At 45.4% G+C, this 270,884-nt stretch overlaps 5 protein-coding genes and 1 pseudogene across 8 annotated transcripts in view; 3 read left to right on the top strand and 3 right to left on the bottom strand.

Moving 5' to 3' along the window:
• Positions 1 to 6,509, bottom strand: part of dennd2c (DENN/MADD domain containing 2C) — a 44,754-nt gene extending 38,245 nt beyond the window's left edge. For both annotated transcript variants that reach the window (XM_083638012.1, XM_083638011.1), the window contains exons 1-2: positions 6,163 to 6,509; positions 1 to 1,097 (exon numbers count right to left, since the gene is read on the bottom strand). The exon at positions 1 to 1,097 is cut by the window's left edge and continues 419 nt beyond it. In XM_083638012.1, coding sequence (XP_083494138.1) covers positions 1 to 471 — 471 coding nt within the window. In that variant the 5' untranslated portion in view covers positions 472 to 1,097; positions 6,163 to 6,509. The remainder of the gene's footprint in view (positions 1,098 to 6,162) is intronic.
• Positions 6,510 to 23,785: 17,276 nt separating this feature from the next.
• Positions 23,786 to 41,597, top strand: LOC310778777 (tubulin beta chain-like; the record flags this gene model as incomplete). Its single annotated transcript, XM_083639224.1, has 4 exons — positions 23,786 to 23,792; positions 25,835 to 25,955; positions 40,586 to 40,933; positions 41,456 to 41,597. The coding sequence occupies 4 exons, from the start codon at positions 23,786 to 23,788 to the stop codon at positions 41,595 to 41,597; spliced, it is 618 nt and encodes a 205-aa protein (XP_083495350.1).
• Positions 41,598 to 68,497: 26,900 nt separating this feature from the next.
• On the top strand, positions 68,498 to 240,991 carry mtor (mechanistic target of rapamycin kinase). 2 transcript variants are annotated; one of them, XM_083638895.1, is made up of 58 exons: positions 68,498 to 68,629; positions 69,340 to 69,478; positions 69,952 to 70,060; positions 70,200 to 70,432; positions 73,200 to 73,400; positions 74,919 to 75,053; positions 75,747 to 76,022; positions 77,545 to 77,653; positions 79,148 to 79,331; positions 79,835 to 79,963; positions 80,783 to 81,027; positions 82,630 to 82,845; positions 85,440 to 85,645; positions 86,232 to 86,354; positions 86,492 to 86,575; positions 87,056 to 87,148; positions 87,421 to 87,555; positions 100,198 to 100,327; positions 111,578 to 111,828; positions 112,372 to 112,458; positions 118,815 to 118,982; positions 123,699 to 123,811; positions 124,971 to 125,133; positions 127,790 to 127,882; positions 128,996 to 129,139; positions 129,582 to 129,724; positions 130,485 to 130,647; positions 131,006 to 131,151; positions 172,987 to 173,062; positions 175,732 to 175,871; positions 180,370 to 180,470; positions 182,702 to 182,817; positions 188,402 to 188,479; positions 190,070 to 190,177; positions 196,501 to 196,626; positions 200,256 to 200,387; positions 203,312 to 203,427; positions 212,202 to 212,319; positions 213,045 to 213,242; positions 213,541 to 213,686; positions 215,459 to 215,555; positions 216,018 to 216,116; positions 216,282 to 216,404; positions 216,595 to 216,777; positions 218,261 to 218,395; positions 219,792 to 219,966; positions 230,032 to 230,167; positions 230,585 to 230,732; positions 231,269 to 231,391; positions 231,843 to 231,925; positions 232,009 to 232,081; positions 232,166 to 232,240; positions 233,604 to 233,739; positions 234,806 to 234,904; positions 235,310 to 235,390; positions 235,611 to 235,691; positions 238,406 to 238,511; positions 240,448 to 240,991. In XM_083638895.1, the coding sequence occupies exons 2-58, from the start codon at positions 69,350 to 69,352 to the stop codon at positions 240,461 to 240,463; spliced, it is 7,632 nt and encodes a 2,543-aa protein (XP_083495021.1). In that variant the 5' UTR covers positions 68,498 to 68,629; positions 69,340 to 69,349; the 3' UTR covers positions 240,464 to 240,991. The 2 variants fall into 2 exon arrangements, with proteins under 2 accessions (XP_083495021.1, XP_083495022.1); XM_083638896.1 differs by having other exon boundaries at positions 234,839 to 234,904.
• Positions 89,900 to 94,133, top strand: LOC310778687 (signal peptide peptidase-like 2A pseudogene; annotated as a pseudogene). The gene is made up of 3 exons: positions 89,900 to 90,115; positions 90,467 to 90,686; positions 92,830 to 94,133. The product of its transcript is annotated as a signal peptide peptidase-like 2A pseudogene (transcript).
• angptl7 (angiopoietin-like 7) lies at positions 137,705 to 142,853 on the bottom strand. The gene is made up of 5 exons (XM_083638877.1): positions 142,317 to 142,853; positions 139,522 to 139,622; positions 139,210 to 139,404; positions 138,814 to 139,009; positions 137,705 to 138,456 (listed from the first exon to the last, which is right to left on the bottom strand). The coding sequence occupies exons 1-5, from the start codon at positions 142,675 to 142,677 to the stop codon at positions 138,287 to 138,289; spliced, it is 1,023 nt and encodes a 340-aa protein (XP_083495003.1). The 5' UTR covers positions 142,678 to 142,853; the 3' UTR covers positions 137,705 to 138,286.
• A 21,233-nt stretch (positions 240,992 to 262,224) lies between the features above and the next one.
• LOC310778231 (Golgi pH regulator-like) lies at positions 262,225 to 266,647 on the bottom strand (the record flags this gene model as incomplete). The annotated part of the gene is made up of 2 exons (XM_083638598.1): positions 262,225 to 262,608; positions 265,664 to 266,647. 2 exons carry the CDS (start codon positions 266,645 to 266,647, stop codon positions 262,225 to 262,227), a joined length of 1,368 nt encoding a protein of 455 aa, XP_083494724.1.
• Between the last annotated feature and the right edge of the window lie 4,237 nt (positions 266,648 to 270,884).

The raw sequence follows: 270,884 nt of genomic DNA on the forward strand, positions 1-270,884 counted from the left end.
GTTAGCATCCACTTTAGGAGATGCGCGTACAGTTGCTACAACTGGCTTATTTTCCAGGATTGTGGTTGAAAATTCATTGGAACAATTCCGCAGAGGTTCTGACCTTCTACCAGCTGATGTAAGTCCAGCTTGTGCTTCAGTTTCCCGAAAATCTAAGCCCAGGCTCTTAGGTTTGGAGAGGTTGGCATTGCCTTGAAGTCCTGCTCTGGAGCCATCACTGCAGAATCCGTTCCCCAGGGCATCGCCAGACTGAGTTCGGGATAAGACCGGAGGGTGCACTTTGACCCCGGCGTCCTGGCTGCGGCACTGGGCACTGCGACCTTCCCACTGGGAGATCTTCTGCCTGATGTTAACGCCATGCTCCTGACAGAGGGGCCTCCCCAAGGAGGGGGCCTGCCAGGCCACGGTGGCCCCGTTCTGCAGACCGCCAAGCCCTGCGCCCGCTCGCCTGGCCTGCTCCACCCCCAGCATGTCGACAGGGGGCTAAGTGCCAGCCCAGCTCACCCTCACTTCCCCATTGGTGAACGCATGAGGCTTTTCCTCTGGCTCGTGTCGAGGTAAGAACACTCTCTTTTCTTCTGGCTCGTGTCGAGGTAAGAACACTCTCCTACCACCGCGGAGACGGGGGTTCAATTCCGGGCAGCAGTACTTCCGGCTTGGTCAGATGTTCCTACAGACACAATTGGCCGTGTCGGCAGGTGGGAAGCCAGTGGTGTATAAGTCCTGGTCGCTGGACTAGCGCCTCCTCTGGTCGGTCGGGGCGCCTGTTGGGGGAGGGGAGGGGTACTGGGGGGAATAGCGTGATCCTCCCACGCACTACGTCCTGCCGGTGAAACTCCTCGCTGTCAGGTGGAAAGAAGGTGCTGACGACTGCACATGTATCGGAGGAAGCATGTGCTAGTCTACGGCTCTCCCCAGATCAGCAGGGGGAATTGGGGAGAAAATGGGAGAAAAATCTGGAAAAAAAACGTTGGGGAGACGGACAGACAGCTGAATGAATCCAGAGCAGGACAGCAGCACAGAGGAGGGATCCTTCCTGCAGGTTCTTGACGTCTTCTTGTGCTAACATTTCCCCCTCGTCTCCTTTTACAAACCACCTACAAAGTAGACAAGACAGTGACACAAAATTACTCATCAATCACTCCGCACTTCAAACAAGTTGAGACGACACAGGGGAGGGCCGAGGAGAGAACAGAGTGATCTGGGGGACAGTAACAGTTTGACAGCACAGAGTGATCTGGGGGACAGTAACAGTTTGACAGCACAGAGTGATCTGGGGGACAGTAACAGTTTGACAGCACAGAGTGATCTGGGGGACAGTAACAGTTTGACAGCTACAACACTTAAGTCACTGTCTTCTGTCTAGTAGTGCAATTAGTAATTAGTCTGCAATTTCCACTGCAATTATATTCATTAAAAAAAATATTTAACAAAAAGATTCATGCATTCCGGTGAATCACCATCAAATTTTTGGGGCATTATTAAAAAATAGAATGACCGTACCGCGGATTTATGCCTCCGCCATTAGTTTGCGTTGTGAGGTCACAGTGACCTTGAACTTTGTCAAGATCCAAATGTTCATGTCATTCTGGCCAATACTCCACTTCTGTTATAGCATTTCAGTCTGGAATATGGAATATCTTTCAATAATATTTATGACTAAAAGGCTACATTGAAGTAGAAATTTAAATAATTAACTCATTGATTTTGGATTTATTTAGCTTCAAGAGTGCATTTTTGTTTGTGTGACCCTCAGCACAGGTTTTGAGAATCCCAGGCCACTTACTGATACTTATGTTTAAATTAACCCACTCATATTCTGGTTTATTTCAAGAAAAACATTTCGGCTAGTGGAAATTCTAATTGGCTGGTAACTTTAAAATCTAGCAGCCATATTGGCAGGTGGTCAAAAAAGTTCATTTCAAGCCCTGAGAGCAGGTGGTGACATAGGAGTGAGTGAGAAAAGGATCAAATATTGGTGGTTAAGAGTAAGACTGAATAATGACATCACAACTGTTAATTTAAAATGAGTTATTCCTCTAAACCTGGCTTCAAATGCCCAAAGATTTTCGTGCTGGCGCCGTTCGGCCCTCAGCAAAACCTGGTAGAGAGGACATTTTTTGTGGCCCTCTCTATCATCAAAGTTGCCCATCCATGGGTTACGGCATGACAATATTTGTTCGGCCCCCGGCAACAATCTGGGTTTCTCATGTGGCCCCCCATGAAAAATAGTTGCCCACCCCTGGCCTAGGGGATACCCTAGTGAGGAAAATCTACAATGTTTGATAACATTGTTCAATATTGAGATGACGATATGACTTGCAATAAATAAGCAAATATTGAAATATGCATATTAGCTATACAGGTCCTAAGGGCTACTGTACACCGCCTCCGGAACAGATGCGGTGCGGCTCCGGTACGGCTGCAAACAGACCCACACTCATGTCAATTGTCAGACTTTGTGGGATCTGACAAAAATAGAACAGGTGCGTAATTTTTCTGTACCGCATGTATCGCCCATCAATTAACACGGGCGAGAGTCAATCCGGATCCGCAACGCAGCCGTACATCTGGTGTACATTGCCTGTAAGTCTTTCTGATTTAATAGTGCTAACATCGACCCCAAACATGCCATGGGTTTCTGTTAGCAACTCAAGCCTTAATAACTACACACAGCGTGTTTAGAAGGACGGAGTCCACCGCTGCAACAGAAAGGTGTGCACTTACAGTACAAGACGAGACAAAACGATGACATGCTGAGTGTGAAGGCATGGCGCGTGTAAATACAATGATTTCTGCTGTTTCAGGCAGTCTCTGCCAAGTGTTTATTGCGCATGTTCATATTGTGATGACGATGAAAATACAATTTATCGTGCAGGCTAGTTTCGATACATTTTCGGTTAATTGCCCAGTCCTATTGATAGTATTCTGTAAGTGTTACATCACCACACGGCCATTTTGGTAGTAAAACAACAGGTGATTGTGACCAATTAACAGGTGATTACAATCAAGTGACACTTACAGCCAATGAGATGTGTGTATTGTAGCGCCATATTAGTAGGAAAAAGGCTTGTGACATCATCGGAATACTATGAATATGTGTGTATCTTTAGCTGCCCAAAACCTCTAGCCCGGGGAACTGGCCTGTAGCTGCTGACCACATAGCAGGCCAGCTACAGTAAAACCTCCTCTAGCCCGGGGAACTGGCCTGTAGCTGCTGACCACATAGCAGGCCAGCTACAGTAAAACCTCCTCTAGCCCGGGGAACTGGCCTGTAGCTGCTGACCACATAGCAGGCCAGCTACAGTAAAACCTCCTCTAGCCCGGGGAACTGGCCTGTAGCTGCTGACCACATAGCATAGCAGGTCAGCTACAGTATGAATATGAAATGCCAATGATACAGTATGACATTTAATCTAATTGACTGTTCTCTCAAAGCTCTCTTTCAGAGGACTGAGAAGAATGGACAGTTCCAGCATTTTTATGGCAGCTGCATTTGAGTGGTTCTCAAACTCCTTCAAGTCAAGGACCCCTAAATTGACACACATTTCAGACCACGGATGGACCCCCATTTGATAAGATTTTGTCCCGGGGTCCCCCATCAGGTAAGATTTTTGCTTTTAGAGGTTTTATTACAGAAAGTGTATGAAACCCATGACCAAAATAGTCATACATTCTGTCATTATGTTACTTATGGATGGAATTATATTGAAAATAAAAGATCCCCCCCCCGCGGGTTCCAGGGGGTCCCCTGGCCCACTTTGAGAAGCAAGAAAACACATGAATCTGTTCTCTCAACACAACAGTGACAAACATGTTGGGAGGATCATGGAAAACATCTCAACCACACCTACCTACACAGTGCAAGAAAAACACTCTTCAAGTGGTTGAGAGGCAAGAGACAAACACACTGTAGACTCTACAGAGTGTTTGTCTGAGGGCGACACCAGAGAAACAGGATATGGACACTATGAAGCAATATTCCAAATCAAGCTCTTGTTCCCGCTCTTCAAATCATGATCATGAAAAACTATTTTTTTTGCAACGGCATCTGCTCCGATTCGTGCTCCCCGCCTCCACATCCATGTGTGGTTACTGTGCACTCGCTCCTGGCTCGCTGGAACCGAACCATTTGGACACGTTGCACATTACGACCAAGGCTGAAAGCATAGAGAAGGGGAGACATGGTAAAATTCCACTGCACAGCTCATGATCATAATATGAGCTGCATTCCAGCAGAGCTGTATAGGAGGGGGGGGGATACATTTAACTAGAGACAGTGGGTCAGTCAGGCCAGGAGGGGGGGGAATACATTTAACTAATGACAGTCGGTCAGTCAGGCCTGCAACTGATGCCTTTGTTTGGGTTTGACCTCAATCCAATGCCACTCAATCGCCGCGGGATCCCGCAATGACAATGCTACTACGACACTGACCCACTTCCCATGGTTTGTCCGTGTGTGCGGCGCACTACACAGGAAGCCCTGACTTGCGTTTCCTGAGATGCAGGAAGAAGGATCAGCGCACTGTCCATAATTATGGTGCAGAGAGATTTGCACGCAGTTACAACCACCGATTTGGGCTATGTTTAGTGCCAGCTCCTATCCAAGCCCTGTGACAAGACAAACGTTTGCTTCTCTTTGAAATACGTCCACAGATCCAGCTACTTCTGCCAACATGTCTGAAGCTGTCCCATTCCGTGTCTTTCCCACAGCATCCAGGTGACATGTCGCCACAGACTTTTACATAGGCTAGATGTTGCATAAGCAAACTGTGAGGTGCTGTGATATCAGGTGACAGCCAGAGGCAAGTCAGAGTCAGAACTATCATAGAAGTTCATATTAACGCTGTCAACTCTGGGGAGAGACATCCTGGTATTTTCAGTGAAAGCCACTGACTCAGAGGTAGAAACCAGACACAGAAGGTCTGAATCCGCAGTACCCTTTCATCACCTGGCAGCTAAATGAAACCTAATTGCACCTTCAAGGCTTCAAAAGCAGCCACAAAACGCCCTCTCCAAGAATTGCGACATGACCCAACTTGTCAGAGGTGGAGTAATCTATGAGTGTGGTTTACGGTAAACAGTGACAGTTAACGCTTTAATAAAGCTAAAGTGAGGGTTTGCAAAGTGCCAAATTAAAAGGTGACACCGACAAGAGGCTTTAATGTGGTGGTACAGGCCGGGCCAACAGAACACAGCAGATGTGCCGTGTCTGTGGCGTGTGAACGGGTGCTACTACACCAGTCTAACATGACAAATACCGTGACTTGGTGTCGTTTGGTTGTTTCTGGTTGTTTTCTGGTTTCTTGCTAAAATCTATTCAGTGTCCAGAGTGTGGATGGAGGCATGGTGAACCTGGAAGACACCAGGAGAGATATGCTTGAACATGGGATAGCGATTGTACCTCGCCTTGTGAAGGATTTAGTGGACAGCGCACTCCAGCTGATTTCAATATTATGTGGTTTAATGTTACATTTCTTTCCTCTAAACTTGGCAACACCTAACTTACAGAAGGTTCTCGTTAGATAGCCTAGTAAAGTCCTTTCATAATTTAGAATTAAGATTTAACTGTCCATGACCTGGTGATAAGTTGATTGTAAAATATTGAAGCAGGCTCCCATTTAACTGCTTACCTGGTATTACCAGGTAATAATTACCTGGTACCCCCTGGAGCGTCAGGACTCAGGACTCAGGACATTAACTAAACTTTAAACTAACATAATTCATTCTCTAATTCGGAATTCAACACAAATCACTTCACTTTGGTCAAATCTCATCTCAACCTTCTATAATTGGTAATCAATCACTGCTCGCCACCATCCACCACAGTAACGTTACGTTATTGGTGGACAACAGATTGTGCTGATCACAAACGGACCAATTATAAAGGATTGTTTGTTTGTTTGTTTTTGTGGGTGTGTGCCGATTCCGAAATGAATAATGGGCCCGCCTCAATACAGAAAATGTCTTCATGCTAATTATTGTATGTGGTGTACAAGTCAGGGCAGTTTTAAATAGGCATATTTTCACATGCTGTTTCGGGTATCAACTTCGCATAGACAACGGCAGACGGCCACGTTACACCCAACTCACATTTTGACGGCAAGACAGTAAATGAACTGAATGTAAAAAAAGAAAGAAAAAATTAAGAAAATCACTCACCTCTTGAGTCACACAGCAGACAAGAGCGTACTGTAACTCGCTATCAAATGTAACGGTAGAGCAAAACAATGCAAGCCGGCATGTCTTTCGCAATGGTCAGGTTAGTTTGCAGTGAGGAGCAGAGTTCATGTTCTCTGCAAAGACAAACACACGTTATATCCCTGTGCATTCGCTTCCATCGCTCTTCAGTCACAGTTGTCTGACTAGCTCCATGCTAACGCTGGCTTCTTAAGCACCTTATCAAAGATAAAAAGGGTAACTTTCTATGGGAGGACTGTACTCCTGCGGGCGAGAAAGGGCCCTGCCAAACTAATAACGTCACACACAACAAACAACGTATGCATTGCAGAAAGGCTGGCAGTCTCGAGGAAAGCCCTCGCCCTCCTTCGGAGTCCGGTCTATAGGTGTCAAGTCAGGCAGAATAAGACATAACTTCCGGTTGTAACTTCCAAAATAAAACCCTCTGACGAATTAGTCTGGGCACCTTCCACCCGCTTTTTGTCATGAGGCGTAAACCACGGAACCAGAATGAACACCGGAAGGCAGTGTGCCAAAAAACATCTGTGTTGCTGTTAGCTTGATGTCTCTTCCCTCGATTAATTGTCTGATGCAAAGCTTCTGTATTGGCTTAAAAGATGTGAGATTGTGAATCCGCAATGTTTCTAAAAGAACTTCGGTACGTCCATCTTTGTTTTGTTGTTTGCCGTTCTGATACTTGGGTCAAATTGTCAAGTTAACGTGAAAGTTGACGAGCTAGAAACGCTGCCATCCGGTCTAGGGCGGGCTCTAGGCCGGCCCGGAACCAGTAGGGTGACAAAATCAATTGTGGGCGGGAGCCAGGCTCTTTCTCGCCGAGAAGAGCCTGGTGACGCGAGGTTACTGACGAATCTATGTTTCCCCAACTGTATCGCAAAGTACCAACATGAAAATAAGAAGGTATCTGCAGAAGCATTTTATTTTATTTAAGTAATCAAATGTTACCATTTTTAGTTACATACACCCCAATATAATTCAACTTCAATCTATTATTTGTATCAATTTTACAGCTACAAACAGCAAGTAGCTATTCAGTATATTCCCCCAGAATTATACTATTTTTTTTCTTTTTTTTAAATACACAAACAAGAAAAACAAACTCAGACACAGGGGGGGGACATATAACATATAACATTACAACATAGTGTTACCAGTCGCATAAGGTGCTTGTGCTTGTAAAAGATATTGCGCGTGGGACCCCACGCAAGGGGCCCATGAAAGACCAGATTGTCGAGCCATCCGTCACCTCCAACCTCAGTCACTTGTCATTCTTAACCTTGTCAAAGTAGGCCAAGAACGGGTCCCAGATAGTTGAGAACCTTCTAAGCGAGTTGGCTCTCAGGGACCTGAGTCTCTCCATCTGTATAACAGAAATCATGTCCATTAGCCACACGTGAAAAGAAGGTGAAGAGGAAGACTTCCATTCCTTCAGAATACGTTTTTTGGCGACAGTTGTCCCGAGTGTCAGAGATTGCTGCAAAGCTGTAGGGAAGTTCAGAGAGGAGTCCGAGCATCCGGATATTGCGAGTTCCGCCTCCAGTTGCAGGGTTATTTTGTAGGCCTTAGAGTACTAATCAAATATTTTGGCCCAGAACCCCGTTAGTAACAAGGGCAGAACCAGAAGGCATGAGATAGTGTGCCCTCTATCACCCGACAGCTGTCATACAGTGGTGAGACAGAAGGATAGATCTTGTGCAATTTATGCTTGGAGTAGTGAAGATGGTGAGCAACTTTTAATTGGATCAGCTGGTGTCTGCCATTGACTGAGCAGAGTTGTACCACAGACAGACTCCTTTCCCATATAATGTCAGATAAATCAATACCAAGCTCCCCCCTGCCACACTTCTCCCCCAGAAGTATACTCTTAGCAGGTGGGAAGCATACATAGTATCGTAGGCCTACTCATAGCATTCATAGTATAGGCCACTAAACCAGGGCTTAAAATACAAATAAATAATAAATGGTCAAATGTTTTATGCTACTACATGAAGCACTTTACTGATCGCTGTGCACTTTACGGATCGCTGTGCACTTTACGGATCGCTGTGCACTTTACCGATCGCTGTGCACTTTACCGATCGATGTGCACTTTACCGATCGCTGTGCACTTTACCGATCGCTGTGCACTTTACCGATCGATGTGCAATTTAATGCTACCTTGCACATTATCGGTCATTGTGTGCCACAAACAAGGTCCTTGATGTTTTATTTAGCCTTTTATTTATTCTAACTACATGCATGTAACATGTTTAACATGCTACTTGTGTTGTTTCTTGTCAGTGTTCTTATTTGTATGTCTATATGCTGCAACTCAATTTGCCCTTTGGGACACTAATAAACTTGAACTTGAGCACAGGGCAACATTGTGATTTCAACATGGGTTTGTGGGTTATTTCAAATTAGCCTATAAAGCTTCGGTGAATGCCACCTATTTTAAGAATTAACATTATTCTTGTACCACAGCAGAATTAGTCATCAATACTTGTGAACATACACTGCTCTTTCCTAAAACTAGAAACAGGCACTTGTCTGTTCTTTTTTGTGACACGTTCACGCTTTTACTTTTAAGGTAATACCGTGTAAGTTCCTGTTTTGTTGTGGTTGATTGTGTGTAACTTGACGCAGCTATGAGTGAGAAAGTTTGGTTGAATCGGGTTGATGAATCTTCCAAGAGCTGTTGAGATTGAAGACGTCATCACATCTCCTGCAGCTGTCAAGGATGACTGGATCCTGCAGCCTTCATGTGCTGTCGGAAATATAGAATTTATTAGTTGAGCTACAAACGAAAGCCCCAACAAGTTGGTATAATTGAAATGCTTAGTTTATTGGTTTAATGTGGAAAATAATCATTTTTCAGTCACCTCTGACTGCTCTATAGAGGGCATAATGCACGTGATGTCACTGCGGTCAACTGAGCCGTCGTTTGCGAAACCACAGTCAAGCCAGCCGCCACTTGGTTTTTGATGCGTGTCTATTCGTGCCGTAACGGTACTGCTGCTTCACCGGTGTTCGGAGCGGACTAAAAAGTCGAGTGTCACAATTCAGCGATCCTTTCTCACATTGACTTTACCACACTAGATCGACATTACAACAAACATAGTGTATTGAATGACTGTTGTTGAATATGTCACAAAAGTCCTACCTTATTGACCGATCGTAGCAGGAGTTTCGCTTGGTACTATCATGTTGATGCGCTCAACAAGATGGGGAAAAACCGGCATTTCCGGGACTGGTTTTTCAAAATAAAAGCACGATTCGACTCCAGTCTAGACCACACAGATTTGGTGTTTTTTTCGACTTTCTATTAAATGTATTGTAACGAAGTGAGTATTCGTCCAAGGAACTGGAGACTTGAAGTTGGTACAGGCTTTTTATTCTTGTCTTCACAATATAGCTCCTAGCAACTAGCTTCGCTGCTAGCTCTGCAACCACCCGGTCAGCTCGCCCACATGGCCTGACTGGCCTCCGCCCCGGCCGCTGGTCACATATATCCCCTTCCCCCTAGGAACACACCCACACATATCAGTTCCTAGCCAAGCACGGAAACACCCCAATACACGTAATTACCCGATAGGCTACATTTCCCCCACACAAATTTAATGTCGCTTCTACGCGACATGCACAACCCACACACATCCCCCTGTACCAAAACACACCCAACACAATATTTTTTCCCATCACCACATCAAATTCTAATTCCCCAACAAACAGTCTTTTCTTTTCAGCACCCCCGTCATAATGTCCAGTTTTCATTAGGTACTCCGTAATGTCTAGTTTTCCATTAGGTACCCCCATAATGTCTAGTTTCCCATTAGGCACTCCATAATGTCTAGTTTTTCATTATTTCCTTTCTTTTTCACACATTTAAATTCAACCCACATTTCCCATTCAACAATAACCCCCACATCTCAATTAAACACAAGCCCCCACATTTTCCTTAACTTTTCTTTTAAACCCCATTTCCATCCCCCCCTTTTCCCAGCTTCTGTCCCACCTGAAGCACTCTTTTCGGTCCCCCCTTTTGTTTGTTCCAGTAGCCAAATGCACGAACGAGCACCGGATCGACATCCTCGTCCTCCGGTCTCCACTCGCGCCCGTCGACTCTCCAGATGACCCTGGCGTCGTCCTCCCGGCCTCGCACTCGCTCGTTTTTCCGTCCCCCTCCTCCAGGGTTGAGGACAGCAGAGCGAACACCACCGGCGTCGATCTTCCCCTCGGCTCTCCGCTCGTTTTTCCGTCCCCCTCCTCCAGGGTTGAGGACAGCAGAGCGAACACCACCGGCGTCGATCTTCCCCTCGGCTCTCCGCAGTGCAAGGGGGTGTATAGCGGTTAGGCTGGGCCGGTTCCCCCCGCGGTAACCCCCTTCGCTCACTCGGAGACACGAGCGTCGCTCTCCCGACTGTAACAACGCTGCAGACGATGTCCCTCTCTTCCCTCTGGCTGTTCCCCTGCAGCACCGTCCTCCTATCCGTCACAACGCTCTCTTCTCCCCGGCTGCTCACACTCTCCCCAGCCCGTGTCTCACCTCCGGCCTCCCCACTCTCAGTGCAGTCCCTGGCCAAGTGCTCCGGCGACTGGCAAGTCCAGCAGAGTCTCACCTGTCCGCCGCCTGCACGTCTCTCTTCTCCCGCTGTCCCCCGATCTCCGACAGCCTTTTGACACTCTCTAGCCAGGTGTCCAATCTCGCCGCATGCCCAGCAGGCTCCCTGCTGTCCATGTCGTTGTCCCGCATACCCGGTCCGTCTCCCGGGACCGCCTCGGCACCACCTCGCCACGTGGCCCGGCTCTCTGCAGGTCCAACACAGTCTCTTCCGTGGCTCCTCCGGCCGCTCTCCCTGCTGCATTACCTCCGCGCTCATCAAGTCCACCCGCTGCATGACTTCTCGCAGCGCCCGCATCACCTCTACTGCCCAGGCAGGAGTCTCTTCCACCAGCCGTCCAACCTCTCTCAACACACGGGCCTCCATGCCCGCCAGCATCGAGCTGATCCCCGCCGTCAGCTCTCCTTTCCTCCCGTTCACCGATGGCCATTCTCCGCGCACCATCGCACGTGGTCTTAGCAGCTAGCAGTTAGCAGTTAGCACCCCTGGTAGCTAACTTACTAGCGCTAGATCTAGAGCCCAAAAACCGCACCACCCAGTCTCTTTTGCCGTTCCTTCTCACCCTCTCCCCTCTCGGCCGAATCAGAGGCGTTACCGCTTTACTGTCTGGCACCAATGTAACGAAGTGAGTATTCGTCCAAGGAACTGGAGACTTGAAGTTGGTACAGGCTTTTTATTCTTGTCTTCACAATATAGCTCCTAGCAACTAGCTTCGCTGCTAGCTCTGCAACCACCCGGTCAGCTCGCCCACATGGCCTGACTGGCCTCCGCCCCGGCCGCTGGTCACATATATCCCCTTCCCCCTAGGAACACACCCACACATATCAGTTCCTAGCCAAGCACGGAAACACCCCAATACACGTAATTACCCGATACGCTACAGTATGTTGTGATGATAGCCTCGTTAACGGGCTGGGACTATAAATCAGGCTAGTGCACGTTAGCCTATTATTATTTATTGAGCTAATCTTATCTAATCTTATCTATTTAACGACGTGCAATTAAATAAATGAAAATACATCGGATTTAGACTGTTATTTTGATATTCAGAGTGATATATGAGTATTGGGCCAATGTGAAAAGTGCAATATGATATTTCAATCGAGAAGTTGTGAAAATAAATCTGCTATCTCGACGAGGGGAAACACGAAGAAATTGCCTAATAGGAAATAAGAAGGCTTTGTCAAAAGGGCCTATCTTCGATTAGTTTTCCATTTATTTTCAGGATGCTTCATTATAGGAGGCTACGCAGCTAAGCAGACTACAAAATATCAATTTACAAATTAGCAACAGGGTCTGGTCTTGCACTTGCTCTTTATTTTAAGTGTCGTCCATTAAATTGCATAGATCAAACTCTTTCAATATGCTGTGAATGCAGCCTATTGTAGCTACAATTGAAGTGCTGTTGCTGTTTCAGCGTTGAAATCAGACAAACATAGGCCTATTCACTGTTTTTAATCATTGCTTACACATTAAACTATAAAATATAATACAAATTCACACAGAATGATCAGTCTAGGCATATTTATTTCTAACACAGCTTTTAAAATCAGAATAAAAACGAATTTAAAATAATTAGCCTACTGTGGAAAATGAAAATCAGTCAATTGTTAAATAGTAAATTGTTAAATAGACAATTTCACACAATATAGCCTACCTGAAATATTTGTTGATAAAAAAAAACATATTAGAAATGTGTAGGCGGTAGCATCTTATTTTATCAATAGGCAACACATTAGGCCCAGACTATCCCAGCATTCCGGATTGCAGTCAGATGGATGATTATTGGCTGTGCCCTTAACATAACATCATAACATAACATAGCATTCATATTTCAATATTTATCTAATAAATATGCGTGGTCTTGCCAAGTGATACGAGAGGCAAAGGCTTCATTGTGAGATTACTTTACACTAAATGAGCAGAATGAGAATTTGTCGAGGTGATTTTAACTGACCATGAAGCTGTAGCTAACTGACCAGAAGTAATTTCTTTAAAATCAGCCTTTTCAATTGGACTGCTGTCCAGTCAGAAAGTAAACACTTTCCTCATGAAATGCAAAGGCTTAAAATAGCCTGAAGGCCAAATGTTAAACATAAGAGAAAAAGTCAATGCAAAGGCCTACTCCAATGAAAACTCAGCTTATTTTGTTTTTGGCTTTGGTTTTTGACTGTATTTCTCCAAAATGGCACCGTCAAAATGGTTAATTTCATGAGAGTGTATACCCAGGGGTGTAGTGTACACAACCATGTCAGTCATGGTGTGGGATTATGGAGTTGTGCGATTGTACAGTACTTAGAAAGTAAAAAAAAACAAATTTTTCAAGTTCAGTATTGAGATTTTGACTGTATTTCTCCAAAATGGCACAGTGAAAATGGCTAATTTCATGAGAGTGTATACCCAGGGGTGTAGTGTACACAACTATGTCAGTCATGGTGTGGGATTATGTAGTTATGCGATTGTACAGTACTTAGAAGTCGAAAAAAACACATTTTTCAAGTTCAGTATTGAGATTTTGACTGTATTTCTCCAAAATGGCACCGTGAAAATGGCTAATTTCATGAGAGTGTATACCCAGGGGTGTAGTGTACACAACCATGTCAGTCATGGTGTTGGATTATGGAGTTATGCGATTGTACAGTACTTAGAAGTCGAAAAAAACACATTTTTCAAGTTCAGTATTGAGATTTTGACTGTATTTCTCCAAAATGGCACCGTGAAAATGGCTAATTTCATGAGAGTGTATACCCAGGGGTGTAGTGTACACAACCATGTCAGTCATGGTGTGGGATTATGGAGTTATGCGATTGTACAGTACTTAGAAAGTAAAAAAAAACACATTTTTCAAGTTCAGTATTGAGATTTTGACTGTATTTCTCCAAAATGGCACCGTGAAAATGGCTAATTTCATGAGAGTGTATACCCAGGGGTGTAGTGTACACAACCATGTCAGTCATGGTGTGGGATTATGGAGTTATGCGATTGTACAGTACTTAGAAAGTAAAAAAAACACATTTTTCAAGTTCAGTATTGAGATTTTGACTGTATTTCTCCAAAATGGCACCGTGAAAATGGCTAATTTCATGAGAGTGTATACCCAGGGGTGTAGTGTACACAACTATGTCAGTCATGGTGTGGGATTATGGATTAGAGATTTTCTGAGATCTCGTACCATACAGGTGAAAGTGGGGGGGAGTCTGTCTGACACTGTAATTATAGATAATGGGACCTCACAGGGAAGTGTTATTAGTCCTGTCTTCTTTAATGTAATGGTTAATAGTATGTTTGATGAAGTGGGGGGTGGTTTTGGTAGAACTCTTTTTGCAGATGATGGAGCAATCTGGAAAAGAGGCCGCAATGTGGGATATTTGATGAAGCAGTTGCAGGGAGCCCTGGATAGGGTGAAGGTTTGGGCTGATAAGTGGGGTTTTAGGTTATCAGTAGCAAAGTCGAAGTATGGTTTTTGGCAGGAAGAAGCCTATGGCTGGGCATGAGCTTATGTTGTATGGAGAGCCCCTTGAGAAGGTTAGAGTGTTTAAGTTTTTGGGTGTGTGGATGGATGAAAGATTGACATATGGAGTGCATGTGGGAAAAATGGTAGGTAGGTGTGTGAAGATAATTAACATTATGAGGTGCCTGGCTGGTTGTTCTTGGGGGGCAGACAGGGGTGTAATGTTGATGATTTATAAGGCCATGATCAGAGCTATTTTTGATTATGGGTGTTTGGCTTATGGGTCAGCGGCCAAATCTACACTGGCTAAGCTCGATGTTGTTCAGGCTAGGGCTTTGAGACTGTGCACTGGGGCATTTCCGACAACGCCGGTCCCGGCGCTGCTGGTGGAAGCGGGGGAGGCTCCACTGAGGCTGCGACGCGCAAAGCTAGCTCTAAATTATTGGATCAAGCTAAAAGGATCTGTAACAGCACTTCCTTCAATTTCTTTGCTGTCTGAATGTTGGGAGTTTGGAAATGGTGCTAGCAGGATGAATAGGTGCAGCTATATAACTACAGTAAGGGGGTACTCAGAGGAACTGGGTTTTAACAAAATAAAGGTAGGGCCCCCTGTGTTCTGGCCACCTGTACCTCGTTGGCTGTGGTCAGAGGCAGAGGTGGACTTAACAATAAGAGAGGCCATACAGGAAAAGCGAATAGGAAGTGTTGCGGTGGGCGTGGAGGAACATCTAAGTAACAACTGGAATAACTATATTAACATTTATACGGATGGCTCAAGAGACCCTGAGAGTAGAAGAGTGGGTTTTGGTATGTACAGTATGTCCCTCATGTCAAAATCAGTCAGAGTAGGAGACTGCCTGATGATATCTCAATATTCTCAGCAGAATTGATTGCTTTACTGTGGGCATTGTGGTGGGTGGAAGAGGGGGGAGGGATTCAGTCAGGCTGTTGTATGCTCCGATTCTCTTTCTGCCTTGATGGCTTTGGGGGGAGGTGAGGGGGGTAGAGCTAGAGTAGATCCAGAAACCAATTTTTTTAATAACCTAGATAATTGTAATTATGTTACAGTGGATCAATTTAATAATACTATTAAAGTAGAGCACTGCATTTCAATAATTCATTTGAATAGCCGTAGTCTGAATAAGAACTTTCAGGATATAGTTGATTACCTAAGAGAATTTCTGAGGCCTTTCAATGTTATTGCAATTTCGGAAACCTGGATTGGGGAGGGTAGATGTGAGGAATTTGAAATTCCAGGATATGAGTTGAACTACATAAACAGAACTGAAAAAGGAGGAGGGGGAACAGCATTGTATGTAGATAGAAGATTAAAGTATAGTGTAGTGGACAGATTGACAGTGGCTGTGGAGAATGTATGTGAATGTATAACCATTGAGATTGACATGAGTAGGAATAGAAATATTATGATAAGCTGTATTTACAGGGCCCCGAGTTATGACATAACTATGTTCAAGGAGTGGATAGAAAATGCATATGTAAAGACTGAGCAGAAGGTCCTGTTTATATGTGGCGACTTTAACATAGACCTGCTAAATCCAAATAAGCATTCAGCGATAAATGATTTCTGTGAAACCATTTATGCGATGAGCCTATATCCCACAATTACTAAACCAAGTAGAATTACCTCACATTCAGCCACAATCATAGACAATATATTTACCAACAATATGGATAATAAAATAGTAAGCGGACTTTTGGTGAAGGATATTACTGACCATCTGCCAGTCTTTGCCGTAAGCTTAAAGTAAGGGAGGACAACAACATCAGACATAGAAGAACGAGAACTGTGGATTCTGTGAATGCTTTTAGAGAGAACCTGAAGTCTTATGATTGGAGTGACGTCTTACAGGCCCAGGATGTAAATACTGCATACGAATTGTTCCTGGATTCCTTCCTAGCACAATACAACAAAAGCTGTCCAGTCAGGCAAAGTAAAAGTAAAAACAAGAATAGTGATAAGCCTTGGCTTACCAGCGGTATACTGAACGCTTGTAAGAAAAAGAACAGTATGTACAGAGAATTTATTAAATATAGATGTAAAGATAAAGAAACTAAATATAAAAGATATAAAAACAAATTAATAGATATCATTAGAAAAAGTAAAAAGGAGTTTTATGATAATAAATTAGAAATTAATAAAAATAACATCAAGGGAACATGGGATATACTAAATAAAATTATCACAAACAAAACCACCAGCACTAGCTACCCCAGTCATTTTATTGACAATGGAAAAGTTGTCAGTGATATGAATGAAGTAGCTGAAGGTTTTAATGAATTCTTTGTTTCAGTGGGCCCAAAACTGGCGGAGTTGATAACACAGCCAGCAGAGGGCAGTGCAGCGCAATTCTATGGTAACAGAAATTCTGCAACTATATTCCTAAAAAAAGTTGATGAAAAAGAGATTATTGAACTTGTTAATAAATTTAAAAACAAAAAATCCACAGATTGGAATGGGATAGACATGTCTCTAGTTAAGGAAGTAATAGCGGCCATTGTAGTGCCTCTAACCCATATTTGTAATTTATCTTTTCAGTTGGGCAGCTTCCCTGAAAAAATGAAAATAGCGAAAGTAATACCATTGTTCAAGGCTGGTAATAAAAAATTATATACCAATTATAGACCGGTTTCACTTTTATCTCAATTTTCAAAGATTCTTGAAAAACTTTTTGTTGACAGACTGGACTGCTTTATTGATAAACACAAATTATTAATTGATTGTCAATATGGGTTTAGACAAAGTAGATCAACCTCGATGGCCTTGATGGAGCTTATGGAAGAACTTTCAAGTGCAGTAGATAATAAAAAGTTTGCTGTGGGGATTTTCATAGACCTGAAGAAGGCATTCGATACCCTAGATCATAACATTCTGTTGGAGAAAATGGAAAGGTTTGGAATCAGAGGGGTGGGACTGGAATGGCTGAAGAGTTACATCATGGACAGGAGTCAGTTTGTGCAGGTGGCAGATGCCATGTCCAAACCTGCTGACATTATGTGTGGAGTACCACAGGGTTCTATAGTTGGTCCAAAATTATTTATCATGTATATAAACGATATTTGCAATGTGTCCGATATTTTGAAATATGTAATTTTTGCTGATGACACCAATATTTTCTACTCAGATGTCTGTTTACAGAGGTTAATGGAGAAGGTGACAGTAGAACTAGAAAAACTTAAAATGTGGTTCGATGTTAATAAGTTATCTTTGAATTTAAATAAAACTAAGTTTATGATTTTTGGAAATCGCAAAACACATTTAATAACTGAGGTAGGTTTAAGGATAGGAGGGGTTGATTTAGAAAGAGTATACGAAAACACTTTCCTGGGGGTAGTAATAGACCATAAATTCAGTTGGAAATCCCAAGCGAACAAAGTAAGATCCAAAATCTCCAGAAACATCGGGGTTTTGAACAAAGTCAGACACTTCCTTAACCACAGATCCATGAACACTCTTTATTCCACGTTGATTTTACCTTATTTAACTTACTGTGTTGAGATCTGGGGTAATGCTTGCAAAACCACACTACAGTCAGTTTGTACAGTACAGAAAAGAGCAATACGAATAGTGAATAATGTTGGATTCTATGATCATACTAATCTATTATTTATAAAGTCAAAAACATTAAAATTTATGGACTTGGTGGATCAAAAAACAGCTTTGATTGTATATAAAGCCAGAAAGGGAGTGCTCCCGTCCAACATACAAATAATGTTCAAAGAAAGAGAGGGGGGTTATGCCCTCAGAGGCGAACAAAATTGGAAACAACCCTTCTGTAACACAGCTATGAAAAGCAGGTGCATATCTGTCTGTGGTGTGAAGTTGTGGAACGCTTTGCCGGAAGACTTAAAAACCAGTAAGAATGTGTTGATCTTTAAAAAAAGGTATAAAGACATGATGTTGGAAAATTACAGTCTAGTTCCTAGGTAACCGAATGATGTGGGGGACAGAAAGAAAAAAGAAATAAACAAATAAATAATAATAATAATAATAATAATAATAATAATAAAGAAAAAAAAAAAGTGTATGTATAAGTATATATATATATATATATAGGTATATGTATATATATATAATAATAATAATAATAATAATAATAATAATAATAAAACAATGATTATAAAATGTATGAATATGCATGTATGGATTGTGTTTGTTTTGTTATTTGCTACCCACTGGTTTTTGACTGTTGTATTGTTTGTTTATTTTTGCTTTTTTTGTTTTTGTTGTTTGTTTCTTGTATTAGGATATTTTTCCTTGCAATCCTTTGTTGTTTATTTGATGGCAAGTAAGGACAATGTCCAAAATGTCTGATCATGATGATCTTCTTATTTTAATTGTAAGAAAAGGGGGGGCTTTACATAAGCGTTTGCTTCTGCCCCAAACCTTTGGTTATGACCTAAGTGTATGCTTGGTGGTGGTGGTGGTGGCCAATAATTTTTTTTCATTCATTCATTCATTCATTCATTCATATAGTTGGGGAGGTGTTAATGAAACTGACTGAACTAGAGAGGCAGGGGTGTAGAGTGGGTTTTTTGTGGGTGCCAGCGCATGCAGGAGTTGAGGGAAATGAGGAGGCGGATAAGCTGGCTAAGGCCAGTTTGGGTAGAGGTAGGGTAGATGTTCAGGTGGCACTTGGTAAGATGGAGTGTCGGAGCATCATTAGCGAGAGGATTAGTCGGCAGTGGCAGCAGGAGTGGGAGGGTGACCATAAAGGGAGGAAACTATACAGTATCCAACATTCTGTGAGAGCTGGTAGCAGGGTGAGCATGCCTAGGTCAGATGACATCAAACTGACCAGGCTTTAGATTAGGGCATTGTGGGCTGGCAAGTGGGCTGATGATCATGGGGAAACATAAAGATGGCAAGTGTGAGCATTGTGGAGTATTAGAAACTGTGCAACATGTACTGTTGCAATGTTCACACTATGCAGAGGAAAGGAGGGAATTATTTATTGAGCTGGGTAAACTGGGAGTTAAAAGCATTTCCCTTAAAACACTGTTGGGTGATGGGGTGGCACAAATAAATAGTGTTAGGGAAGTAGTTCGCTTCCTTGTAGCTACAGACCTGTATCAGAGGATATAGGGCAATGTGCAGTGACGTAGTTTAACAATAGTATCAAGCTGGATTTAAAAGCAATATTACAGTTGAATTCAGGGAATGTGGGATATAGGGATATATTTTCATTTCTAGAAGAAACTGGACTAAGTAAAAGAATATAGTCAGGATAGTGTAGTGTTTTAGGAAACCATTCTGATCCACACTCCATTTCAGAAGGTGGCGGTAATGCACCATAAGTTGTTTGCCAACCGCCATAAAACACTAGAAGAAGAAGAAGAAGAAGAAGAATGCACCAACCCGTGCCTAGTCTGCCGGAAACCCAAAGGAGAAGAAGAAGATGTTGTGTGCAGTGCAGCGTGATTTCTAACCCCACCAAGCAGGCCAGGCCGATACAGGCCGACGTGCGTGCCGGCGTCCGAAGGGCGGCGGCGAAAAATTTGGGCTGTTTGAAGCCCAATTTGGGCTGTTTGAAGCCAGATTTGGACCGTCTGAAGCCCGATTTGGGCCAGTTGAAGCCAGATTTGGGCCAGTTGAAGCCAGATTTGGGCCGGTTGAAGCCAGATTTGGGCCGCTTGAAGCCCAATTTGGGCCGTTTGAAGCCCAATTTGGGCCGAGTCCAATTTTACAATGAGATGCACCCTGAATAAAGTAATAAAACCACTAGTAAACCAGTAGGCGGTGCCTGGCCTGCTGTTCAGTGAGTGGCCTGACTGAGGGCACCAAAAAAAAATTTTTTTTTTTTTTTTTGGTGCCCTCAATCACGTGATGCCCTACGCAGTCTGCGTACTCTGCGTAATGGGTTGGAGCGGGCCTGGGGACGCTGGCCCAGCTGCTGGCCATCGCCTGCATGGCGCTCCTCCCCGGAGCGCTGATCCGACGCTACAGCCAAGCGCACCTCAAGCTGGACGGCATGGACAGCAACGGAACCGACCGGGCCGAAGATGTCCAGCAAGCCCGGAAGAGGCGATGATTCTACAGGAGAGGAGATTGGGGGGGGGGGGGTTTCGTCCCCAAGTTCAGCTTCATGCCACAGGAATGGAGTTGAAGAAACTCTGGCTGGCAGACCTTCTGTCTGCTCCACCTTGTTTCTATAAGGGAACCTCAGGCTGAGATGGATGCTTCCAGCGCGTTTCTGCTTTTACCCTCAGCTGTTCTCAAGCACTTCCACCTGTGTCTTACCTGTGGCTGCGTTCACACAGGTGCCAGAGATTTTACTTCTACACTACCCTCTGCAGCCTAGATGTGATCTTCTCATGGTGGTTTAAACAAAAAGAAATCACATGGAATCTGATTTTGGTCCCTGTCTCTTCGGTATCCAGGTTGTATTTCGATAAAGCTTAACCAGTCGTTCAAACGTTCAGCTGATTCAAACCTCTTCAGTCTACATGCTGATATGATGCAACCTACAGCTACTTAATCTGTTTACTGGAGTGTGAGTTTTTGCACTTTATGTCCTTGGCTATCAGTGTAGCAGAATTATTCTCAAAGTTCGATCGATGACATATTATTTTTGAAATTGCACTATTTATCTATTTATTTTTCATTCAATGTTTTGAGAAGTGGTATTTTGGGGACAATTTGAAAGTGGAGCTTTTTATCAAGAAAAAAAAACTATACTGTACATGGAATTGGAATGTTTAGTTTTGTAAAATTTAATTTTTACATAAATGTATTAGTCATTAAAACAAAATCTAGCATATCTCATCAAGCTGCTGTACCAAAGATGATTTTTTTTCTAAATAAATTTAACTTTAACATTTAACCCTCCTTTATTTTACTGACCATCCTGTCTGGTGATAACAGAGATCCAAACTGATGTGACAAAATATATACACAACAAAATACATTATGAAATATTATGATACACAATTAGATGCAACAAAAATACTCAGACAGCAAGCTGATTTTCACCAGCTGCAACCCCACAGCACTTCCTTTTTCTCAGCTTCTTCTTCTGTGTTTTATGGCGGTTGGCATCCTTAAATGTTGCATTACCGCCACCTGAATTGTATCAGCTTCACAGTGCTAACTATTGATAGTGTCCACTTTCTCAGCTATTCAGGGGAAAACACTGACATAGCCTACTTCTATTTCTATTTTTGCTATGTAAACGTTTAAATGTAAAGATAGGCCTATGCGTGCAATAACGTACTGATAGTCAGCTTACTCTGTAACATGTAGCTTTTATTAGCCTCTCAGGCTAGCTCCGGGACGCAATCTTTTTTTTCCATGATGGTGAAGGCTAGGCGAAGGCATGACCCGCCCCTCTCTGCCTCTAATTGGCTGACTGCACTCGCCTGCTTCCCAGGCGAGCCAGAAGTCATCTCAAACGAGCCATTATAGCCTATAGAGCAGGGGTGTCAGACTCATATTAGGTAGAGGGCCGGATTTGTTCAACTGAGACCTCATGGGGGCCGGATTTTTTTTTTTACTAAAATCAATTCGACTCATTTACCCATTTACTTCACAAAAGAAATACTGCTCTTTCCATTTCTCTTGAAACTGCCTGCATTCCGTGTCAACCTTTCTCTTTTTCGACAGCATCTTGTTCAGGGGCGGACTGGGATCATAATTCAGGCCGGGCATTAGATACCAAGCAGGCCAGGCCGATACGGGCCGACGCGCGTGCTGGCGTCCGAAAAATTTGGGCCGTTTAAAGCTAAATTTGGACCGTTTGAAGCCAGATTTGGGCAGTTTGAAGCCCAATTTGGGTCGTTTAAAGCCAGATTTGGGCCGTTTGAAGCCTGATTTGGGCCATTTGAAGCCCAATTTGGGCCGTTTGAAGCCCAATTTGGGCCAAGTCCAATTTTACAATGAGATGCACCCACTTTAACCCTGAATAAAGTAATAAAACCACTAGTAAACCAGTAGGCGGCGCCTGGCCTGCTGTTCAGTGAGTGGCCTGACTGCGGGCACAATTTTTTTTTTTTTTGCAGGCCAGGCCAGGCCATTTTGTGTCTAAAAGGCAGAAAGTAACACACACAAGCAAGCAAAACATGAACGATGGTTTTTTTTCTCCAACTTCCAATCAATTTAGCTGTTCCAGTGCCCCCCGGGGGGGTCCTCGTTAATGTTTTGGTTGCACCTGTGTTACTTCCTGCCTTTTAGACACAAACCATCCGAATACACACGACTACATCCTCTCTCTCTCTCTCTCTCTCTGACACGTAGACGGCAGAAAAAAACACTTTGCTCTCAAATTCACTATTTAGGCCGTGAAGCTCGTGAGCACAGCAATGACAGCAGTGCTGATAAGGAGCCTGAAGCCATGTCGGCCATGGGATCCTGTTCAAACAATGGGCGAAGCTCCATTGGCAACGAGCTTAGGAAACATCTCCATACTGTCTGTCACATGTTTGTGGAGAACGAGTCTTGCAACACGAGTTCTCCCTCTTTTCCAGAACGTTTTCCCCTCAGAAGACACAGCTGCTCAAACAAACTAGTGCAGACATCAGACAAACAAAGTGGATCGTTCTTCACAAACATCTGAACCGCAGAACCATGCTCCAGGTTATTAAGCAGCCGTATCTGTATGCTCCTTTCGCAGCTGATGACTATGATGACCTAGAGACGTCACGATACTAGAATTTCTACTTCGATACCGATACACAGGAAAATATCGATACCACGTGATGACGACACATCAAAAATAAAGTTAGACAGATGGACGGACAGACGCACACTTCTCCATAATCTAGGCCCGATAAAACTCATTAAAACTTTGCACTGAACAGCAGATTAGCCCTGCTCTAGCCATCAGCCTATCAGAACACGTTTAGCTCGTTGAAGCAACAGATACCCACCAATGATAGGGAGGGGAAAATCTGTGATTTTTCATTAAAAGAAAGCACTGATGGTATCGAAACTGTTGCTGCAAATGAGTATTGTATCCATTTAAAATTGTTAGTTTTGATACTTTCGGTCGATACCTGTTGCAAATGAGTATTGTATCCGATTCAAATTTTCAGTATTGATACTTTTCGATACTCTCGATACTTTTGACAAATCCTATTAACACGTTTCCAATCTATCCATCCAACTCGTATTGTTGTAAGGCCTTCACCTATAGGCTACACATACACACACACACACACACACACACACACACGCACACACACACACACACACACACATACACACACACACACACACACACACACACACACACACACACACACACACACACACACAACAGGAGGGTTGGTTGAGCAACAGCGTTACCTGTTTTGCTCATCTAAATGGCTGCATTGATTGGATCAGGCAGAATGTGTGGACAGAGGCCCTCCTCTGGCAGGCCACTCCCCTTTCTCACGCCTATATAATGCCTGCTATACAAGCTGATTGGCAGCTATGCATTAACGCTGCCATACGTTATTGAATAAAGCAGGATCGCAGTATAGATTCAAGAGCAACAACAGCCAACTATTTGATAGACACTTCGGAAACATTCGCACTATGTCGGGTGCGACGGACGGCTATTTTCACAGCAGCACAGGGTCGGTGTGTGTCGGTTGGTTGGGGGGGAAACCAAACCGGTGGTTGACAGCAACACATTGTGCCATGAATCAGAAAGAAACACAGACGTCACCAATCCAGAGTCCCGCAGTGTCCCCACGCGCCAATGATGTCTGTATCACATTAGCTGCAAAGCTCTCATGGTAATTGAGCGAGACAAGCAGTCAATTAATCAATGGGGCCTGCCAATTTGTGTGTGTATCCCTTTAAGACCGAGAATCGCGGTTCGCGGTCTTAAAGGGATACACACACAAATGCCAAACATTAAGCATATCGACAGTTACATCATCTCTCCACACAACTGCGTCACCTCTTTCCTCTAAAACGGCCATTCTCTCAAAAACACTCCAGCACAGCATCGTGGCTCTTGGCTGACTTTGTCTCTCTTCACTTTGTCTCTTCTTGACACATTAACTCCCTGCTAATGTCTCTGGATTCACAGATCCGTGGCTGAATGGATGATAGGTAAAAGGACTTCAGTGACTATTTGACTTGTTGATTTGATGAACAATCTAGATTGTGGTTCTCCAATGGGGGGTCCGGGGACCCCCAGGGGTCCTTGAGGGGGTTCCAGGGGGGTCCCCAGCCAAAAGGGGGGTCTTTTTTGTTGTTGCTATAATTCCATTCATAAGTAACACAATGACTATTTGGGTCATGGGTTTTATACACTTTCTGTAATAAAACATCTAAAAGCATCAATCTCATTATCAAATGGGGGTCTGTGGTCTAATTTTTGTCCGTTTAGGGGTCCTTCATGTGAAAAAATGATCGACTAAAATAGTAAACTGAGAACGTATTGATGAAACTATTACTTGGCTAACCCCGACAAAACAGCCCACTATTATTAAAGTGCCACTTTACTGATTTGCTTTGTCAATCTTGGCGCTAGCTTTAGCCGCGGCTATTTCTCCTGACTATTCCATTAGCGTAAGCGTCTGTGGCGTGTGTGTGTGTGATGTGTGTGTGTGTGTGTGTGTGTGAGCGTCTGTGGCATGTGTGGGTGGGTGTGTGTGTGTGTGTGTGTGTAAGCGTCTGTGGCGTGTGTGTGTGTGTGTGTGTGTGTGTGTGTGTGTGTGTGTGTGTGTGTGTGTGTGTGCACTAGCACAGACAGAAGCCTTGTCATCACATGACTTGAGGAGCGAGGGCCGGTCCTGCAGGTCTTTGGTCTTCAGTCTGAAGAGGGGAGTGGACGGGGGGCAGGAAGAGTGTCGTGTGGACAAAGGGAGCGGGAGGAGATCCCTCTGTGATAGCCACGACTCCGTCAGACTCACAGCAAACTACTGATACTGATTACTGCCACACTGCTGAGAAAACAGTGACTGGCCCCAGAAGGAAAACACAACACAGCACACTCACAATAGAGACACGGACACTTTCCAGAGAAAATACCTTCTCACAGTGACTCAGTGACTCCCCAGGCAAAGCTTAGACTGTCGAGCAATTACCTGCGAACACATATGAATTTCAGAAATGCCCCCTACCCCCACCCTCCGACCCACAGCCGCCACCCCACAGCCCCCCTAGCCAATTGGCATGAACACACACACACACACACACACATTTGACCTCCACGCCAAATTTCAGCCTCCTATTCCTAGTATTCCCATGATGCCACAAGCATTTTCCTACCAATATGGTGCTACAATACACACAGCTCATTGGCTGTTTGTGTCACTTGATTGTAATCACCTGTTAATTGATTACAATCACCTGTTATTCTCCTACCAAGATGGCCGTGTGGTGATGTAACTGTGATACTATCAATAGGGCAGAACTTTTTGGGGAACTTTTTGTGGACGAACTGACGGAGCGACCGAGCGACAGACAGAGCTGCTGGTCGCAGCTAAAAACAGATGAATCATCATAAACAAACCGACACTGATGGATGGTTTTGTAGCTACAGGTGGGAGGAGCAGCATGGCTCCTCCCACTGGCAATCTGTGTCACATGTGTAAATATGGCCCCATGCATTCAACAATGCATTCCCAGTCTGGGCTGTGTGGAGACACAGTAGGAGCACGTGCAGACAGAGGGGGAGAGGAAGAGAGGAGAAGCTCATAGGAGGTGTGGAGGTGTGGAGGCAGGAGGTGTGGAGGTGTGGAGGCAGGAGGTGAGGAGCAGGCGGAGCACGAGCAGACATCACTCATGCTCCTCCGCTCGCTGCAGACGCTGATGAAGCAGGCAGCTAGTGTGTGAAGGCCTTTGTTAAGGAGGTGCATCACCATTCATCTTCTCAGTTCTCCTTAGAAGAAATCTAATTTTCCCCGTGTGGTGGAGACTGAATGCGTTTGAGGCTAGAAAAACATCGTAAATCAACCCGGTAGAGAAACAAAGTTAGGTTTAGGGCAAAGTCAGTGGAGGGCTGCTCAATCAACAACACATCCTTTCATCAAGCAGACAAGAGTCAAACAATTCAGCTTCACCAGCCATTTCTTTTTTTTACACTCATTCATATTTGATTCTCTCTGCAACACAGGCGTCTCTTGGTTTATTCCATATAAGCTACTTTTGGACTGAAGGCGCTGTGATTTCCTCCCCGGTGTGGAACGGCGAAAGTGGGACTTGAGCTCGTGAGGTTAATTATTGCAACAATATTTATCCTGTATCGTAATGAACACATGGCCTATGGGCGCTGCTGTATACACTCTCAATATTTTCCAGACACTCGATTGAACAAGGAGCACACACACGCTGGATATTTGGAGAGTGTGTGAGTCTGCGGATGGAGGGGAGGGGAGGGAGGGAGGGAGGAGCGGGGGGTGGGGGGGGGGGGGGGTGCCACACAAATATTTGAAGGGAGTGAATATTCAAAGGGAAATAGTGCTTTGAAGGGTGAGGAAGTAGGCCGTGCCTTATCTCCCACAGCATTTCACTTTCACTAGACTTCCATATTTCAGTGGCTGTACGAGACTGAGGGGGTGAGAGTGTGTGACTGAGACCATAGAGCAGATTTAACATGGCAGACGTCATCACATTATGTATGTATGTATATATATATATATATATAATAAGAAAAAAAAAACATATATATATATATATATATATATATATATATATATATACAGTATGTATATTATTGGCCGATATGGTACGGAAGTTTGTTGAGAAATATGTGGATTGCACATCTTCTGCTGAATTGCTGACACTTGGCTGGTTAGATTTGCCCAGCAGACATCTGAAAACAACGCAGATGAAACCAAGTCATGTGTGGAGGTTTGTTGACGGTCTGACTGGGAGTGTGTAGAGTGAGCCCACTGAACCGTCCCGCTCCCTCTGTGCTCATACGCCCTACAGTACACCCTACAGGCCCCTGGGAGTCACTACACACAGCCTAATGCACACGCTGTCCCACTCCCTGTGTGCTCATACGCCCTACAGTACACCCTACAGGCCCCTGGGGGTTACTACACACAGCCTCATGCACACACTGTCCCGCTCCCTGTGTGCTCATATGCCCTACAGTACACCCTACAGGCCCCTGGGAGTCACTACACACAGCCTCATACACACACTGTCCTGCTCCCTGTGTGCTCATATGCCCTACAGTACACCCTACAGGCCCCTGGGAGCCACTACACACAGCCTCATGCACATACTGTCCCGCTCCCTGTGTGCTCATATGCCCTACAGTACACCCTACAGGCCCCTGGGAGTCACTACACACAGCCTCATGCACACACTGTCCTGCTCCCTGTGTGCTCATATGCTCTACAGTACACCCTACAGGCCCCTGGGAGCCACTACACACAGCCTCATACACACACTGTCCCCCTCCCTGTGTGCTCATATGCCCTACAGTACACCCTACAGGCCCCTGGGAGTTACTACACACAGCCTCATACACACACTGTCCTGCTCCCTGTGTGCTCATAGACGCCCTACAGGCCCCTGGGAGTCACTACACACAGCCTCATGCACACACTGTCCCGCTCCCTGTGTGCTCATACGCCCTACAGTACACCCTACAGGCCTCTGGGAGTCACTACACACAGCCTCATGCACACACTGTCCCACTCCCTGTGTGCTTATACGCCCTACAGTACACCCTACAGGCCCCTGGGAGTTACTACACACAGCCTCATGCACACACTGTCCTGCTCCCTGTGTGCTTATACGCCCTACAGGCCCCTGGGAGTCACTACACACAGCCTCATACACACACTGTCCCGCTCCCTGTGTGCTCATAGACGCCCTACAGGCCCCTGGGAGTCACTACACACAGCCTCATACACACACTGTCCTGCTCCCTGTGTGCTCATAGACGCCCTACAGGCCCCTGGGAGTCACTACACACAGCCTCATACACACACTGTAGTCTTTCATAGCCACTCATTAGAGGGGCAGGATATTACAGCGGACACAGCGCTATATAAAGGGATGTTGTTCAGCCTCACCCTATGGAACTCACTGTCTCTCCTCTTTATTCTACTCTCGCTTTCCCACACTCTGTCCTACAGATTTGATGTCGTTTAAATGCAATTATATTCAGGGGCCCAAATTAACTTTTTTTTGTCCACCAGCCAAATGGCTAGTGAATGTTCAGATTTGACCTGCTACTCAATAGATTTCCATTGTTCTTTTGGCTGGAGAGGGGGGATGTCACGATACTAGAATTTCTACTTCGATACCGATACTAGACAGATGGACAGACAGACACACACTTCTCCATAATCTCGGCCTGATCAAACTTTGAATTTAGACAGCAGATTAGCCCTGCTCTAGCCATCAGCCTATCAGAACACGTTTAGCTTGTTGAAGCAACAGATATGGGGAAAACCATTTTCCCCACGGGGACAATAAAGTACCTAACTAACTATCTACCAATGATAGGCAGGGGAAAATCAGTAGTATGTTAGATTTTTCATTAAGAGAAAGCACTGCTGGTATTGAAACTGTTGCAAATGAGTACTGTATCCGTTTCAAATCTTTAGTATTGATTGATACTTATCGATACTATCGATACCTGTGGCAAATGAGTATTGTATCCGTTTCAAATTTTCAGTGTTGATACTTTTCGATACTATATCGATACTTGTTTTGACAACCCTAGTGGAGAGTGAAGCAAATCGACCAGTCACTTGCATATTTAACCAGCATTTGGCTGGTGGCTGGTGCTAATTTTGGACCCTGCATGTACCTATATCTCAGATATAATATCTGTATCTGTATCTTTCCTACTCCTTGGGTCTCTTTGTTGGACCTGAATGCCAACGTGTAATTGAGGCCATAGGAATGAGTGAGACTGACGTGCTTAAATCAAGACGCGCCAAACAAAAAGTAATTAAGACATGAATCCGTTTTTTGTTTTCCAGTGATCTACCCCTCTACACCTTTGAATTACGAACGGCTCATCTGGAATCGTATCTCTCGGGCTTATCAATTACCTCATTATGAAGGGACTCCTTCAAAGTATTTGCCCATCGGGCCACGACTGATCGATGTCTTCAGACAATGACCGTGCGAGCCACAATGGGGCTAACAGCTCTGGCGACACGTTGCCCATTGATCGTTGTTCCAGCAGAAGATCTATTTCGGTTCTAATGGCTCCTCACTGCCATGCTATCTCCTCGCGGTGTCCCAGGCAGCTCCATGATGGATGCTTATCTCTGTGGCTGAGAAGCCTGTCTTCATGCCAGGGCGATCGATAGAGACGTATCCAGCCGTCACAGCCTGGGCCTCTGGCACAGCTCAACTTTAAATCCCTCGACTCGACTGGTGGGTGGGGGGAAATGCCAAAAGCTATAACGGGCACGTTTTTAATCTGTTTTACTTTCAACTTTCAGCGGCAATAGCAGCTTTGGTATATTGCCTCTTTGCACTGACGGATATTGGAGCGCTGACCTATTCAAAAGGACCTGTTTGGGGATTCCAGAGCAGGTCGCGCTGAAAAGGTCAATAAGACCGGTTTGAGTATTTTTATGTTTTCAACAGCTATTCTGCATGAGTGTGTGTGCATTCATTACTCAATGTGTCAATCTTGTGGGTGTTGCAATGGGGGGGGGGGGGGGGGGGGGGGGGGGAAGAGGCAGAGTAACAGTGCCCTCTTCTGGACGAGTGAGAGTGTGACGCACATTCAGTCAGTGGCAAACACTAACTAACCCAACAAAAAAAAGGTTATTGGGTGGAGAGGAGAAATCGTTTCAGTGCTGAGGCCAGATTCACACAAGCTCCTCTGGGTCCCTCTTACAAGTTCATATTTGACTGCTGTGGTGCGGAGAAGAAAGAATCTGAAATCATTACAGAGGCAGGGGAATAGGAACCCATAACAGCATATGCTCTGGTATCATGGATTATTAGCTAGGAATGTTCTGTGGCTGTGTTATTGACTTCATGCATTCATTAAGAAGAAGAACATTTTCATGAAGATCCATGAATATTCGTACTCTGTCAGCAAGGTAGGCCATTTGTTCTGGATGATGAGCAAGTGCTGGATGACAGTAGGGTGTAGGATTCCCTGAGCACGCCTTCATAAGTCCTACGTGTGATTATGGAAATCCTCGCAGGCGCCGACCCGTGAATAGGAGAGCTGGTGCCATCATCTAGCAGGTTGATGTCTGACACCCCTCATTCCAGAAAAACAGGAATGAGACAGAACCTACAGTATCATTTGTAATCCTATTACCGCATCTATGAATAGCACAGTTTGTACAACTCCACTATCAGCCGTGTGTCCGTGTGTCCGTTTGTAACCCTTTGTAACGGTTGAGTTGTGTACGTTTCGTGTATTTTGCTTTCTGTTGTAACGAGGAGCTGAAACAAAGCCAACCAGGATGTACATAATAATAATATCACGGCTATCGTACGGCTAAATTTAGACCTTCTACTGCAGCAATATACTACAATACTCTCTTTTGCATGTCCTGCAAAAGTAAACTTTTATAACATTTGTCCACTTAATATTTTGAGGTGTGAGAAGTCAGGTTGCATGGACATACAGTACATCACACTGAACAGCCCCTAATAACAGAGACCAACACTGTCACACCACCTTCACTTCCTTCCTTTCTGTCTGTTGGAGCTATAGCTTCAAATGGATATGACTCATTTGCATAGCACTACTAACATAGCTCTACTATGTAGCTAGCTGTAGCGCTAATGTAGCTCTATCTACTATGTAGCTGACTAGCTGTAGCACCTGAAGTGGAACTTGCAGGTGATGATCCTTCTCCAGGATCTTCTTTTCTTGTATCAAAAAGACTAGCACATGATTCCTCCGATACATGTGCATCAGTCGCCAGACGCTTCTTTTCAGTAAGGGGGCGGGGCTAGGGAAATTGGCTGTAGCTAGGGATAGGAAGGTCGTAGAGAGTCGGGGTTCCAGGGGTGGGTTAGGGGGAAATGGCTGGGGTGATGTGGGTGGTTTAGGGTTAGGGTAGGGGTAGAGGTAGGACCATTTTCCACGTTGAAAACGATTAGCCGTGCGGTTGAGGTAACCCCCAAACATTGCCTAAAGTGCCATAAAGCTGGATGATCATCACACCACTTTGCTCGTACGAGTCTGGACAGACATGGATGTAGAGAATGCAACTTGACTTGTTTGGCGGAGGCGTACAACCGCGAGGTGGTTATTTCTAGTTTAGTTGGGGTCATCCCTATGTTCCTTGGGTCCTATGTTCCCCGGGTCCTATGTTCCCCGCTTTTCCCAAATAGGGTCCTATGTTCCCCGCTATGTTCCCTGGGAGAGGTTAGGTTTTGGGTTAGGGTCTGGGGGAGGTTAGGTTTAGGCATGGGGGGTGGGAGAGGTTAGGTTTTGGGTTAGGGTCTGGGCGAGGTTAGGTTTAGGCGTGGGTCGTGGGAGAGGTTAGGTTTTGGGTTAGGGTCTGGGGGAGGTTAGGTTTAGGGTTAGTGAAAAACGGGGAATATAGAACCTGGGGAACATAGAACCCGGGGAACATAGACATGATCCCGTTTAGTTTTGTTTCAAAAGAACAAAAAAAAAAGCCTATGATAGAACCATGGGCCCAAGGGAGTGCAGCTATGACAAGAAGAGACTCATCTAAATGTTAATAAGGCTGACATCAAAGAGTGTGGACGTAACGGTACCAGGATGAGTAAACCTATCCAAATATAACTGGCTAAAGTCAGGTATTAGGCCTGCACACGTTGGTGGGTATTGAATCTGAGCGGGCAACGGGCGGCACAAAGGCAACGTGTGATGAAGGCAGAATGAATAGAACAGGCGGCTCAGAGTGGGTGACTCATTGAAAAGCCATCAAATAGAGAGGACACTCTGGCTCTAATAAGCTGCTCGCTCGCTGTGATCCAGCTGACGTCCTCCTGCGCCGAGGGGGGAGACAAAGTACACAAATGGCGGCCCGGAGATGAATAATTCAACAGGGAAGAAACTGATGCACCCAATTTTCCCCCGAAAGAAAGAAAGAAAGAAAAAAGAAAGAAAGAAAGGCTTTAACCGTTTTGAGGTGGTAAAGCAGGACGTAAAGCAAGTGTAACCAATAACATTAATAGACCCTTTTCACGGGGGCCATTTTGTGTCGAAAAAAGGCAGAATGAACGCAGGTGCGAGCGACACACTAATGAGGGTTTCCAAATTCCGATCATGGAAGTTGGAAACCCTCATTAGTAAGCCACTTACTGCAGCCTCTCGATCCCCGGGCAGCAGCCCACACACTGACCATGTTAATTACAGCACCGGCTTGGATTTATTGGAGACATCACGGACAGGGCTATCATTTAGATTGGCTTAATTAACATATTACACAATAAACTATAGTGCAGGATAGCACAAGGCGAGAGAGGCATGGATGGAGAGTCAATTGCGCCCTGACCGCGGCCCCCGGAGAGTGTTTCCTGATTCACAGCATAGCGAGACATAGTGCATCAGGCGCTTCCTACATGTATGATGATGATGAGTATCTCGGGAGCAGCCGGTGGCCTCACATAAACTTGCATAATTATAAATAAGCCATGTGAAATCTGCCAAGGTTTTCTGTGAAGTTCAAAGGCTTTCTTCTTCAGCTTCTCTGCCGACGTGCTGTATGATAGCAAGGCTCATGATTGGAGAAGCGGTGGTGTAGCCTATAGAATGAAGTCACTGATCCGTTTGTGGAGTCGAGTGGTGTGGTGTGTGTGTGACATCAACCACCTCCAGCTCAACGTGGGAACAGACCAAGGAGATGGATTACTGCACTTCAAAAAAGTATAAATTGTTTCAACTCGGGTGAAAGTGCTACTTTTTCAGTTGGAATTAATGACAGAACAGTAGGGATGTAACGATATGAAATTTGCTTTGAAGAAAAATATTGATTTATTGAACTGGAACTGAAACTATTATGAGGATGTTTACACGAGGGTTGTCCGTTATGAAATGATTTGTAGTGGCGTGTGGCGGCGTGCATATTATTGCGCAACATATCGTGGGCACGGCCTTACAGGGAAAGCTTAGGGTACGATAACTTACGCACGTACGATTGCTTGATATCGCGTATCCGTATACCTTCAAAAGGTATGTCATCACATCCCTAGTGTTCAAGGTTCTTTGTTCAAGGTCCTTGGAGGATACGGCTCCTTCGTGTTATTCGTAAACAAAACAAAGCACGCGCGGTTCAGCCATATACGAGCTTTTTGACCGAGTCTTGTTTTTCTGAGTTGCTACGCCAAAAGGAACCCTGAGCTCATGCATAAACAAAGATGTTGTGGTTTTATAATACTTTTGCAGAGGGACAAGAATATGAAATGGTAATAAAAAAAACAACTAAACAAGTGAAATCTGTGTTTTCTCTGCGGGTTTCCTCTCGTCGTGTCGTTTCACATTTTCAAGCCCGTCATCCGCAAAGCTGCGTACACTGTGCAGACGCTAATGTTGCTGCGCTGTGAGAGCAAAGCTCCCCATTATATTGAATAATAGAAGAGAGGCTGCTGTTTGGCGGGGGGGGGGGGGGGGGGGGGGGGTCTGGCTGCTCAGAGCGCAACACCGCTCCTCTGAGAGTGCACACTGCACTGCACAGCACCCCGCTGCCAACATAGCGAGCGACAGACACAGAGGAGGGCCTGGGGCACTCAACCAGAAGCCTAGAGGAGCTGAAGGAACGCAGGGCTGTGGATGGATGGGGAATGGAAAGAATGGGAGGTGACAGAATGAAGGAGTGGAAGGTAGAGAGATGGAGGGATGGAGGAGTGGAGAGATGGAAAGACGAGTGGAGCAGTGGAGCAGTAAATGGGTTGCTGCTAGTGCAGTTGGAGGAAGGCAGGGCGGGGGTGTTGTTGAGGGACGAAGGGATGGTTGTAAACTGGATTAAGATGCTTTTAGATCATGGGAAAAGGTAGAATAGAGACACTGCATGAAATAGGCCACGCCCATCACGGGGGAAAAGCTCCGTTCATTTCCACACACCAGCGGCATTTTCCTTGAATTAAACATAGCTAAAAGCTGTTGTGTGGTGGGATGCGCAGACAACCAATGTAAAAAATCGCCAGTTAAAGTTTTGTTGTACTCCTGAGCAAAACAAGGAAGCCATTGAGAATTGGCGAGAAGAAAAATGTGCATCTAGCTGTCAAGAAGTAAGTTGGAGTGTTCATCTTCCGTATATACGATCTTTTTGTGCAACACGCAACCATGCACGTGACATAGGAGAACGCCAGGATTGGAGGGGGGCGGTTCTGTTTTCCCCCGTCTTGGGCGTGGCTTCTGAATGATGACGCGTTACGCAGTGTCTCTATGAGTTCAATTTCATTTTTGAAGTGAACAGCAACAGCCCCCCCCCCTTCTCCCTTATTGTTTTTCTTGGCTTACTTCACATTGCTTTGTTCAAAAGTACTTAACACCCCTAAAGAGGGCAGCTGATATGTAAGGAAGTCAGTGCAGCTCAGGTGCAGGGGGCCGTGAGATAGGTTGAATCCCCAGTGAGCCCTGCTGCAGCTACACAGATGCACCACTCTCACAGAGCACACAAGGCCTTCAAGAAACATTGCCGTTTTTCCTTGTTGTTTTTTAACGAGCAAAACAACTCTTTGCACTTGTCTATACGCCATTAAGGGATTTCGGTTCAGACAGAGGCTATCTCAAATATTCATCAGCCTGGAGAAATCAATAGCTACTATGCCCTGATATCGGTATTGGATATCAGAACGATTACCAGGTTAAAATAGGAGACTGCATCAGGGAAGTTAATACCAATACTGGAACCTAATTCCAATAGCCATGTGTTGTATTGTGTAACATGAAAACACAAAAAGTAAGTAACAAGAGAATCTTATATCCCACTAATAGGAAAAATTGATCATCTCTTGTCATTTCTGTTCGGTGACCTCAAACAAATGGTCTGTCTTCAGTAAAAGAAGGATCAGACTTGTGCAGACTGGTGAGGCAGTACTTAAAGTTTAGTCCTTGACATCATCAGACAAAAACTAGTATCAAGACAAGATTCAAATCAATCAAGACATTCCTCAAAGCAATGGACTAAGTTCATAGAGCATCCGAAAATGGGTACAAGCATTTTCCACATGCATTTATCCTTTTTACTTATTCATTTAGGCTAATTTGACACCATTATAGTCCAGAAATGCCTTTTCGACGAATAATTTTGTGTCTAATTCATTCCCCCCTCCAAAACCCCCCAACAACAAACAAACAAACAAACAAACAAACAAACAGAAAAACTAGTAGAGGCCTGAGGGGCTACTTTAAAAGCAGCTTCACAAAAAGCATCTGTAGTGAAAGATGGTGCAGATTATACAAACACACTCATTGGAGTGGGTTTCATTCCAAACCTCAGACAGAAAGAGAAAAACTATTTAATACAAGATGCAATATGCAGTCAACAAGACTGTGCCTGCAGGAGGGGTGCTGTGCCAAGTGGAGCAGTCAATTACCGATGCTGGAGGGTCACACAACACAACACAACACAACACAACACAACACAACACAACACAACACAACACACGCATGCGCGCACACACACACACACACACACACACACACACACACACACACACACACAATCAGGGCTTTGGCTGAGCAGACAGGAGGCACCGCAGGGGTCTGACAGAACAGTGGTCTCTACCAAAGTAATTGCACAGATCAATATTACCTATAAAATATGATATTCAGACAAGATGCCCTGCTGTCATAGAATGCTGCATCAATCTGTAAACCTATCATCAGTAATGTGCACTATAGCCCAGGCACAATTAATTATTGTATGTGTGTCATGCTGCTTTCTGTCCAAATATAGAAGCAAACTGACAATTGGGCCGACACAAAGGAAGATCTGTCTATTGGAGCAGCTAAAGGCAGTTTTCCACTTTCTCCGTGTCTATTTTGACCCCAAGGGTGCTGAATCCTACATGTTTGATCTACAAAGGCCGATGATAGCTATGACAAATCTACAGTGACATCTGATGGAGGGGAAGAAGAAGGCAGGAAAGAAAGCCCAACTGCAACGACTAAAGACAGCAAAAGAAATCCACCCCAGGGTAAATCCACCCCAAGAAAAACTCATGTTTGAGCAGAGAGCCTGTGCCTTCTCTGTGGTTTTCACCTGGTTTCCTTGAATTCATGCATATTGTTATCCCCCTTCGTAGACAACACAGTCCTGAAAGGGGCATGATGCTTTTCATGAGGAATGCTATGCAGCATGGCATGGAAAACATTGTGCCATGTGTGAAATTCTCATTCACTCCATTCACTTTGATGATCATAATTGCAACTTTAAGCTAATTCAGTGTAGCACTAGCTATCGAAAATCTAGCTAGCTAAGCTACAAGGATTTCTACACAGTATGACTACATGGCGGTGGCTACCAAAACTTGTCCCAAGACTGCTGACTCGGTTTCTCCGCACCAACTACAGTACATTCAGTTAGCCTACAAGTAGTCTATGCTATCCAGGCACGTGCACACATAGACACATTGCATAGACATCAAAGGGGGCTTGAGCCCCTGCCTTTTTTTCAGTCTGTAAAAAGTGCCCTTTTGTGACCATGAATGCATTTCTAATGGTGCTTTGTATGGAGAATGCCCTTTCCATGCCGTCACTGAAGGCAGCATTCAAAGAGAAATGCCTTTTCCGAACTCTCTTGGCCTTGAATGCACCATTTATAATAGGCTTCTGCATGGAGCAGTGTTTTTTTAAACCGCCCCTGAAGGCAGCAGGCAGCAGCCCAAAAACACATGTGGCCCGTCCCCGCCCACTCCAGCAGCAGTGCGCACTGAACTCCGCGAGACGCACTGAACTCAGCCAGACAGAGCAGCAACCACGACATGCAGCAGCACTGGCGCACACAGTCTGACACAGATATATAATATCAGTCAGTCAGTCAACGTGAATCAGGTATGTATGTTTGTCAAAACAAAGAATTACACACAGAGCCACCCATTTGTTTCATGTTGAAATTTCGGCGGTACAGACAGGCATGCAGCAGCGAGGCGAGCAGCCTGTACTGCCGTTTTACACCCCGCCAGAGAGCACCAAACACAGCCTTCATGTGCTAGGAATGAGCCCCCAAAACATGGAAGTCACCTCGATGCTTTTTTATGCTTTTAAAGTGTGTGTCTAGGTGCCAGGGCACTGTGAGGGCAGGCCTCTGGTCTGGAGGGGATGCAAATCACATCTTATGGTGGTCTATGTAGCAAAAACGGAGTTATCGATATGTATTCCGTAGCCACTAGCCAGTGACGACTGAGTGAGCCTCATTTATGGCTACTGGCCTGGGTAGTTGTGGCTCTTGTTCGACTTGAATGAATTAATGAATGAATTAATAAATAAATAAACCACCCAATAATAAATAAATAACCAAAATATAGGGAACAAATGCAGAATTGTTGCTCTTGAAAATATTTGTTTGTCAATGTGTCTCCTGATAAGGGCAAGGCTGTGTAGAGTAACAATAATGCTGAATTGCTTCTAGAGCTTCATCAGTGACAGAATAGTGCAGACCCCTTCCACACAAAGTAACCAGCTTTTCTTTTATTTATTTTAATATTATTTTTAATTCAAGCACCTTATTCCAGACGGGTTTTCTGATCTCCTCCTTCACTATTGGAAAGGGATGTTGTGTTGTTGAATCAGCAAAAAATAAACAATTTTCTAATACACCTTATCTAAATCTTCTGTCTTGCTTTTTAGAATTATGGTTAAAATGCATGGTATATTACAAGCCTCACTCGGTATCGTTCAATGTTTCTGCCTGTGTTGCTATCTCCTAAAGGGAGAAAAGGAGCAAATAAATATTGATGCTTAAATGATTTCACAACAGTATTGCAACAGCATGCAACTTTTATATACTAATATTATTCAGTTTGTGAGTTATTTTTCCGTGACAAGTCTCATCCTAAAATTAGATATTCCTCTAAATCTGGTTAAAATTGGAATATTTAAAATGAGTTATACCCCTAAATTGGCCTTCAAATTGCCTCAAATTTTCGCCGCCGCCCTCCGGACGGCGGCTGTAGTGCCCTTTTATGAATTTGAGCCCCTGCCCCTCTAATGTTCTGTGCACGTCCCTGATGCTATCCAACAACATTCTTCCACATAAATGACCATTCTACGTGGGCGTGCCGTGCACGTGTTTTGATAGCCAAACTCCGTGTTGTTGTAGCTTGTAGCATGCAAGAGTATTACCTACTGTACCGTCCGTGTGTTAATAAGTAAATAAGTATTTTATACATACGGTATTTTACCGTAGATGTGATCTGCGTTGTTGTTATTTTTGTCTTCAGTTTAGCGCATGCGTATTTGCGTAACTTCCAGACCGTGTCAGGAGGCGTAGACAGACCGACGAGGCGCTGGATCGAGGAGGACCACTATGCCGAAGAAATTGAAAGGGTGAGAACTGACACATCGGATTCCGAAATGTCGGCACTCCGAAATACCGGCATTCCGACAAAATTGAGATCTGTCTCGCCATTGCGAAAGAACCCTAACCTGGGGGACCCGGCTGGAGCTAACCTCTCCCACCCCCCACGCTGGGTACTTTAATATAACGAACCAACCGGAAGTCACATGGGAATACAGATCAGTTCCACTAGGTGGTAGTATCAGAATATATACTAAATCCCAATACACTACACTCGTTGTTAGACTATAACTACAGCCCTAAACCCCGTTGTTATACTCTAACTACATGCTTATTTGCGGGCTGTATTCTAAAGCGTTACCGAGAACTGTTTTGGAAAATGTCTTAGACCGTTTGACAAACACTTTTTGGCTGAGAAACATTTGACAATTAGCATTTAAATTGTTAGCAGACTTTTTTTCGCCATATTTTTACAATGACTCAAGGACTTGAGCAACAGTCTGCAGATAAGTAGTTCTTAAGATGGCGTATGTTATAGCCTACACATGTAGCCTATAAATTTAGCATAGTCTACTTCTCTTATGGCTCAAGTATTAATAGTTATGTTGTTGTATAAGGTGACGGTGCACAATTTGAAGCATATTATGTTAACCTGTATCGTACCAGAGTAAGTTAGGAGCCCTTTGGCGTGAATGCTGATTGACCACGTGTGTGTGTGTAGCCTATGTGTAATGGGGGGTTACATGCGCCATTCCCACGTGCGCCACTCGACGTTCAGCCACTCAGAAATATCGGCACTCAGAAATATTGCCACTCAGAAATCCCGCCACTCCGATTTTAATAAGGACCGCCACCCGAACTTGATTTGACTTCCAGTTCACGTTCAGGCAGCTGTCCAGGGTGCTGAACTGGCCGGATGTCAGATCAAGTAGGCTACTGGCCTGTTTCTATCTCTACCGTGCTCAGACGTGAAGGGAGCGACACTGAGGAGAGGTTAGCAGCACAGGAGAGGTGTGTGCAGGGGTGAAAGTGGATTGAAATTCTTGCCGGTACTACTACTCCAACCTTCATCGCGTCATTGTTCTCCTCCCGCCCAGCTTCATGCGTCCCTGAACACGTATATTTTTGACATGTAGTCTATAGCAAATTATTTATTTAATTATTTATTGTGCAAGTTAGTAGCCTACTTAATTAAACTGTATACAGTGTGGCACAATTGTGCTTTAAGTAAAACAGTTGTCTAATGGTAAAGTAAAGGCGAAAACGAATTATGCAAAGGACAAATAATATGAAAATGAATAAGCAAGAATATGAAAATGGATTAAAAAATGCACGTTTTAAATTGCATTGTTTTTCTACAGAAAGGGCACATTCAAGGTGTTTGGGGTGAGTAAGTTAATCATTCAACCTATTAACATATCATGTTGGGATAAATGTCCAACGATGTTCTTTTAACTTTTCCTCATAGAACAAATCCAAACCAATCGAAGATAAACAAATAGGTTTCATAGCAGGACCACTTCTGCAGAGTGGTTCGCAGGATGTGTGGGGACAGGTGGCTACTTCCCTGGGAATCCCCAACAATCCGGTAACACGTCGCCGACTGGCACATTTACATGGTGGATTACAGGAGGTATGTATGTATCAAATTAATTCTCCAACATTCAAACATTATTTTAAAACTTCAATAGCTTTATGTGATAATTCAGTAATTAATGTGATTGTTCCAATCTGTTTTATTTCAGCCCACCAAAGTATACATGCTAAATGTTGGCTGTCTTTCTTGAGCTGAACATTTAGTAGAAAATACCGAATGTATATTGTATATATGTATATTGTGTACCATATATACATTGCTATATTGTGTACCGCCATTCCGCCTAAAAATACAGAGATATAATTTTTGGTCCATATCGCTCAGCCCTAGTACAGTGCAATAAAATAATTTGCGTTCCCGGGAGTGACTCCTGTCTCCATCCTCTTCCAGAGCACTGACTGTTCCCGAACTCACGCAGCAGATGTTCGACGCCAAGAACATGATGGCGGCGTGCGACCCGCGCCACGGCCGCTACCTCACCGTCGCCGCCATCTTCCGCAGCCGCATGTCCATGAAGGAGGTGGACGAGCAGATGCTGAACGTGCAGAACAAGAACAGCAGCTACTTCGTGGAGTGCATCCCCAACAACGTGAAGACGGCCGTGTGCGACATCCCGCCCCGCGGCCTCAAGATGGCCGCCACCTTCATCGGCAACAGCACGGCCATCCAGGAGCTGTTCAAGCGCATCTCCGAGCAGTTCACCGCCATGTTCCGCCGCAAGGCCTTCTCCACTGGTGCGTAGCAACGGCTGTCGTTCATGCTAGTTAGAGCTCCCTGTACCCAGAACTCCTACTGGGAAATACCCTCTACTAGGTATACTAGACCAGTGGTTCTCAACCTGTGGTATGGGTATCACTGTACTAGACTATCATGGTTCCCACAGGTCCTCGAAATCCTTGCAAGTTCAATCCTCTCTTTTTAATTGTCTGTGAGCTTCTGTAAAACTGTTCGTTCTCATAAGAATTCTGTGTTGTAACTTGAATTAACCTTGAGCCGTGTCTCAAACTATGTTGTGTTGGGTCCTTGACTTTGAGGGAATTGGGCTTGGAAAGTCCTTGAAAAAGTCCCTGGATTTCCAGTGCATCGATGACTTTGCTGCATTCGAAAGATACAGAGAGGCTAAAGATACAGAGAGGCTAGTAGTATTTCAACCTGAGGAGCAGTGTTTTTTGTTGTATTTTTTTTTCTCCCTCTCCCAAACTGTAGTTTTGTCAAATGAACATTGTGGTCATTGTTAAATCATCCTGGACTCTGTTGCAGGTACACCGGCGAGGGCATGGACGAGATGGAGTTCACCGAGGCGGAGAGCAACATTAACGACCTGGTGTCAGAGTACCAGCAGTACCAAGACGCCGAGGAGGAGGGAGAGTTTGAGGAAGAAGGGGAGGAGGACCTGGCCTAGAAACCAGGGGGTTGAGCAGCTGTTCAAAGGCTTTCTCTGTTTTCACTGTTTTTCACTGTTCGTATTTGTCTCTGCTGCTCCTGTTCTGTTTTGCGTGTGAATGTTTGTAACTCCTCTTTTTCACGGTTTATATTAGTTCTGTGGCTCTGAGGCTGCAAGTTCGAAACAAGTTACACTAAAAGTCGATCTGCTATAAGCTGTTAATGTACCAGCAGCTAATTCTGGACACCCTTTGCCAAATTCCACATGCTATGCTATTGACTTACATTTGTTGCATCCCAAGTGAAACTGTTCATTCGTTCTCTAGGCAGAGACGCATGTTTCAAACTATCACAACTAGCTAACTGCGATGGTACTGCACAATGTAGGCGTTTTAACTGCTGCTGGCTCTGCCAGGCTTTGTCTAGCTTTAAACATGAAGGGTGCTCTGCTCTTTGTACTCATTTCTATCATTTAGGCACAAAACCCTAAAATGATTGCACTACAAGACTGAAAGATGCAAAGAGTATGTCTGAAATTGGCCACTGGTACATGATCAGGAATGTGCATTTTATGCGATGTTTGTTAGAAAGAAAAGTTGGTCTAATGGACGGAATATTTTGTAATGGTCTTGTACTGTGTGGAATAAACCTGGGAAAAAATGTTTAATAGGTTTGGCTTAGTATCACGCGGTATTACCAAAGAGAAAGAGGACGTGATCACATGTGGTTTGACCAGGCTAGGACAAACGGAGATGGTTGTAGGATAAAGGAAAGACAGTAGGCGGAGGAGATGAGGGGAGGGGCTTAACGTAATGGAAGAGAGAGAGAAAGAGCTAGATGTGGCGGCCTGCCAATACTTGACACCTCCTGGCTCCTGACCGGGTCTTCTGGATGACTTTATTCTTTCATATGCCCCTCATCACTGCACTGAACAGAGCGACGCGACGATCTGATTGGCTGACAGATTCGCATTTTCAAATCTATGAAGGACATTAACCCCACCCCACCCCCCCCCTCAGGAAAGGGTGCCGTCCATCTGCCTCTCATCCTCAAATATTCTATGAATTGATGCGAATGCACACATTAAAGGCAGACGGTAAAGTGAGGAAGACAGTATAGCTGGAAGTTGCACAGTTGCACACTTCAACAGACCAATCAGCTGCTGTTTTTTTTTACAGCCAATAAGCTGCCGGTTTATTCACTAAAAGCCAACGTTCTTGTCTGTTCTTTTTTTTCCTCCTCCTTTTTTCAGATGAAATGAAGTGAAACTAACCTTTTCATTCGATATGCATGCTGCCTTTAAAGTGGTCCGTCCACTACTTGCATGCTGGAGAGAAGTTCAGGCTTCTGATCCTTTTGCACTGACTGAACAATGTTTTTCACATCATTATGCAACCCACTGGCTCTCTGCTGAAGGTTTGTGTGTTATTATCTGGCTGCTGTCCATCTGACACATTTCTATTTGGTAAAGGTTATAATAACACCATTGATTGAACTCGGGGTGGGAAATAGCGCAAGTTGCTTGTGGTGGGACTGTAGGCTCATCTCACGATACGATCTGCGATAATGAGCTTCACCATTCATTCATTACAACCACGGTATGATAATGGTAATAAAGTTCAATGACAAAAAGTCTGACCGTGCAGAATTAAGTTTATTTCTGAGCTGCATGTGTTTCTAGCGATAGCGCCGCTGGCTCGTAACAACGAAACATTTTACAATTTGAAAATGTCATTACAATGTGACTACCGGTAATATAATTGGGATGTAGAGTTTTTTTTAAGATTATGATGGGAAAGCCCGTCTCGTTACTACAGCAGAATCAAATTGAGTGAATATCCAGATTTTTTTCTGCCCCACGATACGTATTGTCACATTTTTGTAATTTGTGATTTATTGAATTTTGATATATCGTCCCTTCCCTACAGTACATGCCACCCTTCCATTTAGATTCTGTCAATTGTCGCACCAGCTTGACTCGCCTGAGAATTCAATCCGGACTCAACCAGAAGTACTCTAATAATGACTTTCCCCAGTGTGAACCGGGCCTGAGAGCATTTTATGAGGCTTGAACTAAACCAAGGTTTTTCTAGTCGGACAATGACGCAAAGTAAGACGTTCAGTCTGACCCGACGCAAACACATTAGCCTGGTTAGAACATCCTGATTCGCTCTACAGTACATATGGTCCCGTAGAACCAAACACAATGGGAGTTCACCAGGCTACAAACATATCAGATCTTGTCGGGATTTTTGGTTTATGGCCTGGTGCTTGGACAAATAGATAAAAAGTGACTTCCCACCCTGAACTGGACCAAGTTATTCTACTAAATCGACTTGATACAATCACTATTAATCCTGAATTTTGGGCATTGGGGTTTATCCACCTCCACAGGATCAGCTTATAGTTTATAACACTAGCTTGGTTGAATCATACCACAAAAATGGACTTGGGTACAGGTTATGTTTGAGTCGTATGGCTAAAGTAGTTCTTGTTTTGGATGTGGGTCTGGACCATTGAGTTATATTAAATATATCTTATAATATGTCCATGGTCTGGGCGTTGTGTCCTAGTTGGAGTAATGACAACACTACTGAACTGTTAAAAAAAAGGTTGAACCATCAGTGAGAAACGGGTCTCACAAACTGAACGCTCCACTTGTCGTTTGCTTACGTCACTGCTGATGTGTGATCTTTGTTACTGTGGAGTTTTAGATGTGAATAGGCGGAGTTACTGTGGAGTTGACGATGTGTGTAGGCGGAGTCAATTGTGGGAGATGGATTAATCTATATGCACACCTGGATTACACAAGCTGTTGTTCCCTTTCTCTTGTCACCAATGCTTGTCACAAACCTGCCAGATATTTATATTTACATATATTTCTATCTTTGTGTCTTTTGACAACTGACACCGTATTTCAATTCATGCGATCCATGTCAGGACTTTGTTTTAACCCAAATGGCCAAATGACACTTGAGTGACTTGTCCAGATGAGTGTTGTAAGAAGACGCCTGTAGAAAGGGTGTGTGACCGTGTGTAGAAAGGGTGTGTGACCGTGTGTAGAAAGGGTGTGTGACCGTGTGTAGAAAGGGTGTGTGACCGTGTGTAGAAAGGGTGTGTGACCGTGTGTAGAAAGGGTGTGTGACCGTGTGTATTTGTACTAAATCGTGTGACTGTATATATGGTTGACTGTTTTGTTTGAAGTGTGTTGCTGTAAATCAGTTGGGGTCAATGACTGTCTGTGACCACAAAAAGCCACAAATAAACTATTTGCATCCAAAATCCAACGTGTCCTACTGCCAATATATGGTTAGTTATTGTTATTGTAATTATGTAGTTAATGTAATGCAATTAAAGATCATTTAATTTAAAGGTTCATATACTGTATAGTCGTATAGACGGTTTTCACCAGCTGCAACCCCACAGCACTTCCTTTTTCTCAGCTTCTTCTGTGTTTTGTGGCGGTCGGCATCCTTAAATGTTGCATTACCACCACCTGAATTGTATCAGCTTCACAGTGCTAACTATTGACAGTGTCCACTTTCTCAGCTATTCAGGGGAAAACACTGAATAGCCTACTTCTATTTCTATTTTTTATTTTTGCTATGTAAACGTTTAAATGTAAAGATAGGCCTATGCGTGCAATAACGTACTGATAGTCAGCTTACTCTGTAACATGTAGCTTGTGTATGTTTGAATCTGGTTTTCTATTTTGACACTTATGAGCACTCAGTGCAGACTCAGAGTAGTTAACTGTTTCTTTAATGATTAATACATGTCAGTTCGTGAATATATTAGTTAATCATTAGATAGTTGCTGATTAGTCGGTCAACTGAATAGAGTGGTTAATGATTAGTAAATGTGAAAATAATAATATTTGATAATTGAAAACAAAATATTTAAAATATATATTTACCCCCCCCCCCCACCACCACCATATCAATTGGGTTAGGGTATGGTCGTGGTTAAGAAAACCCTCATCTTAAGCACATCTATTTGACTTGCTGCATGTTCTGTGTGTTTGAGCTGGGCTGTAGTCCAGTGGTGAAAGACCATGCCTTCCAACCCAAAGGTTTGTGGTTTGAATCCCGGTACGGACACTCAAACCTTTTCAAGTCTTTCATTGGGAAAGCCATAACAAAACTGCCTAGAGATCCATTGTAAGTTACCTAGCTGATGGTCTAGATGGTAAATCATCTCTTAGTCCTCTGTGACAGTATTTTCCTGTGTGTACCCTCTAACACAGGGGTCACCAACCTTTTTGAGGTCGAGGGCTACCTGAAGGGTAGAGAGTCATGTCGGGGGCTACCTGTTGAAATTTGCTCGATTTACCTTTAAATAATGAGTATTATGCATTTAATCGAGACATACACTCTTTTCTTTCACTGTTGTGAAGAAGAACTCTTCCTCCCACTCCTCTTGAAATTGGTAATGTTTTTTCTTTCACTTTTCTGCCATTGTTCTTGCGTTCCATCATTTAGCTTAGCCGACTGATATAATCATTGGCAGCTGGCAGTCGCACTGTCGCAGAGTGAATGACGTAGTGACGTAACGTAAAACTAAACTTTGACCCCAGCCCAGGCGGATCAAAATAGTTAATCAATAATTAATTATACACAGACAATAAATTATACACAGACAATAAACGTTTTCAAAACGTATGCATTGTTAAACAAATTATTTTCTACATTTGTGTGTTATTGTGGGAAGGGAGGAGAAAAACAAATAAAAAAATAATTTTTCTGATTATATTTTTTTGTTTCGTTTTTTTGTTTTTTCTTTCTTTCCCCTGTGGCTGAGCCTGTTTGTCTGTTTTGTCTTGTTTGTGTAAAAAAAAAAAAAAAAAAAAAATTTTTTTTTTTTTTTTTTTTACATTTTTCTGAACGTGGCTTGCGGGCGCCACAGCGCCACCCCGCGGGCGACTGGTCGCCCGCGGGCGACTGGTTGGCTACCACTGCTCTAACACATACCCGCCACACAGGGGGGCCGTATGTTGCCCATGTGTGCTTTATAGTAACGTTCAGTCAGAACTCATTTATAATTAAGCCCATAGTTAATGAACTAATCATGTACAAAACACACACACAGTCACATATTTTATATACTGTATATGTTGTAAGCCTAATTTTTGCCATCACAGCTGCTTTTTACATGTATGGGATAATACAGGCTAATATACAATGTGTCCCAAGGAGTCATTATAAACTCAATTAGCTACAGAAGCTAATGTTCACATTCAGTCCTTGTATATTTCTCTCATGTGTTAACATCATTCCTTTCCTCCTCTGTGTGTGTGTGATTGAGAAATGAGATGCAGGTGGTGTTCATCCTAATTGGCCTGGTCAGGTGTCAGATTGCTGCTGGCTGATTGGCTGGTGGAGAGCATTTAAGCCAGCTGATGCCATCCTGTCGCCCTTTGCTCTCCTCATTCCCAACGATGATGGCTGCTGTGCTGACTGCTGTGTTCTGTCAGGTAGGAACTGTGTGTAGACCTACTTTAGTAGTTCTGCAGAACTTTATTAAGATGTGTCTTTATCTTGGTAGACCTGTGCAGTCTAAACTGTAAATAGTTACCTTCCAGATCTACACTTTTGTACACTGTAAATAACACTTACCCAAGTAGCAGAAAGTAGGGGGAGAAGCCCTTTAGTTTTTTGTAACATTTTCTCATGTTTATTTTGTAGGAGCTTATAGGTAAGAGCTGTGTCTTATTTAATCCATTTTCTTTTCTTAGGTAAATTTAAGGTTGGGGATTAGTTTGATTGGTTAGTTGTGTTGGGGCCATGCTGTGCTCTGAAACTAAACCTGCTACTTGTGATGGTGGTTCGGCTGATCATCCTTGGGAGTGGGAAGAGTGGGGGCACTTTGTGTTGCGGTCCGGTTCCCCGAGGCCGGTTCCTAACATAATTGGGTGCTCGTCTGCTTTTCTCATTCGTCAGCACGTCGTCTGTGAGTGTGTGTGTATATATATTTTATATGTTTGTCTGGTGGGCAGTCTTTGTGCAGGTGGTAAATGGTGTTAGTCAAGGTGGCTTTGCATGGAGCTGAGGAAGCTCATGGTGGTAAAGCTGGTGGATATGTTTGTTGGAGGAGGAGCCGGTCAGAGGGGACCAGTAAGACTGAGGAGGGGCGTGACAAGGCAGGGCCGTCAGTAGCACCGTTTCTCCTTTCTGTGTAGACTATGCTACCCTACAAGAGTCTCCGTACATAGACTTGCCTGTCACTCTGACTCCCAAGCCGTCTACATCAGCGATACAGACGTATTTACAAGTGTCACAGAAACATTTCAAAGCCACATATTGAGAAGAAGAGTTCATAGCTTCTCGACGTCGGGGTTAGAAAGCTCGACGCTGCTCATAAATGCCTCTTTTCATCTGAAGTCTGTGCTGGTGATATTTTTTACCGAGCCTTTGGCCAGAGTGGCGCTGTTGAGCGCTCTGACGGCTGGGAGCTCTAACCTGGAAAAAATATCACCAGCACAGACTTCAGATGAAAAGAGGCATTTATGAGCAGCGTCGAGCTTTCTAACCCCGACGTTGAGAAGCTATGAACTCTTCTTCTCAATATGTGGCTTTGAAATGTTTCTGTGACACTTGTAAATACGTCTGTATCGCTGATGTAGATGGCTTGGGAGTCAGAGTGACAGGCAAGTCTATGTACGGAGATGGGACTCTTGTAGGGTAGCATAGTCTACACAGAAAGAGGAGAAACGGTGCTACTGACGGCCCTGCCTTGTCACGCCCCTCCTCAGTCTTACTGGTCCCCTCTGACCGGCTCCTCCCCCAACAAATATCTCCACCAGCTTTACCACCATGAGCTTCCTCAGCTCCATGCACACCATTTACCACCTGCACAAAGACTGCCCACCAGACAAACATATAAAATATATATATACTCAGACGACGTGCTGACGAACGAGAAAAGCGGACGAGCCCCCAATTATTTTAGGAACTGGCCTCGGGGAAGGGGACGGCAACACAAAAGTGCCCCCACTCTTCCCACTCCCAAAGATGATCAGCCAAACCACCATCACAAGTTCACAAGTAGCAGGTTTAGTTTCAGAGCACAGCATGGCCCCAACACAACAAATCAAACTAATCCCCAACCTTAAACTTACCAAGAAAAGGATGGATTAAAAAAAAAATAGACACAGCTCTCACCTATAAGCTCCTACAAAATAAACATGAGAAAATGTTACAAAACTAAAGGGCTTCTCCCTCCTACTTTCTGCTACTTGGGTAAGAGTTATTTACTGTAAAAAAGTATAGATTTGGAAGGCTGACCTGTTAGTGTTCAGGCTAAAATCAGACTAGAGCAGGGTAGGATAGGCCAGATTAGGCTGTAGATTAGCTAGATACTATGTCCCAGTTAGCTCTGGTTAATGCTTAGAGTAGTCAGTTGTCTGATCTTCTCCCCCCCCCTCTCTCTTTCCCCCTTCCCCCGCTTCTTCCCTTCTTCCCCCTTCTTGTTCTCCTCTCTTTCCATGCTCTTTCCTCCCCCACATCCCACCGCCCCCCCCTCCCTTCTCCTGCTCTCTCCTCCTTCTCCCCCCCTCTGCTCCTTCTCCTCTTCTCCCCTATTTTCCTGAATCCCTGCCACTTCCTGCTCTCCCTTCTCTCACATTCCCCCTGCTCTCCTTCCCCTGCACCCTCCCACCTCTCCTTCTCTGCCTCTCTGTCCTCCCCCCTCTCTCACATTCCCCCTGCTCTCCTTCCCCTGCACCCTCCCACCTCTCCTTCTCTGTTCTCTCCTCCTCCACATTTCCCATTTTCTCCCCACCCTCGCCCTAATCCGGGCCCGTATCCTACTCCCTCCCTCCACCCTAGACCCTACCTCTACTCTACCTCCCCTGTACCCTTCCACCTCTCCTTCTCTGTTCTCTCCTCCTCTCTGTCCTCTCCCCTCTCTCACATTCCCGCTGCTCTCCTTCCCCTGCGCCCTCCCACCTCTCCTTCTCTGTTCTCTCCTCCTCTCTGCCCTCTCCTCCCTCTCACATTCCCCCTGCTCTCCCTCCCCTGCACCCTCTCCTTCTCTGTTCTCTCCTCCTCCACATTACCCATTTCTCCCCACCCTCGCCCTAATCTGGGCCCGTATCCTACTCCCTCCCCTCCCCCAACCCTAGACCCTACCCCTACCCTGGCTCTCCCTCCCCTGCACCCTCATCTCTCCTCCTCTGTTCTCTCCTCCTCCACATTTCCTATTTTCTCCCCACCTCCCCCCTCTCCTCCCTCCTCCCTCTCCCTCCCTCCTCCACTCTCCTGCTTTGTTCAAATGTTATCTTTATTCTGTATATTCTTGTTACTGTGTGTTAGCTAGAATCAGCTAGACATACTTTCTGTGAAGCCCTCTGAGACATGCTTGTGAATTAGGGCTATATAAATAAACTTGACTTGACTTGACTTGACTTGACTTGAAGGTAGCTATTTACAGTTTGGACTGCACAAGTCTACCCAGACAAGGACAGATCTTAAAAGTTCTAAAGAACTACAAAAGTAGGCCTACACACAGTTCCTACCTCACCTGACAGAACAAAGAGTCAGCAGAGCAGCCATCATCGGTGGCAATGACTGCAAGGGATGGCATCCCCAAACCCATTTAACAGTGCAGACACAGGAAGTTGATGAAATAAAAGTTTATTTGCTATTACATGTGTATGTCATTTGTTCACATCATTCCAAGTGTGTAATTGAACATAGTCCACTCATTGTGCTCCCATATGATATCTCTGTTGACTATTTGCTGTGTTTTGTTAAGTAGGAACTGTGTATGCCTACTTCATTCTTCAGAACTTAAAGATGTGTTATCTTGGTGGACCTGTGCAGTTTAAACTGTAAATAGCTACTTCCAGCTCTACACTTTTGTACACTAACATCTTACCCAAGTAAGTAGGAGGGAGAAGCCATTTAGTTTTTTGTAACATTTTGTCATGTTTATTTTGTAGGAGCTTATAGGTGAGAGCTGCCTTTTATTTAATCCATCCTTTTCTTAGGTAAGTTTAAGGTTGGGGATTAGTTTGATTTGTTGTGTTGGGGCATGCTGTGCTCTGAAACTAAACCTGCTACTTGTGAACTTGTGATGGTGGTTTGGCTGATCATCATTGGGAGTGGGAAGAGTGGGGGCACTTTTGTGTTGCTGTCCCGTTCCCCGAGGCCGGTTCCTAACATAATTGGGGGCTTGTCCGCTTTTCTCATTCGTCAGCACGTCGTCTGAGTCAGAGATGGGCGAAAATACATCATAAAGTATTTTGATACAAATTACAAATACTTGCTCAAAAAATGTATCACAATACAAATACAAAATACGTATTTTGTATTTTGAAAATACATGAAAATACATTTTATAAAAACTTATAAAGAGCTGCAACGATTAGTCAATTCATAGATGAATTGCCAAATATTAAATTAATTGCCTATTTTGATGATCTATTAATCATTTAGAGACATTTCTTTAAGGAAAATGTCCTAATTCTCTGATTTCAGCTATTCAAAAGTGAAATTTTCTGGTTTCCTTAGACAGTAAATCCTCTCTTTAGTCCTCTGTCACAGTATGTGTACTCCCTAACACACTGCAGTTCTTCCATTTTAGTTTTAGTTGCTTTTCAGTAGAACTAATTTCTCCTTCAGCTCAGCTGTTAATCACCTTCTGTGAGGGCTTTTGACTTAAATGCAGCATTTCTGCATGTTAACCTCAAGTTTTGGAACTTTGACTATGTTTAGCCATAGATATCTGACATCATAACACAATATATAAATAACTGAAATAGGTAAAAGGCATAGTAGGTCCCCTTTAAACAACTTCATTCAGTAACATGTCAGTAACTTGTCGTCACAGTATTTATTTAACGTGCAAACATATTTATACAACTAGAAAAGGTTACATTTCAGGAATTGAATGCCCTGATGCACATCCTGTCTAAGGTTGTGAAATTGTGAATCGGTGAGAGGAACGATGAGAAACTGCATCTCAAACAAAAAAGGCCTTCCATGAAATTGGACTCTTGTTCAAATCCTTACATCCTTAAAATGACTTCCCCTCCTTCTGCTTCATAAACAAAATCCAAAACAACCTGGCTATCTAGAAGATAATTACTAAAGAACAATCACTCACTGAATACAACTTTCCACTATCAGCAGTGGTAACACCATTCTAGTGTCAAAATCTGCACAGCCATCATTATGCACAGTGAAGCTCAGACATCCTTGTAGCAACAGAAAGACATTTTTGATTTTCATTAGGGTACTTTGGTGTTCAGTTATAGTTTTTCAGTATAACTAATTTCTCCATCTATTCAAATCAGGTTTATGACAGTTAGTTGTTTTTCAGTACAACTAATTTCTCCTATTCAAATCAGGTTTCAGTTTAGTTCAGTTAGGTTTTTTTTCAGTACAACTTATTTCTCAATCTATTCATATCAGGTTTTAGTATAGTTCAGTTAGTTTTTTTTTTTTCCAGTACAACTTATTTCTTCAGCTATTCACATCAGGTTTCAGTTTAGTTCAGTTAGTTAGTTTTTCAATACAACTTCTTTCTCAATCTATTCTGAATCATATCAGGTTTCAGTTTAGTTCAGTTAGTTGTTTTTTCAACTTATTTCTCCATCTATTCATATCAGGTTTCAGTTTAGTTCACTTATGCCTACCCCACACTACAGGATTTTCAAATCCTTGAAGATTATAAAAATCTTGAGAGCCCACACACTACAGGACAGAGAGAGCCGATTTTTTAACATTTCAATCTTGGGACACACACACAATCGCGTCTGTTCAAACGCAACCCCACACACTAGAAGATTATGCCGAAGATTCACCTTGGAAGCAGGGCTCGACGTTAACTTTTAAAATGCCTATTCAGTGTGCGCACCGGGTGTAGTAGTAGTAATAATGATAATAATAATAATAATACATTTGTGTCATTTCGTTTTCTAAACAAATCTTATTTTTTGTTTTTATAATGCATTTGCACTGAAAGGATTTGTTCAACTAATATTTGCGCGGACAGCCGCGTCCATTCGGGGTGTAGGCCTACTGTGCACGGCCAGGCGAAAACCGTCTGCACAGGTGCCTTGTGGAGGGGCGCGTCTGCTGATTTGACTCACTTTTCCGTGCGGACACTCGCCGATGCGGGAAGCATATGAGACCTAAGCGCTTGTTGTAGGCTACATGCTTTGCAGTATAGCATTAGTTTTCCGTCCCGTTCAAAGACGCACGGGTATTTCACCTCGATGACAATTTCCTCGTTCTTTGTTTCTGTGCGGGGCTGCGGGCGGACGCGGACCAGATTATTTTGCGAAAAACTGTAATGGAAACGCAGCTACTACTGGCTCTCTGCTCAAGATGCAATCGCCTGTCGGGTTGTAAATATCTAACATGTTAGATATGCCCGATCTTCCCGATTGTGAATCTTTGAACCCCACACACTACAGGATCATTTGGGAAGATTATCTGCCCGACACGCCTCAAATCGGGAGCACCCCCGAGAAAATCGGGAGGGGGGAATCTTGGCCATAATCTTGCAAATTATCCTGTAGTGTGGGGTAGGCATTAGTTGTTTTTAGTACAACTAATTTCTCCATCTTTTCACATCAGGTTTCAGTTCAGTTAGTTGTTTTTCAATACACCTTATTTCTCCATCTTTTCATATCAGGTTTCAGTTCAGTTCACTTAGTTGTTTTTAGTACAACTAATTTCTCCATCTTTAGTTTAAACCTGTGTCAATGTTTACATGTGTCAATTTGAGAATAAAAAGAAAAATGTATTTTATGTATTTGAAATACACAAAATACAAGATCTGAAAGTATCTTGATACAAATTACATCTCATTTTTCTCTGCCCAGCCAAATACAAATTACAAAATACAAAAAAGTAGTTGAAATACGTATTTCAAATACAAGTATTTCAAATACTGCCCATCTCTGGTCTGAGTATATATATTTTATATCTTTGTCTGGTGGGCAGTCTTTGTGCAGGTGGTAAATGGTGTGCATGGAGCTGAGGAAGCTCATGGTGGTAAAGCTGGTGGAGATGTTTGTTGGAGGTGGAGCCGGTCAGAGGGGACCAGTAAGACTGAGGAGGGGCGTGACAAGGCAGGGCCGTCAGTAGCACCGTTTCTCCTCTTTCTGTGTAGACTATGCTACCCTACAAGAGTCCTGTCTCCGTACATAGACTTGCCTGTGACTCTGACTCCCAAGCCGTCTAAATCAGTGATACAGTCGTATTTACAAGTGTCACAGAAACATTTCAAAGCCACATATTGAGAAGAAGGGTTCATAGCTTCTCGACGTCGGGGTTAGAAAGCTCGACGCTGCTCATAAATGCCTCTTTTCATCTGAAGTCTGTGCTGGTGATATTTTTTCCAGGTTAGAGCTCCCAGCCGTCAGAGCGCTCAACAGCGCCACTCTGGCCGAAAGCTCAATAAAAAGTATCACCAGCACAGACTTCAGATGAAAAGAGGCATTTATGAGCAGCGACGAGCTTTCTAACCCCGACGTCGAGAAGCTATGAACTCTTCTCAATATGTGGCTTTGAAATGTTTCTGTGACACTTGTAAATACGTCTGTATCGCTGATTTAGACGGCTTGGGAGTCAGAGTGACAGGCAAGTCTATGTACGGAGACTCTTGTAGGGTAGCAGTCTACACAGAAAGAGGAGAAACGGTGCTACTGACTGCCCTGCCTTGTCACGCCCCTCCTCAGTCTTACTGGTCCCCTCTGACCGGCTCCTCCTCCAACAAACATATCCACCAGCTTTACCACCATGAGAGCTTCCTCAGCTCCATGCAAAGCCACCTTGATTAACACCATTTACCACCTGCACAAAGACTGCCCACCAGACAAACATATAAAATATATATACACACACACTCACAGACGACGTGCTGACGAATGAGAAAAGCAGACGAGCACCCAATTATGTTAGGAACCGGCCTCGGGGAACCGGACCGCAACACAAAGTGCCCCCACTCTTCCCACTCCCAAGGATGATCAGCCGAACCACCATCACAAGTTCACAAGTAGCAGGTTTAGTTTCAGAGCACAGCATGGCCCCAACACAACTAACCAATCAAACTAATCCCCAACCTTAAATTTACCTAAGAAAAGAAAATGATGGATTAAATAAGAGACACAGCTCTTACCTATAAGCTCCTACAAAATAAACATCAGAAAATGTTACAAAAAACTAAAGGGCTTCTCCCCCTACTTTCTGCTACTTGGGTAAGTGTTATTTACAGTGTACAAAAGTGTAGATCAGGAAGGTAACTATTTACAGTTTAGACTGCACAGGTCTACCAAGATAAAGACACATCTTAATAAAGTTCTGCAGAACTACTAAAGTAGGTCTACACACAGTTCCTACCTGACAGAACACAGCAGTCAGCACAGCAGCCATCATCGTTGGGAATGAGGAGAGCAAAGGGCGACAGAATGGCATCAGCTGGCTTAAATGCTCTCCACCAGCCAATCAGCCAGCAGCAATCTGACACCTGACCAGGCCAATTAGGATGAACACCACCTGCATCTCATTTCTCAATCACACACACACAGAGGAGGAAAGGAATGATGTTAACACATGAGAGAAATATACAAGGACTGAATGTGAACATTAGCTTCTGTAGCTAATTGAGTTTATAATGACTCCTTGGGACACATTGTATATTAGCCTGTATTATCCCATACATGTAAAAAGCAGCTGTGATGGCAAAAATTAGGCTTACAACATATACAGTATATAAAATATGTGACTGTGTGTGTGTTTTGTACATGATTAGTTCATTAACTATGGGCTTAATTATAAATGAGTTCTGACTGAACGTTACTATAAAGCACACATGGGCAACATACGGCCCCCTGTGTGGCCCGTGATGGAATTGCAAAATTCTTCTGTTATAGCATTTCAGTCTGGAATATGGAATATCTTTCAATAATCTTTATGACTAAAAGGCCAAAAGTAATCTCATGTGTAAGAAATGGCTGTTCTACATTGAGGTAGAAATTTAAATAATTAACTTGTTGGTTTTGGATTTATTTAGCTTCAAGAGTGCATTTTTGTTCGTGTGACCCTCAACACAGGCTTTGAGAATCCCGGGCCACTTACTGATACTTATGCTTAAATTAACCCACTCATATTCTGGTTTATTTCAAGAAAAACATTTCGGATAGTGGAAATTCTAATTGGCTGGTAACTTTAAAATCTAGCAGCCATATTGGCAGGTGGTCAAAAAAGTTCATTTCAAGCCCTGCAGGGAGAGCAGGTGGTGACATAGGAGTGAGTGAGAAAAGGATCAAATATTGGTGGTTAAGACTGAATAATGACATCACAACTGTTAATTTAAAATTAGTTATTCCTCTAAACCTGGCTTCAAATGCCCCAAATTTTTCGCGCTGGCGCCGTTCAGCCCTCAGCAAAATCTGGTAGCGAGGACCTTTTTTGTGGCCCTCTCTATCATCAAAGTTGCCCATCCATTACGGCATGACAATATTTGTTCGGCCCCCGGCAACAATCTGGATTTCTCATGTGGCCCCCCATGAAAAATAGTTGCCCACCCCTGGTCTAGGGGTTAAGGCGGTGATCCTTAACAACCGCATTGTATGCGGAGAAGTGCAGGTTCGATTCCTGCAGGGGATTTGAAGTCGTCTCCCCCTCCCTCCCCCCCACCCCTCCCTCCTCCTCTCTCCCCCCACCCCTCCCCTCTCCCCCCATCCCATCCCTCCCCCCCACCTCCCCCCCTCCCTCCCCTGCCATCTCCCGGCCTCCTTCCTTCACCGTGTTCTCACTCAACCACTCTCACCATCTCTGCAGGGACTGTGCCCGCTCCCCTCTCTCCTCTGCGGGTCAGTCCCTGCAGAGATGGTAGTAGAGTGGTTGAGTGAGAACAGGGTGAGAGGAAGGAGGCTGGGAGATACATAGATAAGATGGCAGAGGAGGGGATTTTGTTGGAGGACGGGAAGGGAGACAGGAGGGAGGGAGTTAGAAGGACAGGGGGCTGAGGAGAGGTCAGACAGTGGGGGGTGGGGAAGAGATGGGTGGACAGGTTGAGGTTAGACAGTGGGGGTGGTCTGGGGAAGGGAGACAGGAGGGAGGGAGTTAGAAGGAAGGACAGGGGGCTGAGGAGAGGTGACGGGAGAGGTCAGACAGGGGGCTGAGGAGAGGTGACAGGAGGAGGGAGAGGTCAGACAGTGGGGGGTGGGGAAGAGATGGGTGGACAGGTTGAGGTTAGACAGTGGGGGTGGTCTGAGGAGAGGTGACAGTGGGTGGGGAAGAGATGGTTGGAGGGGAGGTTAGATGGACTGGTTGTCCTCTCCTGCCTTTGTCCTCTCTCTCCTGCCTCTCTCTCCCTGTCCTCTCTCCTGCCTTGTCCTCTCTCTCCTGCCTCTCTCTCTCCTGCCTTGTCCTCTCTCTTGCCTTGTCCTCTCTCTCCTGCCTCTCTCTCTCCTGCCTTGTCCTCTCTCTCCCTGTCCTCTCTCCTGCCTTGTCCTCTCTCTCCTGCCTCTCTCTCTCCTGCCTTGTCCTCTCTCTTGCCTTGTCCTCTCTCTCCTGCCTCTCTCTCCCTGTCCTCTCTCTCTCCTGCCTTGTCCTCTCTCTCCCTGTCCTCTCTCCTGCCTTGTCCTCTCTCTCCGGCCTCTCTCTCTCCTGCCTTGTCCTCTCTCTCCTGCCTCTCTCTCCCTGTCCTCTCTCTCCCCTGCCTTGTCCTCTCTCTCCTGCCTCTCTCTCTCTCCTGCCTTGTCCTCTCTCTCCTGCCTCTCTCTCTCCTGCCTTGTCCTCTCTCTTGCCTTGTCCTCTCTCTCCTGCCTCTCTCTCTCCTGCCTTGTCCTCTCTCTTGCCTTGTCCTCTCTCTCCTGCCTCTCTCTCCCTGTCCTCTCTCTCTCCTGCCTTGTCCTCTCTCTCCCTGTCCTCTCTCCTGCCTTGTCCTCTCTCTCCTGCCTCTCTCTCTCCTGCCTTGTCCTCTCTCTCCTGCCTCTCTCTCCCTGTCCTCTCTCTCTCCTGCCTTGTCCTCTCTCTCCTGCCTCTCTCTCTCTCCTGCCTTGTCCTCTCTCTCCTGCCTCTCTCTCTCCTGCCTGGTCCTCTCCTGCCTGGTCCTCTCTCTCCTGCCTTGTCCTCTCTCTTGCCTTGTCCTCTCTCTCCTGCCTTGTCCTCTCTCCTGCCTTGAAGTCCTCTCTCTCCTGCCTTGTCCTCTCTCTCACCGCCCACAATGGATCTCTAGGCAGTTTTGTTATGGCTTTCCCCAACAAACGACTCGATTGTCCTTAATAAACAGATCACTATTCAAAACTTGACAAGACAAAACTGAACTAAACCAAACACATACAGTAGGCTAAGCCCCTGCAAATGGGTCCAGTTACAGTATGTAGGCAGCAGTCCTGGTGCCTTCCCCTGTCAGAAGCAGGGACATGAATCCCCCATTGAAGGATTCAGCCCCTCCTATGCAGAGACAAACATAATTAGTTTTCAATTAACCACACAATACAACAAGAGTCCCCTTCAACACAACTATTATTACATTGACTTTCCCATACGTCATCATTTATAATGACTCCATTTCTAATGACTCCAAGTAGTTTAACCCCTCAAAAATTGGTTTTACAGTTTTTCACAATTGTTTAAACACATTAGACACAATGTGCACAACCTGAAACTGAACATGCAAAGGCATAATTCTACTGATAAAGCATTCATATAGTGTTTTCCATTCTGCACACCAGTGTTCAATGGGTGCTTAGAAATGTCTACTCATATGATGTATGTGTTTGTCATTTGAAAAGAAAATACCATTTAGTGAAGAGTTAACACTGTTTTGAGGGCAAAGTGTGCTTTTGCAAGAGAAGTGTAGGATTTTGTGTGTGAGTTTTGAGATTTGTGTTGCGGGTTTTGAGAAAGTGAGGTAGTCTATCAGGAAATGTGTTTAAGCAATTGTGAAAAACTGTAATCAATTAAACCCCCCTACTGAATCACACTTGGCATGTTCCAGTGCTCCCCGTCTACAAGTGAGGTTGGACCATGGGTTGGACCCATCTGCCTCCGTTTCGCCTCCTCAGTCCAGACCAGGAAACTGAGAACTGAGAAGAGGTGAGAAAACACACGGGGGTACAAACATTTTGCACAATGTTTCCCAATAAAGTCATTAGCTAATAAAATGTCTCTGTGTTGTTATTTAACTGTTTGAAGGGATTTTACAACGTGAGAGATTGCAGGATTACGTGGACACAGCACACGGAGTGTTAACTATCGCCCAGGCAGGAAGGCTTCCCCGCAGACAACAAATGTAAGAAATCGGCAATTAAGGTTTTTTTGGTACTGCCGAGCAAAAGGTAGGCAGGAAATCTACTGCTGCACTACCCGGGTGCCCAATTTCATGTCAACCGTGTGTACCGGTGTCAAAGTCACCAGACATGCCAATGAGAGCCAGTGGAGTGATGGAGACGTGGAGGGGGGAGGGAAGGCGGGGCCTGTTGGTCACAGAAATCCACCTGTAACCCGGGGCGCCTACCTTGTGCTTCTCTTAAGTAAAGAGTTCGAGTGGAGTCCCACCTCGTTCTTTTTGTTCTCCCCGACAAACAACGCGGCCACGTGGGCCGCAGAACGTTCTCCAGCAGCAGGTGGTTCAGGTTCTCCCTGGTCTCGATCTCGTCCTGATCCGTGTGGTTCTTGTTCTTCAGCAGTCGGAAGCACGACTCGTTCTAGCAGAGAGAGACGGGTGGTGAGGATGAGGGAGGTGTTTTTTCTTCTTCTTCTAAAAATATATATATATATATATACGGTATATTATGTATAAAAGTATATATGAAGAGTTCATTTGCAAAAACAGGTATCTCCGTTTGGATTTTTTATCATTTTATTTTATATATTGATGTATTGATAAAACATATTCATCTGATAATTTCCACATAAATCAACTCAATGTTTTCTATGTGCACTCCAGGGAGTATCAAACAGATGTTTGTTCATTTTAAGAATGGCGTTTACCTGTTTTTGCAAATTAACTCTTCATATATATATTATATATATACTTTTTTTTATATATATTTATATATATATATATTTAGATATAGAGGTTGGAGAGGTTTGCACTCAATTTGAGAAATTATTTTGAGAAAACTGTTATTTCAAGGCAAAATGACAAACTCCAGCATAGCATAAGACGCAAGAAGCTACTTGTTACATAGTCAAAGCCACATCACTGGCAGAAAAGCAGCTCTTACACTAGGTAAAAGAGAGGAGGGCCATGAAGGAGGGATGTAAGAAAGGTTAGGAACCAAAGGTCACACATCTGCCATCCAGGTACTTGCGAGGCACCGTTAACTCTATAGGGATGCTATCAGTCTGTCTTTATGCCTGTGAGCAATACAAAGTTATTCATGTGTGTGTGTGTGTCTCTGAGAAATAAGGGATAAAAACGGGGAGGGAAATGGGGTGAGGAGCATTCTCCTTACCTGTTGTGAGATGATGAGCATAGTGACCAGGAACAGGGTGATATATGCAGCTCATCACCTGGGGGTGTTTAACCAGGCCAAGCTCATTCAGGACAGATGCATCGTTAATGCTGTAGCACAAAGGGGAATTCATGGTTGGACCTCAGTTTCATTTGAAATGTTTCACCTATTCATACATGGTCATTTTAGGGATGCAGGAATAATTAGGGTTAATAATTGTAACATTGTTTGTTCGTTTGTCTCTGTGTCTTTGACCCTGGTTGTCTAATGATGTTGGTATCAAGGTATTTAAGATGATCATCATACTATGGTGGTCACTGTAAGTGGTTCTGATAAGATCTCACCACCTCTGAAATACTTCATGAGACTGAACTAGAGGATGCATGAAATCTAAGTGACTAGAGTGAGTGACTAGTGTTAAATTATGACTCATATCCTGTAATGCATGAGCACCCCCTCCACCCTCACAGTACAATAAGACCATGTGACAGAATACAGGGTTGACATCCAGAGTTCAGTCCCACCTGTTGCAGTTCCAGTCGTGTGGATAGAGGATGCGTCCATAGGCCATGAAGAGCTCCTTCTTGCAGCCGAGGATGATGACGCAATGAGAGACAGGATGCAGCAGTAGACAGAGTACTGTGGGAGAGAGATGGGGGATGGGAGTTAGACCTGTGATAGTTAAAATATAGTTACAAGTTAGGAATAAATTGATGAAATAGTTGTAATGTATTTTCATTTTGTAAAATGCTTATAAAAATAGTTGTACTGGTTCAAACCAAACGGTACAGATATATTTAGAAACAGGAGAGATGGCATAACATCTCACTGGGACCAAAACGTAAAACAAATGCAGGTTTAAAGACAATATTTTTTCAATGTTTTTTTGTTGTTGGTCCAAGTGAAATGTTCTATGGTCTCTCCCGATTATAGCGTTAGCTGAACCGTTTGGTTCGACAAACTATTTTATAAGCATTTTACGAAATGTCTATGGGAAAATAAATGGCAGATGAAATTCTCCGGTACAGTGCTGAAGCAGGAAGTAGGCGGTCACTTTGCCTCTCTATTGTTGCCCCTCTAGTGCAGGTTGATCATTTTATTTTCCAAACAATGTGGCATCCTTTCGTTCCTAACACATTACCAAGTCCATGTTAGGAAAGATATCCAGCATGATTTTCCCCCCCATTGAGATCTGATGTGTTTTCAAAGTGTTCCTTTAATTTTTTTGAGCAGTGTACGAGCAAGATTTTCAATTGTTATTAAACAGTCTAAATGTAATAACGATGCCTCACATCTTACCTTTAATAGTAGATGAGACCTGTCTTGATGATTGCAGTCTGTGTGCAGGCCGGGCAGATCAGGAAGAGAAATGAAACGGTGAGAAAACACACGGGGGTACGAACATTTTGCACAGGGTTAGGGTTACACAATGTTTCCCAATAAAGTCATTAGCTAATAAAATGTCTCTGTGTTGTTATTTAACTGTTTGAAGGGATTTTACAATGTGAGAGATTGCAGGAGGATTACGTGGACACAGCACACAGAGTGTTAACTATGGCCCAGGCAGGAAGGCTTCCCCGCACGGCTGAGACGCTGCAGTGACATGGGCGACAGACTACAGTGAAGACACACATCTCCAACCCAAACAGTGCTCCACTTAACCACCACCTCTTGTGTAGCCCCCAAGGTGTAATGTATTTACAATATTTACAAATACTAATTTCATCCAGGTAATGTTACTGTTTGGCATATTACTATTATAGGGCATGGGCTTCACCATGACAGTTCCACTTTAAGTTAAACATATTTCAAGTCATTATTGCTCGTCAATACACATTTCACCAGAGATTACTAAAAAAGAATAAAAATAATTGCCTCTTTGAGGTTGGTTCAATGTTCTTTTTCGGAAAGAGTCCTGAATTCTCCGTCCTGTGTATGGAATGGAAAAGGTAACAGTCAATCTGAGGACTGATTTACAGAGGTGAATACCAAACATGACAGGCCTTGCAGGGCAGGACTTACTCGCAGAGCTGGAAGCAGATCGTACAGGGGTGGAGCCAGTAGATCCATGTCCTAGAAAGAGCTCATTTGCGTTTACATCACCTGCACAGTGCACAGACATGGCCAGACAAATGTCAATGGAAAGTATTTGACAAGTTATTAAATGTTCAAATCCTATTTAATTTTAGAGTTGTGACCAGCACCTCAGCAGGTCATTCTGTCGGTTGGCCGGTCCCCAACAATTTCACCACACTTAGGTTAAATGAGGAAGGTAGTCGTGTCATGTGTGCGCGTGTGTTTCTGTTCATGTCAATTGATGGAAAAAGGGGGCAATGGGGGCCATATTTAATAACTGCAGGGTGGCAGAGTAGAGTGGATCCTGCACCTGCCACCATGAATGTTACAAAAGTGTGTGTGTGAGAGAGAAAGCTTGAATTCATGTACATACACATACAGATCCTTTCAAAAAAAATTGAATATCATGGAAATACCTTGGATGACCGTGGGCTTCAGCGGATTGTCAAGCAGATGATTAAAAAATTTGGCGGAGATATTTCACTTTGTGTGTAATTAATCTATAATCTATGAAAGTTTCACTTTTTGAAAGGAATTATGGAAAAAACTACCTTTTCCATGATATGCTAATTTTTTGGAAAGGATCTGTACATTGTAGCAGCTACTTCGCATTTGTGCTTGTTACTTGAATATGTCGGATTAAATGCAACACTGGCACTAATTGTTCCAATCACGTCTCGTTCCACATATCTGATGTGAAATCATTGCAAGTTCAACGCCATAACTTCATGTCCAATCAGAACTGTTCAATGTAGGCGAATGCCATGGTAATTTTGTTGGAATTACTGCACCCACTAATTTAGGGGTGCCACATGAACACAGTACTATAATCAAATTCAAATGAACACAGTACTATAATCAAATTCAAATGAACACAGTACTATAATCAAATTCAAATGAACACAGTACTATAATCAAATTCAAATGAACACAGTACTATAATCAAATTCAAATGAACACAGTACTATAATAATCAAATTCAAATGAAGTACTGACCAAAAGAAAATATCGCCTCCGGGACAACAACGCTTCCTACCCAGCGTGTGCACGTCTTTCCGACAGGGGTGGTTGTTATGGCAACTATCAACAACAACAACAACTACTACTAACTACTACAAGACATAAAGACCGAAATAGGCTATTGTTTTAATTTCCGGTTTACTTCCTGTATACATAGCTGAGCGCAGGCTGATATTCGGCTCATATTAAATGTTAACGTTAGGCCGTGTCTCCGACAGACACAAGGTAGCCTATTTCGGTCTTTATGTCTTGTAGTAGTTAGTAGTAGTTGTTGTTGTTGTTGTTGTTGATAGTTGCCATAACAACCACCCCTGTCGGAAAGACGTGCACACGCTGAGTAGGAAGCGTTGTTGTCCCGGAGGCGATATGTTTTTTTCGGATGATGGCGAAGGCTATGCGAAGGCATAACCCGCCCCTCTCTGCCTCTGATTGGCCTAGCGTCAAACTTCCATCCAAACACATTCGCTTGGCTATCCTGCATTACGTCTCTTTTCTACAGTCTGTGGTCAGACCGTCAAACTCAGTGGGTCAGACAGACATACAGCAGTTACGCTTGCTAGCCTGCATGAAAGACGCCAGTGTGTTTATGTTTTTTTTAATATAGTCATATCTATGGTTTATAACGCTGCCACTATTCAGAGGCAGAGAGGGCCAGGGGTGGGTTATGCCTTCGCCATCATCCGAAAAAATATCGCTTCCGGTAAGCTAGCTAGCTAGCTAATGTTAGCTGCTGGTTGGTTGGCTAACTAGCGAATGTTAGCCGTTAGCTAACAACACATTAACTAGACAAACACAGACATGCAGAGCTCCAAAAACAGAGCAATTTGTGATTTTGTTACTGTAGTTTCTGCAGAGTAACGTCCATGTACCTTTATGAATTGCACAGGGTTGATTGCAAAGGGATCTGACGGATAGTGCAGTAACAGTCAGCAGCTATGATAGCGCAGCCAGGGGGGGGGGGAGTCCATATATGGTCCATCCGGTCATGGTGCACAGGACATTACGTCATCACAGGATAACGCGATTGGCTGGCTCAGATCTGTTCAAATCTGAGCCAGCCAATCACGTTGTCCTGCGTTGTTTAGGACGTGTATAAAAGGCGACTGTAACCAGAGGAGGAGAGGAGAGTAGAAATGGAGGAAACTCCATTGGGAATACGAAGAACAAAACTAGCAATGCAATATATAAGTAAACTAAGGGGACACCAAGGGGAGAACCCAGTAAAATTAGTTTTGGAAGATGCATGGGAATGGGGTAGAGTAGGAGCGAAGGAGTGTTTCATATTCAAAGTTAATAAAGAGATGGAAGAGCTGGAGTTGGGACAGGTGGGGGTGGCCCCTATAATTCACTGGCCAGTTGTACCACCATGGCTTTTGCCTACACCAGAAATAGATTTCACTGTTTTAGAAACAATAAGAGAACATGAGAGTACGGATTATAGTAAAGTAGTGGGGGGAAGGCTAAAAAACAACTGGGAACATCATCTCCAAATTTATACAGATGGGGCCCAAGATCCCAAAACTGGAAAATCTGGATTTGCATTTTACGTTCCAGAATTGGAAATTGTGAAATCTAGACGACTGTCTGAGGGGGTTTCAGTGTATACAACATAACTAATTGCTATAATATGGGCATTGCAGTGGGTGGAGGAGGTGAGGCCGAGCCAGGCAGTCATATGCTCGGATTCGGCCTCAGTTCTGATGACTTTGAGGGGAGGAAGCCTGGGAGCCCGCTCAGATCTTGTAGTAGAGCTGTTGGTTATGTTTCAAGATTCAAGATTCAAGATTTTTATTGTCACTCCATGGTACAAGTACCACGTGTGAAATTCTTGTGCAGTGGACTCCGTTTACGACATAGTACAAATAGGCAACAGCAATAAGTAATAGGCAATAAGAAATAGGCATCAATAAGCAATAAGACAGCAATAAGGCAATAAGAAATAGGCATCTTATAAGCAATAAGACAAGTCGGTGGCTTATACGACAGTGGCATATTCATTGCACATAGGTGCACATGTCATGTGCATACGTTAGACGTGTTCAGACATTCCAAATTCGACGTTTTATACATACATGTGCAAATAGCATGTACCTTATTAAACATACACTTAAATTTACAATTAAACGTTAGGCACCTTATTAAACATACACTTAAATTTACAATTAAACGTTAGGCATCCGTAATAGTAGCAGCTGCAGTACGGTACTGCGGTACGACTACTGCACTATTTGTGCATATTTAGGAGTCTCGTGGCCTGCGGGAAGAAACTGTTCCTCAAGCGATTTGTGCGTGTTTTTGGAACCCTGTATCTCCTCCCTGAGGGTAGCCGGGAGAACAGGCTGTTGTGGGGATGGTTTGTGTCTTTGATGATCTTCAGGGACCTCCTGAGGCACCGCTGGTTATACAGTTCGTGCAGTTCTGGCAACTCGTCTCCTGTTACGTGCTGGGCCGCGCGCCTCACCCTCCGTAGCGCCCTGCGGTCCATGGTGGTACAGTTCCCGTACCAGGCGGTGAAGCAGCCAGTCAGCAGGCTTTCAATGGTGCCTCTGTAGAAGTCCCTGAGGATTTCTTTCCTTAGCCCAAACTTCTTCAGGCGCCTGAGTCCGTGTATTCGCTGTTGGGCCTTTTTGACAACAGTGGCGGTGTGGCCGGCCCAGGTCAGGTCCTGGTGGATGTTGACTCCCAGGTACTTGAAGCTGTCCACCCTTTCCACCACTGTGCCGTTGATGGTGATTGGGGGGTGTGTGCCCCCCCCTCTCCTGTAGTCCACAATGATCTCCTTGGTCTTGGAGACGTTCAGAGAGAGGTGGTTGTCCTGGCACCATTGTTCCAGGACCCTCACCTCCTCTCTGTAGGCCGTCTCGTCGCCCCCCGAGATCAGCCCCACGACTGCTGTGTCGTCTGCAAACTTCACGATGGTGTTTGAAGTTTGAGTCGCCACGCAGTCGTGGGTGTAGAGGTCGTACCAGAAGGGGCTGGAGACGCACCCCTGGGGTGCTCCTATGCTGATGGTCAGCGGGGAGGAGGTGAGGTTGCCCACCCTCACCACCTGGCGGCGGTCTGTCAGGAAGTCCAGGATCCAGTCGCACATCGCTGTGTTTAGTCCCAGGTCCCTGAGTTTGCTTACCAGCCTGGAGGGTACTATGGTGTTGAATGCTGAGCTGTAGTCCACGAACAGCATTCTCACATAGGTGTCCTTCCCCTCCAGGTGGGACAGGGCGGTGTGGAGCACGTGTGCCACTGCATCCGCTGTGCTCCTGTTGGGGCGGTATGCAAACTGCAGCGGGTCGTGGTCCGGGGGGAGTGTGGGACGGATCTTTGATATGACCAGCTTTTCAAGGCACTTGCTGGCTATTGGTGTGAGGGCTATAGGGCGCCAGTCATTGAGGCTGGTCACTTTTTTCTGTTTGGGAATGGGGATGATTGTTGCTGCCTTGAAGCAGGAGGGAACTCGTCGGAGGGAGAGGGACTGGTTGAAGATGTCTGTGTACACGGCTGCCAGCTGGTGGGCGCAGGCCTTGAGGACCCGCCCAGGGATGCCGTCCGGGCCGGCCGCCTTGCGTGGGTTGATACGCAGGAACGACCGGCACACTTCATCCTCAGTGATGGTGAGGGGGCGGTCTGTGGGGGGTGGAGGGTGGGTGGGGTTGGTGGTTAGGTGGGAATGGGGGGGGGTGCGGGGGAGGAAGGGGGGAGGGGAGGTGATCGGGGGGTGGGGGGGAGGAAGGGGGGTGGGGTGGAGGAAGGGGGGAGGGGAGGTGATTGGGGGGGGGAGAGGAGGAGGGGTGGTGGGGGGGCGGCGAGGGGGAGAGGTGATGGGGGGGGAGAGGTGGCAGGGGGGGGAGGAGGGGAGGAGAGGGGTGATGGGGGGGGAGAGGTGGGGGGGGAGGAGAGGAGGGGGGGTGGGGAGGGGTGGTGGGGGGGAGGAGGGAGGGGGGGGTGATGGGGGGGAGGAGAGGGGGAGAGGGGTGGGAGAGGGGGGGGGGGAGGAGGGGAGGCGCTCTGGCAGAGGGGTCGAACCTAGCGTAGAACGCGTTGAGTTCGTCCGGTAGGGTGGGTGACGTGCTGGGGTTCTGTCGTTTCACCTCTTTGAAGTCTGTGGCAGCATGGAGCCCTCTCCACAGGTGTCTGGGGTTGTTAGTGTCCAGTTTTGACTCCAGCTGCCTTCCATAATCTCTACGTGCTATTTTTATAGCGGTCCGGAGGGCATATTGTGCCTGCTTGTATTGGTCAGTTGTGCCAGAGCTGAAGGCGGTGGTCCTGGCGTGGAGGGCAGCCCTGACGTCGCTGTTGACCCAAGGCTTTTGGTTCGGCATTATTTTGACTTTTTTTGTGGGGACTATGTCGTCGGTGCACTTCTTTATGAAGCATGACACCGTATCTGCATACTCGCCCAGGTCTCCTGCAGCTTTGAACTCCTCCCACACCACTTGGTCAAAGCAGTCCCTCAGGATGTCGTCTGATTGGTCTGACCAGCAGTGGGCGGTTCGGAATGCTGGGGGTTGTCTTTTTAGTTTTTGTTTGTACCTGGGTACAAGTAGGATGGAGGCGTGGTCCGATTTGCCGAAAGGGGGGCGAGGGACGGCTTTGTAGCCATGTCGGATGTTTGAGTAACATTTGTCCAGTGTGTTACTGCCTCGCGTGGGGAAGTGAATGTGCATAGGATGTCAATGTTGTATAGGATTGAGCATGCTGGAGGTTCAGTGGGGTTTCTGTGGGTGCCAGCCCATGTGGGAGTGGAAGGGAATGAGGTAGCTGACATGGCAGCTAAAAAGTCCCTGAAGAGAGCTGTCGATCTGAGAGTGCCAATTGGGACGTATGAGTGTAGATCTATTATCAAAAGAAGAATAACAGCTGTGTGGCAGAAAGAGTGGGAAAATGAAAAGAAGGGGCGGCACTACTTTGACATACAAAATAGTGTAAGAAAAGAGCAGTGTTATTTGGGGAGAGAGAGAAGACACACAGTTGTGATGACTAGATTGAGACTGGGGCACTGTGGACTGGCATGGGACTTGGCAAAGATGGGAAAACATGAAGATGGATTGTGTGCGACATGTAAAAAACAACAAACTGTGAAACATGTACTCATGGAATGTAACTGTTACACACAAGAACGAGAAAGGATGTATGCTGCTGTATTAAGCCTGGGCACAAAGACTGTATCAATGAAGAGCCTGCTGAATCCTACTGAGAATCAGGCAAGGACTGTGAAAGCAGTCCTTGAATTCATCGCCGCCACAGGAGTACTCCTGTGGAATTAGAAATACCATAAACAGTAATATTTCTGACCAGTGAGAGGCAGCAATGTGCCGTAAGGCATCTAGTCTGCCGGAAAGCTATCAGAAGAAGAAGAAGAAGTCTGCCGGAAACCCAAAGAAGAAGAAGAAGATGTTGTGTGCAGTGCACCCTCTAGTCTCCTCTCTGGTTGTCAGCAGGGAGGTTCAAGCTAACCTTGTCATGTTCAAGCTATTTGTACAATGAGATACATTCTGCAGAAGATGATTAAGTGACCGACATATACATTTAAAAACGTAAGTAATAACGTTACACAGCGTCTTTACCAACGCTAGCTATAACCGGGTTAGCAGGCTACGTTACATTGGCTAACGTTAGCTTACGTTAGCTAAACCAAAGTCAGCATACTGAGGGGGCTCTGAACTGGCTAGTTTACGTAGCGTTACACTATTCTATTGATGTACAAGATGCTAGCTGAACTGCTGTGTCTGCTTGCTAACGTTACCCGGGCTTGACATTTCATTTCATTTGCTAGCTGCTTGAGCTATTAACATTGTTAGCTTTACGGTTGGTTAACAACAACAACAACAACTTTGAGAGAGTTGTCAAGTCTGACAAGCGAGACAGACCCCAAAGTGACCCTACTACTGTACTCCGTGTATATATATTATAATGTGCTTTCGTTCCAAGTCTGTCATTTATGTTTGCATGATGAGAATTAACCACGGGGGCCTCTGGCTTCTGTGTAAGTAGGCTTATTGACCATAGGCTTTTCTTTTAATATGTTATTGTATGTTTTTATTCTATTGTTTTACATTGTATATTTTTATTGTATTGTTTTATATTGTATGAACAAGGGACTGGAGATGTAAAATCGCAAAAGCTATAATCTAGTGCACTGCATCTTTTCTCTTCGGAGATTAATGTTTTTTTGTACGTTGTCCCTGAAATAAACTTCTAAATAAAATAAATTTGTCCACTCTTGCATTGTGCTGTGTGTCTGCAGGCTGGTGGTCATGGTCATCATGTCGGGCACAGCCACTGTGCTGCAGCAGTTTGTCAGCGGGCTGAAGAGTCGGAATGAAGACACCAGAGCAAAGTCTGCAAAAGACCTGCAGCACTATGTGACCACAGAGCTCAGAGAGGTAAGACCTGCAGCACTATGTGACCACAGAGCTCAGAGAGGTAAGACCTGCAGCACTATGTGACCACAGAGCTCAGAGAGGTAAGACCTGCAGCACTATGTAACCACATAGCTCAGAGAGGTAAGACCCGCAGCACTATGTGACCACAGAGCTCAGAGAGGTAAGACCTGCAGCACTATATAACCACATAGCTCAGAGAGGTAAGACCCGCAGCACTATGTAACCACAGAGCTCAGAGAGGTAAGACCTGCAGCACTATGTGACCACATAGCTCAGAGAGGTTAGACCTGCAGCACTATGTGACAATGACAAAATCACCCCTGTCATTGGTAGGGATGGGTATCGTTTCATATTTCGATACCGGTGCTAAAACGATACTTCATGCATCTCTCATCTTGAAGTTGCTATATGGGATCACATTGCCAAGTAAAAAAATAAGATGTTTCTGATATTTGTTTTGCATCCTTCCCCAGTTGAGCCAAGATGAAGCCACTACTTTCTACGATGAGCTAAACCATAACATCTTTGAGCTGGTTTCCAGCTCTGATGTGAATGAGAAGAAAGGAGGGATTCTTGCCATTGGTAAGCCTGACACCAAGACATGGTTTGCTTTCAATTTGTCCTCCAGCTTTTGGTAAACCTGTAGAAATGAGCCTGGGGATGGCTCATCTTGATCTTGACTATATGCAGCTGTGTAACAGTACTTGATCATTTGTTCCAGTGAGTCTGATCGGGGTGGAGGGAGGCAATGCCACCAGGATTAGCCGCTTTGCCAACTACCTGCGCAACCTGCTGCCCTCCAGCGACCCGGTGGTGATGGAGATGGCCTCTAAAGCCATGGGCCACCTATCCATGGCGGGGGACACCTTCACCGCTGAGTATGTGGAGTTTGAGGTGAAGAGGGCCCTGGAGTGGCTGGGGGCCGACAGAAATGAAGGCAGGCGCCATGCCGCAGTAAGTAGCCAGCGGGACCCAGCCAGCATGCACTGTAGTGTTTGTTGTTATAATACCACTAGTTCTTGATGATGATATGTGATGACGATGAGGGGCAGATGACTTGGATTGACTCAAGTCTGTCCCAATGCATTGATGCATTGATGCATTGATGCATTGATGCATTCACTTAGTACTTTTTTATGCCTCCGCCGGCGAAAGCAGAGCCGGAGGCATTATGGTTTCAGGTTGTCCGTCTAGCTGATGTTCGTTAACGCAATATCTCAGGAACGCCTTGACTGAATTTGGTCATATTTGGCTCAAACGTCCACTTGGACTCAAGGATGAACTGATTACATTTTGGTGGTCAAAGGTCAAGGTCACTGTGACCTTACGAACAACCTTTTCAAGCTCGTTCACGCAATATCTCAGTAACGCCTTGAGGGAATTTCTTCACATTTGGCTCAAACATCAAAGTCTGGACAGACACGGATGTCAACTGCTCACTTGTTGGCGGAGGCATATATGCGCAGTGTGGTCCTTCTAGTTAAAGCTGTACTACTGTAGCTTGTTGGTGGCTCCTAATGGCAGTTGACAGCTGCTTTGAACTTCAATACCCCAAAATCATGTAATGTGATGTTAGTCAGGTTTAACAACAACTCTTTATACTAAAAGATACTAAAGGGTAAAAGATGGCTTGGTGAGCAGAGGTTGCTCGTTTCTCGTTATCTGTTGTTTTGGCAGACAGGGTCTTAGAAATTACCGTAAAATTAAATTAAAAGCTGAGTCCCAAATTGCTGCATGTCCTATATAGACCTGGCTACATATTTTGTAAATAAACGTGGGTCTCAATTTGACGCCGTACTTGCATTTGCTTAGTGATATTGCGACCCGCGATCCATATAGCATGCGCGCACGTCACCTCAGTCTCCCGCGAAATGATCAGGATGAAGGCTAAAGAAATTGACACCTCGGTGAGTGACAGCAGGGACGGGGAAGACTTTGCTGCTTGACAGATTCCTCCACCAACAACCTTTCTGTCAGAAGACATACAACTGTTGTGCAGAAAGGTGCCAGGCATTTCACAGAGAAGCTGGTAAGTTTTGTCACATTTGAGGTGAGGAACATCATAGCCGTGGATGAAACTGCGGTGTGGTTTGACATGGTCGGCTCAACTACAGTGAATGAGAGAGGTGCGTAATTATTGCGCGGCTGAGTGATGCTCTCTTTAACACGTTCAGTGCCAGCGACGCCATATGGCGTCATTAGAAATTTACCGTACAGTGCCAGCGACGCCAAATGGCGTCATAACTCCAAATTGTTTTTTTGACGGGGGGGTGTCGATCTAAGCTTCTTACGTCGCCTCTAACAATATTGTAGCTATTGGAGGTCGATAACCTATTTTACAAACCCATTAGGTGGCGACAGCACTCTCCTGATCAGAGAAAAAGGAGCCAAACACACAGAAATAGTCACTGGGGAAAATGAGGAAATCGCATCGCATCCGTCCGTATGCATCGACGTGCCTCCATAAACGAGCACAACGCCAGCTGTGCCCCCAGCAGCAGCATCCGCTGTCACAACTGAGCACCTCCATGTACGCTGCAACAGCACATTCACATAATCAGCCTTATTATTCCGAACTGGAAGCATGCCTAGCCCGTGACAAACACACGCGGAACCAAAAAGCTGAATGTCGCGCACCATTCACTGTGTGTGCGCAGCAAACTCAGCAGAGACTGAGAGCCACCAGACACATAAGACACACCCAGGAGGCGTGTGCAGTTGAGGGGGGGGGGGGGGGGGGGGGGGGGGGGAGCACGGAGAGCAGCAGAGCAGCATACACTTCACCCAGACAGACCCAGACATCAGAAAATTAGCTTCAGAGTCAGTGATGTGCTTGAAATGTTTAATTTCACAAAAGGCTCATTATCTCAGCTCGTAGAAAAAAAGGGATGTTTTTGCTTCAATCAAGCTATATTCTCCGGCTCATAACTAAAGAACGGAAAATGGGATCAATAAACTTTTTTTTGCAGGTGATAGAAGAGAGTCTCATCGTTATTTGTGCATGTTCAGTGTTTACATAGTAATTATTAAAAAAATTATATGACTGTTTTAAAATGCATTGCGGCCTATGTGGCGCGGCCTATGTGGCACAGCAAGCAACCTTTTGCCCAAGGGCCGTGGCACTTAAAGTGTTAAAGTGGAAATTCGTTCACCAGCAACACATTTTCCTTCTGACCTTTTTCTATTAGTTTCTGATGATTTGTTTTACACTAAATCCCACAGGTTTGGTTTGAAGTTTTCTTATGTGTATTATTGCAAAATGGGATACCGCTCCCAGTCGAGACCTCAGGACCACAATGGAAATACGTTTAACAACTTTATTGTGATATCCAGAGGAATTATTTTATACTGTATGCTAGTTGTATTTTTTTATTTGTCAAATAAATTCAATCAATGAATCAATCTCTCTCTCACACACACACACACACACACACACACACACACACACACACACACACACACACACACACACACACACACACACACACACACACACACCTACACACACACACACACACACACACACACACACACACACACACACACACACACACACACACACACACACACACACACACACACAGACAGACAGACAGACAGACAGACAGGCAGACAGACAGACAGACAGACAGACAGACAGACAGACAGACAGGCAGATAGACAGACAGACAGACAGGATTTAAAGGCATCAAAATGAGTTGCTTTTCCCTCTGCGTTCCAGGTGTTGGTGTTGAGGGAGCTGGCTGTGAGCGCACCCACCTTCTTCTTCCAGCAGGTGCAGCCCTTCTTTGACAACATCTTCTACGCTGTGTGGGACCCCAAGCAGGCCATCCGGGAGGGGGCCGTGGCCGCCCTGCGAGCCTGTCTCATCCTCACCACACAGAGGGAGACCAAGGAAATGCAGAAGCCGCAGTGGTATAAGGTGCTTAGTGATTTGAATGATTAATCGACTATCGATTAATCGCCCCCTTAAGAATTTGATCGATTAAACGTAATTTATATTAACCGCACAATGTAGGCTATGTGCTATATTCTCATATTTTTTCTGAAATGATTTAACACCACAAAGGCGAAATTTAACTTTCATCGCTTATACAGAGAAGAAAGCAAGCAAGCAGGCAAAAAGTCCAGGGTGGGAGAATTAGGCCATGTTCAGACTAGGAGGCCAAATCTGATTTGTGAACTTAATGAGCTATTAATGATTCTATCCAGATTTGTTTTATCAGTCTGGACGCTCCAAGTCTGATTTGTGTCACTTGTCCCAAACCACATATGGAGGTAGTTTCCAATCTGCTTTCCACTGATGTGACTTCAGTGTGGACGCACTGATCACCCAAATCAGATTTGAGAGTGTCTTTTGCAGGAGCGCGATTGTTTGGAAGGCAAGAGATGATGGTCATTTCTCGTGCTGCTGCGTTGGAAAGCACCTTCAGAGCTAGTTGTTTACTGATGCCTATGTCGTTACCATAGCAACCCATGCAGACAGGCTCATTATATTCTGGACACACAGATCCGACTTGAACACTTGCCCAAATCAGATTTGTGGCAGTGCGGACACAGATTTGGGAAACCAATCAAGACAATGATGATTAATGACTTTAGCAGCAAATCGGATTTGCCTGTAATGTGAACATGGCCTTACAGCCAAAAAGATAATACAGCACGTCTACAAGCACACTGACAGCTAATGCAGGAAGTTTGGTTGGTTGATTAACTTGGGCCTAAAGACAGGTGTAACAAGGGCAACTTCGGCCCAGGACCACGTGCGTCATTCTTATTCTTCTACTGGCTTTCTGGCAGACTGGATGCCTTGCAGCACATTGCTGCCTCTCACAGAATATTACACAAATTCCAGACTTGGTGGTCCGCCCCCTCTTCAATGCTCCTCCCTCTGGCTGCCTCGCTCTCCTCTTTGACCGCCGTGTTCCTGGACCTCTCAGCCCTCACGCCAGCACACCAACCTCCCTCGCTGCACGACGGCTCCCGCTTAGAATCCTGCTCGACGGCCTTCGGTGAGGAAGGACCCTCCCATGTGCGTCATGTAGCAACCAGGCGACCTCATGCAACTCGAGCCCATTCGAGGAAACCACATCGTTCAACAGCCCACGTTTGGCACTGATGACATCATTGATGACATCATCACTGGTGACATCTCCGTTTCAACAGCCCAAGTTTGGCACTGATGACATCATCACCGTTATCCATTCCTGTATGAAGGAAAGAATGAATGAATAACCATGGTAAAAACCCATGGTTTGTACTTTCTATTTTGTATGTCAAAAGCAGTTTTTTATGTAATGATTAATTGATTGTTATGACCAATTAATCGATTAATAAAATTTGCATCCCTTGGTACTTGTTGGCCCTGATGATGAAGCATCTTTCATCAGAAGTTGTATTAGCTTGTAAAGGGGATCTTTTTGTGCTCTCTCTCTACCAGCAAACCTTTGATGAGGCAGAGAAAGGCTTTGATGAGACGTTGTCCAAAGAGAAGGGGATGAATCGTGATGACAGGGTCCACGGAGCCCTGCTCATCCTCAACGAGCTGGTTCGCATCAGCAGCATGGAGGGAGAGGTGAGGCCTACATTCAAACAAAAAGTGACTAGGTGCGCCTTCTCCTCGAGCTGCAACTAACAATTGGAAAGAAAGAAAAACTGTCGATTATTTTCTCGATTAATTGATTAGTTGTGTAGTCTATAAAATGTCAGAAAATGGTGAATAATGTCCATCACTTTTTCCATAATGCCCAAGATGGCATCCTCAAATGTACACAACCAAAATATATTCAGTTTACTGTCGTAGAGGAGTAAAGAAACCACAAAATATTATATTTATATTATATTTAAGAAGCTGGAATCAGAGAATTTGTATATTTTTCTCTAAATATTAGCTGTGTTGTAGTGCAGGGTATACGTGGGTATATGGCGTATTAGTCTCATCACCCCGAACACACACACACACACACACACACACACACACACACACACACACACACACAGACACACACACACACACACACACACACACACACACACACACACACACACACACACACACACACACACACACACAAATTAGGAGTAGTCCCACTTCTCCAGGGACCACTACACCACTGGATATTAGTCTCAACAATTAATTGATTATAAAAATAGTTGGTGATTAGTTTTTCGACGATCGTCTAATCGATGAAACGACTAATGGTTGCAGCTTCTTCTGACAGTGACCAGTTTAACCACACTATCCTAAACTGTGTGCTTTCTCCACCAGCGCATGCGTGAGGAGATGGAGGAGATCACGCAGCAGCAGCTGGTCCACGACAAGTACGTGAAGGAGCTGATGGGCTTCGGCACCAAGCCGCGCCACATCACGCCCTTCACCAGCTTCCAGTCGGTGCAGCCACAGCAGTCCAATGCCCTGCTGGGACTGCTGGGGTACTGCACCCCACAGGGCTTCCTCAGCTTCGGGGCCACGCCCGTCCCCGCCAAGAGCTCGCTGGTGGAGAGCCGCTACTGCCGCGAGCTGATGGAGGAGCGATTTGACCAGGTACATACTATGTTACGCCACAGGTTTGATTGATCTGTTGCTGCAACAGGTGTTTTGATAATCGATTAGTCTGATGATTACTTAAAGTCCCTGGAAACCAAAATCCACAAAAACGTTCTAACTATGTTATTTAGGGTCTTATGTTAGTAACTGTCTGCCTCAGAAATTATTATACATTACTTTCAACCCAAAGCCTTAAAATCGACACTTTTCTACAAGATTCTACAAAGTACTTCCTCATTGAAGAGAGCAGTGCGTGAGGTGCTAAAATGCAGGAGCTTATGACGTCATAAGCTCTATATAACCTTTGTACACGCGCGCAACTCGCCCTACTGTGTGTGTGTATGTGTGTGTGTGTGTGTGTGAGTAACTTCGCGTCACCAGGCTGTGTCGAGCGCTATGCTGTTCTCTCTCTCTCACTAGTCCCGAGAGAGAGAGAGAGAGAGAGAGAGAGAGAGAGAGAGAGAGAGAGAGAGAGAGAGAGAGAGAGAGAGAGAGAGAGAGAGAGAGAGAGAGAGAGAGAGAGAGAGAGAGAGAGAGAGAGAGAGAGAGAGAGAGAGAGAGAGAGAGAGAGCACAGAGTGGGAGACAGACACGCTGTGGGGGCAAAGAACGGACAGAGATCTCTTCCTCTCAGAGCCGCGGAGCAACGCGCGAACACACACACACACACACACGGTGTGTGCACTCATCTCTCTTTCTTTCTTTCTCCGTTTCCCTCCCCCCCCTCTCTCTCGCGCTCTCCGAGAGACAGAAATTTCCCTGCTGTAGACTGGACACGCCCACACAGTCCGCGGGAGAAAGTACACTCTAAAAAATAATGAAATCTCATGAGTTTTGCCATGGCTGTCAAACCTAAATTTATATACTTTGCGACGTTCATCATCGTTCAAATTCGGCTGGTGGCTTATTAACATAGGATCCTGTGATGTGATGAACTCAAAATGCTAAATAATAAATAAATATTTCTGGTTTCCAGGGACTTTAAGCGATGGATCAATACAGTGCCAAAGTCACATCCTCTTCCGTGTGGGCATTTGAACCCAAGGGATTTAATCCGTCATTCTTTTTTCCATAGGCACTCAAAAACAAAACGTATTCTATTTTTATTTTACGCCATTTTATTCTTCTTCTTCTTTTTTTACATTTCGGTCAGAGTGAAATGTTATGGTCTCTCCTGATTCTAAATATAGCTGAATCGGTTGGTTTGAGACCAAGTAAAATTATTTTTATAAGCATTTTACGAAATGTTGTCTATGAAGAAAAGGATGCAGTGTGGATAATCTATTCTCAAATACAAATGAAGTGAGAGGAGAATTATTATTTTTTTCCCCACAATTTTTTTTTATCCCATTTTTATCCCCCATTAGTGCTAATTTTTTATTTATTTATCCTGGTTGCTGCTCCACCCTCTGCCGATCTGGGGAGAGCCTCCGAGACATGTGCAGTAGCCAGCCGCTTCTTTTCACCTGACAGGGGAAGCTTGTTTGTTGAGGTGGGCTTGTGTGTTGTGTTTGGCTCAGGTGTGTCGCTGGGTGCTGAAATACAGGAGCAGTAGAAACCCTCTGATCCAGGCCACCATCCTCTACCTGCTGCCCCGCCTGGCTGCCTTCCAGCCACACACCTTCACAGGTACGACTTGGACATGTGCATCGAACAGGGTTCTCACCGTCATGGAAAACCAGTCAAATCTACTTTTCCAGGCCTGGAAAAGTCATGGAATTAGTCAAATCCTTTAAAGTTTTGGAATTGGAATTCACCTGTTTTTATTGGATTTTAGTGCTCCCCCCATTTTTTAAATAAATATTTTTATGGAAAATCATGATTCCCCCCCAAATAGCTTCAATGTAATGTGTCTCAGACCCACTGACTCCAAATCAATACCAGAAAGTATTACTACACTGGACAAATAGGACACACCTCTTTATATTGATTTGAGTGCTTCTTGTATTTTCTATTCACATTCTTATGGGAAAGTAATCTTTTATTTCAATAACTTCCATGTAATGTGATGCAGCGATGTTGAAGAAGGGTCCCAAAAGCACGAACAAATCGCTTGAGAGACAGTTTCTTCCCGCAGGCCACGAGACTCCTTAACACTCATAAATAGACAATCATGTAGCAGCTGCACTGCAGCTGCAGTGCATTATGTATGTTCGATTATGCCTAGGTTATTTGCACATGTACAAACAGAAGATTTAATTACGTTTAAATATTGCTTGTTCTCTTGTTTCTTTTTTTTTTATCTCTTTGGACTGTTATTTTGCACTATGTTGTAACGGAGCCTACAGCACAAGAATTTCATACGTGATACTTGTACTACGGAGTGACAATAAAAATCTTGAATCTTGAAAATCTTGAATCTTGAATCTTGAAGGACATCATTCAATTAAAGAAATGAATATGGAGCCAGAGTGTGCGATGCCTTTTTCAACATGAAACATGCGGTGACGCTAAAGAACTCAAATCAAATATAAAGAGGTGTCGTATTTGTCCAGTTTAGTCATAATTCAGAGTCACTGCCTCACATTACAGGGAAATTCTATTATGGATGCTTGAAAAGTCTTGTGGCTTTTGGTGTTTTGCTGTAAAAGTAGCTCTACTATTGACTTTGTCCTGCCAGTCCTCTCATAAACAAAACAGTGAGGATCACTGGTTTAATCTCTGCAGACCAGTACCTGTCAGACACTATGTGCCACCTGCTGGTCTGTCTGAAGGTACTGTATTAATGGTTTAATCTCTACAGACCAGTACCTGTCAGACACTATGTGCCACCTGCTGGTCTGTCTGAATGTACTGTATTAATGGTTTAATCTCTACAGACCAGTACCTGTCAGACACTATGTGCCACCTGCTGGTCTGTCTGAATGTACTGTATTAATGGTTTAATCTCTACAGACCAGTACCTGTCAGACACTATGTGCCACCTGCTGGTCTGTCTGAAGGTACTGTATTAATGGTTTAATCTCTACAGACCAGTACCTGTCAGACACTATGTGCCACCTGCTGGGCTGTCTGAATGTACTGTATTAATGGTTTAATCTCTACAGACCAGTACCTGTCAGACACTATGTGCCACCTGCTGGTCTGTCTGAAGGTACTGTATTAATGGTTTAATCTCTACAGACCAGTACCTGTCAGACACTATGTGCCACCTGCTGGGCTGTCTGAAGAAGGAGAAGGAGCGGACAGCAGCCTTCCAGGCCCTGGGGCTGCTGGTGGTGGCCGTCAGGACCGAGATCCAACCCTACCTCTCCAAGATCCTCGAGATCATCAAAGCGGCACTGCCACCAAAGGACTTTGCACACAAGTCAGTCATCATATTTGGATCTTTTTCTAAATATATATCTTCATTTAGTACTTCTATTTTTAGATGTCTCAGTGTGCCCTTATGCATTTGTTGTACACCAGCAATGTAATTCATACACTTTCAATGTTATCATTCATATATTTCTACTCAATACATTCTAGTGTTGTAATTGTCGTTTGTGTTAGGTTGAATCTTTTTTGCATTTTTTATTTCTTTCTTTAGTCCTTGAATATATTATTTGCGCACACAACAACCCAATTGAATGATTTCAGTTATTTTCAACCTGCGCCTTATTTTGCCATCGTGATGATTGCATTTCTGTAGATCTACAGCCACCTGTTGAACCTTCCAAACACTTCCTGAAATCAGAGCTACGTATCAGGTCCTGTTCCCACATTTGGCGGTGGGGATCGGCTGCTTTAGCCGACTAATAGCTCTGGAATGAAAAGAGACTTGATTGTCATTCTGATTTTCATCACACACACATTCTTGTGTGCTTACAGGAGGCAGAAGACCATGCAAGTGGACGCTACAGTGTTCACCTGTATCAGCATGCTGTCCAGAGCTATGGGCCCCAGCATCCAGCCAGACATCAAGGAACTGCTGGAACCCATGCTGACTGTGGGCCTCAGGTACCACACACTGAGAAGGTCTTACCACAGCCTGGATTGGCTGTATGAGTATGAACCCGTGCTGGCTGTGGGCCTCAGGTGCCACACACTGTGAGAAGGTCTGGAAGCTGCATTTATTCATTTAGTGCAATTCGATTTTTTAAGGTTACTAGCGATATTTGGGGAGCAGCAGCCAATGTCGATGGTGGATAATCAGTATCGTTAGATTTGATCATTTTCATGCCTAAAATGTAAAAGAAAACAAACAAAAAAACATATAGAGTGATTTACCCCCCAGAATTTGATGATGATGATAAAGTTAGTTAATAATAATGATAATATCACCACCACTAGTTGTGCAATTGTTAAGATGTGTCAGTTCCACATGTTGGATCATGTCCGCCAATATTTAATAATTTCATCCATGCTCCAGGGTTGCCATGGGTCTGGAAAGTAAAATAAAAATCAAGTACGGTACTTTAAAGTGAACAAACAGAACGGAACGAAAGCAATTGTTCCCAGTGAGAAGCAACCCAAGTATGACTGGAAACACATTTGCATCAGAGGACTTACAAGATTGGTATATGTGAATTATTGGCCTGTAATTTTGAAATAATCTGTCCTTGAAAAGTGCTTGAAATCTATCATTACAAAACAGTGGTAATCCTGCATGTCTGATTCTTAAGACCAATATTGGCAAACTGATATATCGTTCTAACCCCAGTTATAGGAGTGCTGGAAACGGGGTTGAATAAAAAACACGTATAAGTGTGTATGATTGGAGGAGTGTCGTCACCTGGCCTGATTGTAATATGGTGTCGCGTTGCTAAATGCCTGCAGCCCTGCGCTGACGGCGGTGCTGTACGACCTGAGCCGGCAGATCCCCCAGCTGAAGAAGGACATCCAGGACGGGCTGCTGAAGATGCTGTCCCTGGTGCTGATGCACAAGCCTCTGAGGCACCCCGGCATGCCCAAAGGCCTGGCCCACCAGCTGGCCTCGCCCAGCCTCACCAACATCCCCGAGGCCAGCGACGTGGGCAGCATCACGCTGGCCCTCCGCACGCTGGGAAGCTTCGAGTTTGAAGGTAACGCCTGCTGGCCATACGAACATTAGTGAGTTTAATCCCATTTGAATCTGCCATGTGAATCATAGCTGCCAACATTAGGCTGGGAAAAAGAGGGAGATTTTCCAGGGGGAGCGTCAAATTGTTGGTACCAATGGATGCCTTATATGATAGCAGATAGTTCACTCTGGTTTTAAAACTGAGTCCCCTACAGCCACTTGATTGAAATCGGGAGATTAATGGGAGAAATTACCAATAGGGAGCACAGCAGAAAATAGGGAGTGTTGGCAGGTATGAATTGTAAAGTAAAAATGTCAACCCAACCCCCAATGTATTTTAGAGAGGATGGAGTTCCCTCTGATAATACTGTACCAATACCTGCTGATAGAAAGTATCTGTGTGAGAGACTGCTATTACGTGACTTCTCTTCCAGTTTATTATTTTTTTCTCCCTGTATCTAAACTTACTGTTGTGTGTGCCACACTCACATTTAATTCTTGATTATTCTTGTATTGCTGCACACTACACAAACCAGACTCTGCCTAACAAAATCGAATATGTTTGAAAAAATTGCGTAGGGCCAAACAGCCCGAGTTGGCAGTCTTAAAGCCCCCGTCCAGCCAGTTTAACGGCTGTTTAATGGTTAATGTTGTTTCTCAAACAGTCTGTGAGCTCCTGCTATATAGCCACATGTCATCTGATTCTGTGCTACGCTATTTGCATAAGCTACGCAGACCGGAAACACTATCCACAGATGTCCCTACGCAGCTTAGCCAAAAGGGATTAGCCGTATTACCTTGCTGAGTTCTCAACAACCAGGCAACGGATTTCAAAATCATTAGAATCAGTGTGACTCGTACTTACTAACCAGCAAGAGTTTCAGTCACGTCAGTGGTGTTTTGAGCCTGTCATAGCTTATACAGCAGCAAGCAGTGGGCTTAGCTAATGTTAAGTTAACGGCTGACTAGCTAGTTAACATGCCAGCTTGTCCTCAGAATCCAATTGACAAATCAGGTATGACTAATAGTTACACTAATTGTCATATGTAATCATTACATTTGAGCAACTAACTTAAATTTCCCGAACTTGAGCATAAAATGAAGGTATTTGTCAAAAAATATTTGGCAAACAGTGTGGCTATATCAATATTTGAAATGTCTTAAAAATGACAAAATACACTGGAGAGGGGCTTTAAGCCTGTTCACACCACAGGCTCATCTAGTTTCATCTACATGTAGTCTCAACTCTACAAGATTAGCTGTACCGCTGCTCAACACTAGCTCTGACTCACACTGATCACTACCACCGCCCAACACTAGCTCTGACTCACACTGATCACTACCACCACCCCAAACTAGCTCTGACTCACACTGATCAGTACTACCACCCCAAACTAGCTCTGACTCACACTGATCAGTACTACCACCCCAAACTAGCTCTGACTCACACTGATCAGTACTACCACCCCAAACTAGCTCTGACTCACACTGATCAGTACTACCACCCAACACTATCTCTGACTCACACTGATCAGTACTACCACCCCAAACTAGTTCTGACTCACACTGAGACTACCACCCAGAGATTATTCTTTGAACCCCCCTGTTGGTACTCTGTCCCCAGGACACTCGCTCACCCAGTTTGTGCGGCACTGTGCCGACCACTTCCTGAACAGCGAGCACAAGGAGATCCGGATGGAGGCGGCCCGCACCTGCTCGCGCCTCCTCAGCCCCTCCATCCACCTGCTGAGCGGCCACGGACACGTGGTCAGCCAGACCGCCGTGCAGGTGGTGGCCGACGTGCTCAGCAAGCTGCTGGTGGTGGGCATCACAGACCCAGGTACCACAGGGAACAAGGCTTCAGCGCAGGGATGGGGGTAGTGATGTTATGTCACACAGACCTAGGTACCACAGGGAACAAGGCTTCAGCGCAGGGATGGGGGTAGTGATGTTACATCACACAGACCTAGGTACCACAGAGAACAAGGCTTCAGCGCAGGGATGGGGGTAGTGATGTTACATCACACAGACCTAGGTACCACAGAGAACAAGGCTTCAGCGCAGGGATGGGGGTAGTGATGTTACATCACACAGACCCAGGTACCACAGGGAACAAGGCTTCAGCGCAGGGATGGGGGTAGTGATGTTACGTCACACAGACCTAGGTACCACAGGGAACAAGGCTTCAGCGCAGGGATGGGGGTAGTGATGTTACATCACACAGACCTAGGTACCACAGAGAACAAGGCTTCAGCGCAGGGATGGGGGTAGTGATGTTACGTCACACAGACCTAGGTACCACAGGGAACAAGGCTTCAGCGCAGGGATGGGTGTAGTGATGTTACATCACACAGACCTAGGTACCACAGAGAACAAGGCTTCAGCGCAGGGATGGGGGTAGTGATGTTATGTCACACAGACCTAGGTACCACAGAGAACAAGGCTTCAGCGCAGGGATGGGGGTAGTGATGTTATGTCACACAGACCTAGGTACCACAGGGAACAAGGCTTCAGCGCAGGGATGGGGGTAGTGATGTTACGTCTTGACACCCAAGCTCTGAGCCATGCACCCTTACTCGCTAGGCAGTTGTATTGAACCACTGTGCAGAGAGGCTGGCTTTGGTGTGGGAAAAATCACCTGTATGATGAAATGGGCCCTTTTCACAGCAGTCATTTTGTGTCTAAAAGCCAGGGTAAACATAGGTGCAATCAAAACATTAATAATGAGGGCCCCAGCACTGGAACACCTAAATGGATTGGAAGTTAAAAACCCTCATTAATGTTCTGTTTGCGCCTGTGTTTTACCCCTGCCATGGTGCATCACATCCGAAACAATCCCAGAACGGTTCAGAACCAATAATGGAGCATCTGCGTCCTGGTTGCACTACATGTATTTGTCCAGCAGATGTCACACACGTGCACTGTTATTTGAAGCTTCAAATAGTGAACCCATTCTTGACACAATTGGCTGTAGAGCAGGGGTTCCCAAACTTAAGAATGCTGTGTCCCACTTTGAAATGTGAAAATCGTCCGGGGCCCACCCAACCCTTTAATCACAACTCTGATCAACACATGAGACTAAGATGATGTATTTCCCTACATGTTTTTCATTATATATTTTTTATTTCATTAACAGAGCATGTGAACTTGGTCATATGGGAAATTAATAATCCATCCACATACAAAAACATTTCAGCAAAATACCCAAAAGCAGATTGCCAACATTTTCTCCCCCCTTACTCATCAATAGTATTTAAATGCATAACACATTTGTTGAGACAAAATGTGATGAGCAACAACAAGAAATCAACCCACAAGCTATTAATGCTATTTAGGCTGTGAAAAATGCTACCTGATCTGTAAAGGGGAGACTGGTGGGTACCCAGTGAACCAGTTTTCATTCAGATAAATTGAGCTGAGAGGTCAAGGGACCCCTTTGAAATAGTTTTCCCTCACCAAAATGTAACCTATGTTTGGAGCGTTATTTACCCCCCTTGCCGACAAGCTAGCATATGCTTGATAGCAATGGATGCCTTTATAGGTCTTATACTTTCTTCTGATAACAGGATCTCCACTGTAGCTTTAAAAATGACCCTGCTACAGCCATTTGATTGCCCGTGAAAATCTGGAGTGTTGGCAGACCAATCGCAGCCCACCTGCAGTACCTCCATGGCCCACTAGTGGGCTACAGGCCACAGTTTGGGAATCACTGCTGTAGAGCCTGAAAAGCTTCAGAACGCCTCTTTGGCCATCACTAGATTGGGGCTGGAGCCATGTGGTGTCTTGGATTGATAAATATGTAGGCAAGATCTCTGGATGTCACTGTATGAGCCCTCCATTTTGGATGAATCAACATTAGATCAGATGAAATGTGATAACCCTGTGGGGAAGTCAGATTGTCGCAGGGGCAGATAATAGTATCAAGCAAAAACAAATTGGATATAAATGAGAGTAGAGCAAATGGAGGGTATTAAACATAACGCGAAAGGACGTAACTGTTCAGAAATGTCTAAAGCCTAGACCCTAAAGGTCCGTGTTGCTTTCGCGGCGCCTTACTTTCTTTCCAGAGTGCTTTTCTTCTCATGAAATTAATGATCTCTTAAGACCAGCGATTGTCCAACCAATGAGAATTTGGTAGGACTTGAGCGTATCGACCAACCAGCCGACTGACCAGAAGTTGTCAGCCCTAGTAATAAACCATCTGGCAGCGTCAGGTTACATATTTCCAATTAAAAGGTGGGATAAACGACTACCTGTTGATTGCTCATGGTTCATAAATCTGTCCAACTCCTCCCCTCCGATCTCGTGCAGACCCAGACATCCGCTAACTCCTCCCCTCTGATCTCGTGCAGACCCAGACATCCGCTAACTCCTCCCCTCTGATCTCGTGCAGACCCAGACATCCGCTAACTCCTCCCCTCTGATCTCGTGCAGACCCAGACATCCGCTACTGCGTGCTGGCGTCTCTGGACGAGCGCTTTGATGCCCACCTGGCCCAGGCGGAGAACTTGCAGGCTCTGTTTGTGGCGCTGAACGACGAGGTGTTTGAGATCCGTGAACTGGCCATCTGCACCATCGGCCGCCTCAGCAGCATGAACCCCGCCTTCGTCATGCCCTTCCTGCGCAAGATGCTCATCCAGGTAGGCAGGTAGACAGGCACACCTGAGCACACCTGAGCGTACTGCACACTGTGTTGAATAGAGAGCCAAAGTCTCTGTCACTTCGTGCTTCAGCACACGCACCAGCGTTGAAAAAAAAATACGAATGGTGGTGAACGGCAAGAGACAATACTTTTTTTGGTCCGTTTGAATTGTGCCATGAAGCAGAGTCCTGCACGGGTCCAATTTTCCAAACCCGTGCCGGCCCAGACCCGTCAATATCAGAACCATTAGCCATCTTCGGCTGCTCGGAGACCTCTCTGGGCTTCCCCACAGCTGTGCAACGGTCTCTGACACTGGGGGCAACTGTTGCCAAAATATTCAATATGCTTATATTCTCAACTCTGTACGGATCTTACCAGTTCTGTTCTGGTGTGTTATAATTATATTCTCAACTCTGTGCAGATCTTAACGGTTCTGTTCTGTTCTGCTGTGTTATAATTATATTCTCAACTCTGTGCAGATCTTAACGGTTCTGTTCTGTTCTGCTGTGTTATAATTATATTATGAACTCTGTGCAGATCTTACTTGTTCTGGTGTGTTCTGATGATATTCTAACTCTGTGCAGATCTTAACGGAGTTGGAGCACAGTGGTGTCGGCAGGAACAAGGAGCAAAGCGCTCGCATGCTTGGTCACCTGGTCTCCAACGCCCCCCGCCTCATACGCCCATATATGGAGCCCATCCTCAAGGTACAACTCGGGCAATACGATTACATGAGCAGGGTTGTGCCTGGAAAGTTGCTGGTTCAATTCCCTCTCTCCCCTCCCTCAGCAATTACTGTTGTGGTGCCCTTTCCTCAAGTGACCTCTGACCTTCTGTGTTGCAGGCTCTCATCCTCAAGCTAAAAGACCCTGACCCAAACCCTGGAGTGGTCATCAGCGCCCTCGCCACCATTGGGGAGTTGGCTCAGGTAGGGCTGGAGAATCAAACCCTTTTCTATCGGTGGCTTTTGAACAAAAACATCACTTTTAACATTTATGTTTTCAGCTATAATAAACATTTCTGCTATAACATAATGTTCCTGAAATGGTTAAGAACAATATAAGATTTCAGGTCCACTTTTTTTTACATGTTATCAGCCATTGATACCTATTGCCTCTTAAAGGAGATTTTTTTCTACGTTAATGATTAACCGGTTAATTGATCGTTAAGGTCCGCAACAGTTAAGGAAAATGCATGAAATTCCCATCCCTACTTCTGACTGGTTATCCTGCTGTGTTCTCACTGGTTCTTCTGCTGTGTTCTGACTGGTTCTCCTGCTATGTTCTGATTGGTGTTCCTGCTGTGTTCTGACTGGTTTTCTGACTGGTTCTCCTGTGTTTGGACTGGTTCTCCTGCTGTGTTCTGACTGGTTCTCCTGCTGTGTTCTGACTGGTTCTGCTGCTTCCAGGTGAGCGGCCTGGAGATGAGGAAGTGGATGGATGAGCTCTTCCCCATCATCATGGACATGCTGCAGGACTCCTCCTCACTGGCCAAGAGACAGGTGAGTCAAGGAGACCACCAGCATATTTACATGAGTAAATAGGCTACGTTGAAAAGTGTTATTCAAGCCTCTCTCTTTTTAATAGTTGTCTGTAAGCTTCTGTAAAGCTGCTGGTTCTCAACAATAATAATAACCTTGATCCATGTCTCTCAAACTCTGCCATGTTGGCTCCTTGAATTTCGAGGGAATTTGGCCTGGAAAGTCCTTGAAAAGTCCTTGAATGTGATGTTTTAGAAGGTGTGGGAACCCTGATATGCATGTGCTCCCACCAGGTGGCGCTGTGGACCCTGGGTCAGCAGGTGGCCAGTACAGGCTATGTGGTGGAGCCCTACCGCAAGTACCCTTCCCTTCTGGAGGTGCTGCTCAACTTCCTCAAGACAGAGCAGAACCAGGGCATCAGGAGAGAGGTATGCATGGTGCTGCCGCACACACACACACACACACACCGACACGCACACGCGCACACGCACACACATAGTATGACACAATCTTAGGTCACTTTTGGGGTATTTACATAGACTTACCATAACCACTACTTTCCCCCCCAATATTTTATTTTGTAATTTTCAGAACATCAACAATGCAAACAAACTCAGATACGGGGAAAGAAAAGAAAGGAAAACGCATATCGTCGCTGTCGCGCCAGGACCTCGAATATCAATTTTTTCAGATTTTTATTTTTTGTCATGAATCAATGCCATTGGTCACCACCCTTCACGTCTCTGTGTGGTTTTTACCAAATGCAACCAATGGAAAAGCATTCAAACGAGCTTGTGAGTAAATCTCGTAACGCCATTCGCCCTCAATCTCTCAGTCAAACCTCGAAATTCGTCCCCTACCTCCGTCTGTACCCCCCCACGCAGGACAGTAAACCCGGAAAAGTCACACGGCAGACGTGCTGTGTAATTCTGATATCGTTTTGACTAATCCTGGCTTCCTCTGACGTTAATAGATCAATAAAATGTTTTCCAGTTATTCCTAGGCTGCAAACTTGTTTTAACATGCAAATCGGAGTGGTTTCTGTCGAGAATAAAGTAACGTTAACGCTACGTTATGTCAGACTTTTCTCACCCCATGCCAAAGCCCCCGCCTCGGCCATGAGAGGCTCAGAGCACTGCTGCTGCTCCTGCGCGCGCCTCCGCGGCCTGGAGCTTGGGGCTCGTGCATGAGCATACCAGAGGCGAGGCAGCCATCAGCGCCTGACTGGCTGGGAGAGAGTGCTTCCAAGTCGGACTGATAATATAAACAACATCATTTGAGCTTATCCAGGTAAGATATTAATAAAGTAATGACACATTCAGCGGGAAACTAACTATAATTAAGACGTGTCAACTTTGACGACGTTTGGTTCAGTATTTTAAGAGCAAACAGGTTTTTTTAACTTCCTGAAAAGTTGCTGTTTTGGAGATTCGAGGTCCTGGCGCGACAGCAACGATATACAAAAAACCCCCAAAACATACACATCGAAACTCCAAGATCACAACGTGGTGCCACCAGCCAGACAAGGTGCCTACGTGCCCACAAAAGCCGCTATGCATGATGGGACCTAACCTTAATATAACCACTCACCCTACAATCAGCTATTTACCAACTGGGGACACAGGTTTTGTCCCCAATCACTGCTCTTAAGTTGGGTGTGTGTTCTTTCAACTTAAGTAAAACCACACACACACACACACACACACACACACACAGTCGGTGATACATAGCGACTCATTAGGATGCCAAAAACTCTACCTGTCAACATTCACAAAACAAATGAAGGGCTGTTAGGAAATTATAATCATTATAATCACAGGAAATTAATCTGTACGAGGCTATGTGCACTTTCCATAGTTAAACAGCTTTTTCCTGAGCCTCAGGCTGTGATGTAAGTGATAATTGTCATTTTTCCTAATCCATTACTTTTCTTGAGACTCAGTGGGCACACTGTAATGTCACTAAAGTAATGCATTATTTACATCGTACCTACAATGAGACATGGATGACAGTTTAACCTCTCCCCAAAAATCCAGTACAGACACAGACACACTGGTTATGTGACCCTTAAAAAACCCCCGATACAGATGTGTTGCTCATTTACTGTCAGTCCAGGACTGCTTGGAACAGCTTCCATGTTCATGCATGCTGGTCATGGTGATAGACAACGGTTCATCCCAGTATCAAGGTCTCAGAGAAATTGGGAACGTCTCTGTGTGAGTCTTCCAGCATGCCATGCATTAACTGGATGTGATACAACAAAATACGCAAAATAACTGCTTTCAACAAACTTGAGAAGCACATAAATGAGCTTCAGGGTCTGAGAACCTTTGGCTTGTCTGAGTCTTTCAGAGGCTTTTGCCAGTTACAAGACAATATGCTCTTCATCTCTATGGCCTGAAAAAGAAGGCAAAGCAGTCTTGAGGAGCTTCGTTGCATTCTAGCATCTCCCACAGACATGCCTGTCTCACATCTGCCTCCCAATGAAGATGCTTTTGAACAGCACGTCCTACAGGCAATGTACCAAACTGGTATCTGGTGCCAGAGTCACGTCTCCAAAGCCCTTCTATAGAATCCAGTCGGGAAAGGTTGGATACTCAAAGATGGCACATCACTGAAGCCTGTCCTGTTCAAAGAAGAGCCTGCACCAAAAGCAGTAAGAGATTGGAGGGTTATTTGTAGGCCTTAAGAGTACCAGTCAAATATTTTAGCCCAGAATCCTGATGATCAACTAACTGATTAATCGACTAAGCACTGGCGCCCCTCAGGAGTATGTGCTCTCCCCCTGGTTCTTCCTACTTTACTTCAGGGGACCCATCTGTCAAGCTCCTGAAGTTTGCGGACAACACCACGGTCATTGGCTTCATCCAAGATGGTGACGAGTCTGCATACAGACGGGAACAGCTGGACCTGTGGTGCGCTCAGAACAACCTGGAGCTGAACAAGCCTAAAGGAGCTCCATCCCCTGGCACTACCTGCAACATCACTGTGTCTACATCACGTGATGTCATAAACCATTGATGAAATCATTGCTGATGACATCAGTGATGTCACTCAAGCAATTGTGATGTCATCAGTAGGTGATATCAGTGATGATGTCACAATTTCAACAGTGATATCATCAGTGATGATGTTACAATGATGTCACTGATGATGTCACTTGTGCGTAGATATTGTGACATCATCACTGAGGTCATAAATCCTTCCCTGCTGACGTTATAACTTGGACAACTCTCGTCTTTTAACCCATTCGCGTTTAAATCATCTTGTTGATTAACTTGCAATATGGCAAAAGCTGTCATGATCATAATTTTATCGGTCATTTTCTTGTCCACGAAGATAAACTGTCAACAGGCAATCTTGCACATTTCAGATGGAACTACAAGTATGGAGTACTGCATTGTTCACAATGGCTCCTGGACCCCCCTGAAGGAGACTCTGGACACTGCTGTGCAGTATGAGCTGGTGATTCTGCCATACACTGTGCTGTGCAGTGTGCACACTGTGCGGTCTGTGGTGAGGCCAGAGGAGGTCAGGGGCAAAGCGCTGGTGGTGATGAGTAGAGCTGTGCATCTTCACTGATCTCACGATTCGATACGATTAGATTATACAAGTCTACGATTCGATTCGATTATACGATGCATCTCGATGCATCGCAATGCATCTTAAATCGATGCATCACTTTTTCCGCAATACATGATTTATTTTTTCTCACTTTCTTTTTTCTCACTGTGTGGCTACTTTTAAAATAAAAGTGCATTTGGAATTGCATTGTATTATGATCCATAATTAAAATAAACAACTGCATGTACTTACATTCTATTTTATTTGATTATTAATTTTTTTTTTTTTTTTTTTTTTAATAATCGATTTTTGATATTTGTTAATCGATTCAGAATCGTCCTATTAACACATTGAGTGCCAGCCGTTTTTTCAATCCTGTAGGTAAGTTGTGCCAGGTTTTTTTTTGAGGATTCTGGCTCATTTTACAAGAGCCGAGGATTATTTTCTGTTAAGACTTCGTGAACACCAATCATCTAAAAATAACTAATAGAATGTGTGCTTTCTCTGTCTAAAAGAGTTAGTTTGCAGAGTTAGTAGTTATGTAGATATTAGGGGTGGGGGAAAAAATCGATTCACCTAAGTATCGCGATTTTTAATGTCACGATTTTTTGGATCGATCTTTTATTCCAGAATCGATAATCGCAAATTAAAAAAAAAAAAAAAAAAAAAAAAAAATTTTTTTTTTTTTTTGGGTGCTTGCAGTCAGGCCACTCACTGAACAGCAGGCCAGGCGCCGCCTACTGGTTTACTAGTGGTTTTATTACTTTATTAGTTAGTCTGAAGTAATAATTACACTTCAGGGTTAAAGTGGGTGCATCTCATTGTAAAATTGGACCCAAATCTGGCTTCAAACGGCCCAAATTTCACGCGCGTTGGCCCATATCGGCCTGGCCTGCTTGGTATCTAATGCCCGGCCTGAATTATGATCCCAGTCCGCCCCTGTTTTTAACTATATCGCCCAGCCCTACTCATGATATATAATATACAGTCTCTAGTGTATGATTCAACTTTTCCCATGTTCTAATCTAGTGTAAAAAAGCAAACAAACTGAAAAAATAAAAGAAAAAAATAAACAAAAATCGCAATAAATCGTAATATCGAATCGCAATAATCGTAGAATCGCAATAATCGTGAATCGCAATATATATCGAATCGGCACCAAAGTATCGTGATAGTATCGAATCGGGAGATAAGTGAATCGGCACAGCCCTAGTAGATATTAGCCGTTGAGTACAGCATGGTTTTAGCGTCTGAGACAGGAAGCTGAGATAATCGCAGTTTTGTGAAATTCAATCAAACTGGCAGAACAGTCACCTGCCTGTGATTATGGGTGCCCTTGGGCAAGTCTGTATACTGTATTGTGTGTGTGTGTGTGTGTGTGTGTGTGTGTGTTCGCGCGTTGCTCCGCGGCTCTGAGAGGAAGAGATCTCTGTCCGTTCTTTGCCCCCACAGCGTGTCTGTCTCCCACTCTGTGTGCTCTCTCTCTCTCTCTCTCTCTCTCTCTCTCCTCTCTCTCTCTCTCTCCTCTCTCTCTCTCTCGGGACTAGAGAGAGAGAGAGAGAGTGTGTGTGTGTCTCCAAACTCCTCCCTCCGTCTGTGCTGCGGAGGGGGTGGAGGCTCCGCGGCCGCTTTCGGGCAGTCTGGAATGTAAAAAAACTGGCTCGTTCATGTCGGCTGAGAGGTTTGAAGAAGCTTTTGCGATTCTGGTCTTATTTATGCGCAAAGGTACTCGAGTGTGTGTGTGTGCGCGCGCGCGTGTGTGTGTGTGTGTGTGTGTGTGTGTGTGTGTGTGAAATCGAAAGAGTTTTCGCCCAGCTATTTCCTTGTAATTAGACTGGCTTTCTGCAGCGGACCCGCCGTGGCTGTGGCTTTCTCTCTGTCTTGGGAGAGAACTGTCGCCACTTAGTGGTCGGTAAAATAGATTATACACATTCTCTTCCTCCAATATTGATATAGAAGACGTAAAAGGGGTTGATTGATGTCCCACCGTCAAAAAAAAAAAATGTTTATGTAAGACGAGATAGCTCGTCTATGGCACTCAACCGTTGGATTATGTAAGACGAGGTATCTCGGCTATGGCACTCAACGTGTTAAGCATCGCGATGCATCTCTGAATCGATTATTTTCGGCAGCTCTAGTGATGAGAGGGGGCTGTGATCTCAGCCAGAAAGCGCTGGTTGCTCAGCACCTTGGGGCTACAGCTTTGCTCATTGCCAGCAAGACAACTTTGATCACTCCATCAGCCATAGAGTCAGAGTATGCCAAGATCCACATCCCCCTGGCTCTCATGAGGTACAGGGACTTCCTGGATGCCCAGCAGGTGTTTGGTGAAGGAATGACCGAGAAGATGTATGCTCCGCCTCACTCCAAGATTGATCCAAGCCTCGTAGTCATGGTACTCATCTCCATATGCACAGTTGCCTTGGGAGGCTACTGGAGCGGGACATGTGAGAGAGAGCAGTTGAGCAGTGGTGCGGCGGGCAGAGGAAAGGTGGAAAGCAAAGCAGACAGCGTAGACCTTTCTCTTGACTCTCCTCTCGAAGCGGTTAGCTATGTAGCCCTGTTGTGTGCCATGCTAGGCCTCATGTACTACTTCCGCAATGTCTTCATGTACATCGTCATTGCCGCATTCTGCATATGCTCCGCCATAGCGCTGTTTAGGTGCCTGGAAGCAGTGATGGACAGGATGGGGGGGTGTGGCACTATGACTTACTCTATCGGAAAGTGTACCTTCTCTGTGAGGTCGCTCATACTGGCTGCAGTGTGCATTGCTGTAGCCGTGGTCTCGGTAGTCTACAGGAATGAAGACAGATGGATCTGGATCTTGCAGGACCTCCTCGGCATTGTGTTCTGCATTGGCTTCATAAAGACCATCTCGCTGTCCAATTTCAAGAACTCTGTGATTCTGCTGAGCCTCTTGCTTGTGTATGATGTCTTCTTTGTTTTCATCACTGCTTACTTCACCAAGAATGGTGTGAGCATGATGGCGCAGATTGTCTTGGGCCCTGATGAATTTGGAGAGAAGAGGCAAGCTAACCTGGTGCAGGTCCCCGCCGAACCCCAGGCTCCCTCTGAGAAGCTGCCTCTCTTGATGCGTCTCCCACTGTTCTGGGCTCAGAACCTGTGTGGGATGGAGTTCTGCAGTCTGGGCTACGGAGACATCGTTCTTCCAGGTCTGCTTGTGGCCTACTGCAGCAGGTTTGATGTGTGGATCAACACCACCAAGAAGGTCTACTTCATCAGCTGCTGCATAGCCTACCTGTTGGGAATGATAGTGACATTTGCTGTCATGCTGTTGTCTGAGATGGGCCAGCCTGCCATGCTCTACCTGGTCCCCTTCACCGTGATAACCGTCGCTCTGGTGGCTGCGTGCAGGGGGGAGATGAAGCAGTTCTGGGCAGGAACCCCCTCTGAGAGGGAAGAGCTGAAAGAAAGGTGCTGACTGACGTGCAACAAACCAACTGCTGGAGTTTTTTATGGTGTGGCCACTAGGGAAGCCGAAGTGTCTATAAGAGGTTCTGTCTGGCTGTCTGTCTATACTGTATGTACTGTATATCCCCCCAAAAGAAAGAAAGAAAGAATGTGGCCAGGTTGCCGAGAGAAAGTGGCCAAGAGGCCAGGTCGCTGATGATGTCATATATGGCCAGGTCGCCGATGATTTCATACGTGCCTACTAGGAGCCAAGTGACTGAAATGTGCCCCCAGCCAATTATGGCATAGTTTATAAACAAGTGCAAATTCGCAATAACTGCAACAAGATATGCAAATTTCCTAAATGCACTTTTTGTGGACTAACCAACAGAGTGACTTACAGAGCTGCTGGTCTTTTTGTGGACCAACCAACAGAGTGACTTACAGAGCTGCTGGTCTTGTGGACCAACCAACAGAGTGACAAGCGCCCGGCATGGTTCTGCGCAACCTCGACTTGGCGCCCTGTTGCCGAATGACGGCGACAGCGAGACTGTGCATACTCGAACGTAACTCGGCGCGTTGGCTGCGGTACATGTTCAAAACGTTATCATGTCGTTTACTAAGAACTTGCAATCATGTCGGTGGGGGGACATTTTATTGTCCCTCCATTTCAAAACTCATTCCGGTGAGCATGCAGAAGGCTTTGCTAGATGAGGGACAAGCACTGTTAAATGAGGAAATGGCATTTCCTTATTCCTCACAACAAGGAGTTGACGCCGCAGAGTCACATTTTCGAGGAGCTGCACGCCCCCTCCGCCGAGCTGCGCCGATAGGACGGCCAGCTGCGGCGACCCCCTCGGCGCAGCCATCGCCGGCGATTTCGCTCGAACATAATTTGCGCTTTACAGAGCTGCAGGTCACAGCTAATAACTGTGTTCCCAGAAGAGGTTGAAATTGTCAATGTAGGAGACGGAATGGAACCGCAGGCCATGAGACCCAGCAAGCCATGAGACCCAGCAGGCCATGAGACCCAGCAAGCCATGAGACCCAGCAGGCCATGAGACCCAGCAGGCCATGAGACCCAGCAGGCCATGAGACCCAGCAGGCCATGAGACCCAGCAAGCCATGAGACCCACCAAGCCATGAGACCCAGCAGGCCATGAGACCCGGCAAGCCATGAGACCCAGCAAGCCATGAGACCCACCAAGCCATGAGACCCAGCAGGCCATGAGACCCAGCAAGCCATGAGACCCAGCAGGCCATGAGACCCAGCAGGCCATGAGACCCAGCAGTCCATAAGACCTAGCAGGCCATGAGACCCAGCAGGCCATGAGACCCAGCAGGCCATGAGACCCAGCAGGCCACGAGACCCAGCAGCCAGCTGAACTTCAAGAGCAATTTATGGCCGGCCGTCAAAGGCCTTGCTGGCCGGTGAGCCTGCCGCGCTGCCTGTGTGCAGCTCCCAAACATTGTGACTCGACGCAGCTGACGTGAACAGCGCAAGTATACATAATACTGTAGATGGGACAACAGGAGAGAGTGAAAGGTATGACTATACACTACATTCTTCGCCTTGGTCTAACTTCAGTTGAACAGCTTGTACCTGTGGTACAAGCTCAAAACCATAGAGATGATAGTGGACTTCAGGAGGAGCCCCCCAGCACTGCCTCACCATATCCAACAGCACTGTGTCTATGGTGGAATCCTATACGTTTCTGGGATCAATCTCCCAGGACATAAGGTGTGAGGCCAACATAGACACCATTACCAAGAAGCTGCTGATCCAGTTCTATACCGCCATCATCCAGTCTATCCTCTGCAACTCAGGACCATCCAGCCCTTCTCCCTGCAGATCTCGATCTGGTCCAGCAGGTGGCGCTGTGCCTCCTCCTCACTACGGACAGTCAGGACTGCAGAGAAAATCATCTGTGCCGAGTTGCACTCCATCCATCAGGTGTCAGAGGGCACACTGTCCCATGCTGTTTGGTTTTGCCCTTTGCTATCCGGATTCTGGGCCAAAGTATTTGACTGGTACCTATCAAATAACCCTTCAACCGGAGGCGGAACTCGCCATCTTCGGCTGCTCGGAATCCTCACTGCTCCTCCCTACAGCTGTGCAACAGTCCCTGACACTGGGGAGGACTGTCGCCAAGAGACTTAATCTGAAGGAGTGGAAGTCTCCCTCTCCTCCTTCCTTTCAGTTGTGGCTGATGGACATGTCTCATGGAGAGACTCATGTTCCTGAGGACCAACTCACTTGGGAAGTTTTCCACTATTTGGGACCCATTTCTGGCCTACTTTGACCTAGTCAGGGATGACGAGTGACTCGCCCAGCTGACCTCTCATAGACCCCTCTCATGGATCTCTCATAAGCACATGAGCACACTACGCTGCTGGTAGCCGAGTCGTTACTTTGACAATGTAGTCTATGTTTTTCCTTTTTCCTGTGTATGAGCCTGTTTTTGTTTTTGTTTTTATGTTTGTTCTGTTTTCATGTTCTGAAAAATAAAATAAATATATATATATAAAAAGTTGACCTCCATCCAAGATGTACTCTCTCCTCCAGAGTAAAAAAAAAAGGGGCAGGAAAGATAATCACTGACCCCCACACCCACACACACACACACACACACACACACACACACACACACACACACACCCACCCACCCACCGGGGGGGATTCTTCAGGAGTCAAGACTCGGTTGTGTACTGGGGAGGTAGGTGGGGCGAAAAGAGAGCTCAGTGAGGACAAACAGCCGAGATGCCAGCTGCTGCTATGATTCGTGCTATGATTCAAAATTGAGCCGCACGCCCTTGTATGGGCGTAGGCGGTTTAGTTCAAAATTGAGCCGCACGCTCTTGTATGGGCGTAGGCCAGTGTTTCTCAAACAGTGGTCCACTGGTGGTCCGCGGGCGCCCCCTAGTGTTCTGCGAGTAGATTGATATTTTTTTCCTTTTTTTACACCTCCCACTATCCAATCAGAGAAATGTTTATATTTTCTGGGAAATGGAAGGTCCGATCACAATGCCTATTAACACGTTCACTGCCATTGACGAGTTATCTCGGCTTACAGAATCCAACGGTTCACTGCCAAGGACGAGTTATCTCGGCTTAAATTTATTTTATTTATTTTTGACGGTGGGACGTGGATCAACGCTCCCCACGTCTCCTATAAAAATATTGGAGTCAGCGAACGTGTACAACCCATTCCACGGACCCACTAAGTGGCGACAGTGCTCTCCACACTAGGAAAAGCAGAGCCAAAACTGTAGGGTAACGCGCGAGGAAACCATTCTCTACTGTAAAATGGATTGGCGAAAACGCTTTCACTTTCGCGCATTATCGCGCTGGGAGCTGGCGGTGGGGGATTCCAAAAATAGACTGGGTGGAAAACACACTTTGAAACACGCAGCATAAAGCCTAGAATCGCACAAAGCTTCATCAAAGCTCTCAAACCCAAGAAACAAGTGAGCCCTATCCACACTCGCTGCCAGGGAGGGAGGCTGCTCAAACTCGCAGCAGCAGCAGCAGAACACTCGCTTGTGACAAACGCAGGCTGAAAGCCACCAGACACGCCCACGGAGGGAGGAGTTTGAAGGAGAGGGCGTTCAGAACTATATTGTTTAGATGTCTGATCTCTCACTGATGCCAAAAATAAATGGTTAAAGTGACTGTTCTGCCTGTTTGATTGAATTTCACAAAACAGCGATTATCTCAGCTTTCACTCTCAGATGCTGAAACCATGCTGTACTCAACGGCTAATATCTACATAACTACTAACTCTACAAACTAACTCTTTTAGACAGAGAAAGCACACATTCTATTAGTACTTTTGTGAACTTTGTGTTCACAAACTCCAAGCAGAAAATAATCCTCGGCTCTTGTAAAATGAGCCAGAATCCTCAAAAAAACCCTCTGGCAGAACCTACCTACAGTAAAAAAAAAAAAAGGCTGGCAGTGAATGTGTTCACATTGACTGCCAGACGTTTTTTTTTGCTGTAGATAGCTTCTGCCAAGCCGTTTTTTGAGGATTATGGCTCATTTTATAAGAGCCGAGGATTCGTTTCAGCTTGGAGTTTGTGAACATACAATATCTCAAAAGTACTAATAGAATGTGTACTTTCTCTGTCTAAAAGAGTTAGTTTGTAGAGTTAGTAGTTATGTAAGCATTAGCAGTTGAATACAGCATGGTTTTAGCGTGAAAAAGAATATTCAGAGATAAACGGCTTTTTGTGAAATTGGATGGAACTGTCACTTTAACCATTCATTTTTGGCTCTCTCTCTCTCTCTCTCCCTCCCCCTCTCGCTCTCTCTCTCTCTCTCCCTCCCTCTCGCTCTCCCTCCCTCTCTCTCTCTCTCTCTCTCTCTCTCTCTCTCTCTCCCTCCCTCTCGAGTTGCTTCAACTCCGCCCTCCGTGGGCGGACAAGCTTGTCACCAGTCAGTGCTTTGCTGCTCTCCTGTGCCTGTCTGCACAGCCGCTGTTTGAGGAAGTCGGGATGGACTCACTCGTTTGGAGTTTTGGTTGAGAGAAGCTTTTGCGATTCTGGTCATATTTATGCTGCGTGTTTCAAAGTGTGTTCGTCCACCTGTAATCTATCACCCGATCATAGTAGATCGGCTGAATCTATTATGTAAATTTGCAATCCCGCATCGCCAGCAATCAGCGCGAAAAGGAGAATGGCTGGGCTGAGAATGGCTTGACAAGTTAAAAAAATGCTTTCCTTCCTCTAGCAAGGAGAGCACTGTTGCCACTTAGTGGGTCGGTGGAATGGGTTGTAAACGTTCGGTGGCTCCAATAATTATATAAGAGATGTAAAAGGCTTAGATGCACAACCCACCGTCAAAAAAAAAAAATCGATGCCAAAAACGTGTAAACACGTTGTTGGCAGGGAACAGCTGGATTCTGAAAACGTGTTCATACGTTGTTGGCAGTGAATGAGTTAAGGACTATATGTATTTCTCTGCATGCAGTGCTACAGGAGAGAGACAGAGTAGGCCTACAGTGGGGGTTGGGAGTTCCAAGTTACTGACCAAACACACTATTTCAGTGATTGCTGTCAGAATACAGAGCCAGTTAACACTTATTTGAACACAAAAACTGAATATAATTTAAGATGGCAACAGATAGCCTATTTGACTTTAGCTACATTGTGCATTTATTGAACTTGAAAAAACTTTCTTTGAACTGAAAAGGAAAAATAAATGTAAAAAAAAAGTCAATGGACTAACTAAAATAAATTATATATATATTATATATATATATATATATATATATATATATATATATATATATATATATATATATATATATCGTTTATCTTGTTTTCATAATTGTGGGAAGCCAAAAATGTGATTAATTGTACAGCCTTAATTCTATTTGTCATTTAATTAGCCTGTAATTTGTAATTTACAGTTGAAGTAGTAGGCCTATTGTTTTTGGGGATGTTTTGGGAGTTAGGTGGTCCCCGAGTTTTCTTTTATTGGTTAAGTGGTCCTTGGTCTGAAAAACACTGGTCTATAAAGAAGAGCTCCATATTGGCTGTTCTAAATGTCTAGATCAAAACCAAGCTCTTTCTTTTGGTTTCCAAATCCTAGACTAAAAACCAGATGCGATTGGTGCAGCTTTGGCTGCAAAATCTATATCATCGTTTAAGTCATTTCTAAAATCTCATTTTTATAAACTTATGTCTTATAATATTTTATTTATTGCTTTTGACCACTCTTTGGTAGCTTACTTTTATGCTTTTTGCCTGGATTTTATACTTCTTGCCTCACTTTCATTGCTTTTCCTGCTGATTTGATCTGTTTGTCCCGTTTTTCTCCTTTGTCTGTTTTTCTCCTTGGAAAAGCACGTGAAAGTACTTCATAAATAGCCAACTGTCTCTTAAACACTTATACTATGATATTAGGATTAATGCTAAACCATATTCATGTGTCCATCAGGGCCAATGAGACTTGATTTTTATACTAGCGGAGCGGAGGGCACATTTCAGCTGCAGTGGAGTTTGCCAGTGCTGAACGAAAAGAGGAAACTGTGATATGAATAGTGGTGTGTGTGTGTGTGTGTGTGTGTGTGTGTGTGTCTCTCCACCAGGCTATCCGTGTGCTAGGCCTGCTGGGAGCTCTGGACCCCTACAAGCACAAGGTGAACATCGGCATGATCGACCAATCACGAGACGCCTCCGCTGTCAGCCTCTCCGAGTCAAAGTCCAGCCAGGACTCTGGTAAGCCTCTCTCTGTGTGGGACCAGGGCTGTAGTGGGGCTAAATGCACTGCTTAATAACTACATAGCATTTACTCACATTTTTAGGATGGTTTATGCACTTATTGCGCAGACTTTAATTGTGGACGTCTTTCCCTGTAGCGGGCTCAGTTTTTTAAAGTGAAGTTTCTGGTATCATATGAAACTAGAAGACCTAAGGCAGTGATACTCAACTTGCAGCCCACGGGCCACATGCGGCCCGTGGGCGCCCCCTGTGTGGCCCGCGATGGAATTGCACAGTTTTTTTTTACAGTGCACCTGAACGCAACATGCAAGATACCCGCTGAATAAGTGTCCAAATGTTCCTGTCATTCTGGCCAAAACTCCACTTCTGTTATAGCATTTCAGTCTGGAATATGGATATAATTTAGCTGCTAAATTGTCAAATACTGCCGTCTGCTCGCTACCCAGGCACTTATGTATGTACTTATCCTAACTAACTTAACCTAACTAACTATCCGGTGTGCACAACATTGTCAGACTAAACTCCTGCTGACACCCCAAAAACCTACAATCCGCTACAGAAAAATGTATATTGTTTGTTTATTAACTGGCCCCTGGCCTCCTATCATTTCACGAAAGTGGCCCCCGGGCAAAGCAAGTTGAGTATCCCTCACCTAAGGCATCCATTGATACCATGTCATGCTAGCTTGTCAGGAAGGGTGCTAAACAAAGCTCCAAAATCAGGTTAAATCTTGTGACCTTGGTCAAGCTGTCACAGAGGTCATACCAAAAGGGCCTCACCCAGGTACAGTGCAGGAACAAACCCACCTCTAATTCACATCTGAAGCACATTTCTGACAGTTCAGGTTTGGCTTCATGAAGTTTCTGTGGGGTCATGTACAGTTGGTGGAGGTAATTATAGTGAACCAGTCTGTCATTAATAGTAGCTAACGTAGTGTCTCTGCATAAATCTGACCAGAGCTGTTCATCAATTATGTTCAGATTTGATTCCCATCTCGCTCTAGATTTGTGCAAACCTCGATTTGGCTCCATTTGAGAAATACATGTGTATCTTCGGCTGCTCAGAGACCTCTCTGGGCTTCCCCACAGCTGTGCAATAGTCTCTGACACGGGGACAACTGTTGCCAAAAAACGTCCCCCTCTTCACCTTCTTTCAAACTGTGTTGACGGACATGATCTCTGTTATAAGGATGGAGAGGCTCATCTCTGAGAACCAACTCAGTTAAAACGTTTCTAACTATTTGGGACCCGTTTTTCTAGCCTACCTCGACGAGGTGGGTGACTTGCCCGGCTGGTTCCTGTTGGGCACCTTGCATGGGACCCCATGCGCAACATCTCTTACAAATACATATGCCCCTTTATATGGATGGTAGCACCACATTATAATAATAACTGTTGATATTATATGTATGTTTTTGTTTATTTTCCTTTCCTGTCTGAGCTTGTTTGTTTTTGTTCATATATTGTAAAAAAAAATATATATATATATATATATATATATATATATATATATATATATATATATATATATATATATATATATATATATATATATATACATTTCCCACATGAAGCATTCTTTCCACATCATGAAGTACAGATAAAGCCATTCCAGGGCCCAGATTGATTCTGAGGAAAGATCTTAACTGCAGATAGCAGAAGAAGCTCTCGCCAGAAAGGTCATATTTCCTCTTCAATTGTTCAAAGGACTTGAGAAGTCCTTTTTCGTAACAGTCTTCTTAACATCTTAACACTAGATCCCTTTTTGATGCCACGTCTCCAGAATCTTGTTATTTACAGTCATGGGTATGAGCTCATTTTGTCTGCACCTTGTGCGCTTAATCGATTGATTATTAACATGACCAATTAATCACTTAAGGAAATTGATTCAGATTTGCGTCCCTAGTTGGGTTTGAATCTTCTTCCATTTCTCCAAAGCAGCCTATTCAGTTCACTTTCTGCTTTGCTTGTGCTGGACTCAGTCGTGTTTAATGGCTGATGTAAGGCCACAGCAGAGGAGAGCCTTCATACAGCAGCTGTTCTTAATGAAATCAAACGTTTTCCGTTTCCACTGAATTGTACGATAATTGTGCAATCTAAAAGAAATATACTACCGTAATTGTGCCGATGTTCACAGTCTTTAACGTGCAGTCACACATGCTCAGACACATGCTCAGACACTGCACACACACAGAAGCCTCTCAGCCAGTCACGAGTCACGGCCGTGGAAAAAAGAAAAGTATAAAATAAAACGCATGTGTTCAGCCTCGCACACTCAGAATACCATGACTCTAGGGAGAAACTATTTTCATCTTCAATTATCTGAAGTGCCAAATCTGGCTCACATGAACCAAGTCATTCGTGTCTGCCCAAAAACGCTTATTATCCTTTATGGTTAAGCTGTATTACCTTTCATAAATCTCCAGCTTATTAGAAATGGAGCAGGGCAAAGTAATACGTCTACGCATTCAAGGCAAAATAGAAATGGGAGTGAGCTTCGCTTGCCCCCGCATTAGAAAAGTCAACAGCGAACGTGGCCGTGGGTTTACGATCTGTGGGAGCCTCCGTCTTTCAGGATCTGATGGCTGGCTTCTGTCTGATCTGCACCCAACCAGAGCTTATCCAGATCAGGCTCTGCCAGCTCAGAGGGAAATGCTATTGCCACAAGTGGTTTGAGATCTTTTGGAGTGGAGCTTTTTGATTTATGGAGACCTACTGTACTTAAGACTTATAGCTCTTCAAGCATCTGCTTTAGATTGTGTATGACTTACATTAGTAGCTTCTGCAGAGGAGATATGAGTATTGATCCATATTTATTAACTGGAAGATCCTTAGGATGCGAGTCACTGAGAGCAATGCTCTCTTCACACACACATTCACACCTGGAGGCTGACCAGTGTAACCACAGTCTGATCTGCTGGCCACTGATCAGCTCCACTGGAGCTGTTGGGGTTAAGGGGCTTGCTCAAGGGCACCACAGTGGAGGTAATGAGGTCATTTTTCACTTTCCCCACCCAGATTTCTCCTGCTGGTGCCAGGTATTGAACTGACGACCTTCCGGTCATAAGCTCGCTTCTCTAACCTTTTAGGCCACCACTGCCCTAATACTCTATCAGCCTGTATACAGCGATGGAGACATATTTGTAGTCTCAAATGATGAGGGCAAAGTATGAACTGGGTCCCAGAGCCCGCAGGCAGATTCATACCCTGGCAGTGTCTGCATGGAAAGATATCTTCATTTCAAAATACTCTCATCTCCCAGCTCACACCAGGTATTCCTTTCATCCTCCTGCTGCGCTGACTTTGACCCCATATCACCATTTGAAAAAAAACACTGAAATGGTGTTTTCTTTAGTCCTGAGACTGGGTATTACAGACCCTTAAGAGGCTCATGAGGGAAGACCGTCGAGCAGGATTTGAAGTGGGAGCCGTCGAGCAGCGAGGGAGGTTGGTGTGCTGGCACGAGGGCCGAGAGGTCCAGGAACACGGCGGTCGAAGAGGAGAGCGAGGCGGCCGGAGGGAGGAGCATTGAGGAGGGGGCGGACCACCAAGTCTGGAATTTGTGTAATATTCTGTGAGAGGCAGCAATGTGCCGCAAGCCATCCAGTCTGCTGGAAAGCCATTCGAAGAAGAAGAAGATCCTTAAAAAGACCGGGGGGAAGGGGGGGATTTAAAATAAATAACACAATTTAAAGTACTAGGGATCTCTCGGAGGAACATTGAGGAGGAGGTGGACCCCTGAGTCTGGAATTTGTGTAATATTCTGTGAGAGGCAGCAATGTGCCGCAAGGCATCCAGTCTGCCGGAAAGCCATTCGAAGAAGAAGAAGATCCTTAAAACGGAATGATGGAATTTCTTCCAATTTGGCTCAAACGTAGACTTGGACTCAAAGATGAACTGATTAGATTTTGGTGGTCAAAGGTCAAAGTACAAGGTCAAATCACAAACCCCATTTCTAAGCGCATTAACGCGATATCTCAGGAGCGCCTTGACGGAATTTCTTCCAATTAGGCTCAAACGTCGACTTAGACTCAAGGATGAACTTATTCGATTTTAGTGGTGAAAGGTCAAGGTCACTGTGACCTCACGAATGCTCGTTTCATGCTCGGTAATGCGATATCTCAGGAACGCCTTGACAGAATTGAATCAAATTTGCCTCAAACGTCCACTTGGACTCGATGAACTGATTCGATTTTGGTGGTAAAAGTACAAGGTCACTGACGTCGCAAACCCCATTTCCAAGCTCATTAACGTGATATCTCAGGAACGCCTTGACGGAATTTCTTCCAATTTGGCTCAAATGTCGATTTGGACTGAAGGATGAACTGATTAGATTTTAGTGGTCAAAGGTCAAGGTCACTGTGACCTCACGACCGCTCCTTTCATGCTCGTTAACGCGATAGTTTTCACCATGCAATGACAGATTTTGTTGCACTGCAAGTTTACTACTGATTGTAGTGCAATATGCAAAAACATGTTTGCGTATTATGTCTGTTTTAATGTCACTTGAAAATTAATTCCCTGGTGTTGTTTTATTTTACTTACTGTATACTGCCCATTTATAAAACGGCTCTCTCAAATCAAGCAATCTGATTGGTTCACAGCCATTGTATAATTCCAGTAACCGAGTTCAATAACCCATGGCCATGGGTTATTGGTTGCCATGGCAACTCTCTTACTAAGAGAGTAATAATAAGGCTTACCTCAAATGACAACGTAGAAAAAAAAATGGCGGAGACAGCTGTCAGATCCTTGTGAATCGATCTTCGCTTATAACTTTAATAATACTTCGCAGAAAATGATGTTTTGTACAAGAATAGATGCGGGCTAATGTCTTCTTTGCAAAAGAAAGGCTGTTAACCCCGCATTTAACTCCGCATTTAACCCCGTAACGTTAGTTGGTGTCAGCTTTGCAGAGAGCATTCAGCTTCTCAACAAGCGCTGAGAATGCAGCGCTGCGGCTCGAGCTGCCTGTCGGGGTTTCCAGAAAAATCTCAGCTACTCAGCAAGCGCCAGGATTGGCCAATGTCAACTTCAGTCTCCAGAACGATCCAATCAAATCACCCGCATGTTCTTGCGGTCCCGCCTTACAGTAGTGTTTCAACTGACTCTATCAGAATGACATGCCAGTCGGAGTCGGACTTATAGTATTATTATTATTATTATATTATCATACTTGGAAACCGTTTTATAAAAGCAATATAGCACTCGAGCAGCGTGTGTTGTGGAATATATCCCGCTGATAAACTGTTATCCCACGAGGCCTGCGGCCTCGTGGGATAACAGTTTATCAGCGGGATATATTCACCACAACACACTTGCTCTCGTGATATATTGCTTAATTATAGTTTAACAACTGTCATTAGCTGTATTCAACCACTAATATACTGGTTTCCCCAGGTTTCTTTATTTTGGATTATAAATTGGCATTAAATTCAATTCCAGGTGATGTAAAAAAAAAGGTCTTGAAAGTCTTAAATATGGCTGTAAATGCAGGTCTGTCCGTCTCATAATAGTTTTAGCAGTTTTTTCCTAGCTAAGTGGAGGCTGTATATCTCTCTGTGGGCAGAATGAGAGGCTGTATATCTCTCTCTAGCTCTGTGGGCAGATGTGGTCACAGTCAGGCTCAGTGTCTGGAGCGCTCTGCATCTTTAGCAGCTGCTTTGCATCCTCTTGTTGTGTGAGCGACGTTGCCGGCTCGGTCCAGCTCGGTCCAGCTCCTCACCTGACTTCAAACACCACGCGTTCCCAAACCCAGAGAGGTCACAACCCGCCCCAAACCCAGAGAGGTCACGACCCGCCCCAAACCCAGAGAGGTCATGACCCGCCCCAAACCCAGAGAGGTCACGACCCGCCCCAAACCCAGAGAGGTCATGACCCGCCCCAAACCCAGAGAGGTCACGACCCGCCCCAAACCCAGAGAGGTCACGACCCGAAAGTTGACACTCATTCGCACATGAGGAACCATGACGAGATACGTGTTCCTCCTTGGTAGATGATGTGATTTATGCTGGTTCTTATTTGTTAGCAGTATCCACCTTATTTTTGAATGCCCCACTGTAAAAAATAATTGTGGGTACAAGGTCCGGTTTAACGTGACTATTGCTGCAGCTTGCCATTTCCTAATGTATTCTACTTGATTTGAAAAGATGGCTGCCTACACTCAGTCTCTTATACCCTGGCTGAATTGAACATAACTTGGTCAATAAGTATGTAACATACAAAATAAAACAACCCGTAATATCTTAATTTTATGTAGAATGCAGAGGACATGTAACTGTTTAGTTAAACTTGCATTCCAGGAATATTGTGCTCTTAAGATGATGTTAGTGGCTCGAGTCTGTTTCGTCCTGAAACCCACACGCTTTGCGGTGGTGGTTTTAGCGTAACCTATGTGGGATTCGAGGCGTAAAGTATGTGCGTTTTAGCGTAACTTATGTGGGATTCGAGGCGTAACCTATGTGGGGTTTGGCGTAACCTATGTGCGATTCGAAATAACGTATCCGAGATAGAAAACGTTATGAATATAGCCACGTTATAAACAACAAACTAACGCCGGTGATCCGTATGGAAACTGTTACTCGAAATGGTTAATATGGGCCACAGCAGGCGATTACCCATGAATGCACTGCGCTCTTAAAGGGATATTTATCGACGAGATTTTTGCCAAGCTGGACCTGATTAGTGATTTGCTCCGTTCGCCCAGACGGGTGTCAAGCTGTCAGCAACAAGGCTGGGAGGATCACACCGGAAGAAGCACCCATCAGCAGATCAGGCAAAAATGGCCGCCAAAAATAAGGTGGATAGGACAGTACTGCTGCTGTACTGTACTGCTGCTGTACTGTACTGCTGCTGTACTGCTGCTGTACTGCTGCCTCACGCAGGCAAACTGATGCCTCTTTTTGAGACTATGCAGATGTGTGACCAATGACCATCTATCATCATGTCATCATCAATCTAGAGACTGGGTGAAGGCCTGGAGAGCAGGGTGAAGGCCTGGAGAGCAGGGTGGGAATTTCCTCATTTTAGGTGCAAGGCCATCTGGCCTTCAGCGTCGCAATGTTTCTTTAGGGCACAAGGCCACATGCCAGGGCACAAAGGCCATTGCTCTATTGACATTGTGAAGAGGGATTTTTCTGAAATGTGTATTAAAATGAACCAATGACACATCCTTTGAATAGAGCAGGTTACATTAAACTGAGACCACTGATGCTTTTAAAGCAACTGACAGTAGCAGGCTGGTAGCAGGGCACTGCTGTCAAGGAGGCCTTAGGGATCTCAGGTTCATCACGGCCAGAGGGAGGGGCAACGCAGGCCATGGCCTGATGGCCTCCGTGTAATTCCCACCCTGCTGGAGAGTAAAAGCTGACCTAGCCAGATGCAATATGTAAACTTCTGTAAGATAATTACATTATACTAACCCTAACCATAATTATCAAACAATTAGTAGACCTATGTCATACACTTGTTTTGTTGTCTACTTACATGATCTTAAATGTTTATAACAATGTTCCAACCCAGAGAAATCCTCAATTCTTTTCAAAGACACGGAGCATTGCACATGATCGCATTTAGATGACATCATCGCCTCTTTCCCGAAACCACTGATAAAAGGAACCAATGAGAAACAATACTGAAGGAGGAGCGGGAACACAAAACCCCAGCTCACGCTCAGGATCTCGCTCCACATTGGAGGGATGTGGTTCTCCGTACAGAGCCTGCGGCGCGTGTACGCCCTCTGCTGACGAAATTCACGTCACGCGGACCGTGGCGGATGCGCGGTCGGATCCGCAAAGTATAACTTGGGCTTTAGCCCACAGCCTCTGTGCCGATCCATGATGTGTAGAGCCGGGAGACGGAAGGCAGGGAGAAGACAACAGCAGAGTGAAACTGTACTCCCACACCAAGCCAATGAAAAGCTGAATACCAGACGTCTGTCTTCTCAGCTTGCTTGTAAAAATCAGTGCCAGTACAGTGATAGTTGGACAGACTGTCCCTTTCACATAATGTAGCATTATCACAACGTTCACAATAACATCTGTACCAAATATGGATCCTTTTGCTTTGTACATGTGCTGTAATATGTGACATTATACTGTATAACCGTGCACCTCACTGTACTGTGAGAGAGTGGAGGGTATCCATTGTGTCTTTCCAAAAAGATTCTGAAATGATTCATTATAGTTGGCTAAATGCATCTCCCTCTCTCTAATATATTCCTCAATTCTCTTATTTGATCTTATCTATTTGATCTTGCTCTGGCTGGGTTAGGGTTAGGGTTAGGGTTAGGGTTAGGGTTAGGCACGCGTCTGACTGAAACTTGCTTCACCTCATCAAACTCATTAAGGGAGAAGCAGAGTGCTGCGTTTGTGTTGCCAGTCGATGTCAGGATGTGAACAAGACAAAATGTGTCAAGTGCAAACTGCAATCGTCAACTGCTGCAGTTTAGCAGAGGGCAGACATAATGTACGGTATGTAAATAATAGTTCATAGACAAGCTGTTCCTCTGACTTAGAGGGACCAAGGAAATAGTTACTATTTACTAGTTCATAGTATATATACAGTATATACAGTATACTAGCTAGGCATCTCGTGCACTACGAGTGCTCGATGCCTAGGCTCTGCCGCTGCGTGGGCTGGCCCGCCCTTGCAGCTCGCTGTGCTGGCCCTAGAGCTCGCATGCACAGCTCAGCTGCTGCGCGGCCTCGCCTGCAGCTCAGCTGCTGCGTGGCCTCACCTGCCCTATTGGCGTGCGTGCGCGGGTGTGTGTTGCTCACAAAATGTTCTTTCCCTTAAGTTTATAGAAGGAGAGCTCCGCACATCTCTTTCTCGGGCAGGTGCGTCAGACAAGGACAAAGTGTTACATCAAATGTAAAAAGGGAGTCCCGCACACCGTTCAAACTTGCAGTAAAGATTTATTTTGTGACACGAGATAAATCTTTATTGCAAGTTTAAACTCCTTTTTATATTCCCCTTAAGTTTACATGTCTGATGTCCAGTGTTGGGCAAGTTATTTTCAAAATCTAATATACTACATATTACTAGTTACTTTCATTTGAAAGTAATAAGTTACTTTACAATATTACTTTCTGTGTAGAGTAACTCGTTACTTATTATACTACTTTTGCATTACTTTCACCAAAACAACAGCAGCAGCAGAATGACATCGCCGCCTCGGAACCATCCCGAAAAATAATGTCAACCGCCTTGAAGTCAGTGTAAACAATCCAAAATTCTAAATGTTATTCTTTTCTTTTGTTATTGTCATCTGTAGTGGTTATTTGCATAAAATCACACAGTTTGATTAGGAAATGATTGTATCTTTTTTAAATACATGCATGTGCTTTGATTTAATAAAATGTAACTCAATTTGTAACTTGAGTTACTTGACAAAGTAACTGGTATCATATTACTGAATATGTTACTTTTGTAATGAGTTACTCCCAACACTGGTGATGTCACAATGCTATGACATCAGTGGGACAAAAATGTAAACAGAACATTGCCCACTTGCTCCCTTTTATAATAAGATATATACTTGTGTGTGTGTGTGTGTGTGTGTGTGTGTGTGGAGGGGGGGTGGATAACGCTATATAACACTATATATATAACACAATACTGTATATGAAAAAGCATGATAGGTCCCCTTTAATGGTACATAATAAACCAGCAGGGGCACTGACCATTTCTTTCTGGGATGGGAGCCACAGTATACTGTTCCAATGTTGGATGTTCATATTGAATGTGGCCAACGTTTCAAATAATGAGGTAAACGTACATGAAAGTTATCCCCATTAGCAAAACTTCATGGGTTTTTGACTCTGAACGAGTTTACGAGAGTTGAAAGGACAAGATGAATAAGTTTTTTTTTTTACTGTGAACCATCACGTGCAAAGTTACTCTAGTAGGGATGCAAGATATGGATTTTTTTTCAGCCGATATGATAACGGATAAATATCTGCTTCTCCTTGCTGATAACCGATACGATAACCGATAATTATTTCACATAAAAAAAGTTTTATTTTATCCACACCAAAAAAAACGTAAAGAAAAAAAGTGCAGATGTAGTGAGCAAAGATGGATGATATAATATTCCATAGCTCTGACCTAACCAAATGTAACTGACATCCCTATTGTGAACACAAAACAAAGAACACTTCTGATATATGATTATTTTAGTAAAGTGTATCACAATAGTAAATACAAAAAAAAATAAAGGCATTTATAGAACCGAAAGCCTATAGCTGCTTAGTCTGCAGATAAAATACAATGACAAAAGGCATAGTAATTCAGACTCTTATGGTCATGTTACTGGCAACTAAATGGATTGTCCGATTGAAGTTTGCATTGGGGCCAGTTCTATTGAAGTGAATGGGGCAGTCATGGAAAGTCCCACTATAAGCCATCATATGTGTCATTTCACTTTTTACTGAAAAATGCTGCAACCAGATTAAAGAGAAGGACACTGTGATGTTGACTGGTGTTTTTTTATGTAAATGTACGCGTTTTCCTTATTTGTCTCCAAACAGATCACGGCTCTAGCAGCTAGCTATGTTAGCTTCCGGTTAACGGGTTGCTTTTGGAGTTAAAGACACAAAGCCTGGACGTTTCAATTTGTGTAAAACATGAGGTTTTCTATATAGTTTATGCCAGCTCTGGTATTATGAAGTGCTTTGAATGAGGAGATGGTTGGTCACAACAAGCGGTCCCGCTTGCTGTCCGGGGAGTGCAACAACAGCAGCCCACTGCTGCCTGCGACTACGCCACGGCCAGCTAGCTAACGTTAGCCACAACAGCTAGCGTTAACGCTAAACAAATCCGCTGCCTCTCCCTAGGTTTGGTTTAATATAACAACAGCTCAGACTTTTCCCCTCCCCTCGGAAACCTTGCAGGATATGGATTGCAAATTGCAATAGCGTTGTTTTGTTATCATCTGAAACTGTGAAAAACAGCCACACTGGCATGCTTTGCCCTAACTGCAGGCGCAGTGCCTATGATGTCACGAGCATGTGACAACATATAACAATATAACAAAGCCAAGTTCACGCCGTATTATCAGGGTCTATTTATCAGCTAAAATGTAATTATCGGAATAATAAATAATAGCACAAAATGGCCATATTTGTCTGATAAATATCGTGCATCACTATACTCTAGTGGAGTCCCAAACAATAAAATAGATAACTGGAAATTAGCGTAATAGGTCCCCTTCAATGAAAGTGACCATTTCCCCTTCTTGGTCTTCCAGCGGACTACAGCACCAGTGAGATGCTGGTGAACATGGGCAACCTGCCCCTGGATGAGTTCTACCCAGCCGTGGCCATCGTCACGCTGATGCGCATCCTGAGAGACCCCTCGCTCTCCAACCACCACACCATGGTGGTCCAGGCCGTCACCTTCATCTTCAAGTCCCTTGGCCTCAAGTGTGTGCAGTTCCTGCCCCAGGTCATGCCCACATTCCTCAATGTCATCCGGGTCTGCGACGCCAGCATCCGAGAGGTAGGTGGTCAGGCAATATATCGATATTCTATCAATATCGTGATATGAGACTAGATATCATCTTAGATTTTGGATATCGTAATATCGTGATCTGGCATAAGTGTTGTCTTTCTAAGCGTTTTCTGAAAATCGCGTTTAGAAAAAAACACATTTAGGCTTCAAAAGTCATAAATGTGGTCCTCAATTGTGAAGATGATCTTGCTGAACACAAACTTCGCTGTTTAAATAAACTTTTGTTAACCACAGACCTTATTTCATGCATTTAACCGAAATTCCCATCCAAAAATCCCATTGCCTTCTTCACCTACGATTCAACAGGAAGTGCAGGGATTTGTGGGTAAGCCTACAAAAATTTGTCATCCCTGCGGTACTGTATATTGTCGCAATATTGATATTGTGGTATTTAGTAAAGGGGGTATAATTTGCTCACTCTTCATTTTGAGTAAATAAGCAGAAATCATGAGTTAATTTGTATTATGACAGCCTGCTATGTTTTACATTAGCCAGGGGAGCATGACAGAGCATTTTCTTGTTGTCCTCCAGTTCCTCTTCCAGCAGATGGGAATGGTGGTGTGCTTTGTGAAGATCCACATCCGGCCCTACATGGACGACATCTTCACCCTCATCAGAGTGAGTAAAGGTCACCCCCCTCCCCCCTCACACAGCCCCTCCCCCATCACACAGCCCCTCCCCATCACACAGCCCCTCCCCATCACACAGCCCCTCCCCCATCACACAGCCCCTCCTCTCTCATTTTCCTGTGAGTCACACATCATCACACAACCTCTCCTCTCTTATTTTCCTGTGAGTCGGGCAAACAGCTGCAAACTCTTAATTGCTCTCAGTCGCGTTCTCTCCGCTCTCCTCATTAGGGGTAATGTGTTCAGGGCCCCTGCATGAAGTTCGGCCCCGTGTCACACACCAGCGCACAACATGTGTGGCGCCCTTAAAGAGCAAGATAAAAAGAGACGAGGGTTATGGGGAAATAATGTTATTTACAGTGGGCTAATAGTCTTCTCCCTCTCTCATTTTGTCTATAGTCCACAAGAGTAGAATTACAGTTGTTTCCCACACAGGCCTGAAATGCATGATTTCAAGTAACCGCTCCGATGCACGTTGCCATTTCTCCATCTATCCAATCCACTCTGAAGCAAAAACTGTTGATGACTCATGACTTGACCACACCATGTGAGATGATGGCTGCTAAAGCCAAAGCCCCCTCCCCTTGCGCAAACACGCTTGTCTAGCAGCACATAATCATATAGCAAGGCACAACATATCAAGTTTCCGCCCTTTATTGGAATCTCGGTAACATCTCGAAACTGTCGGCCGCGGCAGCTCCTCCCCCCGCGGAGACGAAATTGAGAGACCTGGGCCATCGCACCTCCAGTCCCTCTGAGTTAATAAATGGCGAGAGCGAAACAAAGGATCCATTCATCTTCACTCCAGCCTGGCTCCCGCGTCCAGATGAGGGGGCTGGAATAGCCATTCAGGATGTACTCTCACTCTGCTCTGCACTCAGCGGCCACAGGCAAGTGAAGCAGGAAGTTGGGGGCTGCTCGGGGGACCCCTGGTCACCGACTAAAACACCTCGGCCAGATCTCACAGCTGAAGCCCATTGGTAGATTGCGTGACTTCAAACCCGCCACCCCCGACTAGTGTTGTCACGATACTAGACAGATGGACGGACAGACGCATGCTTCTCCATAATCCAGGCCCGTTCAGAACTTTGCACTTACTGTACACAGCAGCTTACCCCTGCTCTAGTCACCAGCCTATCAGAACACAGCAGCTTACCCCTGCTCTAGTCACCAGCCTATCAGAACACAGCAGCTTACCCCTGCTCTAGTCATCAGCCTATCCACCTTATTTTTGGCGGCCATTTTGCCTTACGTTAACTATGGGTTCTATTTCCGGTGTAACCAATTTAGATAATCCCCAGCCCCCGACAAAAAACACGTCTAGAGGATTTTACCCTTTTACAGCAGAGCCATTCTGCTCTGCGTTCGGGTGCTGGGATAACGTAATGCATTGTGGGTAGTCGGCTACTAACTGTGGCTAATGTTAGCGGCTAGCTAGCTATGTTACATGGCAGTAAAACGCCACCAAATTGATTTAACTTCTAACCATTTCGAGTAACACACATTTCGAGTTTCCATACAGACCTCCAGCGTTGGTTAGTTGTTTATAACGTGACCCCCCCCCAGCCCCCCCCCCGCCGCCTCATCATCACCTCCAACTCCTATCCTCCCCTCCTCTTAATCATCACCTCCGACTCCTATCCTCCCCTCCCCTCCTCTTAATCCATGTCACCAACGCGGACTCATGGATTCCTCAGATCATCCTCATGGAACTCCCAATCTTGTTACCCTTTTTGTCACCTAGTTAATTAACTAGTATTCTCTAAACCTACGAACACTTAAAGACTGCATTTTCTATTTCTTTTTGGACTCTACTTTTTAGATTTTCAACTCCCTTCCCTGATCTTAGGATAATTTAAAAATTACATTTTTATATCCCTTCTGTTGGACTCTTTTTACATTTTCAATTTTCTGTTCTCTTGTACATTTTATTTCCATATTAAACCATTCACAGAGTTTCATTATCGGAAACTCTGTGCATGGTTTAGCCCGGCATCTCTCGGCCTGTCTCGGAGGGGAGTCCCCAGACGGGGGTCCGCTGCTGTGGCCTGGTGGGTGGGCCCGTCCCCCGCGTGGCCTGCTCTCACGCTCTCAGTCACTATGCTGGTGGCTGGGGGCTGGGGGGGCGGGTCGCGTGGGGGCTGGGTCCGCCTGGGCCGCAGCAATTGGCCCCTAGCACAACGACCTCACAAGGTTCCTCCTCAGCCAAGTCACTGGGGCAATCCATGCGGCGATCCATATGGTGGAAAGGTTTTCTTGCGTTCACTGGGGGTGAGGGGGTGCCGCTGTGTCCCGGCCTGGCCTTCCCTCCCACGCCATATGTGGGCGGGGGCCGGGTCGGGGGGCATCGGTGCTCTTCATCACTGGTCGAGGGCTGCCGGTTGGTTTAGAACAGCTTAGGTAGGCGATAGATTAGCTACAGCCTAAGGCTGACCTGTTAGTGTTCAGGCTAAAATCAGACTAGAGCAGGGTAGGATAGGCCAGATTAGGCTGTAGATTAGCTAGATACTATGTCCCAGTTAGCTCTGGTTAATGCTTAGAGTAGTCAGTTGTCTGATCTTCTCCCCCCCCCCTCTCTTTCCCCCTTTCCCCGCTTCTTCCCTTCTTCCCCCTTCTTGTTCTCCTCTCTTTCCATGCTCTTTCCTCCCCCACATCCCACCGCCCCCCCTCCCTTCTCCTGCTCTCTCCTCATTCTCCCCCCCTCTGCTCCTTCCTCTTCCTCCTCTTCTCCCCTATTCTCCTGAATCCCTGCCACTTCCTGCTCTCCCTTCTCTCACATTCCCCCTGCTCTCCTTCCCCTGCACCCTCCCACCCCTCCTTCTCTGCCTCTCTGTCCTCCCCCCTCTCTCACATTCCCCCTGCTCTCCTCCCCCTGCACCCTCCCACCTCTCCTTCTCTGTCCTCTCCTCCTCCACATTTCCCATTTTCCCCCCACCCTCGCCCTAATCCGGGCCCGTATCCTACTCCCTCCCTCCACCCTAGACCCTACCTCTACTCTCTGTCCTCCCCCCTCTCTCACATTCCCCCTGCTCTTCTTCCCCTGCTCTCCTTCCCCTGCACCTCTACTCTCTGTCCTCCCCCCTCTCTCACATTCCCCCTGCTCTCCTTCCCCTGCACCCTCCCACCTCTCCTTCTCTGTTCTTTCCTCCTTCACATTTCCCATTTTCTCCCCACCCTCGCCCTAATCCGGGCCCGTATCCTACTCCCTCCCTCCACCCTAGACCCTACCTCTACTCTACCTCCCCTGTACCCTCACATTCCCACTGCTCTCCTTCCCCTGCGCCCCCCCACCTCTCCTTCTCTGTTCTCTCCTCCTCTCTGCCCTCTCCTCCCTCTCACATTCCCCCTGCTCTCCCTCCCCTGCACCCTCTCCTTTCTCTGTTCTCTCCTCCTCCACATTTCCCATTTCTCCCCACCCTCGCCCTAATCCGGGCCCGTATCCTACTCCCTCCCCTCCCTCAACCCTAGACCCTATCCCTACCCTGGTTCTCCCTCCCCTGCACCCTCATCTCTCCTCCCCTGTTCTCTCCTCCTCCACATTTCCTATTTTCTCCCCACCTCCCCCCTCCCCTCCCTCCCTCCCTCCACCCTAGACCCTACCTCTACTCTACCTCCCCTGTACCCTTCCACCTCTCCTTCTCTGTTCTCTCCTCCTCTCTGTCCTCTCCCCTCTCTCACATTCCCACTGCTCTCCTTCCCCTGCGCCCTCCCACCTCCCCACATTTCCTATTTTCTCCCCACCCCCCCCCTCTCCTCCCTCCTCCCTCTCCCTCCCTCCTCCACTCTCCTGTTTTCTTCAAATGTTCAAATGTTATCTTTATTCTGTATATTCTTGTTATTGTGTGTTAGCTAGAATCAGCTAGACATACTTTCTGTGAAGCCCTCTGAGACATGCTTGTGAATTAGGGCTATATAAATAAACTTGACTTGACTTGACTTGACTATATTTATAACTTTTATAACGGACTCCAGCTTCCGGTTTATAATTCGGGTCGCGGCAATGAGTCACGCTAAACCGGACCTTGTACCCACGATTCTTTTTTACAGTGGGGCATTCAAAAATAAGGTGGATTAGAACACAGCAGCTTACCCCTGCTCCAGAGCCGTATAATAGAAGAGTTCCGACATCTCCATTCACTCCAATGGACCAGTTCTTTTCCAGGAAGTAGAAAGTGGAACTCTTGAGTAAAAAAAGCAGCACTGTCGAGTTGCAGCAAAATAGACAGTTTTCATTAAGAGAAACTACTACTGCTGGTATTGATACTGTTGCAATTGACTATTGTATCAGTTTCAATTTTTTTGTATGGATACAATCGATACTTTGGACAACTTTAACCCCGGGCCCAGTTCCTATTGTCTCTAATAGACACAGTGGCTAATGCCTACCCCACACTACAGGATAATTTGCAAGATTATGGCCAAGATTCCCCCCTCCCGATTTTCTCGGGGGTGCTCCCGATTTGAAGCGCGTCGGGCAGATAATCTTCCCAAATGATCCTGTAGTGTGTGGGGTTCAAAGATTCACAATCGGGAAGACTGCCTCTTCCCGATTGTGAATCGGGCATATCTAACATGTTAGATATTTACAACCCGACAGGCGATTGCATCTTGAGCAGAGAGCCAGTAGTAGCTGCGTTTCCATTACAGTTTTTCGCAAAATAATCTGGTCCGCGTCCGCTCGCAGCCCCGCACAGAAACAAAGAACGAGGAAATTGTCATCGAGGTGAAATACCCGTGCGTCTTTGAACGGGACGGAAAACTAAATGCTATACTGCAAAGCATGTAGCCTACAACAAGCGCTTAGGTCTCAGCTTCCCGCATCGGCGAGTGTCCGCACGGAAAAGTGAGTCAAATCAGCAGACGCGCCCCTCCACAAGACACCTGTGCAGACGGTTTTCGCCTGGCCGTGCACAGTAGGCCTACACCCCGAATGGACGCGGCTGTCCGCGCAAATATTAGTTAAACAAATCCTTTCAGTGCAAATGCATTATAAAAACAAAAAATAAAATTTGTTTAGAAAACGAAATGACACTACTACACCCGGTGCGCACACTGAATAGGCATTTTAAAAGTTATCCAAGGTGAATCTTCGGCATAATCTTCTAGTGTGTGGGGTTGCGTTTGAACAGACGCGATTGTGTGTGTGTCCCAAGATTGAAATGTTAAAAAATCGGCTCTCTCTGTCCTGTAGTGTGTGGGCTCTCAAGATTTTTATAATCTTCAAGTATTTGAAAATCCTGTAGTGTGGGGTAGGCATAAGTTTCTCCAAAAGGCCATGCACGAGCCACGCAGGGATGTGATGTCAATCCCAATTGACAGGAAATTGTCTCCGTGCCTCGTCCCATCTGGCTTCCTGTCTGCCTCTGGCACGGGAAAGCCTCTGTGTCGCCGTGAGACATCTCTTTCCAAATGCTGCTGTCCCTCAACTCTCTGATGGAAACAGGTTGTGACCCAGTTCTCCACACCCACATGCTCCCTCAACACTAATACTAAAGCAAGGTGGATGAGGTAGTCCTTGGTAACGAGTGCTTTGGATGTACCTCTGACTGTCATAAAAACTCTACATAACGACATTGGGCTCAATTGAATTTAGGTCACTAGTTATTTACGACAAACTCATAGCTCAGTACAGCTGTCATGTCTGTCTTTAGACTTAGGCATAATTAGTTTAGTCTGTATTTCTACCATGATAGAAGAATCAGAACTTTCCCGGGTTCAATTCCCGGCAGCGGTACTTCAGACAGACAGACAGACACAATTGGCAATGTCTGCGGGTGGGAAGCCCGTGGGTTATGAGTCCTGGTCGCTGCACTAGTACCTCGTCTGGTCGGTCAGGAGGCCTGCTCGTGGGGAGGGGAACTGGGGGGGAATAGCATGATCCTCCCACGTGATGATTGATTGATTGATTTTATTTTGGATAAAGAATAACAAAATCCAAGGGATGACATGCAAAAGTGTAAACACTTATTTCCATCATGGTCCCTGCCTCCCTGGTCTTATAAAAACAGGACATACAGTAACACATAATATCATATAAACAATAGGGAATGCTATGCTACGTGGTGCCAGTGAAACTCCTCACTGTCAAGTGAAAAGAAGTGGCTGGCGACTGCACATGTGTCAGAGGAAGCATGTGCTAGTCTACAACTCTCCTCAGATCGGCAGAGGGAGTGGAGCAACGACCAGGACAGCAGGGGGAATTGGCAGAGTACTGACAAAACTTGACAAAACTTGATAAAAATAAAGAACAATCTGTGGGAAACCGTTTCCACTCAATGGCTGTCATAGTAATAGTAATTTTTCCTATTGTGTTGCATGTTAACTTCTTCTTACTCTGTGCTTCAGGAGTACTGGACACCCAACAACCCCATGCAGAACACCATCATCCTGCTGATCGAGCAGATCGTGGTGGCTCTGGGCGGAGAGTTCAAGCTGTACCTGCCCCAGCTCATCCCACACATGCTGCGGGTCTTCATGCATGACAACAGCACCGGCCGCAGTGTCACCATCAAGGTGAGTCCCACACATGCTGCATCTCTTCATGCACGACAACAGCACCGACCACAGTGTCACCATCAAGGTGAGTCCCACACATGCTGCATCTCTTCATGCACGACAACAGCACCGACCACAGTGTCACCATCAAGGTGAGTCCCACACATGCTGCATCTCTTCATGCACGACAACAGCACCGACCACAGTTTCACCATCAAGGTGAGTCCCACACATGCTGCATCTCTTCATGCACGACAACAGCACCGACCACAGTGTCACCATCAAGGTGAGTCCCACACATGCTGCATCTCTTCATGCACGACAACAGCACCGACCACAGTGTCACCATCAAGGTGAGTCCCACACATGCTGCATCTCTTCATGCACGACAACAGCACCGACCACAGTGTCACCATCAAGGTGAGTCCCACACATGCTGCATCTCTTCATGCACGACAACAGCACCGACCACAGTGTCACCATCAAGGTGAGTCCCACACATGCTGCATCTCTTCATGCATGACAACAGCACCGACCACAGTGTCACCATCAAGGTGAGTCCCACACATGCTGCATCTCTTCATGCACGACAACAGCACCGACCACAGTGTCACCATCAAGGTGAGTCCCACACATGCTGCATCTCTTCATGCACGACAACAGCACCGACCACAGTAATAATAATCATCATCATCATCATTGATTGGATTTATATAGCGCCTTTCAAGACACTCAAAGTGCTTCACATGTCAGGGGAGGGAGGGGGAGGGAACTCAACTCATCCACCACCGATGTGTAGCAGCACCCACCTGGGTGATGCACGGCAGCCATTTTGCCCCAGAACGCTCACCACACATCAGCTATCACGATGGAGAGTTGGGGACTGAATATGCCAACTGCCAATTAAGTAATGAGGGATGATTAGGTGGCCATGATTGAAGGAAGGCCTGTTTGGGAATTTAGCCAGAGCACCGGGTTCCACCCCTACTCTTGCAAAGAGTGCCGATGGGATCTTTAATGACCACAGAGAGTCAGGGCCTCGGTTTAACGTCTCATCCGAAGGACGGTGCTCACTCACAGGACAGAGTCCCTGTCTCTGCCCTGGGGCATTGGGGAGATTATTCATCAGATCAGATTATTCATCAGACCATTCGGACCAGAGGGGAAGAGCACCTCCTACTGGTCCTCCAACACCACTTCCAGCACCAGTCTCCCATCCAAGGAGTATCCTAGGCCAGACCTGCTTAGCTTCCCAAGGAAAGCTAGTGGTTAGCGACCTTAGGGTCGCGACCCTAAGTGGGGTCGCCTGGAATTCAAATAGGGTCGCCTGATTTTTTTGTATTATTAAAAAAAATACCCAAGATGATTAGGGTCACTTGCAATTTTTTATTATTAAGATTTGTAGTTCTGAGTTTAAAGTGAAAGTGATAATCTTGTAGATAATCTCTAAAATTTCTGTTTTGTTCTCTTGGGTGACACCTATGGCGATGAGTGGTAATTTCAGGTTAGATCCAAACAGTGTCAATGGGCCATAGCCTCAATCACCATTATGCTAACTCACTATCCGATATAATTTATGGGATAGATAGTGACTTTTATTTTTTTATTTAGATGAAAATGTTTGAGATTATAAATTTAAATCGGCATTCTGAGAATAAAATTAGAATTCTGAGATTAAAGTCAGAATTCTGAGATTAAAATCAGAATTCTCAGATTAAAGTCAGAATGCTGAGGGGAAAAAGAAGCATACTGTTACATGTGACATCACTGACGATGTCACTGATGATATTCTTGATGATTATCGACCGGAATTTGAATGTCTCGGGCCCCTAGATTTTTGTGATGTCAAAATCGGGTCACAAGCCAAAAAAGGTTGAGAACCCCTGCAGTAATGTAATGCCACTGGTGCTGACGCAGTGTCACCATCGAGGTGAGTCCCACACATGCTGCATGTCTTCATGCATGACAACAACACCGGCCACAATATCACCATCAAGGTGAGGTGGGCAGCATGGAGGGGAGGGGAGGGTTGGGTACCATTCAACCAAAAACCGGTTCCGGTACCTGGAATTCGGTACTTTTTTCAGTACTTTACTTTCTCCGTAATTACAAACATGTAATTTCAGTTGTAAAACAATAAGTCCAAACTTATCAATTTCAACATTTAATTTAACATTTTACACACAGATGCGCTCGCAGCAGGTACCAAAATTGTATACCGATAGATTTTACTTTAATCGGTACTCGGTAGTACTCAGTGGTGTAGTGCAGGGTATCTGGCGTATACCCACTTATTTTTCAGCTGGCTTTGCGTATACCCACTTCTACCGGCAGATTCCACCAGGAAGCATTGCGTTACAACCATGAGGCAGACACCGAGCTGGTCGCAGCCTGTCTAGTGAACACCTGTGTCCACCAGAGGCAACGCGGTACCGTCCTGAAGCCTCCCCGAAGCGCCTCTCCGCCCTACTCTGCTAAAATCCGCGCCCTGTGTATTTTCGCATCGCGCTTCTTCGAGTTGTGTCAAGCAGCACAAAGCAGATCGAGCTGGGCAGGAGATAAAATCAAAATAAAACAGGTTACTGTATGTCAAGGGAGAAACAGTCACATTGAGGGCGGGACCAATTTGGCCTGCTTTCAATATAATATGCATCCCTTCCATTATTTTGGCAGCTACTTAAGTTCAAATTAACTTAGTGAGTCTTTTTGAAATTCCTGTGTCAATTCAGGTTATGGTAGCTTAATTGTTTCTATTGTTACACCAATAAAAGATAGTTTAAATCCAAGAGAATATATATATATATATATATATATATATATATATATATATATATATATATATATATATATAGTAACCACTAATAAAGCAAACAAAATCAACAGATATGTCAGGTTTGGTTACATATTTAACTCCATGTTCATTTTGCCAGTACTGCCAAGAAGTGGAATATGGCGGTCTGTGTGAGTTGAGAACTCGACACACATTCAGAAAGCACAGGAGCTGGGCGAACTAATGACAAGTCGGGGTGCTGCGTTCTGTTTGTGGTCTGCGTCGATATCCATCAAGAGCTTTCAGGTCTGGCCCACACAGCGCTAATACAACAAGTCAAAGCCAGCATAGACCCGTACCAGGCACACTCTCCTCTTTCAGCCGTCGCCGCCAATACTTAGCCAGGTTTTCTCCCAAACCCTAAATCATGGTGTGGGCGCAGACCAGACCGCAAGCACAACATCATCCACGGTCACCCCAAGTTCTCTCTCTCTCCGTTGAAGGCGGCTCCTGTTTTGTCTCAGCGTCTGCGGTGTTAGATAACCCAGCGAACCCCCAAGTCTGGATAGTCTATAACTCAACCAGGGCCCAGGCTAGAACCAGCCTGGGATCTCCAGCCTAATCGTCAGCACGGGATGGGAGGTCACGGACGGAAGGAGCCAGGGAATCCGGTTACCCTCCAGTCCAAAGGAGACGAAAAGAAAACATACCTCCATCATTTCAAGGAGCTGTTCTTCTGGCACCCCCCCCCCCCCCCTCTCCCTAACACACCCCACACCCACCTCCACTTCCTGCAATCTCACCCCAGTGCAATTCAGACAGGCGGGTGGGTCGGGGGTGGGGGTTAGATGAGGAGGGATGGGGGGTGGGAGTGCAGCAACATACGTCATCCATTAAGACCACGACCTCACCAGCCACCCACGCTCCACACACACACGCACACACACACACACACACACACACACGCTCCACACACACACACACACGTACACAATGACAATAGTCGGGTTTCCATCCACCTGTTTTGATGCAAAATTTCAATTTGCGCATAAAAAAACTGAGTGGAAACGCTGCCTAATTCGCAAAAACCTCCAAATATCGCAAAAAAGTTTTCACGCTTGAGGAAGGCGGAAAAGTCGGGTGTATCGATAAAAGGAAAATGTGAAACGTGCGGTGGACACAGTTTAAGCGATATTCCGTTGTCTCTCCATTAAAAAACAACACAGTTTGCCTTGATCACTGCAATACCCGCCGTAGTAAACAGAAGAAGACTGGGATATTAACTTTAAGGCGACTCACTTCTAGAATTGAATGAAATTGTATTCACTTACTATCTGCTCCGTGGATTATAACGTTATGCTTGCCGAGTCGCACCTGGTAATCCGGAAATGGCGTTATGGTACCTATTTGTCTACTTGTAGATCATCAAGAAACTTTAAATGAATAACGTTAGATGTGTTTAACAAAGCTGTATATCGGGTCTATCAGCTGATCAGCAGCTCAGACAGCCTCAAACACGAGGTGATTGACAGCTCTATAATTCGCAAAATAACAGTGGATGGAAACACGCATTGTTTCGCATTTTATTGTGCCGACTTTCTGAAAATTAGATTAAAAGTTGCGGTACATTTGGCTAATGACAATATTTCCCACCAAATTCACCAGCACCAGATTCAGTTGAGCGTGTTGAATTCCTTATTTTAAAGACGTGTTGAGGACAGCTGCCCTGTGGAGGTTTAGCAGTACCAAAACATCCATTACGCCTTGTAACCTTAGCAGCAACGCAGACTTTTACCAGAAGTGTCTGCACATCTGCCAACACCGCACAGAAAAACCACAGCGCAGCTTTTCATGAGAATTCCTGAGGAAAACAGTTTAGCCATAACAAGCTCATTAAAACAGTAGCGCACACCATTATCTCTTGAGGCACTTGGGACTGAGCCATGTGTAACTTTCCTTTCCAGCTGCTGAACGCCATCCAGCTGTTCGGCGCCAACCTGGATGACTACCTCCACCTGCTGCTGCCCCCCATCGTCAAGCTGTTCGATGCCCCCGACGTACCCCTGCAGGCCCGCAAGTCAGTACCTGTGCCCATGTCCTGTGTGTTAGTGTGGGATGCAGTGAGTCAGTACCTGTGCCCATGTCCTGTGTGTTAGTGTGGGATGCAGTGAGTCAGTACCTGTGCCCATGTCCTGTGTGTTCGTGTGGGATGCAGTGAGTCAGTACCTGTGCCCATGTCCTGTGTGTTAGTGTGGGATGAAGTGAGTCAGTACCTGTGCCCATGTCCTGTTAGTGTGGGGTGCAGTGAGTCAGTACCTGTGCCCATGTCCTGTTAGTGTGGGATGCAGTGAGTCAGTACCTGTGCCCATGTCCTGTTAGTGTGGGATGCAGTGAGTCAGTACCTGTGCCCATGTCCTGTGTGTTAGTGTGGGATGCAGTGAGTCAGTACCTGTGCCCATGTCCTGTGTGTTAGTGTGGGATGCAGTGAGTCAGTACCTGTGCCCATGTCCTGTGTGTTCGTGTGGGATGCAGTGAGTCAGTACCTGTGCCCATGTCCTGTGTGTTCGTGTGGGATGAAGTGAGTCAGTACCTGTGCCCATGTCCTGTGGGTTCGTGTGGGATGCAGTGAGATTGCTGAAAGCCATACTGACAATCTCACTGGATCTCAATATCAGGTTCAGGATCCAAAATTAGTAGCAGCCACCAGCCAAATGCTGATGGAATATGCAAGTGGCTGGTAGATTTGCTTCACTCACCAAAAACATAATGGTAATCCATTGAGTGACAGGTAAAGTTTGAACATTCACTAGCCATTTTGAACATTCACTAGCCATTTGCCATTTGGCCGCTGGACAAAAAAGTTAATTTTGGACCCTGCAATATCCTTTTAAATGAGTGAACTGTATTTGCTGCTGATGGTGCATCTTCTCCCACATCTCACTTTCTAAAGTGTACACACTTGCTCCACAGAAATAACGAGCCCCAATACCAGAAATAACGAGCGGGGTTCCACTGCCAGCATTTACATACTCCACTGTGTTTCCATTTTTATTTGAAGAAAGCAGTTCGTAAATACTGTAAGGCTGTGAAGCTTTTCAAGTCCCCCCCTTCTTTTAAACGTGGGAGACGTCTGGAACGGGTTAGGGTTAGTGCCTCTGTCCCCCGGCGGACGACGCAGCGTTTCAAGTAAAGCCCAGGCTCTTTGTGTTGATCTGTTTTCCCTCCGTTTGGCTCAGGGTCGCCTTGGAGACGCTGGACCGTCTGACCGAGTCCCTGGACTTCACCGATTACGCCTCGCGCATCATCCACCCCATCGTGCGCACGCTGGACAGCACGCCCGAGCTGCGCGCCACCTCCATGGACACCCTTTCCTCACTCGTCTTCCAGCTGGGCAAGAAGGTAGCCGCCCGCAGGGTCGAGGAGTAACGGAATACATGTATTTAAAATACAGTATTTAAAATACAAAATATGAGTAACTGTATTCCATTACAGTTACAGTTTAAATTGGTGGTATTCTAAATACAGTTACTGTCTTTAAAAATAGATTACTTTAAGGGATTGATTGATTTGTTTGTTTTGTTTTATTTGCGCTAATATTCATATGAGGAACATGTTTCCCATAAACACATTCAAAAAAATGGGCAACTATCTTTGCGTGCGCAGTCCCCCTGCCACACACCACAAGACAATGGCAGTGTCAGAGGAGACACAGCCAAGACTCAGCCAAGAAATATAATATAAAGAAATATAAAGAACATTTTACTACAAACATTCTGAAGAAGGTCACAACATTACATCATTGTGCATCATGACTACATTGCCCTCGCGTTTGTGTCCATTCAGAGTGACCCAGACAAAATGAGCTCAGCAAGACGATTTGGAAGTATTCCAAAAGTAATCCAAAGTATTTAGAATACTTAACTTGAGTAATCTAATGGAACACTTCACAAGTTACATTTTAGGGGATGTATTGTAGTGAATACATTTTAAAAGTAACCCTCCCAACACTGGCCGCCGGGCCCCAGGGCATCCTCCCAACACTGGCCGCCGGGCCCCAGGGCTCTCTTCTCATGTAGCTATTATCCAGTAGGACCTCCAGACTCCCTGCTGCTGCTTTGAGTTGAACAGCGTGTCGGTATCTCCTCTCAGGGGATCTTACCCCCCCCCCCCCCCCCCTTCCCGGTTTTTACTACTTCCTGCCAGGCCGCTGATGTCATCGAGCGTTTGGCAGCGGGGAGGGCTGTTTATGAGAGTGGATGAGGTCACACTTACCCCTCCCCAGACTTCCCCTCTCTCATCCCTCCTCCCTCCCATCTTTTTCATCCATAACCTCAGAACCAGCAGACCACATGTAGCCCCGTCTGGCTCCCCACTTGAAAGGGAGAGCTTTTGATGGGAGGCCCGTGGGGGTTAGGTCTGAGTGCAGGACACTGTTATTTGGCTTCTGCTGGTGGCGACGAGACTAAACCGCATCCACAAGCACATGTACAGCCTTATATTTACCTGCCATCCCTTCTGGTCCTGCACACCGCCAGGACGCTGGAGCGGTCTGGTAAAATCATGGCCGACCCCTCCCACCCTGGACATAAACTCTTTGAAACGCTCCCACTCGGAAAGAGACTGAGGTCTGTCAAGTCCCAAACCTCTCGCCACAAGAACAGCTTCTTCCCAACTGCCATCGGCCTCATCATCAAGGCTTGAAAGCCCCCACTGCTAAGAACATTACCTCCCTCCCCCATATCAACAGGCCAGACATCCCCCACTAGGGAGGGGGAATCATCCCTATTTTCATATCGTCCAATCGTGGTCATTAGAGATTGGCGATAGACGATCCAATCGCCATAATCTATGAATTGGCCGTCCTTTAATTATTATTATTTTTGATAAATATACCTATTCCTATGGCATTAATAATTTGGAGGGGGAAAAATATTGATCATAATATTAATTATTGAATACAGCCTGTAGAAGAACAAACGTAGATTATGCATTTATAAGAGAAAAGATTAAGAGAGACCGACTCTTGCTGAAACTCCATGACTTTTTTTCATGTTCATTTTAGATGATTTAACACCGGCTTATAAGGTAATTTAACTGTGGCACTCTTCATAGAAAGTAACAACACGGAGGCTGGAGTAGAGTTTGAGCGAGATCACCATGTGATTTTTTACACAGGTGCATGGTAATGACGGCTGCAGTGCAGAGAGAACCAGAGGCAGTGTCAAGAACACCGCAAATAACAAAAAGTAAAAGCACGCAGTGCAAAATAAACTGAAATCACTCATAGCCTAACTATGAGGAACCTCCATAAAATCGCTTACACATCAAAAATACTGGTTGTGATGTTATGATTACATATGGAGTGAAACTAGTCTAAAGCATTACTCAAAATCTATATTAAGGTTAATGTTAGATTTAATTTTGAAAGGCCGCTGCGAAATGCATACTTTGACATTCTGGCTGACTTGACGGTGCTCGGTGAGGAAACTGGAGAGGCAGACGAGAGAGCAGGAGTGCTGTAACATTAAAGCCCCCCTCGTGCTGATTAACGGAGCTCCACCAGAAAGATCTCTAAGTGTACAGTAGTGCGCAGCTTCTAGAGATTATTTTTATAACGTCTTATGATAGTAAATTAGTTAAAATCGTCCTAAATATCGCTGTAGAAAAGCCAATTGGCGATCAGTTCCTTCAGTCGTCAAATATACGATTTGATTGCAAATCGGCACATCCCTACCCCCCAATGACATGGAACTTGCCCCCCCCAAATATTTGCATTTTTATTCTATTATTTTATCTTGAACTTTGGGAACGTCATTTTGTCGTATTGTCAATGTTGTATTGTAAATGACTATCACTCAGGACCTTCTCATTCCTGTGTATGCTGTATACAGTATATTGGACTGCACTTTGATTTTTAATAACTTCACCTCTTGGTTTGTCTTCTGATTATTGATGTCGACTACTACTCCTGCTGCTACTCCTCCGCTCCTCTTGTTGTAATCTCATAACTTATTGTGGCAATAAAAGTGATCCTCATTCTCATCCTTATCTCCAGTACCAGATTTTTATCCCCATGGTGAACAAAGTGATGCTGAAGCACAGGATCAACCACCAGCGCTATGACATCCTCATATGTCGCATCGTCAAGGTCAGTTTCCCTTCCTCCCACTGCCCACTGCATCCAGCTTATATCTGCAGTCTGCACAGCGTGTAGACCCAGACTCCACAGAGTGTAGACCCAGACTCCACAGAGTGTAGACCGAGACTCCACAGAGTGTAGACCCAGACTCCACAGAGTGTAGACCGAGACTCCACAGAGTGTAGACCCAGACTCCACAGCGTGTAGTTCAAGTTCAAGTTTATTAGTGTCCCAAAGGGCAAATTGAGTTGCAGCAAATAGGCATACAGATAAAAACACAGACAAGAACAACACAAGTGGCATGTTAACATGTTACATGCATGTAGTTAATGTAGACCCAGACTGCACAGTGTGTAGACCCAGACTCCACAGCGTGTAGACCCAGACTCCACAGAGTGTAGACCCAGACTCCACAGAGTGTAGACCCAGACTCCACAGAGTGTAGACCCAGAATCCACAGAGTGTAGACCCAGAATCCACAGCGTGTAGACTTGCACCTGTAATCCACACTCAGATTCTCATTTCAGACAAGGAACATATGGAACCATTTGATATTCTGCAAAATGCGTGAGCATATGTTCATCGTTCTGCACCCCTCACCCACTCGAGCCCAAACGATGCAACCCCCTCAAGCTGGAGACTAACTGCACATGCTCAAAGCAATCGAATGATACACAATAAATCAACAACTGTTGACAGATCAAACAGTCATTACCACGTTCTGTTAAGATACAGTCGACAACACAAACAGTCATTTCCACGTTCTGTTGATCAACCATTTCCCCTCAGGAAGGAAATGCACATTCACAAAACCTCTTCTGAAGCCTGTGTGTGTGTGTGTGTGTGTGTGTGTGTGTGTGTGTGTGTGTGTGTGTGTGTGTGTGTGTGTGTGTGTGTGGTTTACTTAAGTTGAAATTGGGGGGACACACCTGACTTAAGACCAGGTGATTGGGGACACTGGGTGCAATTGCAAAAGTCGTGGTAAAAAGCTGATTTGGGGTCAGTGGTTAGGGTTCGGCAAGTACTGGTTTGGGTTTAGGGTAAGTCTCCAGGGAATGCATGTAAGTCTATGTACATACCCCAAAGGTGAACGAAGTAACAATGTGTGTGTGGTTGCATTAGGGCTACACTCTGGCGGAGGAGGAAGAGGATCAGATCTTCCAGCATCGGCAGCTTCGTGGTAACCAGGGCGACACGCTGGTCAGCGGGCCGGTGGAGGCGGGGCCTATGAAGAAGCTTCATGTCAGCACCACCGCACTTCAGAAGGTCAGCAGGGTGGAGGGATAACAGACCTTTTACCATCAATTTAGATTGTACAGTTCATAATGAGCACCACATCTGGCCAAACGGGACCAAACTGCACAGGTCCAATAAATATTGGTCTGAATATAAGACTTTTTCTCTCTCCTGAAAAAGAGGCGCCATCTTATATTCGGGCTCTAGACAGCAGTGGACTGACTTGATGACGTGGACTGACTTGATCCAGTGGACTGACTTGATGCAGTGGACTGGCTTGGTGCAGCGGACTGGCTTGGTGCAGTGGACTGGCTTGGTGCAGTGGACTGACTTGGTGCAGTGGACTGGCTTGGTGCAGTGGACTGGCTTGGTGCAGTGGACTGACTTGATGCAGTGGACTGACTTGGTGCAGCGGACTGTCTTTGAGCAGTGGACTGGCTTGGTGATAAATTAGTTCCTTGTCTGTCCGCAGGCTTGGGGCGCTGCCAGGAAGGTGTCCAAAGATGACTGGCTGGAGTGGCTGAGGCGCCTGAGCGTGGTCCTGCTCAAGGAGTCGTCTTCCCCAGCGCTGCGCTCGTGCTGGTCGCTGGCCCAAACCTACATCCCACTGGCCAGGTACTGTACGCTGCTATTAAGCCCCTTCACACTGTGTGATTTTGGGTTGTCCCAGATGACAGATGACCAACGTGAAAAAAAATTATATATAGATATAGATATCTAGATATCTACGGTATATCTATATCTATCTATCTATAGATAGATAGATAGATATAGATATAGATATTTGGTCGTGGCTTCAAAACGTTGCATCGTGCAGTGAGAGACTACACTAAAGCCACAGGTTGTTACCGTAATTTCCGCACTATAAGCCGCACCGGAGTATAAGCCGCAGCAGCAAAATTGCCTGTTTGTTACATATATAAGCCGCACCGGACTATAAGCCGCAGGTGTTTTAATGTTTTTGTTTTTTTATTTTTTTATTGTGTTTTAATGTTTAATTACCATATGTAAGGGTTCATGCACAGAGGGGATTGTCGGGAAAGAGATGGCTGTTTGAGGAAGCTCCCATTTATTAACATTTCAACAAAACAACACACACAACACCACCTGTGTTTTTTTTTACAGTGCACACAGTGTCCGCGGTGTGGTGAAAAGAGGGCAAGAGAGGAAATTAAAACAGAAGTGGATTTATAGTTAGAAAGAGTGCTAAAAAAGAGAGAATTCAGTTTTTTTTTTTTTTTTTCCGAAAAAATCCATAGATAAGTCGCACCGTTATATAAGCCGCAGGGCCAAAAAACGGGGAAAAAGCCGCGGCTTATAGTCCGAAATTTACGGTACTTGTTACTAATTGCTTAGTGTGATTGTGTGTAAACAGAGACCTGTTCAACGCAGCCTTCCTGTCGTGTTGGTCGGAGCTGAGTGAGGACCAGCAGGACGAGCTGATCCGCAGCATCGAGTTAGCGCTGACCTCGCAGGACATCGCCGAGGTCACGCAGACCCTGCTCAACCTGGCCGAGTTCATGGAGCACAGTGACAAGGTCCGTGCCATCTGACCACAGTACCGCTCCACTCAAGGCCTTACAATGGCTTCAATACACTAAAGCCACTTCTAAACATGAAGTCTGGACCGATTGTCGGTTAGTCCGGGCAGCTTATTTGCCGGTTTTACCCTTCTAGACATGAGGGATCTTTGGCAGGACGTAGCGCGTGGGAGGATCACGATATCCCCGGGGGGTATCAGTAAGGGGGTGGGGCTAAGGATATTTCTAGTTGTGTTATTATATACATGACACAGTATAAAGTGCAATAATTCCATTTTATATTATGAGCAATTAAATACTTCCCCTTCATTGTCCTTCTTTGCTCAAGTTGTACACAATTGTTTTCCTCTTTCAGGGCCCTCTGCCTCTGAGAGACGATAATGGCATCGTGCTGCTCGGAGAAAGAGCCGCAAAGTGTCGTGCCTACGCCAAGGCTCTGCATTACAAAGAGCTGGAGTTCCAGAAAGGCGCTTCTCCGCTCATCCTGGAGTCCCTAATCAGGTAGGAGCTCTGATACCAACAGAGGCAGTAGCTTTCCAAAGGAAAAGTAACCATGGTCGACACCGAACTCTTGAACAGCATTCGATTGAAAACAGCTTAACCGTTGACAGATTTTTCCAAGACGTTTTCACTTTACAGGAATGAGACAAATGAAAAGTGACTGCATTTAACAGTCCAGCTAAAACGTACCTTCTGTTTATGCCAAGTAAGTGTTTAACTGTATTTCTACTTGGTTAAACCACAGTTGTTTAAGTGGAAAACCTATGTCTTAGGAGCCATGTCCTTTGGCTCACTGGTCTTAGTTTTGATGGCATGTCATGATGACCCCAGAAGTGAAATGCGAGACACTGTTGTTCAGCGCAGGTCTGTCACTCATCTTTGTGACTACAAATGTAAATACTGCGAGAGCACACGTTATGTAAGACTCTGAGGATTTTCGTGTCAGATGTTTAGTTTACCTATTCATTTCCTTCAAGATGTCTGGTAAATATCCAATAATATAATATGCTGCACGGAGGAACTCAACTTCAGGAAATCATTTGTTGTGGAAGTGGTGACCAAATGTCATCTGTGGAGTCGATCTCTTAGTCAAGTCTTCTGCTATGATGCCATGGGACGCTTGGATTATAGTGTCATTATACAGTAGCTAAAGCTAAATGCATGTTTGTGCACAAACATCTCACTTCTTCTCATTTGTTAATGGACATTTACGTGGCCTCTTAAAGGGTCGGTGCTGATGAAAAATTTGGCGAAGTTACTTTACCCCTGGTCGTCCTTTCTGTAGCTGAAATGCTCCCACGCTGACCTAGCCTGGGTAAACCCAGCCCCCACGTGACCTGCTCTCAGACCTCTGGTTCTCAGTCACTAGGTCACATAGTGACTGAGAACTCTGAGAGCAGGTCACGTGGGGGCTGGGTTTACCCAGGCTAACACTGACCACTTCAGATGTTTTTTTGTGTGGAAAGAGATCACTTGGTTCTGGTCTATCTGCGATTGTTTACCGTTAGCTATGTAGCGTAGCCATTAGCCATGGACTTTAGCTCCCCCAACATATATATTGCTCCCGAGTCCCGTGAGCTGTGACAGCGTCGCCTACACGCACGGTGGTCCCCCATCTATCTTAATTTGTTTACTTAACTGAGCTCGGTGTAACGTAATGTTAGACAGACTGCAGTTATCTCTCTCTCTCTTGCCTTGGCTTTGTGTGGTACACCCGCTTAATATGCCGTGTGGAAACGAAGCGAGAGAGACTAGAGAGACACAGACACAGCTTCATTCTGTTCCTCTCGTTCCGACTGCAGGTTGCGCCGCACGGCATTTTTAAACTGACGGACTGTTGTGAGAGCAAACACTCGGTGTAGCCATACTAGCCGAGCCTCTGCGGTTATATAACAGTGACGTTTTAAATCGCGGTTAATAGTGGAACCGGTTAACCGCTGCATCCCTACCCCTAATCAGCATGGCTGTGATTGTCTTCAGCAGGAGGCTGTACCATGATATCCAGTACAACAGCACTCCTCCAGTGTGATATTGCTTAATTATGTCTCTTTTCTCCTCCTCTTTTTCTCATTTTTCCTCATAAATAAACTGCTAAGCTGGCAGGTACATTTATTCATCACAGTCTGTGACTCAGAAGTTCACATTTAATGACGATTGAATTGTCGCTCTCTCTAAACTCCATTTTATTCTAATGGATATATAAGTGATATCATTCTCATATCATCCTGTCCTGTAACACATTGGGACCTGCGGTCATCTTTTCCACCCCCTTTTCTCATCATTTCTCCTGTATTTCTGCGTCTTTCGGCTTTGTAGGAAGAAATGTGTTTTGCAGGCATCTAATTGGACGCTGGCCTCCTTTTCATCTGTGACTGTCTGGAATAGTGTTTCTCAGGGGCCTGTTTTCAATTTCTCTGGGGCTATGATGATGATGAATGACGGGAGCCTCTCTCCATATGCTTCTCACCTCTCCAGGATTTCCCATAAAAGATGCAGAGTCTCGTGTGCAGAAAAGCCCTGCGTAAACCCGCCGCTATCCTGCCCATGACTGTGTTAGAAAGCCTTGATGCGCACTCTTTGATGACAAGGATACACCATTGCTGCTGTGTCAGTGTTGGCGAGTTATGCTGTTTGAAGAGTCATGGTGGTTGAAGGTCACTGCTGTGTCAGTGTTGGAGAGTCATGGTGTTTGAAGGTCACTGCTGTGTCAGTGTTGGAGAGTCATGGTGTTTGAAGGTCACTGCTGTGTCAGTGTTGGAGAGTCATGGTGTTTGGAAAGTCAGTGTTGGCGAGTCATGGTGTTTGACAGTATTTTAGGAATTGCTCTTCATATCCCTGTTTGTATTGAAACTTTCAGTTTTTGCACATACTGTAGACATGTCCAATTTTGGACCACTCCTGGAATTGGCCAGATGCATCCAAGTATACGCTATATAGGGCCAGGGCCATATGATTTCTGCAATGCAGGAAAAAACGGACGCAATCATGGAATTTGGTTAAAAAATAAATCAACTGTAAAACATGGGATATTGCAGAATTTTCCATTTCTGTTCCATTCCTGGGGGCGATTTAGAAAGAAAAATAAAGGGGATTTCATGTGGCCCTAATATGAATCAGACATGGAGGCCAAGGAAACCAAATGAATGATTTTGGCGTCTGACTGCTCAGCCAGGAAGTTGCTGTTATTCCTAACAATAGGGGAGAGCTATTCATCGAGCATGTGAAACCTGTGCTGTTACTGATGCATCACTCAAAGACTTGAAAGGGGATTTGATACATTCATGAGTACTTGATTTAATGATAGAAGCGTCTGTAGTGTGGTAGTTACTATAAAGACCTCTGAGTTTAATGATAGGAGCGTCTGTAGTGTGATACAGTAGTTACTATAAAGACCTCTGAGTTTAATGATAGGAGCGTCTGTAGTGTGGTAGTTACTATAAAGACCTCTGAAATAGATGGACTGCTCCATTAACCACATAGGAGCATATTATGTAGTGTGGTAGTTACTATAAAGACCTCTGAGTTTAATGATAGGAGCGTCTGTAGTGTGGTAGTTACTATAAAGACCTCTGAGTTTAATGATAGGAGCGTCTGTAGTGTGATAGTTACTATAAAGACCTCTGAGTTTAATGATAGGAGCGTCTGTAGTGTGATAGTTACTATAAAGACCTCTGAGTTTAATGATAGAAGCGTCTGTAGTGTGGTAGTTACTATAAAGAACTCTGAGTTTAATGATAGAAGCGTCTGTAGTGTGATAGCTACTATAAAGACCTCTGAGTTTAATGATAGGAGCGTCTGTAGTGTGATAGTTACTATAAAGACCTCTGAGTTTAATGATAGGAGCGTCTGTAGTGTAGTAGTTACTATAAAGAACTCTGAGTTTAATGATAGGAGCGTCTGTAGTGTGATAGTTACTATAAAGACCTCTGAGTTTAATGATAGGAGCGTCTGTAGTGTGATAGTTACTATAAAGACCTCTGAGTTTAATGATAGGAGCGTCTGTAGTGTGATAGTTACTATAAAGACCTCTGAGTTTAATGATAGAAGCGTCTGTAGTGTGGTAGTTACTATAAAGAACTCTGAGTTTAATGATAGAAGCGTCTGTAGTGTGATAGCTACTATAAAGACCTCTGAGTTTAATGATAGGAGCGTCTGTAGTGTGATAGTTACTATAAAGACCTCTGAGTTTAATGATAGGAGCGTCTGTAGTGTGATAGCTACTATAAAGACCTCTGAGTTTAATGATAGGAGCGTCTGTAGTGTGGTAGTTACTATAAAGACCTCTGAGTTTAATGATAGGAGCGTCTGTAGTGTGATAGTTACTATAAAGACCTCTGAGTTTAATGATAGGAGCGTCTGTAGTGTGGTAGTTACTATAAAGACCTCTGAGTTTAATGATAGAAGCGTCTGTAGTGTGATAGTTACTATAAAGACCTCTGAGTTTAATGATAGAAGCGTCTGTAGTGTAGTAGTTACTATAAAGAACTCTGAGTTTAATGATAGGAGCGTCTGTAGTGTGATAGTTACTATAAAGACCTCTGAGTTTAATGATAGAAGCGTCTGTAGTGTAGTAGTTACTATAAAGACCTCTGAGTTTAATGATAGGAGCGTCTGTAGTGTGATAGTTACTATAAAGACCTCTGAGTTTAATGATAGGAGCGTCTGTAGTGTGATAGTTACTATAAAGACCTCTGAGTTTAATGATAGAAGCGTCTGTAGTGTGATAGTTACTATAAAGACCTCTGAGTTTAATGATAGAAGCGTCTGTAGTGTAGTAGTTACTATAAAGAACTCTGAGTTTAATGATAGGAGCGTCTGTAGTGTGATAGTTACTATAAAGACCTCTGAGTTTAATGATAGGAGCGTCTGTAGTGTGGTAGTTACTATAAAGACCTCTGAGTTTAATGATAGGAGCGTCTGTAGTGTGGTAGTTACTATAAAGACCTCTGAGTTTAATGATAGGAGCGTCTGTAGTGTGATAGCTACTATAAAGACCTCTGAGTTTAATGATAGGAGCGTCTGTAGTGTGATAGTTACTATAAAGACCTCTGAGTTTAATGATAGGAGCGTCTGTAGTGTGGTAGTTACTATAAAGACCTCTGAGTTTAATGATAGGAGCGTCTGTAGTGTGGTAGTTACTATAAAGAACTCTGAGTTTAATGATAGAAGCGTCTGTAGTGTGATAGTTACTATAAAGACCTCTGAAATAGATGGACTGCTCCATTAACCACATAGGAGCATATTATGTAGTGTGGTAGTTACTATAAAGACCTCTGAGTTTAATGATAGGAGCGTCTGTAGTGTGATAGTTACTAAACTTACTATAAAGAACTCTGAGTTTAATGATAGGAGCATAGTGTAGGGCTGTCAATCTTCCTCAATAAAAAGATTTTCAGTTATTTTAATATTCGATTTTTAATCGATTTTTTTATGAATTTTTAATTTGACCTATAGACGGTTTTCACGGAATGGTCAGTCCTGCACTTGAATGTTTTTTTTTCTTTTATGTCCATAGCAAACACTGCAACAGGAAGTGAGCGGGGGTTCAATTTAGAATGTTTTTGTTGTCAAGTTAAAACCATCTATAGACTTATATAAAGCCTAATCAGCATGTTGTTGTTATGTACCATTCTGTCCACTAGAGGGCAGTCCAACCACTCAATTGGGGGGGGATCGATTCCCCCCCCCCCCCCAATGTTTTATCAGAATCAAAATCACTTTTATTGCCACAGTATGCAAGTTACATATGAGGAATTTGTCTTAGTGTCTGTATGCAGCGTAGGAAGATAACTAAAGACAATCACAAAGTTGCAAGTGCAATCAAATCGAGTAAATATATACAATATGTACATGAGTGGTGAAGTGTTCTGTGTATAATAAATATGAATTTACGTTGAATTTACATGAGATTTACAGACTGAGTTAAATAGGCGTTAAATAGGCAGTGGATTTACATGAATTTACAGTCGGAGTTAAATCAGAGTTTACATTGAATGTACATGAAATTTACAGGCTAAGTTAAATAGGCATTAAATGTGCAAGTGGTCACTGAAGATTCTCTGGATCACGTGTTGGCTTGGTTCCAGCCTTAAAACTCGTTATATTTTAATTTATCGAAATGTCTATGGAGAAAATGGATGCGATACTTACTTCCGGGGCAAATTACATTACGAAAAGTCACTTGCCTGTTGTGCTCTATAGGTAGATCGGAACCCTAACCCTATCTACTATTATTACTATCTAATATTACTACTCTACTAAATTCCACTCATGTATAGCTAACTTAGTATCTACAATATTTAACATTATAACATTAAATCATGTTAAATAAAGAATATAATACTGTTAAAATGTGCTAAATATGTACTTGGGGGGGACAAGGGGAAAAGAAGTAGCCTGTGAGTAGTTTTATTTTTTGTAAGTAGCTCTCATCCTAAAAACGTTTTGGCACCCCTGTCCTGTGGTAACGGACTTCTCAGAGCTGCGTAGATTCTCTCTTCTTCTAGTCTTCTACCACTGTTGAAGGTCTGCTTCTGCTGCCAGGGCCGCACGTTCCTCTGGATGTTTATGGCCCTTGAAATAGAAATACCTCGTCGTTTGTGACTTTGTGACTGTCCAAAGGTCTTTTCAGAGCACCAGTCAGTCCACTCTTGTCATTGGCATTGGCTGTATAGGCAGTGCCGCCTTTCTGTAGGTATTCAGCTATTGGGAAAGCTCAGAGGAGGAATGCTGTGTTTGTTCAAAGTGTAGCAAAACGCTGTTTCTGTTTGCAGAGTAGTAAAAGCTAGGTATAGATGGCACTTGTTAGAAATGTGTGTGGTCTTAATTCCTGTTTATGTCCCGGAGACCTTTGGCCACAATGTCAAGAGGAGGTGACCTAAGGGTCAGAGGTCAATGGCTTAGGGCAAATGCCTGGTTATTGTTGGACATGAATGGAGGCAAGCCTCCAATTAGACTCCCTAAGAATTTGGCACATTTTCACACATTGTGCCACTAAGTAGTTACAACTCATGTAGCATCATGTTTGAGACAGGATAGTCGGACATTTTTTAAAAATACACGTTTATTTTCTATCCCATAAAACAACAATTATAGAGCTGTACACATTTTACAAATGACACATTTCCATCATCAACAGGTAGGTTTTTACAATAAAACTTGCAGTGTAATTCATAGGAAATAACTTGGGTGGTTGGTCCCGTTCCAGTAATTCACAAAGGTCCATCGCAACATACGTGATCGATTGTGATGTCTTTATTTTTGCTCTGAATTGTTGTAGCCGTCCATTAGTTGTAACCATTCTCACTATAGCCTCTTGATGGCCTGTGTTAACTTATGATGGAGGAGAACCTCCTAGAGGTCTTGAGACAAATGACAGAGGCAATCAAAATCCAGTTACCCATATGGAACAGTGGTAGAAGAGCTTCTATCGAAGCTTTTAAGAAAATAAAATATTTCACCGATAAATATAATGTATGAAATCAACGAAAACAATTTACAATCAAACATGGTAAAAACATCACACATTCAGCCCACCGCCACAATTTGGTTGCACAGGTATTTGGTAGCTCTGTCAGCGAGCATGCGTATGGTCTCCAGCCAGGGCCTGCAGCTGAAGCTTAGGGATGAAACCTTTTCAGGGATGAAAAATCTGTGGTCGCACCTTCATCTCCACTCTCTTCATGGAGTAGTTGGGCCCGTGCCAGCCGTACCAAGTGATTCCATCTGAGCTTTTGGTGTGCTCGCCTTTGCGATAGAAAACACCGTTCAGGTTGGAGTCAGTGCAGCAGTTGTACCAGTAACCACCTGTAAGGAGGTCAGGGTAAAGATTAGATGACCGAGAATCAATGGCAAATAACTAATATTAACCACTAGACCACGTAACCTGTAATCAGAATCACAATCAGCTTTATTGGCCAAATATGTGCACATACTGTAAAAAGAATTTGACTTCAGTTTGCGTACCTCTCAATGTACTACAAAAAGGTATGCACAGGCTATAACAAGCAAAGAACAAGGGTGCATTTAAATATTTCACTTAAGTACTATACAATAATAAATGTGTGAAAAAGCGTCTATTTTAAATAAGGTGTTTATGGAAGGAATGTATGGTGTATGTATAAATGAGCCACATGTACTGTAAGAGTTGCTTGGCTGTCGTACCTTTGCGCAGTGAAGCGCAGTCGTCCACACACTTGTCGTTGTCCTTGCGGATGGTGCTAAAGTTGGTGTTGTTGTGGTAGCGAAGCGAGTCTCCAGCGTTCCCGCTGTAGTTGGCCAGGAAGAGCTTGTAGCTGTTCAGCTCATTGCTCACAGTGAAGAAGCCATACTGAGCGTAGCGCGTCTCTCCTTCCCAGTCCTGGAGTGCAAAATACACAACGCAATTTAAAGAAAGAAAGGTGATGGAAAGGTTTTGACTCATACTGTCTGCTTAAGCTTTCTAAAAGCCATTTGACTTGGTCATTTTCAAAGCCTAATAGTGATGTCCTTTTAGTTTTGGCTATGGAATCACAATGGACGACGTCTTCTTGATGTCAGTCCAGGCCTACAGACACGTACCTCCATCTCTATCCTCAGCACACTGGGCTGCCTGGTCAGACGGAAGATGTGGTCGTTGCCGAGCCAGAAGTCTCCTCGGATCGTCCCGAAGCCGTTTTTGTACTGCTTCCAGTCACGGTTGAAGGATGTGATGCCCACCTTGCGCCTCTGGATCAGAGTCCAGCCACCTCCGCTTGTCTCCATATCACAGAAGACCTAAAAGCCACGTCATACGTTTATATTCTGTCTGTACAGAGAGGCATCACCACACTCAAAGTATAGACAATAGACCTACTGCAATGAAGAGCTCAGAAGTGATTAAGCGTGACTTACGTCCAGCTCAGGGGCACCCAGTAACTCGTCTTTAGGCAGTTTGTACTCTCCAGAGATCTTGTAGTTCCTGCTGTACAGTGATGCACAGTCATAGATGGCATCTAGACAAAGAAAACAGGGATCTGGTCAATTGTGGGGACAAAATTCGTTTTAAACATGTAAATTGACCATAAATGGTGGATGGATATGCGAGCCGAGGGGACCACTGGACCACTCTTGTATTGCTGCCATGGCTTTAGAAGGGCTGTGAGATCAGTGCAGAGACATGAACCTGATACTTGAAAAGTGTGTGTGTGTCAGAGAGAGAGAAAGAGACACACACACACACACACACACAGACGCACACACACACACACACACACACACACACACACACACACACACACACACACACACACACACACACACACACACAGAGCCTGATGTGGAAATCTCCACTTTAATCTGTGCCTCTCTTCCTGTCTGCACAGTGTCTCTAATTTAGAGATATTAAAAAGGCCTCTGTGTTCTTTGCCAGTGGCATAACTGTAGCCCGGCTAGACCGACCGCGCTATTAAAGCTTTGAAATAATAAAGTGCGTCATGCAGCCACCAACAGTGATGAATGCTTTGTTAAAGTTGAGAGGAACCATTGAGACGATGGAGGTGGTCTTTATTGACAACTCCGACACGTGTGTGCACCCTGCAGTCTAGTCTACCTTATCACTCAGACACGTGTGCACCCTGCAGTCTAGTCTACCTTATCACTCAGACACGTGTGCACCCTGCAGTCTAGTCTACCTTCTCACTCAGACACGTGTGCACCCTGCAGTCTAGTCTACCTTATCACTCAGACACGTGTGCACCCTGCAGTCTAGTCTACCTTATCACTCAGACACGTGTGCACCCTGCAGTCTAGTCTACCTTCTCACTCAGACACGTGTGCACCCTGCAGTCTAGTCTACCTTATCACTCAGACACGTGTGCACCCTGCAGTCTAGTCTACCTTATCACTCAGACACGTGTGCACCCTGCAGTCTAGTCTACCTTATCACTCAGACACGTGTGCACCCTGCAGTCTAGTCTACCTTATCACTCAGACACGTGTGCACCCTGCAGTCTAGTCTACCTTATCACTCAGACACGTGTGCACCCTGCAGTCTAGTTTACCTTATCACTCAGACACGTGTGCACCCTGCAGTCTAGTCTACCTTATCACTCAGACACGTGTGCACCCTGCAGTCTAGTCTACCTTATCACTCAGACACATGTGCACCCTGCAGTCTAGTCTACCTTATCACTCAGACACGTGTGCACCCTGCAGTCTAGTCTACCTTATCACTCAGACACGTGTGCACCCTGCAGTCTAGTCTACCTTATCACTCAGACACGTGTGCACCCTGCAGTCTAGTCTACCTTATCATTCACACGTGTGCACCCTGCAGTCTAGTCTACCTTCTCACTCAGACACGTGTGCACCCTGCAGTCTAGTCTACCTTATCACTCAGACACGTGTGCACCCTGCAGTCTAGTCTACCTTATCACTCAGACACGTGTGCACCCTGCAGTCTAGTCTACCTTATCACTCAGACACGTGTGCACCCTGCAGTCTAGTCTACCTTATCACTCAGACACGTGTGCACCCTGCAGTCTAGTTTACCTTATCACTCAGACACGTGTGCACCCTGCAGTCTAGTTTACCTTATCACTCAGACACGTGTGCACCCTGCAGTCTAGTCTACCTTATCACTCAGACACGTGTGCACCCTGCAGTCTACCTTCTCACCCATTCACCACAACTGTCTGCTGCCCAGGATTTGAAGCATGCAAGGTTGATTATAGTTTTGTAGTTTCGCAGCTAAAATATAGTTGTGGTGTCCTGCGTTGGGAGTTGTACGCCTATGAGAATTCAGTTTTTGGGGGGTAAATGGTTCACATTCCAGTGAAATGAAAGGCTTATCAAGAATGTTTTTTAAATGAAAGAAAAATCAGCAGCAAATCCAAATCAAAGATAGCCCTATAATGTACTCGAATCAAACGAATTTCAAACAGCAGTTTTCACTCAAACTGGCTGTAGAGGTCTTTAGGAGAATGGGAGACATTTTAAGGGTCAGCTGAATTTTCCGTTAGATTTGAACAGTGTGTGAATCTTCATGGCTTTTCCGTGCGTTTGGCTCATCTGGTGTGATCTTCACACAGGAGAGTGCAGCCTGGAAGCAGCTGCTCAACGGGTGAGGGGAATAAAGAGGCAGGTATTGGATCTATTCTACCAGGTGCAAGCGGTTCTATTAACAAAATACTTTTGCCTAAAGAAATGGCCAGCCAAAGCTCCATTACCTGACACTAAGCCAAAGCTCATGACCTGCCACTAAGCCAAAGCTCCATTACCTGACACTAAGAGCAGCAGACCACAATGATCACAGCTGTCAACAGCCGCGCTTACTAGGGGTTGGAATAACACAATACGATATCACGATACTTAAGTCACAATACAATATTATTGTTAAAAGAATTGCGATATATTGTGATTTATTAAATTTTTTCAACTACAAGTTATGTCCCAAAATGAAAAAAACATTGTCAACATCTGTTTTATGTAATGAGATAAAGGTTCCAGTCTGTTCATCTCACTTCAATCATTTTTATTGCAGCAAAATGGGGTTGTCAAGTCATGAATGTTGCATGCACTTGACAATTTCTATAATAAAATATTGCGATCCTTGGCATTTGTGCGATAGGATATATTGCCACATAAAATATCACAATACTATGTTGAGTCGACCCCCCCCCCCCCCCCTCCCTAGCCCTAGCGCTTACCTGAGGAGGTCTGGGTGACCGACTGCGCGGCCTGCAGCTGAATGATCTCCACGCGGTTGTTGATCTCAGAATACTTGCTCTCTGCCTCGGTGACACGGGCCTCCTGCTGCCGGTTCTGCTTATCCAGCTCCATCATCTGCCGCACCACGTTCATCAGGTCCGTCTCCTGCTTGCGGCTCAGTTCCTCCAGCAGGCTGCTCATATTGGCCACCTGCACCTTGAGGGCGCGCACCTCGTCACAACACTGAGCCTTGGGGGGCTTCGGTGGCGCCAGTCTCTTCCTGGGGTTCTGGGCCCACGTCTCTGCCAACAGGAGCAGCGTGAGCCCTAACGCCACTAAGCTTAAATGGACTTTGGCCATTTTCTAACGCAATGTTCTAGATCTTCACAGCCCACGTCAAGAGCCTCGCTGCTGTTGGAGAGCAATCGGTCCCAGTTGAAATTCTTTGCTGGAAGTCTCAAAAAGACACAGAATGAAGGCTGGTTTGGTTCAGTTAGTAGAAGTGCCTGCCAGTAGAGTTGGAGCTGTGCCTTTGAAGTGTTCACCCGGGCTGTCTTATCTGCTGAGTGAAGCCCTGCTCTGCCTCTGCATCTTAAATATTTTGTACATGTGGGTCCTCCCCCTCTCAACCCCCACACAGCACTCATTGCATTGACCCTCCAACCTCCCCTCCCCCCTCCCCCCTCCCCACCCTCCTCTCTTACTTTCTCTCCTTCCCCGTTTCTCCTCTTTTATCAGGTGTTGAAAGTCTTTTTCTACCTCTGCCTGGTAGAGCGGCAGAAGGAGCCGAGGAAACAAAACAAAGGCTACCGTCTGAATTGGATTAGCTATATAGAAAATGTATAGAAAATAAGGCGGTCTAACGCTTCACCAAGTGTCACAGTTCGGTTCATTTTTGATACACCAAAAAAAGTACAAATGCTGGAGAAATTTCATTGATAAAATTTTTGTAATATATTTTATTTATTTATTTTATTATTTTCACAATCTTTTTTCCCCTCCAATTTACAACAATGTTTTTTTCAACATATTTAGTCTTTTTCATCTCAGTGTTAGAAGTTTTAGAAAGATTTGTTTTTCGGTTTTCGGTTTGCGATGCGTATTGAACCTAAAGCCTCGTACCTAAAACGGTTCTGTACGAATACGCGTATTGTTACGCCCCTAATAGAAACATATATCAACTTAATGTATTGTTACGCCCCTAATAGAAACATATATCAACTTAACGTATTGTTACGCCCCTAATAGAAACATATATCAACTTAATGTATTGATACGCCCCTAATAGAAACATATATAAACGTAACGTATTGTTACGCCCCTAATAGAAACATATATCAACTTAATGTATTGTTACGCCCCTAATAGAAACATATATCAACTTAATGTATTGTTACGCCCCTAATAGAAACATATATCAACTTAACGTATTGTTACGCCCCTAATAGAAACATATATCAACTTAACGTATTGTTACGCCCCTAATAGAAACATATATCAACTTAATGTATTGTTACGCCCCTAATAGAAACATATATAAACGTAACGTATTGTTACGCCCCTAATAGAAACATATATCAACTTAACGTATTGTTACGCCCCTAATAGAAACATATATCAACTTAATGTATTGTTACGCCCCTAATAGAAACATATATCAACTTAATGTATTGTTACGCCCCTAATAGAAACATATATCAACTTAATGTATTGTTACGCCCCTAATAGAAACATATATCAACTTAATGTATTGTTACGCCCCTAATAGAAACATATATCAACTTAACGTATTGTTACGCCCCTAATAGAAACATATATCAACTTAATGTATTGTTACGCCCCTAATAGAAACATATATCAACTTAATGTATTGTTACGCCCCTAATAGAAACATATATCAACTTAATGTATTGTTACGCCCCTAATAGAAACATATATCAACTTAACGTATTGTTACGCCCCTAATAGAAACATATATCAACTTAACGTATTATTATGCCCCTAATAGAAACATATATCAACTTAACGTATTGTTACGCCCCTAATAGAAACATATATCAACTTAATGTATTGTTACGCCCCTAATATAAACATATATCAACTTAATGTATTGTTACGCCCCTAATAGAAACATATATCAACTTAATGTATTGTTACGCCCCTAATAGAAACATATAAACTTAATGTATTGTTACGCCCCTAATAGAAACATATATCAACTTAACGTAGAACTTTGGGGTACTACTTGTATTAGGCTTTGTAAGTGTTTAAGTGTTTAGCTAAAAGCAGTTGTATGCAAGTGTGCAATTTCCTCGCCTTCCCTTCACACCTTAATTACTCCTTAATTATAGATTTGACTCTATCCTCAGGCGGGCGACCATCTCTTCACTCAATGTCTTTACATGCCGAAGAGGTGTGTGTGAAGTCACTAAGTACTCTTCAGTCTTTACATGCTGAAGAGGTGTGTGAAGTCACTTAAGTACTCTCTTAATTGTAGGTTAAGTGTTCCCTTAATGCCACTGAATTCCTCACCTCTTCTTGGCAGCACTTGAAGGACGCCGCACACAGCAAAGGGCTACAACACTGCGTTTCAAAAGGGTGTTGATACAAGGAGAAAAGGGCTTTGTTTTAGCCTTGAGGCTAAAATTACCCCCGCTGTCCAAGTGTATAAAAACATGTCCGTCACACTCGCATTATATTTTCCGAAGCAGCTACAGTCAAGCGAGACACTTATTTCCCTGTGAGAAACAGCAGGCAACACAATAAAGTGATATTAATGTGCCTTGCATGACTCGTTGCCAAACGCATTTTCATTTGAGTGTTTTCTCACCTATATGTCAGACCACAGGACCACATTGACATCTGTTTTCATGTTTTCTTCAATGAAACTCTTGGCCCAGAATCGGTCAGCAATATTAAGTACACATTTTTTAAGAATCGGCAAAGGGTCTGACGCTAGAAAGGACTATGCGGTTATAAACCAATGTAAAGGTGTTAGTGATTGTCATAGTAGAGCTAGAGTAAATAGTAGATGTTACATAAGTGGTTGTGTGGCAGGATCTATATTATGTAAAAGCCCTGGTGTTCATTTGTCAGTATTTATAATGGAGATATTTTATTCTATACTTGGGGTCGTCCTAACAAAACCTCATTTGTGAGTCTACACTGCTCCAGCCCAGGGCTCCATGTAAAGGTGTTCAGGAGAGCTTCTAGAACAGGGATACTCAACTTGCTTTGCCTGGGGGCCACTTTCGTGAAATGATAGAAGGCCAGGGGCCAGTTAATAAACAAACAATATACATTTTTCTGTAGCGGATTGTAGGTTTTTGGGGTGTCAGCCGGAGTCTGACAATGTTGTGCACACCGGATAGTTAGGTTAAGTTAGTTAGGTTAAGTACATACATAAGTGCCTGGGTAGCGAGCAGACGGCGGTATTTGATATTTCACAATTTAGCAGCTAAATCATAGATTATTGAAAGATATTCCATATTCCAGGCTGAAATGCTATAACAGAAGTGGAGTATTGGCCAGAATGACATGAACATTTGGAGACTTATTCAGCGGGTATCTTGCATGTTGCGTTCAGGTGCACTGTAAAAAAAATAAAAATAATAATTTGCAATTCCATCGCGGGCCACACAGGGGGCGCCCGCGGGCCGCAAGTTGACTATCACTGCCCTAGAATGTGATTGTATAACACAGTGGTTCCCAAAGTGGGGGTCGGGAGCCCCCGGGGGGTCGCGGGATGATTTCCAGAATGTGTGAAATTGGCCTGCCTCCATGACTTTTTTTCATATTCCAAAATATGAGATAAGTATGTATGAATGTCCAGTCTGTAATGGCTTTGATGTGTCACTGAAGGATCAATATTTGGATGTCCTTTGTCTGCTCATTGATCTCACTGACTGTTCCTGGCTGTTCTGGAGATCTGCTCACTGCTTTGCTTGTTGTGCTTGATTTGTTGAATGTTGCCATGTGTTGTTAGTTTACTGTGTATAGTTCATTTCTGTGAGGCATCTGGGAGTCATAAGCCTATTATACAAACACTAGGCATCTTGCGCGCTCCATTCCTAGGCTCGCCCGCTACGCGCGTTGGCAGCCTTGCCCGTCTGCATCTCGCCCGCTGCGCGGCCTCGCCCGCAGCTCAGCTGTTGCGTGGCCTTAAAAAAAAAAAAACTCATAACCCGTCTTTTATTGTCACACGAACACCACAATACATGCATGCGGCCACAACACACTCATGCTGACGGTGGCCGGTGAAAAGTGTCCTCTGCATTTAACCCATCCAGGCATGTCCTTTCCTCCGAGGGGCAGGCCAGGAGCAGTGGTCACTTTCTCGTACAGCGCCCGGGGACCAACTTCGGATGTTGTCGTCACTGGTCGGATGACGATGACGATCTGATCTTCTGCATGTTTTTAGTGGGGGGGTTATATACGGAGGAACCCCCTGGGGGAGCACGGGGAGAACATGCAAACTCCACACAGAGAACACAGCCACAGCGCTCACAGTGTCCCAGGCGAGAATCGAACTCAGGACCTTCTAACTGTGAGGCGACAGCGCTACCGACTGCGCCACTGTACCCCTTGCCTGCCCTATTGGCGCACGCGCAATATCTCCCTCTCTCTCCCTCAGTCTCCCTCTCCTCTCTCTCCCCCTCTCTCTCTCCCTCAGTCTCTCCCCCCTCTCTCTCCCTTGCCTCTCTCTCCCTCAGTCTCTCCTCTCTCCCTCTCCCTCAGTCGCTCTCGTCGCCCTCTTCCTCTCCCTCAATCTCTCTCCCCCTCTCTCTCTCCCTCAGTCTCTCCCCCTCTCTCCTCTCTCCCTCAGTCTCTCTCCCCCTCTCCTCTCTCCCTATCCCTCAGTCGCTGACGCTCTTGTGTGTGTGTGTGTGTGTGTGTCACTGATGATGTCATCAATGATGTCACAATGCGTATGTATGACATCACTGATGACATCATTGATGACATCATCAGTGATGTCATCAGTGACATAATCACTGAACTATAACATTGTGTGTGTGTGTGTGTGTGTGTGTGTGTGAGTGTGAGTGTGAGAGAGTGAATTTATGACATCACTGATGATGTCATCAGTGGGACAGACAGAGAGTGGGACAGAGACACAGAGCCCCAGCTCCCATTTACTGATGATGATGATGATGATGATATAGAGAGATATATATTAGAAAATGTATCTTCACATTGCTGGAAGTTTTAACTTGATTGTCTCTCACAATTTTGTAACTCCAATTATATGCTGAACAATATGTAATATCTTGTTGCCCTCATTTGTAAAAAATAAAATTAAAATAAATTGCTAAATGCTAATGTATAGGTTTAGTCATATGTACCTAGTGCCTTTAACACAAAACAGCACACAGATGATTTTAACATGCAGGGCAAGTCACATGACCTCACACAGTGTATTTACTGGATATTGTGTCTCAGCTTTCCATAATATTGGATCATATTTTTGGTAGCATTTACTGTAGATGATCTTTACCAGAAAGAAACATGACAAAGTTTGACTTCATGATCATAAATCTAAGCCTCTAAAGCAGAGTCAACAATGTAGAGCTGAAGTTAACTGAAGTCTTCACAAACTACAGTAGGTGTGTGTTTCTGCTCGACACAAGTTGACTCCTATTTCAGTCACAAGTTAGTCACGTTTCCATTTTCCCATATTTTTTCCTGTCATCTCTCGTCTGAAGAATATCCCTGCAGTCATGCTAGAGACTTACGGTACGTGCACATCTACAATGGCAAATTCGCTTTTCCGCTGTGTCGCAGCGTTTTGTGGGCGTGCAAACCAGCTTCCAGCTTGGAGCTGTAGCCTGTAGAAACGTTGTACACAGGAGGGTGCGGGGAGGAAATGTGTAGGAAGAGCTGTCATTGGGTAGCTTCAACGAAAGGTCCCGCCCTAGTCCCGCCCCGCGAGCGTGAAGCCGCTCGGAGAGAAGCCGCCTCTAGTCTGCGACAGTGAAACGCTGAAACGCTGGGGGCGGTTCCAGCGCGATGTTGAAATGGACCAATCAGAATCGAGAATACAGCAAGACAGCCTATCAAGATGCAGCGTCAAAGCGGCTTTTTCAGCAGGCAAGCCGCCGTGCCATTGTAGATGTGCACGTACCGTTACAGGAACAGAGAGTCCTCACTCCTCGCTGTTTATTGTCCAATAAATGGATGCTTTCTGTGCCCAGTACCTTTTTCACTTCCCGCGTCTTAAGCCCTACCCTTCAGTCATGGCTGCTGTGAGTCAGTCTCGTTTGGAAAAGGGCAGCAGATCATTTTGCTTTCCTGGATATTCTCCGTGTCCTCCTAACTCTGTGAGTCACATGTCACTCTGCAGCCATGTGTCATGTGTCCCTGCCTGCCTGGGGCAGAGCTTTCCTCTGGCTCTGGACTCAGTCATTCAGTGCTGCTGCTGCTGCAAAGTCCAGCTGGTCCTTGAGGAGGTTCTAGGGGGTCCCCAGCAATTTATTCTCACTATAATTCCATCAATAAATAACCCAGTGACATAATGTATGACTGTATTTTGGTCATGAGTTTCATACACTTTCTGTAGTAAAACATCTAAAAACAAAAATCTTATCACATGGGGGGGATACTAGGACAAAATCCTATTAACTACGTAGGGGTCCGTGGTCTAATTTGGGTCAGTTTAGGGGTCCTTGACGTGAACAAGTTTGAGAACCACTGCCCTAAACTTCCACAGCCTGCATACATTTCCTTGCACGTTTTTTTCCTCCACTCGACAAGACGTGTGAAGTGTGAAGTGGACCTCCTGCTCTTTTGATTGTAGTCATCTATCTTTGATAAGCGCTGAGTCGACGAAGCGAAGCGTGACTTGTGTTTAGTTAGAGTATCCTCCCCAACAGGCGTCTTTTTACCCTGGAAAATCCGTTTTGAAATCGACCGTTCGTTGACCAGTGGGGCCAAGTTGTCAGTCTCAGGCAGAGCAGAGCGCTCATGGGTTCAATCAGGGGAAAGGCAGAAGGTGAAAGCAGGAGCCAGGGAATTCCAGGGCTTCTATTTGAAGACGTGGAATGATATAATCTTTATTAGCAGTAACCTGTTCCACCTGTGAGGAGCCTCCGCACAGATCTTCATTTTCAAATGCACATATTATGGTGTGAGCTTTGAATGTATAGTTTAGTTCCCTGAACTGCTTGAACTGACCGTTTCTTGTGAAGCATTTCTCTTATACAGTAGATGTTAACCATTGACTTGTTGGGTTATCATTGTATAGCAATATGTACAAGCAATTTCTTTCAGATTGAACACACTTTTAGAATGTTTTGATTGAATATAACTTAGATTAATTTAGATTTTCAACATTGGTGGATTCCCTGCTGTGTGTGTTTACCGCTAGTGTTGACACACTTCCGAAGTTTGTGACCCCAGGAGATATCAAAAACCCCCAAAATACTCCCACATATCTTACTCATAATTACCACTAGGAGGCTGATGTTGAACACCTTTTCCCAGTCGGCAGTTCATATTTACAGAAAACCAATATGGCATGAATGCAGCAACTTGAACTTGGCAACTACCTCACAGCTCACACAAGTTAAAATAATAACATCTAATACTGCAAAATGTACAGTTTAAGCCAGTGGATAGTTGGAAATAATTAGATGTATGCAGTGCGGGTGTTATGTTGAAAGGACTTGTTTTAATAGCTTGTGGGTATGACTGTTGGACATTGCTTTGCTTTCCCCACTCAGACTGCTACTTATGTCATGTTGGTTGAAGACCTATATTGCTAGCAGGGTTATGTTCGACCAATAAAGTCAAACATTTGTTTAACATTGGCCTTCTCTTTTGAGGTTTGGTAGCACGTATGTCACACTCCACTTCGTCCCGTGCCTAACACCTCTAGGCCGTTTTAAATTACAAAACTACGGCCTCTTGTGGCTTAGGGTGTGTGTCCACATAGCATTTTTTGATGTGGAAAAAGCACTGCCTGGAACGCTTTTTGTGAGGAGAAATAAAGGATGATAACATCATCTGCAGCTAGCTTACTAACCAGCTGGTTAGTGCTAACATCACCTGCAGCTAGCTCACTAACCAGCTGGTTAGCGCTAATGTCATCTGCAGCTAGCTCACTAACCAGCTGGTTAGCTCTAACATCACCTGCAGCTAGTTTACTAACCAGCTGGTTAGCGCTAACATCACCTGCAGCTAGCTTACTAACCAGCTGGTTAGTGCTAACATCACCTGCAGCTAGCTCACTAACCAGCTGGTTAGCGCTAATGTCATCTGCAGCTAGCTCACTAACCAGCTGGTTAGCTCTAACATCACCTGCAGCTAGTTTACTAACCAGCTGGTTAGCGCTAACATCACCTGCAGCTAGCTCACTAACCAGCTGGTTAGCTCTAACATCACCTGCAGCTAGTTTACTAACCAGTTGGTATCACCTGCAGCTAGCTCACTACCCAGCTGGTTAGCTCTAACATCATCTGCAGCTAGCTCACTAACCTGCTGGTTAGCTCTAACATCACCTGCAGCTAGCTCACTACCCAGCTGGTTAGCTCTAACATCATCTGCAGCTAGCTCACTAACCAGCTGGTTAGCTCTAACATCACCTGCAGCTAGCTCACTACCCAGCTGGTTAGCTCTAACATCATCTGCAGCTAGCTCACTAACCAGCTGGTTAGCTCTAACATCACCTGCAGCTAGCTCACTACCCAGCTGGTTAGCTCTAACATCACCTGCAGCTAGCTCACTACCCAGCTGGTTAGCTCTAACATCACCTGCAACTAGCTCACTAACCAGCTGGTTAGCTCTAACATCACCTGTAGCTAGCTCACTACCCAGCTGGTTAGCTCTAACATCACCTGCAGCTAGCTCACTAACCAGCTGGTTAGCTCTAACATCACCTGCAGCTAGTTCACTAATCAGCTGGTTAGCTGTAACATCACCTGCAGCTAGCTCAATAACCAGCTGGTTAGATAACGTCACCTGCAGCTGGCTCAATAACCAGCTGGTTAGCACTTCTAGCAGACAATATAGTGTTGTGGAACAAGCAAAGGCTTAGCTTAGATATCTCCAATAATATTGGAAATATCTGCTAAGCCTTTGCTTACATCTATCGATCAATTCTATAAATTTGGCAATGTAGACTTTGTTTCAATTCTCTGTTTCGATCAATCGATCTATCTACCTATATTTTATAAATTTGGCAATGTGAACTCTGTTTGAATTTTTGCGCCGGCCATAGCTGTGCCACTTTACGTGCGATCAGGCTGAAACTTTCAGGGGTGTAAAGAGCACCCATGTGGGTGACCTGAAGGAGCTGGATTTTTTAATTAGGTGATTGCCCTAACTACCTAAGTCATCAGTATCACTGATGATGTCATCAGTGATGTCATACATAGGCATTGTGACATCATTGTGACATCACTGATGATGTCATCAGTGACACACACTGAGGGAGAGAGAGGAATGGGGGAGGGAGACTGATGAAGAGAAAGGAGAGGGAGGGAGAGGGGGGGAAAGAGAGAGGGGGAGAGAGACTGAGGGAGAGAGAGAGGGAGACATTGCGCGCGCGCCAATAGCGCAGGCGAGGCCACGCGGCAGTTGGGCTGCGGGGCACAGTACTACAGGGGTTCCCAACCTTTTTTGCCTTTGACCCCACATTGACATCACAAAAATCTAGGGACCCGAGACACGGAACGCCACCCTAGTAAGATTATAATTGCTCGAGTGACATCACTGGTGACATCCAGTGCTTGATGACATCATTTCAGAATTCTGACTTTATTCCCTTCTGACTTTAAACTCAGAATTCTGACTTTTTCTTAGAATTCTGACATTAAACTCTGAATTCTGGCTTTTAAATGGTTACAGCGTCCTATTTCTCCACCAGCAGCACTGTGACTTCTTCCATGTTGTTGTTGCTATGGACGGTATGGGAAACAGCCAGCATCTCTGTCATTGCAATTGGTTGTCTGGAAAAAGCAGGTCACATGATCACCTGGCGCTTTTCTGACAAGTTTACCGAACTTTTGAAAGTTCTCTGCTCTGATGAAAGAAAAAAAAAGGCGCTGGAACACAACAGCCTTATTGCTCAATGTTACCGCAAATAGGAGGGATGTACTTTGTATTATTTTTATAAGGCAAGCGACTGACTTACTCTTTTAAATGTCTAAAGTAACGTGCATAATGATGATCCGCATCCCAGTGAGACCTGCTCACATGTAGAAGTGAAATCAACTCTTCCATATTCTTTGTAATGAGGGAGAGCGTATGCGCCGGAGCATCCAGCAGCCGTCTGAGCTGCAGGACTCATGAGCTGGCACGCCACCAAGCCGTCTGGTGGCTTAGGCCCCTGATGGCTACCAGGTGGCCTCTGTTACCCAGGCCTCTGTTACCACGGACTAGGGCTGTCAAAAGTATTGCTGCTATCGATAAGTATCGATACTAAAAATGAACAGATACAATATTCATTTGCAACAGTATTGGCACCAGCAGTGCTTTCTCTTCATGAAAAATTACACCTACTTTTCCCTCCCCGTCTTTGTTGCCTCAACAAGCTATCGATGATCGTCCTTGAACCACCTGACAAGTCTTGTGGCAGCCTGGCAGGTGCGTAGGTGGAGTAGTTGCACTTAGAAGAAGAAGGGACACCCAAGTACAGATCCTTTCCAAAAAAATAGAATATCATGGAAAAGTTAGTTTTTTTCCATAATTCCTTTCAAAAAGTGAAACTTTCATAGATTATAGATTCATTACACACAAAGTGAAATATTTCTAGCCTTTATTTGTTTCATTTTTCATAATTTTGGCCTACAGCTCCCGAAAACCCCCAAAACAGTATTTCAAGAAAGTATTTTAGTGTGAGGAAAATAAGCAGTTACTTCTCAGTTATGACTGAATCCAGCCTCAGTCCACTCCCTCTGAATCTCCGCCAAATTTTTGAATCGTCCTTGCTTGGCAATCCGCTGAAGCCCACGGTCATCCATGGTATTTCCATGATATTCACATTTTTTGGAAAGGATCTGTATAATAAGATATTGTTGAAAAAGGTCTTGTCGCGAAAGGTTTCATTAAATTCATGTTTGAGCAAGTCAAGACAGTGTGCTGGTGTCCCTTCTTCTTATAGGTGCTTCAACAAGCTAAAAGTGTTCTGATAGGCAGATGGCCAGAGCAGGGGTAATCTGCTGTGTAAATCCAAAGTTTTTAATTAGTTTTGGGCCTAGACTATGAAGACTAGATTATGGAGAAGTGTGCGTCTGTCCGTCCCTCTGTCTTCCTTTATTTTGATGAGTATTGTAGTAGTACTGTAGTATTGAGTATGTGTTGTCATTTTCCCCTCATTGTATCGAAAATGGTATTGAGTATTGATATTTTCCCGGGTATCGTATCGAAGTTAGAAATTCTAGTATCGTGACAACCCTGCCAGGCACACGGGTCTGCACGGGTCTGCTCGCCAGCCTGCAAAGCAGTAGCTGGAAGGAGGCGTACTGGAGGAAGGGAAGACGGATGAGTTGAGAGCTCTGTGTAAACACAGGCTCCTCTGCTCGGTGTAAGCACGTCGTCCACGCGGCACGGCTTCAAAGAGACATGGCGTGACATCGGGAGGACAGAAAGGATTGCTGTGTCACCGGGCAGAAAACAAAGAACACGTGGGCCGGCGTTTCAGGACTCAACATCGTCGATAACTGTTAAATGTGTTTGTGTTTGCGAGTGTGTTCTTCTCATGCATTCTGAAGTGGATAATCCCATAAACATGCCAACATCGAGTTATTTCCTCATAACCAACTGGCCTTAACCAATTCCAGACTCATTTCTGGGCCTCCGGGATGGAATTGCTCAATGAGTTTTTGTTGTTGAAAACTGCTTCTGAAAATCATATGCAGCATGTTAACCAAAGGCCAAAGAACGTTGGTCCCTTTGACTAATCGCCAGCATTGTTGTTTTATGATTGTATCGTATTCCCTTTGTTGAAATGAGACAACCGCAGCCACAGCTTGTTTTCCATTGTTTAGGAGAGAAATCAATTCTAGCATAATTCAATTTCAGTTGAACAAAAGCAAAAAATAATGTGATGATCACAGGACTGGCATCATTCAGCGGAAATGCTTTTTAATGGGGAATTTTGGTGAAAATGTAGTCAATATGAAGCCTCAATATGAAGCCTATGGGAACTCAAGTCTGTCATTGACTGTGGATCCTTTTGTCTCCATCTAAATAGCAACAGCAACATTCCAATGAGGTAACGGTCAGGCTCCCTTTTTTGGGGCGGCCATAATATGAGACACTGTTCCTTTGACCTCTGACCTGGAGGTGAGGGACCCAGGAGACACTGTTCCTTTGACCTCTGACCTGGAGGTGAGGGACCCAGGAGAGCCGTTCTGCGCTGATGTCTCAATGTGTAAACATGGCTGGAATGGCTTCTCTGGCTCATGTCTCAGTGGCCCCTGAACAACCCTAACTAATGTCAGGCAAAAGAAAAGCCCAACAAATTCATAGATAGATAGATAGATAGATTGCAAGCCCCTGCAAATATTGCGGAGATTGGTTGAATTTGCATTCATTATTGAGATTGCAAAATCTCAATTTCCTGGTGGTTCCAATATTTTACTCACAGAACCCCCAAAATGAATTTTTGCACTAAGCTTTTATTTTAGTTATTTAGACTTCTGGCTGCTTAACACTTTCAGTGCCACGGCCCTTGGGCAAAAGGTTGCTTGCTGTGCCACATAGGCCGCAATGCATTTTAAAACAGTCATATAATTTCTTTAATAATTACTATGTAAACACTGAACACGCACAAATAACGATGAGACTCTCTTCTATCACCTGCAAAAAAAAGTTTATTGATCCCATTTTCCGTTCTTTAGTTATGAGCCGGAGAAGATAGCTTGATCGAACGAAAAACAGAGCTTTTTTTCTACGAGCTGAGATAATGAGCCTTTTGTGAAATTAAACATTTCAAGCACATCACTGACTCTGAAGCTAATTTTCTGATGTAGTCACACCTCAAAAATAATTTCCTTCAATAAAACAGTGAAGGCAAGGGAATTTTGTTTGGAAGAATAATATTTTTAGCTGAAACCAGCAGCGCTGGCGCCTGCATGCGCTGCTGGTTGCAGCTTCTTGCTGATCTTTTGCTGCTGGTGGGCATCGGATATTCTGGCTTGCGTTTGCCAACCCTGTCCTGCTGTCTGGGTCTGTGTTGTGTACTTGGCTCTGCGTGCCCACCTCCCCCCCTCCTCCTCCCCCCCCCCCCCCCCCCCCGTTGTGGGAGGAGTGTCTCTCTGCTCTGCTGTTTTCTCGTTTTCTCTGCCTGTGCTCAGCACTGAAAAAGTCAGCTAGATCCTGCTTTTTTACAGCCGCGTGTACCAGCTCCCATGCTTCGAGTTGAGAATAATAACAAATCCACGGCTGATCATGTGTTGCAGCGGACACGGAGGCTGTTGCAGCGGACATCGAGGTGCTCAATTGTGATAGCAGATTGGCTGCTGCAGGGGCACAGCTAAACGTTGCTTCAATGAAGCCGCTGCATACGGACGGATGCGATGCGATTTCCTTCCCCCCAATGACTTCTTCTGTGTGTTTCACTCCACGTTCTCTCATCTGGAGAGCGCTGTCGCCACCTAAGGGTTCTGTAAAATAGGTTAGACACATTCAATACCTCTGAATATTGTAAGAGGCGATGTAAGAGGCATAGATCGACACCCCCCCGTCAAAAAAAAAAAATCGAGTTATGACGCCATTTGGCGTCGCTGGCACTGTACGGTAAATTTCTAATGACGCCATATGGCGTCGCTGGCACTGAATGTGTTAAGTTGTCTAACATGAAATCATGTTTGAATGCACGCAGGACACGTAGGACGCCGAGCTCCAAAGGGTTTTAAATGGCTGTGAGGTTGAAAGGTTTCACATGTACCCATTTCAACTGAAGCAGTGCTGTGGAGAATGAAAACAAGACATCTTCCCAGTGATGAAAGAAAGAATGCCCTTTTCATGTGTCTGTTTGTGGGGAAATAAGAAACAATGGGCCAGTCAAACCATGTCAAGGATGAATGGAATCCCCCTCCAGCCACCCACGTCCCAACGCCATCTGGGAGGAAATAGGTGACCGGGGGCGACCCCTTGCTTTGCCCCCATGCTCAGAGCATGCTGGGATGTGTTGCGTTGCCCCGTAGCGACCACGACGTCTGTCTGTGATCATGATAGCATGTTCCTCGTTACAGCCTCACTACATGCACTCATGCAACAATGGGGCTTTTACTCGGTGCAGATTTATCTGGTGTTCATGTACGACAAGTTGTGGATTCAGGTATTCAATTTAGATGGTATTAGTGAAACTGCTCACATATGGGCTTGTCTGTTGAGATATCATCTTGTTGAAAAATGGAGTGTTGGTTCTGTCACGCAACACTTCTCACGGTACCTTAACCCTGCGCTTCAAACAGCTGAGCAGATAATTCTGCGTCTTTTATTTTATTAATCTTTATTTAAAGTGATAATCTCGAAGATTTACATTTCGTTCTCTTTGCCAACACATACTGTATGGTGATGAGCGATAATTGCAGGTGAGATCCAAACAGTGTTGCATAGTGACATTAGTCAGTTTGTTCGGCCATAGTAACCACCTGCAATGCTAGCAGAGACCATAGTAACCACCTGCAATGCTAGCAGAGAGCATAGTAACCACCTGCAATGCTAGCAGAGACCATAGTAACCACCTGCAATGCTAGCAGAGACCATAGTAACCACCTGCAATGCTAGCAGAGAGCATAGTAACCACCTGCAATGCTAGCAGAGAGCATAGTAACCACCTGCAATGCTAGCAGAGAGCATAGTAACCACCTGCAATGCTAGCAGAGACCATAGTAACCACCTGCAATGCTAGCAGAGAGCATAGTAACCACCTGCAATGCTAGCAGAGACCATAGTAACCACCTGCAATGCTAGCAGAGAGCATAGTAACCACCTGCAATGCTAGCAGAGAGCATAGTAACCACCTGCAATGCTAGCAGAGAGCATAGTAACCACCTGCAATGCTAGCAGAGAGCATAGTAACCACCTGTAATGCTAGCAGAGACCATAGTAACCACCTACAATGCTAGCAGAGAGCATAGTAACCACCTACAATGCTAGCAGAGACCATAGTAACCACCTGCAATGCTAGCAGAGAGCATAGTAACCACCTGCAATGCTAGCAGAGACCATAGTAACCACCTACAATGCTAGCAGAGACCATAGTAACCACCTACAATGCTAGCAGAGAGCATATTAACCACCTGCAATGCTACCACCTACAATGCTAGCAGAGAGCATAGTAACCACCTACAATGCTAGCAGAGAGCATATTAACCACCTACAATGCTAGCAGAGACCATAGTAACCACCTACAATGCTAGCAGAGACCAGACAAAAGTAGCTTGTTAATCTGCTTTACACAGTATTTGTCAGGAACCTACAGTAACGTGATCAAGAGCGAGTCTTCTATCACGTTAGCTCTGCCCACCCTCTCTGGGGTGTCACCACAGACACCCAGTTCATAAATGCTGCAATACAGAAAATGCAAAGGCTTCCATTAATAGGCCTTAAGCTCAGTCACCATTGTGTTGGTCTGTGATAGATCGTGACTTAACATTGTGTTGGTCTGTGATAGATAGTGACTTAACAGACATTTATTTACATGGAAATCTTTGAGATTATAACTTTCACCAGGCAGGTCAATTAAGAACACATTTTTATTTAGAATGGCACCCTGGCGAGAGGACAAAATAGGAGTGAGGGCGACAAAAAATATATAAATAAACAATAAGATAGATAGACATGCATACAGTACATAAGGGGGGGGCACAGTGGCGCAGTAGTGCCGTCGCCTCACAGCAAGAAGGTCCTGGGTTCGATTCCCGCCTGGGGCGCTGAGGGTGTGTGTCCCCACCACCATGTCCCCAATGCCCACCCCCAGGTGGGCTCACCTGGGGCCTCCTCCAGATAGGAACCCCCTGCAAAAAAGAAGAGAAAAGACATGCAGACATAGCAGAGGAAGAGAACCATAATTAAAAACACACATCAAACCAAACAACCAACCAACCAAATAAAATTACATTGCGATTCAAGTCTAGACAGAATCTTTCAGGTAACAGTTAAGATCTTATCCACATCAAACAATAGCAGCTGTTTCGATAACTATAATCTGTAATGAGGCAGTGTGTTGGGCAGGATATTTCCCTTTAGATTCAATGGAAAATCAAATTAAATTACAGCTACATTCATGGCTTGATTCACATGTGTCAATAGTCTGTCGTATTATTTTCACTCAGGCAGAGCTCAGTCATGCTCCTGTGTGGAATATCCAGCTGAAAAAATAGGAATGTTTTGGTTCCTTTCATGTCAATCATCGTCTAATTGCCTTAGTCCAGGGGTTTTCAAAGTGGCAGGCGGGCTTTCCCAGGGGAGATGTGTACACAGGTCGGAAGCAAATTTCTGAAAAATCGACCGTGGTTCGAAAAAATAAATGCCGCAATAATGCTCATCGAAACTTCGCTGTTGGTATGCATGGTTGCATTGACTGATGTAGGTTCGGAAAATATTATTGACGTGCGAATTAATCGCACTGAAAAAACGCTCCCGATGTGTAAGGACCTTCAGAAACAAATCATACTTTGGCTCAATTGTTGAGTGGGATCAAATAACATAATCATGATGGAGGTAGGGGGGCTTTGTGCAAGTGTCAGCATCTGAGGGGAGGCCCACAGTCTCAGACTTTGAAAACCCCTGCCTAGTGTAGCGGTAGATTCCCTGCCTAATTCCCTGCCTACCAACACGAGGGTCACAGGTTCGCGCCCCGTGTTACCTCCGGCTTGGTCGGGCGTCCATACAGGCACGATTGGCTCTCTGTGGGTGGGAAGCCGGATTAGGGGTATGTGTCCCGGTCGCTGCACTAGCGCCTCCTCAGGTCGGTTGGGCCGCCTGTTCAGGGCGGAAGGGAACTGGTGGGAATAGCGTGATCTACGTTCTGCCGGTGAAGCTCCCCGCTGTCAGGTGAAAAGAAGCGGCTGCCATCTGCGCATGTGTTATAGCCTAGATACACTAGACGACTTTGAAATCTTAAGTGATTATGAAAAGACTGGGTAGTTTATACTACACAATGTTTTCATTAAGATTGTTTATCACAACTGAAAAACTCACTGAAACACGACTGGAATCACAGATCAAAATACATTACCCGACTGTGCGCCCAGCAAACTCACGTCTTTCAAGTTAGAAGACGGTATCGTCTTGAACCCACAACACAAATAACCAGCAAACTGACGTGACCACACTAATCATACGGAAGCTAGACAATTTTAGTTTAAAAATAAAAGCGCCAATGTATTTCTGCATGACTCACTACGGGTTAAAATTGACTTTTCGAAGCCACAACATTATGCTAATTTAAAACGGGTTTCTATGCAAATCTGTTCTTTATTTCCTCTTTGGTACTTGGGGTATTTCGGATCACACACACAACTGTTGCAATGGTATACTTTTATTTTGACATTTGTAACGTGAAATTTCTGTTTTATTCTTTCTGACTTAACCGTGAGCAACCAGCATACTAGCGTCTTTCATGCTTCCCTCTATTATTCACGTGTGCCTTGGTATCAGAAATATCTATTGTATGAAGATGAGCTATTTGACTGCTTTTGGCTCATTGCCTCCTAGTTTTCATTGGATATTGACGGGATTCCACATGCACGTGTGAGTTGAGTTGAGTCGGGTGACGGTCGTTGAACCAGTTTACACTACAAGAGAAATTCAAACATGTTTGATATAATCGTTGTGGCTCCGACTGGCTCTGACTGGAGTCTGGAGGCAGTTTACACTTGACGATTAGAAATCTGTACCCATAATACACTAACAGATTTTGCTGCTAATTGGCATAACAACTGCCCACAACAACTGCAGACTACAGTCAACAAAGACAGACTGAGCCCAACTGGAAATCCTATGTAAAATCGGAGGGAAACTCTTGTAGTGTATTTTAAGCATTAGAGGAAGCATGGTGCTAGTCTACGGCTCTCCCCAGATTGGCAGAGGGTGGAGCAGCGACCGGGGCTTCAACAGTTCATAACAAACATGAATTTTACATTTGACATTCAACATTAGAACACTCCCACCTGATAGCACATTGGTAATTATGGGAGGTTTCAAGAAATGTCTCAAGTTAATACATTACATACCATATTAGGGGTGTCAAAATGTATCGTTTAATCGAATCGAATCGTTGACAGATGAATCGTTTGTTTAAATCTATGTTGACATTCAGATTTTAAGCACTTTCTAAATAAAAAAGGGAGTTGATATTTATCCGCTTGTGTTAATTGATAAAAAAAGTAGCCATGTGCAGTAATAATATAGAAAATTGAGGGTGTGATACTTGGAGCTGTATCGTGATGCATCGTGGAATTGAATCATTGACAGATGAATCGTAATCGAATCGTGAGGCCAATGAAGATTGACAGCCCTGTACCATTTATACTAGGCTAAGCATTTCGAGTGACATTATTACAGTAGTTTTTTAGTATTTGCTTACCACCTGGAATGCTTCTCAAAAATCATTTACTATGACACAACTTGTGACGTGTTTTATGGCTTGGTGGATACCTTTCTTTTCATGAGCTTGAGGGCAGCATGCCCAACCTGTCCTTCAGCCCTGATGGAAGGATTTGATGTTGTTTTATAATACAGGTTCTCCAACCAGTCTCTAGCCATGCATCCACTCATCCACCATGGATTTCTTCTTCTCCCCCTTCCTCAAAAGGCCCTTTCTATGAGCTGTGGTCTTGGAAAGTGGTAGCTTCAAAGAAGGTTTTATAGTGGAAGCAGTGGAGTGTGACTTGTCAGGAGAGTCCCCCACCCCCTTTCTCAAATGTAGTCTGCTAGGAAGAGGCCTGCGCAATGGAAAGAACACCCCAAGGTGCTAGATGTTCAGCTGATTCTGGCCAAGTGCCTCAGAACATTGTTGATTGCATTCTGGCCGCCCCACAGATGTACGGTTCCTCAGGAGCGAAGGCTAGAGTTGTGTCAGACAGCCGATGTGCAGCATTCTGTATGTACTGTAAGCTGAGAGGATTCACCACTATAAGGGACAGAATTCACCACCATAAGGGACAGGCACAGTGAATACACACTCCTGTTTCAGCTGATCTCCATTCTGCCTATGAGAGATACTATATTATTTGACTGATTGATTGATTGATTGATTGATTGATTGAAACCTTTATTTATCCCCGTGGGGAGATTCAGGTGTCTAAAACAGCGACAGGGACAGAGGTTAAAAGTACAGAAGTCAAGATATAGATAAAAAGCATAAAACAATAAAACCAATAGAGACAGTCCGCATGTCTGGGAACGCCCACAAAATGTTAAATGGCTGGCGCACGAGTGGGGTAAAACCGCCGATATATCTCATGGGCTGACTCACCAAAAGACGGTGCTGCGGCTCTAAACTACATGTTTGGGGGTTCTAGAGCAGAACACAAGACGTCTGCACAGATGTGCGTTTACTGCGGTGGTTAAATCCCCGATCGTGTCTGCCTGGGCTGGGCTATCAGCTAAATTCTAACTTTGCTGAATGGATAGAATGGGGGAATTTACCCCACCTTGACCCCGCCCCCAGGCTAACCCAGCGTCTATTGTGGGCGTTCCTAGAGCCTGTATGGGCGTTCCCAGACATGCGGACTGTCTCTATAAGAGCAATAAAATTCAATTGACAACGCAATAAATACGACCCTGTGTGCCTTTATCCTGTGAAGTGCATATAGCCATGTGCCGCGGTGCATGTGTGAGAGCAGTGCAAAAATGTGTAAAGTGCCAGTTCATGTTCATTCAGTTTATCTCATGTTTATCTCATGATTCTGCCTATGAGAGAGCCTGTATTATTTGACTGATGCAAATGCAGCACGTATCCATACAACAACCATCAACTCTCCTGGATAAGAGTGCAGGTGAGGGAAACGGACTGCAACATCATCACAGTATACCAACTGTGTGTGTGTGTGTGTGTGTGTGTGTGTGTGTGTGTGTGTGTGTGTGTGTGTGTGTGTGTGTGTGTGTGTGTGTCGGAGACACCTATTGTAGCGGGGACTACCAGAGAAATTGTTTTGAATACTTTGCCAGGTCTGCCTCTCTGGGGACAGATTTTGTTAGCATGATAGCGACAACACCATGCAAGATACATTCACAAAACTTTACAGGTGTGTAGTTGAGATCAAAATGAAGACCAAGTTCAAAAATGGGCATGATCCAGAGCAAGAGGCACAATGGGCCCCCCACTTTACTTTACGCACCATGTCCACATTCATTTGAAGTCACGGGCGTTGCGGCTGCAAGATGCTCTCTAGATTTCAGTTGTATATATTTTTACAGGTGCAAAACCTTTTCCTTCTTGCACATTGAGTAACCCTCATCCTCTCCTATTGGAGCAGCCACAGCTTGAAGATTCTTTAATAGGCCCTTTTCACAGCAACCGTTTTTGAGGTGGTAAAGCAGGTGTAACCAATAACATTAATGAGGGCCCTGGCACTGGAACACCTCAATGGAATGGAACCATCATCAATGGTATTGGTTACACCTGCTATACGGTTGCTGTGAAAAGCCTGTGTGACCGACACAACATGATTCCCCAGTTAAAGGTACCAGATGGACAACCCCATCTTTATGTGCCACAGTGCACTAATGCATGCACATATGCATTACACACACACACACACACACACACACACACACACACACACACACACACACACACACACACACACACACAGACTGTTATATACCATTTAAGATCCATTGGATTATTTTCATAATCAATAAGCTATAACAGATACACATAGAGACAGTCGGCATGTCTGGGAACGCCCACAAAATGTTATACGGCTGGCGCGCGAGTGGGGTAAAACCACCCATATATCTCAATGGGCTGACTCACCAAAGGACGGTGCTGCGGCTCTACACTACAGGATTGGGCATATAGAGCAGGTACATAGACGTCTGTTCAGATGTGCGTTTACTGCGGTGGTTAAATCCCCGATCGTGTCTGCCTGTGCTGGGCTAGCAGCTAAATTCTTACTCTGCTGAATGGATAGAACGGGAGGATTTACCCCACCCTGACCACGCCCCCAGCCAGCTAACCCAGCGTCTATGACGAGACATCGCCTCAACCTATAGTTATTGGTATTAGTTATGAATCATAATACACATAGGTCAAAGCAGACACAATCGCCTTCTGCCCTACAGTAACAGGGTCATGTTTAAATTGTATTTGTTATGCTGAACCTCCACAAACGATCTCAGTCGGCCAGCAGATAACTGACCACAGAAGAATTTAACAATTTTCTCGGTTTTGATGATGCTTGGACAATGTGATAGCACTGGTTTAAGCAGTTCCAGAAAGCCCTTAACTTAACTGAGAGACTGAGCTCCAGGACACATCTGTCATTATACCTGGTTTGAGTAATGATCCACATGTGCTTCAATGACATGTCTGTGGATGGCCTCCACGTCATTATGTCATTATGTCATGTGCATCGCAGAAATAGCCAAGCTTACAAATATGCGCGTGATGTTCAAAGTGAAACAAATGTGCATAAATTCATTGGACCTTGATTCAGTCTTTCCTTGAACAGTGTTTAGATATCCGCTCACATTCTGAAGTTATTATGGTCAACATTAAAGGATGGAGTCAACATTTGGCAAAGCAAAGGCCAAAAGAAAATCAGCAAGGATCAAGTGGATCTCTTCCTGATTAGATTAGATGAGGTCCAGTAGTGAGGCCTGCTTTTTCCTCTCCACCTTGCACGTGTTATGTACCACGGGGGAAGTTTCCACATTTTCCCCAGGGACCACGGCCTGTCTCTGTTTCATGAAAAAGCCAAGCCACTTAAGAATGGAGGAGATGGGTCGATTGTGGATGATTTTGTGAGAATAGAGGGATTTGTGAATGAAGCGCTTGGCCACATTAGGTAGCTTTAGGGCTGCCACGATTAGTCGACTAGTCGCGATGACGTCGATTACCAAAATAATCGCCGACATATTTGGTAATCGACGTCATCGCATGTTCTTTGGGAGCTGAAATAAACTTTTTTTTTCGTTTGTTTTGTTTCCGCCGAAGCTGCTGCTGGTTCATTAAAAGATGTATTTTTGAGTCAATTATAATCTTAACTGTCTTTATTTTTAGTTAGCACATGCCTAAAACAACTTGAAGCTAAATTTAGAAGCCGATGATAGCTAAATCAGAGCGATTGAGTAATTGTGCGATAAGCTGCAATTTATGATCCGATTAGTCGACTAATCGTTAAAATAATAGGTGACTAGTCGATTATCAAAATAATCGTCTGTGGCAGCCCTAGGTAGCTTCCCATGCTTTACTAGAAAATATGTTAACAAATTCACTGACACTCGCCAGCCAGTTCAGATTGTTTACACATTGTCCCTCACTTAGAGAGCCAATGGATGTTTGTTTGCCCCCTCTAAACCTCTACGGAACAAAGCAACATGCAAACCTCATTTAGGGTTGTGGACTAAAACCACAAAGAAATGTTTTACATTTGGTAGAACTTAAGCTCAAGCTTTCTCAACTGCCTTCCCCGTGCTTCACATTAGCAAATGAAAGAAAGGCTTGAGTTTGGAGGCGATGCTTGTGGTCCTGAACATGGAGATGGCTTGACAGCGTCTCCAGAAAGTGTTCTGCCTGCTCGTCGTGTGACGGAGTCCTCGCTGAGGAGCACGTTACACGCGCTTCGTCATCTGGATGTGTTTAGAGTGTGTGTGTTTGGAGCTGGCAGCCAGATGGCTCTGACCAAGGGACAATGAATTCTCCGGGGTCCACAGGAGAGAAAGCTCATATTTATTCTGATTTGTCTTATCAGACGAGAGAGCGCACATCTGGGCAGCCTTAGCATACCTCGGCCTGGCTGCTTGTCTTAGCATACCTCGGCCTGGCTGCTTGTCTTAGCATACCACGGCCTGGCTGCTTGTCTTAGCATACCTCGGCCTGGCAGCTTGTCTTAGCATACCTCGGCCTGGCAGCTTGTCTTAGAATACCTCGGCCTGGCAGCTTGTCTTAGAATACCTCGGCCTGGCAGCTTGTCTTAGAATACCTCGGCCTGGCAGCTTGTCTTAGCATACCTCGGCCTGGCTGCTTGTCTTAGAATACCTCGGCCTGGCAGCTTGTCTTAGCATACCTCGGCCTGGCAGCTTGTCTTAGAATACCTCGGCCTAGCTGCTTGTCTTAGCATACCTCGGCCTGGCTGCTTGTCTTAGCATACCTCGGCCTGGCAGCTTGTCTTAGCATACCTCGGCCTGGCAGCTTGTCTTAGAATACCTCGGCCTGGCAGCTTGTCTTAGAATACCTCGGCCTGGCAGCTTGTCTTAGAATACCTCGGCCTGGCAGCTTGTCTTAGCATACCTCGGCCTGGCAGCTTGTCTTAGAATACCTCGGCCTGGCAGCTTGTCTTAGAATACCTCGGCCTGGCAGCTTGTCTTAGAATACCTCGGCCTGGCAGCTTGTCTTAGAATACCTCGGCCTGGCAGCTTGTCTTAGAATACCTCGGCCTGGCTGCTTGTCTTAGCATACCTCGGCCTGGCAGCTTGTCTTAGCATACCTCGGCCTGGCAGCTTGTCTTAGAATACCTCGGCCTGGCAGCTTGTCTTAGAATACCTCGGCCTGGCAGCTTGTCTTAGCATACCTCGGCCTGGCAGCTTGTCTTAGCATACCTCGGCCTGGCAGCTTGTCTTAGCATACCTCGGCCTGGCAGCTTGTCTTAGCATACCTCGGCCTGGCAGCTTGTCTTAGCATACCTCGGCCTGGCAGCTTGTCTTAGAATACCTCGGCCTAGCTGCTTGTCTTAGCATACCTCGGCCTGGCTGCTTGTCTTAGAATACCTCGGCCTGGCAGCTTGTCTTAGAATACCTCGGCCTGGCAGCTTGTCTTAGCATACCTCGGCCTGGCAGCTTGTCTTAGCATACCTCGGCCTGGCAGCTTGTCTTAGCATACCTCGGCCTGGCAGCTTGTCTTAGCATACCTCGGCCTGGCAGCTTGTCTTAGCATACCTCGGCCTGGCAGCTTGTCTTAGCATACCTCGGCCTGGCTGCTTGTCTTAGAATACCTCGGCCTGGCAGCTTGTCTTAGCATACCTCGGCCTGGCAGCTTGTCTTAGAATACCTCGGCCTAGCTGCTTGTCTTAGCATACCTCGGCCTGGCTGCTTGTCTTAGCATACCTCGGCCTGGCAGCTTGTCTTAGCATACCTCGGCCTGGCAGCTTGTCTTAGAATACCTCGGCCTGGCTGCTTGTCTTAGCATACCTCGGCCTGGCAGCTTGTCTTAGCATACCTCGGCCTAGCTGCTTGTCTTAGCATACCTCGGCCTGGCAGCTTGTCTTAGCATACCTCGGCCTAGCTGCTTGTCTTAGCATACCTCGGCCTGGCAGCTTGTCTTAGAATACCTCGGCCTGGCAGCTTGTCTTAGCATACCTCGGCCTGGCTGCTTGTCTTAGCATACCTCGGCCTGGCAGCTTGTCTTAGCATACCTCGACCTAGCCTAGGTAAACCCAGCCCCCACGTGACCTGCTCTCTCAGTTCCCAGTCACTAGCAGGTCTGAGAGCAGGTCACGTGGGGGATGGGTTTACCCAGGCTAACCTCGACCTGGCAGCTTGTCTTAGCATACCTCGACCTGGCAGCTTGTCTTAGCATACCTCGACCTGGCAGCTTGTCTTAGCATACCTCGGCCTGGCTGCTTGTCTTAGCATACCTCGGCCTGGCAGCTTGTCTTAGCATACCTCGACCTAGCCTAGGTAAACCCAGCCCCCACGTGACCTGCTCTCTCAGTTCCCAGTCACTAGCAGGTCTGAGAGCAGGTCACGTGGGGGATGGGTTTACCCAGGCTAACCTCGACCTGGCAGCTTGTCTTAGCATACCTCGACCTGGCAGCTTGTCTTAGCATACCTCGACCTGGCAGCTTGTCTTAGCATACCTCGGCCTGGCAGCTTGTCTTAGCATACCTCGGCCTGGCAGCTTGTCTTAGAATACCTCGGCCTGGCAGCTTGTCTTAGCATACCTCGGCCTGGCAGCTTGTCTTAGCATACCTCGACCTGGCAGCTTGTCTTAGCATACCTCGGCCTGGCAGCTTGTCTTAGCATACCTCGACCTGGCAGCTTGTCTTAGCATACCTCGGCCTGGCAGCCTTAGCGTATGAGCTTATCTGCGGCCGGCGGGACAAGGAGGCTTTGTAGTTCTTCATTTTGATTTGGTGCTCGGAGCTTGATTGTTTGACTGCAGGTGGTAATTTGTGAGTTCAGTCAGAAATGACTCACAGGGTAGCCTTGTGATATCGTCTGTGTTCAATATACAACATAGGATAGCCTTGTGATTAGGCATGGGTCGATTTCCGGTTTTGCTGGTGGACAAGCTTAAACCGGTTTGATTTAACGTTAATCAGCCAAACCGACAATAATCCTTCTGTCCCATTCCTACCTAACGCTGGCCTAACACACAGACAGACACTGGTAACTCAGAGACAGAGCGAGGCTGCTGACGTACATGACACAGCGAGAAGCTGTTCATTGGTCCCACATGCTGTTTAGTTGTGATAACATGTTCTAAACACGTTTCACCATGCCATCATGAAGTTGTTTGTGTTCGTGAAACGCATGTCAACGCTGACTCCTGTCAGCTGAGCTACAAGTAGCCACCTGCATGTTCGACATCTAACGTTCTGTAATAAAAGTGGGCTTGTCAATGATATAATGTGTTAGAACTAAACTCAACGTGTCACCATGCGATCATAAAGTTGTGTGTTCGTGAAATGTGTGTATGCTCCAAAATATGACGTTACGAGAGGGGTGGGGGGATGTGCACAGCGCACTGAGTTGAGTTGTTTTGGAGTGGAGAATATAAACGGGACACTCGTCACCACTCACCTGGCTAAGATGGATGTCCAAAACAGTAGAAAAGGAGTCTTTAAAATCCATGCCAAATCCATACGATCCCCAGGTAATTCTCTGAAGTTGCTACTGTAGGCCTAAGCCTACAACAGACTGAGAAACGCAGTTCAAGTTTTGAGAGGGCCATAACTTCCTGCTGACGACGGACATGTGGTAACGTGACGTCAGAGCAATCTAGGTCACGTATGAATATGATGCCATCTCGTTGACAGTTCAGACAACGTTCATACACAGGATAGCCTTGTGATATCGTCTGTGTTCGGTGTAATGCTGGAGGGTAGTTGTGGAATATGGAACATTGGTTAAAATTGGTTGCTGAGTTAGGGGTGGGCGATATAGCCAGAAAATGTATCAATATAAAATATCTCATATCAGATATAGATGATTATTTATCATTTTTTAATTACCTATCTTTAATAGACCACAATAAAAAAGGTTGAATTTAACCACTATTTTGAACCACCTTATTTACACAAGTAATACATTTGATGTTAACACAACAATTAAAAACACACAAAGTGAGTGTTGCAGCTGTGTAATGAATATGTTTGGGTGGGAACTTTAGCATTTATCTGTTTGATTGGTGTTTGCGTGTCACTTGTAGCATGCTCTGTTAATTTCTCTATGTTCCAGGAGGAAGGGGCAGCGTATTTGAAAGCCTTTTTGCCAAATTCAGTTCTAGCTCTGGGCACTAACATGGGAAGAGTATCGTGTGAGCGTCGGCCATATTGATTTCGTTTTTTACACATGTATACACACAGATAAGGAGGAACCAGCCTAAGGAGAGATTTATATATAAAAGCCTATAGTCCTATAGACTAAATCGACTCTCATTTTCTCCCCAATTGTACTCGGCCAATTCTCCCTGATGTCCCGGTCGTTGCTCCACCCTCTCTGCCGATCTGAGGAGAGTTGTAGACTATAGAGACACTGACCTGATCTGATCTGATCTGATCTGAGGAGAGTTGTAGATATAGAGACACTGACCTGATCTGATCTGATCTGAGGAGAGTTGTAGACTATAGAGACACTGACCTGATCTGATCTGATCTGATCTGATCTGATCTGAGGAGAGTTGTAGACTATAGAGACACTGACCTGATCTGATCTGATCTGATCTGATCTGAGGAGAGTTGTAGACTATAGAGACACTGACCTGATCTGATCTGATCTGAGGAGAGTTGTAGACTATAGAGACACTGACCTGATCTGATCTGATCTGATCTGAGGAGAGTTGTAGACTATAGAGACACTGACCTGATCTGATCTGATCTGAGGAGAGTTGTAGACTATAGAGACACTGACCTGATCTGATCTGATCTGATCTGAGGAGAGTTGTAGACTATAGAGACACTGACCTGATCTGATCTGATCTGATCTGGGGAGAGTTGTAGACTATAGAGACACTGCGGAGCGCATCATCATTCAGAAACCACGCCCAAAACGGGGGAAAACACAAACTCCTGTCCAATCCTGGTGTTCTCCTATGCTGCGTGCATGGTCGGGTTTTGCACAAAAAGATCGTATATACGGAAGATGAACACTCCAACCTTCTTCATTGACAGCTACATCCACATTTTTCTTCTCGCCAATTCTCAATGGCTTCTTTGTTTTCCTCAGGAGTACAAAAACTTTAACTGGCGATTTTTTACATTTGTTTTCTGCGCAGCCCACCACACAACACCTTTAGCGATGTTTAATTCAAGGAAAATGACGCTGGTGTGTGGAAATGAACGGAGCTTTTCCCCCGTGATGGGCGTGGCCTATTTCATGCAGTGTCTCTATATCACGTGTCCTCCGATACATGTGCAGTTGCCAGCTGCTTCTTTTCACCTGACAGCGAGGGGTTTCACCGGCAGGATGTAGTGCGTGGGAGGATCATGACCAGAGGAGGCGCTAGTGCAGCGACCAGGAATCATACTCCACCGGCTTCCCACCCACAGACACGGCCAATTGTGTCTGAAGGAACGTCTGACCAAGCTGGAAGTACCGCTGCCGGGAATTGAACCCGGGTCTCCGCGGTGGTAGGGGAGTATTTTTTTATTTTATTATCTCTACACGATGCCTTGTAAAAGTTTTCTGTGCACAACTACATACAGGAGCACTGCTGTTCTTATTGATTATGGTGCCTGTCTAGCATGCGGCTTGATCCTAGCAGCTTCTGTACCCTGGGTGTGACCCCTCGCTGTGCCCTCTCATCACATCGTCAACGACCGCCTCACGCCAGGTGTCTGACACACATGCTTGGGGATCCTTCATCAACATACCAGGTCCCTTCAAACGCTACAGGTTCACAGATGTACTGGCTGGGTCAGATGTACTGGCCGGGTCAGATGTACTGGCCAAGCACAGCTTTTGCAGTTGAGGACATGCAAGACAATTGCGTCCCAGATGAGTCTTTCCAGATGTGGTTTTAGGGGTGGAAGCGGGGGCGTTACGCACGTTTGAGGGACCGGCGTCTTGACAGATAGCACATAATTTATCTCCCAAGCGTGACACAAGTCGATGTGCTGTCACAAACACATTTACCTTTCAGAATACACACCTTTGTTGAAAGGAAACATTTGTTTAGCATGCCAAAAAGCTAGGAAGTTAGCTTTTCTCTTTACCGGCAGGAGTAAGAACATCCTGTTATACTGTACATCAGCATCAGGTATACACGTCTAAACTGTTCTCCATCACAGCTCTTATGGTATACACATCTAAACTGTTCTCCATCACAGCTCTTATGGTATACACATCTAAACTGTTCTCCATCACAGCTCTTATGGTATACACATCTAAACTGTTCTCCATCACAGCTCTTACCGTATACACATCTAAACTGTTATCCATCACAGCTCTTACCGTATACACATCTAAACTGTTATCCATCACAGCTCTTATGGTATACACATCTAAACTGTTATCCATCACAGCTCTTACAGTATACACATCTAAACTGTTATCCATCACAGCTCTTATGGTATACACGTCTAAACTGTTCTCCATCACAGCTCTTATGGTATACACATCTAAACTGTTATCCATCACAACTCTTACCGTATACACATCTAAACTGTTATCCATCACAGCTCTTATGGTATACACATCTAAACTGTTCTCCATCACAGCTCTTATGGTATACACATCTAAACTGTTATCCATCACAGCTCTTACCGTATACACATCTAAACTGTTATCCATCACAGCTCTTATGGTATACACATCTAAACTGTTATCCATCACAGCTCTTACAGTATACACATCTAAACTGTTATCCATCACAGCTCTTATGGTATACACATCTAAACTGTTATCCATCACAGCTCTTACAGTATACACATCTAAACTGTTTATCCATCACAGCTCTTACAGTATACACATCTAAACTGTTATCCATCACAGCTCTTATGGTATACACATCTAAACTGTTATCCATCACAGCTCTTACCGTATACACATCTAAACTGTTATCCATCACAGCTCTTATGGTATACACATCTAAACTGTTATCCATCACAGCTCTTACAGTATACACATCTAAACTGTTATCCATCACAACTCTTACCGTATACACATCTAAACTGTTATCCATCACAGCTCTTATGGTATACACATCTAAACTGTTATCCATCACAGCTCTTACTGTATACACATCTAAACTGTTCTCCATCACAGCTCTTATGGTATACACATCTAAACTGTTATCCATCACAGCTCTTACTGTATACACATCTAAACTGTTATCCATCACAGCTCTTACTGTATACACATCTAAACTGTTATCCATCACAGCTCTTATGGTATACACATCTAAACTGTTTATCCATCACAGCTCTTACAGTATACACATCTAAACTGTTATCCATCACAGCTCTTATGGTATACACATCTAAACTGTTATCCATCACAGCTCTTACTGTATACACATCTAAACTGTTATCCATCACAGCTCTTATGGTATACACATCTAAACTGTTATCCATCACAGCTCTTACCGTATACACATCTAAACTGTTATCCATCACAGCTCTTATGGTATACACATCTAAACTGTTATCCATCACAGCTCTTATGGTATACACATCTAAACTGTTATCCATCACAGCTCTTACTGTATACACATCTAAACTGTTATCCATCACAGCTCTTACAGTATACACATCTAAACTGTTATCCATCACAGCTCTTACAGTATACACATCTAAACTGTTATCCATCACAGCTCTTACGGTATACACATCTAAACTGTTATCCATCACAGCTCTTATGGTATACACATCTAAACTGTTATCCATCACAGCTCTTATGGTATACACATCTAAACTGTTATCCATCACAGCTCTTACAGTATACACATCTAAACTGTTATCCATCACAGCTCTTACTGTATACACATCTAAACTGTTATCCATCACAGCTCTTATGGTATACACATCTAAACTGTTATCCATCACAGCTCTTACGGTATACACATCTAAACTGTTATCCATCACAGCTCTTATGGTATACACATCTAAACTGTTATCCATCACAGCTCTTACTGTATACACATCTAAACTGTTATCCATCACAGCTCTTACAGTATACACATCTAAACTGTTCTCCATCACAGCTCTTATGGTATACATGTCTAAATTGTCCGAGAGCAAGCCAGAGCTCCCTGAGATTGGGTTGCCAGATTTGCGATGTAAAATAGCCTAAAACACCCTCTTTTTTTTCTCTCATATCTTGCAGCATCAACAATAAACTGCAGCAGCCAGAGGCAGCATCTGGGGTGTTGGAATATGCCATGAAACATTTTGGCGAGCTGGTGAGTCTTTCTTTCTATTTATTTATTTATTTATTTATTTATTTATTTATTTATTTATTCATTCATTCATTCATTCATTCATTCATTCATTCATTCATTCATTCATTCATTCGTTCATTCTGCTCTGTAAACTAAAGCCGTTCTCAGTGGGCCGTAGTAAGTGTCTTCCTATCCCCTCCTTATACACACACTGCTCCACTGCACACGGTGATGAGCATCATTTGAGACACATGCCCCCAGAACGCACTGTTCCTAATTCTGCAGCACGTGGAACAAAACATCTGCTACACTGGTCGCTCGAGTGCACGGGCCAGAGTTATGTACTTCTTTTACCCAATAGATGGGCTTCCTTCTTCTTCTTCTATTATGTGATTGACCAAAAAAATGTGATACAAGACACAACAACAAACACAACACGGCACGGCACACTAACAATAGACACCAAAGTAATAGTGAGAAATAGATCCCAATCAAAATGCAAATAACACAGAGAGAAAATAAATAAACAAAGAAAAGTATACTAGTGGTTCTCACTTCGGGTAACACCACGGGCGATAGTATATATAGTTCAGTGATGTCACATATCACTAATGGGGCCATAAATCACCGATGATGTCATGGACTAGTCTGTCATGGAGAGTGATGAAGTCATAAATCACTGATGATGTCACACAGTCATACTCCAATCCATACACAAAGCAATTGTGACATCATCAGTGATGTCACCAGTTAGTGACGTCATCAGTGAATGACGCCACTTGAGCAATTATGTCATATATATATAGATTCACTATTGTCTTCCCTGTATTTTCTGTAAAGATTCAGACTGCTGAGCTTTTGCTATGGTAAAATCACGTAATGCTTCATACCCCACTAAAATGTGAATGGTTTGTAAAGCCCCTTAATAACCTCATTCACTGTAAGTCCCTGTGTGACTTTTGACCTGCCACAAGATATTGATATTGATCAAGGTCTAGTCTTTATGTGATTTTAGTATGCTTTGGCTTTTAATATTTTTCAGTAATACCTACCTGTATGTACAAAGACACCTCTCATTGTTCTTACCTAATATAAAGCTCCACAGTGTTTCATGGTCTCTGTGGACGGAGATGGTCCAGACGTGAAATTACTCTTCGAAACAGAAGACGCAGAATTGAACGCCCTCACACACACACACACACACACACACACACACACACACACACACCGATGTTCCACATCCATTATAAAAGAGTTACGACATGTCTCCCACTCTGTCACCCTTCTTTTGTTTTGTTTTATTTACAATCCGTCATTTGCTCTGTTGACTTCAACGAGTTAGCATTTACTGTATGAGAGCACAGTAGTAAACAAAACAGAATCCACAAACCTCCCTGGCAGTCCTGAGCATAAATCTAAATGTCAGAAGTTAAATGGCCTAGAAGCGCACATACATCAATGAATGGGGGCATTTGTGGGAAGAAGCAGGGACAAAGCAAAGCTGTGTTGAAGAAATACCCCCAACGGAAGATCTCTTTACACTCTGCACCCACTCCACGTTTATGATGTGGTTACTTTTAGGCCAAAGTCAAGTTGTTAGCCCACCGACTGTTTCACAGGTGGGGCTCCCAGGGAAACTGCCTTTCCTTCTGTCTTTGTAAGCTGCAATTATGCTCCCCACTAAAAGCACGGCTGAAGTGAGGAGATTCAGTAAAAGTGCTTCCAGGAACGTTGTTTATGAGGTCAACATTTGGAAAGCTTTAGTGTGGGAGGTGTTTGGTATCCCAGCCAGGCCCATCACCAGGTCAACAAAGGACCTCTGCTCTGCCTCATGGGCTGATGTCACCTGAAGGAACCCACTACAGTACCACACGTCACTCTTACCAGGAAGTCAACATTTAGAAGTTACAGCTACAGCAAAGGTGTTTCAGGTTGGAATCTCCAATCAACCATGCACTACTGTCAGTTTATTTCTATAGCACAATAAATAGAAAAGTAAAGTTCTTGACGAGGTGGGGAATAAAAACAAAGTTCTTGACGAGGTGGGGAATAAAAACAAAGTTCTTGACGAGGTGGGAATAAATAAATAAATATAAATAAATAAAAACAGGGTTCAAGGAAATCAGGGAAAGACAAACGAGAAAGCAAATAAAGCAACGCTACAAACCATAAAGTAAACACAGATGCAGCAGAAAGCAAAACAAGAAAGACAAAGGATCAGTCACAAGCAAGCCTTGGAGGAAAGGTAGGAATCATTTTTATATTTTGTAAATATATATAAATGGAATGTGTAAGTGGTGGGACATCCAATAGAGATGGCGCCATCGCAGCAAGGCCACAGTGGCCCTCAGAGGAAGGACGCGACTATAGAGCAGCTGCACGGCCCTAAGGGGGCTGGTGGAACGTGTGGGTGCAGGAGTTCTGAGATGTTCTGCAGGGATGTAAAAGCAAGCAGAAGCATTTTTCAATCAACTCTACAAATGACTTGGAGCCAATGAAGGCATTTCAGAGTGAGCATAATATAATATGCTCCCTTTTTTTGAACCATTCAGAGGAATACTTGCAGGATTTTGAGAACTCGATTGATGCCAGTCAATTGGATTCAAAGTAAGACTGATTTGTGTGAATTCTTAAAGTCGCATAGTTGTCATGTTTCTCCCGTGTCTCCTTCCTACTATCTCGTTCAATAGGAAATCCAAGCCACTTGGTACGAGAAGCTGCATGAGTGGGAGGATGCCCTGGTGGCGTACGACAAGAAGATCGACATGAACAAGGAGGACCCGGAGCTCATCCTGGGCCGAATGCGCTGCTTAGAGGCACTGGGAGAATGGTACGTTACGAGTCTGCTTAGAGGCACTGGGAGAATGGTACGTTACAAGTCTGCTTAGAGGCACTGGGAGAATGGTACGTTAGTAGTCTTTTTCTGTTCACACAGCAGGCACAAGTGGCCTGGCGTCTCCAGACCCTTTCACGGCTGTCACATGTGCTCAGGTTGAACCTGCTCTCATCTGTGAAAAGCACAGGGCGCCGGTGTCGGACCTGCTCTCACCTGTGAAAAGCACAGGGCGCCAGTGTCAGACCTGCCAATTCTGCTGTTCTATGGCAAATGCCAATCGAGCTCCACGATTGGCATTTGTTCTGGTTATACTGATGATGGTTTAAGGCTGAAACCCCTCTGTCTTTGCCCTTATTAAAACTTCAAGAACTACTTCTAATGTGAGTGCTGTTGCCTACCTCTCTGTTCCTGTGATCTCCCTGCAACCTGCACCAATTAAGCTTAATTAGCTTATTTAAGACCAGGAGTTGTGCGTGCTAGGAGCTGTTTGTTTGTTTGTTTGCCTTGTTCGTGCATTGTTTAAAAAAGTTGAAATTAAAATATTGAAAAGATTAATGGGGGGAAATAATGCATTCATTATTTTTTAGGTTATAATCTGGATTATTATTTTTAGTAGATTGATGAATCTTTTGCACGTTTGTGTGTTCTGTTAAAGTCCTATGCTCGGACTTGACTCAAATGAACAAGCAGAGATGGACTTTCGTTATGTTTGGACTGTGTCAGTATTCACTGTTAAATCAGAGTTACTGTATATCTCCTCAATCACACGCTGTTTATTTAACTGTCTTTAACATGTGAATGATGGTCTGCCGAGTCAACTGATAGCCCTCACTCTTTCCCGCTGGCCCTGCTGCGTTAGGCCAGGCCACTGCAGACAAGCAGAGAGCCAATAGACTCTGTTGTTGTAGTATCCATATATTATACCATAGCCAGGCAGCTGGAGAACGGCTCCACTCCAGTGACCCCCCCCCCCCCCCCCCCAAACCTGCTTCTCTCTTTTCCTCTCTGTCTGTCCTCCTCTCATCTCAGCTTACTGCAACATCCTTCCTGTAAAACACATGCTCTGCGTTAGCTCCTCCTGTGCAGTGCGCGGATAATGCAGCACTGATTGTTGTAAATGAGGAATTAGCCGTGGTCAGAGTCACCTGACCCCGACAGCGACGTGCATCTGTTCTGCTGGGATACATGATCTAGTCAGGGTGTTGCAGGTCGTTACAGCACATGATCTAGTCAGGGTGTTGCAGGTCGTTACAGCACATGATCTAGTCAGGGTGTTGCAGGTCGTTACAGCACATGATCTAGTCAGGGTGTTGCAGGTCGTTACAGCACATGATCTAGTCAGGGTGTTGCAGGTCGTTACAGCACATGATCTAGTCAGGGTGTTGCAGGTCGTTACAGCACATGATCTAGTCAGGGTGTTGCAGGTCGTTACAGCACATGATCTAGTCAGGGTGTTGCAGGTCGTTACAGCACATGATCTAGTCAGGGTGTTGCAGGTCGTTACAGCACATGATCTAGTCAGGGTGTTGCAGGTCGTTACAGCACATGATCTAGTCAGGGTGTTGCAGGTCGTTACAGCACATGATCTAGTCAGGGTGTTGCAGGTCGTTACATGATCTAGTCAGGGTGTTGCAGGTCGTTACAGCACTTTAAGATGTTCCGCTGTAAGAAGACATGAATAAATAAATAATGGCAGATATAATAGAAACCAAGTTTTAGCTCCTCTCATTTTTCCTTCTCATCTTCGGCCAGCTCCGCTTTGATCATACCGGTGAATGGGTTCATCAAATAATGCTTGGCACAGGAAAAAAGGGACATTTTCATTTAGTGTCTTCACGTGTTATGGATGATTATGATTAATTTTATTATTATTTTTGTTTTTTGTTTTCTTCTCTGCCATTTTTTGTCTGGTGATGCTCGGGGTTTGTAGTGTTGTGTTTCTGTGATGTGGTTTGGATTTTAAATTCAATCAACTTTTAAGTGATAAAAAACATTGCCTTGGATCTTAGAAGGACATCTTTTTTCCACAGAAGACAAAGGTTGTTCTTACAGGATTTTTTTTAAAGTCAGTCAGGAATCAGGCACATAATCATGTCTGTTCTTTGAGTAGTAATCTTCAAACTTCGCCTGTGATTTTTCACAAAGCTCCCACAATCCTTTTCTCGTACGCAAATAAAATGCACGTAACATAATTGTGATTGTTTGCACTACTGCAGTCAAGTAATCTGACGCTGCCTAGGGCTGTGACGATAACCGCATCACCGCAATACCACGGTCATGTGACTTTCATTACCGTCATCACCACAGTTATTATTATTATTATTATTTACTTTTTATTCTTGGAGTCTTTTAGTGTAAAGATTAGGCCTACAGGTACATTCTTAGAACACATTTTTACATAAGGTTATCTCAGCTACCACAGGCCTATCATATCAAATCTACTGTCTGTAACTGCATTACAATTGACGGCAACTGTGCAATTCCTCTGTATATTCAAGGCTAATGAAAATAGTTTGACAGTATTTAGTGATGAATACAGAAAGCAGGAATAGGCTACTTCCTATTGTGACTTGCTCCTGACACCTGGTACCTGTTAACCTTCACAAATGCATCAAAATTATATCACTTTGCAAAGTCATCCAGTGGGCCGGATTAGACCCTTTGGCGGGCCGGTTCTGGCCCCCGGGCCGCATGTTTGACACCCCTGCTCTATAGGGACCAAGTTAGCTTATAGGGGCAAGTTCTGAAAATGTGTGTGTTCGTTGCTTTATTACAGCTAAAAGGTGTCGGTTGTTCGTATGCCTGTGAAAGTCAGCTATGTTAACGTTAGTACAACTGATGCTGGAATAAAACACATCTTTTCAGAGCTTACCACTTCAGTCCTACTTCCTCGCTCACTTCCAAGTCCCAAATCCGATATTCCATGAGACTGATGTGGTACAGCCAGGCAGCACACACACACAGCCAGGCAGCACACACACACACACAGCCAGGCAGCACACACACACAGCCAGGCAGCACACACAGCACACACACACAGCCAGGCAGCACACACACACAGCTAGTAGCTATCCTTTGTTTTCTCAGAGGCGGAGTTTTTCGGGTATGCGGCTCTAGCTGTGGTATATGCTCATTATACCACGGCTGTGAACCAATCAGGTTGCTTGATTTGAGAGAGCCGTTTTATAAATGGTGATACACATACATTGTAAGACAACATACTCTGACATTTTATAATAAAGCACGTACGTTATCTAGTATTCATTCCCTATTCACTAAGGACTTTAAACATTGGAACTTGCATTAGGTCTTTGCATACGAAGACACAAAGTATACACACACATTAGGGTTGTCAAAAGTATTGATAGTATCGATAAAAGTCAATACTAAAAATTTGAAACGGATACAATACTCATTTGCAACAGGTATCGATAGTATCGATAAGTATCAATACTAAAAATTTGAAATGGATACAATGCTCATTTGCAACTGTATCAATATCAGCAGTGCTTTCTCTTAATGAAAAATCAAACATACCACTGATTTCTCCCTCCCTGTCATTGGTTGGTATCTTTTGCTTCAACAAGTTCAAAGTGTTCTGATAGGCTGATGACTAGAGCAGGGCCAGAGCCGTATAATAGAAGAGTTCCGACATCTCCATTCACTCCAATGGACCAGTTTTTTTCCAGGAAGTAGAAAGTGGAACTCTTCAGTAAAAAAAAGCAGCACTGTCGAGTTGCATCAAAATAGACAGTGTTGTACTTTGAAAGGGTTTTTCATCCCTTGAAATGAATCAAATTGTACATTATCGGCTTTATTTTAGCATGCAAAAGTAGCGCGAGACCCATTCCTGGCTGTTCATTGGCTAATGATTCTTGCATTTTGGTCCTCCGCTGACGCCACTCTCTTACTAAGCAGGGCTAATCTGCTGTGTAAGGTCAAAGTTTGTAATGAGTTTTATCAGGCCAGATTATGGAGAAGCGTCCATCTGTCTTTGTTTATTCTTTATGCCTCTTGATGTGTTGTTGTCATCCCGCCGCGTGGTATCGAAAATGGTATCGAGTATCGATATTTTCCTGGGTATCGGTATCGAAGTAGACATTCTAGTATCATGACATCCCTAACACACATTAGCACACACACTTTTAAGACTTGCTCTATGGAGGCAGGAGGGAGACAGATGTGAAATTTGTATCTACTCCGAACATAATTGCAATATTGTTTTGGGGTGTTTAGTTTGATTATTATGATTTATGTTGTTCTGGAGCCCGTCGCAAAATCAAATTTCCATGAAAATGGTCATTAAAGTGCAATCTTATGAAAGGTAGCCTAACATTACTGCATTATCTGCATAAAGGATTATGGCAGCTGAACTAGGAGCCTGATACCTGAGATCATATTCAAATAAACAGAAAATTCCTTATGTCTGTATGTGGTCAGTCACTCTTGTTTGTTCTGCGCTCCTAATCCTGTTTTTTGTCTCTGTTTCCAGGGGCCAGTTGCACCAGCAGTGCTGCGAGGAGTGGACACTGGTCAGCGAGGAGACCCAGGCCAAGATGGCCCGCATGGCTGCAGCTGCCGCCTGGGGGCTAGGTAAGCCTGGGGGCTAGGTAAGCCTGGGGGCTAGGTAAGCTCACATTGTCCCTGGAAAACAGTAGAGGTAAAAGCACTCTCCCACCACCGCAGAGACCCGGGTTCAATTCCTGGTAGCGCTACTTCCGGCTTGGTCAGACGTTCCTACAGACACAATCGGCCGTGTCTGCGGGTGGCAAGCCGGTGAGGTATGTGTTGGGTCGTGGTGCCTGTTTGGGGGTTGGAGAACCGGGGGGGAATAGCGTGATCATCCCACACGCTACGTCCTGCCGGTGAAACTCCTCGCTGTCAGGGCGAAAAGACGGCTGGTAGCTGGCGTCTGCACATGTATCGGAGGAAGCACGTGCTAGTCTAGAACTCTCCCCCAGAGCAACGACCGGGACAGCAGGGGGGATTTGGCCAAGTCCAACTGGGGAGAAAATGTGAGAGAAATCTGGGAAAACTATAAAAAAAAAAAAAAAAAAGACAGTGTGACAGATCTGTTATGCAATAAAAGCGAATGATGAATGTGAATTGACACAGAGCGTGCAGTGTCAAGAGATTTCCTGCTCCAGCCGCAGAACAAAGGAGTCAGGAGAAAAGACGTTGTGCAACAGTGGAAATATTGTTCTCCATTACGAGCGTTTCAGACCATCTTCTCCCTGACTCGATGCACCTGAAGCCGAGCGTTAATGAAAACGCCAACAGCTGTAGCCAAGCGGCCCGCTCACATCCAGCTGGAAACGGCATCTAGTCGTAACGTTGACATATCAGAACGTGCAGCGGTGGAGAAAAGCACTCGCGTCTCGACACGGAGCAGAGACCACACGTGGTGGAGAAGGCTCTCCTGAGGCCCACGGCTTTGACTGTTACTAAATGTAACTGTGAGTCCTGAGACCTTACCCAACCACACTCACAACCTATTTTGTTTCATTGGTATCTCATGTATCTCATCGCAAGCTTGTATGCAGTTTACTCCAAAGTCACAGAGACAGTTAAACTTTAATACAGCATTCCCATGGGTTCTTCAAATCCTTGAACGTTTGTGAAAATAGACATAAATAGACATGCGTCAATGGAAGTGGTTGAATTTATATACCGGTATTTTGTGCAAGAATAGAAATTGAAGTTCTTTTGATATATTTTTTTGTACATAACGTTAGTAAGTTGAACACAGCACAGTTGAGAAGTGTTCACACATTCAATCCTCTCTTTTTTTCATTGTTGTCTGTGAGCTTCTGTAAAGCCTGTTCAGTGGAAAGGCATTTGAGGTTTAAAAGTGTGGGACCCCTCTTCATGTTCCTGCTGTTCCTACAGGACATTGGGACAGAATGGAGGAGTACACCTGTATGATCTGTTCATGTTCCTGCAGGACATTGGGACAGAATGGAGGAGTACACCTGTATGATCTGTTCATGTTGCTGCAGGACATTGGGACAGAATGGAGGAGTACACCTGTATGATCTGTTCATGTTGCTGCAGGACATTGGGACAGAATGGAGGAGTACACCTGTATGATCTGTTCATGTTCCTGCAGGACATTGGGACAGCATGGAGGAGTACACCTGTATGATCTGTTCATGTTCCTGCAGGACATTGGGACAGAATGGAGGAGTACACCTGTATGATCTGTTCATGTTCCTGCAGGACATTGGGACAGAATGGAGGAGTACACCTGTATGATCTGTTCATGTTCCTGCAGGACATTGGGACAGAATGGAGGAGTACACCTGTATGATCTGTTCATGTTCCTGCAGGACATTGGGACAGAATGGAGGAGTACACCTGTATGATCTGTTCATGTTCCTGCAGGACATTGGGACAGAATGGAGGAGTACACCTGTATGATCTGTTCATGTTCCTGCAGGACATTGGGACAGAATGGAGGAGTACACCTGTATGATCTGTTCATGTTCCTGCAGGACATTGGGACAGAATGGAGGAGTACACCTGTATGATCTGTTCATGTTCCTGCAGGACATTGGGACAGAATGGAGGAGTACACCTGTATGATCTGTTCATGTTCCTGCAGGACATTGGGACAGAATGGAGGAGTACACCTGTATGATCTGTTCATGTTGCTGCAGGACATTGGGACAGAATGGAGGAGTACACCTGTATGATCTGTTCATGTTCCTGCAGGACATTGGGACAGAATGGAGGAGTACACCTGTATGATCTGTTCATGTTCCTGCAGGACATTGGGACAGAATGGAGGAGTACACCTGTATGATCTGTTCATGTTCCTGCAGGACATTGGGACAGCATGGAGGAGTACACCTGTATGATCCCCAGAGACACACACGACGGGGCCTTCTACAGAGCCGTGCTAGCCCTGCATCAGGATCTCTTCTCATTGGCCCAGCAGGTGAGTGACGTCATCCTCATCCTTCACAAATAGAGAGCCAAAGTGAAACGTCACTTCCTGCTTCAGCACTGTACCAGAGAGTTTCATCCGCCATTTATTTTCCCATCGACATTTCGTAAAATGCGTATAAAAACAGTTTTACTGGTTCAAACCAAACGGTACAGATATATTTAGAAACAGGAGATCGCATAACATTTCACTCGGGCCAAAACGTAAAAAAATGCAGGTTTGAAGAAAAAAAAATGTTGAAAATGTTGATGTTGTTTTTTTAAGTTCCGGTTCCAGTGAAATGTTCTATGGTATCTCCCGATTATAGCGTTAGCTGAACGTTTTGGTTTGAACCAGTACAACTATTTTAAAGGTCCCATTCCGTGCAAAAGCTGTTTTTACTTGTAAATGCATATATACTGCTGTCAGCCCTCCCTGTAATGAGTGGTCACAAGCTCAGAACTGCCACAGTTGGATTTGTCCCTATCCAGCGTCCCCCTGCAGTCTCCTCCAAGCCACACCCCCAAACGCGTCGTTTGCCCAGAGGGGAATCTGGGGGAATATCGACGTCACTAGCTTCCTCCTGCATACTGCGCGGGTCAATCTCACACAAGCTACCTGCACCATTTAGTCTATAGCCACAAAATTAACACTTCTAGCTGGAGCGACGCCAACTGTACGTGATCCAGCAACTGCAGAGGTGCATTCGGTAAGTCTAGGCATTTTGAGATGTCCTCTTTAGCGTAGTACCGTTAAGTTAACGATAACTCGCAACCTAGCGTGCTGGTCCACAGACGCTGATCTGATTGGCCGCTGGGAGCCTGGGGCGGGCTCTCCCTCAGCGGCCAATGGGAACTGTTAGTTCTGAATATATTATAGAAACAGGCCATTCTTGGGAAGCGACTAGATGAGGAAGTGAGAACTCCGTCACAACAAACGGGGTTGCTATATTTTCGACAGATTAATCCAGAATCATGTTTTATGGACCAGAGACACACGTTTTTAAGAGGTTACAGCTGCACGAATTGGGACCTTTAAAAGCATTTTACGAAATGTCTAAGAAAATAAATGGCGGATGAAAATCTCTGGTACAGTGCTGAAGCAGGAAGTAGGCGATCACTTTGCCTCTCTTTACACTCAGTGGTGCTGTTCTTTCATACTCCGTGTACACTGGAACATCCCTTAAAATCATGCCATGTGGGAATCTGTGTGCTCTCATGGCTCCTGGCATTTGCATTAGACTTTATAGCAAAGGTGTGAAAAGTTAATGCCTTGTACTAAAAGCTATGGAAAAGAACACGGTAAAGAAATATATAAATGTTCTCAGCGCTATTCCAGACCAGATCCAATTCCCCCTTCAACTCGAGCCTTTTCATAAAGAATAAAATACACAAGCCCCCCCCCCCTCTTTTTTACAATGTGGTACTTCCTTGGTGTGGAAACATTATGTAACCCCCAGAATCATAAATCATCACAGCTATTCAGCCTGCAGCAAATAAAGGACCCCCCCCCCCCCCCCCCCCCCGAGCCTGCCCATCAACAAGGTCTGGTGGTGGTCACCGGTGTTTTCCACATCTGATGGAACTATGGGTTGATGGAGAATTAGATGAGCTCATAGTCCCTGGAGTTGGATCCTTTCAGGCTGGATGGTAATGAGCACGAGCCCCAGGCAGCGCTGACACCAGTGTGGGCCTACACCTGCTCCTCCACAAAGCCCCGGGTCCTTACCCCCCCCCCCCACTGTGCCCGCCCACAGGCAGCCACGCGTCCCCGTCCTCCCCCCTCTAATCTAGAGATTAGATCCAGGTGTGGCCAAGGGTTCTCCATCCTCCCCTCCCCCCCCTCTAATCCAGAGATTAGGTCCAGGTGTGGCCTATAGGATTCTCCATCAGCTGAAGAGGGAAAGCCGACTCTTGACTCTGGTTGATGATGAGGCCATTCCCAATGAAAAGCAGATGGCGTGGGGGCGAAGGCTTAAATGTCAACATGAGCTCAGTCTAGTCTTCCGGATATGGTTGGTAAGCCTCGTGCTTAAGTCCTTTTGATTCCGTAGGGTCCCTCCCCCCTCTCTCTCTACCCCCAATAACCAGACATGTGCCCCCGGAGGCTCAGCATGCATCTGTCTAAACGCTTTCAGCTTGCTCCGCTGTACAAATCTCTGTGATTGGTCCGTCCGTCCCAGCCATCATGTGTAGACACACCCAGTGGCGCTCATGTATTTTGCACTCACACTCACGCCAACAGCATCGCCCGCTGTGCCAAGATCTATGATCAACCCAAGCCTCTCCAGTGTGTGTCACATTTGGAAGTGCCTTTTTAGAAAGCGTAGGCCCGGGTTTGGGTTTCGAGTTTCTTTGAGCGACCCGTTCACATGGAGGTGTGCACGCCGCACCGTAGTGATGAGGTAACGTCAGCGGACCTGAGTTCAGCACACAGGCGCCACCTTTATGTGGGAGAATGGGAGATGCGTTGACTGGTTTGTTTGTGCTCGTGTTCATGCCAGAAGCCAGACACTGCACTTATCAGGAGTCGTCTGGGCAGCATAGAGCCATAACCCTGTCCAGGCCATAAAGGAGAAGCCTCATTGTTACTCGTCCTGGGCTGCCCCCTCCCCCCTCCCTCCTCCCTCCTCCTTGTTGTGCGTGCCTGCCAAGGTGTTTTTGCCACGCCATCTCTCCCTCCCTCCCCCCTCTGAAACAGCTGTGTGTCTCGGGCCTCGGAGGGCTTCCTCTGTCGTCCGTCACTAATTACAGTCCCTGGAATCATGGGCTGGAGACGCACAAGGAGTCAGCACCATTCTCCTCCACAACACCCATGTTTGCTCCCTTTTTCCTGTCCTGTGACCTACATCCTCTCTCTGTCTCCATCTCTCCGTCATAACCACCCCTCTGGGTTCTTCATGGTTCCATCTCTCCGTCATAACCACCCCTCTGGGTTCTTCATGGTTCCATCTCTCCGTCATAACCACCCCTCTGGGTTCTTCATGGTTCCATCTCTCCGTCATATTAACCACCCCTCTGGGTTCTTCATGGTCAAGGAATTCCTGCAATATCATGGAATTTTGAGAGCCATGTTCCAAGCAGGTGAAGTAAGAGAGTTTGGGGAGCCTGTGGATTATATGGAATCTTACAAATGAGTCACTTTACAGGATTATATCAGAAAAAACATGGAGGAAGGAATAAAAATGTTATGTCCTGGGCTCCATCTTAGTTATGGAATTTTTTATCATGGCCAAGGAAGGAACCCTGACCCCTGTCTCTCTCTATTACACTCCCTTTCCCCCATTTCTGTCTGAATGCTCTGTATGTGCATCGAAAATAATCACCTTTTTGTGAGATACATTTGACATCCACGGCTGTGGTTATGTCACTTCTGAGTGTTGTGCTCAGCGGTTCACTATAAAACACCTGGGGCCAGTTGCACCAAGTGGTATTAACTATGCCTGGTCGTAACTCCTACGTCGGTCTTAGTTAAGACCAGTCTTTAGAGTGGATTTACGCTGGTCGTAGCAATGCGCGTCCATGTGAATTGCCGGGGAATGCCCACTGATTGGCCCAAAAATGTGCCTCGCGCCATCACTGTGCCACTACGCTCTAATATATAGTCTATGGCCACTACTGTATGTGCGTCACTACACCCTCCCTCCTCCCACCTCCTGTGGAAGCTCCGGGGGAAAATGGCGGCGATTAGTGCCAGGCAGTCTGAATGAAATTGAATGTAACGTTCCCAATTCTATGTATTAAATTCTAAAAAACGACCCTCAACATTTGGGAAGGCTAAGCCACACAACTAGTTTGTTATAATCGAACGTCATGCTTCGAAGGCGACTTTACGACGATGAGGACGGTGAGGACTCAATCACAGCAGGTCTCCGCTGATAGACTACCACGGAGATCTCTTACAGGCACAGGCACGTTACGCCTCCTGACCAGGCGTAATATTTACGACCGGTCTTAGTGAGAAAAAGGCTTGTTGGTGCAACCGGCGTAGCTGTTAGGTCGTAAAGTTACGACCGGCGTAGCTTAAGACCAGTCGTAAGACCACTTGGTGCAACTGGCCCCTGACACTCAGCAGTGCATCAAACCTTCCTGTTATACAAGGCACTGTGCTCCTGGCCACACTAGCCACACTACTGTAACGTGTCACCAATGTGTCACTATTGGCAGTACCCGCAGTGAGAAGGGCGTTCCTACAGTTTGATGCTCTGGGCTCGGTCCAGTCCCCTGTTGGTGCTGATGCAAGAGAGGTGCCTACAGTTTGATGCTCTGGGCTCGGTCCAGTCCCCTGTTGGTGCTGATGCAGTTTGATGCTCTGGGCTCGGTCCAGTCCCCTGTTGGTGCTGATACAGTTTGATGCTCTGTGCTCGGTCCAGTCCCCTGGTGGTGCTGATACAGTTTGATGCTCTGGGCTCGGTCCAGTCCCCTGGTGGTGCTGATGATGCAAGAGAGGTGCCTGCAGTTGACGTGGGTTAAGCAGCAGCTTGTGGTACCATGTGTCATTCTGGGGTCACGCTGGCTTTTGTATTGCTGAGGAAATGACTCATTTGGCTCCTCGTTAGTTTTGCCGTTGGAGTAGCAGGGGAAGGATTAAAAAAAAACTATCTGCTAAAACATCTTCTTCAGCATGTCTCCTGTTATCTTCATGTGTCATTATGAGGGAATGTGGTGGGGCATCTGGCTCGTGTAGAGCTAACAGCACTCTCCTACCACCATGGAGACCCGGAGCTAACAGCACTCTCCTACCACCATGGAGACCCGGAGCTAACAGCGCACTCCTACCACCATGGAGACCCGGGTTACATTTCTCTCTCCTACCATCATGGAGACCCGGGTTACATTTCTCTCTCCTACCACCATGGAGACCCAGGTTACATTTCTCTCTCCTGCCACCATGGAGACCCGGGTTACATTTCTCTCTCCTACCACCATGGAGACCCGGGTTACATTTCTCTCTCCTACCACCATGGAGACCCGGGTTACATTTCTCTCTCCTGCCACCATGGAGACCATGTAGAGCTAACAGCACTCTCCTACAGTACCATCATGGAGACCCGGGTTACATTTCTCTCTCCTACCACCATGGAGACCCGGGTTACATTTCTCTCTCCTACCATCATGGAGACCCGGGTTACATTTCTCTCTCCTACCACCATGGAGACCCGGGTTACATTTCTGGCAGCGGTGCTTCCGGCTTGGTCAGACGTTCCTACAGACACAATTGACGTGTCTGCCGGTGAGAAGCCGCTGGGATATGAGTCCTGCTCCCTGCACTATAGCTCCGCCTCTGGTCGGTCGGGGGCGTGTGTTCAGGGGGAGGGCAACTGGGGGGGGAATAGCGTGATCAACCCACACGGCTAGCGACTGCACATGTCTCGGAGTCGAAGGAAGCATGTGTGAGTCTGCAACTCTTCCCTGATCGGCAGAGGGGAGTTGAGCAATGACCGAGACGGAGGCCAAATATAATTGGGGAGAAAAATCTGTGAATTAAAATAAATAAATAAAGAAATGTATAAAAAAAAATCATTATGAATGTATGAATTCATTATATGAAGAAGATTTGAATTCAGACTGTAAATGTGTTTGTTTTGGTGTTGCAGTGCATTGACAAAGCCAGAGACCTCCTAGACGCTGAGCTGACAGCCATGGCTGGAGAGAGCTACAGTCGAGCCTATGGAGTAAGTGTTCCTTTCATGCATCGGTCAACAGTCTCGTTTTTCATAGCATTTATGTGCGGAGGATTTACAACGTTTTGGCAAAGATCAAATAGATGATGTGCCTTGGAAGTCGAAACTATAACTGTTTACGGTTTCTCCTTCCACTATCTATGTATGGAATTATGCGGGCATGCCAGATAATAGCAGCGTCCATCTCATACAGATGTTGCCCGCTGAAGAATCTGAGTCCGCGTCCAGGCCACAGACTTTATAAAGAGATGGAAGGAGTGTGTGTGACATCAAAGACTGTATAAAGAGATGGACGTAGTGTGTGTGATGTCATAGACTGTATAAAGAGATGGAAGGAGTGTGTGTGACATCAAAGACTGTATAAAGAGATGGACGTAGTGTGTGTGATGTCATAGACTGTATAAAGAGATGGAAGGAGTGTGTGTGACATCAAAGACTGTATAAAGAGATGGACGTAGTGTGTGTGATGTCATAGACTGTATAAAGAGATGGAAGGAGTGTGTGTGACATCAAAGACTGTATAAAGAGATGGAACGAGTGTGTGTGATGTCATAGACTGTATAAAGAGATGGAAGGAGTGTGTGTGACATCATAGACTGTTTAAAGAGATGGACGTAGTGTGTGTGATGATGTCATAGACTGTATAAAGAGATGGAAGCAGTGTGTGAGACATCATAGACTATAAAGAGATGGAAGGAGTGTGTGTGACATCATAGACTGTCTAAAGCCTCTATACAGCCTCTAGCCTCTAGTTTGGCCTTTTGGCAGCTGCCATCTTGGTTTTGGCACCGCTTGTGCGAGATCAGGGGTTTCCACAGAGCCCCAGCTCCACCTGCTATTGGTCCGTGATCAGCAAGCTGCGCTATCACTGGACAGGCGACCTGTCAATCACGCCCAAAACATAGTCCTTTTTTTAATGTCTATTTTACTCCAAACAGTGAGTTATATAAAAATGTGCCCCCCCTACATCTGTTATGAAAGGTGAAATCAGCTACAGGCCAAAAGCATTTAAACGTGCTTATTTATGCTGTAAACTATGGCATTTAACAGACCCACTTGCTCTTCCAGCCAGCCTCAACTGGCCATTTGAGGAACTGCAGATTTTAGTACTTGCGCATTGGTGTTTATGCGACCAGCAGTTTTTTCTTTTCTTTTCTTTTCTCTTCTCTTCCTAATTGAATGAGTTGTGTGTACGGCCTCAGGAGGACGAGACTCTTCAGCAGGCGTTTAGACTCTGAAGCACAGAAAATCACAGAATAGATGACTGCCATCTCCTGAAGGACTCCTTAAAGACTTCATACACAAAGCTCCAGGGCGTTCCAACAACACTTACATAAGCTGAGATGGTGCCAGCAAAGCAAGAAAATAACAGTCATATTAACAAGCTTTTACCACTTCCTCTGTAATACAAATGTATGCAGCTATAGGAGTGAAATGACTCTGTGTGTGTCTGTGTGTGTGTGTGTGTGTGTGTGTGTGTGTGTGTGTGTGTGTGTGTGTGTGTGTGTGTGTGTGTGTGTGTGTGTGTCTCTGTCTGTCTCTCTGTCTGTCTTGTCTCTCTCTTGTCTCTCTGTCTCCCAGGCCATGGTGTCCTGTCAGATGCTGTCGGAGCTGGAGGAGGTGATCCAGTACAAGCTGGTGCCAGAAAGGAGAGACATCATCAGGGAGACCTGGTGGGAGAGGCTTCAGGTAACTCAGCCGTGCGTGCGTGCGTGCGTGTGTGTGTGTGTGTGTTTGTGCGTGCGTGCGTTTGTGTGCGCGTGTGTGTGCGTGCGTGCGTGTGCACGTGCACGTGTGTGTGCGTGCGCGTGATGGTGGGAGAGGCTTCAGGTAGCTGGGCAGATGATATACGGACAGGACACACGTACTCACACACGCTCACGTGTACACGGACAAAGGCAATCCAAAGCAGATGTGGGAAAGGCTACTGTTACTAATGGGAGAGGTTAGCAGTCAGACAGACAGACAGTCATATACACAAACACACGCCAGTGTGTCTGATTCATGCTTCATCCATCTTGTAGACTTGTATGTTTCTTGGTGCTTTTCTGAAGTCGATAGAAACACACTTAACATCTGGCCTAAGCCTTAAAGGATAAGTTCACCCAAAAATGAAAATGCAGTTATCTACTCACCACCCCATCCTGGTGGAAGCTCAGGTGAAGTTTTTTAGTCCACAAAACATTTGTGGAGTTTTCCAGAGCATTCTCTTAAACAATTGAATTGAACGGTGACCAACTTTCAAACGTAAAGAAAAAGGCTCCTCCATGCTGCTTGTCTAACGTAATCCAAGTCTCCAAAAGCCCTGAGATGCCACGTTGACTTGAAAATACGTCATTTACATGCTGTTTTTTTGCAGAATTCTGCACTGTAGCTGTGAGCTGAACGTGAAAATGAGACTCAACTCAGGGCTGCAGTGTAAATTTTCAGCTAAAAACAGGCTGTAAATGACATCTTTTCAAGTCAACTTGGCATCTCAGGGCTTGTGGAGACTTGGATTACACCAGGTGTCACAGTCACATCACTCGAGGAGTGGTAATACTGGCTGTCAATCAAAAGTAGCCGAAGCTTATTTGTTGCTGTCATTGATGCTACTGCTGCTGTAACGCCAGAATTTCCCTATGGGGATGAATAAAGTCCTCTATCTATCTATCTATCTATCTATCTATCTATCTATCTATCTATCTATCCATCTATCTATCTATCTATCTATCTATCTATCTATCTATCTATCTATCTATCCATCTATCTATCTATCTATCTATCTATCTATCTATCTATCCATCTATCTATCTATCTATCTATCCATCTATCTATCTATCTATCTATCTATCTATCTATCTTATGTTCATTGACGTGACACCGGAGCCCTTATATAGGCTGACGTCACTCCACACTAAAGATGGCGATGTGCATTGAGACGGCCGAAGCATTACTTTGTTAGCCTGGTATCCAGCCCAACACATTTCATATGGGTCTGGATGCAAGGCTTCCACTGGCGGTTCTTCAGGACAGTTCCTGTCTGGGATGCCTGATTGGCTGGTCGATGTAGGACAGTTCCTGTGTGGGATGCCTGTTTGGCTGGTCGATGTAGGACAGTTCTTGTGTGGGATGCCTGATTGGCTGGTAGATGTAGGACAGTTCTTGTGTGGGATGCCTGATTGGCTGGTCGATGTAGGACAGTTCTTGTGTGGGATGCCTGATTGGCTGGTCGATGTAGGCAGCGGGACTAATCCAGCGTTACAGATGATGCATTACAGAGCGCTGCAACAACACACCTGTATAAATAGCTAGCTAGCTGTTAGCTATGTTATCTAAGCCCCACTACCTGCTGCTGTAACCACTTCATCGTGCTGGCGGGCTCAAAACGCCAGTGTGACTGACCAAAGTTAACCAGTTTGAGTCACGCTCTTTCCAATGGGCTTTGAAATCCATTGGCTGGTTGTTGGGCTGCTTGTGGCTTGCAGGTAGGTACCATCTCGTAGGTACCAGATGTTGCAGGTAGGTACCATCTCGTAGGTACCATCTTGTAGGTACCAAGAGTATTGAAGGCAAGAGACAAAGCTCTTGTGTTCTTTTGACAGCAGCGCTCCACCTTGATGTTGCAGTGGAACAACCTATTAGCCTTCAATTCTTATCAATTTAAGTTCTTTGGCGCAGAATTGCCGAAGTCGCCCTGCTTTGCTACTGTGATTGGTCAAAGTGTTTGATGATTGAAAGCAGACAGCAACCAATCAGTTGCGTCTGAAAAATATGTCACAGAATCAGTGGTGGATCGGCTTGCGTCCAGACCCTAATAAAGGATTAATTGGGGTCTGGATACCAGGTTATTAGTTTGTTACATTGTGTCCTATATGTTCAAAACTGAATGAGAGAGTGTTCATCGCAACGGCGCGCTGGTGAACAACAAGAGTGAGCTGGCCCGACAAGAGAATGCCCTGGAAAATTCCACAAATGTTTTGTGGACTAAAAAACGTCTGACCTTCCACTAGCATGGGGGCAGCACCGACACAAAGCACGCGCTGTGCGTAGGGCACCAAGTGCTGCGAGGGGCATCATCCCAGGCAAGAATGATACCACGTCACAGTGCCGTGGATGCCCCGCAGTTTGGCCATAATGCCCCTTCTAAAATGAACTCTCCACACGGCCAGTTTGGTATTCCCTGTTTTGAAGTGGCCACGGTGCCTCTTCTCCTTGTTTCAAACTACATTTGAAAATGACCATGCCAGTTTTTACCTCACCAAAATTTAGCCTAAATTTGGAGCGTTAATGATCCTTCTCCACCACAAGCTAGCATGACATGGTGTGTGAATTTCTTTATTTTTAATACAGGGACAGTGTACAAGAACATTAACCCTATAAAATAGGGTGAGATGCATCATACCAGGTTATAGCAGAAATGCTATTTTCCACCCGTAGTCCCTGGGCAGGTAAAATACAAGCTTAAAACAGTAGGAAAAATAGAATCTGAAACATAGTAGGAAAAAAGTTAAAAATAAGGAAATTACACGTTAAGAGATACAAAACACTGGTAAACAGAAAATCCAATCATCCCTGCATCCCCACAAACCTTTAGAATAGATAGAGAGCCTCAGCCCTTCCCAGTGACCTGGGTTCGAATCCGGCCAGCCGTCATTTGCTGCATGTCCTCCCTTCTCTCACCCTCCTGTCTCTCTACTTTCAGCTAGCAAATTGGGGGGGGGGGGGGGGGGGACGTTGACCTCCCAGAAATCTCATACATGGTCTCTCCCATGTGTAAACATCCATTGTAGTTGTATGACCATTAGTTTATTACCAAATACATGGATCAAAACATGAAACATCAGCAGACACTAAAGGCAGCAACAACTTGCCCAATACTATCAAATATTGAAATGGAAACATTAGATGTGTTTTTTCCTGAGTTTCAGGAGGACTATTTATGCGTCTGAAGCCATCTGATGGAAATTGACCTGATTAGCATTTTATTTTGGTGACATTTCAACAGTCAGCATAACGTTAACGTTAGCTTGACAGTTGGATGGAAACAGCTCCACACACACTTGAATCCCCAGGCAGTAAAGTCGAGCTTGATCATCTTCATAAAAGATGACACTTGACACTTGGCTTTCAGGGATATTGGGGATAAAGCAGGGTCTTCTGGAGCGAACACACAGGGCCCATAGAGAGCCAAAATCCCCCCCAAAGTCACGCCCCCTTCCAGTTTAGGCATACAAACCAAGGGATTTCATCCCCCATTCTTTTTTCCCATCGACATTTCGTAGAATGCTTATGAAAATAGTTGTACTTTGTCAAACCAAACGATTCAGCTATATTTGGAATCAGGAGAGATCATATAACATTTCACTGGGACCAAGAAAAAAAAAAAGATTAAACTTGTTTTTAAGTTTTGGTCTGAGTGAAATGTTGGTCTCTCCTGATTCTAAATATAGTTGAATCGCTTGATTTGACCAAGTAAAACTATTTTTATAAGCATTTTATGAAATATCTATGGGAAAAAGAATGGCGGATGAAATCCCTTGGTTCATATGCCTAAATTGGAAGGGAGCGTGACTTTGGCTCTCGATAATGGCAGCAGCAGAGCCATAGTGATTTATTGGAGGCCAACCTCACACATCTGTCAAGGAGTCAGCTCTCCTGCTCTGCATCTGTCTTTCTTCCACTAGCTCGCTCTCATCAAAGGATTCAATGTACTAGAGGACACCACCACCCTGCTACTGAGCACGTGTGGATGAGATGTACTGTATGACAGAGGACACCACCACCCTGCTACTGAGCACGTGTGTGGATGAATCAAATATTAAGTCATTTTTTCAACTTGCTTTTTGGAGGAAGTGGCGTAATACTTTTTCTCTGCAACTGAGGGGCACTAGTCGAGCATACGTGATACGTGGGTCGTTTTGCAGTCATACGACGTTATTGGTCGTATGAGTTGGAGGACATGTTGCAGCTAAATGCAGGTTGTGTTGTGTCAAAACATTCAATATTTTGAACATGAGAGAGGCGGCGGCATTAACGAGCCGCGTACAAATACGAAGGCAAACATCCAAGCGCTGCTGCTCGTCAAGCTAACGTTACTGCAACTCCACTAACATCACTGGACTGGGTTTCTTACCACAGCGAGGGAACTGCTATCACCGAGCAGCACGTCTCTCTCTCGTCGGCTAACAAGCAGGGAGGGTTAATCAATGCTGAAACGAAGAATTCAGTCTGAACTGTGGAGGCAACGCAACGCGTGACCGGGGCTCCCTTCTCTCCATAGCGGGGTGAATCTCTTTCTCACACCGGTGTTACAGTGAAAACCAGGGCCGCTGGAAGTCACTTTAAGCAGGGGGTGCTGGGAGGAAGGGACTCTAAAAAAAAAGATATATATTTTTTTTGGACATTTTGTAGCCATATTTAGAGCAATATCTAATTTTAAATTAACATTAGGATTATACTGTTGTGATGTAATTATTCAGTATTTTCTCCTTTTCTCACTCATTCAGAGCAAAGAGGGAGATATATAGCATGATGATAATGCTCTATATCTCCCTATTTGCTCTGAATACCCCAGTTAACATGACACAGAGTTAACATGATATAAATATTATCAGCAAACTTAATGACCAGACTAATTATTCTGATCTGAATGGCAATGATTATATCAAGAAACATTGACTCCTCTCTTTGCTGTATAGTGGGAGGTGCATTTTTGAGTAGGCTATTAAAATAGCATGTCAAGTTCACATTTCTTTATTGCCAGATTAAACAATTCGTATTGGTTGTTGGTTGGTTCAACATAACATAATTCTTCTTCTTCTCTAGCCTAAAAGCATGTAACTTCCTTGATTGTTATTGTTGATAATTCTATTTAAATAGGCTACATTTTCATTTCCCGAAACATTCTTAAACAAGAAAGGAACATAGTGCACTGCAAAATATTTTTAATTACATTTGTAAAAAGAAAAAAATCATCTCGCCACTAGGGGGTGCTGCAGCACCCTTACTTCCCGCGGCCCTGGTGAAAACTGTGCCCACGGGCGTGTTTGAACGGAAGGGAAAACCAAATCATTCTGGGGATCATGGTTGAGCGTAACACCGGCCAGTATCCGCCATCAAAGACATTTATTCATCTCAGGACCCGTGAAGATGACTTCATTTACAAAAATGCCTTTTTCTCAACTTTTTGTGGTGAGACATTCAAGTGTCAATAACTAAAGAACGGATAAAAGTAGAATCAAACTTTTTGTAGATGTTTTTTGGGATGTTTGGTGTTTACATAGTCCTAGAAGAGAATATTCTGTGGGTCTTGGGAGATTAGTCAAAATAATTAGAAACCCTGGCGGTGGCTGGTGACTTTTCCTTTGAAACTCTGCCGGGGAATGAGTTAAACTGATGAAGATCGTCACCTGACCAGCAATGATGTCAAGCTGAAGTTGGTCCCTGGGCGCTGTACACTGAAAGCTGCCCACTGCTCCTGGCTGCCCCCCGGAGGAAGGCCATGTCTCCATGGGATCAATTCAGAGACTGTATTTCACCACCCACCGTCAGCGTGTGTGTGTGTGTGTGTGTGTGTGTGTGTCCGAGGGTGGACCTTTGGCTGGATAATGAATGTAGCCAGGGAAAGGTCCTAACAAAAGTCTAATAGTGTGTGTGTGTGTGTGTGTGTGTGTGTGTGTGTGTGTGTGTGTGTGTGTGTGTGTGTGTGTGTGTGTGTGCGTGCGTGCGTGCGTGCGTGCGTGCGTGCGTGCGCGTGCGTGCGAGTGAGTGTGTGGGATTATTGTTTTTCCAGCACGTGAATTTTTAGGCACGTGCACGTGAAGGCCCACTGTTAAACCCCACCCTGCTCTCACGTGCCTGTTCTCTTGAGAAGTTTACAAGGAACTGCCTCTGTGTGTGACCTGGCTGTCCCTGGTTTTTCTTTTGTTTATGTGTGCGCGTGTGTGTGTGTGTGTGTGTGTGTGTGTGTGTGTGTGTGTGTGTGTGTGTGTGTGTGTGTGTGTGTGTGCCTGGCTGCGTGTCTCCTGCAGGGTTGCCAGCGCATTGTGGAAGACTGGCAAAGGATCTTGATGGTCAGATCTCTGGTCATCAACCCCCATGAGGACATGAGGACTTGGTTGAAGTACGCCAGCCTCTGTGGCAGGAGTGGACGCCTGGTCAGTACATGCAATTATAGTGCCCCTTCCCCAAATGAAAAAAAACAAACATTAAAACTGTATATTATTTAGTAGGGATGGGAGGGAAATCGATACAGCGTAGTATCACAATATTTTGTGTGGCAATATATCATATCGCACGAATGCCAAGTATTGTGATATTTTATTATAGAAATTGTCAAGTGCACACAATATTTATGAAGGGTTTTTATGACATTGTTGGTCAGTCTGTCTACTTGACAATTTTGCTGTAATAAAAAATTATAAAGTGAGATGAACAGACTGGAAACTTGATCTTAGATGAAACAGATGTTGACAAAGTTTTGATTTGGGGACATAATTTGCAGTGGAAAAAACGTAATAAAATCGCAATACTCAATATATCGCAATATTAGCATATCGCAATACTATCGTATCGTGACTTAAGTATCGTGATATTATTGTATCGTGGAGTCTCTGGTGATTCCCACCCCTAATATTTAGGTATAGAAATATGTGTACACCCAAAACAAGAAACATTGCACACATTTTGTAAAATGTATATAACATCACGTACGTCTGTTCTGTTCCCACCTGTCTCTTCCTCATGAATCTCAATCATTCTGAAATTGTGCACGTCTACGAACCTCTGGCCATGCCCACAATTTGGCTTCCAACACCCCCCCCCCCAAATTGCCTGTTTTGCATTTTAGAATGCAGCATTTAGTTTAGTCTGAGGAGAAATGGTGGAAACCAGAGGAAAGAAGAAGCTGCAAAATTTCACTCACGAGTGAACCTGATGACGCTACTGGCGAAACGCATTGTTCACTAAATAAATCTCAGTAAGTAATTTCAGTGTGCGGTGGTTATTTTATTCATTATGTTCCTGCAAGCGACCAGCAAGCGACCAGCACCTGATCATACTGGCTGTGCGTGGGGGATCCTCTTCACTTTATATAGTGACGTTTTAATGGCGTGTGGAGGTTAGTCAAACCCTACTGTAGGCTACTGGCAGTGAGAAAACACTGTCGACGTGCTTTTGTAACTAACGTTAAATGCCGACCGGGTACAGCCATCGGCTCCTCGCAGCAGTAACGCTATGAACATGTAACTGAAGTTGGTCGCAGTGTAGCTGCTGAATGTTGCCAAACTTCATTCATAGTTACGTTTTGTTTTGAAATTGGCCGCCAACTAGCGCTGAACCGGAAGAACAAATACAATAGTATCTTAACACGGAAGAGAGAAAGTGGGCGGGGCAGCATAAGGTGAATAGATTACATCATAGCACAATGTACTGCAGTGAATGAAAAAAGCACGAAATAAACTTGGACTCAGAAGACTGCATAGAGCATGCATGGTGTGAGAGATGTCCACATTCTCATGGCCCGGGGGTTTTTCTACATTGGGGAAACCTGTGTGGAAAGTGGTGCAGCGCTCACGGTTTATACATTTGGCCCCTGAATTTGCAAGGAGTCATCTGATAGCTACCGTAATTTGATTTAGTGTTCAAATCTACTGAAATGGTTCTCCTGTGTATTTACGTCCAAGACAGATGTAATGTCTGCAGTGTTAATGCAGGGTAAATGCACATGTGTCCACATATCTGCCACTTTCAATGTAGCGCTAGTACAAATAGCTCGCTGGAAACTCTTAATGAGACTCCTGGTTTGGAAGCTGGAGCCAGTTTGAAAATGTAACGATGCGACGTCACGTGACTTATTTGACACAAAGGCCCCACAGTATCCTCTGTGCTCACTCACTCAGCATTCTTGTCAAACAGTCGAAGGAAAATCAAGCTATGACGGAGTCGAACGCGAGCACGAACTCCAACCCCCCCCCCCCCCCCCCCCAAGCACGAACTCCAGCCCCAAAACGCCAGCATGTTCAGTTCAGTGTGGCGTCTGTTGAGTGTGGCGTTGATGAAAGAAGCGCAGGACTCTCAATCACACTGTTTAGAAACACAACCCCCAACATTACCTCGCCCACTGTTTCTCCAGGTGATTAGAAGTGATTACAGGCCAAGTTTTCCATCTATATGCTGAAGCAGACTCACGCACACGCCAAGCACACGCCACGCCATAATCACCTGTTATGATGCCAATTAAAGAGAGGTAATTGGTCCATTGCAGCCAACATCAAATGTGTTGGTGAGAAATGTGATTGCAGGGGGTGAAAAACAACACCCCACTGCTTTATACGACTTTCACCTTGGGTGGTCATCCAGTTGCGATTGCGCTCCTGATTTGACTGCTTGTTGTACCTTAAGCATGTGACTTTTTACATAGATCATATCTTACTCCTAGAAAACGCCACCTTATGAAAATCATACCCACCCCCATTTGTCAGTTATGTAATCTGGACCTTATGGGCTCCTGTATGCATAATGTACTGGGCGGGCCCTGGGGTGTCCTCTTTCTGGGAAATGGTATCTTCTACTCTGTCAGATATTTTGGATTTGTCTGTACCTTGTTGTTGCCCAATATTGTTGATTCTGAATCACATCTCACCTCTTTCCTTGTCGATATCTAAATCTCATGCATTATTCGCAGGTCTAACAGCTGCAAAAAAAATACTTGCTTTTAGATGGGAGCCTCCTCATATAATGAACCGTAAACAATGGCTTTTATCCTTTTTGAACATTTTACATATGGAATTATCTATAGCTGGAATGCATGGGGCTAGTGAAAAGACTGTTATGACCTGGGCCTCAGCTGCAGCAGCTGTTGACCTGAACTTGTACTAGCATTGTATTACCATGTACTGTTATATTTGAACTAACGTTGGGGTGGGACAGGAGGGTTCAGTTCGCCACTCGGGTGGGAGGGAGGGAGGAAGTGTTTGCATTTTCTTTTTCTATTTCTTTTATTTATTTATTTTTATCTTATTTTTTGTCCTACCATGAGGTAGGACAAAAAAATTGTGATCAATAGTCTGCTAATGAGGGTTGGTTGTCGGTCAAGAAAATCTTTTCATTTTCGATATCCCTATTTTCTATGATCAGAATTTCACCTGCACAGTAACAAGAGAGAAGCACACAAGACACACTGGCTGTAGAAGTCTTGACTTACATATAGAGCGGCCGGGGAAGTGAGATCCGGATACCCCAGAGCCGTTTTTTCTTTTCTTTTTCAAAAATATTTGTATTTGACTTTGGACTTTTCACACATGCAGAGGATGTATAGAGGATGTATATATATAGGAAGTCTGTAGAGTGTATAGTGTACAGCACCAAAGCAGACATTAGGTAGTGGGGCTGCATTCTAATGCAGGTGTGAACTGACGTACTTTACTCAGGTCGGATCTCCCAAGATCTGACTTTGGCCGGTTTAAGGCAGGTCTGAACGGCCCCACAGACACAGAGCAGCAGTAGTCAAGCTGTCTGTTGGCTCAGGCTGCTGAAGGGCCTCTATTAACAAGGGCTGGCGGGGGTCCCACTCACCTTCTCGGCCCTTCTCGAATCATTTAACCCCTCTGACACTTCATCCTTCTCCCTCTGGCGCTTCATTTGACCCCCCTCCCTGACCCCCTCACTCGCTCCCTCCCTTCCCCCCCCTCCCTCCCTGACCCCCTCACTCGCTCCCTCCCTCCCTGACCCCCTCACTCGCTCCCTCCCTCCCTGACCCCCTCACTCCCTCCCTCCCTCCTTCCAGGCGCTGGCCCATAAGACCTTGGTGCTCCTCCTGGGCGTGGACCCGTCCAAGCAGCTGGACCACCCTCTGCCCACGGCCCACCCCCACGTCACCTACGCCTACATGAAGTACATGTGGAAGAGCGCTCGCAAGGTAGGAGCGCACACACCTGCCCTGCTGCTTTGTCGGTGAATATAACGTGTAGGTCCATGTGTTTAGCTTGTCGTCATTCAACATTCTTCATCTGGACGCAGGGAAAATGATATGACAAACGTGTGACAAACACAGACTTTAGCTTGCTACAATGTAAACAATTTAAACATGTAGTTACAAAGTGCAAATAATATAATTTCATTTGAGAGCTTGTCTCATTGGTCATTACTACAGTAGAATAAGATGGAGCTAATATCACCATTCACAATACATTTTGCCACATATATGTATTGCGATATATTGAATTTCGATATATCAACCCATCTCTAACATAATAAGTGGTATTTGAGTGACTGTATAGTCAAACTTAACTAAAGTGAGCTAGCCCCTGCATGCCACCAGTCAGCTCCGCCCCTTCACTCCCCCGCCCAAACACACACACACACACACATGCAATGCACACTCCCCCAAAACACACAATAAACAGCCGGGCTGCATTCTTGACCAGGTGTTGTGTAGCGGCTCGTTAAGGAGGCTCGTTAAGGAGCCTCGTTAAGGGCCTTAGGTAAGTGTGAGCGTGAGTGTTGCTGCTGCCAAGGCCAGCTGCTCTGCTCACCAGGCTCCAATCTCAACAGTCACACACAGGGCCAGAGATGACCTATCCTTATTTTATTTGTTGTTATTTTATTGTTTTACTGCTGTATTGGATTTAATTTTACTGTTAGGAAAGGAGCTATACAACTCAAGTTTATTATTCTTATTATTCATTAACGTATTATTATGAAGTGTTCTGGAACAGTAGGGAACATCAGCTGTGTCTGCCTGATGGAAGGTCACTTCATCTACTCTGAGGGATACTGGGTTAGAAGTGAAGGGAAGAGCATTTTGGTTTTCTATGTGCACCACCATTGAGAGGTGCTTGGACTGAAAAATTATCTTGACTATAGCATAGCTTGCTGCACACTCGGCTTTGATTAATTTTACAAATTAAATTATAAAAACACAGGTAGCTGTCGAGTTCCTATTTTATTTAGCAATTTTCAGAACATAGAAAACAAAAACAGGCTCAGACAAAAAAAAAAAAAACATACGTATATCATCAACATTCATGTTACAGCGTTTCGCTACCAGCCGCATCAAGTGTGCTTGTGAGAGTTGTGCGTGGGATCCCACACAAGGGCTCCATGAAAAGTCAGCTGAGTGAGTTACTTGTCGCTCTTAACCTCGTCTAAGTAGGCTAGAAATGGGCCCCAGATCATTGTGACTTTCTTAAAGGGGCCATATTATGCATTTCTTAATTTTGTATCATATATATGTTGTTACAATCTTGGATGGTCATATTAAACATGGGCTAAGCTTCAAATAAATATGTGAAAGTGTTTTAATGTTACCCCCATGAACCACCCCTCGCGCCTATGAACTCTCGTAGACGAGATGACATGGATTTATGGCGATTTTGTGCGAGAACCATAATTTTTGTGACGTCAGTAAGGACTTGTTACCCTGGCAACAAAGCGTTGCCGCCGGCCGGCGCGCCCTCTCTTCCCTGTTCTGTGTTTCAGTAACCCGCGGCGGCGTCACCACTCACCAGGCTCTCTCTAGCCTGGCTGTCTGGGACTAACACAACAGTAGTAGTCTCATGGAATAACGGATTCCAGACCGCAAAAACAAGGAGACGACATGGAAGTGAGCCAGGATGTAGGACTGAAGTGGTAAGTTCTGAAAATATGTGTCTCATTCCAGCATCGGTCCAATGTGCTGCTAGGAAGCGCTAACGTTACTTACCGGCTGGGTAACGTTAGCACTTGCTATTTAGCCTAGCAGCACAGCTGCCTTATAGACATGAACAACCGATGAATGACGAAAGGCACATATTTCCAGAACTTGTAACGTTAGTCCAACTTGCTGACTTCTCCAAGTCCTCATTTTGGTTTGGTCCGTGTAGCCTTTGCTAGGAGAGGCACACTATAGTCACAAGCATTTGGGAAGTTAGCTAACTAGCTACATTAGCTAGTGTGAAGCTCCCGGTGTAACGTTATGGCAGGCCGTGGTAATAGAATCCCTGCTTGGCCAGCCACTGAAGGAAATGTCCGGGTGCAGCCCGGCCTAGCGGAGCTGTAGATAGCTAGGGGGATGTTGATAAATCAATTGATAGCTTGCTTTATGTCCAAGTCACGTTTTTCATCGATGGTCAAATTCGTTTTGACAATCAGTTGCTCGTTGATATAATTGTTTTACAACTACCAAATTTAGTAGCCATAGCAGAGATCGCCTGTCTGTTTCTGTTATACATATCTATCTATCTATCTATCTATCTATCTATCTATCTATCTATCTATCTATCTATCTATCTATCTATCTTATCTAGATAGATAGATAGATAGATAGATAGATAGTCAGACAGACAGACAGACAGTCTCGCTTCTACAGCGATAGCTCTCTGGGCAGAAGTTTGCAAACGCAAAAACTCCTCGCGCTGCCCACCTGGAGTATTTTCCGGAGGGTGGGGGTTCAGGGACAGGACCTAAAAACAGAGCGTTTCAGACAGAGGGTGAACTGAAGGGGGCAGTGAGAGCCAGTACAAGATAAACAATGAGTTTTTTAAACTATGACTGATGCAATAAGTTACTCTACTGGAGGCCAACAATAAAATAATAATACATTATATTAGCAAAATATGGGCCCTTTAAGTGAATTGGTCCATGTCCGTCAGCCACAGCTGAAAAGAAGGCGGAGAGGGGGACTTCCACTCTTCACACACTTCAGAATGAGTCTCTTGGCGACAGCCGTCTCCTGCGTCAGAGACTGTTGTACAGCCATAGGGAGGAGCAGAGAGGATTCTGGGGGTTATTTTATAGGCCTTAGAGAATCCAGAGAGTGAAGGACACAAGCAAAAAGCCTGGGATTTGTGTTGTGTTTTGCAGATCGATGCGTTCCAGCACATGCAGCACTTTGTGCAGGGGATGCAGCAGCAAGCACAGCACGCCATCGCAGCCGAGGACCAGCAGCACAAGCAGGAGCTCCACAAGCTGATGGCCAGGTCTGCCCCCACTGTCTGCTGATGACCAGAGCATTAGTTCAGGCAGGATACATCACTTCATGCACGCCACATCAGCTGACCATCAGCTTATCCATACAAGCACTAAATCACATAAGACACTTCTCATAAGCGGTCTATTTGTGCTGCCAACTCCTCATTCTTCCCTCTGGTTCCTACCTTCCATCTGTCTGGTGCTTAAGATGTCTTGCTTTGAGCCTTCTGAGACAAGTTTCTGAGACGATTTTCTTTTCTTTTGGATACTTGCATAAGAAAAAAAAGACATCAAGCTTGAAGAGCTTTGCACCAGCACCACTTCTTTTCCCGTCAAGTCAAGTGTCAATACAAGCAGTAAGGCTGGACATAATTACAATGAATCAGCACTTCCTCCCGTCCTTCAAAATAAAATAATTTATTTCTCCCCATACTGCTTCCTGTGCCTTCAGTGAAAATCTGAAAGATCAAATCCCAGAAAGAAAATAAATCCCCTCGGCTCAGAGTACAGCCCTGCACACCTGTACCAAGTTTGTTTAGAATCGGACGATGTGTTCCGGATTTGCGGCGATTTTTGTGAAATAGGCCCCACCACCCACAGAACTTTGGAAGTCGGCTCGCCCGGCTCCATCTCCAGCACTTGCGGCTCCCTCAACACAAGGACCTTCCTCTTCCCAAGGAAGTTTGTCACATGCGAATGATGTCACTATTCCACTAAGAACGCCTGGAACTGCCTCCACTGAGGTCCCCTTGTTCCCTTTTGCCACTGCAATTTCACCTAAGTGGAGTATTAATGTAGCATTTAGAGCTAAAATCACATTTATTAAATATGACTCATAACGGGTTGTTGGCTGGCCTTCACTCTCAATGTGGGGTTATTTCTGTAAGTTAGCATTTGCATTTTGGAACATGCGTGAAGGTGCTGACTGAGGTTGCTGGCTATCACCTCAGTGAAAAGCAGAGAGCAGAACCTGTACCTCCAAATCCAACTGTATAACCATTTGTGCAATTATGTTTTCATGATGAGAGCCTGACTAAACTGTCATTTCTGCGACATTCTACCCATCTGGTCGATAACACATTTTCCAAGGGCCTGGAATTAAGTCATTTTTAGGGCAAAGCCACCTTGGCCTTTGATAAATACAGATTTATTGGGGTATCATGGCCAAAATGTAGCCAAAGCCAAAACCAATGGTTATTAAAATCCTTTTTTCATTTTTCCTCAACAAAATGAATGTCCTAATAGAAAAATTAAGTGCTGGAGATACAGCACGTAACATGGCTCAGACCACAATATTAGTTATACTGTATGTCCATTAAGACATGATAACATAAGTGTAACCCAGGTTATTTTCTGTAGCTACGTATATATTACATAATGTCCCCTGAAAGCCTCGGTAAACGCTACAATTTACCATGTTCCCTAAACGCCTCATGCAGGCTACAGTACTGCTACTACTGATAGTGTTTTTGCTGCTCTAAACACAGGGTTCATTTAACTACAGTTTTCATGACGGCAGTTAATTACCGTCTGTACATTTAAACATACACTAGTAAACACTAGTCCTTACACTAGTCCTTCAATACACTAGTCCACAGCACACTACACTAATCCCACAGTTGTTTACACACTTTTCAGATCTGCTAGTTACTTTGCGTAACAGTTAGGGGTAGCTTAGCAGGTAGCGATGGCTTCTCTCTCTCTCCCTCTCAGTTTAATTGCTATTGGCCGTGGTATAAGTACTGCCCTACAGCAGGTATGTGAACACTCACTCTTCCTCCTGGCATCCAGACAAGCTGTAACAAGCTATAATTAAAATAAATAAAGGTGTGTAAAGCTCTTTCTAGGAAAGGGTCATGTTGGCTACCTGTGAAACTGTACGTGTTGTTACAGTAAGTGGACAGAAGCCAGAGAAGGTAGACACAGCACCACCTGTGAAACTGTACATGTTGATATGAAGTGGAGGGAAGCACCACCTCTGCAAGCCAGCTTGTAGGCTCAAGTCATGGAGGTGGTGTGGATTGGTACATGAAGGCCGCCGCCCTCCAAATGTACTAAATGTCCACAATGGCAGCGGAGCAAAGATTCTACTAAATTACTAGTTATATAATGTATAATTAAGCAATATAGCATGAGAGCAAGTGTGTTGTGGCGAATATATCCCGCTGATAAGCTGTTATCCCACGAGGCCGCAGGCCGAGTGGGATAACAGCTTATCAGCGGGATATATGCCACAACACCACGCAGCTCGAGTATAATAATATAATAATATTATTAGTATAATAATATAATAATAATAATACTATAAGTCCGACTGGCATGGTATTCTGATAGAGTCAGTTGAAACACTACTGTAAGGCGGGACCGCAAGAACGTGCGGGTGATTTGATTGGATCGTTCTGGAGACTGAAGTTGACATTGGCCAATCCTGGCGCTTGCTGAGAAGCTGAGAGCTTTCTGGAAAGCCGACAGGCAGCTCGAGCGCAGCGCTGCATTCTCAGCGCTTGCTGAGAAGCTGAGTGCTTTCTGCAAAGCCCGACACCAACTAACGTTACGGGGTTAAATACGGGGTTAACAGCCTTTTTTTTGCAAAGAAGACATTAGCCCGCATTTATTCTTGTACAAAACATAATTTTCTGCGAAGTATTAGTAAAGTTATAAGCGAAGATCGATTCACAAGGATCTGACAGCTGTCTCCGCCATTTGTTTTTTTTGAGGTAACCAAAGGCTTTTAGTAAGAGAGTTGCCATGGCAACCAATAACCCATGGCCATGGGTTATTGGAGTGGGTTATTGGATTTATACAATGGCTGTGAACCAATCAGATTGCTTGATTTGAGAGAGCCGTTTTATAATAATGTATATATCATTTTTTGTTATTCCCCCAGCACCAAATGACTGTGATAAATTGTCCACTGTTATTTTGAAGGCAGAGTCGCCTCACTTCCTGAATGATTCCGTCTAGCATGATGCCGCTGCATGGCCTTCCCTCCACTACCGTCACTGCCAGGCACCTTGGCTTAGGGTTAGGGTTAGGCTTAGACACCTTGGCTTTAGCACATCTTAGCACATCTTAGATCAACCATTCTGCATCTTTCCTTTCACCGCTTAATTATTTTATCACATCAAATTGCAGCTCATTGAAGTATTGGTATTATGAGGTATTATTTGGTGACCCGGCTGGATTTCCCTTAATAGCGATCCAGATACGGTCGGGACACTTCTGATAATGTATACTACCTTTAAAAGGAATCCACTCTTACGTTCTATCTTCAGATGGATGCACAGATACGATTGGCTCATTGGTTTCTTGGCCCACAGCTCTTTGGGGGAAGGCTACGGTAATCCTCAGTTAGTCAAAGTTCCCGTAACTAATGCCAGCGTGTCATTATATGTCTCATTCATCTCCGGAGCCACTCAGCAGAATGGTGAAAATGCAGAGTGACAAGCTGAGTCTTGGAAAAAGCAGCCTCACGTCGTCTCTGCCCTCACGTTGTAAACACTCGGGGTCATGTACAGAGCGTTCTGCTCCTTTTCCGTTCAGCATGTACCAATCTGGCATCAGACCTTTCACTGCTCCATTTGCAAGCCCTTTTTTCCTCCTCGCTGCCGGCCAAATTCTCTGCACATCTCACCCTCTCTCTCATCTCACCCTCTCTCTCTCTCATCTCACCCTCTCTCTCTCTCATCTCAGCCTCTCTCTCTCATCTCAGCCTCTCTCTCATCTCACCCTCTCTCTCTCTCATCTCACCCTCTCTCTCATCTCACCCTCTCTCTCTCATCTCACCCTCTCTCTCATCTCACCCTCTCTCTCTCTCTCATCTCACCCTCTCTCTCTCTCTCATCTCACCCTCTCTCTCTCTCATCTCACCCTCTCTCTCATCTCACCCTCTCTCTCATCTCACCCTCTCTCTCTCTCTCTCATCTCACCCTCTCTCTCATCTCATCTCACCCTCTCTCTCTCATCTCACCCTCTCTCTCTCTCATCTCACCCTCTCGCTCATCTCACCCTCTCTCTCTCTCTCATCTCACCCTCTCTCTCTCTCATCTCATCCTCTCTCTCTCTCTTGGCAAAGTCAGCCCCTTTGGCAGCTTGTCCCCAGCTGCTTATCTCTGTGCAAGCTTGGCCATGTGCCTCCAGGTAACAGACAGAGTGCGTTCCGTCTCCTCTCCAGCGTTATGCTTATGCCATATGTGATTCGACCACCTGCACCCGCACCTCTCACATGGCTGTTGTCCTCATCTGACAAGCACAGCCCTGGCACTGCCTCATCTGACAAGCACAGCCCTGGCACTGCCTCATCTGACAAGCACAGCCCTGGCACTGCCTCGTCTGACAAGCACAGCCCTGGCACTGCCTCGTCTGACAAGCACAGCCCTGGCACTGCCTCGTCTGACAAGCACAGCCCTGGCACTGCCTCGTCTGACAAGCACAGCCCTGGCACTGCCTCGTCTGACAAGCACAGCCCTGGCACTGCCTCGTCTGACAAGCACAGCCCTGGCACTGCCTCGTCTGACAAGCACAGCCCTGGCACTGCCTCGTCTGACAAGCACAGCCCTGGCACTGCATTGGCTCTTCCCCACTAGCATGGCCTTACCTCACCATGGAAAAGATGCAATGTGGAGTTGGTTCAGGCACCAAACGGCTGTCAAAGCAACATCCTCAACTTGAACATCATTTTGCACAAGGGGGGATGCAGCAGCACGCTCAAAGCCCATCTCACACAACAGCTCACTCTTCCAGTCAAAATGTCAGAGTTAGATCCATATTGAAGTCATTTTTACTTGATATTCAAATCGCCGTCATACTTCAGAGTTCATATCCAGCATGGGATGATGCTTAATCTTTTACGAGGCTGATTTAGGCGATTAGAAAATGGAAATGGAAAGGTTTCATATTTGCAAAAATTGCTCTGAAAGACCCCAAAGCCCTAAGGAAGTTGTTTGCTTACATATACATTGGCTCATATACATAATATGCAGAGGGATCCCCAAAGCTCTCTCCTGTTATGGTGGATGTTAAATGCCTGAGAAAACAATCTCCTAGAGAAATTACTTTTAGTTTTGCTTCTGGCATAGCTGGAGCAAAAGCATTTCACTGTATATCACTCTGAACAAACAACTCCAAACGGGGCTGAATATTTACACGCTTGGGACAGCAGACAAGTACAATCCCATGTACGTGGTACAGTCCACTGTCCGTGCCTTCTGCACAAATACATGTTTGCATCATAAATCATGCGTGGCGACAAGCGAGCATGACACGAGGGAAGATTTTGTTTGTTTGTTTTTTTGTGTTTTTTGCGCCGTCTTCCAGACAGCAACTCTGGCCGTCTGAGGAATGCACGTTGGGGAAAACACCTGTATAATCTCAGCCAGACGTGCTGACCCACTTCCATGAATACAGGTCGGCTGTGTGGAATGGAGCACACCTGGTCTGCTCTGTCACACACACAAACACACACACATGCATGCCTGCTTCTGCCATCTCCCCAAAGAATCCAGGGTCATTTCACTGTTATTTATTTTACTCGGTGGCGACATTTCTGGAGTTACTGTATCGATAAGATCAGCGTGCCTGGAGTCCCCTGTATGAAACAACATGTTGTCCCACAACCCGCGACCAACCCCCCACCTCCCACCTCTCCCCCCACCTCTCCCCCCACCTCCCACCTCTCCCCCCACCCCCCACCTCTCCCCCCACCCCCCACCTCTCCCCCCACCTCCCACCTCTCCCCCACCCCCCACCTCCCACCTCTCCCCCCACCTCCCAACTCTCCCCCCACCTCCCACCTCTCCCCCCACCTCCCACCTCTCCCCCTACTGTCCTGTACAGACCAAGCCCATACTGTCCTGTCCACACCAAGCCCATACTGTCCTGTCCACACCAAGCCCATACTGTCCTGTCCACACCAAGCCCATACTGTCCTGTACAGACCAAGCCCATACTGTCCTGTACAGACCAAGCCTATACTGTCCTGTCCACACCAAGCCCATACTGTCCTGTAAAGACCAAGCCCATACTGTCCTGTACACACCAAGCCTATACCGTCCTGTCCACACCAAGCCCATACTGTCCTGTCCACACCAAGCCCATACTGTCCTGTCCACACCAAGCCCATACTGTCCTGTCCACACCAAGCCCATACTGTCCTGTCTACACCAAGCCCATACTGTCCTGTCTACACCAAGCCTATACTGTCCTGTCCACACCAAGCCTATACTGTCCTGTCCACACCAAGCCCATACTGTCCTGTCCACACCAAGCCCATACTGTCCTGTCTACACCAAGCCCATACTGTCCTGTCCACACCAAGCCCATACTGTCCTGTACACACCAAGCCTATACCGTCCTGTCCACACCAAGCCCATACTGTCCTGTAAAGACCAAGCCCATACTGTCCTGTAAAGACCAAGCCCATACTGTCCTGTACAGACCACCAAGCCCATACTGTCCTGTACAGACCACCAAGACCATACTGTCCTGTCCACGCCAAGCCCATACTGTCCTGTACAGACCACCAAGCCCATACTGTCCTGTCCACACCAAGCCCATACTGTCCTGTCCACGCCAAGACCATACTGTCCTGTACAGACCACCAAGCCCATACTGTCCTGTACAGACCAAGCCCATACTGTCCTGTACAGACCAAGCCCATACTGTCCTGTACAGACCAAGCCCATACTGTCCTGTACAGACCAAGCCCATACTGTCCTGTACAGACCAAGCCCATACTGTCCTGTCCACACCAAGCCCATACTGTCCTGTACAGACCAAGCCCATACTGTCCTGTCCACACCAAGCCCATACTGTCCTGTCCACACCAAGCCCATACTGTCCTGTACAGACCAATCCCATACTGTCCTGTACAGACCAAGCCCATACTGTCCTGTCCACACCAAACCCATACTGTCCTGTCTACACCAAGCCCATACTGTCCTGTCCACACCAAGCCTATACTGTCCTGTCCACACCAAACCCATACTGTCCTGTACAGACCAAGCCCATACTGTCCTGTCCACACCAAGCCTATACTGTCCTGTACAGACCAAGCCTATACCGGGCTGTCCACACCAAGCCCATACTGTCCTGTACAGACCAAGCCCATACTGTCCTGTCCACACCAAGCCTATACTGTCCTGTCCACGCCAAGACCATACTGTCCTGTCCAGACCAAGCCCATACTGTCCTGTAAACACCACCAAGCCCATACTGTCCTGTACAGACCAAGCCCATACTGTCCTGTACAGACCAAGCCCATACTGTCCTGTACAGACCAAGCCCATACTGTCCTGTACAGACCAAGCCCATACTGTCCTGTCCACACCAAGCCCATACTGTCCTGTCCACACCAAGACCATACTGTCCTGTCCACACCAAGCCCATACTGTCCTGTACAGACCAAGCCTATACTGTCCTGTCTACACCAAGCCCATACTGTCCTGTACAGACCAAGCCCATACTGTCCTGTACAGACCACCAAGACCATACTGTCCTGTAAACACCACCAAGACCATACTGTCCTGTACACACCAAGACCATACTGTCCTGTCCACACCAAGCCCATACTGTCCTGTCCACACCAAGCCCATACTGTCCTGTCTACACCAAGCCCATACTGTCCTGTAAACACCACCAAGACCATACTGTCCTGTACACACATGTGGAAAAACACTCCGAAGAAATTACGTAAGGACAATTTATGTGAGGTTCTCTGGAAACAGCAGTGCAGACTGCCATTAAATGCTTATAGACGGGATGGCTGTGCAGCGCTCTGCCAGCTCCTCGGTCCAGCGTGTTGTAAACGGGCCAGGCGTCTTGGCCCGTTTACAACACGTGTTGTGGCGTCTTGCCCCGGCCAGACGCAGCTCGTTTCACTGTTTACCTTCAGTCTCTTGGAGTGATGGATGGAGCTAAGAGCACGTTGAGGAAGCCACAGAACTCCCTGTTGGCTCAAGTTGAAGGAAGGGTGGTTAGGATAATTGAAAATGTCCAGAATATGATCCCAGAACCTCTCAGTAGATACATTTAGCTCTAGGTAATGATTCTGATGATAAATGCCCGATATCCAAGACTATCATTCTCTCTCTCCCTTAATGTTCTGCTCTGGGTTGGACTGAATATCACAGCCAATTCTTCTCTCTTTAGTGCTGCAGCAAACACATGATACACCTTTGATGATATTTCTTGTTGACCTGTCACAACACTAACCCCAACCCCAACTAAAGAGCTTCTACAGTATTGGGCTCTGGCCTGAGTCACTATCTATCTTGGCATCGAAAAGACTGTTTAAACTCTTTTCTCCACTGTACTCTGTCTATTCTATAGCTGTATGTGTGCGTTATATGCCAGGAAATGGCAGTTGGGGTGTTAATTACTTCCAGAATACAGTACCAGGTACCAGGGCCTGACATCAGAGCAAACTGCTGTTGCTGCTTAAACACATCACTTCCTATATGTCAGATCATTTTTCCAGGCAAAGACCTGCCTGACACTGGGGTTAGGGTTAGGTCTTTGGTCTACACTGGTACCTGGTACACTGGGGGTACTTCTTATTAACACTGGGGGTTCTTCTGATCTGCAAAATGAAAAGCTTTCATGACGTATAGGTTGAAATCACTATTGCATATGTTGTGTTATATAACTCGGCAATAGAGCGTAGCAAAACAGACATTTTTATATGAAAATGTCACGGATTATCACTCAAAGGTCCACATGTTGACGGTTTGCTGACTCGACACCACCCCCTTCTCTCTCCTCTCCTCTCCTCTCCTCCACGTAGATGTTTCCTGAAGCTCGGGGAGTGGCAGCTCAGTCTGCAGGGCATCAACGAGAGCACCATCCCCAAGGTGCTGCAGTACTACAGCCACTCCACCGAGCACGACCGCAACTGGTACAAGGTCAGTTTGAGCCCACTCAACTCCCAACCTTTGACCTTTGACCTCACACTGGCCCCAGTAAAACCACAGGCTCGTGATGCCACAGTTTCACCAGGAACACGTTGGACCCCGTGTTGTTATTGCCTTTAAACCCAAAATGGCATAACGTAGTTCATTTATCTTTTTGTCTTCATGTGTTCCATGCATTAAAGCCATTATGTCGTTTTTCTATTTGGGGAAGCTGCACCCTCACAGTTACAGATGCTAACGTTAATAAATACTACACTTCCCTGTTTGTATGTTCAGATATCAGCCTTATTTTACTGTGTCTGCTTGTACTCTCTACTTTGCTTACCTTTCTGCAGTGTTTATAACTGGTTCGCTGGGGGGGAAATAGCTCCAAATATCCCCAAATGTTCTTATATCGACTTGTTTTAGTGAGATAAGTAGCTAACCATGCCTCTAATCAAGCTAGCAAGCGATGTTTCACTTCCTACACGTACAGTACAGTACTTCACAATAAAAGCGTCTGTTAGTTTGTCAGCGGAAAACTTTTGATTTAAAAGCTGTTATATTAAGGTAAAAAGTTACAGAATTAAAAGAAAATCATGATTGCAGTGTCTCTACTGATGCATCAATGATATGAGGTGATGGAGCAGAGAGCATCTCTGCTTTATCTTTATATTTGTATAGATATCTCATCTATCCCTCTGTAAACCCTAATTCACCCCGTGTTTCTCCGGCAGGCCTGGCACGCCTGGGCGGTGATGAACTTCGAGGCCGTGCTGCACTACAAGCACCAGAACCAGGGCCGCGACGACAAGAAGAAGCTGCGGCACGCCAGCGGCGCCAGCGCCAACAGCGAGGCCAGCAACAGCGACAGCGAGGTGGACAGCACCGAACACAGCCCCGTGCCCTCGCCGGCCCAGAAGAAAGTCAACGAGGTGAAGGTCACACAACTGCCATATAAATACCCCAGGTCAAATGTTAAACCAGTTTAGACCGTCATATATCATCTAGGCATACACACTGTCACAGGTATGCGTACAATTACACATACATTACACACAACTGTGTGGAGGTTTCCACCACAAGGCCAGCATCTTTTGATGTGTTAATCCATTGAACTTTTGTAACTGTGTGGAGGTTTCCACCACAAGGCCAGCATCTTTTTGGCAGCAATGAAGTTGATGGCAATGCTGTTGCCATATGACTGCTGCCTTCTAAACCTCCATGAAAAAGCTTGGAGGTTTAGAAGGCAACAGTTGTCTGGCTGTCCGTTCGCAGGACCTCTCCAAGACGTTACTTCTGTACACGGTTCCTGCAGTCCAGGGCTTCTTCCGCTCCATCTCCCTGTCCAGGGGCAATAACCTGCAGGACACTCTCAGGTAAGGAGGCCAGTGCTCCACACCAACAGCACCCAAACATAAACACCTCAGATACATTGTGTGTGTGTGGGGATAGCGGGGCCTCTAGTGGTCGGTTATTGAACTGTATGGTATTTATAATGTGATTTCTAAGGTGAGACATGGGAGGTGAAAGGGCTTTGAAAAGAAAAAAGTCTGCACTCTGGAGCATACTTAAGACTTGGAGTTTATTGATAACGTTTCGGTTCAACAACCTTCATCAGAATGGAGACAAACAGGACAAGCATTCACATATATGGAACAGCCCAGCCAATCACAGCATTTCACTTAGTAGCTCACAGGTGTGTTCACTAATTGTTTAGAGGGTGTGTCCATAGGTCCTGCTCTGTCATCATACTCCACACGACTGATTATAAAACACATTTACAAAATAACATATTGCAAAATGCATAATACAAAAAACCAATGCGAACACAATACATGTTTTTAAGACAATGGGGAAGAGATTAAATGGAACTCTACTACCACTGAAACATAGTTAATACAATACAGTAGAACTAAAGTTAAGAAATATCAAAATTAACCAAAATGCAATGAATAGGATTCAAAAGCCTGGCAATCAAGAAATTGAGATAACATAGGTAGAAATTTTTTAAAAACCTAGCAATCAATTTTTTTTGAGATAACCTAGGTAGAAAGAAAAGAAAAACAAGAAAAACAATGCCATACAGTATCCCTGTAATTGGAGGAAGGGGGGGGGGGGGGGTAGTTGGCCTACAGAAAAGGTCTGAGGTCAAAAGACTCATTGAGCCCTCTAGCAACAGTATCCAAAGTGGAGATCCAAAAAGCCTCTCTCTTGAGAAGTAAAAGATTGATATCTCCACCTCTAGGTGGCGTCGTGACCTGCTCAATACCTATATATTTGAGTGATGAAATGGGGTGTTGTGCTTGAGCAAAATGTAAGGCCACTGGATTCTTGAAGTCTTGTGTTCTGATGTTACTCCTATGTTCAGAGATCCTCGTCTTGATTTGTCTAGACGTCTTACCTACATAGACTAACCCACAGGTGCACATGTGCACCTGTGCCAGTGGATGTGCAGATGTGCAGACGCTTCTCTCTATTATAGGTGAAAGGGCTTTCTCATACTCTGAGGCAGAAATCTCGACTTCAGCTCTTACATGTACCAAACGTTTCACTTTCATGCCTATCTATATTCTGAAGGCTTTGTTCATATATCACCCATATCCTGTTTTATATAACATTTTATTCTTAAAAACATGTTTTTTGTTGTAGTTTTTTTACCTGGTTTTATATCCAATGTTCAGATTTCTGTTCTGGAAATGTAATGCAATGGGGCGGCTGTGGCTCAGGAGGTAGAGCATCGTCCACTAACCAGAAGGTCGGTGGTTCGATCCCCGCCTCCTCCAGTCTGCATGTCGAAGTGTCCTTGGGCAAGACACTGAACCCCAAATTGCTCCCAATCGATGGCTGTGCCAGCACAAGCTGGCCGCCTTTGGTGTATGAATGGGTGAATGTAGGCACATTGTAAGCGCTTTGGATAAAAGCGCTATATAAAATGCAGTCCATTTACCGTTCACTTCAAGTAAATAATGCCTCATTTGCATATTTAGAAATACAATTTCAGAAAACCTACTACATAAGTAATCAACTGAGAAGATTCATGGTGATATCAGTCTGTAAAAATTACCAGATTCGTCAAGATTGTCACTATTCTCGAGGAGACAGAAAAAGGAAGATTTTGATGATGCTGATATTTTTCCCTATTCTCCAGAGTGTTGACTCTGTGGTTCGACTATGGTCACTGGCCTGAGGTGAACGAAGCCCTAGTGGAAGGGATCAAGACCATTCAGATCGACACTTGGCTACAGGTAACTCTCTCTCTCTCTCTCTCTCTCTCTCTCTCTCACTCACACACACACACACACACACACACACACACACACACACACACAACTATTAGGTGGAGGCTGTCTGAAGGAAGTTGGGTTGATTTGAACATTTCTATCTCTAAATGGTCTTCATTGGGATTGTATTAGATGTGCTACATGTTGGCATTGTTTGGTGCTTTAGTGACTTCATGAAATACATAAATACATCAAGGCAGTGATATAGATATAAATATATATATATAAATATATATATATATATATATATATATATATATATATATATATATATATATATATATATATATATATATATATATACATAGTTATTGCAGTTTCATCTACAATGACTGGGAGAAAAGGATTGTTCAATTTGGCATTTTGACACTTGGGGAAGCCTAGTTGTTGAAGTATAGTATGATTCCTCTCTCTCTACCTGCACAGGTGATCCCTCAGCTCATCGCTCGTATCGACACCCCTCGGGCCCTGGTAGGCCGCCTCATCCACCAGCTGCTAACGGACATCGGACGCTACCATCCCCAAGTAATGAACCTCTCCACACAACACAACGCTAGTTCATGTTTTGGTTCACAGTTTAGGACGTTACCAAGAACACCACACATGTAAATATGTATATACACACATGCACATATTTCCAAGGTCTGCATCAGTGATTCATGGCTGCTTTGTTCTCTGTTCACCTCCAAGGCATTGATCTACCCTCTGACCGTGGCCTCCAAGTCCACCACCACAGCCCGTCACAATGCTGCTAACAAGATCCTGAAGAACATGTGCGAACACTGCAACACCCTGGTCCAGCAGGCCATCATGGTATGGGGATTGTATCTTCTCTACTTGGATTAAATATGTGTTTTCTAAATTTGGGACATAAAATATTGCAATACTATGATGTATCGACCCCCTCCCCCCCTCACACACACACACACACACACACACACACACAGTAGCTAGAGGGCAGCGATGAGGCAGCAGACTGACTTGCTTGTTACCTGGGCTCCAGGTGAGTGAGGAGCTGATCCGAGTAGCCATCCTGTGGCATGAGATGTGGCACGAGGGGCTGGAGGAGGCCTCGCGCCTCTACTTCGGCGAGCGCAACGTGAAGGGCATGTTCGCCGTGCTGGAGCCGCTGCACGCCATGATGGAGAGGGGCCCGCAGACCCTCAAAGAGACCTCCTTCAACCAGGTCTGTCCCACTCACATTTTGCTATTCATAGATGCATTTTCTACCAATATGGTGGTGCTTTACCATGCACACAGCTCATTGGCTGTGTTTGTAATTTGATTATAATCACGTGTTATATTCCTACCAAGGTGGCCGTGTGGTGATGTAAGAAATTACAATGAATTGAGGTTGCGTTAATGGTGGTTGGATTCTTTCCTACTGATAAACCGGGGAATTGGTTTTGATCAGATGAATTTTAAGTTATCCCTGAGGAGGAAATCGGCAAATAATATACAGCAAGATACACCAAAGCGCACAGGATATAAAGAAGAATGGAGGAAATGGGGAGGTATTTAAATGTAGCGTACATTTGATCATCTTACATCTTACCGAGTCGAGCCAGAACCACACTGCTGCCACTGCAGCACCCGCAACGGGCCGGCCAAGAATCATCTCTGGGGCTGACTGACTGACTGGCTGAAAAACGTGAAGTGAAGTGCAGTCAGTGAAGTGAGTGGTGATGACAGAACATGTGAAGTGAGTGGTGATGACAGAACATGTGCAGTCAGTGAAGTGAGTGGTGATGACAGAACATGTGCAGTCAGTGAAGTGAGTGGTGATGTCAGAACATGTGCAGTCAGTGAAGTGAGTGGTGATGTCAGAACATGTGAAGTGAGTGGTGATGACAGAACATGTGAAGTGAGTGGTGATGACAGAACATGTGAAGTGAGTGGTGATGTCAGAACATGTGCAGTCAGTGAAGTGAGTGGTGATGACAGAACATGTGCAGTCAGTGAAGTGAGTGGTGATGACAGAACATGTGAAGTGAGTGAAGTGAGTGGTGATGACAGAACATGTGAAGTGAGTGGTGATGACAGAACATGTGAAGTGAGTGGTGATGTCAGAACATGTGCAGTCAGTGAAGTGAGTGGTGATGACAGAACATGTGAAGTGAGTGGTGATGACAGAACATGTGCAGTCAGTGAAGTGAGTGGTGATGACAGAACATGTGAAGTCAGTGAAGTGAGTGGTGATGACAGAACATGTGCAGTCAGTGAAGTGAGTGGTGATGACAGAACATGTGCAGTCAGTGAAGTGAGTGGTGATGACAGAACATGTGCAGTCAGTGAAGTGAGTGGTGATGACAGAACATGTGCAGTCAGTGAAGTGAGTGGTGATGACAGAACATGTGCAGTCAGTGAAGTGAGTGGTGATGACAGAACATGTGCAGTCAGTGAAGTGAGTGGTGATGACAGAACATGTGCAGTCAGTGAAGTGAGTGGTGATGACAGAACATGTGAAGTGAGTGGTGATGTCAGAACATGTGCAGTCAGTGAAGTGAGTGGTGATGACAGAACATGTGAAGTGAGTGAAGTGAGTGGTGATGACAGAACATGTGAAGTGAGTGGTGATGACAGAACATGTGAAGTGAGTGGTGATGTCAGAACATGTGCAGTCAGTGAAGTGAGTGGTGATGCAGGCTGTCTGTGTTGTGGTGCTCCAGGCTTACGGAAGGGACCTAATGGAGGCTCAGGACTGGTGTAGGAAGTACATGCGCTCGGGGAACGTCAAAGACCTGACCCAGGCCTGGGATCTGTACTACCACGTCTTCAGACGCATCTCCAAGCAGCTGCCACAGGTGAGCCGCCACTCGCACTACAGCGCTCCACCACTAGGGCCATATGAAATCCATCTTCTACCGTCCCCCCCCCCCCCCCCCCCCGCACTTCGTACTCGGGTTCATATTATTATTATTATTATTATGATGGCTTGGCTCTCTCAGACAGCCTCTTCGACGTGTTTCTCAAAGTGAAAACCAAGTTGTGACGTGATGTAAGGGTCCCACGCAGGACCAACAACCCCCCTCTCTCACCAACAACACCCCAATTGAAAGCGGATTTATTTCTCTAGGCCTATTTTACAATTATGAAATCATTTAGGTTACTACAATAATTAGGCCTACTTTTCATTTTGATCATTAGGCCTGCTTGCAATTTCAGACAAATTGTGGAAAATTCTGCAATATTCCATGTTTTATAGTTGATTCAAATTGTATTGATGATGCAACTGCTGACAACAGCAGCAGAATCAATTCTGAAGTGTTTCGGACAATATTATCTGCTCATATTCAGTCAAATGCTTCCAAACCCATTTGGACGATTGCATGATTACGGTATGTTGGTTTGTCCAACTATTTTGGTCCCTTAAAATGTATTGTCATTCCTACATCGTTCACCTGATTTGGATGTAAATACCCTCGATTTAAAACTAGAAGTCTGCAGTTAAAGCACATATTGATTGTTTCATGTCAAGTCCATTGTGGTGCAGTGTGTACAGAGCCAAAATGATGAAGATTGTGTCCAATGTCCAAATACATACGGACCTAACTGTATATATCTGTATCATCATCTATATATCTATATATAATATACACACACACACACACACATGATATATCGTATTTCACACTGTTAAACCCCCTACTATGGACCATAGGAAAAAACTGTATTTTGCTTTGAACAAAAATATTGCTTTATTGAACTGAAACTGAAACTAATTAAGAGCATGTTTACACAAGGGTCCTCCATTATTAACTTATTTAGTGGCACGTGGTGCCGTGCATTTTCTGCAACATATCGTGAGCAGGATATTACAGGGACAGCTTACTGTGTGTGTTTAATATCACAGTATACTTAAAAAAAGACAGTATATTGTTTCTCCCTAGTTAGAATATTACCTGGGGTATGGATGGCAGCAAATATGTTATCCTGTTTCCCATTTATTTTCTCAGCCTATCCAAAATGAGTTTGGCACAATAGTTGTTTGCCTCAAACACGACAGTTCGAGCCAAAGGTGCATATATACATCATGGATATGAGCCAATATCTGGAACACTGTGTACATATTATATATTATATATATATATTATTATATATTATATACACTGTGTGCATATTCTAGGCAGTGTTTGCATGAGCCTGGCGTTTTGTCCGCCTAATCAACTGAAAACTAACTGTCTGTGTCCCCTGGTGCAGCTGACCTCCCTGGAGCTGCAATACGTATCTCCCAAGCTGCTGATGTGCAGGGACCTCGAGCTAGCTGTGCCGGGCACCTACGACCCCAACCAGCCCATTATCCGCATCCAGTCCATCGCCGCCTCCCTGCAGGTCATCACCTCCAAGCAGCGCCCGCGCAAGCTCACCATCATGGGTAAGACGAGGAGGAGAGCACACGAGCCTCAGGCCTGTGAACAAATAGAAGAGGTTAGAGTCGTTTTAGGCCTAGTTTACCTGACAATGCTCCCTGCATAAAACGGCAAACTTTTGTTGCGTTTGGGTCTTCCAGTGAGTGACGGCATCAGTCAGTGGTATGATGTCACAATGTCATGATGTCATAATGTTAAGATAACACACACTTTTCAGTCCCTTCATACTGCCTTCCGTTTGAGAGGCAGTGCACACACACAGAAGCCGTTTTCCCACATGCGCTTTGTACCGCTAAATGACCGGAACGTGGTCTAATGCCTGCATGTGGGAAAGTCGTCGTGCCGGTATAAGCGCGACCCCGTCGTCCCCGACATTTCACCAGTTTCGAGCCAGTCAGAAGAGCGGTATGCTCTTAAGGGGACGCAAGGGGAAACGGGTCCAGTCATTTTCCGCGACAGCGGTCCTTCAATCATGGGCGAGGAGTAGCCTACACACGTTGCTTAATGTTCCAGCGGGCATAATCTAATCATTCGCGCACATTAAAGCAAACTGGCGAAATGATCTTGTGATAACCTAATAAGAGCAGTATGTCAGCTTGCTGATTTCCGAAGGCAACCCCGGACACATCAAACGAAGCCAGTCTGTAAAAAGTGCTTCAACGCGACGCAGGTGAACGGATAAACATCGAACCAGCAACTATTTCTCTCAGACACGGATCCCAACTTCTTCAAAGTGCATCATCTAATCATTCGCGCACATCAAAGCAAACTACTTCCACATTTCGCTTCGTGCATTTGCTTTCTCTACATACATACAAGCGTTGGGCAGCTTGCCTTGCAAGCCTCTGCCGTTCTCGCTGTGTCTGTCCTGTGTCAGGCTGCTGCGAAGTACGGAGGACTGAGTGAAGGACTGGCCTCTCTCAGAGGGGAGGGGGGAAATCGGCTGTGTTTATTACGCTGGCTTGACGCTGCTCTTGTCAAACGAGTGTGATTTATTGTGTGACAAGTTTTGCCGACCCCCAAATAAGCTCCCCCCGCCCCCCAACATACCGGCTATTTGACGACTAGATTCCCACATGCGCGCGATAAGGTGTGAAGGGAAATTCAGGGAAATGTCCGATATTGACGTACAGGTAATTTTCCGGTACGCATGTGGGAAAACGGCTATAGTCGGTGTGGTACAGTGACACACCTGAACTATGTTCCAAGGCAGAATACCGGTGAAAGCTGTTGAAAGATGGCAGACACTGAGACCTGATGAGAGAGAAGGAGAATGGAATTCAAAGAAGAATGACAATGACCTTGGATCGCACAACAGTCCCCTCCCAATATCAACACATGGACTCAGTAGGCATAGTTGTATTATGAGGGATACTTATGGAATACCTCGTCATACCCCAGGGCTCCACGATGCCACCTACGCAGGAGATCTGGACAAACTGAGGGGCCTGCTGCAGGAAAACTTCAGAAGGCAGATCAATGAGTTGTGGTTTGTGTGGTACTACGACATATGGAGGAGCACCGCTCTGGGATCATGCTGCCTGTGTGGCCCTACCTGATCACCCAGGGAGCCCAGGTAGACCTAGCTGATGTCACAGACCAGGTAGACCTAGCTGATGTCACAGACCAGGTAGACCTAGCTGATGTCACAGACCGCATGCCTCTCTACTGGGCCGTGGTCACCTGGACTGCGTCCGGTTCCTCCTGGAAGGCGGTGCCGACCCCAACGGAAGCAGGGACTGCCCATACTACACCCCAGTGTACCGTGCTGCCTGGGCGGGAAGGCTGGACTTACTGCAGGAACTCATCAGGTTCCATCAGCAATCACATCTCCTCTCTACATCAGTGCCATCTTCCACCAACTGGACTACTTCCGCCTGCTGCTCCAGGCCGCTGGTCTTCTGACCCGTCACGTGGCTTCTCGGCTGCTGGTTCTGGTGCTTTTTTCCGGGTGCAATGCGGCCGGCGTCCAGCTGCTCCTGGACCATGGCGCTGACCCGGCGATTAACCGTGTTGTTGACGTACCCCCAAACATTGCCTCAAGGCTGAATGGCCACACCACTGCTCCATGGGCTTCAAGGTGTTGGTGCTTGTATGAGTCTGGATGTAGACTGTAACTTGACTTACGAGGCCATTTTTCTTCTTCTTTTTAGCAGATATCTTAGTTACAAGATTGAGCTAGCAAAGCAGTTTTGTGATATTTATTCAGTTTGGGGAATCACGAGCTGTAGAAAGCATTAGCTCAAGTTGGCTGGCAGACTCAAGAAGGACGAGAAAGCGTCTCTGTTGCTACGTCGTTACTAAGGGTCGGCCTAATTGCTGGAGTCGTTTTTTTGGCCAGCGCAAGCGGGCCCTATATCTGGCTTTGTCCAGTCCAATTTGCGTGCCGATTCTCATGAACGCTTTATCGCGCTGGCCATATGCTAGGTTCCGACCTAGCCTTGTTTCTTTTTTACGAATTGCCCCACAATATTAATACATTTTGTTTATATCTTTTATTTTCTTGGTAACTGTTTTGTAATCGCAATATTACACTTGTTAGGCTGGCTTTACACGGTGAAACTTGCACGCAACTTTAGTTGCATGCAACTTAGGTGAAACCAAGTTGCAAATGAATTGCATGGTATAAACCCTTCTGCAACTCACTTGAAACTTCTGTGAAACTCAGCTGCGACAGTTGCACAGCTCTCAACTTTGTGGAACTAGTTTCATGCAACAGCCAATCAAAATGCTGATAACCAGTCAGCTGTTGTCACAAGGTGGCAACAACGAGCTATTTATTTATTTATTTTCCTTGAATCGATCAATAAATTTGAGAAAAATAATAACAATGCACTCACCGGAGGCTCATTGGCTCAAGCTCCTTGAAAAGAGTGTGAAACGATCCACTGGTATGTCTTTTAAGTAGCCAGTCCTTCACCCACATACGTTTAACTTTTTTTTTCACGTGTTTTTTCCTCCTCCTCCTCCAACATAGCCATGAGTATTAAAGCACTAATAGCTCTCTTCCTATTCTCGGGGCCCGGGACAGCCATATTTTATCTAAAAGTAGCTAGCTAGCTAGCCAACCAGCCAGCCAGTGCCAGGGAAAAAAACGATACAACACCTCCGAGTCTGAATTGATATTTTCCAGCGAGAAAACGATATGAAATACGATACAAAGATACAGAATGACAATTCTCACTTGAAAAAAGAAGAAAACGATACAATAGATGAAAAATGACCAATCTAGCTAGCTAGTTTTGCTGGAAGAAACTGCCAAGTTGCACGAGACTTGATTATTTTTGAATTGCTTTGTGTAACTGTGAAGTTGCATGGAAATTGGGTTGCATGCAACTTGCAACCTGCAACTAGTTGCGTGCAAGTTTCACCGTGTAAAGCCAGCCTTAGAGTTTTGTCAGCAAGAAACTCAGGAGTATTCGTTGAATGGGAGGGAAGCTCAGCGAGACTGGAGACAAGGACACATTCGACAACAAGACAGGTGGATAAGGTTAAGTGCACAGTGTCACATGTTTATTTAAGACTAGCAGACATTAATGGTTATATCAAAGCATATATTAAAATTGGTACAAGTCAGAAACAACTGAATAAACTCTTAGATACTGATACCCAAAGTAGTTCAAGTCCAGAAGATCTATCTCAGTCAGAAACGATCGTCTCGGCAGTGACCTGTCATTCCTCAACACCAAGTGTCAGGGGATGAAAGGATACCGCACCCCTCTCACTCTGAGATGTTATACAGTAAATGTGACTTTCTGATTGGTCCTGAAGTTGAAAGCAGGAGTCAAGTCAAGTCAAGTCAAGTTTATTTATATAGCCCTAATTCACAAGCATGTCTCAGAGGGCTTCACAGAAAGTATGTCTAGCTGATTCTAGCTAACACACAGTAACAAGAATATACAGAATAAAGATAACATTTGAACATTTGAAGAAAGCAGGAGAGTGGAGGAGGGAGGGAGAGGGAGGAGAGGGGGGAGGTGGGGAGAAAATAGGAAATGTGGAGGAGGAGAGAACAGAGGAGGAGAGATGAGGGTGCAGGGGAGGGAGAGCCAGGGTAGGGGTAGGGTCTAGGGTTGGGGGAGGGGAGGGAGTAGGATACGGGCCCGGATTAGGGCGAGGGTGGGGAGAAATGGGAAATGTGGAGGAGGAGAGAACAGAGAAGGAGAGGGTGCAGGGGAGGGAGAGCAGGGGGAATGTGAGAGGGAGGAGAGGGCAGAGAGGAGGAGAGAACAGAGAAGGAGAGGTGGGAGGGCGCAGGGGAAGGAGAGCAGCGGGAATGTGAGAGAGGGGAGAGGACAGAGAGGAGGAGAGAACAGAGAAGGAGAGGTGGAAGGGTACAGGGGAGGTAGAGTAGAGGTAGGGTCTAGGGTGGAGGGAGGGAGTAGGATACGGGCCCGGATTAGGGCGAGGGTGGGGAGAAAATGGGAAATGTGGAGGAGGAGAGAACAGAGAAGGAGAGGTGGGAGGGTGCAGGGGAAGGAGAGCAGGGGGAATGTGAGAGAGGGGGGAGGACAGAGAGTAGAGGTAGGGTCTAGGGTGGAGGGAGGGAGTAGGATACGGGCCCGGATTAGGGCGAGGGTGGGGAGAAAATGGGAAATGTGGAGGAGGAGAGAACAGAGAAGGAGAGGTGGGAGGGTGCAGGGGAAGGAGAGCAGGGGGAATGTGAGAGAGGGGGGAGGACAGAGAGACAGAGAAGGAGAGGTGGGAGGGTGCAGGGGAAGGAGAGCAGGGGGAATGTGAGAGAAGGGAGAGCAGGAAGTGGCAGGGATTCAGGAAAATAGGGGAGAAGAGGAGAAGGAGCAGAGGGGGGGAGAATGAGGAGAGAGCAGGAGAAGGGAGGGGGGGGCGGTGGGATGTGGGGGAGGAAAGAGCATGGAAAGAGAGGAGAACAAGAAGGGGGAAGAAGGGAAGAAGCGGGGGAAGGGGGAAAGAGAGGGGGGGGGGGAGAAGATCAGACAACTGACTACTCTAAGCATTAACCAGAGCTAACTGGGACATAGTATCTAGCTAATCTACAGCCTAATCTGGCCTATCCTACCCTGCTCTAGTCTGATTTTAGCCTGAACACTAACAGGTCAGCCTTAGGCTGTAGCTAATCTATCGCCTACCTAAGCTGTTCTAAACCAACCGGCAGCCCTCGACCAGTGATGAAGAGCACCGATGCCCCCCGACCCGGCCCCCGCCCACATAAGGCGTGGGAGGGAAGGCCAGGCCGGGACACAGCGGCACCCCCTCACCCCCAGTGAACGCAAGAAAACCTTTCCACCATATGGTGGCAATCCACACATGGATCGCCACATGGATTGCCCCAGTGACTTGGCTGAGGAGGAACCTTGTGAGGTCGTTGTGCTAGGGGCCAATTGCTGCGGCCCGGGCGGAGGAGGAGTCTTGAAGCCAAAAACATCATTTCCCAGAAGTCTTGAGGCAAAGCCACCGTTGATCCTCGAGTGGGCGTATCCCGACGCAGGCCATGTGGGTGTTTGTGTTTGAGAGAGAGAGAGAGAGAGGAAGAGAAAGAAGAGAGATAGTGTTTGTGAGTGAGTGAGTGTGTATCTGGGGGGTGTGTGTGTGTATATAAAGTGTGCATTATATTAACTATAAACAATAACATATATGTACACTCTGCAGTGACATGTCTTCTGTGTGAGAGCTCAAGAGGGGGAGGGGGGGCCGGTGGTGTGCTTGTGTGTGTGTGTGTGTGTGGGGTGCGGGGGGTGTGTGTGTGTGTGTGTGTGTGGTGCGGGGGGTGTGTGTGTGTGTGTGTGTGTGGTGCGGGGGGGGGGTGTGTGTGTGTGTCCGCGCAGGATTGACACACACACATCCATGATAGTACATTTCTTCTTCATAACACAAATCATATTTCAAACTGCATTTTCATAATTGGTTAGAAAAAACATTACATACAAATATATCTCAATAAGTAATATGGGAGCCAGTATATTACTTCAAACTTTTTTAAACAATGGTCTGTTATAAGCTCTGACGGGAAACTTACTCCCATCATGTTTACAGATAGCACGGCCACCTGCAAGGTCGAAATACGTCAGTTCTTACGTGGTTCTTACACAGCACTCGATACTAAAATAAGGCCGTCTTTGTTCTAAGCTAGACCTCAAGAGCTTTTTTTGGTGGGAACTGCAGAATACATAATTCAGTACTTTTCTCACACTAACTGTTCTCAATTGCACATGGGCACATGGGCAGCTCTCAATCATCAATCCCAAACACATGGGTTGTATGCAATCACATATGATCACCCTATTGATTAGAATTTGGGCCGTTTGTAAACATCAATACACTTGAGGGTGTGCTTTACTGTCATTATTGGCACGTGATGCTCGGCGCTAGCGCCTCGGTGCTGACTGAGGCCAATAATGACGGTAAAGCGTCGGGTGTACTCGAGTACACTCGAGTGTACACTCAAGTGTACACTCGAGTGTACTCGAGTGTACACAGTGTAATATTGCGATCTGCATAAGTAATGCCGAGTGTCTCCTGTACTCTTCCCTTTGATATGTATTATGGCGTGGCTCAGGGTCACACAGCATCCTTTGTAAAAGACGACAGCTAATAAATCACTTGACCTCTCCGTTCAGACCAAGATCAAGACCCACGGCCTTAGGGTTAGGGTTATGACCCACGGCCTTAGGGTTAGGGTTATGACCCACGGCCTTAGGGTTAGGGTTATGACCCACGGCCGCACACAGATGGTTCAGATTGAACGTGTGTCTCTCCTCTCCTAGCGACACACAACACAGCGCCTACTGGGAATGTCATCAGGAGCAAAATCCTCTCACTCCATCTGTGTTTCCATGAGCCGTGCCAGAGGGGCTGAACACAGACTATATGAGCCATGCCAGAGGGGCTGAACACAGACTATATGAGCCATGCCAGAGGGGCTGAACACAGACTATATGAGCCATGCCAGAGGGGCTGAACACAGACTATATGAGCCATGCCAGAGGGGCTGAACACAGACTATATGAGCCATGCCAGAGGGGCTGAACACAGACTATATGAGCCATGCCAGAGGGGCTGAACACAGACTATATGAGCCGTGCCAGAGGGGCTGAACACAGACTATATGAGCCATGCCAGAGGGGCTGAACACAGACTATATGAGCCATGCCAGAGGGGCTGAACACAGACTATATGAGCCATGCCAGAGGGGCTGAACACAGACTATATGAGCCATGCCAGAGGGGCTGAACACAGACTATATGAGCCATGCCAGAGGGGCTGAACACAGACTATATGAGCCATGCCAGAGGGGCTGAACACAGACTATATGAGCCATGCCAGAGGGGCTGAACACAGACTATATGAGCCATGCCAGAGGGGCTGAACACAGACTATATGAGCCATGCCAGAGGGGCTGAACACAGACTATATGAGCCATGCCAGAGGGGCTGAACACAGACTATATGAGCCATGCCAGAGGGGCTGAAAACAGACTATATGAGCCATGCCAGAGGGGCTGAACACAGACTATATGAGCCATGCCAGAGGGGCTGAAAACAGACTATATGAGCCATGCCAGAGGGGCTGAACACAGACTATATGAGCCATGCCAGAGGGGCTGAACACAGACTATATGAGCCATGCCAGAGGGGCTGAACACAGACTATATGAGCCATGCCAGAGGGGCTGAACACAGACTATATGAGCCATGCCAGAGGGGCTGAACACAGACTATATGAGCCATGCCAGAGGGGCTGAACACAGACTATATGAGCCATGCCAGAGGGGCTGAACACAGACTATATGAGCCATGCCAGAGGGGCTGAACACAGACTATATGAGCCATGCCAGAGGGGCTGAAAACAGACTATATGAGCCATGCCAGAGGGGCTGAACACAGACTATATGAGCCATGCCAGAGGGGCTGAACACAGACTATATGAGCCATGCCAGAGGGGCTGAACACAGACTATATGAGCCATGCCAGAGGGGCTGAACACAGACTATATGAGCCATGCCAGAGGGGCTGAAAACAGACTATATGAGCCATGCCAGAGGGGCTGAACACAGACTATATGAGCCATGCCAGAGGGGCTGAACACAGACTATATGAGCCATGCCAGAGGGGCTGAACACAGACTATATGAGCCATGCCAGAGGGGCTGAACACAGACTATATGAGCCATGCCAGAGGGGCTGAACACAGACTATATGAGCCATGCCAGAGGGGCTGAACACAGACTATATGAGCCATGCCAGAGGGGCTGAACACAGACTATATGAGCCGTGCCAGAGGGGCTGAACACAGACTATATGAGCCATGCCAGAGGGGCTGAACACAGACTATATGAGCCATGCCAGAGGGGCTGAAAACAGACTATATGAGCCATGCCAGAGGGGCTGAACACAGACTATATGAGCCATGCCAGAGGGGCTGAACACAGACTATATGAGCCATGCCAGAGGGGCTGAAAACAGACTATATACAGTACATCCATTGTCTTCCTGCTTCCCCCGGGGGGATCGATCGCTTCACTCCATTAAAGCTAGTATCTTTAGGGTTAGGGTTAGTTATCATTAAAGCTAGTATCACAATGACAGTGGTGGCCGTAATGCGACCTGTCTGTTGAGAATACTGGGGGCATTGTAAGATCCCTGTGCACTTACTTACATAACGCCACTCATCTGTACTGCCCATAAGTTCAATAGATTTTCCTTTCTGTCATGGCGAAAACTGGAGTCTGCTGAGGAGGATTGGGTTTGATAGCTACCCGCAGCTTAGCCAGTGCATGCATGTATTTTTCCTCTCCATGTGAGTTGATCAGGAGAAATGTTTTGGCTACAAGCAAAGTTACACTGAAACTTTCCCCTCTTCCATGGTTTGGTCAAGATATCTGGCAATGAATGAAAAGGCCTGACTTTTTCCTTAAAAAGTCTCCAGCATCTAGAGACTTCCTTGTCAATACATTTGTATGTATGGCTTTACTCATGTGGTTTTATATTTCATTATGTTTCTTTTGGGGTGTATTTTAATGTAAAAGCTGTGTTGAAAGGTGTTGAAAATTAGCGTTATGCTAAAAACACTTAACACTGTGTATCTGGTTGTTGTGCATACATGTATGTTACATCTCCAATGCTCTGTGATGTCCATATCAAATTAACTTAACCTATGTTGTCGTTATAGAAACCAAACAGCGTCTCCGGTCGAACACGTTGACTCCGCGGCTGAGTTTTGAATGTTTATGTTGTGCCGTCCGTACTCCGGAGCATCAAACAATGCAGTATGCATAGCACTACTTGAAACATGTCGGTTATGTAGAAACAAAGCGTAAAACGTGGAGAAACTAACTGGTAAATGGACTGCATTTATATAGTGCTTTTATCCAAAGTGCTTTACAATGTGCCTACATTCACCCATTCACACACCGAGGGCGACCAGCTGCCACGCAGGGTGCTGGCACAGCCAGCTGCCACGCAGGGTGCTGGCACAGCCAGCTGCCACGCAGGCCAGGGTGCTGGCACAGCCAGCTGCCACGCAGGGTGCTGGCACAGCCATCGGGAGCAATTTGGGGTTCAGTGTCTTGCCCAAGGACACTTTGACAAACCTCCGACCTTCTGGTTAGTGGAAGACGTGCTCTACCTCCTGAGCCACAGCCACCCTGAAAGAAAGAAAGAAAGAAAGTAGCCTACTGGAATCTCTCCTCTGCCTCTACCAAACCAGAAGTCAACAACACACACACTGCCACGTCATTAGGCCTACCATAAGTGACTGTGAATTCAGTCTGAGCGCAACACAAAAACATTCCGTAATAAAAAAATATACTTGGCGTCTATTTGAGACCAGCGTTTATTTTATTATATGCCAATTACCACATGACTCATATAAATGAGCCTTATTATCAATTGAACAGGTAAATTGCATGCAGGTGTGCGTGCAGTCACTGGATAGCTTAGTTGTTCTTTGAGTTAATCCTTAGTAGGGATCCTCCACACAGTTTGATCATGAGAGCCCTGTTCATCTCAGTTCAGTTCAAATCACTTCAGCTCAGTTGAGTTAATGTCATTGCGAGTCTGATGGGTGTTGTTGTGCTGTGTGGCGCCCTCTGCAGGCAGTAATGGGCATGAGTTCATGTTCCTGCTGAAGGGACATGAGGACCTGAGACAGGATGAGCGGGTGATGCAGCTCTTTGGCCTGGTCAACACACTGCTGGCCAACGACCCCGCCTCCCTACGCAAGAACCTCAGGTACACACACACTCTCACACACACACACACACACACACACACACACACACACACACAAATACTCTCTCACACACTCACCCTCACACACACTCTCTCTCACTCTCTCTCACACACACTCAAACACTCTCACACTCGCACACACTCTCTCACACACACAAACGCTCTCTCTCACTCTCTGTCACACTCACACACACACTCAAAAATAAACAAATAAAATAAAGTAGTGTCAGCAAAAAAAGAGAAAAAAAGAAGAGAGGTGGGGGAAACAACATATGCATAACAGTCAAGTGTGTGTGTGTCTGCGCGTGTGTCTGTGCGTGTGTGTGTCTGCGTGTTTGTGTGTGTGTGTCTGCGCGTGTGTGTGTGTTTCTGCGTGTGTGTGTGTATGTGATGTGATGTCTGCACTGCATTCCCCAGCATCCAGCGCTATGCCGTCATCCCCCTGTCCACTAACTCGGGTCTGATTGGCTGGGTGCCTCACTGTGACACGCTGCACGCGCTCATCAGAGACTACAGAGAGAAGAAGAAGATCCTGCTCAACATAGAGCATCGCATCATGCTCAGGGTCAGGACCACAAACACCATCTCTGCTCTCGCTAACCAATCACAATCACTTTTATTGCCACATTATGTCAAGTTTAGATACAAGGAATTTGTCTTGGTGTCAGTATGCAGCGTAGCCATCATATCAATATTCAGAAGATTTTGATCTGCTGATTCAGCAATTTAAACAGGGCTACGCACGACCGGTGAGCCTGCCAGCGTAGGCAGCATGCAGCGCACACACAGCTGACGTGAACAGTGCAAGTATAATATAATGTAGCTGTGGAGATAACCAAGGGACCAAGTATACTCAATTATAATGTTGATGGGGAGATAACAGGAGAGAGTAAAAGCTATGACCCCATGCAACACAATTGTATTTTATTTTAAATTGTAGGGGGTCCCTGCTGTGTTTCTCTATCAACCCCTGCTCTCTTCCAATCAAATTGCTCGGCCGGAACTAACAGTTGTAGAAATCTTGAGTTCAACTTGATGAAACTTGTGCTTGGTTGGCGATGGTTTTTGTGATGTAGCGTGCTTTGCGTCTGTGGATTCCAGATGGCCCCAGACTACGACCACCTGACGCTGATGGAAAAGGTGGAGGTGTTCGAACACGCGGTCAACAACACAGCCGGAGACGACCTGGCCAAGCTGCTGTGGCTCAAGAGCCCCAGCTCCGAGGTACCACACCCACACAGCAGCACCCCATCCTCACATCTCAGTGGGTGGAGGGGGGGAGTGTCCCACCGCGGAGACACGGGTTCAAATCCCAGCAGCGGTTCTTCCGGCTTGGTCAGACGTCGTCGACACAAGTGGCCGTGTCTGCGGGTGGGAAGCTGGTGGGGTATGAGGGGGAATAGTGTGATCCTGCCAGTGAAACTCCTCGCTGCCAAGTAAGAGGAAGTGGCAGGCGACTGCACGTGTATCAGAGGAAGCATGGTGCTAGTCTACAACTCTCCCCAGATGGGCAGAGGGGGTGGAGCAACGGCCGGGACAGAAGGGGTTATTGACCAATTGGAGAGAAAATGGGGGAGATGAGAAAAAAGGATGAATGGAACAGCCTAGCAGTGTCTCCTGTGCGTTTCTGCTGTGCTCTGCTCTATACTGTACATTTGTCTTCTTTCTCCACCAGGTGTGGTTTGACAGGAGGACCAACTACACTCGCTCGTTGGCTGTGATGTCCATGGTGGGCTACATCCTGGGTCTGGGTGATAGGTGAGGATGACACATGGCCCTGTGATGCCTCCTTTACAGCAGCTTGTTCAGAACATGGAGACACTATTTCCATTTGTCCCCAGGCATCCTTCCAACCTGATGTTGGACCGGCTGAGCGGCAAGATCCTCCACATCGACTTCGGAGACTGTTTCGAGGTGAGAGGCACTTCTTTTGCCTACAGATACAGTACTTGCTTTAAAGGTCTCTTGAGACTGAACTCCATCCACCATCCTCCACAGGTGGCCATGACCAGAGAGAAGTTCCCTGAGAAGATCCCCTTCCGGCTGACCAGAATGCTGACCAACGCCATGGAGGTAGGCGGGCGCCATCCTGCAATACACACCAAGAGGAAATGTGTGGGTGGGCTGAAAGCAGCTGGAAGTGGGGGTGTGACCTTATTGTATCGTTATCGATATATTGTCACGATTATCCTGTCGGGAATAATCAGGATTAATGTCACGATAATCATCAAAATACGTTTAAAACTCTTAATATGGCACTAAAACATACTGGAATCACTTTAGCTTACACTTTGTTAAGAAAGACATATTGGAGGAGGTCAGGGCAGACACCTTCCTTCCTCTGGCAGCTTCTGCAGGTGGGAACCTCGTCTTTCTGTCGTTCCTGTTTTGAGTATTTGCAGACATCTGATTGTGGCAAATGGCAATTTAAAATCAAAAAGGAAATCAAGAGGAATGCGACTTGTTAGTGAGCCAAGTTAGACATCTTTTTCAAGCCGGGACGATATTCATTCTCTTGTGACGATATTCACAATTATACGGTTAATGGACATTCATCACGATACAATTACATTGAGAGTTTATTATAACAATAGATGATAATATTGTCAAGTCAAGTCAAGTTTATTTGTATAGCCCTAATTCACAAGCATGTCTGAGGGCTTCACAGAAAATATGTCTAGCTAATTCTAGCTGACACAACAGTAGCAAATTACAGTAGTAATAATTGTATATTATTAAATTAAATTACAGTAGTAACAATTGTATATTGTCCCACCCCTAGTTACAATTAATATTCCTCTAATCAAAAATGCATATTGTGATATCGTGATAGTGGCAACATTCCAACTTGTTGACTTAATGATGTCACACCGTTACGCTGCAACAGTGTGACATATGCACAGCAACAATAAGCATGGCTGAAATCGGCTCCATGGGGGAGGAGCTAATTCCAAAAAGGGGAGTGACTTCAGTAGTGTGGAAGTTGTTTGGTTACACAAGAGCATGTAGAACAGACCATGGTCATATTTGAAGGCATATTTGAAGGCAAACTGAGATAACTATTGAAATTAATAATAAAATAGGTTTTAGTATTTTGTTATATTAGTCCTATCTTGTCAATAATATTGTTATGGCAGAAATACTGTGATATTGTGGTGGTGGAGGTGTGCTGGCTTCAGCTTGAGATGTTACAGAGTGAACAGGTCCCGCCTCTCCCCTGTTCTGTGTCCCGCTCAGCTTTGTCTCAGTAAACCTAGAGAGCAAAATGTTCCAGGAGAAGCAGCTACAATGCTTTAATGTAACAAGTGTAGTCAGCTGCTGTTACTGTAAAGTGTGTGTGTGTGTGTGTGTGTGTGTGTGTGTGTGTGTGTGTGTGTGTGTGTGTGTGTGTGTGTGTGTGTGCGTGCGTGCGTGCGTGCGTGCGTGTGTGTGTCAGGTGACTGGTCTGGACGGTAACTACCGCATCACGTGTCACACGGTGATGGAGGTGTTGAGGGAGCACAGGGACAGCGTCATGGCCGTGCTGGAGGCCTTCGTCTATGACCCGCTGCTCAACTGGAGGCTCATGGACAGTAAGTGTTCACGCTCACTATAGATCTTTCTACCACTTTTTACAGTGTACAGATTGGAACAAAAGAGATGTGTCACTTAAAGGATAAGTTCACCCAAAAATGAAAATTCAGTCATTATCTACTCACCCCCATGTCGATGGAAGGACGGGTGAAGTTTTTAAGTCCTTTCCTGGAGATTCACAGCAAAACACTGCTGTTAAAAAACAACAACTGCATACTGCTCACCTGGCATCAGGTCTCCACAAGCCCTGAGATCTTTTAGCTGAAATCTGCACTGTAGCCGGTTGCTGTAAGAAGTGAGTGACCTGCTACAGTTTAGATTTCAGCTAAAAACTCACTGACCTGTGTCCGATCTGCACTGCTGTCGCCTGTTGTAGCGCATGGCGCATCTCACTGGGCTCAGCCTGTTTAGATCAAGGTTTAGATCGTTTAGGTAGTGAAGATATCTTCAGCTGAGAGACCTACTGGCGCACGTCATTTTTGGGTGAACTTGTCCTTTAACTTGATAGACTTAACATTACCTAAAAAATCCACACATTCTCTCACACACTGTCACCTGTTTCACCTACAGCCAATCACACACTGTTACCTCTTTCACCTACAGCCAATCACACACTGTTACCTGTTTCACCTACAGCCAATCACACACTGTTACCTGTTTCACCTACAGCCAATCACACACTGTTACCTGTTTCACCTACAGCCAATCACACACTGTTACCTGTTTCACCTACAGCCAATCACACACTGTTACCTGTTTCACCTACAGCCAATCACACACTGTTACCTCTTTCACCTACAGCCAATCACACACTGTTACTTCTTTCACCTACAGCCAATCACACACTGTTACCTCTTTCACCTACAGCCAATCACACACTGTTACCTGTTTCACCTACAGCCAATCACACACTGTTACCTGTTTCACCTACAGCCAATCACACACTGTTACCTGTTTCACCTACAGCCAATCACACACTGTTACCTGTTTCACCTACAGCCAATCACACACTGTTACCTGTTTCACCTACAGCCAATCACACACTGTTACCTGTTTCACCTACAGCCAATCACACACTGTTACCTGTTTCACCTACAGCCAATACCAAAGGCAACAAGCGCTCCCGCACCAGAACAGACTCCTACACCGCTGGACAGTCAGTGGGTCAGTCTGCAATGCCTGGTCATCCTGCTTCCATTGAATCTCATGAGTATTATAGGACATGTCTCAATCATTATGTGTTTGTTTGTTTGTTTATTTATTTATTTATTTAAAATAGGGACAGTACACATTAATGAAAATGTCATGTAAATACACCAGATTATAGCCAGAGACTCACTATTTTCCATCTGTAGGCCCTTGGCAGCCAATTACAATTTACAAATGTACATCAACTTCATAAGCACAAAACCAAACAACAGCACATACAAGTTACAAAATTACCTGAACTATACAACCATAAAAACGACAACAGAAATGCCAGACAAATGACAATATAATATGTGCGATGTGGTGAGAGTGTTATAGGATTTGTCTCATTGTGTCTTGTCTGCACTGTGTCCTGTGCAGAGAATCTGGAAGGAATGGACCTTGGAGAGAGCGCCCACAAGAAGCCCGGCACCACAGTGCCTGAATCCATTCACTCCTTCAGTGAGTCGCCAGCTCTCACTTCACATTCATGTCTAATTGTTGAAATGTCATTATTACCTCCTGGCTGGGAAATTAAAAAAAAAAATCTAAAAATTCTGACAATAACTCGCAATTCTGATTTTAATCTCAGAATTCTGACTTATTTTTTTCTTCTCTTTCTTCTCTTCGGTAGTTGGGTAGCACTCTCTAACCATGTGTGCATTTGTTTTGTGTCTTTCAGTTGGAGATGGCTTGGTGCAACCTGAGGCGCTCAACAAGAAAGCTATCCAGATTATCAACAGGGTGCGGGACAAACTCACAGGTACGCTCCTCAGTACAAGTCAAACCTGAAGACATATTGTTAAACTAGGGCTGTCCTCGGATATTCGAATATTCATTCATAATGCTGACATTCAAATTTAAAAATTAATATTAATATTAACTCATTGAATGCTAGGGGTGTCACAATATATCGTCCCACGAAATTTCGCGATAGTAAAACGTCACGATATGTATCGTTGAGATGAAATCTCATATCGCAAAAAAAAAAAAAAAAAAAAAAATTTTTTTTTCAAAAAATAGACTAAGAAACGTCTTTGTTTGTTGAAGTTCAATGTGTGGAAAGTAGTTCAGTTGAACAAGTCTCTGAAGAGACACATGAGAAGTTATACAGGAGAGAAACCATTCAATTGAGTTTCTGGCAAAACTGTTTACTTGACAGGAAAAACTGAAGATGCATAAAAAATAGATTAAGAAAAGTCTTGTTTGAGTTTGAAGAAAAACTGAAGATGCATAATGAGAATTTATACTGCTGAGAAACCTTTTAGTTCAAAGTAAATCTAAGTGACGGTGTAACTCATTCTATTTCAAGATAAGCCTTATCTCCAATCTCATGTTTTTTCTAGTTGTTATTGTAATAACAATTTCCCACAACAGCATGTTTTGTATTTGTGCATTTCAAATAAAATACTACTTTTCCAGTCATATATTGTCATTATTCAAGTTTTAAAAAATATTGTTAAAATCGTATCGTATCGTATCGTTATCGTGAACCCAGTATCGTGATACGTATCGTATCGTGAACTGAGTGTATCGTGACACCCCTATTGAATGCCAATGACGACAGCTGTCGTCAATTCAAATACTGACGTAGAGTGCCAAAGACGACGATTGTCGTCAATTGCGTTTTTTGACGGTGGGACGTGGATCAATCCCTGATACATCTCTGGTACAACTATTGTAGCTATTGGAGGTCTATAACCTATTTTACAGAACCCTTAGGTGGCGACAGTGCTCTCCACATAACAGAAAGGCAAGGAAAAAACAAAGAAGAAGTCGTTATGGAAACGGAAATCGCATCGCATCCGTATGCATCGATATGCTGAAGCACGTTACTGCAGCTGTGCCTGCAGCAGCCAATCTGCTCCCACAATTGAGCCGCTCCGTGTCGGTTGCGACAGCACATCTGCACATCCACACCGTGGAGTTGTTATTATTCTCAACTGGAAGCATCGTTGCCGGTGACAAACACACGCGGAACGCTGTAAAAAAGCCTGGCTGTTCCGCACCCTTCACTGTGCGCACAGCAAACTCAGCAGAGAGCCACCACAGACAGGAGGAGGAGTGTGCAGTTGAGGCGAGGCGGGGCGGGGGGGGGGGGGGGGGGGCACGCAGAGCAGCACGCAACACCCAGACAGACCCAGGCAGCAGGACAGGATTGACAAACGCAAGCCAGAATATCCGATACCCACCAGCAGCAAATCAAAACCAGCAAGAAGCTGCAACCAGCAGCGCACGCAGGGGCCAGCGCTGCTGGTTGTAGCTAAAAATATTATTCTGCCAAACAAAATTCCCTGGCCTAAACTGTTTTATTGAAGGAAATTATTTTTGAGGTGTGACTACATTAGAAAAGATTAGCTTCAGAGTCAGTGATGTGCTTGAAATGATTAATTTCACAAAAGGCCAATTATCTCAGCTTCTAGAAAAAAATTGCTGTTTTTGGATGAATCAAGCTATCTTCTCCGGCTCATAACTAAAGAACGGAAAATGGGATCAATAAACTTTTTTTTGCAGATGATAGAATAGAGTCTCATCGTTCTTTGTGCGTGTTCAGTGTTTACATAGTAATATCACACAATATTCTGTGGGCCTCGAGAAATCACTGAAAACGCTCTGAAACTCTGGCACTGGGAGCGTCCGTTCTCCAAAAGTGGCTGGCACTCAATGAGTTAATTGAAAAAAAATGTTTTTTGTTTTTTGCTAGTATGAACCTAACCCCAACTAATCATCACTCCTCACATCCCACAGGCCGATTCATTCATGGATATATAAGGAATTAATCCATTGACTATAAGGATTACTATGTAGCTTTAATGTAACAATTCAGTAGGTGGCGGCCGAGCTGTGAATGCGAGCTGCAGGGCCAGCTCGGCCAGCTGCAGGACAGGCGAGCCCGCGCAGGAATCGAGCGTAGTGCGCGAGATGTCTAGTACTTTAAAGTAACGAGTGAAGTCCAGCTACTGTAGCTGTAAAGTGACGTTTGACGGGGGGGGGGGGGGGGGGCGGGGGTGCTCATGTCAGTGGGGCGGATTCAGCTGAGTTCAGGGGAGGCGTTAGTGAGCTTTGTGGGGGGGTTGGTAGGGTCCTTGGTAGAGGGGGATTTCAGGCCTTGTTGATGAGGCCGATGGCAGTTGGGAAGAAGCTGTTCTTGTGGTGAGAGGTTCTGGTCTTGGTAGAGTTCTTTCTCAGCACAATCCATGCTGTTCCTCATACTACCTCCAGGCTGTTAGCCACAAACCAATACAAAGTCAATGGGGTCCTGTCTGTACAAGCTGACTGATGCTCACGGAAATTTCCTCCACAGTGCACACAAAGTAAATTTCAGTACATTTTGCAAATAGTGCTAGGGTTCCAAAAATCAGAACTATCCCTTTAACAGAAACCAGTGGTTTGAATAAAGTAGCTGTTGGAGAAATTGCTCAGAATGTAAAATGTCAGGGCATGCTGTCAGCTCTGATGGGAGTTTGTTCATTTCAGGCCGAGACTTTTCTCATGACGAGACGCTGGACGTGCCCACGCAAGTGGAGCTCCTCATCAAGCAAGCCACGTCGCATGAGAACCTGTGCCAGTGCTACATCGGCTGGTAAGTAGCATGCTAACACCTTGAACCTGTGTCAGTGCTACATTGGCTGGTATGTAGCATGCTAACACCTTTAACCTGTGTCAGTGCTACATCAGCTGGTACGTAGCATGCTAACACCTTTAACCTGTGTCAGTGCTACATCAGCTGGTACGTAGCATGCTAACACCTTTAACCTCTGCCAGTGCTACATCGGCTGGTACGTAGCATGCTAACACCTTTAACCTCTGCCAGTGCTACATCGGCTGGTACGTAGCATGCTAACACCTTTAACCTGTGTCAGTGCTACATCAGCTGGTACGTAGCATGCTAACAACTTGAACCTGTGTCAGTGCTACATCGGCTGGTACGTAGCATGCTAACAACTTGAACCTGTGTCAGTGCTACATCAGCTGGTACGTAGCATGCTAACAACTTGAACCTGTGTCAGTGCTACATCGGCTGGTATGTAGCATGCTAACACCTTTCAGCTTCCTGCCTGCTGTTTGCATCACATGGCTTCCTTTTCTGCTACACTCAACTCTCTAGTCTTGTATTAAGTAAAGACCAGGGGCCGGTTGCACAAAGCACCTTAAGTTAAGATTTTCCTTAGAGTCTGAGTTAAGGTGTCCATAAAATAGAATCGGCTGCACAAAACACCCTTAAATCTTGTGCTTATGTTTTCCTTAAAATGCTTAACCTTAAGGAGAAGATGTAAGGGTGTTTTGTGCAACCGATTTTATTTTATGGTCACCTTAACCTTAACGAAAATCTTAACTTAAGGTGCTTTGTGCAACCACCCCCAGTGGTGCAGCAGAGGGCCTCTTTAGGCCGACATAAATCTTCACGGTGTAAAGTCATCACATACTGTACATCGCTAACTACGTTCTGACCATGTTTACATGGACTGCAATAATCCTACTATTATTGACCTGAAATAAAACAATATGTCGATGAAGGTGTTTACATGAGCTGCTTTACAATATTCCATTCATATTCCTGTTGACATGTTACAGAGCACAGTCCCATTAATGACTGAAGACACGCCCACATGACATTTCCCTCCTGAATTTAACCTGAAAGCCTTTCTGTCATGTTTCTAGCGTTGTGTTTGGACTTCTTTTTGAAGGTGGCAGCCATCTTTTCTTCTGTAAACAAGTTGTACAACACTCGCTGGAAGCTAAAGCATGCGTCCTCAAGCAGTTTGACTGCCGTACATGTCGCACAAAGCTGCGGAATCTCTGATAGGACGTCATAGAGCAATTAAGCTATTTACATGACTGCAATGCACTCCAATAATGCGACTAAGATCAGAATACTCCACGTCTTAATTTGACTATGACCTTTTTCAGCTTAAGGTAATCAGAAAATGCTGTTTACATGGCGGTTTCTTATTCAGAATAGGGAATGTCAGTTTTCGGTTAATTTTCGGTTAAGTTTAACTTTTGATTAACGACACCCTTACCCGGTTAATAACCGGTTATTTAAGACGTGAATTATAAGACAGTGGCGCGTGTGCCTTTCAGTCCTGCGCTCCATTCAGGCTTTGAGACTGAATATGCAACCATTATTTTAGAGTATGTGAGTCCGGTACTGCAGTGCTTCCAACACGACCAAATCTGCTTCAATTTGACATTAGTCTTGTGTATTATGTCACAGACTAATGGCTGGAATAGTGATATTTTCGCTCTTCCATGATCCAGATAGAGCAGAGCAGAGTGTGTATACTATACTACACTGTATAGGAGGAGGAGGATCCCAGCTGGCCAGCTCAATCTCACTCACTCTGGCTCACTCAGAGAGAAGAGACAGAGACATCCCTAATTCAGAATATTGTCTTAATCAGGTTAATATGGGAATATTGCCGTCCATGTGAACATCGGCATTTACCACTACATGACTAGTTGATGAGCAGGTTTGCAGACTTTGGTGAAGAAGCTGCTCTATTTCCTCCCTGCAGGTGTCCATTTTGGTGAAGGAGCTCTCTGCCAGCAGAGGGCAGCAACGGTTACACCTGACAGCCAGTCTGTCTGACTAACCATGAAAAGATCATTGTGCTCAGCCAGGTATGCTCTGACAGCCAGTCTCTCTGACTAACCATGAAAACACACAGTACCCAACCAGGTATGCTCTGAAAAGGTTAGAGGATTTCAATTTGCCAAGTTTTTTTTTATTTTTTATGAGGAAGTACCTGAAGAGCTGTTTTTACCTGTTGTCATACCTGAAGCCAGTGTCTTGATGAGGAAGGACTTGCTTTTACGTCATTGTTATTTGCTAAATGCTTTCTACAGTGGCCATATTGTATCAAGTAATCCAATTTCTTACTACGCACCCTGTATGCTTCTCAGAAATGCACCAGTCAATTATATTATTGTGTATTGTGACAAATTTGAATAACATATTGTATGTCTTTTACTAACTTAAATGCTCTTTGAAGGTGACTTATGATTGAATACAAATGAGGGGCTTTGATTTAAGATGGTCATATGTGTGCCATTAAATTCTGTAAAGACACTACAAATGACTACCTTGTGTTGTTTGACTATACAGGTTGTTAATTTAACTAGTTCAAAAGATTTTCAAGTGGGCTTAATTATGATATATGCAGTATACATAGCAGGGATGCATGTCCCTCTTGGTTTTTCTTCTAGCACCCATAGAGGGCGCTATGACCCCTAATAACTCCCCCATATTCTCAGCAAATGCTTTGAAAGAGAATACAGCCATCAGGTCAGAGATTTTTGAACATTCTTGAAATGAGATGAAATTGCTCATTCTAACATCATCTACAATCTATATTTCACTATATTAGTAAGACAGCTAGGAAACAATCGTTTACAGCAAATGTTGTGTTTGGCAGGAATAAAAGGCCAACGGGATGGCGGGCGGCAGTGCCTCCGCTCTGTGTCTCTGCTCTGTGTCTCTGCTCTGTGTCTCTGCTCTGTGTCTCTGCTCTGTGTCTCCGCTCTGTGTCTCTGCTCTGTGTCTCTGCTCTGTGTCTCCGCTCTGTGTCTCCGCTCTGTGTCTCCGCTCGGTGTCTCCGCTCTGTGTCTCCGCTCTGTGCCTCCGCTCGGTGTCTCCGCTCTGTGTCTCCGCTCTGTGTCTCCGCTCTGTGTCTCTGCTCTGTGTCTCTGCTCTGTGTCTCTGCTCTGTGTCTCTGCTCTGTGTCTCTGCTCTGTGTCTCTGCTCTGTGTCTCCGCTCTGTGTCTCCGCTCTGTGTCTCCGCTCTGTGTCTCTGCTCTGTGTCTCTGCTCTGTGTCTCTGCTCTGTGTCTCTGCTCTGTGTCTCTGCTCTGTGTCTCTGCTCTGTGTCTCCGCTCTGTGTCTCTGCTCTGTGTCTCCGCTCTGTGTCTCTGCTCTGTGTCTCTGCTCTGTGTCTCCGCTCTGTGTCTCCGCTCTGTGCCTCTGCTCTGTGTCTCTGCTCTGTGTCTCCGCTCAGTGTCTCCGCTCTGTGTCTCTGCTCTGTGTCTCCGCTCTGTGTCTCCGCTCTGTGTCTCCGCTCGGTGTCTCCGCTCTGTGTCTCCGCTCTGTGTCTCCGCTCTGTGTCTCTGCTCTGTGTCTCCGCTCTGTGTCTCCGCTCTGTGTCTCCGCTCTGTGTCTCCGCTCTGTGCCTCCGCTCTGTGTCTCCGCTCTGTGTCTCCGCTCTGTGTCTCCGCTCTGTGTCTCCGCTCTGTGTCTCTGCTCTGTGCCTCCGCTCTGTGTCTCCGCTCTGTGTCTCCGCTCTGTGTCTCCGCTCTGTGTCTCCGCTCTGTGTCTCCGCTCTGTGTCTCTGCTCTGTGTCTCCGCTCTGTGTCTCCGCTCTGTGTCTCCGCTCTGTGTCTCCGCTCTGTGTCTCTGCTCTGTGTCTCCGCTCTGTGTCTCCGCTCTGTGTCTCCGCTCGGTGCCTCTGCTCGGCTCATTGCTATTCCCCCTCTGATGCCTCTTTATTTGTTGGCTGCATTCTCCTCTGAAGGTTAATTACTTATAGATAGTTAAGGATTACAGAGCAACAAAAAGCAGCCAATTGATCTCTTCCCCGGTGCGGCCTCCTCTGCAATGTCACAGTCTTTACACATCAGGACAGAGCCTGCGCCATTATCTGTTCCCATCAATCGATTCCTGCTGTTTTTCCTCTCGCTCTGCGCCTCACTCACTTCCTTTCTCCCTCTCTCTGTCACTCTCCCCCCCCGACCCCCAAAAAGCTCATTATTGAAAATGTGACTTTTCATAGTCTGTTGTTCTTTCTCACCCGTCTAATTTGTTTGTATTTTTCCAGCCTCTCAAGTCTGTTGAGGGGCAGGCGAGTCAATAGCTCAAGTTAAATAGGCTCCATCGATCTTGAGAGGGATGTAGCTGTTTACCCACTGTGGAGATGGGGCTCCTCACCAGCTGATTGGCTGGTGAGGAATGATGCTCTGTGGGAGACCATGGCCCTAAGTGATGGAAGGTGAGGGGGCTTGGCAGTGGAGGCCGAGGGAAGGCCTTGAGGCTATGGCACGAGGCCACCGGGCCAGGCACCTTGAGCCACGACATGACGACTGATGGGCTGTCTGTCTCCTATGGGACACCAGCCTGTCTCATCCTCCATCCTTAATACCTCTGGCAACCCTACATCCTCATATGGGGACATTACATTTTTGGTTTTATACACCATAATAATTAATTATTCTGCTTAACTTAGGCCGCATTTACACTGCAGGTCTTGATGCTCAAATCTGACTTTGTGCCTATATCTGTTTTTTTTAACCTTCTGCTGACGTCTACTTTTAAAAGTGACCCATATCTGATCACTTTGGTTACTCTTAGTTTAGTTCGGTTACTCTTTGTTAGTTCTGGGTGTGTGGATATTCTTCGAAAATGACCGTTTCCTCAAACTTTGGATTATTATTTCATTGCATGGTGAGTACATGAGTGACAACATGTACATGTGAGTGTTTCTGGTGCTGTTGGAGCAACATCGAGGACTTAAGGCTTTTCTGACCACATTTGAGGTGGATCTGGTCAACCCTGTACAAGCAGTTCATCTAAGTGTAAAACATGGAATTTCCTGTTGCCAGTAGGTGGCGCTATGACTATAACCGAATATTGTGCAGATGTGTTCAGACATGGACACTTATCATGCATGACAAGTTTGGAGCAGATAGGACAACGTGCATTCGAGTTACAGCTCTCATGGCGAGACATCGATATTCGCCACGTAACCCACGCCGTTCCACGGAAACGCAAACTTTTGCTTACTTTTCATCTTTAGGGTCTCTTATATGCTGTGCAAGTTTGAGGGGGATGCAATTAACCCCCTAGGAGGAGCTCGTTAAAGTACGACCTGTGGAAATGGCTGAAACGTCAGAAATATTGTACAGTAAATTCAAAATGGCTGACTTCCTGTTCGGTTTAGGTCATGGAGGATACTTTTTTTGACAGTCTGGACATGATACATATGCCCTGTGAATTTCATACCTGTAGGTGAAATGCACCGCCAGGACTACTCCCTTAAATTTTTCTAGGGGACGCTATTGAGCCATTTTGCCACACCGATGCTCACGACCCATATTAGCTTTTGCATTTCTGCCCCTTCTGATGCATGTGCAAAGTTTTGTAACTTTCCGAGCACGTTTAGCCCCTCAAGAATACACTCGATAAAAATAATACAAATCTGTACAAAAACAATAGGGCCTTCGCACCACTCTGTGGTCGGGCCCTAAATATGATTTGACAAACCAATTGTTTCTGCCTGCTATGTGAACGGGGCCTTTGAGAGTCAACCTGCTCATATTGTTCCCTACCTCCCTCCCCCACCTCTTCTCTGTGGCATGGCTAACAGCTGTGAAGAGAGAGACAGACACAGGCGATATTGACGGCCAGCCAGAGGAGGTCGATGGCGAGCTCTGGAGTGTGTAAAGCGGGGGCTGTCTTTGTGCACTGTGGTGTAAAGCTTGTATCGATGAACTTGACAGCAGTTTAGCTCGCCTGAGATCTGCCACGCTCTTCAAAGACGTTTCAGACGCACTCCTGCCAGCTCCAGCCTTCTTTACCCTGCCTGTTAGGACCAGCTCCAGCCTTCTTTACCCTGCCTGTTAGGACCAGCTCCAGCCTTCTTTACCCTGCCTGTTAGGACCAGCTCCAGCCTTCTTTACCCTGCCTGTTAGGACCAGCTCCAGCCTTCTTCTTTACCCTGCCTGTTAGGACCAGCTCCAGCCTTCTTTACCCTGCCTGTTAGGACCAGCTCCAGCCTTCTTTACCCTGCCTGTTAGGACCCGGGATGTCACAAATGTACTATTTATTTATTTATTTATATATATATTTATCCATTTGTATGGTGAATGTCAGCAGCAAATTTTGAGACCGTTTGATTAAGTCATGGACTCACATTGTTAAAATACAACAGAAATTGAGCAAAACGTTTGAAAACATGAAAGAAATATGAATTGTGAACACAAAAGTACAAATGTGTTGTGTTCAGCTGCAGTCAGCACCACTGTCTATCAAGTGTCAAGGTAAACACAAATAGCTGCAGGCTAAACAAGGATGAGTTAAAGCAGCCATAAACTGTTTCTGACCACTAGAGGGTGACGCAATTTGCAAAACATTTGAAAATAAAGCACAGTAAAGCTGTTGGATTATGGACTGGCAAATGCCAACTCTCCCATTGCTCCATGTTCAATTGCAAAGTGCACTAATCCAGAACACAGGACCTTCTTATTTTACTTCCTTGCCCTGAACTTTCTCAGATGGTTTGTAGTGATGCATTTTGGTTTGCTTGGATTTTTCTCTGTGTGAAAAGCAGTGTTGGGCAAGTTACTTTCAAAATGTAATATACTACATATTACTAGTTACTTTAATTTGAAAGTAATAAGTTACTTTACAATATTACTGTCTGTGTAGAGTAACTCATTACTTATTACACTACTTTTGCATTACTTTCACCAAAATAACTGCAGTAGCAGAATGACATCCCCGCCTCGGAACCATCCCGAAAAATAATTTCAAATGTCAGTGTAAACCATCCAAAATTCTAAATGTTGTCCTTTTCCTTTGTTATTGTAGTCTATAGTGGTTATTTGCATAAAAACACAGTTTGATTAGGAAATGATTGTATCTTTGTTTAAATGTGCTTTGATTTTTTTTTTAAATAACTAAATTTGTAACTTGTGTTACTTGAAAAAGTAACTGGTATAATATGACTGAAATCCTATTGGTAATAAGTTATATTACTGAGTTACTTCCAAAAGTAATATATTACATGTAATATGTTACTTTTGTAATGAGTTACACCCCCAACACTGGTGAAAAGAAACCAAAACAAGGGGACAACGCTCCAAGTTTACAAACTCATCTACTGATTGGGACCAGAGCAAACGAACTACAGGTGAGAATGAGAAAACGCCCAGGGGGTTCCTCCGTACATAACCCCCCACTAAAAACATGCAGAAGATCGTCATCCGACCAGTGACGACAACATCTGAAGTTGGTCCCCGGGCGCTGGAAAGAAAAAGCGACCACTGCTCCTGGCCTGCGCCCTGGAGGAAAGGACAAGCCTGGATGGGTCAAATGCAGAGGACATATTTCACCGGCCACCGTCAGCATGAGTGTGTGTTGTGGCCGCATGCATGTGTTGTAGTGTTCGTGTGACAATAAAGATGGGCTTCCGTCTGAAAATCGTGTTTAAGAACAGTCTTCACGTCTGGCTGTTGAATTGCCCGGGCTCTTAGCCATGTACCCAATCATTCAGCCTAAGTAACTTGTTGACGCAGGCCTGTCCTCCAGCTGTCTGGGTGGCCCATCCTCTTGTCTCAGCACTTAGATTTACTCACCAGGGGGAAATGGCCATTAAGCCTCCTGTTATTATTTGCCATAAAAATGCGCTGAATTGTGACCAACTCTGCGGCGCGATAAAAAGCGGCGGGGTGTGAGATGGTGTCTGCGTGCCATCAATCAGACGCAGCGCTGAAGCATTGGGCCTTCTTCTCCACGGGGGAGTGCAAATAGATTTTTCTATAAGTGTCAACGATTAGAGTGAAAGGAGGGAGCGAGGGGGGCGTGGTGTAGGAGGAGAGCAGCTTTTGGGTTAGGGTTAGATGGGGGGTGAGATGGGATGGGGTACCGTGAGAAAATGGAAAAGGGGGGGGTAGAGGAAGGGGTGGGAAAAGACAAAAGGTTTTCGGCGGGAGGTGGCCGGATGTTTGCTTTCTCTCCAGTCATGAAAGATTTGCTCCTGGGGTTAGCTATAGCCCGGCACAATCAGTGCTCCTCTAACACAGCTTGAACAGCGTCAAACATCATTATTGTTATGTAAAAAAGTCACTTATGTAAAAAGTCACTTCGGTATGAAGTCATTGAATTGTTGCCTCCAGAGCGGCGTCCCATAAGAAATGTCACATTGATTATGCAGCAATCTAAAACAAGCTTATTGCCTCAACCCTCCATTCACGTTTGACTGAATCGTTCTGCTTTTTGGGCTTTTGAGTCCCCAGAAGAAGGGAAATGAGGAGAGGGAGCAAAGTAGGGAAACTTAAACGCCTCTTAGATGTAATTCAGCCTTTGGAAGGATCCTCTATCATAATCCGAGATGGTGTCCACCCGCAATGCCGACCTTAGGTTTAGGCGTGGGGGGTGGGAGAGGTTAGGTTTAGGGTCTGGGGGAGGTTAGGTTTAGGCGTTGGGGGTGGGAGAGTCAGGTCAGGTTCCCCGCAGTCAGGTGAAAAGAAGCGCCTGGAAACTGCACATGTATCGGAGGAAGCTTGTGTGTCTACGGCTCTCCCCAGATCGGCAGAGGGGGTGGATTGGCTGGATTTGGCGACGCTGATTGGTTGAAGGAGTTACTGTGCAGTGTGCACAGCTTGGAGTCCAGACGGAACCACAGAACCAAACAGAATGTGAGTTTCACGGATCCGGGTGTTTTTAACCAGGCTACCATGGGCCTTGGCCCCGTGATACATATTGTCACATTTTAGTATTTTAATATATTGAATTTCAATATGTCGTCCCTATAGAGATTTGGAGTCAAGTGATAGGAAAGTGATTACAAAATACAGGCCACTTTTTCTCCTGTACACATTCCTTCAGAACGCTTTGAGGGGTGGCTACATGAGACGTGCACACGGTTCAATGCATTTCATTTCCTACCCACACGACACGCTACCCTAACCCTAACCCTAACCCTACCCACACGACACGCTACCCTAACCCTAACCCTACCCACACGACACGCTACCCTAACCCTAACCCTACCCACACGACACGCTACCCTAACCCTAACCCTACCCACACGACACGCTACCCTAACCCTAACCCTACCCACACGACACGCTACCCTAACCCTAACCCTACCCACACGACACGCTACCCTAACCCTAACCCTACCCACACGACACGCTGCTTTTTCACTCAATCTTTTGATGACAGAAATAACATGCGGGCGGCCATTCTGTCAAGAAGGGGCCGGCGGAGCGCGAGGGGCCTTTTGCCTGACTGACTTTCATTCACAAAGTGGCCATGTTACTTTTGTGCAGGGAAATGAGATAGCACTGCGGCAGACAGTAGCTACATTATCTATCAGCTCGCACATTCTCACCCCTCTCTCTTTCTGTCTCTCTCCCTCTCTCTCTTTGTCTCTCTCCCTCTCTCTCTTTGTCTCTCTCCCTCTCTCTCTTTGTCTCTCTCCCTCTCTCTCTCTTTGTCTCTCTCCCTCTCTCTCTTTGTCTCTCTCCCTCTCTCTCTTTGTCTCTCTCCCTCTCTCTCTCTCTTTGTCTCTCTCCCTCTCTCTCTTTGTCTCTCTCCCTCTGTCTTTCTCCTTTATCAGCGGCTTCCTCCTCACACTGTTCATAAAGAGCCCCAGTCTCCCAGGATCAATCAGTCACTTGCGGAGTTGTGGAGCAGAGAGCGCATTGTGGAGCGGAGAGAGAGAGCGTGGTGCAGAGAGAGAGAGAGAGCAGGGCGTTGTGGAAGAGAGAGAGAGAGCGTGGTGCAGAGAGAGAGAGAGCAGGGCGTTGTGGAGGAGAGAGAGAGCAGGGCATTGTGGAAGAGAGAGAGAGAGCGTGGTGCAGAGAGAGAGAGAGCAGGGCGTTGTGGAGGAGAGAGAGAGCAGGGCATTGTGGAAGAGAGAGAGAGAGCGTGGTGCAGAGAGAGAGAGAGCAGGGCATTGTGGAAGAGAGAGAGAGCAGGGCATTGTGACAACTGTCGCCAAAAGACTTATTCTGAAGGAATAGAAGTCCTCCTGTTCACCTTTTCAGGTGTGGCTGATGGACAGGATTTCTGTAATACAGATGGAAAGACTCAGGTCCCTGAGAACCAACTCATTCAAAAGGTTCTAAACTATCTGGGACCTGTTTTTGGCCGACTTTGACGAGGTTAAGAATGTTAAGTGAGGTGAGGGGTGGTGTCTCGTGGACCTCTTGCGTGGGATCTCATGCGCATTGTCTCTTGCAAGCACATAAGCACCTTGTGCGGCTGATAGCACCAAGTTGTAACGATGAATGTCGATGATGTATTTATTTTCTTTCTTTTCCTGTGTCTGAGCCTGTTTGTCTTGTTTGTATGTTCTATAAAAATTGAAAATAAAAAATATATATGGCCCATCACACACTTATTCCTAATTGGGGAAATTGCTTGAACAGGGGGCCGGATCTGGCAGCTTGTTACTTCTGCTCTGTGTTCACCTCGGTGAAGAAAAACTCTTATTTCTGCTTCCATGGGACTTACTCAGTGTGAAGCGAGGGGAAGGAAGGGCACACAAACACTGGCCCCTCTCTCTGTCTCCTCCTGTCAGCCCCTCCTCCTGTCAGCCTCTCTCTCTGTCTCCTCCTGTCAGCCTCTCTCTGTCTCCTCCTGTCAGCCTCTCTCTCTGTCTCCTCCTGTCAGCCTCTCTCTGTCTCCTCCTGTCAGCCTCTCTCTCTCTGTCTCCTCCTGTCAGCCTCTCTCTCTGTCTCCTCCTGTCAGCCTCTCTCTGTCTCCTCCTGTCAGCCTCTCTCTGTCTCCTCCTGTCAGCCTCTCTCTCTGTCTCCTCCTGTCAGCCTCTCTCTGTCTCCTCCTGTCAGCCTCTCTCTGTCTCCTCCTGTCAGCCTCTCTCTGTCTCCTCCTGTCAGCCTCTCTCTGTCTCCTCCTGTCAGCCTCTCTCTGTCTCCTCCTGTCAGCCTCTCTCTGTCTCCTCCTGTCAGCCTCTCTCTGTCTCCTGTCAGCCTCTCTCTGTCTCCTCCTGTCAGCCTCTCTCTGTCTCCTCCTGTCAGCCTCTCTGTCTCCTCCTGTCAGCCTCTCTCTCTCTGTCTCCTCCTGTCAGCCTCTCTCTCTGTCTCCTCCTGTCAGCCTCTCTCTGTCTCTCTCTCCCTCTCTCTCTGTCAGCCTCTCCTCCTGTCAGCCTCGGGACGGCTTTAGCTCAGGAGGTAGAGCGGGTCGGCCAATGACGCAAGGGTTGGCGGTTCGATCCCCGCTCCCTCCCAGCTGCTGTCGTTGTGTCCTTGGGCAAGACACTTAACCCCAAATTGCTCCCGATGGTGTGTAGGCACCCTGCGTGGCAGCCTGCCGCCATTGGTGTATGAATGGGTGAATGTAGACTATCTACTCATTGTAAAGCGCTTTGGATAAAAGCGCTATATAAATGCAGACCATTTACCATTTACCATTTAGCCTCTCTCTGTCTCCTCCTGTCAGCCTCTCCTCTCTCTGTCTCCTCCTGTCAGCCTCTCCTCTCTCTGTCTCCTGTCAGCCTCTCTCTGTCTCCTCCTGTCAGCCTCTCTCTGTCTCCTCCTGTCAGCCTCTCTCTGTCTCCTCCTGTCAGCCTCTCTCTGTCTCCTCCTGTCAGCCTCTCTGTCTCCTCCTGTCAGCCTCTCTCTGTCTCCTCCTGTCAGCCTCTCTCTGTCTCCTCCTGTCAGCCTCTCTCTCTCTGTCTCCTCCTGTCAGCCTCTCCTCCTGTCAGCCTCTCTCTGTCTCCTCCTGTCAGCCTCTCTCTGTCTCCTCCTGTCAGCCTCTCTCTCTGTCTCCTCCTGTCAGCCTCTCTCTGTCTCCTCCTGTCAGCCTCTCTCTCTCTGTCTCCTCCTGTCAGCCTCTCCTCCTGTCAGCCTCTCTCTCTGTCTCCTCCTGTCAGCCTCTCTCTGTCTCCTCCTGTCAGCCTCTCTCTGTCTCCTCCTGTCAGCCTCTCTCTCTGTCTCCTCCTGTCAGCCTCTCCTCCTGTCAGCCTCTCTCTGTCTCCTCCTGTCAGCCTCTCTCTCTGTCTCCTCCTGTCAGCCTCTCTCTGTCTCCTCCTGTCAGCCTCTCCTCCTGTCAGCCTCTCTCTCTGTCTCCTCCTGTCAGCCTCTCTCTGTCTCCTCCTGTCAGCCTCTCTCTCTGTCTCCTCCTGTCAGCCTCTCCTGTCAGCCTCTCCTCTCTCTGTCTCCTCCTGTCAGCCTCTCTCTGTCTCCTCCTGTCAGCCTCTCGTCCTGGAAAACTCCACCGCCAAGTCTTGACGGGGTCCCCCTTTGTCCCCCCAGACAAGACAGCCAGCTTGACCTGCTGCCAATAAGCTAGAACTCTTCTTTCCGGTGACGTAGGGTTATGCAGTAGCTGCTGTATCTCCAGATGTCTTAGGTGTCTTTAAGTTAGTGTTTAAGAGTTGGTTAAGAGCCTGAAAAATGGGCCTTGGCTTAAACCAAACAAAACACAAAAGACTTATGTCTGAACCCAAACTAAGGCCAAAGATACAACTTTTTGTGAGCCCAAAGCTAACGAATTTAACTGATAAGCCCAAAGTTAACGAACTTAACTGATAAGCCCAAAGCTAACGAACTTAACTGATAAGCGCAAGGCTAATTAACTTAACTGATAAGGTTTTTACATGCCAAGAGCCATCTGAATAAACAGCATGAAATTGCAAGGCAAATGTTGACCACAGCAACAGATGTGTGAAGCGATGTCGGAAGTGAATTTCTGAAAAATCGACCTTGGTCCGAAAAAAATAAATAAAAGCTGCAATATCGCTCAGCGAAACCTCGTCGTTGGTTTGCACGTTTGCATTGACTGGATATAGATTAGAAAAATACTATTGATGTGTGAATTAATCGCAAAGAAAAAAAATGCCCCCGGTGTGTAAGAGCGGAGCAATCACATGAACAATTTCGCTCAATCCGAGTCCTACGAGCCTACGAGTCCTACGAGTCCTACGAGGTCCCTAACCCTAACCCGAGGTCCAGTTGGGTCCTAACTGCTTGTCAAGCTCAACTATGATCGGGATGAGCACACACCTTTGCATGCTCCCCACATGGCAAGTTGGCCACCCAAGTGCCTAGAATCCACTGACATGCCTAGCTGTCCATTGCTTGCTGTAATACACATTTCTGTGTGTCGGTGCTACAGTAACAAACGCACAAAGGAACTTTGCTATTTCCACTGACAGTAAATGCATAAAAGTGGGCATGCACTGGCACAATACTGCAGACGACAGCTCCCATGGCAAATTTCTCTCTACTTCTTTTCTTCATTACCCAATACAGTACACACATACACACTCTGTCTCCCCCACGGCCCCCCCCCCTTACAGTACACAAATACACACTCTGTCTCCCCCGTGGCCCCGCCCCCTTACAGTACACACATACACACTCTGTCCCCCCTGTGGCCCCGCCCCCTTACAGTACACACATACACACTCTGTCTCCCCCGTGGCCCCGCCCCCTTACAGTACACACATACACACTATGTCTCCCCTGTGGCCCCGCCCCCTTACAGTACACACATACACACTCTGTCTCCCCCGTGGCCCCGCCCCCTTACAGTACACACATACACACTATGTCTCCCCCACGGCCCCGCCCCCTTACAGTACACACATACACACTCTGTCTCCCCCGTGGCCCCGCCCCCTTACAGTACACACATACACACTCTGTCTCCCCCACGGCCCCGCCCCCTTACAGTACACAAATACACACTCTGTCCCCCCCGTGGCCCCGCCCCCTTACAGTACACACATACACACTCTGTCTCCCCCGTGGCCCCGCCCCCTTACAGTACACACATACACACTCTGTCTCCCCCGTGGCCCCGCCCCCTTACAGTACACAAATACACACTCTGTCCCCCCCGTGGCCCCGCCCCCTTACAGTACACACATACACACTCTGTCTCCCCCGTGGCCCCGCCCCCTTACAGTACACACATACACACTCTGTCTCCCCCGTGGCCCCGCCCCCTTACAGTACACACATACACACTATGTCTCCCCTGTGGCCCCGCCCCCTTACAGTACACACATACACACTCTGTCTCCCCCGTGGCCCCGCCCCCTTACAGTACACACATACACACTCTGTCTCCCCCGTGGCCCCGCCCCCTTACAGTACACACATACACACTCTGTCTCCCCCGTGGCCCCGCCCCCTTACAGTACACAAATACACACTCTGTCCCCCCCGTGGCCCCGCCCCCTTACAGTACACACATACACACTCTGTCTCCCCCGCGGCCCCGCCCCCTTACAGTACACACATACACACTCTGTCTCCCCCACGGCCCCGCCCCCTTACAGTACACACATACACACTCTGTCTCCCCCGTGGCCCCGCCCCCTTACAGTACACACATACACACTCTGTCTCCCCCGTGGCCCCGCCCCCTTACAGTACACACATACACACTATGTCTCCCCCGTGGCCCCGCCCCCTTACAGTACACACATACACACTCTGTCTCCCCCGTGGCCCCGCCCCCTTACAGTACACACATACACACTATGTCTCCCCCGTGGCCCCGCCCCCTTACAGTACACAAATACACACTCTGTCTCCCCTGTGGCCCCGCCCCCTTACAGTACACACATACACACTCTGTCTCCCCACGTGGCCCCGCCCCCTTACAGTACACACATACACACTCTCTCTCCCCCGCGGCCCCGCCCCCTTCACGCTGCCGTGACAGCTTTGTCACAAAGATGAATTCGTCGTCAGCACTGCAGCCAAAACAAGTAATTTGATTGCCCCGACCACAAATTAAGTTAGTGTGATTCAATTTTCGATTTGGGCTTCTCCTGCAGCCATACATCAAGGCAGACATATTTCATTACGCAGCGAAACCACGGGCAAGCAGGCGGCGCTGGCCCCTCCCCCCTATAAGACATCATGGCAGCATTATGGCATTTACTCAATACTGCTGCTGGCCAGTAATGCTGCTGGTGGGCTTGTTAGCCACAGGGCAACACAGCCACATACTGTAAAGCCCGGGAATACATGTACTCAGAATACAGTATTTAAAATACAAAACATGAGTAACTGTATTCCATGAGTTAGCCTACAGTTTAGATTGGTGCTATTCTGAATACAGTTCATGTCTTTAAAAATAGAATACAGCAGCACTTTAACAGCTCAGTAACAACATGGTAATAGTGTGATAATAAAGAAGAAATAATTAGGTCATAATAGTATTGTAACGGCACAGGCGAGGCTGGTTTTGAACCCGAGGTCTGCAGGTGGGAAGTCGGACTGAGGTTATGTGTCCTGGTCACTGCACTAGCGCCTCCTCTGGACTGTTCGGCACCAAAGGGAACTGGTGGGAATAGTGTGATCCTCCCACATGCTACGTTCTGCCGGTGAAGCTCACCGCTGTCGGGTGAAAAGAAGCGGCTGGCAACTGCACATGTATCAGAGGAAGCATGTTTGTGTCTACGGCTCTCCCCAAATCGGCAGAGGGGGTGGGGCAGCAGCAGAGGGGGCGGGGCAGCAGCAGAGGGGGCGGGGCAGCAGGGGGAATTTGCCAAGTACAATTGGGGAGAAAATGGGGGGAAATCAGAAAAAGTAACAACACTGAGTACAGCCAATCAAAGTAACAACACTGAGTACAGCCAATCAAAGTAACAACACTGAGTACAGCCAATCAAAGTAACAACACTGAGTACAGCCAATCAATTTGAGCCTACATAGCTGCAAAGCCGAGCTGTGACGGCGCGCTGGCTGAGCCCCAGCACAGGACATCTCACATCTCTTCCCGGGCCTCCACGTGACCCGACACTCCTGCTTTATGGTACAGTAGCCTATGTCCAGAGACACTCCTGCTTTATGGTACAGTAGCCTATGTCCAGAGACACTCCTGCTTTATGGTACAGTAGCCTCTGTCCAGACACTTCTGCTTTATGGTACAGTAGCCTATGTCCAGACACTCCTGCTTTATGGTACAGTAGCCTATGTCCAGACACTCCTGCTTTATGGTACAGTAGCCTATGTCCAGACACTCCTGCTTTATGGTACAGTAGCCTATGTCCAGACACTCCTGCTTTATGGTACAGTAGCCTATGTCCACACACTCCTGCTTTATGGTACAGTAGCCTCTGTCCAGACACTCCTGCTTTATGGTACAGTAGCCTATGTCCAGACACTCCTGCTTTATGGTACAGTAGCCTATGTCCAGACACTCCTGCTTTATGGTACAGTAGCCTCTGTCCAGACACTCCTGCTTTATGGTACAGTAGCCTATGTCCAGACACTCCTGCTTTACGGTACAGTAGCCTATGTCCAGACACTTCTGCTTTACGGTACAGTAGCCTATGTCCAGACACTTCTGCTTTATGGTACAGTAGCCTCTGTCCAGACACTTCTGCTTTATGGTACAGTAGCCTATGTCCAGACACTTCTGCTTTATGGTACAGTAGCCTATGTCCAGACACTCCTGCTTTATGGTACAGTAGCCTCTGTCCAGACACTCCTGCTTTATGGTACAGTAGCCTATGTCCAGACACTCCTGCTTTATGGTACAGTAGCCTATGTCCAGACAGCCCTGCTTTATGGTACAGTAGCCTATGTCCAGACACTCCTGCTTTATGGTACAGTAGCCTATGTCCAGACACTCCTGCTTTATGGTACAGTAGCCTATGTCCAGACAGCCCTGCTTTATGGTACAGTAGCCTCTTTTATGGTACAGTAGCCTATGTCCAGACACTCCTGCTTTATGGTACAGTAGCCTCTGTCCAGACACTCCTGCTTTATGGTACAGTAGCCTCTGTCCAGACACTCCTGCTTTATGGTACAGTAGCCTATGTCCAGACACTCCTGCTTTATGGTACAGTAGCCTATGTCCAGACAGCCCTGCTTTATGGTACAGTAGCCTATGTCCAGACACTCCTGCTTTATGGTACAGTAGCCTCTGTCCAGATGCACTCCTGCTTTATGGTACAGTAGCCTATGTCCAGACACTCCTGCTTTATGGTACAGTAGCCTCTGTCCAGACACTCCTGCTTTATGGTACAGTAGCCTATGTCCAGACACTCCTGCTTTATGGTACAGTAGCCTATGTCCAGACAGCCCTGCTTTATGGTACAGTAGCCTATGTCCAGACACTCCTGCTTTATGGTACAGTAGCCTCTGTCCAGATGCACTCCTGCTTTATGGTACAGTAGCCTATGTCCAGACACTTCTGCTTTATGGTACAGTAGCCTCTGTCCAGACACTCCTGCTTTATGGTACAGTAGCCTATGTCCAGACACTCCTGCTTTATGGTACAGTAGCCTCTGTCCAGATGCACTCCTGCTTTATGGTACAGTAGCCTATGTCCAGACACTTCTGCTTTATGGTACAGTAGCCTATGTCCAGACAGCCCTGCTTTATGGTACAGTAGCCTATGTCCAGACAGCCCTGCTTTATGGTACAGTAGCCTATGTCCAGACACTCCTGCTTTATGGTACAGTAGCCTATGTCCAGACAGCCCTGCTTTATGGTACAGTAGCCTATGTCCAGACACTCCTGCTTTATGGTACAGTAGCCTCTGTCCAGACCAGTCCAGTATCCTATGTGTGTCTCTTGTTAGGATGCTGATACCATCACACTATCACCCACTTTCTCTCCCTCTCTTGTCCTCAAGGCTGGCTTCTCGTCTGGTAAATGGGTTTGAAGACAGAGTGCTCAATCAGCTGCCCCCCCCCCCCCCTCCACCACTACACACACACACATACACAATGGAGGGTGGGTGCCACTTTCTAATTAAACTGCAGGCTGTTCTTCAAGGTAACCAGAGTTTGAAAGCTGTGAAGTGAATATCCTGTGTGTGTGTGTGTGTGTGTGTGTGTGTGTGTGTGTGTGTGTGTGTGTGTGTGTGTGTGTGTGTGTGTGTGTGTGTGTGTGTGTGAGAGCCACCACTGCCATTAATCCAAATGAATATCATTGATGCTGTGCTAAAACTGTTCCTAATTTAGCCTCTTATTCTGCGTTTGACAGCTGACTTTTTCCCCACAAAGAGTTGTTGTTGCACTTTACAAATTGCCTGGTTGTTATGAGAAACTACAAGAGAAACATGAGAAACTACAAGAGAAACTACAAGAGAAACATGAGAAACTACAAGAGAAACATGAGAAACTACAAGAGAAACATGAGAAACTACAAGAGAAACATGAGAAACTACAAGAGAAACATGTCCTTGAAGCAACCAAGCATCCATTGTTTGGTACCAATGGATGCCTTGGGTCTCTTCATTCTAGCTTTAAAAAGGAGCCTCTGAAAGACAGTCATGTCCACTAATATTAGGAGAAGCTGATTGGTTCCCTTCGTCATGTGACAGCCATGGGCTCGTTAAAATGATGCCATGTGACAATAGGGATCACAGAATTCGCAGACTTGTTATTCAACGAGGACTTCCCATTTAAAGATGTGTCGGTGCAATTTCGACTCTGGGAAGCATTGTGATTGGCCGTACCTCAGGCACGTGGGATTAACGTGGCAAAATGGTCGACAGCTTTAGATTAGCTAACAAGCTAAGCTACTGATGTTATCAGACATGATAGACATTAAAAATATGAATCATACAAACATTCAATGATCATGATTCAAGTGTTACAGAACCATTTCTCATCAACATGAGTCTTACTTTTTAAAAATAAATGTTGGGAGAGTTTAACTTCATCTGTAGTTGTCGACCCCGAGCCGAGCACATCCTGTAGGACGAGCCGATCCTACTCCTGCAACACACAAGATGTCTGTTCAGCCTGGGAGACAGAACAACACACAAGACGTCTGTTCAGCCTGGGAGACAGAACAACACACAAGATGTCTGTTCAGCCTGGGAGACAGAACAACACACAAGATGTCTGTTCAGCCTGGGAGACAGAACAACACACAAGATGTCTGTTCAGCCTGGGAGACAGAACAACACACAAGACGTCTGTTCAGCCTGGGAGACAGAACAACACACAAGATGTCTGTTCAGCCTGGGAGACAGAACAACACACAAGACGTCTGTTCAGCCTGGGAGACAGAACAACACACAAGATGTCTGTTCAGCCTGGGAGACAGAACAACACACAAGATGTCTGTTCAGCCTGGGAGACAGAACAACACACAAGATGTCTGTTCAGCCTGGGAGACAGAACAACACACAAGACGTCTGTTCAGCCTGGGAGACAGAACAACACACAAGATGTCTGTTCAGCCTGGGAGACAGAACAACACACAAGATGTCTGTTCAGCCTGGGAGACAGAACAACACACAAGATGTCTGTTCAGCCTGGGAGACAGAACAACACACAAGACGTCTGTTTAGCCTGGGAGACAGAACAACACACAAGATGTCTGTTCAGCCTGGGAGACAGAACAACACACAAGACGTCTGTTTAGCCTGGGAGACAGAACAACACACAAGATGTCTGTTCAGCCTGGGAGACAGAACAACACACAAGACGTCTGTTCAGCCTGGGAGACAGAACAACACACAAGATGTCTGTTCAGCCTGGGAGACAGAACAACACACAAGACGTCTGTTCAGCCTGGGAGACAGAACAACACACAAGACGTCTGTTCAGCCTGGGAGACAGAACAACACACAAGATGTCTGTTCAGCCTGGGAGACAGAACAACACACAAGACGTCTGTTCAGCCTGGGAGACAGAACAACACACAAGACGTCTGTTCAGCCTGGGAGACAGAACAACACACAAGACGTCTGTTCAGCCTGGGAGACAGAACAACACACAAGACGTCTGTTCAGCCTGGGAGACAGAACAACACACAAGACGTCTGTTCAGCCTGGGAGACAGAACAACACACAAGATGTCTGTTCAGCCTGGGAGACAGAACAACACACAAGATGTCTGTTCAGCCTGGGAGACAGAACAACACACAAGACGTCTGTTCAGCCTGGGAGACAGAACAACACACAAGACGTCTGTTCAGCCTGGGAGACAGAACAACACACAAGATGTCTGTTCAGCCTGGGAGACAGAACAACACACAAGACGTCTGTTCAGCCTGGGAGACAGAACAACACACAAGACGTCTGTTCAGCCTGGGAGACAGAACAACACACAAGACGTCTGTTCAGCCTGGGAGACAGAACAACACACAAGACGTCTGTTCAGCCTGGGAGACAGAACAACACACAAGACGTCTGTTCAGCCTGGGAGACAGATAGCCAAGCCTCTTTTCTCGCCTGCCCTACATTCTACAGCCATATTGTTTGCATTGAAAGGCACGGCTGGAGGATAAGCTACGTCTCTCGTAGGCCCGCCTGCTGCAGCCGCTTCTCATCTCCCTCTGTCTCCTCGGGTGTCAGAGGCTCCTGGCCACTACTGGAAGATGAATAGTGCTGCACCACTCCACTTTGTCATGGTGTCCAAGAAGCTCCAGATGGCATTGAGACACTCTCTGCTTCTCTGCCTCGCAAACAGAGAGCATTACACCACTGACTTAAGAGGCTTTGGTATGTGCATAAAATAAACTTAGCATATGGGCAGGGAGTGAAGCCGTGTGTGTGTTAATAGGCATATGGGCAGGGAGTGATGCCGTGTGTGTGTTAATAGGCATATGGGCAGGGAGTGATGCCGTGTGTGTGTTAATATAAACTAGAAATAAAAAAAGAAATGGCGAGGGCACGGTGGCGCAGTGGTAGCGCTGTCGCCTCACAGCTAGAGGGTCCTGGGTTCGATTCTTGCCGGGACGCTGAGGGTGTGCTCCTCCCGTGTCTTCAGTGCCTACTGCCCAGGTGGGCTATCTCGTCAAAAGGGCCTTTCTGTGTGGAATTTGCATGTTCTCCCCGTGCTCCCTGTTGTTCCTCCATATATAACCCCCAACTAAAAACATGCAGAAGATCGTCGTCTGACCAGCGGCGGTTGGAAGAAGTTGGTCCCCGGGCGCTTCACTGCAGCTGCCCACCACTCCTGGCCTGAACCATGGAGGACGAGCCAGGATGGGTCAAACGTGGAAGACAAATTTCACAGCGCCTCCAAAGCGTGTGTGTGTGCGTTGGGGTTTGTCCATCTGGTTTACTCTTAATCTTTAAGATTGTTCCGGCAAGCACAGAATAATTGAGAGCAAATGGATTATATTATAATTTTGGATTATGGTTTCTGTATCCAGGACTCAACCCTGATCATGTGCTATGATGCATTTTAATGTGGGCATAGGCTCGTATTATCTGCTTGTATGTTGCTTCTGCGGGAGACTGAACACAATAAAAATAACAATCTCCCGGCGTTGCTTCTCCTCCATTCAGTTTGGTTGTTCTTCCACCGGGGGCAACAACACCTACACGCGCTTTCTTGCTGTTCTCATGGAAACGCCATCAAAGGAAACCGAGAGCAAAAGCAAGCCTGAGACACGTTACTGTACTGCTGCCCTCTTGACGGTCTCTGTTGCTTCTCTCGGCAGTGACAAAGTGTTTACAGTGTAAAAGCCTTAGTATACACTAAGTATACACTATATAAGTACACACTGTATATACACACTGTATATACTATATGCAGTGTAAAAGCCCTGTCATACATGTATTTCCCCCTTCTGATGGAGGATGCACTCAACCAGCCCGAGCTGCACGCTTCTGGTTGTTTCAGGCTACACGTGACAACACGTCTACATGACTTCAGTAGTTTGAAGGTATTCCTCCACGTAAAGTTCTCCTCAAGTGATGAAAGCAGGGCTGATGCACAGTGTTGGCGGGTAGAGTCAACAAAAACGGTACTCAAGTAAAAGTACAGTTACTTTACAGGCTTACTGTATGTGTTCCGGTTTTCAAAGCCAATATGTTCAGAAACAGGATAGGAGCAAAGTGTGATCCAGCACTTTCTAGCTCACACAGTCAAAACTCATGATCCAGACAGAAGATCAGACCGATGCAGCCACAGGGCAGAAGCAGATCCATGGTGTTGTTGACAGTGTTGGTAGTTTCAAGTCTCAGCGCTGACTGTCTGCGGAAAGACATGTGAAGTAAGCCAGGCAACCGGTGCAGAATATCACAGATAATTGCCGGCCAATTCTCCTGCAAGGCGGCAAACCAGCCATTCGCCTCGAAATCAGCCTGGACCTGGATTGTGCCCTGGTGGAACTTCAGCACGCTGGACAGCGCTCAAATCCCGGTGCGGTTGATGGGATTTCAGCACCTGGTTCCGAGAGCACTCGACGGCTGGCCAGTCGTCACAGTACTTTGATTCAAACTCTACATAAACTCTATATGCCATCTGCTTACGAGCACTTGACCTAAGACCAAACAGCATTGAATGTCTTATGTGTTGGGATGGTTAACTGCTGTAGTAATATCTGTCTTATGTGTTGGGGTGGTTAACTGCTGTAGTAATATCTGTCTTATGCGTTGGGATGGTTAACTGCTGTAGGAATATCGAGCCACCAACTTCATATGAGTTGTGGTGACACTGAAGTCCAATCAATAGTGCAGTCAATAGAGATGCAGTGATTTCCAGCCCCATGCGATAATCACTATTAGTGATTTATTAACCTGTTAGCGAGTGGATTGCAGCCTCTCAGAACATTTAAATTAAATTAAATTGGTTTTTTTCTTGTTTTGTTTTTGTCCATTTTTCCTCCTCGGGGTATTCAACATGGTGCCCGCGCATCAAAGAATTCATCCTATTTTCTGGCTTGTCAAGTTCTAAACTGTTGGCAACCCCCGACATAGGTTCCAGCAAACAAGCTTCCATTGTTGTTGGGTCCTATTGTTCTGCAGGAACTGTAGCTTTGGAGAGTTTGTTTTGGATTAGGAATGTTTAATGGCGCCTACACATTCAATTATCAGCAGCCTGCTCCACTAATCAATAGTCATCCACTCATTAATGGCCCAGAACTGATTACCAAGGAGAGAGAGAGAGAATGAGAGAGACTAATTAAATCCTCCTAGGTGGGAGCTGCAATCCCTCTAGAAACTTTGTCACTATTTTACTAAGTAGCACAAATAGCGGGGTCAATGCTGCTACGGTTGTAAGACACACTTAGTAAAATTGGAGTTTGGAGTTTTTGGATTTGGATTTGTGTGTAGTCTCATAGCTTCTTGTTCTTATGCTGCTGCTGAAAGGTTATGGCTATGGTGGTTTTAACAGTCAACTGTACACATTTGATGTAGTATGCTATGGGCTTGTTCAACCACCTGGGTTCAATACCAAGAGGATGAGTTATGTGATTTTTGACCTAGTTTGTCTCTTACATACCCTGTAGGACTTGTACCCATGGGCGTAAGTTTGGGTAGGGACACTAGGGACGTGTCACTATTATTATTATTTTTTTTGCAAGGCAGACTTTTTTGGGCGAAGTTTCAATAATCTACTAACTAACCAACTAGGTTAGACCACCCATATCTTTTTATTTTACTGTACATCCCAGAACATGGCGCTAATGGTGTTAGCATTGTCCATCCACATACTGTTTAACGTTAGCATTTGAGCTTCCGCTGTTGTAACAAACTATATCCAGGATGCACATTGCACATGCAACATTACTAATGTGATTAATATGACATTTGGGCGATGTACCCCATCAAATTGCTGTAGTGGAGGCTTAATGTTGGCAAGAGTCTTAAGCAGTAACTGGTGGTGTGTGGGATCAGAGGCTTATGTGTTTCTCTGGTGCCTGCTTGTGAGCGAGGTGGAGGAAGAGGATGCTGGACAGGGCGCTGACGAGGAAGATGACATCGAACCAGCGGTGGTAGAAGTTAAACTGCAGCTCTCCCAGCACCTCCGTCACAATGGAGCGATACTCCAGCGGCATGCTCATACGCATCAGCAACACAGAGGAGACAAAGTACATCCCCATGATCTGAGCCAGGACCAGCACAATCACATTGGAGGACTTGCTGCTCGATATAGCATAGAAGAACTTTGTGAGAGTGATGAGGAGGCCGTGTATGGAGGTAACAATAATTATTCCTACCAAGATGAAGGAGATGTGTTGGGACCAAAACTTCACATCAAACTGGATGCCCAAGTTCTAACAGCCAAACCCGATGTTGTTGTGGTTTCTGAGACATGGCTAAAACCCTCTACTCCTGACAATATTATCAGTATAGCTGGGTATAATGTTTTCAGATGCGACCGTAAGGGTAGGGCTGGGGGGATTGCAATATATGTCTCCGAGAAGCTACAAGCTACTGTCCTCCACTCAACCTCGATTCCTCGTCAGTTTGAGTTTCTGGCTGTCCAGATAATTCTGGGTATCACACCTCTTACTATAATTGGCTGCTATAGACCTCCCTCTGCCATTAACGACTGCATCTTAAGTCTAACTGACTTGTTGTCTAAATTTGGCTCCTCCGAGCTAATTTTGCTTGGAGATCTGAATCTGAATTGGGACTGGCTAAGTGATAAATCTGCTAATTTTAAGCAGGTCTGTGATTCACTTAACTTATCCCAATTGATCGACAGTCCTACTCGAATTAATCCTTCTAAACCTGACAGCAATTCGCTTATTGATGTTATCCTCACAAATGCAGTTCATAAATATGTTTCTGTGGGTGTTTTCCCCAACGACATTAGTGATCACTGCACTATCGCTTGTGTTAGGAACACTAAGTTGCCCAAAACAAAGGGTCTAACAGTGCTCAGGCGAAGTTTTAAACATTTTTCAGAACAGGCCTTTCTTCATGATTTGTTTGAGATCGATTGGTCTTGTTTTGCTCTGATTCCCTCTATTAGCGATGCAGTTGCTTTTTTCCAGCACCAGTTTCTCGCTATTATTAATAAACATGCTCCCCTCAGGAGGGTTAGGATTAAAGATAGGTCTAATCCCTGGTTTTCGAAGGAACTAGCGGACACCATTCATGCTCGTAATAAGCAGTGGTCTTTAGCTAGAAAGTCCAAGTCTGCAAAGGATTGGCTTTTCTTCCGCACCCTCCGAAACAAGTGTACTCACCTTATCAAAAAATCTAAAGTTGAGTACTATTTGTCTTTGACCTCTCATACTCTAAACAACCACTCCAAGTTTTGGAGTACGGTGAAAGCCTTACAGAACAAGAGAATTGTTGGCCCTCCTCAAAAACTGAAGGTCAGCGATTCTCTTATTTCTGACAAAAAGCAAATGTCGAATGTGTTTAATTCTCACTTTAAAAAAGCTGGGCATATGTTTGATGATCTGCATCCTGATTCACGGCCAAGCATTAACTCCTCTGAGCCCACCTCAAATCTGCCTAATTTTGATTTCTCTCCTTTTCTTGTGTCTGATGTTTTGCATGCCTTGCAAACTTTAGACCCAAAAAAGGCAGCTGGCCCAGATGGTATCGACCCCTACTTCTTAAAAGTTGCAGCTCTGATCATAGCTCAACCTCTGACTGATTTGTTTAACCTGACTGTTTCCGAAGAAAAGTGGCCTGATATTTGGAAACAAGCTTTCGTCTCGCCTCTTTTGAAAGCAGGTGACCCCTCAGAGTTAAACAATTATCGACCTATTTCTATTCTTTCTGCCCTAGCAAAAATTTTGGAGTCGTTAGTATCCACCCAACTAAGATTCTTTCTTGATACTCATGGCATCCTGAATCCTATGCAGTCCGGTTTCAGAACCAAGCATAGTACTGTGACCGCGTGCCTGAAAGTCTTAGACGACATTAAGGCCGCTACTGACAAAAAATTATTTTGTGTTGCTTTGTTTATTGACCTGTCTAAAGCATTCGACACGGTTGACCACCACATTCTGCTCAATGCCCTCTCAAAGGTAGGTTTTGGTCAAAATGTGGTTGCTTGGTTTAGGAGCTATCTTCTTGAACGTACACAGTGTGTCAGGTTTGGTGATATAATTTCTGATCCAATTACTTTAGAAAAGGGGGTCCCTCAGGGTTCGATTCTGGGACCGCTTCTTTTTCTTTTGTATATAAATAATATCTGCGATCATCTGTCTAACCACTCCCTGTATCACATATATGCAGATGACACCGTTCTATATTCCTGTGCTCCTTCTCTTGATGCTGCTGTTGCAACTCTACAGTCTGATTTTGACTCTCTGCAGCATGCTCTCCTTAAATCTAAACTGTTGTTGAACGGAAGTAAAACTAAGGGTTTAGTATTTGCTCCAATTAAGTGTTCAGTTGTTGCTTCTCCTTCTATTTCCACCCTTGAAGGTACCCCCATTGAGTTTATTGAGACCTATAAGTATCTCGGCATCTGGCTGGACAAGAACCTGGATTTTAAACACCATATCGATGTCCTAGTCAAGAAACTCAAATTCACAATTGGTTTCTTTTACAGAGTAAAAGCGTGTTTTTCTCCCTCCTCCCGCCAACAGCTGGTTACGGCCTTATTTCTGTCACAGCTGGACTATGGTGACATAGTTTATAGATTTGCTTGTCCCACTGCCCTGGCTAAGCTTGACCCTCTCTACCATGCTGCTCTGAGATTTATTACTAACTCAGCATATAGGACGCACCACTGCACGCTCTACTCTTTGGTTGCTTGGTCCTCACTTGCTACACGCAGGTTGCAACACTGGTACATCTTTATTTATAAGGCTATTCTTGGCAAGCTTCCACCCTACATCTGCTCTAAGTTCGTACTGATTCAGAGTTCTGTGAATCTCAGATCCAGCGCTTTGGTGCGCTTTAGAGTGCCACCCGCGCGGACTGATGCAAGCAGATCTCTTTTTTACTTTGGCCCTTGGTCTTGGAATGACCTTCAAACCCACCTTAAACTTGCCTCTCTGGTCTCTTTATATAGTTTTAAACAAAAACTAGCTGAGGTCCTTGCCACCTGCTGTTCCTGCTTTGAGGTGTAGCACTCTTCTTCTTGACTTTTTACTAGCTGTCTCTCATGTTGATGAGGCATGCTTTTGATTGTACTGTTTTATTGCATTGGTCTTTTAGATCATTTCTATTTGTCTTAAATTTTGAGTTGATGGTGGTCAAATGACAGAAATTTTTGTATATGTATTTGTACTTGTGTATTTTGTATGACGTGAAACGTGCTTTTGCCTTCTTGGCCAGATCACCCTTGAAAAAGAGACCTCGGTCTCAATGGGTTTTTTATTTTCTGGTTAAATAAAGGTTTGATTGATTGAAGTAGTTAACTGTTATCTCAATGCCCCTCGTCACTGGATCCTTCTTTCCAACGCGGTCAAACACAATGTTTATAGTGGCCATGAAAATTTTCCAAACACAGTAGATGGAAAAGAAGTAACCAAGGCAGTTAAAGTATTTCCCCTGGAATGTCTTGGAGTACTCAATGCGCTCCTTAGTGGCCTGCAGGTCTACAGTCTCTAGGAAGAGTTGTCGACTCAGCTCTTCCAGAGTATCAACCTCCTTCTGGATCAGAGAGAGGTTCTCGCTGCCCGTCAGTGAGGAGGTGGCACCCTTGATCATGCCCCAGAATCCTGTCTGTTTGTTCTGGTCTTCCCCTCGTTGGTACATCTGCCTCTGTGTCATGGCAATTTGTTTTTTCTTGTTGACAATCATGTCCATCGTTTGGAGCAGCCTCCTCCCCAGAGCAACGATGTCACTGTCTGTCACGTTTCTGAGGAAGTAGGACATGTACGTGTAGGGACAGTTGACCGCACCAAACCCAGACAGTAACGCCATGATTGTGACCCCTATAACCCCAACACGACTGATGAGCTGCTTGATGGACAGGATGCCGTGTTTTGGACTGAGGATGGGGAACGGGTCTCCCAACTTCCAGAAGAAATACATGAAGGTAAACCACACCAGACAAGCAAAACGCAGCTTGTGTCTCTGCAACAGGCGTATGTTGCTGACAACAAAATAGCCAATATAGAAAGGCACCACGAAGATTAGAACCAGCAGTATCACATACAGGTTCAGCTTCCAGTGGAAATACCTGGAACTACTGCTTAAGGTGCCCAGAATCTCAAAGATGATCAGCTCAAACATGGTGCACGAGAAAGCAAATGTGACAGAGAACACTACCTGGATGACGTACTGGCGCACCTTATAGTCTTTGAACAGCTGCCGCATAAAGAACAACCATCCAAATCCAAAGAACAGCACCTGTGAGGTGAACATGATGACTGAGTCCACAAGGAATGACATGCTGTTGTTTTGTCTGTAATCTCTCCAATACTGGCTTTAACTGTGTTAATTCACTCTCTGTGTTGGACTTTCACTCACTGAGAACTCTACCTGTCGTAATTATAGCCTCTGCATGGAAGGATTTATGACATCACTGATGATGTCACAATGTCTGATGTCATAAATCACAAGCATTGTGCAGCCACAGATGACATCACTCACTGAGTGACATCATTACATAGTGGCTATGACATCATCAGTGGGTCGGTGGGGTTTGCATGCTCAGATGATGGATTGTGTCAGTTTACTTACTGGGTGGGGTTCAACTTTGCGCCCCTCTGCCCCTTCTGTGGTTTTCAGCATGTGCAGGAGGACCAAACAGTGACCTGGTCCAGGTCTTCTGTCCTCCTGTTGTCTGGAAGTGACTCAAGCTGGTCTATGTTGTTGTATCAGGTTCAGGTTCATGTGCTGATACGGTGGTGAGAGTGAAACTCTACTATAGCTGCACACATAATGGCCTTTCAATGTAATTTAATGTTGAGCAATGCGCGCCTCACCCAAGTTCAGTCATTTGCTTTCATCATCATCTTACTGCAAACGGGGCGAGGAGCAACTGAGATAAAGAGAAAATGGTTCAGTCTATGTCACTGTTGGGTTTATCAACATAAAGACACGACATAAAATAAGCACGTCAGATAGGTAATATCTCAGCGCACACCGCATGGAAAGAGCTGGAAGGGAATTCTGCTTGTATTAGGCAAACAAACACCCGTGTGTGGAACATGGGGAGTTATTTCAGAAGCTGTATAACATGAGCTGTTTCTAAACATGCACTCCTACATGAACTCCTACTCATAACCGCAGCTTAGTCAAATCTGCTGCATGTTTAGAATCAAGTTTCCGTTTTGAGTGACAGCGGAGGATAAACCACCTACGCCCTAGTTTAAGCTCCGCATCGTTGTGCCTGCGGCTCTTGTTTAGAAAGGTCAATGATTTCTATAAAGTTCAGCAGAAAGTCATCTGTTTTACATCTCAGGTGTTTGAAATTAATTCAATGCATTTTCCAAAGACAGTGAAAATGAATATGAACTTTATTTGTGTATAATAAAAAGTGATAAAGTGGTAAAAGCACAGAAAGAGAGAAAACATACACGACTGGAAAAATAAAAAAGAAGCACACAACGTCAGCCTTTTATGTTTCTAAAATGTGGGATTTTACAACCTACAATCTCAACATAGATTTTAAACTAAATGGTGGTTAATTTGAAAACCTTACTGCCTTTCTTACATTAAACACAAATAAAACAACTTTAAGAACTTTGCTTATTTTTAGGCAAGTAAAACAACTTGGTTATGGTTTGGTTTTGACTTAATAACAAACATGTTAAATGTGACTTGTGGTTGAAAAGTAGACTTTGGAAACCCTGTGGATCAAACATGGCTCTCCGGTGTGAAAGATAAGTGTTTATGCCCTCCATCCACCCTGACCACAACACCCTTACTGCTCCATCCACCCTGACCACAACACCCTTACTGCCCTCCATGCACCCTGACCACAACACCCTTACTGACCTCCATGCACCCTGACCACAACACCCTTACTGCTCCATCCACCCTGACCACAACACCCTTACTGCCCTCCATCCACCCTGACCACAACACCCTTACTGACCTCCATGCACCCTGACCACAACACCCTTACTGCCCTCCATGCACCCTTACTGCCCTCCATCCACCCTGACCACAACACCCTTACTGCTCCATCCACCCTGACCACAACACCCTTACTGCCCTCCATGCACCCTGACCACAACACCCTTACTGCCCTCCATGCACCCTTACTGCCCTCCATCCACCCTGACCACAACACCCTTACTGCTCCATCCACCCTGACCACAACACCCTTACTGCCCTCCATGCACCCTGACCACAACACCCTTACTGACCTCCATGCACCCTGACCACAACACCCTTACTGCTCCATCCACCCTGACCACAACACCCTTACTGCCCTCCATCCACCCTGACCACAACACCCTTACTGACCTCCATCCACCCTGACCACAACACCCTTACTGCCCTCCATCCACCCTGACCACAACACCCTTACTGACCTCCATCCACCCTGACCACAACACCCTTACTGACCTCCATGCACCCTGACCACAACACCCTTACTGACCTCCATGCACCCTGACCACAACACCCTTACTGCTCCATCCACCCTGACCACAACACCCTTACTGCCCTCCATCCACCCTGACCACAACACCCTTACTGCCCTCCATGCACCCTTACTGCCCTCCATCCACCCTGACCACAACACCCTTACTGCTCCATCCACCCTGACCACAACACCCTTACTGCCCTCCATCCACCCTGACCACAACACCCTTACTGGCCACTGCACTGTTTCAATAACAGACTCTACTATGACGTGTAGCCTAGAACGTTTATACAGTGAACCCACTACAGTAGACTAGTAATAATCAGTGCTCCATGATACACATAGTGAACAGTTAATGGTTGAATCATTACACCAACACACCATGTCTGGTCCATCTTACTGTACATAGTGAAACATGTTACTTCAAAACAGTGTTGGGGGTAACTCATTACAAAAGTAACATATTACATGTAATATATTACTTTTAGCAGTAACTCAGTAATATAACTTATTACTTATAGGATTTCAGTAATATTATACCAGTTACTTTGTCAAGTAACTCAAGTTACAAAAAAATAGAAAAGTAGCTGGGCAGTGGGCCCTATACTACAAAAACCAAAGGCTCCAAGTTAAAAAGCCTTTATTTAGCATTCATTCCTAAATAAAGGCTTTTTAACTTGGAGACTGAGTGGTTTTTGTAGTAGGGCCCACTGCCCAGCTACTTTTCTATTTTTCATGGACAAGAACCCCACCTCCGAATGAGCACCTCTAAAATAAAGGTAAACTGGGCCAGAGGCTCCACTTTCTTAGAAGGCTCAGACTGTACGGTGTTAGCACCAAGATCATGGAGACCTTTTATAATGCCGTGCTGGAAAGCCTCATCAGGTACGGTATGGCAGCATGGTACGGTACACTTCCCGTACAGCTCAAAACGAGACTTGTAAAAATTGTAAATACAGCAATGAAAGTGATTGGGAAGAGAGACTTTGCACCTCTCCAAACAATCTTCGAGAAAAAGGTCATCAGCCTAGCACTCAAAATCCTGAATGACCCATCTCACCTTTTATTCTGTGATTATGACCTGCTGCCCTCGGGCAGACGATACAGAGCGTATAGATGTAAGAGTAACCGCTTCAAGCTCTCTTTCCTACCCACTTCTGTGTTATTGTTGAACAAACAGGCGGCACTGCCCCTTCCCCAAAGAGGGTGTTCCCCACAAGAAGAGCGGGTAAGGACCCAGTCGTAGGAGGCTGTTCACTGCTGCTGTAACCTCTTTTAAAAACCAGGTCATATGCAGGTCGATTTCTTCTCACTTTTTTTATATTTTATTATTTTATTTTATTTTATTTATTTTACTATTTTTACTATTTTTATTTTATTTTATTCTCTTAGCTTTTTCTTATTCTTACTCCTTATTCAGAACTCTCTACAAATAGAGGCTAATCTTGCCTGTCTTAGTATTAGTAGAGCTGAATTCTTTTTAAAACAAAGCAGAACTCTCTACTAATCTGGATTGCCTGTCCTAGTATTAGTAGAGCTGAATTATTTAAACAAACAAAGCAGAACTCTCTATTGTACTGTCTTATACTGAGTTCTGGTTTTATTTAGTTGAGTGCTCCATTGCTCTTGAGGTGAGGTTTGTACCTCCAAAAATTGTATTTATTTTATCTCAATTCTTTTACTTTATCATATGGGAAATTGCAATGAGGGTTGTGCAATAAACCCACAATGACTGTGCAATATGCTTAGAAGTCATTAGGACGAAGTGTTGAACCAAATTGAACTAACCAGTGTTTGCTGTCTTTATTTTTATATTACACGCTGGCACAATTTCCCAGTGGAAAGCGCATGTTGGCAAGGGACCACACTGTATGCTCGATGTGTTTTTTCCTGTCTGTTGTATGTACAGTGTCAAAACCTCTATACTTGTGATATGTGGCTGTTGTACGGCACTATTTGCCCAAGACAAATTTCCCCTCGGGGACAATAAAGTTCATCTCATCTCATCATCTCTCTCCACTTTGATCACACATTTTTAAGCCAAGCAGCATTCTTCTTTTTTCTACTTTTCCTAACTCAAGTTACAATTTT

Source organism: Poromitra crassiceps, assembly GCF_964638095.1.
Source record: "Poromitra crassiceps genome assembly, chromosome: 6".
NCBI classification, from domain to species: domain Eukaryota; kingdom Metazoa; phylum Chordata; class Actinopteri; order Beryciformes; family Melamphaidae; genus Poromitra; species Poromitra crassiceps.

Bases quoted from the DNA above. Each gene is read 5' to 3' on its own strand.
- angptl7 (XM_083638877.1), bottom strand. From the start codon at position 142,677: ATGGCCAAAGTCCATTTAAGCTTAGTGGCGTTAGGGCTCACGCTGCTC. The intron at 139,623-142,316 runs GTAAGCGCTAGG...TTCTTTGTCTAG, and splicing joins GGTCACCCAGACCTCCTCAG to ATGCCATCTATGACTGTGCA. The intron at 139,010-139,209 runs GTACGTGTCTGT...TTTGCACTCCAG, and splicing joins TGCTGAGGATAGAGATGGAG to GACTGGGAAGGAGAGACGCG.
- mtor (XM_083638895.1), top strand. From the start codon at position 69,350: ATGGTCATCATGTCGGGCACAGCCACTGTGCTGCAGCAGTTTGTCAGC. The intron at 73,401-74,918 runs GTGCTTAGTGAT...TCTCTCTACCAG, and splicing joins AGAAGCCGCAGTGGTATAAG to CAAACCTTTGATGAGGCAGA. The intron at 118,983-123,698 runs GTGAGTCCCACA...TTTCCTTTCCAG, and splicing joins GCCGCAGTGTCACCATCAAG to CTGCTGAACGCCATCCAGCT.